At 40.8% G+C, this 246,804-nt stretch overlaps 6 protein-coding genes, 2 long non-coding RNA genes and 1 pseudogene across 14 annotated transcripts; 5 read left to right on the forward strand and 4 right to left on the reverse strand.

Moving 5' to 3' along the window:
* Positions 1–3,017: 3,017 nt before the first annotated feature.
* On the reverse strand, positions 3,018–102,312 carry dst (dystonin). Of its 3 annotated transcripts, XM_068723921.1 has the most exons (103): positions 102,129–102,312; positions 101,758–101,789; positions 100,307–100,495; positions 96,085–96,298; positions 82,826–82,887; positions 79,976–80,065; positions 77,884–77,982; positions 76,657–76,734; positions 75,392–75,484; positions 69,205–69,371; positions 68,924–69,036; positions 68,636–68,742; positions 68,424–68,543; positions 67,961–68,056; positions 67,723–67,850; positions 66,174–66,267; positions 65,912–66,066; positions 65,351–65,819; positions 65,121–65,249; positions 64,938–65,015; positions 64,660–64,821; positions 64,325–64,429; positions 64,071–64,166; positions 63,860–63,985; positions 63,604–63,756; positions 63,353–63,507; positions 63,108–63,234; positions 62,774–62,957; positions 61,947–62,104; positions 61,498–61,676; positions 61,241–61,379; positions 60,965–61,158; positions 60,698–60,860; positions 60,530–60,613; positions 60,266–60,373; positions 60,073–60,171; positions 53,631–53,777; positions 52,008–52,096; positions 51,811–51,919; positions 47,098–51,213; positions 46,849–46,995; positions 46,529–46,744; positions 46,294–46,437; positions 45,970–46,206; positions 44,793–44,945; positions 44,457–44,690; positions 44,001–44,285; positions 42,866–43,414; positions 42,502–42,678; positions 41,376–41,499; positions 40,558–40,766; positions 40,093–40,410; positions 39,849–40,015; positions 39,554–39,710; positions 39,030–39,156; positions 38,803–38,853; positions 37,607–37,842; positions 37,321–37,450; positions 36,750–36,949; positions 36,135–36,633; positions 34,456–35,924; positions 27,984–28,145; positions 27,604–27,774; positions 27,174–27,340; positions 26,304–26,463; positions 25,745–26,071; positions 25,507–25,591; positions 24,980–25,221; positions 24,642–24,848; positions 24,387–24,506; positions 24,151–24,258; positions 23,842–24,060; positions 23,557–23,760; positions 22,751–22,982; positions 22,045–22,271; positions 21,833–21,955; positions 21,621–21,722; positions 20,841–20,942; positions 20,340–20,513; positions 20,001–20,156; positions 19,583–19,780; positions 18,860–18,988; positions 18,174–18,344; positions 16,867–17,022; positions 16,261–16,467; positions 15,950–16,069; positions 15,143–15,312; positions 14,871–15,030; positions 14,177–14,371; positions 13,967–14,095; positions 13,466–13,609; positions 13,085–13,273; positions 12,847–12,976; positions 12,491–12,654; positions 12,225–12,387; positions 11,987–12,141; positions 11,820–11,894; positions 11,605–11,622; positions 9,066–9,183; positions 6,156–6,346; positions 5,813–5,923; positions 5,060–5,186; positions 3,018–4,069 (listed from the first exon to the last, which is right to left on the reverse strand). In XM_068723921.1, the coding sequence occupies exons 1-103, from the start codon at positions 102,310–102,312 to the stop codon at positions 3,813–3,815; spliced, it is 21,984 nt and encodes a 7,327-aa protein (XP_068580022.1). In that variant the 3' UTR covers positions 3,018–3,812. The 3 variants fall into 3 exon arrangements, with proteins under 3 accessions (XP_068580022.1, XP_068580005.1, XP_068580014.1); XM_068723904.1 differs by lacking the exons at positions 77,884–77,982; positions 96,085–96,298; positions 100,307–100,495; positions 101,758–101,789; positions 102,129–102,312 and adding an exon at positions 94,612–94,792; XM_068723913.1 differs by lacking the exons at positions 79,976–80,065; positions 82,826–82,887; positions 96,085–96,298; ... (1 more) ...; positions 101,758–101,789; positions 102,129–102,312 and adding exons at positions 8,410–8,523; positions 10,662–10,778 and having other exon boundaries at positions 77,884–77,936.
* Positions 102,313–104,001: 1,689 nt separating this feature from the next.
* Positions 104,002–111,323, forward strand: znf451 (zinc finger protein 451). Of its 3 annotated transcripts, none has more exons than XM_068723934.1 (13): positions 104,002–104,090; positions 105,195–105,255; positions 105,556–105,639; positions 105,727–105,840; positions 107,158–107,269; positions 107,548–107,698; positions 108,254–108,380; positions 108,527–108,686; positions 108,778–108,925; positions 109,063–110,543; positions 110,635–110,706; positions 110,855–110,920; positions 111,171–111,323. In XM_068723934.1, exons 2-13 carry the CDS (start codon positions 105,199–105,201, stop codon positions 111,209–111,211), a joined length of 2,613 nt encoding a protein of 870 aa, XP_068580035.1. In that variant the 5' UTR covers positions 104,002–104,090; positions 105,195–105,198; the 3' UTR covers positions 111,212–111,323. The 3 variants fall into 3 exon arrangements, with proteins under 3 accessions (XP_068580035.1, XP_068580052.1, XP_068580043.1); XM_068723951.1 differs by having other exon boundaries at positions 104,068–104,086; XM_068723942.1 differs by lacking the exon at positions 104,002–104,090 and adding an exon at positions 104,121–104,726.
* A 2,517-nt stretch (positions 111,324–113,840) lies between these two features.
* LOC137877739 (uncharacterized) lies at positions 113,841–116,674 on the forward strand. The gene is made up of 3 exons (XR_011103568.1): positions 113,841–113,990; positions 115,732–115,882; positions 116,599–116,674. It is a non-coding gene; the product is annotated as an uncharacterized lncRNA (long non-coding RNA).
* A 127-nt stretch (positions 116,675–116,801) lies between these two features.
* On the forward strand, positions 116,802–129,920 carry LOC137877772 (uncharacterized). 2 transcript variants are annotated; one of them, XR_011103573.1, is made up of 6 exons: positions 116,802–116,884; positions 125,684–125,964; positions 126,139–126,197; positions 126,292–126,573; positions 126,682–126,828; positions 128,876–129,920. It is a non-coding gene; the product is annotated as an uncharacterized lncRNA (long non-coding RNA). The 2 variants fall into 2 exon arrangements; XR_011103572.1 differs by lacking the exon at positions 128,876–129,920 and having other exon boundaries at positions 126,682–128,172.
* An 8,654-nt stretch (positions 129,921–138,574) lies between these two features.
* Positions 138,575–141,284, forward strand: bag2 (BCL2 associated athanogene 2). Its single transcript, XM_068723962.1, has 3 exons — positions 138,575–138,857; positions 139,175–139,284; positions 140,114–141,284. Exons 1-3 carry the CDS (start codon positions 138,736–138,738, stop codon positions 140,506–140,508), a joined length of 627 nt encoding a protein of 208 aa, XP_068580063.1. The 5' UTR covers positions 138,575–138,735; the 3' UTR covers positions 140,509–141,284.
* A 141-nt stretch (positions 141,285–141,425) lies between these two features.
* rab23 (RAB23, member RAS oncogene family) lies at positions 141,426–147,318 on the reverse strand. 2 transcript variants are annotated; one of them, XM_068723976.1, is made up of 7 exons: positions 146,967–147,318; positions 144,579–144,770; positions 144,408–144,493; positions 144,113–144,269; positions 143,947–144,029; positions 143,762–143,854; positions 141,426–143,661 (listed from the first exon to the last, which is right to left on the reverse strand). In XM_068723976.1, exons 2-7 carry the CDS (start codon positions 144,731–144,733, stop codon positions 143,528–143,530), a joined length of 708 nt encoding a protein of 235 aa, XP_068580077.1. In that variant the 5' UTR covers positions 144,734–144,770; positions 146,967–147,318; the 3' UTR covers positions 141,426–143,527. The 2 variants fall into 2 exon arrangements, with proteins under 2 accessions (XP_068580077.1, XP_068580085.1); XM_068723984.1 differs by having other exon boundaries at positions 144,579–144,810.
* A 907-nt stretch (positions 147,319–148,225) lies between these two features.
* On the forward strand, positions 148,226–168,202 carry prim2 (DNA primase subunit 2). The gene is made up of 14 exons (XM_068717819.1): positions 148,226–148,297; positions 148,954–149,103; positions 149,231–149,343; positions 150,228–150,322; positions 150,413–150,533; positions 151,190–151,285; positions 152,047–152,184; positions 154,812–154,879; positions 157,731–157,803; positions 158,027–158,212; positions 164,430–164,556; positions 164,807–164,889; positions 166,042–166,110; positions 167,463–168,202. The coding sequence occupies exons 2-14, from the start codon at positions 148,959–148,961 to the stop codon at positions 167,688–167,690; spliced, it is 1,542 nt and encodes a 513-aa protein (XP_068573920.1). The 5' UTR covers positions 148,226–148,297; positions 148,954–148,958; the 3' UTR covers positions 167,691–168,202.
* Positions 168,203–181,855: 13,653 nt separating this feature from the next.
* LOC137878383 (mitochondrial ubiquitin ligase activator of nfkb 1-A pseudogene) lies at positions 181,856–185,470 on the reverse strand (annotated as a pseudogene).
* Positions 182,632–242,569, reverse strand: khdrbs2 (KH domain containing, RNA binding, signal transduction associated 2). Its single transcript, XM_068717831.1, is given in 16 exon segments — positions 182,632–182,832; positions 184,699–184,782; positions 185,444–185,501; positions 186,359–186,389; positions 186,392–186,471; positions 187,996–188,013; positions 188,015–188,048; positions 190,603–190,686; positions 192,213–192,271; positions 193,052–193,134; positions 201,935–202,118; positions 204,087–204,214; positions 211,423–211,569; positions 217,160–217,276; positions 232,144–232,271; positions 242,422–242,569. Coding segments are annotated over 14 exon segments (1,212 nt in total). The 5' UTR covers positions 242,513–242,569; the 3' UTR covers positions 182,632–182,832; positions 184,699–184,782; positions 185,444–185,473.
* Positions 242,570–246,804: the final 4,235 nt, after the last annotated feature.

Below are 246,804 nucleotides of genomic sequence, written 5' to 3' on the forward strand. Positions count from 1 at the left end.
AATAATTAAGAAAATGTTTAAGAGAAATATTTCAATACTCACATATTCCTGAAAAGTAAAGTCCCAGGGTTCCTGCAGGCGGGTCTTTCCCAGTTCCTGGTGTGAGGATATATCCCACTCTAAAGTGCCATCCCCGGCCCAGTGTTTGAGCTGAACAGGAAGACCATTCAAACTACAAGCTCTGGGTCTCAGACGAGCCTGACTCCTGAGCTCCACTCCACCTTTGGTCCCCAGGGGATCTGTCGATTCTCATAGGCCAGTTACACCTACAGTCACTAATAGTCCAGTAAACGGAGTCATCACATTTAGGAAATGTAGGTGAACATATCAGGGCCTTTATGTTGCTATTGAAAGGAGAAAAATAACGCCAATGTTTAAGAGTAAGCCTATGCTTCAGCAAAGTTGTGTACAATGCAGCTCTCAAAAAACATAACTGTGCAGAGCTTCTGTACGTGTCTTTACACATCCACTGGTACAGTTAGAGAAAAATAGACTTTTGTTGGGACTGTTGTAGAAACTTCAATAATTGCTTTAAAAAACAGTCACACATTTAGTGTATCTTCATTCAAGACAGTGTTTTACCATTCACAGAGTCTCCATGAGAGAAAGATGTAGTATGTCACAGCTAAACACAAGATGCTCTGCAAACATTCCACCCAGAGTAGGCCACATCTTCAATCTAAACCTCCACACTGCAGCTAACAACCAGACTATGAGAAGATTGTAGAAAACTAAGGAATAACAGAGATGTACAGCTTCCAGTGTCAGAAATTAACGAGGCAAAGGCCCCAAGAATCCTCAGAATGCCCCAAAAGATTTGATTGAGGAGCAAAATTGCATTATATACATTATATTCGTTCATTCCTGCTCAGCAACTTTTATATCCCATGAAATACTTCCTTCCTTTTTCTTTAAAAAAATGGTACTATTAACCAATGGCTTAAATTATGGATTATTCTTTATCACATCATAGACACATGGATATTAGAAATACTTTTTTGCTTTTAAATGTTCTTAACTGTTCTTTTTTTGGAACATGTGCTTGATTTTACCATGTACATAAAAGTATAAATACTCAAAATACTCTTTAATTGTGCTATAGGTTATATTCTGTGCATTTGGTGCCATTTGAGTCCCCACTACATAATACGGTATATTTTGTGTAAAGATGGGTCTTTTAATTCTTTCTAAAAGCTTGTTTTACATTGTTAAACCCCCTTTACCATAGAACATAATGATATGTATGCAGGATCATACAATCAAAAATAAGTATTCCAATTTTAGCATAAGTAGGCTAAACTGCCAATTAAATAGTAATCAACAAGAAGTATCACTCTTTAATTAACCTTTTTTCCAATGTTTAAGAACGCTTGAATGATGTCGTAAACCATAACATGTTACGCTTATTCATAGTGCAAACCAATTCTTTTTGGTGATTTTGAAAATAATGTTAATAAATGTACAAAAAATATTCCTCTGTAGTCACTAAGTGCTTGTTTTTCATCTCATGAGTAGTAATGGCTAACTTTAGCATAACATGTCTGTTGGAGGAAATTTAAGTCTAATTATCTTTCTCCTATTTGACATCGAAGATATGGTCTACACACGAGGCCCTATCACATGTGGGTTGACTGGTTGAACTTCCTTTGACACTTAGGGAAGGCAGGTGATCGCATGATCAGGGAATTAACATGCCATGGGGGAAATGTAAGTTTAGCTTCTGTCCTAGAGCTAAACTACAACCATGGTTTCCTCTGTCGCAAAAAGTGACCTTAGTGTGAGAACAGAGTGCCCAAGATACCATGCACTTCTCTTTCCTGTATTGATGTAAAGCCTGTTTGTTATCTCATGTGAAAGGAGCCTGTTATGGGCTGTCTTATGACTTGTGTGTACGTATGTTTACAACTATATAACCCAGTGGCTTGAAGTTGAAACTCTGAGCAGTCTTGACACATTACCTTGTATGTGTACAACCCTGTCTCCTTCTTGCAAGAATAAATGTCCTGTGATTATTACTTTTACATCGGCTTCGAGTGAATTTCTCTAACAATGTCCCCCCTGTTACCGTCACACAGACACACAGTAACAGGGTAGACGGTAAGTGTTGGACTAGTGTTTCCAGCATGTGTTGGTATTCATCATTAATTGATTAGGAATGTATTTGTTATATACTTTTACAATATTTGTTAAAAATGGCATGCTTGTATTTGCTAGGAAATGGCACCTCTGTCTGGTGCAGAAAAGCAGCAGCGGCACGTTGGGATGCAGACATTGAAAGAAAGCAGCAATACCTCAAAAAAGAGAACGATAGGTGGAGAAAGGACAGAGTAAAAGGAAGAAAAAAATAAAGTGTCAGACCTCAGTGAAAGAGAAAAGAGAGCACAGAGAAAGAAATGCAAGAAAGAAAGAAAAAGCTTCGGAAGTGTGCCAGAGCCAGGACTGCTCTTCCTCTAGAGCCAGGCAATGTCCCACTACTAGGGCCTCAGGGTTAGAAGAGAGTTGATGGTTAGGTGTGTGAATGTGTTTGTCAGTCCATGTATTACTCATGTTGTTGAGACATGAATCTGTTGATACAGCCACATTGCGGGGACTCGCCTTCCTTTTAGGATGAATACTTGGTTTAAGGTTAGGTTTAAAGAAAGACAGTCTACATCCTGAGTGTTCAGCTCCCTTCGGGTCAGTTAGTGGATAAATGAGCTCACTAGCTGACTCCGACACATTTACTGATATATATATATGTGTATATATATATATATATATATATATTTATATATATATATATATATGTATATATGTACATGTATATTCATACTCATACAAGTATAGATATATAGATTAGTTTCCAAATATAAACAAGGATATTAGACATAAAAAAACACGTCATATTAAAAAACAATAGTATTGCCCTCATGGGAATAATGACATGCCTTTGCTATTATTATCCCCCAACCAACAGACTACCACTAGCATGGCTAATAAAATGAGCTAAAACTGTCAAAGCAGAGACGATTCTGTGGTCCACATTAGCCTCTGGTGGCTTTCTGCAAGCAGGTTTATTACAAAGTAATGTTACAGTGACAATTTCAGCTCTACCGAAATTAACCCTACATTGACATGGATGCACAAGAGAATGTCTGCATGGAGTGTCACCCTTTCAAGCACACACTGCTATGAAGTGATCAAATGAAACAGGGACTGCAGCTGACAACAAACAAACAGGACTTAAAAGCTTTATGATTACGGTGTTTCTGCTACTTGCCTTAAATAGTATTTTTCAAAGGTTTCTGCAGTGCTTACTGGGGTTTATTGTAGTATATTGCATTGCCCTTTAAATGCATGTTGGCAGTATATCATATCACTTAAATAGATAATTGCAGTGCCTCAAATGGTACCATAATGCACCATCTACTCCAAACATCAGCAAACATAAATCACAGTACATTCAGTAACTCTCCCGCGTGTTGCCCTTCATTAGTGTTTTTAGAAATGTTAGCTAACCGTACAACATTCCCAGGTTTTCTAGTGTTCGTCAAACCTCTACAGGTTTTGCATCAATAAAATAAAATACAATAAAAACAATTTGAAATATTTCACAAAAAATAAAATACATTAAAAACAAATACACAAGGCCATTAACATTTCATTCTCACATAATATTAAACCATATTGCCTCTCAACAGAATATTTTACATCTTCGCAATGATTTAAATAACACTCAACACATTTGCAGTCTTTTAAGTTAGATGTCGCCAGTGTCCGTTACGTGTTTAGGGTGCAACTACTCCTGGGTTGTTTGTTTTCAAGGCCACTGACTATCGCTTGGATGCCTTGGCCAGTTTGCTTGTGGGAGTGGCTCTTCTCTGAGGAGTGGGGATCTTGGAGGGTTTTCCTCCATGTTGACGGGACGCAGAACGCGCCGTCGCTCGGGTTGAGTCTCCGACTGTTTCAGAAACGTCTGAGCACACAGACTGGATGTCTGAGATGTCAAAGTCAGAGGCGTCACTTCCTCTGCGACTGCTCCCTCTGCTTCCTGCTTTACTTCCAGGTCGGCTCGAATTTTTTCTTGGCTCTAGAAAGATAAAAAGACAATAATTAACAAACCACTAAGAATGAGCCTGATCAATAGAGGTATCAGTGTTTTGCCACTGGCAGTTTGGCAGCAAATTGTTACATCCAAACAAATATTGACAATTACATATCGATTAGCATCTTTTATTATCAATAAATACTCAATTTCTTGTGGCTGCTTTTTACATTACATTACATTTTATCCAAAGCGACTTACAATTCAGTATCTATCTACACACCGTAGACGCAGCTACTCACGCAGCAATTTTGGGGTTAAGTGTCTTGCTCAAGGACACATGAGACTAGCAGAGCAGGAGCTGGGGATCGAACAGCCAACCCTCTAATTGAAAGGCGGCCCTGCTCTCCACTTAGCCACGGTCACCCCTTTTAATTTCAGTTTAGTTTAGTTTGTTTTAGGTTTGCCAACAAGCTACTAAAAGATCAATACTAGCTGTCAGAGGCTAATGTGTTGCCTTCTAGGTAAAGTAAGACATTCATTTGCAGCCACTATCATGACATGTGTAGCCTTTTAAATGGTAAATGGACTTGCTCTTGTATTGTGCCTTTCTAGTCCTACGACCACTCAAATCCCTTGTACACTACATGTCATTCACCTATTCATACACTGATGGCAGGGCATACCATGCAAGGTGCCACCTGCCCATCAGACTAACTAACATTCACATTCAACATTCATGGGGTTAAGTGTCTTGCCCATGGACACATCGACATTGGATTGGAGAAGCTGGGAATCGAACCTCTAGGTGACATCTCAGATGCTTCACCGATCATTTTCTATAAACTAGAAATCCCTCCTTAGACCCCTGAAAAGGTTATTGCAACCTCAACATGTTTCATCTAAACACAAAACAGTGTTTCCATTACCTTAATTTTATACATGGTGAAAGAGCTAAGAGTCTGCTCCAACAGAGAAAAATAAACTTTCTTCAAAATGTAATGAAAAGAGTCACTAAAGTTGCTCTCTACTCACCACCTATCATCTGTGTCCGAGCTTTCAGTACAGCAGCGCTGATCAAGGTTCCCTCCTCACCAGACTGAAATCCTTTGCCTGACAAGTACCCAGGAAGACGTAATTTGCTGCCTTGAACTGGAGTATTCTGCAAAAAACAGAACATGAATTACTTTGATTTGTAATCAATGGAAGTAAACTGCACAGTATAATGACAGTGTTTGAGAAAACAGTCCTTATTAAAGTGCATAAATAGTTGTACCAGAAAGTAAGTTGTTGAGTTAGTTTTGAATTTGATAAAAAAAATCCTTTCAAAAACCTTATTTTTGCAACAAAGTAAGAATTTCAGTTAGCAGTTAGTATTTTAATTAAAGTTTAAACCTGTAGTTAGAAAGTCGTTACACAATCACACATGCATAAATTACATATAAAGGTGTTCATATTATAGTGGAAATAAAATGAGACAGACATTTTTGTCAAGCAAGAAGGAAAGATTCAGTCCATTAGTAATCAAAGGAGTTAGAGTTTATAGACCCAACTGAAGTCTCTAACACATTTTGTTTTTCCACTGCAGAATAAAATGGAAATCAGCGAAATCAGAAATATATACCTCAAACAAATACACCTTTTACAAACTAGGCACTCTATCTAGCCTTACTGGTGATACATGTATTTTGTCTCTGTTTTGATGGTTGTGCAGCAGATTTCAGTTGGGTCATAAACCTGAAGTGGCCCACATCATGTGGTGTAAATGACTATACTATATGACTATACCTCTGAGGATGAACCTTGGCTCCCAAAGGAGTCTGATGATTTAAGAGGAGTGGAGGGTTTGCTGTTTGTAAGCCAGGGCTTATCATAATTGCGGGTTATGTGTTGGGGAGTCTGGGAAACAATGGCAAATCAAAAAACACAGATATGGATTCACAAATCAAAAACTACCAGAAAGACTAGATGGAAGAAACACAAAGAATGAACAAGAACGTGATCAAAACATGTGAATATAAATGATATATGGCATATATAAATAAGAGGAAAAGCATGACGGGGAGTGATCAATCAACAGTGTGACAGACGACGAGGTAACTGGCTCTCACAGCAGAGCAGAGCCTCTTACCTTGGGTGTACTGGTCACTGCTGGGTTCGATGGGACCGCACAGCTCTGACTGGAGGTGGATCTGTTGGGAGAAGCTCCTCTGGATGACGGCCGAGATCTTCGTCCTCTGTAACGGAAGCTCGCCATCACCTGAGTGGTTCCTTCCGGGAGGATGAACTTCTCTCGCAACTCCATGTTGGTCCTGCCTTTAGCTAAGAAATGACACTCAAGATGAGACATATTAAATAAATACAACTGGGATTACTTTTATTAGTAATTTTGTGTTGATGATGATGTGAGTTAACAATTTATTTTCCACTTTAAGTCCCTAATTTCCCATGAATACATATGTGGTTTGGTATCAATTATAGGTAAAATAGAAATTTCCTTTAAAGAACTGCTCCAATTACACCTGGGCAAATATTAACTGATTATTTATTTATTATCATATTTCATATTTTTTTGTTTTGTATCGTATGCTTGGCTATGGAGAAATTATTTTTTTTTTTTAATTTTGGCAACTAGCTACACTAGGAATTAATAATAATTAATTGGACATTTACAAATTGAACACTAGCTGTGTTTGAAATCACATACTAACCTACTATTCATACTAAGTATGACGTAAAATGAAGTGTAGTGTGTTCCAACTGCATAGTGTGTGGATTTTGTGTACACAAGAAATACCGGATGTATACAACATTTGCAAGATTTCTGAGTAAGCAACGTGAGCTTACTGGATGTACTTAACTGCCCAAAAATACTCTTCAGACTGTCCAAATGCAGACTGTGAGGCAGACGGTTTAAGTAATTAACTCTTGGATGAAATAATTACAGTTAAGGAACACTAAGGAAAACATTTCTATTTCACCGTAGTAAACGTAATAATTCCAATTGTGTCCCAGTTTTGTTGAAACGGTCTACAATGTACTGTAGAAAACATATTTAACACTAAAATATAAACATTTTTAAATTTGCCTTAAAATAATACTGGAAACTATTAAATAGAGTAATGTTGATTTACACTGTAAAACCCTGTAAGGTTGTGATCAATACAGTCATGTGATGCAGAGAAGAAGTATTGCTTGAGTTTATTTCTGTGTGAACAGTCTGCTGGTAATGCCATACGGAATCGTTATTTCAGTAGGCAGTATGCAGTATAAATACCGAGTATGTAGTGTGCAGTACCTAAGTATGCAATTTCCAACAGCTGTTTTCTTTTAGCACCACATTAATTATTATTTAGTTATTTCCAGGCAACTTCTAAAAAAAACTTATTGGGAAATTATTAGGGAAATAAATAAGATAAAGTGTTACCATAATGTGTTTTTAAATAAATCTGAATATGTCAAGTGAATACAAATAAAAGATTAAAATACTGAATAAACAATGAAAACACAAGACTCATGCTGTGTCACATCTCATCCATACTGCTGCAACAGTAGAGGAATAAACTTTGTTTCTCAACCAGCAATACTTTTTTGTTTGCTTGGACTGCGAAACAAATGGTGAACAGACTCAAACAAAACAAAGTGAGCCCAAACACTCCCACACCCAAATGGCCCAAATGAAGAGAATTACAAAACCAAGAATACATAATCTACACAAAGTGAAATGAAACAGACCTCGCACCAGATGTGTCAAAAAACCCAACTGGCTTACATGCAGATTTAATCATTAAGACACACTGTCAAGCAAAGTAAACAGTGCTATAAATACTGTTTCAGTTTGTTGTGAGTGTGTGTGTGTGAGTGTGTGTGTGTGTGCGTGTGTGTGTGTGTGTGTGTGTGTGTGTGTGTGTGTGTGTGTGTGTGTGTGTGTGTGTGTGTGTGTGTGTGTGTAGGTGTGTGTGTGTGTGTGTGTTATATAGAGACAACTTTATAATTTTCCCCAATGACGACGTTAGTTCAGTTTTATATTTACAGGTGATATATTCAGCAAAGCATCTCCAGAACCTCTCATTAGGTTTTGTTTGTTTGATTGTCAAGCAAACCTGAAAACTGCAAAAGAAGCTCGGCTGAGGACCGTTGCATGCTGAGAGATACAAAAAAGGCTCATTTGGCCCATCACGTCCCAAAATATTGCCTTAGAGAAAGTGACATCGGATGATGTGACTCACACAAAACAACTGCATGCATGAAAACCAGCCGGAGCTGAATGACAGTTGATTGTGAGTGAAGCCGGTGCATGAGGATGCCATTCACGATGAGCGCTCACACACAGCTATGGTACACCAACACAAGCAGCACACACTCGGATGTGCAGACACACATACCACAGGTGGGTTCATGGAGCAAGGTGAGATAGTTTGAGATTTGCCAACCTATAGGAGACTGAGTAATTGAAGAGTTTGATTCCGAGCGCAACATTTTGCTTCCGTGGTGATGAACTAGAAGAAATGATATAACGTTCAGCAGGAGGAAGGTTTGGCAGGAAATACAGAAATTGATCATTAATACAGAAGACAGCAGAAACAAGCAGAGTACAGAGAGCGTTTTCAACAGACGTTAACACAGAGAGGATTGTCTCATACAGGTCTACATATGTAGGCGGGGATCAGTAATTGTATCTTGACTTTGCTAAAAATAATAATAACTGATTTAAAATCAGTTCACTTTAATAGTAATTAGACATTACCATTCACCAAACATTGTGGCTGTAATGGTTCAGAGACAATATTTTAAATCTGTATCAGTTAACTATCCTTACAGCAGCAATATACATGTTTTTTGTAAATAAAAAAGTCAGACAGTCATAATCAGATTGATGGAGACCCAGAAATGTTCCCCTTCCTAATGAGATTTTTAAAAATGCATTAATGACCCAAACTGTAATGTTCTAGTTATTCTACACAACTGGACATGTGCACTTTTCAGTATTTCCTCTACTAGTCCTGCATTATGACTTGTTGTGGTGAACTGTTGATCTCACCTCTACATGGGTCGTTCTTCACCAGGAACTCATCCAGAGCCATCCAGCCTCCTCCAACCCGCACCATCACAGTACTGCGTAAAATTCGTACTAAGCGAAGCTGCTGAGAGTCTCCAAACTACAGCGGGGGGGGGGGGGAGGAAAACAGAGAGGGGATGTGTGAAATCCTTTGTATGACCTTTGTATGAACACTCACTGCAGGCGGAAAGCTGTGCAACACTGGAAACCAGACTGGTTTGGAGAATCACATTTATTCCAATCATTTTTGGACTTAAATCAAAATTGTCCATGCAAAAATGTTGTCCACTTCAGCTCTGATTTCCTTTTAATGTTGCACAGATTCACACAAGCAGGATTACGACACACAAATAAAAATATACATATTCAGTTTCATTCTCAAAGACGCAAATTACACAAAGGTCAATCCAACTGGTTTTCTTCTAGTATGGTGTGCTGGTGGTTGTATGATTAGAATGTATTGTTAGTAAATTTCTATACGAGTCCATTCATTCTAAATGAGTTCATGCTACGTTTTATTTTGTCACACCTAACATTTACTCATACGTACAGTCATATGACTCATTTATCGTTGAGACTAAACTATGAATCTGACTTCAACATTTTAGACAATTGGCTGATATTTCACTGTCACATAATTTAATCATTGTTACTCTGAAACAGGAGAATCAGCCCTAGAACTACAGTATCAGTCAGGCTCTACATTTATATCTGTTACAGTTTACAGCAAACTGAACGTGAAGTCCTGTATGCTGCACAGTATTTACAGCAGTTACAAACACTTTATAGCTTTAAAAACGTAATGATATAGCAGTGGACCTTTTTTAAGTTTGAATAATTTCAGCTAATGTGTGGTTTATGGTTGTAATGTCTGACTTTATTCCGACAGCATCTGGCTTCAGTTTGCTTCCACCACTGCAGGTTGAGCCTGTGAAAAAAGCATTAGCTGAAGGCACATTATTTTACCACCAGAAGGCACTAGAGTATAATAATTTGCCTTCATCATACCAACCACACATACCAAACATAAGAACAATAAGCATGTTATGGATGTGAATGGTTCAAGGTTTATGAGGTGATGGACAGAAGTCAGCCAGTTGGATATGACCATGAGGATTAGCACAAAGACATAATTCACACAAGACATTCACAGCCGCATGCTTTCTGTCAAAAAAAAACAATTCCACATCATGAATCAAGCGGACAAACAGCAATCTCCTGCAATCCAGCACTTTGTTGCACTGTCTACGACAACGACTCAAATGCTCAGGATGCATTGACACTGATGCAGATCCAATGCAGCTAGCTCCAATGACACACCGAGAACAACATGAGGGATGGTTCAAATCATTCCCGTCTAATTCACCACAGTGTGACACGCAGACATGAGCAAACAATGATGAGCCTCCGCTAAGTGCCTATTATCTTATGATGTCTCTTCAACTGGTTCAAAAAAATATTGTATGATTATTATAATGATTTAATGCCACTGGTGATTTAAGTGATCAAATACATTAAATGTGATGATGATCTGGAGGAAAAAGAGGCACAAGAAACATCTTAAGAATAACCATTTACCAGAATACAGCTTTCCAAAACGGCAACGTGTAGGTGGGGGGTAAGATTTAGATTTTCCCTGATTGCTATTGTCTCATCGCCGATTAAGGAGTCATGTAAGCAGTGAACCAGACCAAACTGTCGAAAGAATTATTTCAATTCATTGTTGTGTGACACATCAAAACAAACTAGTTCATACAACACTAATGCCCCCTCTTACTAACACCTCCCATTATTAATCTTAATCCAAACAAGCTACAGGAAGCATGTGGCATTTGAACACATATCAGAAATGGATTTTAAACTGCAACATGCAATTTGTCGAGACATGTTAACTCATTAGGTCAAAAGACAAGTAAATTATTCATTAAAATCATCAAGGTTGCCCAACTATGAAAGTAAATCAATATAAAACAGTGTCAGTAACACAAAAGAATGTCAGCCAATGTTGAGATAAATCATTCCCATGAAAAGCCAGAGGCAAGCACACAGAAAGCATTATTTTTCACACTGCCCAGCAGATGAATTTATGCCCATGGACTAATAAAAATGATGGGCTGAAATGTTTTTGGCTTGTAATATTGCATTTTCTGAAACTCAAAAGCAGATATATAAATATATACTAGACTATGTTTCACCTGGACTGTCTTATTTTATAACAAAACAAAAATATCAGAATAATCTAAATACATAAATTACATAAAACTTAAGCACATTTAATTCTTCTTTCATGACTGACGTTAAACATTTTATATTAGACTGAAAACACATCTTAGGCCAGAGTTCCTTATGGATTAAATCTGACGGCCATAGATCTTTATTTCTACTTCTGAGTTTCAGTCTGTAAACATCAGCCAGGAATCTAAGCAGAGAGTGTTAATTGAAAGGCAAACATGATAAATGAAAAAGGCTTGATAAGGCACAGAAGAGAGGGGTAAAAACAGAAGAGGCCTTTCATATGTACCTGGTTTCCAAGGTAGAACTGGTGATGTGAGGAACAATAAAAATATGGAAAGGTTAGATTTTTTACCATATATTGGCTTTTATTGACACTTTTTCCAGCACTTACCTTTCCGTAATATTGAGCTGATAGTATTTAAAACATTTCACAATCATGGCATGGCTTGTATTTGTTGAAACAATTGCTCTTCATAAAATGTATGATTAAAGTCTGCTTACCCGGTATTTGTTGGCACCAATTTGCTCCACTTGGAATCGTTTTGTACATTTGCATTTTGCCACTTGTCTTGTAACCTACAAACAAAGAAGATTTTATTGAAACACAATTCCCTAAATGTGTCTCTAGATTTAAATTTAGAAATTCTGGGCATGAGCGTTCGTATCACCTCATCTTCAATTTTGTCAGCATCTGTTAGCGGTTTGTAAGCATCCTTGTTGGGATGGAGCGCTGCCACAAACTCATAGTAGTCAATGTAGCCGTCACCGTCTCTGTCAAATATGTCTGCCACAGCGCTCATCTCCAGACGACTGGTGGGGAATTCTATTGAAGAGCCATTGAAGTGGTACAAAATGAGCATTTTGCTGGCTGTGCCACATGCTGTTTGTATGTTGAACGACACTTACTGGAGGAGAGGATGCCCTCTATGAACTCCTGCCGGGTCACCTTGCCATCTTGATCTTTGTCAATGCGGCGGAAAAAGTCCATGACACGAGACTTTTTGTGGTTCATCCAGCGCATGTAGCGCTTCCGCCACACATCAAAGTCAAAGTTGGCAAATTCCTTCAACTGCACAGAAACAGAGAGGGTTTTATGAGCACAGATTTGCAGAAAAAAAGAGCTTGTAGTCATACTAAGAGTAGGTGTGTGTAAAACCTGAGTGCTTGATTACCTCCTCGAGTCTGTCCAAGGCATCATTGAGTTTCCTCCGTCTGTCCAAAGCCAGCAGCCACACGTGCTGCCATTTAGTGACTAGCAGGTTAACCCGCGGGTTCTTGGTTTCAATGGGAGGTTGTGTTGCTGACGCATACATTGTTTGTGTGGGAGAACGTTTTCCTGCAGGTGAAAGACAAAAACCTTCATAGTGAATGTACTCTCAGTGTGTAAGCAGGAGGAATAGATTAGCAATGACATCATTCCAGGTGCTAAAATGAACAAAATGAGGATGTCGCGTCACCCTGCAGTGACTAAACACTGGGCCAGATGGCGCAGGTCACGCTCTGTGAGGGGTATTAATGGGATACATACTTCCAGTTCTTCCTTTGTCGAGCACAGGGATGTGAGACTGGATTGGGGGTTCCACAGCAGCCTTCCTTTTGTGTGTCTTGGTGATTTTGTCAACATCTGGTTGCTTCCTGGTCATTTCCTCCATGAATGCCTGCAAGGAAAAGCAACAATATGCTTCCAGTATGGTTCAAGTACACTTACAGCCAACTTCTGTAAAAATAAATAAATCAAATCAAATAATTTAAATAATTGTTTTTACCTGGTGTTCTGCTATGAGGCCTTTGACCTCTTCGAGCTCCTGCGGCAGCTGCTCCTTGTCCTTATCGTTGAGGTTGGTCTCAGCCCACTGCAGCCAGGTCAGCAGATTCTCCAGCAGGTCCTGAGTGGCTAACAGCTCAGTGAGGGCTGTGGCCAGTCGCTGCTGGTGCTGTCTGGCCCAAGCCTGCACCTGTAACAGTAACATTACACACATTACTCATACTAAATAGAGACTGAGTTATTGCTTTTGTGTGATGAGGCACACACATGCCACCAAAAAATTTGAATTTAGGGATTTGTGCTAAAAAGCTCATCCAAATTGTGTAATTGTGCCCTGTCATACCTATAGGTACGAAAGGCATGTATGCAGCCGTGAACTGACCTCTTCAAGCCGGGCTTTAATGATGGTGTTCCAGTGTTTGATGGTTGTGATAGAGTCTGGATGGCAGATGACCAGAATAGCCTCCCCCATACTGGTTGCTTTATTTAGAGCCGCTCGCTTTTCCTCCAGTTTCTTCATGAACTCCTTCAAAATAGCAAATGGGAACAAGATTAGATTTTCAACTGGATTTTCTTCAGCAAAAACTCACAAGCAACAAAACGTTGCTTGTGAGTTGTTGCTTTTTAATTTGGAGTAAGGCAGAGCTATTTCAGCAAGATAGAATCATAGCTGAGAAAATATCTGCAAAAAATATGCAACTGGAATGAAAGATGACGTGACATCTCCTTGCAGACATGCTAATAACTGTTAACTCAAGTAAAAGACAAAAAAAATGCCAGCATGTTACATTTCATTATTTAAACAGTCAAAACTGTCTAAATGTAAAATATATACTTAAAATTTAACTTAAGATAAAACATTATAAATATATGCAATGCTTGCCTTGTGTTGTTCGATAAGCGTCTGCAGAGCCTCCTCATCGTCAGGCAGGCTGCCATGGAAACGCAGACTCTGCTCTGCCTCAGCCAGCCACTCCAGCAGGATGTGAACCGTGGAGTGAAACTCCTCAGCCTGCAGCCAGAGGAAACAGATCAGTCAGGCTCCCAGAGTCAGTTTACCTTCTATCTGACGACTGTAAGGTCTTCACAGTACCTGACAGAGGGCCTGCTCCAGCCGTGCCTGTTTGGACACCGAGAGGTTACACACCGTCTCCCAGCGAGTGCTCAGCTCCTGCATCTGGGCTTTGACCCACGACGAGTCATCGTGACTGCTCTCGATCAGCTCCTTGGCTGAGCGTTTGAGGGCCTGAACGCTTACTGTCCTCTTTCCCAACTCCTTCTGGAAAACCTGCAGCAACACAAACAACGTACTCACCAGTTTAAGATTTGTGTAACAGCATATTTATGCTATTTATAATTTCAATGAAAAAATACTGAGGGAAATTGTACTTGTAGATTAGAACATTAGACTTCAACAGAGTCACAACGGTTGGTGCACCAAAAACAGAATAACTTCTGTTGGTGATGTAGTGCAGTTATATTTACTAATAACACTGTGAATGACCAAACATAATATCAGTTTTCCAGATATCTTTGCTGGACAGTAAACTTCAGAACAGGGACTCTCAATGGAAAAGTACCACAATGCTAGCCCTTTCTGTTGCTTGAATTTATAGCCCAACCCTCATGTGGTTTAAGAGTCCTTTGTTACTATTGTGATGAGCAACAATCAGTGATGAAAAGAAAAGGGTGGTGTTAATACAGCAGTGAAACTTGCAGATCTGCTAGTGTCCACTAGCAGATCAACAAAGCTTTGTGTCATGCTGTAATGTGGTCGGGTTTCCTACCTTGTGGTTGTCTATCAGGTTGAGAACCAGGTCTATGTCTCCGTGTACGGGCTGGTCCTCAGCCAGCTGAGGTTCCACTCTGTACAGCCAGTCAATGAGAGCCTGGAGAGCGTCTGTAAACTGGCCGGAGAACAACAGCGCCTCCTCAAGCTTGTTTTGTCTGCAGGAGAACACAAATCATTAACAGTGAATGGAGAATCTCACCGCATACAGTGTGATTAGTAGTTGACGGGGTACAATACACTGACAAACATGCAAAGATGTATCCTTACCTTTCAACTGATTTGCCACAAACAGTGTCCCATTTGTCCCTCAGTTCACTCAGCATGTCGTCCAGCTTCTGGTTATCATCCCGAAGGGAGGTCTTGTCTTTCAGGGCCCGTCCTGTTCGAGTGGTGGTGTCGTACACTGAGTGTTTGCTGCCCACAGCTTTTTGGAACTCCTGTGTATGAGAAACACCGTCATCAAAAAGCTCCAACCTCCACACAATAAAGAAGTTACGCTTCATTAAGATAATGAACGAACACACAATAGTCACGTTTAGTAGATTGTTTTAAGTCTGTATCTTTAGACGCACAGGGTTACAGTTCTCAGATTTTCTTCCTGCTACTGTTGGCATGTCAGATAGTATCTTAATCTGTGTGTGTGTGTGTGTGTGTGTGTGTGTGTGTTTTGTGATTAAGAAGAAGACCGTTTTCTCTGAGGGAACAAAAAAGGGGGTCAAATCTCAAGAGCCACTGCTCCACAGAGATTAAAAGTATCCAAACACAGTGGCTCCTAATACATTTGGTCTATCCAGGGATTATGATAGGATTAGCACAGTATCCGCACATAACGCTGCAGAAACACTGGGTAGTCTGTAACGCAAGCAAATGCACGACTAATGTATTCTGTTGATGTTGTAATTCCCATCAATAACTTTTGCTGTTGGATTCGTCTGCTTCCAACACTCATACATCACTCACTGAACATGTGTCTCAATATTCTGACTTGTTTCTGCTAAATGAATGAAACACTGCTCCCAGAGGTCCCTGGTTATTTTAACTATCATTCTGTGTGATATGACGATGCTCAGTCACCTTGTGCTGCGCCAGCTGCGTCTTGATTTTGTCTGGATCGTTGGCAATTTCCACTTCTGAGTCCAGAGTCTTCTCAGACTCGTCCAACCACTCCATCAGTTTATTCCAAGTTTCATGGAACTAACGAAGGATAAAGAAACAAACAAAGCATTTAAAAAAGAAAAAAATTGATTTCACTATATTTAATGTGAAGTCCTGTTAAATGTTCAGATGATTTGTTTTTCAGGCCCAAGGAACAGAATAGGGCCCATACTAATGAAATTGCTTTCCAATGATAAAGTCCTCACAGCAGTGAAACAAAGCCTTCAAACCTGTTTGGCCCTCTTCCTGGCGTCATCCAGCAAACGACCTCGCTCAACAGACCGCTGCACCAGCTTCTCCCAGCGGCCTTGCACGCTGAGCAGCAGGTTCTTGATCAGGACCACATCCTGTTTCTGGCTGAAGTACTTCAAATGTGTTCCTGTCTTGTCCAGTTCAATGATGTGTTCCCTGTGGGAGTTCACCTCTGTCACAAACATCTGTACAGTGCAGAGAGGAGAGATGTTTTGGGTCAGGTGTTATGACATCAAAAGGGAGTACAGTACAATTGACAGCAGAGGTAATGTAATTCATGTGACTGATGTGCTTAATGAGCTTCGTTCTGAATGACCAAACGTGGAGTCATTAAGTCAATGTTGGCTGGATTTCAAAGCTGAATAATGAATTAGTACACATAAACTGCTATTTTGTGTATGACACTGGGATAATTTATAATTTTTCACTGGCTGAAAAAATTAAATATCACAGCAGATGGATTAAAGCATGTAGCTGCGTCAAAACACTTCTACTTAGCAACAACAGTAACAGCAATCAACATAAAAAAAGTTTTGTCATTATTCACTGAGGCTGCGTCACCCTCCTCTCCAAACAAACATTACCTTATGCTCATCAATCTGAAACATGATGGTGTCCAGTATGAGGGAGGCTGGGGAGACCATGTTCAGCGTCTGCTCCGCTTGAGTCAGCCAGTTGATGAAGTCCTGCAGAGAGTTGTGGAAATCCGTGGCCAGTGTCAACGCTTCTTCCAGTTTCACCTGTAGACACAACACATCATCAGGCTCCATGCATAGAGATGGAAATAATCCTGTGGTCTTTTGTCTCTAAACAGAGCTCCATTATAACGTGTATCCTCCTGCTGCAAACAAACGGTTCGGTTGCCACAACACTAGATGAAGAGGACGGGGAAAACAATTACATTTCACATTTATATCGAACATGTCCTCTACTTAAAGAGAGGAAGTTAACATCTCTAGAGAGGCTGATGGTGGAGCAGAAAGGGAATGATGAGCTTTTAATTGAATGAGAGAAACATCCACAGTGACTCGATCGCTGGAAAACAACAACTGGCACAGACTCATCACATGGCTGTAAATGCTGTGTTAATGATGTTAAAAACCTGATGAGAGTCATAGGTAATAATGTGTTTCTCTCATACTGTGGGTCATGTTGAGTCTTGCTAAATATGGAATTCAAATTCAATAGACAATACTTAATCTATTATTTGATTATACTATTCTCTGCTTGAAAAATGTGTTCGGCCCACTAGAGAAGAGAAGTGTCACATTTGCTGAAGAGAGTTTGGCCAGCAGCTGCAAGATTTACCCGACTTTGAATTCCTGGGAACGGGACCAAAGTAAATAGGAAACAAAGGCAAAATGTTTCAGCAAACTCTCAAGCAGGCAGAGTGAAGAGATCCATATCTGGCGTGAGACTGGTAATGGGAGTGGAGATTTATCTTTTTCTGTCATGTTAAATTATGTTTATTTATTACAATACAAAAGTGAGAACATTTTGTCGCAAAGGAATAACACATAAATAAGATGTCAAAAAGAGCAACATAGTGACTGATGAGTTTTTATCTTGGCTGAAATGTTAGCTTAGCTCTATTATTTATCTTATACACTTGTCAAGTGTTCACTGTGGCAACATATGAGACAAGAACACAGTTGTTCTCCAGTAAGTCGCCTGCTGTGATCTACAGTGTAACCACATCCTGTGTGTCCCTGCCAACACGCCATCCTTACACCATTCATTACCGGTACCGGGATTAGAGGCTTAGAAATACAGAGTCATGGCTCAAGTGTATGTCAGCGATCGCTACTTGGCACCTAAAGCTGATGTTGTGAGTCAGTGAGCTCAGAGCAGCGTAGCTCAACTGTCCCAACCACAACTCTTTACTCCATACCTTTCTCTCAGCGGCCTTCCCCTGCACAGCTTCCCACTTGTCCTTCAGGTTGGCGAGGTCCTGCTCCGTGTTGCTGTCTGGACCCTCAGGTGTTATGGCGAGCAGCTGGTGACCCTTGTTCATCAGCTCCTGATACAGCTCCTCCTTCACCTCGAAGGCAGAACACAACTCCTGCAAGACAACGAGAGCCATGAGGGCATGCTTTCGTCAAACACACTGAAGTACCGCTCTGCATTTGTTTTGGAAAGCAATGTGAACGTCTGCAGTGTCTGAAGTATATGTGATGAATCTGTCAGTGCACTTTATTTTTTAGGTTAGTCCAAATCTAGTCCAAAAATGGTGAAAGAATAAGACTCTCAGAGGCTTGTTCCCACCAGCAAACCCCTTTGTTTTTAGCTCCATAAAATGTCACTACTGATGCTTCATCAGGGAGAGATTGTTGTGAAAGTGATCCTCCATTAAAGAAAAGGAAAACAAAGAAGGGACTCATTCCTAAATTCATTATAGTCAGACATGGCTGAATCAATTTGACACACTTTTTGTAATCTTCTGTATGGGAGATGCAAGTGGTGTATTTTGCAATGTCATTTAATTTTCACACTTCAGATAAAACACAGAAAAGACATCGTCGTCTCATTTACAAGCCTGCCATCTGTATGCGGCCTTTCATATTGTTAAACACATACCAGATGGGCGTTAAGCTGCTCCCGGGCCGTGTCTGGTAAGCCTCCCACAGCCTTTGATGCCAACAGCTGACGTTCTGTGTCTTTCAGCCATTGCTGCATATCTTCTATCTCACCATGGAAACCTTGGGCCTACAACACAATACAACCTGAGTCAGGACAAAAGGTGTCACACACATTCATTGTTAGCAGCCTATGGCTCAGAGAGGAGGATGCCTGAGTTATTAATTCCTTGGATTCATTCGGCTACCAAAAAGTGGCTATTCAGCAGTATAAATTAATAAGCCTGAAATGTAATGAAATGAAGCCTTTGATAAAAAATTTGAAAATGTCGCTTTTATTTAAAATTAACTGTGAAGTTAACTGTTGTAAGTTAACAAAATAAACCTTCTTTGATTGGATTTTTTGGCACTTTTTTCTGATAAATACTCCTGTCTACCAAAGCCCTCTCAACCTGGGACAGATTATGTGTTCTTGACAATTATTTTTAAACATTTCTTGCACAAAAATCTAAATCCAGGACATATTTCTGTTTCTCATATCCCCGCTCATATCAAAGCACCCTGCTAAAGGTCAAAGTTATAAATAGAAAGGAAAAGAGGAGAGGGGGGCAGAAAAAAGAATCCCTCCTCCAAAAAGGAATTATGACTGACGTAACTTACTTGCTCCCCTGGGAGAAAAGAATCAATCACAAATGAATAAACACAAACAACGATCGTTTCATACCTGAAGCAGAGCGCTCTGTAGTTGTTGCTTCCTCTGTCCCGACTTCTCCAGGATGGCTGTCCACCGCTGGTTCAGGTTCTCCAGTTTGATCTGCAGACCAGAAGCTTCCTCTCCAGCACTGGACTCCACCAGATCATTCCCGGCCTTATTGACGGTCTCGACTGTTGCCTTGTGAGCCAACACATCATTCTGGAGAACCTGTAGAGATAAAGCAGCCATGAATAGGGAGATGTTGGGTGGATGGATTTGAAGCACGACAGACAAAACTCAAACTGCGTGGGTAAAAGCTAATTTTGGGGCAGCATGATAAATCTACAGCTTCCTTTCTTTTCTAAAGCTAATCCCATGGTCATACAACAGCATCTTTGACTTATTAAATGTGTGCGTTGAGAAAAAACAAAATAACTTGTTGTCGTACATGATGCTTGGCGAGCTCTATCTCGACAGCTTTGGGGTCTCCTCCCGCCTTCCTCTGGTCATTGAGCAGCTCCTCTGTGTGGCTCATCCAGGCCAGCAGCTCGTCCAGTGCGTGCTGGAACTGGCCCAGTGCCAGAAGGCCTCCCTCCAGTTTGTGCTAGATTAATGACAGATTAAACCATTAGATATTGCAGCGCGTGAAAGCATGTGACATGCATACAATAAAAGATATTCCATTGGTGAGTCTGTTTTATTGTCCATTGAGAGTTATTACACACTGTATTTAAACAGCATATTGCCACATTGAACAGTGTAAATGATGCTGTTTTCCCTCTCTGACCTGTCGGCTGATGATCTTCTCATCCAGATTCTCCCAGAGCATCTTGAGCTCAGACATTGGCTCCTGGATGGCGCAGCGATCGGCCTCCTCCGTCACCTTCTTCAGCAGGAGGCCTGCCTGGTGGTTCAGCCGCTCCATCTCGATCTGCAGCTGGTACGCCTCTCCTTTGAACTCCTGAAACACACGGCGCATAAAGTGGTACAACCCATTCAGTCAACAGAATTACAAAGCTATGAGGACAATACACTTGACCGTCCTGGCTGTGTCTTTTCAGGACAAGATTTGTCTTATTGTACATCAAAGACAGTGTGACCACTTTATGAAGCTATTTTTTCCAGAGCCTTTGTACCAACTGAGGCACTGAACATAAACACAGCTGTTGTATGACAGACCCTCTGTAACAGGGAATACTGCAGTAAAGAAGAAGGACATTGATAAGACACAGTGAAGTATAAGAATACCACTGCTGTTACATATTTAAACACAAATACAAGACTGTACCTTGAGTTCTGAGATCTGCTGCTTGACAGTTTCCAGGTCTGTGCCTACAGGTGACATTGAATCCAGTTTGCTCTCAAGAATATCCACCCAGTCAAACATACCCTGCGTACAAGGTGGGAAACCATTGTTACTGGGAGAAAACAAAGCTTAGAGCACAGGGAGTCACTTTTCTAGTGTCATGTTATACATTAAATCTTACAGTGGGTCTGTAGTCAATCTATATGATTGACAAATTAGGTAAACACACACAATAACATTCAAAAACAAGCCCTGAACCTAAATACTATCATGTTAAAAGGAGTATAATTATTTTAAGTATGTCCAAATTAAAGCAGCTATGAAGAGGATTCGTCCTTTCCCACCATGAAAAGATCTTAGATGAACTTTATTCACACAAGTCAAACTTTGAGCCAAACATAGTAAAGCACTGGGGTTGGTGTTTATTGTTTCAAAATTAATAGGTCTCTCATAAAATGTTGTATCACTTAAATCCAGTGCAATAAAAAAGCACAGCAGTCTGTGGTTTCTCTAAAAACTGTCTGGCTCCCTGTGTGTGTTTAACTTTCAAATGCATGTATGTATATGTCTCCATGGAAAATTATATTCTATAATTAGTCATACAATGAAGGCAAATAACAGTAATGAAAAGGTCTGTATGAGTAACATTGGGATTTAGAGTAAATTTGGGATGCCTGAAAATCTTACGGTGTCACACTTCATTCATTCAGAGGATTATTTTAGATTATTCTCTTCAAATACATGAAGCAGTGATCAAAGTACCTGCAGGCCATCCTGAAACTTCACAGCAGCCTGCATGGCTTCTTCCAGCCTCTCTACTCTTTCCTTCCAAGCCTTATTGAGATTTTCCCACGCTGAGTTCACCTGGAAAAATTACACAAGTAAGTCACCACAAGCCATATGCAGGCAAAGAAAACAGCACGGACACAGCAAGTGAAAACGCAAAAAGTACATCTTTGAATGTTATCTGTTACCTCGTCAAGACTTTTCTTTATGACGGGCTTATCAGGTTCCCCGCAGGCCGCCATAAGCTCTGCACCCTGGTTTTGGACCACATCAAGCTCTTCCTGCAGCCCATCAATCTCCTCCTTAAATCCCTGTAGAAACAAAAAGCAGTTGTTAAAACAAAGAAGCGCTCCAACACTATAATTACCTGTTGGTTGATTCAGTAATTTCCTTGACCTACCTCGACAAACTCCTGCTGCTGTTTGACGACTGACGGATCGACTCCGGGCTCCTCCAGCTCTCTCAGCAGGTCCTGGCTGTCTTTGATGGTGACGATGAGAGCGCAGTGGTCGCACCAGAACTTGTCTGCCATGTCCATCACATCCAGCAGCTTCGCCTCCCGCTCCTCCATTAAGGCCTGGATGTCGTTCCAGAGGAACACCATCAGGTCCAGTTTGTCTTGTACAACTTGTGGGAGGAAAAAAAGAATATACAATAAACAAACTAAAAACCTAAATGTGGAATACAAACAGAAGACCACAAAAATCAGCATGTATTCCTCAGCAGGAGAACACACCTCACACATTTACAGGTTTAATGAGAAACTGTTTTGTTTCTGTCTCTTGCTTTGATTTTCACTTGTACCTAAAACAAAATAATGGCATCCTATTAAAGCCACACCTGAAGGAGAGCTTTCGCAGTCCAGTGAACCAAATTGTCTGAACTCAAAATTCAAATAAAAATCTAAAGACAAGGATGTTATTGTTGTGATAGGGAGAGAATTAAAAGTTTGGACAGTGATTGTTTCAGTATGCCGTTTAATATGCTATTTGTCTTATTGGCTCTTATTAATCATGCCAAAGCCCTTTTAAGGTATAACCCTTCTGACTGGATTTAATTAAATAACACAATTAAGGGAATGAAACAACTAAGATGATATGATATACCTTTGGCAGATATGTCCTTGTCTGCTCCTTCAGATCGTGCGATCATCTCCTCGCCTCGCTGCCTCAGTGTATCATAAGAGGGCTGCAGCTTCTCCAAATCCACAGAGACGGCTTTATTTTCAGTAATCTGCTCCCTGATCTTATCCACCTCCACTGAGATGGACGGAGGCTGCCGCAGGCGTTCAGCGATCCGTTCCAGGGATTCCAGCATCGGGTCAATTTTATCATGGAACTGGTGGAGAATAAGGAGAGGAAACACCTCAGTTTATAAATATACTTCATAATGTAATATGGGCTGCTGGAAAAATGTTTGGCTCTCCTGTTACAGAAATACACTGTATTCATAACATGAAACAATCCTGTAAAACTTATCAGGGAAACTTCTGAAATGTGTGACGTGTGGAGTGTTGGATTGACAAAACAAGCAAACAAACAAAGACTTGGAAAAAATGTCACTGTTTTCTGACATTTCATAGAATAAACAATTAATTGATAAATCAAAAAAATATTAGTAATGAATGAATGAGATTATTAAAAAACAAAAAATTATAATTTGTTGTAGCCCTTTTACAAAATGACCATGAATCACACATTTTGATATGGTAAAACATGGTCATCATTTGTATCATCATTATTTTTAAATACAAACAATTATACGCACAAAACACTATGCTCCAAAAATATAGAAGAGCTATAAGAGATGCAGGATCGGTGAGCATTTTGAAACAGCAGCTTAAAACCTATTCATTCTATTCATACTGTATATAAATATGTACACAAACATCCACATAGAAACTGCTCCTCACCTGAGTGGATTTGGAGATGGAATCATCCAGAGTAGCAGCTCTCTGCTTGACATCAGCCTTGAGTTTGGTGTAAAGTTGGTCCGTAGCTGTGTACTTCTCTCTGATGGGCACTCCCTCCACTGGGCTGAGTTCAAGTAGCTGAGGCCCCGTCTTGTTCATTTTGTCAATGTGGGGCTTGTGCTCTGCAATCAGCTCTCGCATTTGCTGGAAAGGACATCACTTTTACTAACCTTATCATTGCTTATATAAAAGTGTTGTGCTGAACATCTTCTGTCGGCTTCTTACCCTGAGTTCCTCTTGCTGCTGCCTGAGTGTTTCGTACTCGATGGAGGGTGGCGGCAGCCGGCTGAAGGCGCTCAAGGTTTCCTGAAGCCACGGCCACATCTCCTCATAGGTCTCCCAGAACTGACTGGCCATAGACTGGGCTCGCTCCAGCTGCAGACAGCGCTCCGAGTTCAGCTGACTGACCATGCCGTACTTCTCCAAGAGAGTCTGGGTCCTGGCCTGATTGAAAACCAACAAGACCCTTTAATGTCTTTGCATATTCTTAATGAATAATTCCCCATTTCAAAATAGGAAATAAATTGTTTTTACCTTCAAGATTTCTTTCTCGTCTGGGTTTTTGCTGTTCATAATGGCCTTTCCTGTTTTCACAATATCATCCACAGCATCTTTGTGCCTCATGATGTCCATGGAGAAGACCTAGAAAACCGGTAGAGTGAGTTTGGCTGGATGTTACGAAACAAAAAGCTCTGTTTACTGTACTTAGTTTAAATAGAGGCCTGTGTCTATCTGCACACACACAGAAACACACAGTTTAATAAGCTAACCTTCTGTGCTTGGAGCTGGGCTGTGGTTTGGTCCTGCCCCAGCCTGATCTCACCCATCGACAACAACTTCTTCTCAGCTTCAGTCAGCCAGGAGAGTTCAGTGTCTGCAGCCTGCTCAAACTAGAAACAAACAAAAATAATTTTCCATTGTGGAAAACGTTTCAACTCTTAATTAAAAATGGATATTATAGTAAAAGAGGAACAATTGAAGGAAGAAAAATGAGAAAAAGCTGTTCATCGGTGTCTCTGGATTACCTGCTGTGACTTCAGTATGTCAGCGTTGATCTGTTCGACCTGCTGGGTGACGGTGTCGCACACGGCTCTGTATCGCTCATTATCCTCAGTCACTAGCTTGTCCAGGCTCTCACGAGTGTGCCAGGGGATCAGATCCAGGAGAGAGCTGCTCAACTCATTCAGCTTGTCCATCACAGGTTTTTGGTCTTTGCTCTCCTTCAACAAGGCCTGAACAAGATTACATGAAACAAATAAAACACCAACTTTAGCATAATTACTGAGATCTATTTTGTAAACAGATATTTCATGCTAAAGATTACATTTGGTATTTATTTATTTATTGAACCTGAAACTCTTACCTTCTGCCTACTTTGTGCACATATGAGCTGCTCGCCTGCTGGCTCCTGATCAGCAAAAGCACTGACCTCAGCCTCTACTTTTTCGAGCCAGGAGCTCAGGTCCTCATGGGTATGCTGCAACTTAGTAGAGAGACCCAAAACCCGCTCCAATGTCTTCAAAACGCTGTCACTTGTAGAGTTGATCTCAGCGTACTTTGTTTTAATTCCGTCCAGTTTGCCTTGGATAGCAATCACCTCATCACCTATAAATAAAGATTAAATCGTTATTTATTCATTCCAGGAGTTTTGTACTTCTGCTTTAGTATAGGGAGGTACATTATGCTGTTAGCTTACAGAGTCATGGAAGCAGCATCTGCACAAACTCTGTCTCAGATGTGAGATTTTTTGTTTAGAAAAAGATTTTGTTAACTGTTGAACTGCTCCCTAAATAATGCAAGAAGCCTTATGATGTGTATTACAGAGACGGAACTGTTTGCTGACATTCAACATTATCAACTGTGATAGACAAGTCATAAAGTCAGACATGCCTGTAGTTTGCTTCAGAAGCTCCATCCCATTAGATATGGCTTGATCCACATTCTTCTTCCTCAACACAATATCACTTTGTAGTGCCTAAAAGGAAAACACAACCTTAAAGTCACTGAGAGTGAAAAAAAATCTTCCACTGTAAAAAAGGCACAACGCACAATCAGTCAAGTCAAGTGGAACATGATTGATGCAACTTAAATGAAAGGACAACATCATGGCCTGAGGAGGAGTGTATACCCATTGTTCTGCCAGCTGCTTTTCAAGAACATCTATTTTGTAGTCCTCCACGGACACTTGGCTCAGCCTCGAGTGTGCCTCGTTGAGCCAGTTCATGAGGGCCACTTCGTCCTCTCCAAACACCTGGGCGTTTGCGAGAGCCTGCTGCAGCATCTCTGCTTTCCTCCTGCATCGCTCCTGGAGCTCTATGTAACTGGCCTGGATGGAGTCCAGTTTGGACTGAACAGACTCCTTTTCGTCCACTGAGCTCACATTCTTGAGCATCTGACCCAGACTGACGGCCTGTAACAGGTCTTTACTGTGATTCATAATCTCCTCCTCTAACGCCTGACCACAGGGGATGGGAAACAAACCAAGGAAATGTAACACAAACAGAAAACACACACATAAAACAAAAATATGAAACTGAAATTGAATGAAAAACGAAATGGGAAATAATGAAAAGCACAAACTTAAAGTGACGAGCAAAATGAATGAAACTGAATTCAGCTGGACAAAACTGATTGGGTCATAAAACCATCCAAAACATATGGTAATGATGTAAAAAGATGGATATTACCTTATGCTGAGAAATCTGATCGTCCAGCTTAGACGTCTCAGTGCCGATGGGTTCGGAGTGGGCTAGGTGTTTCTCTGTAGCGGCGAGCCACTCGCTCAGGGGCTCTAGCGTCTCATGGAACTGCTGAGTGACCACTAAGATGATCTCTAGTTGCTTGTGCCTGACACATTCATGCAGAAAGTAACAGCAGTGGATTAGGAGCAAAGCACAGTTATGGACAGAGTGACAGGCCAGTTCATTTCAAGTTTACTTGTATTATTGGGGAATGTTGAATATACCATCTCTATATGAATTAATCTTCAGTTGGACAAAAGTGTAAGTGAATTTGGGAGTTTTTCATTCATAACAAGTTTTAAATATTCCCTGATTGAATAAAATTACCTAATTTGCAAACGTTTCATTACCAACACTTAAAGAATAGTTTATTTGCTTTCTTGTCAAGAGAAGACGATATTACTCTTACATCTGTACAGTGCACAGAGCCGGTTAGCTTAGCTTAGCACAAAGACTGGAAACAGAGAGGAACTGTCCAAAGGTAACAAAGTGCCAGGCTAGCTGTTTCCCCCTGTTTCCAAGCTTTGTGCTAAATTAGGCTAACCTGGCTAGCTTCATATTTACAGTACAAACATTAGAGTGATATCGTCTCACCTAATTCTTGGCAAGAAAGTGAATAAGTGCATTTCCTAAAATGTGTAACTATTCCTTTAAGCTCCAGTAGGAGGAAAGTAGAGGTGAATTGAGGAGTTTGACATATTTTATAAGTAACCCTTTAAATCTTAAGAGGTTTTTTATTAGCAACATTTGATTCTGAATCACACAAAGCCATTGCATTTAGAAGGACGTTTAATATTACAGGTGTCTTATACAGACCTGTTTTCAGCTTTCTTGAGCAGAGTGTCCCACCTCTGCCCCAGGCATTCAATCTCTTTTGCAACCTTCTCTTTATCCACAGACTCTGCTAGTTCTGCCACCCTCTCTCCCTCTTTTTTTATCAGCTCCACTGTTGGCTTTCTGTCATCCAGCAGTCTCTGTAAGAGCTGTCAAGGCAAACAAAGGAGGAGAGTTATTGTGAGCCTCTGACCGTGAGCTTTGCTTGATGGTGAAAAACAGTAAATCTAACAGGCACAAATTAGGTGTTCATTAAACAAAAAGCTTTGTGTGCCACACTTGTATTCAACAATGAATGTCAATTAAATAAGACGAAGCACAAAGTCATGATGTTGTGTGGATTTCTAGTGTTTAAGTGGAAAGATTGAAATAGACTTGTTAGTGTGTGTTTGTGTGTTTGACACCGACTTACTTTCTGTTCTTGTATCTGTGCCTTGACAACTTTAAATTCTGCAGATGGAGGTTTTTGATTGGCCACAAGCTCCTCTGTGTCCGTCAACCAGCTGAGCAGTGACTCCAGAGCATCCTGGAACCTCCCACAATGCAACAGGGCTTCATGCAGCTGGGCTGAACGCTCAGCAATCTGCAGACCACATGGTAAATGTAGATATAGTCACCTTTTAAAGTAAACTTTAAACTGCGCCCAGTAACTCATCAAAGGATAAAGCAATAACAAATAGTATGACCAGATGACTCATTACACTGACAACATATCTTTGTAATTTCAATTATAATGGCCACTATTCAAAAGCAAAGATCAACCAGTTAGACCGGTAGTATAAAACAAACAACCTTCTTATTGAGGGTATTCCACTTTGTGTTGACTTCCTCCAGGTCATCCTCAAGCTTCTTGGTGCTGGTGCCTTTGGCAGCGTTTTGGATCAGGCTCTGGCCGAGGGAGCTGATGTCTTGAAGCCGCGTCTGCAAAGGATCAATGTCCTCTTTCTGAAAAGCCTAGAGACAAATCAGAATAAATATTTTTTTAAATGCTGAAATTACAATGTCATCAGTCTTTTTTGGAGGATAATGAAATCGACTGAATTACTGTTCCGGTGTGAAGACCAGAGATTTCATGACGTATTGTTGCTGAGCTTTACAAAAATCCGTTCTCTGTCAAAAACGTGACAACAAAAATATATTTAATTGGATGATTTAGATTTAGATTTAATGAAAAAAAAAAAAGAATGCCAGGAAGTTATCCCGAATCCTGAGACATGATTGCTAAGACATCACCTCTGGTCTGGCGTTAAAAATCGAGCTGGTATAAACAACTCCCTAACCAGTGAGCAGCTTCTAGAAAAGCAGAGTTAACAACACAGCTGTGCACAATCACATAGACAGACTTCAAGGTTGAGCTAGTGAGCAAAACCTACTTATCAGATAAAAGAAAAAACTCATCTAGAGAGGCGTATGATCTAGTGAAACGTGCTGTACCCGCTAATGAACAAAACTAGCAAATGAAGAAGGGGGGGGGGGGGGTTTGGGCACCTGTGGGGAGTAATAACCCATAGGGTTCATTTCAGGACATGCAGCGATGGCATTCAGTAAGGCCTCTATCTCCTGCTCTCCTGCGTGCTGGAACGTCTCTAAACTTTTAGGCAGACAGGCCTCCACTGACTGCAGAAACTCCTCCAGCTCCTCCATGTTGTACTTGGACGCTCCTTGTTGCACAGTACATGATTCTGTTTGCTGGCGGCTCTCTATGGGTAGAGTTACAGAGTTTCCGTATGTCTCAGGCTGTGTCACCACCACACTGACCAACTCACAGTCCTCCTGAGATGACACATCCTCCAACAGCTCAGCGGTGGACAGCTCATCATAGTCTGTTAATGTCCTGGAACGCCAACCAGAGCTGTCGTTTAGAGCCCTGGAGGCTGACCCTGAGGATAACCTCCCTGTGGAGTATTTGCATTCCCCATTGCTGAGGGAATCCTTTTCATGTAGATCCACCACACCAGATTCTGTTTGTCGCAGCCCCTGGACCAAGCTGCTGCTGTGGTAAAGAGACCGATTGTCCCTCGCAGGTGAGAAAGGGAACTCCTCCTGCCCTGAGCTGAGCGACCGCCCAGTTCTCAAGTCCCCGGACATATGCATGGCCTCTGAGGACGAGAGGCTCCTTGTACCGGGGCCTCCTCTTTTGTGGGATCTATGTGCATGGCGCTCCCTCTCCACAGTAGGGCTGTACAGACCCGAGTCCTCTTCAGATGTCAATGAGCTGGTCATACTCTGTCCTCTCTTGCCATTGATCAACCCCGGCCTCTCAACACTCCCGGAGCACAAGGTCCCACTGCGGCTTGCATACTCGCCCAAATTAGTTGGGGCAAAAGTACGCCATGAACGTCGATGATGTGGATGATCCTTCTTCTCTCCTCCCTGGAGACGCGACTTAGGCAGCACTGTATCAGTCACCCTGCTTATGTGCCCATTGAGCCTATGTCCATCAAAGACACCACGTTCGTCCAGCATGGCAGGTTTGCGGGTTCGGAGCTCAAATGAACTGGAAGCAGAGAGAGCTCCATTTCCACACAGGTTGCTGAGGTCTAATGTGCGGTGAGTGTAAGGTAGGGTGCCTGTGAAGTGCCGGGAAGAAAGGCTGCCTTTAGAGCCCGAGTCTATCTGCTCGTTGAGCCGGACGGTGTCATAAATGGACCTCTGGGGCACATAGCAGTCATCAATGTTCAGGTCCTCCTCCTCCCCCTTCCCCACACAGGAAGGGTTTTGTCTGAGGCAATCTGGTCTGCTCAGCGGTTTGCCCATGCTAAAACAATTGTTACGACTCACTACAAGGAAAAGATTAAGGATGTAGTGAAATCCTTTGAGGTATATGTTGCTTTAGTGCACAAAGAGTAATTTAAAAAGGAGCACAATGTGACCAATTTACACGAGAAATAACTGTGTGCAAAATCATTTTTTCTCCTTTTTAAATGAGAAGTTATGAAATAAATACTAAATGTTTCCACTTGTTTTTAAAAATAAAATATACAATTGCTCATGGAGATTTTCTTTTAAAAATTATGAACACAATTATGTTGATCTAGGTCTTTAAAAAATAAAAGGCTTTAGAAATACAAAAATGTCAAACAATATCAAATCCTAAATCCTAAACAAATGCTCGGACTATATAGCAGCGTCATAATCCGTATTAGGAATGAAAATCCAGTCTTTCAATACAGTCACCTATCCAAGGAATAGTCCACTAGGCTCTTCTCCCGGCATTGACTAAACTTAATCACTATTCCTCTGGTCCAAAGTGCTTCTTTTTCCCTGACATCCTTGCAGCATCCATGCGAGCTTAAGGAAATTCTTCAGTGCAAAGTGAAAATATCCACAGGCAAGGTTCTACCAAAAACTGTTGGCAGTTCTGAGGAGAGCTGGTACTCCTGGATAAACAAAAAAGCCTGCCCTTTCTCTCTCATCGCTCCCTCGCAATGACAGACACCCTCCTGGCAGAGCATTTCATGCCCCGCCCCCGCTCATTATTCAGACAACATCTGCCACAACTCCATTTGTGCAGAGAGCCGCTCCGGCACATGTTGATTGGTGGACACATGACCCTTTTTTTTCCTCCTTTCTAATTCCCCCTTATGTCAGCATGGCCCATATGACTTCACTTCTAAGCCATCTTCTGCATCCTGACACAATCAGTCACTTTTCTTTTTTTTCATTCAGTGACTGAGGGAATGGGGAGGGGAAGCGATACGCACCAGCTTTTCAACTTCACACAAAAAAAACCTAGACCAGCAGGCAGCAGCAGCTCCCACTCTGATGACATCACACTATGCTGAAATAGATACACGTTTTTCCTTTTTTCTCCCTCTTTGCCCTCCGTTTTCTTCTTGTGGACGGTTGCTGTGGACCCTGCAGATATTCTTAATTACTGTGGAATGCTGAGGGAGGCACAGGTCCCAGGTAATTTAACACCGACGGGTCTGCCAAGTGCATGAAGGCGCTTTTTATGTTCAGTGACCAGGGTAGGAGAAGAAAGTAGAATAGGGGAGATAATGAAGGGAATTTATTTTTGTTTCCTGGATTGTCTACACCACAGTAGCTCGGTCAGAAGCTGAACAATCCCAACTTCTTTGTCCAGATCTGCACGCATGGGAGGAGATGGAAAGAGGACGCTAGCAGAGATAATAAAAGCAGTTAAGATCTGTTGGGATTTTTAAAAAGGATGTTCAGCCACTGAATCCTGCATACTTTTTAAAATATTAAGGCTTTTGAATGTATGAATATAAATTACATTTTTACAAATTATTATTTTCCTGGCTGCTGCAGGTCCCTTTATCCCCACTGTCCCATATATCTTCTTTACAGAAAGTATAGAATACTGCATTTCATTCAAGCACTGCACACAACAGCACAACAGCCACACTTTAGTTACACAGGGGGAGAAACGTGATATCTATGTGGAAGATACTGTGCTGTTCTTTATTTGTATTGAGCTGTAATCAAATGAAAAAAAACTTGGTGGAGAGCTTCCTGGATTATCAACTGACTAGTTTGCATGAATGTTTAAATACAATGATGTTCATAATGATTAAATTGGGTGATTGTTTTAGCAATCAGTTAACTGTTTGATCCAAAAAGTGACAGAAAATAATGAAGACTGTCAAGTTGACAAAACTTGTTGCTGTGCAAAATATTTTTATTAATAAATGATCATAGAAGTATTTTCTGACGATAAACTGGATAACACGAGTTAAGATAATTCAGTTGTTATCCAGCAAACCAAGCAGGCTGACTCTGCTGCATTTACTGTAAAAGAGGAAGAGTCAACTTACCAACTGAGGAAGCAAAGACCTTAAACAATATGCAACAGCTAATTAATGGGTTTTCATGTCATTGTCACAACTGTGTTGTGGGAGAATTGTCTTCAAACTCGTCTCCTGGCCTTTAGTGTTCGGTTTAGGACTGTTTTAACATTTAAGATGAAGGTCTGCATTGGAACCAAAGACTAGAAACCTTAGATGAATAGAAAATGCAACATATTCACCTTACAGCTGAACAATGTGTACTCTACCTGTAGAGCAACTGTCCCACAGAAGTTTCATATTTCACTTTAAGAGGAGTTTATCATTGCTATGGCAGTGAGTCAGCGACATTACGTGCTCACAATGACACTTTAACTTCAATGAAGAGGGTTAGCTACAGTATGATTCAGATGGTCGAAACTCCATCCCAAATTTGTAAGAGACACTGATGTAATGTCTGAACAGGGGGAAAAAGACACCCACACCAACCCCCAGCGGTGTTGAATCACTACAGCTGCCCTTTAACGTACACATAAAGATATAGATACACCAGGACTCCCTCAGCTGAGCTCTTGTACATCTCATGTGAAAAACAAGAGCAAACATATGAAGTCAGGCATGTCTCTTTCAAAACTTGACCTAAAATGGTAACAGCGCATGAAAGAGGCAAATCCAAGCGCTGTCTTTCTCTGTTTATTTCTCTCTCTCAACAGCTGCCAAAAAAACCCACTTACCTACAGAAACAAGAGCCTGATCCACTGAACATAAAACAGAATATGACACAATCATCTAATGTTTTCATGCTGCAACTAAATAAAGAAAGAGCTCAAGTTCTGATATTGCTTCTGGCAGTTCTCCTCCTGATGCTAAGCACTGGTACAAATGAGTACAAAGGGGGTTTTCCACCAGCAGCTGAGGCTGTATATGCCCTCTCAACCCAGACTGATGACAGGACAAAGAGGGGGTAAAAACATGCACCATGACAACACTGCTCAGCAACAATTTGAATCAATCACTTCTTTAATAGTTTCCCTGTGAGGCCTTTAAACCAAACTCCACACAACAAACTGACAACACCCCCCCCACACACACACACACCCCCCCCCACAACCCTCCCTACCACCACCACCCGAGTGATATTTTAATCCATGTGTCTCAACTGGAGGTTTGGATGCTGCATTCCTGCGTGAGTGTAGCACCCCCGTAATTACAAAAAAAAAAAATCCCTTGACCTATATCTTAGGACAGATCTGTGTCATTTGCCTACACTCGGCTGCTTACATTGTTTTATTGTAATACTATCTAATGCTATAAATGAAGAAGTGTTTCATAATGTCACCTCTAAATATAGGTTAATCCTCTTTTAGAAAACTCCACAGGAATTTAAAGGCTTTTAAAATATTTTACATCTGTCTGTAAATCTTGCTAATGGCTATCCCTAGTTGTATCCCTCACTGAAACCAACAAAGACTTCCACGATTTAATAGACAATATGGAGTTATAGGGATTGAAAACAGACCATTAAGACATCTAGGAATATAGGCATGTATGTTTTTAGTATGGCAGATGTGATTACCTATATTAAATTGAAAAAAAAATGTGTCCAAACATCCATAATACAATACAAAAGGGAATAATCTCTAGCATTTGGGATTATAATGTTCATTAGCATTTGGGCTTTCAACCCGCTATGAAATCTACTACTGGTGTGTGTCATCATATTACTACAAGCCTTGAAAGACACTCAGCCAAGCAGAAAATATTATACAGGGTTTAGGACATTTTAATGGTAACCATCACTATTTGTGATGGTAACCATCACTATTTTGTAATTTGTGTCTATGTCAAGATGGTCAAATAAACACCAGACTACTCTAAGCTTAGAGCCTGAGATAATGTCAGGCAGTGAAGATGCAAACATAAAAGAACAACATTGTCAATGTTAAGAGATCAGGATGCAGGCCCAGCTTCATTACTGGGACCAGTGAATCAAGTGACGCCCTGCTGGCGACCACCTGGCTGCCACGGTCCAGCCCTCCTGCACCATCATTGCATATGGGCCACAGCTCTTTTGCTAACACCAGATGCCCTTAATGAACCAGCATTCCCCAGAGGATTGTATGTAGCAAGTGCTCAGTGAAGAGCCTGCTGGTAATCTGCCCTAGTGCAAGGTTTTTTTGGATAGACAGCATCTAAAATATTAAAATTTGAATGTGAAACTCAGGAGAGAATACAGCATTTAGCCAAGATTAATTCATAGTAACTACCTCTTTGAATAGAGCAAAGAGGATATTTGTTACATTGGTCACAATCTCTCTTATTTAAAAAAAGAAATAAAAAGTATGCATGTTGCATATTACTATTAAATTTATGCAAAAGAAAAAAGAAAAAAACAAGAGTAACTGCTGCTCTGATTTCACATACTATATATTCCATCATCCAACTCAATCACTTATAAACCAACTCTGTTTTGCCAAAATAGCAAAATAAATGTTTAATTGGAGATAGCATACCTTAAAGGCCTCCAGCTGTTGGTTGATGCCGTCTGTCTCCATGCCAACTGCCTCCTGCGCTGCCTCCTTGCCCACAGCACTGCAAAGTTTATCTTCCGCTTGGTGGAGTTTACCATACAACTCCTCCAGTTTGGTGAGGGTGCTCTGCACCTGCACCTCTCTGCCTTTAGCCCTGTCCAACAGTTTACCGGACTGCTTACTCAGAGTGTCCAGATCTCTCTTGAGGCCTAACAGGTCAGGTGAGGTTTCAGTCTCCAGCATCTTCTTACAGCTGTCACCGGCATTGGCCGTGTTGGCCATCACTTCTTGCAGCTTCGCCACAAAGCTCTGGATGCCGTCCTGCTGTTCCTTAAGAGTGGCCAAGTCGAGATCCACAGGAGCCATGCCGTCCAGTTCGTCATCCAGGTCTGTGAAACGGGTGAACATCTCACGGATTTGGTTTTGGAACTGCCCAATACCCTGCAGTTTACCCTCCAAGACTTGGCACGTCTCCTCTAGTTTCTTGTTAAGGGTGCTGTAGTCTTTTTCCATGCCATCAGCCTGCAGTAAGAGGTCCGTCACTCCATCAGCATCTGGGACTTCAACCACAAGGTCCTTGGCCAAGGTCTTCAGGTGTTCCACTTGGTTCTGCACTCCTTCTAAACTCTTCTGTTGGGCTTTCATGTTGGTCAGGTTCTTGTTGCTGTGTGCCTGCACTCCCTGTGACTCATATGTATCCACCTGCTTCTTAGCCCCCTCAAGCTGACCCTTCGCCTCTTTGTAGGCATCATTAAATTCTTTAACTGTGTGTGAGATTTTTTCCAGGGACTCCCTTTTGCTCTGCAGACCTTCCACTACATTGTCCACTCTTTTGCCAATGCTAGCCTTCTCCTCTTTGATAGCATCGGTGTCTGCGTTGGCTACCTCAAGAAGGCTATCTGCAGCTGCGTTGAGCTGTTCCGCCATCCCTCTGTGCTTGTCAACATCCTTCTGGAGAGCTTTGACTTGAGAAATTGAGCTCTCCACAGCGACCGGATCAACAGTGAGTTTGACTCGGCCCTCGCTAGCTTCAATTTCTTGAATCCAGGAGTTGAGCTTCTCTGCATGCTCTTGATACTTCAGAGATTTCTGTAGAGCAGTCTGGAGTTTGTCAGCTTGTTCCACAGAGCTCTTCTTCACCTCCTCCCAGTTGGACGAGAGTGTCGTAAGCTGCCCTTGTAGTGCCAACTTTTCCGCACCTTCAGTGTTCTGCAGAAGCATCTCCCCTTCCCCAGTGATTGTGTTATAAGCTTCCTTGTGCTCACTGAGAGCCTTCTGGACTTTACTGTGCTCCTCCAGAGTTTGTTGCAGGATGTCCACTTTGGCAGAGATGGGCTGGGGCTTAGACTGGTCCTGGAGCTTCTCACCCAGCCATGACTGGAAATCTTTGGAGGTCTGATGGAACTGCTGAGAGCTGGCAAAGGTTGAGTTGAGATGCTCGATCCGTTTTGCTACAACAGAAAAATGGGGCAATTAGTGAGTTAAATGCAGCAACACCTCTTGTGCAAAAAGTGGAAACAAAAGGTTGTTGGGACTATTGGAAAGTTGGGAAGTTGCTGTCATAGAACAATTATATCTTACTGTGACTCAACACAAATAGAATGCTTCTTTCTTTCCCAACATTACAACACTACATCATTAGGGTAAGTTAGAAGGCCAACCTGCTTTCTCCTCCAGTTGTTTGAAAGGCTTGCTGACACTGTCCAGCTGCCTGGCCAAGTCTGCTTTGAGATAATCCTCAGTCACTATCGCGGTGAGCTCTGCGTTGATGGCCTCAGCCTCCTTCAGCTTCTTCCTCTCCTCTCTCAGCTGTGCCGAGATGTTATGGACATCCTCCAACTGCTTCTTCACGGCTTCGGGCTGGGTGCTGTGTCCCTGATGGTTGGTGAGTTGATTCTCCAGCTGAGTGGCAGTCTGACCGACACTCCTCAGTAACTCCTGAAACTGCCCCGTCTTCACCACGGCCTGGTCAATAAGGCTGTCTCGCTGGTCCAGCTGTCCTGTGAGGCCTTGCCACTTCTGGGTGACGGCAGTGAGCTGCTCCCTCACCAGCTTCCCACTGGAGGGGTCCTGGTTGCCTGAGGAGCTCAGGATGGCAGAGGCAGCTTCCTCAAGCTGCTCATATTGTGGTTTGCGGCTCTTAAATTCGTTCTGGAGGATCTGGAGGGACAAAATCAGTCAAGAGGAGCATTCCTTCAGAAAATTACACGACATTCTGGTTCTTAGGAGATGCACAAGCCTCAATTTTTTTTCCAAACAGCATGCACCATGCCTACCTGAACTTGTTGTTTCTGCATCTTAAGCATGTTCAGGTCTATCGAGAGGGGTCCGAGGACACTCATCATCAGCTCTTTCTCTGAAAGCCACTGAACAAGCTGCAGCTCAGTTGTTTGGAAGATGTCCAGGTTCTTGTTGGACTGCTCAAGGTGCTGCTTCCTGTCCTCTACAGAGCCGCTGATATCTGCCCAAGCAGCGTCTGAGCAGGAGGGCAGAACAATCACACCAGTCTGCATTAGTCAGCATAACAGCACCTTTCTATCCACTGTCCTACTGTTCTCCTAGCAAAACCTCCCATTGTGCAGGACTTGGCACTGCGAATGTGTTAATTTAACTGGTGTGGCAGAGAGCAGGTAATGAGACACATTCTGTATGCATGTAATAGAAAGAAGACTAGATGACCAATAGTAATGGTCTAACTTCTCATATTTGTCATTTTGTAGCAACCTTTACTCTGTGAACATTGCAGTAATGAGATACATATTTTGTCAGCGGGATTTAATATACCTCTGACAGTTTCAGTGACATAAATTACCCAGGACCATCAGGAGACAACACCTTGCTGCATACCTATTTCTGCCAGCATCTGCTTCCATTTTGCAGCCTCGGGGGAGTTCGGATGAGTCCTAATCAACTTGAGGAGCGTCTCTCTGAGCTTCTGGAGCTTCTCCTGCTTTTGCTTCATGTCATCTTCAAATGCCTGAGAGAATTTAAACAAATTATAATCGCTGAATCTTGTGATTCAACTCGAGTGTCATATGCCTATCTTATTCACAGCAGATCAAAGTTAGTGAAGACTGCGTGTATAATTCACATAATTATTCAGGCCATTTACTGAACAACCAGATTTCTGTACCTTCTGCTGTTCAAGCTGTGTTTTCACTGAATCTTTCTCTGTGGCTGTGTTGTTCCAGGATGCTGCAGTCTTTTTCATGTCCCTCAGCCATGTCAACATGTTGTCCGTCTCCTTTTGGGCCTCTTTCACCTCCTGCACTGAACTACTCAACTCTGCTGCTCGACCTTTCAGCGTCTCCCCGAGGCTCGCGTATCCCTCGTTGACGAATGACATGTTCTGCTGAATTACCATCAGCTCTGAGGACAGCAAAAATAATTCTATTCAATTTTCCTTACCGAGGGTCAACATGTCATCATGAGGTTATGATAACAGTGAGGAACTGTTAATATAGTGGCCTCATGGTGTAGTAGGTTCAGAATATGTGGAAAGTAACAACCAATGCCAAGTATTTGTGCAAATCATCGGCTCTTATCAAAGTAAATGATGACTTAGATAAAAGTGGGCCTCAAGATCACTCATATGAACTGATGTGTTCATACGTGGCACAAACGAGTGATTTAAGAGAGTACGAGTCGTTCAGTTATTCTGACTGTCTCCTCAGGGATAAAACTATCTCTGCAATGACATGCTGTTGACAGCTGCAGTAATATTTTCTTTTTACTGTTGTATGATATTTTTGTGATTGAAACTTGGACTCTTATATTGCTATTTGGGGGAGTTGAACATGCCAATGATCAAATCTTGGGAACATGCATCTTCTCATGAACAGGTGGGATTCACCAAGTTTTTACAAGCGGTACTGTGAATTTGACTTGGAACAAGTCTCATGAAAAGAAAAGTATGAGAGCTATAGATAGGAATAAAAAAATCTTCTTGCATTAAATGAAAATATTTCTGATCTAATCTCATGAAATGTCCTCCCTGTTTGTGTGAATGGATGTTTGAGCCTTTAAATGTTGATTAATTTAAGAAAAAGCTTGATGGAAAGTGATGAAATTATTAACTCCCTATGGAGTTTGGCTGAGACTTAACTGCTCTATTGGGCCATTAAAAAAGTAAAAAAGCAATAAACTCTCTCTTTATTCCTGTAACTTTATTACTCATAATCTGAACATACTGTTACAGTAATCTTTGTTTCGCATAGAGCCACCACAGCCAGAGCAGTGTTTTGAAAAAAAAAAAATAGCCATAATCCCTACACATGACACCACAAACAATATATTTACACAGCAGCATCCACAAACACACTTGATTACCTTTATTTGTTAGGTAGGAATGGCTCGCTGGACCACCACCATTAGTAAGAGCTGATGCAAAAGACATAAGACAAAGCTTGAGTAAAGGACAGGCAGACTGTCTCGAACATCTTTCCACGGTCTCCAATGGTTAGTGAGCACACAGTACTCAGAAGTGCACCCAAACACCATGCTTCCCATTCCACTGAATGATTCAAACATTTGAGGTTAAGTGTGCCGATATTTACCTGACTTATTAGCGGTCTTTGTCTTGGCGGGGGATGTGAGGAATGTCATGAGGCTGTATAGCGCTGATCCTTTACTGTTCAGGTCTTGGACAGCAGGGTCTTTGAAGGTCCACTCATCTAGTAATCCCTGATTAATCAGACAGATAAATGGTATATACTGTAGGAGCATGGCATTTATTTCTGAAAAGAGAAACGTCTGAGGTTTTATTTTTATTTTTTGCTTTCCAGGATCTACTTCAGGGATCCTGTGAAGCAAATAGTCGTTCTGCTGGACAATATAATGTTTCACTCTCAGATCTGTCCTGTGTAAACACATACCATCCATCCGTCATTGGTTGGCAGAGAAAGCAGGTTGGAATGGTGGGGAGTTTAGGGAGGATATGACCATAACCTATTAAAACACACTTACATCTATCTATTGCAAAACACACAGACTCCTCTGGATGTAAAGTGTAACATCAACGGCTTCTGTTCCAACACTTAAAGTGCAGTTAGACAAACTTTTTATTTATCTCATGACTCACAGTGACTATCTGCAGGTCCTTCTCCAGACTTTTCACACTGCTGCTCGGTTGAACCGCAGGTACTTTCTCATTGGTCTGCTCCAGCCACTTGGTGAGAGCGCTAGCTGCAGATCTGAAGTCTCCTAGCTGGTCCTGACAGGATGATACCTCCTCTTCCCTGTAGTAGACAAGAATCAGTCATATCATGCATCCATCTGTACATTATACAACCATTACTGTAAAGGAAAAGGATGTTATATTAGTTAAACGTGGAAATACAGGAACCTTATGTTTCCCTCCCATTGACCCAGCTTACTTTTCGTTGACGGTGTCTTTGAAGGTGCTGAAAATATTTGAGAGATTGTCCATCTTGCTCTGGATCTGGGCTTTGTTTCCATCTGGGCTTATTTCAGACAGCTCTTTGGACAGAGTCTGCAGCTTCTCCAAATCACTGGCATGTTCAGCCATCTCAGCTTTAGTGTTCTGCAGAGAAATTATATGTAACATTTTTTACTTCAAGACACCACCATGGATGTAAACATAGTCAGCGGTAGAGTTACCTGCATCAGCTGAGACAGTTCATTGAAAGTTTTCACCGGCCCGTCTGTCTCATGTAGATCTTGTGAACGCTTCACAACAAACTGCTGAACTTTATCTGTAACCTTCTCAAACTGTTCCACCTTTTCCTTCAGCTGCTCCAGCTGGGACACTTTTTGCTTATGCTTGTTGCAGGAATCAGAGAAGCGCTGGGAGAGAGCATCCATCTTAGTCTGCAGAAGGGCAGCAGCAGAAGGATCTGCTGTCTCCACAAACTTCTTCACTTTGGCTTTCATGGCTGAGATGCTGCTCTGGCGACTTGCTATGTCCTGCTCTAATGCCTTAAGAAAATACAGGATGGAAAACAGGTTAAATGGCTAAGTAAAGTGAATATGGAGCTAGAAAAAGACACAAATCAGCCACAGACAGTATCAAATAATAGACACAGTATCTGGTTATTGGACTGATAAAATGAGAATAGTACATACTGCTTCTTTGCTGAGGATATCTCCAATGGATGCAGAGTCCAGGGGGATTTGTCCTTTCTCTTTCACACTGGCCTCCACTCCCTCCATCCATCCCATCATCTCATCCAAACCATCCTGGACACTCATGGAGCGAGTCAGGGTGATCTGCAGTTTCTCATTCCGATCACTAACAGACTTGGACAGGTTGTCGTAGCGCTCAACTATGTCATCTATAGCGAAGGTAAACACACCAGGTTATGTTTAAAACGGAACATTTTCTCATTGTTTGGGGCACACTGTGAGATGAACATTTCAAACCAAAGCTGTAACTTATTTGACATTCATGAGTGTCTTAAGGGTAAAAGTTTTGCAAAGGATTACATTCACTAAGATTTTGGTAGAGTAAAAGCATTTTTACGTGTAAGCCAAGAAACTAATGACTGGAGAGAAGGAATACAAATGAGACACTCCAAAAGTTATATGTCACTCTGATACCTTGTGTAAATTTGTGAAAAAGGATGGTGGACACTTTGAGGTATGATGACATTGTTGCCAACTGACAATGAACAGTCTGCTTGCTTAACAACCAGCCTACAAGTTGCAAGTTGCAAGGCTCACATTTTGCAGGGCAATGAGATTGATAAACTTTAAGCTGTATTTTGAAATACTTTATTTTGAAAAACTTTCCCAAGCATTTCAGAGATATTTCCATTTCTGGCATCTTTCAATTTGCCTATTTTAAGGCCGAAATTATCTTAGTGTCAATGACGACACATAAAATCATTAAAATTCTCTATAGGTGGTGCAAAATCTGATCCCTACTTTGATTTGTCCCTCACCTACTGTCTCCTGGATGTCGTCTGAGTTGCTCAGCAGGTCTCCTTCAGATGTTATCAAAGACTCAGCTGCTTTGCGTAGTGTGTCAATAGCAGTCTGATGACCTGTCATCTGACCTTGTAGGGACTGTGGATCAATAGGAAAAAGAGAAATTAAACAGTATCCACATATATAAATTACCTTTGTCTACTTTTAAACTGTACTGTACAGATTATGCATTTCACTTGTGTGGTAGATTGAAGTGCTAATGTGCAACAATGTCTGGATAATATCTACGGTAAATAGGAAATATATAGTGATTCCACAGATATGTTTAGATGTACCTGTCTGCCTCAACTCCTAGACTTACAGAAAGGCTTCAGAGTATTTGCAGTGATTTGTAACCAAAGCCAGAAGGACAGCGTTTCTCAGTTGGCCCACAGGCGCCTCTTATCTTGGCATATCTCTGCTGTAAGTCACTACCTCCCTACAGAGAAATGTTCAAGCTAACTGCTGCCAAAGCTTTGACACAAAGACAGCATCGTTTCTTATACTCCTGTAGGCTTCACATAACCAGAGTTAAACTATTCACATGTGGGTTTGAATTTGAACACAGAGCTAAAAATAACTGTGTTGTACTTAAGTCAGTGGAAACACTGTATATGGTAAGGTAGGTCTATTGTGCCATGACCTTATAACCCAGTCAATGCTCCCAAGTTCTGCATGTGTTCCTTCTTAATAAAGCTGCTCTTTATTTCTTTACTTAGAATACTCATAACCTAACATCCATTAAAGTTCGCATCACATTGATGAATGTTAGTGATGAAACCGCTGCAATGCAATTTCCCCTGGGCTAAATAAAGTTGTATATTATCTGATCTAATCTTAAAGATATCTGTCTCAGGCAAGGACAACTCAAACACCAGACTTTTTGAACTTTAACTGTAAAGATCCAATTATCATCAAAATGTGATGCATCACATATGGGAAGAAAGATCATACAGGCTTTTTTCATATGACTCCTGTGTTGGCCTGAAGAACTAGAGAGGCCTCACAGAAATATGAAGAAAATGTACATCCAGATAAAGAAGACCACAATCTGAGAAACGTCTGAGCACTCGATATTCTAAGCACTACATTTCTTCTTGCCTTGGTCTCCTCCAGCTGCTTCTGTAGTGTTTGTGGGTCAGCTGCTATGGCCTCGGATTGCTGCTTCCTCGCCTCCTCCTCTGAGCTGTTGAGCCACTTCAATAGACCAGCGCTCGAGTCGTCATATTTTTTGTATTTGTCAACCACATCTTTGAGGTTGTTGCCAAGCTGATTGCACTGAAACAAAGGAAAATAAATGACACTCTATGTGTGATAATATATTCAGATTCTGACACTGAACATTCTCACAGTGCTCACAGAAGACAGTGTGACATATTAGTTTGAATGAAGACAAATGCTTCCACCCAGTGGTAAGAAAAAATCATTGCAACCTCTCCAGATCCATGTGATGCCGACTAAATACCTGTGAATGTAGAGTTTTGTATCTGCTGGCTGCTGAATCCAACTTGTCCTTGACAGCAGAGCAGGTTCCTGAAGTATCAACATCCAGCAGAGCGTTCTTAGCCGCAGAGTCAGCCAATCCACAGGCGTTAGCCACATCCAGCACTTTCTGTCCTGACATGGTGATGAAGCGAAGGTCCCCTTTGTGGGAAATCACATCTTCTGAGAAGCTTCTCTGTCGCTGGAGTTTATCACTGAGGATATTGAGGGAGCTTGCAGCAGCGTCCAGCTGCTCTATCTCTCCCTCCGCCTGGTCTAACCAGCCAACAAACTCCTCACAGTCACCCTGGAACTTCTTCAGCTCCTCCTGGACACACTGCACCTGCTTCATCTGCTGTTCAGCCTGCGTCAGGGAGGCCTCGTAGCGTCCCTTCAGCTCCTGGATGTTCTTCTGCAGTTTCTCCTTCTCCTCCGGAGACAGCACATTTGCCTGCTTGTCGAGCAGAGCCTGAGCTGACTGGGTGGCCATGATCAGATCCTGCTGCTGGGACAGAATCTCCTGATGACGGGCCTGTGGGAACGATGAAGACTTGAGGATGCAGAACCAATACATATAACTGTGATTATTGTCTTTTTGTATACATTTGTTAAACATATCATTTTATAATTTATACTATTTTCTTTTTCATTTTGTCTTCACTGTATTTAAAGGCTGGTCTACAGTATCAACTTATCCTGTTTCTTTAATCTCAAATTTTGAGTCTGCTAAATACTATTAAACTCGATTGTTAAATGTTTAAGCTGTATCTACATTTCACAATGTAATCCATCTCTTTATCCTCATCTTTTCCAATGCCAAGTCATATTTTAATTACAACTTTTTTTCTAAAAATCAAGATGAAGTTAACACTTTATTTGTCTAATTAACTAACATTTTGCAGCTTTTATAGTTGTTGGCATTTACTGTTTAACAGATCTAGAAATTGATATACAACATTTTTATTTCATTGTTAGTTTCTGCATTTCTTTGCTACTTGTGTCTTTTACGTTTAGATTTACTCATGATGATCTGCCTTAAGTAATACCAAAAAAACTCCCAGATGAAAGTATGAACTGCTGAGTAACAATTGTCCATTTTTGCAACAATCCAACTATACCTTGACCCTGTCATACTGCTTATCGAGCTGCAGGGAGGCGTCGTTCTTCCCGCTGGTCTCGCAGCCAAAATCATTTTCAGTGGCCTGTAAAGCGTTTCCATTGGCATCGTCATCCGCTCCTATCAGTCCCGTGGATGAGGTTTCTTCTGGCAGGTTTCCATTCTCTTTACTTATATGGTCAGTTTGATCCAGATTTCTCTCGTTTTCATTCCCTATGTTGGATATCCAGTCCAGGAGACCTTCGATTTTGTTCTTACTTTCTTCAAGCCGCTCAACAGCTGCAGCCTGAAAAGACAGATGGATTACAGAACATACTGAAAAGAGAAAAATCAATATAAAACGTTGACATTAAGTTTAGCAATATGATAATAACACTGAAATAATAATCTAAAATATGATGCATTACATAATTTGTACAGACAACACAAACTGTATGGAGGTAATCTGAACTCCGACCTTTTCGCTCTCCTGTTTGATGGCGGTGGTAACAACCTTCTCCAAGTCCTTCCTGGACTCCTCGGCCCGCTGGTTGATGAGTTTGGCTTTGCTTTTCGCCTCCTCCAACTTGCTCTCAATGATGGCAATTTGATCGGGCATCAGCTTGTTCCGGTTTTCCTCCAGAAACTTTTTAGTACTTGTGATGACGTCATTCAAGGCACCGGCATTTGTCAACACGTCTTTTTGCAGAGCCTTGATATCAGGAAGAGGAAAAATAAAGTACCCGAATGAAACTGATGAAAACTTGGGCGCATACTGTGCTACTTAAAAAGCAAAAGAAAATGTATTTCAAACCTGGTGCTCCTGCTGGTACTGCTGCAGGTCTGTGACACAGTCAGCATTTCCAGCCTGCTGCTGATGACCCATCAGTTGGTTTTCTGTCAGGGTGAGATTATCACACACTTCCTCCAACTTCTCTGTAAACTCCTTGTGTTTCTCCAACAAAGACTGTCAAACAAGAATGAAAAAACGCCAGGTAAATGTCACAAAAGGCTGTGATTAAACACATTCACATCCACACTCAATAAAACATTCCCATGAAACAAACCCCAGAAATCTTACAACAGAGTTCAGGGTTATTTCTTTGGTCTGAATCAATATTTGGGGGAAAAAAACATCAAAACAAGGGAAGAGAAACGATTCAAGCACTTAGAGGTAACATGCAAAACACTTTCTTTCATCATAACAGTGTATAAATCTAGTATGCTGTAAACATGCTATTTCGCCATTCGCCACTTTGGTCTTGAGATAGTAATAAGCACATTATGTCCTGTGTGTTATTGGGTTTGTTGTGGGTGAGCGTGTTCCAACAGAGAAGGTGCATTTTGTCCACTGTTAATTGTTCACTGGTGTCTTGGAGGCCTGTAGGATATAACCAGCACAAAGAGTTAGTCTGCAGGAGCGATCAAGCACGTGAGCATGCAAAGTTGTTATTTTTCCTAAACATTTAAGGCATTCACAGTTGAACCTCCCTGGAAGACATTTATTTTTGAAACACATTGAAATATGGTGAAAACTATAAACGCTGGGATACTGTTGATTACTCATTACTTTGAAAAAGTCTAACTATCAATCTAAATCCACAAAAATCCACATTGAAGTTCAATATTTGTACAAATTAATTTTTAGAGCTGATAAATCATTTTTGTTTTGATGTCTGACCCAGATGTGAAAATGCCTCGTCTTAAATTATTTAATCATAATCAATATTTAATATTTGTGTTGTTAGCTCTAACAAGTCTATATGCACTGCATGTGTTCATATAATGTGTTTAAGATGATCTACTTTTTATTGTTATCCACAAATGATACTTCCAATGCTTAAATCTGACCAGTAACATGGCTTACACAGCCCACTCTACATGCACTATAAGCATTCATTATTAACTTTAATTTTCATTCAGCAAACCAAACATGTATATATAGTTGTTTTTGTAAGGAGACATATGTTCTTGTATTTCCACAGGCAGACCTTCTCCTGGATCTCCCTCTCCCTGGTGTCCAGTAGGACATCCAAGGCGCTCCTTTGGGTGACAAGCCTCTCTGTCTGGTCCCTGAACGCTCGCTGAGTTGTGCTGAGGAACTTGAGGAGGTAGCTGCTCTGAGCTGGAGTCAGAAACTGAGCGTGCTCAGAAATAAAGCACTGGATATCAAATGTGACATCCTCTAACTTGAGCCTGGCTTCTTTTAGCAGACTGCTCTCTGAGTCCTGGAGGAAAAGACAGAAATGTGCAGAGTAAGTTTCTGTAACTACTGTAGATATTGGATGTTTAAAATTAGATTAATTTAAAGATACCCTGTTCTGCTGAATCAAATGTTTCAGTGTGTCCACATCACATGGTTTTAAATCCACGTCACACATTCCTGAGTTGTTCTGGATGAGACCCGCTAGTTCATCAAGTTCACTAAGATGTTTCTGGTACGTTGATTCCAAATGCATCTAAAAAAATTTTTTTTTTAAATCACATTTAAAGAAGTCAATAACTGATGAAACTATTACATCACTTTAATTACTTGCAATGAGCACTGACCTTTCCAGTTTCCACTGCTTGAATTAGGAAGTGACTCCTTTCTGCACACATTTGGGAAACTGCAGTAAAATTTTGCTCTAAATCCAGATATGTCGAGGACAAATCTTGGTGGATCTGTATGGGAATGTCCTCATCAGCAGAATTTAAGAGCTGTTGGGCTTTCTCCATATCTGATGTCAAAACACCAGCCAGTCGAGAAAGTTGGGACTCCAGAGACTGGATAATAAAAGCACAGTTGGTCAGGAACTAATGCATACAAGTACATACGTAAGAGAAAAGTTGAGAACATATAATATTGATTGATATTGTTCATGTCTAACCTGAAAATCCTGTTTTTGAATCTGCAGTTCTTCCATGTTGTTGCCAATGGGTGCCTGGATTAAAAGGTCTTTTCTGACATCTTCTAAAACATCAGCGTGATCCTGCAGTCTCCCAACACACTCCAAAAAATCCTGGATGGAGAACAACTGAGGAGAGAGAAAACAAAAAAACAAAACAATTGCAGATGTTACTTGTATCAAAAACTAAGGGAGGGGGTTGCCTTAATGCTGAAACAACATGACACGTACCTTATTTTTGACCTCCTCAACTTTGCAGGAATCTGAGCTGCCAGACGACTGAGGAGACAGTGGGTGACTGTCTGCAGCAGAGCGACAGTGACCCGAGTCATCTTCTGCTGACTCCTCATCTTCTCCCTCTGAGCTCTCCTCCTTGATGCTCTCCAGTGTGTGCCACCGCTCCTCCTGAGAGTCTCCCCCCAGAGAGTCTCCCCTCAGAGAGTCTCCCCCCAGCGCACTGTTTAGAGTGTCCATCACCTCCTGAAGCATTGAAAGGTCTTGGCTTGAGGAAACAGTCTTAAGAACCTGCAGCAGTTGCAGCTGGATGTTTGGAGCTTCGGACTGCTCTGTCTTTTCACAGACTTTCTCTTCCTCCACTATCAATTCTGAGTTTCCTATGTCTTTGTTGTTTGAACTAAGGGTGTCTTGCTTTAACACATCCATGAGAAGGTCTGGGTGACTGCTCTCTATAAGTCCATGAGGTGTGTCTTTCTCCTGGAAGCCACATTTGTCTAAAGTTTGTGGAGGGTTCTGAAACACTTTGATAGAGCTTTCAGTGTCCCAGGTTTGTGCCTTATGCAAATCACTGACATCAGTCCCCTTTGTAATCCCTTCCCCCTTGTCATCTACATGTGTCCTTACAGCATTAGAAAACACTGATGCGGAAGCATCAGACGCGCCGCAGCTGTCTGACAGGAAATCAGTATCTACCTGGAGATGCTCAGAAGCACACACAGGTAATCGTTTTTCCTCTTGTAGAATATCAGATCCGAAACCTAATCCCAAAATAGTTTCAGACTGTCCTGAGTTACTGTCTGACCCAGAAACATTTTCACCAATATTGTCTTTATCTCTTGCCTTCTGTGTATATCTTGACGCGGATATCTGCTCTGTGACAGTGGTGACTGTGAAGATGTCCTCATATTGCCTCTCTGGGGAAAGACCGTCTGTGCTTAACTCAACATCCTCTGCAGCACTGTGCTGTGAATCTTTACCAGCTAACGCTGTTTCAAGAGAAACTCTGCTGGGAGTTTGACTGTGGTGCTCTAAATCTTCAACACTGAAACACTTAAGATTAATAGCATTTGTTGCAGTGACTTCATCGGAAACAACGGGTGACTGTGGAGATCTCTCACCAACAAGCATACTCTGACCATTATGAGAGCAGCTGGGCTCGGTTCCAACACTAAACTCACTTTCTGAATGAAGTGCTGCTTGCTGAGGTAATGTGATTCTGTTGCCATCGTCTGTAATGTTGTTATCATAGTTACCGTTTCCGTCTGAGATGACTGCACTTTCGACCAAGTCTCTGGGTGATAAGTAATCTACACTCGGAGTTGGCTCGCCGTCCAAAGGTGACTGACGTGTGTCATTCTCTGTTCTGCATTCCTCAGATGACACATGTGATGAAGAAATGTCTAAGTCACTCTCACTAACGGTCTGATTTCCCACTTGGCCAATGAAAAAATCGTTATCAATAGGTGAGCTGTCAGATTTGAAGGGATTAATAGGAGTGGAATATTGAGTCTGGCTTTCTGGATCAGTGCTAGATGGACGTGACTGTGTAGTTGGAGCAACGCTTTCTATTACAACATCCATATCGGTCAGCTGACTATTGATTACAACCTGTGAGTCACTGTCTTCAGCTAGTAAAGGAGATTTGTCAACGAGATGAAGAGACTCTGCAGTAAACTGACTCCATGAGGAGGGTGAGCTCATCCGAGACTCATAATCGCTAACTGAGGGAGGGGAATGATGGAGATAATTACTCATCTCTCCTACATTTCCTGTTGTCTTACAATCTACCTCTGCCTCTCCATTCTCTCCCTCTTCATTATTAGCTTCCTCATTAGTCAGATCAAGGACCATAACAGCAACCTTTCTCTCCGTCTGCATGTTTTCAGCCTCATTATTATTATTAATTAAACGTAGATTGTGATCATCAGAGATAGAGTGAGTGACGTTTTCTTCTGGGTAACTGCTGGCTTCAGGGTCTAAGTCAACACGGTCATCTTTTCCTGATCCAGACTGCAATGACTCACTGATACTAATGGTGCAACCAGACCTCAAAAGGCTTTGCTGCTCTATTACACTAAGAGAAATATTTGAGGATATGGATGTATCGGACACTGACACTGTGTCCTCCTCATCTCCTACATCACTTTGTTTTTCATGTGACTGCAGGTCGAGCAGTTTCATCACTGTCGTCTCGTTAACTAGTCCCTGACTGAGAGCTGCCTCCAGGTCATAACCCCTCCCACAGGTGACATCGAAAATGTCCCGTTCCCCCATTTGTGCTTTCAGCAGATGAATAGTATAGTCTTGCTCATTTTGGTCCTCCAACACGCCCTCACGGCGCAAAATCTCATCTTGAGTAATATCTATACCTTCTGATTCACTACAAAGTGACTCAGTGTTGTGTTGTGGAAGCGTTTGACGGCAGATTTCTACTGAACACTCTGAGTCAAACATCCTCGACGGAGATCCAACATTTGTTCTGTTCAGAGAGCATAAAGTTTGACTAAACATTTGACATAAGCCTTCACTATCAGCACCTTCACAATCAATTTGGAAACTATTTCGACAACCTCTCTCTGCAAAATCTTCTGTCTCTGTCCAGTTTCTGTTGCTGTGAAACATGGTTTCCTCCACTACACCATGCTCCGTGGTATCCATTCCAAGGCCATCATCGAAAGATTCCTGTTTTAGAGCCTCGTCATTTGCATTTGTTTTTTCATCAAAGCTAATTCTTCCATTGACCGAGGAAAGAAAATGATGCTGATCAAATGTGTGTTGCTTGTATTTCATCAACTCCTCTGTCTCCTCATTTATGTGCAGCGGCATCTCTAAATCTACCCGCTCTGAAAGCTCTCCAACATTTAAAGTCAGAGAAGTCACATTTTTCTCAGTGTTTTCAGAAAACACTGTATCTTCAAGAAAAATTTTAATCATTTTACTCAGCTGTCTGTCGAGTATTAGGACCCTCTGTCTTGACTCTGGATCTATGTAACTGTTCAACATTAGGTAGGAGATGAATAGCTGAGTCGCCTCTGCATGAGTGGGGATGTTATCGACTTCTAAGCAATCTGCAGCATGATGGCATCCATCAACTGTGAGTTTTTTGTACATAAGCCAAGATGAAAACTTGTCGTTAAGGTGATCAACCTCAGGAAACACATCAGGAATTTCTACAGATTTCAAAATCTCTGCTGTGTAAGTGTCAATCAAACCATTCTGAATGGCGCAGTTGATGTCTACCACCTCTGAGTTTTCTGGAATGTAAAAAGCTGCTATCTTTTCCCGATTACTAAACACTGTGCTGGTAAACTCATCGCTGGTGATCTGTTGGTCATACTGGAATGAGGTGGACACAGTTTGGATTTCCCCACAATGAGGCAACACGAGTCCCATAAACTGCTGCTGATTTTCAAGCACAATAAGTGTGCTGTTAGAGCGCATCAAATCACACTGAACGGCTGCATCCACCTTTAGCCTTTCACAATTACTCATAACTTCCTCTGTCATGGTCTCCTGGTCACTTGAACCTTCAGAAAAAGACCTCAAGGTGTTAATACTCCTCCCTGATGTCAGTGATTTATTTCTGCTGAGGCACTTTAATATCAGTCTATTAACCTCCTGCACTGGCTCTAAGAGTGACACATCTTCAGCACTGCTGGGATTAATCTTATCCTGACTGCTCTTTTGCCTCTGAAGGATCTCTACGTAGACAGAAGCAGATATTACACCGCACTGAAAAGCACTCTCCAGGGTCAGTGTGTCCCCCGTGTAGCACACCTTCAATCCATCAGGGACTTCTTTGACCTCTATCATCTTGATGATCGGGTCTTCACACGTGGCCCCTTCCCTAGCTGCTGCTATGTCAGAGAGCGACACAGAAGAGACATGTGTGCACTTGGTTGCTTCGTTCGGCTTTGGCAAGTGGTCCAGCATAGATTTGTAAAGGAGATCTTCTTTGAAAGCATCTTCCCGGTCTAGACAGACATGCGGCTCCGACTGAAAGAGGTTGGAGGTCACAGGTTGGGCGCCTGGGAGAGCGACCCCAATTATCTGATCAATCAGGCCACTCATGGGTCCGGTTCCAGGCCCCGCTCCAATGGATTTTAAATCCTAAAGAAAATGACAATTTCACAAATTACAGAACTGCTTTCAGCAACAAAAGCTGTATTATCTATTGTGTCAAATTTGCAATTAAATCATTCAAAAGCAAGACAAAATGTATACTCACCAGACAAATATGGGCATGTTAAAAGATCATGTGCACAAGGGCAAGACTGCATCAGGGTTGCAACAGGAGAGCGACGGATAATACATTTAAAGCTATCATGCATCTGGGAATGCAGTATCCAGCATCTTGCAAAAACAGGGTAGTTAATCACATCGCATACTGTAGGTAAAGGGTTATGTGTCATATCTGTTATCCTGTTGAAGTCAAGCACATTAATATGATGAAATTTAGGACCAAAGCCAGGCGCAGCTAAGCATGTTTACAGCATACTCCAATTTTCTGGGAATCAATTGTATAAATCTTGATTCTATCCCCAATGTACGAGAATAAAAAGAGAGATACAAAAAGACAACTGCTCACACTGTACTAAGGAGAAGAGGAGAAACGTTAGTCATGCAGCTGAACATCAGGTGGCGCTGCTTTCTAACACACTATAAGACACAAATGCAAAGAATAGAAGAAACAGCCATGTGTCCAACCTCTTCTGTAGAGGTTGTCTGATCTGAACAATGTTGGGAGAGTTCACTGTAGGCCTGATTGAGCGCCTTCAGCTGCTCCTGGGCCTTTCCTCTTTCCTCCTCAGTCATTCTGTAAGACAAAACACGAAGAATGATGCTGACAGACTTGAAACAGTTGATTAAGTATTGTGCATATCGGTCACAGTAGCTAAACGTACTTGTCACTGTGTTTGTTCAGCATCATTTGTGTGGCTCTCAGTGCTTCTGCGATTTGTTCCTTCTTAGTGACCATTTCCTCAACTGACACCTAGAACATCAAACAGGGCCGTATTAACACTTTATATGCAGTTGATACAACAACTCTTCTTTACTTTTATAGGACTACTCTCTGAATAGTTATCATACAATATTGTATTCCAGAATATCACTTTAGTAAACAGGGACACGAAACTCACAAATACTCACACACTAGAATTGTTTCAAAGGATTTTTTTTACATTTTTAAATAGAATTATTCATACAATATATATATATATATATATATTTATTTATAAAGAAAACTGCGAACTCCAGTGACTTTGTGATATTTTTGTATTGGCTTGTACTGTGCATGATTTTTTCTCTTCCTTCCATGGAGGGACAGAATATTCAAAACACATTCAGAGAGATGGTTTCATAATTAAAAGTAAAAACAAAAAATAAGGAAGTCCAAAGCTGTCATTATTAATATTTAATTGTTGGAATTGGAATTTTATATATATTTTTTGGATGTATAATGTAAAAGAAAATGTAAATAATATTTTTTTCATTAAACAAACCTTACGAAAATATTTTTATGTGTACTAAAAAAATACATTTATAAACTTATTAATAATAAGAATCAAACATTACATTTTTCTTACTTCATTTTACCCTAATTGTGGTTGCAATGTTTACAACAAAAATAAAATGACGTGCGTGTCCAGTGCACATTGTTCAGGTGATGGCACCATTGATTAAATAGATATTGGAATGGACAGAGTGAACAATCTGGAATAGCTGGCTGTTTGGTGTGCTTTAAAACTGCTTAATTAAACTTTAATTACTGATCTGAACTGGCCACAGAGATGCAAAAAAACTTCTAGCAACGAGTCAACTCTCGTTACTATAGTACTTTATAGTTATCATAGTACATGAGTAGTGATAGTCTAAACTCCTTTGTATGTATCTGTCTATTGTCCTTTCTATTCCATTACATTGATGAGAATGAGTTCTGACAAACCATCAAAGAAAACCTTCAGGATCATGAAACTGCTTCTAAGCACCATTTTATCACAGTTACAATGCCATGGTGATAAATTTAAATTATCACTTGAATAATGTCAGCTTTGGACTGTAAGCAATGTATAATGCATGTTTCATTGGACACACTGGGACAAAAATCTGAAATGTATTTCAATAACCTGTTGGGCTGATTTCATTTATTGGTCACTGAGGTTCTTCTGAAATGTGAGTGATTGTGCAACTTTTTGTGTTATGGAATCAGTTGGGGGCGATTGAAATAATCAAATATATCATGAAATCCATAATATCAATCATTCTTTTCTGTACAAGAGATATGACAAAGTAATTACACCCACTACCTATAGTGTAAAATATATGGATTACATGATTCAGAAATTAAACAGTGTGTTTTTATTAGAAATCATACACTGTGACAGCAAAAAGGCTGCAATATCATTTTGATTAGAAAAATACTCTTTGCCGTTAAACCAAAGCTTTCTCTCACGTACAACACATATGTGGCAGCATGTTAAAACAGGACACACCAGAAAACACCAAAAACAGTACACATAATTTACCTGGGGCTTATTAGAAGCATCTGTGTTGGCATTGCTATCTTTCAGAGCATTACCATCATTGCTTGGCGTCTGCTTCACATTGGACATCCAGTGCAATAGCTTGCTAACTTTATCACCGTGCTCTCTCTTCTCCTCATCAACAGATCTCTACAATTAAAACAGATGGGTTTTTGACAAGATTGTTAACTTTGTTACAAAGACACAAACAAAAAACACTTGAGTGGGGAATCATTGGAGTGGGGAATCATCGGGGTAATCAGACTAAAACAAAAGCTGAAGAACCATTGTTAGTTGTAAAGTGTGTGTAAAAAAAAAATAGGCATCCAGTCAAGGAAACTTCCCAGCCAAACACAAAACCAAAGAACATACTATAGGTTTTGCTTTTATGCTATGGTCAAGCATATATTTACAAATGTTTATTACTTATATGCCCAAACATAATGAAATGTTGATTTGGGCCCAAAACCATGAACTTTCGTAGCCTCCAGTAACCTTAACCCCGTGTGGCAGTCGTACACGCTTCTTTCAAGTGCCTCCCTGAACGTGATTCTTCTCTTGGTCTTTGGACAGGTGAGGCTTTTGGTGTGAAACTTCTCATCTTTGAGAGCAGCGGCAGTAACTTTGTCAACAAGGCCACTCTGAATGACTTCCTCGAGGGAGACTCTGTCATGAGTGTCAGGGTTTATCAATCCTCCAGTAAGGAGCTGGAATTCAATACAGCGAAAACCGGCATCCTTGGGGAGGAGATTTTCCTGAACAGCCTGAGAGATGGACAAAGTCTTTGAAGTCTTGGGGTGAACAACGCCATTAAATACCTGCTCAAACTGTTGGAGCTGCTGATTCAATGCCTCATCTAAAAGACCGGTTTTGAGAGCCTCCGAGAGAGTAACTTTCTGCCCTGAAGAGGGGTCACAAATACCTCCAGTGCAGGCCTGGGCTTCCAACAGCCTTAAAGCAGTGGCTCTATCAGTAAAGCCCTGTTGAAAACCCTGAAGAACTGACAGCCTCCTCCTCCGATTGACGTCCCAGAGACCAGCGATGGGGCTGTGAGAATCTTCCACAACCACCATTCTTGAAAATATGATGTCCGCAATCTCATAGACGCTAAGAACACCACCGCGATAGCTTTCAAGCTCGGATTTTTCAAGAAACCTCTGACTCAGAGCGGACTCTAGACAAAGTTGTCGGCCACTTTTGACATCAGTAACGATGTGAAGTTGGCTTCCACTGGCGTCAGCTACGGACTTTTCCTGCCATTCACTTTCCTGCTGTGACAGAAACAGATACATGCTCTTGTCAATGTGTCTCCCCTTGAATGCTTCATACGCTGACATTTGAATGCCACAGCTGCTGCTGACAACAGACACTCTGTGAGAACTCGTGGGAGAGGTGTTTGTTAGATGTTTCTCACCAAATGGGAAGAGAAACACACCACCATCAATGTCATAAAGGCATGTCTTCAGTATTTCAGAGTAGTATGCTTTCTGTCCAGTGTCAGGGTTGTGGAAACCTTTAGGGTTACTGATTGGATCATACAGACTCTGTAGAGTCTCCTTGTTCAAAAGACCCTGATCAACAGCAATGCTAGTCGGCACCCTGACACCAATCTCTGGGTTGATCAGTCCTCCAGTGGCCACCTGGACCTCAAGGATCTTCTTGCCTTTGTATCTATCGAGAATCCTTTTCTCCATCGCCTGAAACACAGAGAGCTTTTTGCCAGCATGGATGTAGCCGCTAACAGCTTTCTGAGCATCTATCAGTTTATCTTTTAGGCCTGTCTCAATGATACCTCTCTCCAGAGCCTCAACCACTGAGTGTGTTTGCCCTGTAATCAGATCAGTTAGGCTTCCTGTTGCAGCCTGCGCCTCCAGGAACTCAAGAGCATACGTCTTTGCTAAGAAGCCCTTCTCAGCAGCTTCTAGGAAGGATATCTTTTTCTTACTTGACTCAACATAAACTCCAGCAATAGTAGTTGGTTTTCCGGCAAACTGAGTAAGAGATGCTTGCACGTCTTCCGTTGTGACGAGACTTATCTCAAACTTACGCACAACCTCCTCATCCAAGAACTTAAACTTGATTAAGTTTTGAATACTTGTGCTGCCTTTGAGTTCTGGGAGCTTTTGGGAGGTTGAATAAATCCCACTCAGTTTCCCCTCGCTGTCGGATGTGTTTTCACATGTTTCTTTGATCTGATACGTTCTTGTCTTTGTGATGCTCTGTGTTTCATTTGGCCGTTGGTGTGTTAGTCCACACAGAGCCATGTATCCATGTGTTGTCACAGTCATGGACTCATCAGGTTTGATTTGGCTCTTTTGCGCGTCTTTTTGAAGGAGAGTCAGACTTTGACCAGTAGAGCTATTCAAAGTTTTCTTTGATAGTGAATCCTGAAGGCTTTGGCTGTGAGTGACCTCCATTTTATCTTGTTTGACTTGTTTCAGTCCTTCATGGATATTTTCTTTCTCCATTGTTGCCATCTGTAGATGTGACATTGAAAGAACTTTTAAGTTACAGAGGACTAGAGTTCAGTTACAGATAACTACAATCGCTAAATGGATATTGTGATGAATAGTAAAAACAAATGTAAAATTGTATTAAATTTAAATATACTGTGTTTCTAATAAATATAATAGTGTGATGCAGTAATGCTGAACTAACTTCATCCATACCTCTGAGGAAACTTTCATCTTGAGAATCTCGTCCTCCAGGTTGTATTTTGCACTTTCATAGGAGGGCACCATCTTCTGCCTCACTGTATGTTCCGTCTTCAACGAAGCAGCCTCGTTTTCTTTCATGTAGTGATGGCTCGTTTCAATGACTTCCTGTTTTTCAGTCTTCATCCGGACCCCGAGCGTCATAAGCTTTTCCTGAAGACTTCTCACTTCTTTTACGTACGACTCTATTTGTTCCCGAAGAGATCTGGCTTCATTCTCCTTCAGTTTCAGTTTCCACTCGCTATCTGCCAACTTAGCTGTATCATTTGACTGCTCATTGCCAAGGCTTTGTAAAACGCTTACTTTTGAGTGGAGTATAAGTCTGTCTTTCTCATGTTGGGCAATTTGTGATTTTGCCTTTAAGAGGTCGTGTTCGAGCTTCGTATTTACTTGCTGCAGTTTGTCCATTTTGGTCTGCAGTTGCAGCTGTTGGTCAGATTGTTGCTTTGTTTCCACAGTGGTTTGATGCACTGTTTTTATATTTTTCACGTCTTGTTTGAAACACTTGTTTAGCATCTCTGCTAATTCTGCACTATGTGACTGCTGTTGTGACATCCCACTTCCACTTGAGATTTCAGATTGAAGTAAAATGAGCTTTTTCTCTACTTCAGTCTGCACTAGCAACAGCTGCCTCTCATAGCCCTCTTTCTGGAGTTCTAGTTTACTCTTCAACTCTTCCAGCATTTTCTTGCACTTTTCAAGTTGTTCTTCCATCTGCTGGGACCTCAGGTGAAGGACAGAGTTTTCCTTTTGCTTTTGCTCAGCTTCTTTTTGGGTGCTATGCAGATTTTCTTTCAGCCTTCTGACTTCAGATCCCAATGAGTTGCTTTTCTCAAACGCCTCAGCTTTCTCCCTCTTAAGGATTGTATTTTCATGTTGCAGATTTGATCGGGATTTGTCAGAACTCGACATTGATTCTTTCATTGTTACTTTATTTTTCTGAAGCTCAGTCTCCATCTGCAATAATTTAGATTCTTTCACTTTTCTTTCTCTGGTCTCTTTCAACAATTCATCTTTAGTTCTTTGTAGGGAAGAGCTGAGCTCTGAGATTTTAACATTCAAGTTCTCTAGGTTCCTGTCTGCTGCTCTCTTGTCGTTCTGAAGAACATACATCTCCTGCTTTAGGTTTCCTGTAATTTTCTCTGAGCTGCTTGTTAACCCTTTAATGCTGTGCTTATGTTTGAAGAGTTCGTCTTCTAATGCCTGGACTTTATTGACATATTTTTGACTCTCAGCAGATTCTTTTTGCAGTTCTGCATTTCTTTTATTTAGCATCATGTTCAAATCATTAATTTCAGCATTTTGCATGTGGATCTTTTGGTTTGCAGAATTGTTATCAGCAAACACTGCCGTCAGCTCTGATTTCAGAGTTGCTATTTCTTTCTCATAATTGGCAATTTTTGAATTAAGTGTGTTGATTTTCTGCTGCAGTTCAGTCATTTTCCTCACCTCCTCACTGTAATCCTGCAGTTTAATTTGAAGCTCATGGGATGTCTGAGATTTCTTATTTAGTTCCTCCTCAATAATTCTAACTTGTGATTTGGTTCCCTCCGCCTGAGACTTGAAGATTTTAATTTGCTGATCCTTGCTGTCAATTTCCATTGTTACCTGATCAAGTTTAGCTCTTACGTTCTTCAGATTATTTTCCATTTCCAAATTAAACTGTTTTAGTTCATCTACCCTTTTTTGCAATTGAGAAGCAACTAATTCACTTTTTTGAAGTTCGGCTTCAACGTTTTTGCATTTGATCTGCGACCCCTGCTCGGTTCTCTTCATTAAGTTGTTTTCTTCCTTGGCTGTTTGAAGCTGCTGTTTCCAGCTCTCCATCTCACTCTTCAACGACTTGATCTTTTGTTCATAAAAAGATCTTTCATTTTCCAGCGACTCTGTTTGGATCTGAAGACCTCTAATATCACTGTCAGATGAGACATTTATCCTTGTCAACTCATTGCATTTAAACTTGAGCTGATCTAGTACTGCCTGCTTGGAAGATAACTCTTCTTCTAAATTGTTAATCTTGAGAATATTGTCCTGCTCCATGGAGCTTTTCTTATGCAGTTCACCTTGTGTGATCTTCAACTGCTCTTTGAGGCCTTCGACTTCAGTGCTTTGGAAAAAAGTGTTTTGTTCCAATGAGGACTTGGCTCTTTGAAGAGATCTGATTTCCTCCTGAAGTTCGTTGATGGATTTCTTCATGTTCCGTGCTTCCTGTTGGAGATCCTCTGATTTCTGTGTCATGTTGATCCTTTCAGTTTCCATGTCCATCTGAAGTTTCTTTAGTCTGTTATTGCTATCATCCAACAGCTTTTTATAACTTTGGGCTTTGTCCTCAGCCATTTCTGCTCTTTTCTGGATCAGGACGAGTTCCTCTGCTTTCTGCTGCAGGACATCCATCATCATGCTGTTATTTTCTCTGACTGCAGATGACTCAGGCTCACTGACGGCCCTCGACTGGCTGTCAGATGACAAAGGTAGCTGAGGCACATCATTTTCTTTAGCCTGGACTTGACTTTGCACCTGTTCATAAGTAACTTCCTCTACGTTTATTTTTCTCTGAAGTTTGGGGCTCTGTTTCTTAAGATCTTGGCCATCACTAGTTTTCTTTAAGAGGTCTTCTAGTTTCTTCTGAGTCAAAGACCACCTGTCCTCTGACTGCTCAATCAGCTGTTTTGTGTGACTTAATTCCTGCTCACTGGCAGCTTTGTCTTTTACTGCTATTTCTAGCTTCGTGCAATACTGATTAACGTCATGCTCCAGCTGGGATTTCTGAAAGATTAGATCATCAATTGTCTTCTGTTGAGTCTCTACTTCTGCTTCCAACTTGTCCAGCTGTGCTTGTCTTTCAACCAGCAAAGCCTCCTGTTCCTGGACCCGTTGCTTAAGTTGACTATTCTCTACTTCCCCTGCAGCTTTTTGGAGCTCCACGCTCTCTGTCCTTTTTGTTTTCTCTGCTCTCTCAAAAGCCTTTCTGCTCTATAATGCAAAAAAATAAGTCATCCACTGTTTCACGTTTAATTAGAAATTGCAGAATAAATTGCATGAATATTTTACTTCTTACCAGAGCGCTGCAGCCATGTAAAACAAGCTCTCCAGGAATTTGCAATTTAAAGACTGCGGGACTTTTTAGTTAGCCAGAAACATTTTGGAGGGTTAAAAGCCCAATCCAACAACAAGATGTTAGATTTATTCAAGTATATTTTGACAGCATGTGTCACTGCTTTTATCACTGTACCTTTGATAGAACTAATACTTACAAAATACTATACAAACTCCTGGAGAGGCTCTATTTTCCGACAGAAAGGCCATGTGAGAAAAGACTTTCCGTCAAAGAATAAAAAAGCTCTCTCCTCCCCGCAAGTAAGCGTCACCAGCAATGAGAAGTTACTGTACATGCAGACACGCACCGCATTCGCACATTTCCTTTGCATCTTTTGCACCTTGAAGCAAATGTCTACACCCGTGATGAGCTGGCCATGTATGATAATAGAAACAATTCACGGAGGAAACAGAGTTTGTTACATTATTGTATGATTCACTACTTCTTAGTGAGGCAGTGAAATATGTTGATGCAAAATAGAAGACCTGAGAATCATGCAAAGATAAGAAGGCAAAGCTAAACAGGCATTGTAGGTTGAAGCATCCACTCAGCCCCAAAAGTCTAAAATATCCTGCAGAAGCTACTGTAGATGTAGAAAGGAAAAAGGGAAGTATTGAGAATATGGATCTATTACCTCTTCGTCTTCGGTTCTCTTCAGTGTCTCACTGGCAAACTTCACATACTGTGTCATGAGAGTCACAAGAGCAGTGTAGCGGGTTCGGAGATCCATAAACTGTGCGACATTAAGAGAAACATGCATGTCATTGACATGTACTCTACATAAAGCACATGTTTTCTGTCCTACCAAAGTTAAATCATAGGTTTACCTCCTGCTGAATGGCATCAGAAGAGCTCTGCATCCTCCGTTTCTTGAGAGGGGATTTGTGCTGGGAGTCGACCATCGCTCTGAAGGTCATCAGCTGAAGTTCATAATCCTAAAAAGAGAATCATGTGTAAGATAACAAAGTTGTTTCTTTCTCAACTACAGCAATTTTCACCTTAGATCCAACAAAGCTGGAATGGGAATGCCACTAACTGCTAATCTCGTATATCAGAGAAACCATGAGAACATTTAAGATAAATAAGTTTACCTTAATTGCAGATGAGTACTGCTCCGAGTACTTCTGACACTCTTCAATTGTGTTCTGCTTTTGTTCAATTTCAGCAACAAGGACCTGAAAACACAGACATGTTAAATACATGTATCTGTGTATTTAAATGTCTTCATTTTATTGTGAAGAAGTTAACTCTTGTCGTACCTTCTGTTTGTTTAACAGCTCAGCCAGTGCCTTGCTGTCCTCAGGTTTGTTTTCTTGGGCCTTTACCTGTGCTGCTTCCATTTCTCTAACCCATTCATCAAGACTACTGTAGGATTCTCTGTAGTGTTTCAGAGATTTGCTGATGCCATCCAGGTCCCGAAGCCTGAAATTGAATGGTTAACGTCAATGTGCAATACTTAAGGCTCATAACACTTGCACACAAATGTCATATATTATCTCTTATAGTGCAGTTAAATCCTCACTAACCTGCTATCAATCTGGGAGTGAATGTTCTGCCATCTCTCGCTCAGCTGATCAGCTTTCTCCTTGTGCCAGTCCAGGTCAAAGTCACGCTCGTTATGTGCCTTAAACATGCGGTCGCTGATGACCCGTGCTCTCTGCAGCTCATCCTCCATGTCATGGAACACCTCCTGCTTCTCGTCAATCTCTGTCCGCCATTGCTTTGATCAGAAGGAAAAATAGTTACTCAAAATGAACTACAAAATGCTGCCAATGATGGTGAAATGTAACACAGTGTATTACCTTAAGTGTTGAAATGACTGTCTCAATGGATTTGACTTCAGAGTTCATAGCGTCTTCCTCATAGAGTTTGGATTCGTAGGCCTTAACTAGCGCTTCTGCACTCTGGCTGTGCCTCACCACTAAGCTCACCGTTTTCAGTCTGCAACACAAAAGGGAACAGATCTTCAATTCAGGTACTTTTATTGCAAATACCAATGTAGTCAAAAATATTTAAATGCAGCCATGATTACGTCGACACAATGAAGGGAGTGTCTTACTTGTCCATATAAATGGAAGACATGGAGTACACTTGGCTCATGCTCTGAATGAGGACGGTGAGTTCAGAGGAAAGTGTTGGCACAGAAGGAGAACCTGCAGCCTGTCGGAGGAACAGCTCACACTTCTCCTTCATAACGTCAAGGTCCTCCTTCAGTTTTTTCAGCTCCGCTGTCTTCCTCTGCAGAGTGGCACGTAGGAAATCAGAATGAAAATAACAACACCAGTAAAAAAAGAAAGAAACGCAAAGAGGAGGGGGGCCATAATAATGTTGGTACGATGTTATGGACATTACAAGCTGACCATGGAAGGTATGATTAATGAAATGTTAATTAAGTAAATTACAATGCAACTCTTTGATAAGGGAATTAATTCAACAACAAAAAATTAAAAATTCAACACAGATAAGTTTTTGATTATGTGAAATGATTATTGCTACGAGGACATATACCTCATGTTCTGTGATGCGCTGCAGACTCTGCTCCAGGTCGTCTCTCTCCAGCGGTGTGCGAAGTTGCCTGATCAGGTGTTCTTCATGGGCCTCCAGATGCATTCGGAAGTTGCGTATTTCAGAGATGTAATGATTGTTTACAGACTCCTCGTGTTCCTCTGTATACCAGAAAAATATAATGAGTACAAATAATCACACAAGAGCATAAATATACGTTTGATTTTTAAACTGTGACAGAAAATGTCAATTGTCAAAATGTCAAATGTCAAAAAAAAGCCAATGAAAACATTTACTTCAATTTGAAAATCACAACTATTTTATAGTGGGAATGTTAAACCTTCATGTCTCACACACATTAACTGATAGCACTCAAAAGCACCTCTAGGTGGCGTCATTATCACAGCACAAGGCTGAGTAAAACCTGTGCAATGCAGCTAAATCAATGACACTTTGTGCAAGTCATACACAAAATTAGAAAAAAATGTTATAAGATGAGAACTTCTTCCATAAAAGGGGATGGGGCATATATGTAATTGTCTTTGTATACATGTATATTTGTCTCCTATGCAAAATACATAACATAAGTATTCTGTATTTAAATAACATAACTGCGCATTAACAACATCCCAGTGTTTGCTTTTCATTCACAGCTAAGCCAACAATCTTTTTAAAAACTTTTCTTGATTCAGTAAAAAACAACATAATTAAAGAAGGCATCAACTTAAAGCTTAAAGGCTTAAAGAACCATGGGTTTCCCTCGCGTGTTTAGTTCAATCTACACCAGCAACTCCTTGTTGGGAGGGACAAAAGGGGAATCTGAGCCTTGCCTCTTTCTGCAGATCTGAGTAATTCCTGGTAGTACTCTTTGCAGGCCGCAACGTCTCTCTCTAGCTGGGCACAGTCGGCCACTGTGAATACTTCGGACTCCTCGCTGTCTTCCAGAAACTCCTCAAAGTGGGACTGCAGGTTGCTCAAGACCTGCTGATGCTCACCTTGTAACATGGTCTTTATCTGAAGAGAAATATAAGTGGGAATAAGACAAACATGCGCTTTTCATTTTTCCTAGAATGAGTCTGATTATCATAAATGATCATCTGCTAGTGTTAAAAAAGTGGGATGGATAAGAGTCTAAAAAAGGAAAACATCATAATTCAAACATACTGAGGCCACATTCCAGTTGCGGATGGCTCGTATGTCAGACATCAGATAATGCCAAGACACCACGCTCTTCATGTTGATGTGGGAGTGGTGCCAGAGTGCCAGGACATTCTGGTATAACTGTTCAGTTCTGCAGGAAAAAAGCAAGAGGCAGAAATAATGTATCCCACCAGAGTCAAGTCACCAGAGCTTTATAATAAAAATGAAGTACAGGACACAAAATGAAGCCTGGCAGCGTAGCGTCTCACCTTGTTGCCATGTCAACAGCCTCTTTGTTGGGTGGAGGCACAGTGAAACACACAGAGGGCACCATGGCCTCATTGCCTGCTGGGTTGATGACCTTCCACTTGGCCCGGTGAGAGTTACTGGCCAGTACGCACTCATCCTCTTTGTAAATGGTAATCTGAAAGAGTTGTGGTGAAGCATAGATTTACTATAAATCCGGGAAAAGAACTGAGATGAATTATGGGGTAATTTGACGAAGGAAAGCTCTGTATACCTCTATCTGACGATAATCACAGATGGCTTTGACAGGGATGGAGGATCTCACGGGGCTTTCAGGGTTCCTGGGCCTGAGCTGCACAATATTCTTGGCCCTGCCCACTAACCCAGCCACAGTGCTGCGGTACTGAAGCAGCTGCTCTTTCTCATCCTAGGGACACACCATACCACAAAAAAGGTTGTTTATTGTATTTTTGATTTACAACTAACTCAACACAAACACAAACACTTCACATCTCTTTCTATCAGTTTACCATGGACTCCTGAATGAGATCGTCCAGTCTGTGTAGGCTGCTTGATCGATCACAGCTGTATTTTCTTTGAATGGAATCTTGCAGGCTCTTAAGGTAATCCATGGACTCTTTGGCATCCCTGAAAAACTGCAAGGGGGAAAAGAGCGAGAAATTAGATGTGACAAACCAATGCAGTTTGCATAAACTGACTTCAAAACAGGCAGCAACTCACCTCAAAATAAACAGCATTCTCTTTGAGATGCTGTTCTACGCATGAGCAGAGCTGTAAAATCCAGCTCCACTGCGTCTGCATGGCAGCCCTGTACGCCTGGAGGAGAAACACATGATATCCAGGTATAATAGCTGGGAAATTACAAGATTTAAAGACTTAAAAATCTTTTAATCATGGTGGGAGCAGTATACAGGGTGGAGTCTACTGTCATACTGCCCGCAGAGCTGAGTACACAGAAAAACAACAGGGCTTACTTCAATAGTGAGCCTGGCTGGGTGGTTCTTGAGCATTAGGCGCTCTGCCTTGTCCTGCACAGACTTGATCACTCCCTCCTTTTCGTCCAGCTCCCTCATCAGATCCTGTATGAAGACATTAAGATGAGTATCTCCTGCATCCAGCAGTGGCAAAGATCCAGTCACTTCATCCTCTCACACAATCCCATATCCTGTCTCATATTAAATGGATGCAGCTGTAACGTAGCCAAACCTATACACCCAAAAGAACTGCCTGAACAAGCCCTTGTTATTCTGTCAGCACAGATTGGGTTACAGTTAACTAAAAAGTCTGCTTAAACAACACAAAAACATACAGCATGGTAGTCTCTTTTCTTGGAGATGTTGCCGTTGCGATCACTCCAGTCAAAGGCAACTTCCTCCTCCTCCTTCTCATTCAGCCAGATGAGCTCCTGAGTTGCATGTGACACAAAGTCATGCAGGCTTTCCAGGTGGCTCTGTCGCTCTCTTGAACAGCTCTGAAAGGAGCAGACATTCATTGAGTCAGGCTACAATAAGCGGTACATCAAAAGTTATAGCATTTATTGCTCCACACATTTGTTAATTTGGCTGTTGAGCTCAACAGATCACTTACCAACAGTCTTTCATACTGCCTTTCTAGTTTGTTCAGTTGGTCTGAATAAGTTATTTTCATGGGGATGGTCATCTGAATCTGAGAAAAGAAAAGTATGTTGTATTTCCTCCGCAGTAACATTATAGGTAGGAGTATTGATTGTTACACTACGATAACAAATAAGACAAACTACAAAACACTTACCTCGCTCAGTTTGGCATCTTTAAGGCTCATTTGAAATTCTTCAATGGCTCTATGTACACTTTTGTGGTTATCTAAATGCATTTCCACGCTTGGCAAATCAGATCCCCACTCTGAACGATCCAGTTGCAACTTTAATACAGAAACAAAAAATAAAATATTCAGTTTCTTATTTTAAGTGCGTACAATTAAAGCTACAGTACATTATATACACACTGATAGCGACAACTCACCTGCATCTCTTCCACCCAGCTCAGAAGGTCCTGAATAAATTTCATGTTGACCTCCTCTTCTGTCATGTTGGGGTCTGCCAGTGAGGATTTCAGTAAGGGCTTGCGGATCTGCATGCTTTTCAGATGCCACAGGCTGCCTGGGTCCATGCCGCCACCACTCCCCATGTAGCTCTGGACTGAAGCAGGCTGCAGACCGGGGGTCAAGGCCGGGGTAAAGGACGGGGTCAGGCACGGTGTAAGGCTAGAGGTGAATGTGGACCCAGGGGTACCTAACCCCCCTGGGGTGAGTGCAGGAGTCAGGGCTGGTGTCAGGCTTGCGTTGATGTTCTGAGAGAAGCCAGAGTTCAGGCTTTGTGTGATGCCTGAGATCATCATTTTGGTTTGTTCTGTCGTCAGGGTGCGACCTTTGCTGTACACAGAAGAACACTCTGCTCTCAGGGCTAGAAGTTCATCCCGAAGTTTAGACACCCTGTATTCAAAAAGGAACAACAATATGAGATGTCTTAACGTATGAGGAAATAAATACACCGTGTTATTTTTGCAAGAGGATACACTTTGTACCTTTGGACAAGTTGATCTGCAAAGGGGAATTTCCCATCCAGAAGAATTTGGATGTCCACCACTTGTTGTCTGAGGATATTCTCACACTCCAAAAGGTAGCCAGCAATCTCAGCTTCATTCAGGAACTGAATACCAGACTCGAGACGTTTTGCATCCTTAGCAGAGGAAAAAAAGAGATTCAAAACACAAGACAAACAATGCGCACACAGTGTTATTTTATCACAACTTACATTGAGTCAAACAGAGATTAAACTAAACTTACAGACTGCAGGGCAGCTCTTGCAAATGCCAGCTTGTCCTCGCCATTGACACAGTCCCGCTGGACCCTGTTGGCAATCTGCTGCAACATCTCAAGCCTACAAAAACAAAAAGATTAAATTATGAGTTTACAGTTATTATCATTTTAATAAAAAAAAAAATCTTTACAATGCACACTGTAACCTCACCTGGATCCATAGGCAATGCTGTTATTGAGAAAGACTGAGCTGTTCATTTGTAAAGGTTCGGTGAGGAAGGGGTCATTAGAGCTGTAACTGTTGAAGCTACTGTTGCTCAAAGATGAGATCCCACTCAAATAAGCCATCTTACTTTACGTGGTAAACCACTGCTGCTACTCCCAGCCACTCAAACAGTCACTGTGACATTTTCTCATCCTAATCATCCCTCTTCAAGGATCCCAGCCTCGGCCTAGCCTTGACAGCTTGACTGTGAGCATTCGTGGACCTAACTGATGGAGCGGCTTTCAACCTGCTCATATTTATAGTGCCACAGCCAGGTGCAGAGCGTGTAAAGTGACTCCCACCCTGAAATAATGTGCAGCCCTCAGGAGATTAGAAATAGCAGGTTGAGACAGTGTGCCTTTATACAAACTGAGAGTCCGTGAAGCACTGCCAAACTGTGGTTATTGCTGTTTTTGACAGTTTTCACCACACCCAACATTAATGCTGTGAATATGTTGTGTTTATAGACCATGAAGGGAGGAATGGAGACGTAAACTTGGCTAAACTATTGTCAACGGAGTCTTTGGACTTGGCATCGAGTTTCCATAGAAATGAGATCAACGCTGCAAACAAACATTGATGGAAACCAGATAGAGCTCAAAAACATAACTGAGCTTGCTATAAGAAAGCAGACACTCTTTGTGATCATAGTATTAGCAAATTTCTGGCAATTTAAAGTAACTAGATACTCGGTCATGATTATGTTCCTGGACCAAAAGCACCTATTTTTTTTCACTATCGTATTTCACAGGAGTCATTTGTTTACTGCCTACTTTGCGTATCACTCGATCATTTGAGCAGAACAAAACACAAGCTTATCTATCATGTGCAAACTTGGCTGCAGTAAATCTGATCAAGAAATATTGCGGGCAACAGCTCATAAATATCTTGATAGAAATCATATGGAAGTGTGCAAAGGTTCTGTGAGGGGATTTGTATTTTAATAAGGACGATCAATCTTTGACATAAACACTGACCCTCAGCGCAGCAGAGACATTAGTGGGCTTGCAATATGATGCTGCGGCACTCTGCCTCTACCAACCCCAGATAATGTTATGCTGACCCATGTAGCTTATTTGTCCTTTATCTAAATGCTTTTCACTTAGAAAATGACCACAACATCTCTTGCTTTACATTTTTGTATGTTGCCTCAAACAGTCACACATCTTCTCTTTTCCAAACACCAGCTACGTGTCTCTGTGTGTTAGATAAATAGGGATTTTTGGCTGACAAGTAAAGATTAGACCTTTAAATCACATTATGTTGATCCAGGACACACAAAGTATTAATACGCCCAGTCCCTCCGCATACCTTTCCACCTCAGGCCTCAGGCTCTTCTCTCTTTCCAGCATGGCAACAATTAATTTACCCCATTCCTTCTCCACATCGTTAGGGTGATGACCCTGGGGTAACTGAATACGTCCAAACTCGATCCACATCTGTCAGGTATGCCACAAACACAGGCTTGTTACCTCTACGGTGCATAACACTACAGGCGCTGCAATACGTTATCAAAAACAACATGCTCTTCTATTTAGAATTTGTTTACCTCAAGCATTTTATAAAGATTGCTGATTTTTGTCTTCTCGTTCTCTTTCAGCGGGATTTCATGTTCTTTAAACTGGAGATACTGTGTATAAAGTGCCTGTAAAAGAAAGCAGAGATTACAGTAAACATGTTTATACATTTGTACTATAAAGCATCAGAACGGATATTATCCGAGAGATAGATTTTACCGTACTCTCCCCCTTGTCTTTAAAACAACTGCATTAAAGTTATTTTACTGTTAGAAGCTATCGACGTCTTGCAGCAAATGGGTGCTGCTGCTCTCTCATATCCATCAATATCTCTTTTAAGTCTCAGTTACAGCAGATAGACGCTACATGTGGGTTATTTGAGGCAGACGATTATCCTTCACCTTACCAACACCATATGCAGATTTTAAGCACTCTGTAAAATGAGACAGCAAAAGCTCAACTTATTAAGCTAATACTGATGCAGATCTTCAATACCTTGAGTTCCACAGGGTTGTTGGGGAATGATCTATCTGACATTATGGCCACATTGTGTCTGATCCACTGGCTGAGGTATTTGATCATGTTTTGGTACTCCACCCATTTGATATCAACATCCTGTTCAGAGAAAAAGGATCATCAGCGATGAAGCACTTTACATTCACTCAGATCGGGGTGAAGTCACTGGTGGACCGATGCCATCAACTTACATTAGGACTGATTCCATCAACACCATCAGGTACTTTGGGGAAAGCATCGTACAGTGTTGAGACGTATGTGATGACAGACTTTTCATCGGGTGACTGAACGTCTACGTCTGATGAAGGAAGTAAAAAACAAAAAGGTCACAAATTCAACACATGACAGTGAGTTCAGAGGAATTATCCCTCAGGCCAAAATCCAAACTTCGCTCCCCATGATTGATAGCACAAAATTGTTAAAATGTTTCAGAGTGTTTTGTGGGTTCAACCAAACATGACAGTGTGTATGGATCTCACCCTCGGGGTCCAGCAGTCTGGCCACCCCCAGCTGCTCAGCTACACAAAACGCATTCTCTAAATTTGATCGGTTGGCCTGTGTCGAAACACGGCTCATGTCAACCAGGTCTGGCCTGAAATAGAGTAAAATAGAGACCAGTGAGGCGAGAAAAGCAAGGCATACCAACTAAAAGAGAGAAGACAGAAGAAGTGGACAGAAGACCACTAAACCAACTATATGCATTATATAGCTTTGATGTTCTGCAAAAAAAAAAACTGAAATTCCTTCAGTGTTACAGTACCTGTATTTATGAATGATGGCGTTAAAGAGCCTTCCATCCCTCCAGGAGGTTGTGAAGTTGTCACAACGTACGCCTACGTAGCCGTCCGTTATCTGCCTGGACCAGAACAGTAGCCTCTCCTTGGCTGTCATGTCCTGGGACTCCCCTGTCACATGGATCTCTGAGATCTGTCAAGATGTGCAGACGTTAAATGTGCGGTCTTGATGCAGAGACACAGAAAATGTAACCCACAGACCTTTGAGATTAAGACTTCACCATTACTGAGCATTAACAAACACCTTGAAATATACTGCAATCAAAGGTGACAACAACACAAGCTACAGCCTAAAAAAGACTACAGCATTAAATCAACACCTTCATGTCACAACAAAAGACTGAATATTTCAAGCTTCACAAAGAAAAAAAAAAGAAAAATTAAAATCATTAGACAAAAAGATCTATTCCATATTTGACTAAAGTGTGAATTAAGTGTTAATGCGGTAATAGTTTCCTTTTCTGGTTCATTAACAATTCTTTTCACACCTTAAAAAAATGGGAAATGTGAGACAGAGTTGTGTAATAAATTGCCCAATAGTTTTACAACGTGTTATACTGAAGATTACGATGACCTCAAACAGTGCCACCTCAGAGGTTCCACAGTGTTGTTGACACCCTGGTTTGTAGCACATTTACATCAGAACATCAGAAGAGTTTCTATCTGTTGATAGTAATGTTGATTCATGTCTTTGTAGATGTTGTTTTCCTGTAACACCCAACCCAAACAACCAAAATTGTGAAAACACCAGAAATACCGTAGTTCAGTTTGCAATGGAGCGCACATGGTTTGATCCAAAACCAAGAAGCAGAATAACAAAGAGCATTAAACAAAATACACTTCAATCAATCAATCAATCAATCAATCAATCAATCAATCATCCCAAAAGGGGGGGTCTGCAGCCAGGTGACATCAGTCATAAAAACCACAGTGAAAGAGAGAGATAGTAACAACACACTACAGCTTGGACAAGACGATCTGAGACAAATAGCATCATCCTGAAGAACAGAATCCCCCACAGACCAGCCTGAGACATTTCTATAGTCCAGTTAAAACAAGGTATGACAGGAGTTTAACAGGCCTCCGAAACAAAGGTTGATTTACTCATTTTAGTCTGTCCAGCTGGAACCTAAAGCAACGACTGTGGCAGTAACTCAAACTTCCTAAGTATAAATATCAATTTTACTGACTAGTCTCTTTCTACTGGGCAGGCTGAGGTTTCCAGACCACACTGTGATGCAAAAGAATAAAACAGATTCAATATGACTGGATCACACCCATCATTCATTTTTTTCTGAGACAATACAGACGCTGCTGTGCTTTCTTTCTTAAAAACAAAATTAACATTTTAGTCAGAACCCAATTTGCTGTCAATAACTGTCCAAAGGCATTTGTAATGATCTACCAGGGTAATTTCAGAGCACTGTAACACAGTTGATGTTGAAGGAGGGAGAGACTCCCTACAACCATAATGTCCTTGTGCCATTCATACAAACTCTGGCTGCCATTAGTGTACAAAATATAAAGAGAGGACAAACATCAACAGTGAGGGGTTGGAGGATTGCCACACATTAGAATAAATATAATTTAATGTCACACAATTCAGCCTCCTAATGAACACCATGAATCACTATAATATACCAACTGTTCTAGTGATATCACTAATTAAGATAATTAATACGATAAGACATAATATGTGTTCCAAATGTACTCAACAAAACCAAAATCTTACCAAAATACTAAAAACCTAAACAGGATAACAGCCGATCATCACTCCAGAAGTGAATCTAAGTCTAAAATCTATATTTATTTCCCAGACGCTGTATAACACCTGCATCTATGAGCTTTGACAAAAAATTCTGTGTCAACGTACTGTTCCTGTCTACATACAGAGAGCAGCATAAACATTTGAGCACAGGTTTCAGGTAATTATGCACAATTATGCAGCTGGCACAAAGCACCTGGTGTAAAATACATTCTACAACGTATGATTTGTGTCACAGAATAACTGACAGGAAGAGACCACAGCGATGACATAATGCTCTAAAAACAATTGACCATGCGGATGATTACATACAATGATGTAATGATGAAACTAGTTTAGAAGTTTAGAAGTGTTCAATTTGAGCATATATTCTCACTGTAGAGCATAACTTCAATGATTTAAACACCAGCCATTCAATGTTCACGTTACATTTGACCCCAATCAGCCCCTTACTAATCCATCATAAATAACACCAATAATGGCCATAAATAACACATTCTAAGTTACCTCGTGTTGGGTGGAAATACATTTGGCAGGAGCTGGAAGATGTTCTATGTAACCAGAGCAGCTGTAGGCCCTCCGTCTCCTCCTCCTGTGTGCTTGAGAGCCCCATATAATCTTGGCAAACATTTCCTCACTCCCTGGTCTGTCATTGCCCCTCAGAGTCCGCAGCATGTGCTCCACTGCTCCAAAGCTAACAGCCCTCCTTAACTGTCGCTGCAGCAGCTTCTTCACAAGCAGACCATCCTTAGCTGAAGCGCCTCTGGAAGTTGTATTAATACAGCGAAGCTTTCCTCCTACAGTGGACCTGATCCTGCTGTCTTCTGTCTGCTCTGTGGAGAACCTGCCCAACCTGTGAGCTAACCTCTTGCTTGATTGATTACAGGGATCTCGGATTAAAACCGGTACCTCGCCAACGTAGATGCCTGTGCTGAGGCTGTCCTGCCTGGATATATGTTTCTTCACCTCTGGTTTACCCAGCTCTGCCTGGGACTCCTCTGCATTCCCATCTGGGCCCCCTTGAGGCTCTGCACTGCTGCAGATGGAATCGGTTGCAATAGCTTCACTTCCAGGACTCCTGAGGGATCCATCAGCAGGCTGAAAGGCTTCTGATTTCCTCTTCTTTCTCTGAAAATAGCGTCGCCCTTTAAGCTCTTTAGATTCAAGGCTCAGTGGAGCTTTCTTAGGGTCAACATAGTATTCCTCTTTAGGGCCTCGAACACAGCCACAGATGTTTCCCATAGCTGACAGTCATACAGTCTCTCACCCATCGGCTGTGCTGAACTCCCAACAGTGAGCTTGTTTTCAGGCAAAGTATCCGGTGAGCTCCACTTGATCTGAAGAGCCACTATCCCATTTACAGAAAGTCATTTTCACGCTGTGCGACTAGCACACAATAAACAGTGACAGACAAGTCGGCAGCCAGACATAAAGCTCACTCCACTCGAGCGGAGTTGACTTTTTCCTTTCGTTGACTCACAGCTGAGAACTGGTCAGCCTCTCTCTCTCTCTCTCTCTCTCTCACTCACTGCATTGCCCTCTTGCTTGCGTGCTCTCTCTTGAGTCTCTCCTCTGACACTGGAATCCTTTTTGACCTTTGAAACATTTCTCTGGCTTTGCTAATCCAGCACAAACACCATAAATGCACACACACACACACACACACACACACAGACACAGCCCATGTGCTTATATTTCTCAGCTGTGCAAGAGTGGAAAAGACTTGTGGACAGACCTGTTTTGTGCCGGCTAGTCTGCTTAGTCTACACAGTAAATATGTGCACGTCACAGCTGCCGCTTCTGTTTCCTAATATTTGTGCCTGTAATGAGGGGGTGGAGGGAGGACAAGGTTTAAACTGCAAGTGGATGCCAGCTGATGGCCATCTATTATGCTGTGAGAAATTTTGGCTCAGCAAGTTTGGCTGCGTGAACCAGACAGTCCCAGCCGGTGAGAAAGGCTTTGAAAAACAGAACGGCGTAGGTCAACGAGAGCAACAGAAGCAGAGGCAAATCCGAGCTGGACAGCAAAGTGCTTTCACTTTGTCTATTAATCAAGCTACGTACAATGGAGGAGCCAGAGGTGGGGCTTAAGTCCAACAGTTTAAACAAACACTATTATCTGAACAGATCACCACCACTGCAGTTCACAAGGGCTCTGACCAGGAAGTGATTCACCACATAAAAAACCATTACAACAACATAACAGCCTGACAACGCGGGGCACAAGTCCACTGGGGAGGATTCTATCAATACTTTTAAAACATGACAAAAAGATAATTAAGTACTGTGTACAAAGGTAAATATAATGGCACCACACGGCTCAACTAAAAATAACACTGTGCCACTGTCAGCTTACAGCATTTGAACGGCAACGAAGTTTCCCTGAAGGTCAAAGTCACCTGACAGCCGGCACAGTTCAAACTACAGAGTACTGATTACTCACACGGCTACTTCTTGACAAACAGTTAAATACTGCTAGTACTGCAGAATTCCTTTCAGTAAAATACATTATTTATGCCATTCTATATGATTTATATAGTTACTTGGTACAGTGTTTTTTGACAGTGAATGAATGAAATAATTGAATCATGACTCTGCGTTTGTGTAAAGAGCAACAGACATCACACAGACAGTGACAATCAATCAAGTGTCAATCAGGGCAAAATAAACAAAGAAGACCAACAGGCAAAGAAATGCCAGACAGCATTGCAATGTCATTGTGTTGCACTGTCACCGGCTGTATACTAAAATAAACATCACACTCAACACCATGTTCCAGGTGAAAATACAGCAGATTGTGAAGAACAGCGGCAGCGTTGTGTGATGAAATCAACTTCTTATCTGTACAGACATGATCACACAAAGGATAGAGTCTGAAACACCAAAACAAAACTTCAACAGCGAAACAGTGAACCAACTATGAGATAGAGAATTGAGCTCAAACATTACCGTACAGTTCTGTGTAAGTTAATATAAAAAAATAATAATAAAAATAACCTGCAGCAATAAGAAAAGCCCATGAAGTATGCCTACAAATCATATCACTATGATATAGTAAAAAAAAAAGTTCATGCATGTCAATCTGCTGTCAGCTGTGCTTATATAATAAAGTCCAAGATCTCAACTTTTCTCCGGCGCTGCAATCGTTCTAAATCAAGAAGAAACAGGCCCACTGCTGCTCAAGGGCTTGCGTGAGACAAACAGCAGCAGGTGTTGGCAGCTTCACCGACGCTACCTGTCAGCGAGTCCAGGCAAAACTTCTATTAACCGCTTTATCCCCCATAATTTCATTGAGGCCGTCAGTCAGACAGATGAATTCTTGTTCTAATCGAATGTGCTAACTCAGTACCATCTCAATTAAAGTGTGAAAGACTATTGCAATGTTCCTGTCCCTTACCAACCACTGAGTCATGTGGCGTGTGGTGCCAAAGATAATAATAATCCAATGCAGCAGCCATAGAGAAGGGAGGATGGGAAGAGTGAGAAGTAGGTAAAGAATGAAGTTTCTGCATGCTATTGGATTTTTGACAGACACTTTGATGGACACCTGGATACTTCTGGTATGCGCTAGAACATGTCCCACAGACCAAAATCATCATCATCACCACCACACACACACACACACACACACACACACACACACACACACACACACACACACACTAACCCCCTCCAGCAATAAAATTAAAAATATTCCCGAAGACACAGTTTTTGAGAACATTCAGGGAGAATTAACCCAGACAGAAATTTGAAAACCATCACAACTCTCCAAACTGCAACGCTTGTTTGGAAATACAATACTCTATTATTGCATAGAGTAAAATACTTTGCACTGACAAAAGAAAGCAACTTTCAAGCCATTGCTGTCTGCATTTAAACACAGACTCATTAGCGCAAGAGCATTTTCTGTGTCTCAATACATCCTGTGGATAACAAAACATTATTGTATTCGCTACCAGGAGCTACATGATGTTAACTTGTCATGTTACAACTCAAGCTGAATCAAACATGAAAGTAAGCCTGGTAAACACTAACATCATATATCATTACTATCATCTTCAATAAGTAAGACTGCAATTACAACATTCAGCATGATATATGCTGCACAGTTTGACACCTTGTGGTCAAAAGAAGAAACATACACATTTGTAAGTGTGTGTGTGTGTGTGTGTGTGTGGGTGTGTCCTCTGCATTCAAATATGAAGATCAACATCAAGTAAGATGTAAAGATACACACAAGGATAAAATTAACAGCCCTTAAAAGTGTGAACTCATTACTTACATATAATACAATCAAATGAAAAAACAGTATCTAGGTAATAAATAATGTTAATTTCTTGGCTATTAAAATCATAAGAATTACCAAACCATGACATGACAACGCTGACCTGAAAGTGCAGAATTATGGTCCAGATCAATCCCAGGGTCAGTTTTGGGTTGCCGTCTGTGATGTCATCATTCCTGATATTTACAAGTTTGACCTGATGACAGGAAACACATGATTAGAATATTTACAATACCTCTAAATTCTGAAATCCTGCTTTAACTTCATAAATTATGGCATTCACCTTTACATGGATTAGTGCATTAAACAAGTACTAAATATTAGTAACTGTGTTTTGTCTATTTTGACTCATATCCCTGTCATTTAACAAGCACCACAAGGGGGCACAATAGTCATTATAATATGTCAGGGAGCTGCTACCTTGTAATCATGTGGGTCTGAGATGACAGACGAAACGAATGCTTGCTATTAATTAAATGCTATAAAGCAGCTAGGGCTGTTTTATCGTCCACATATCAGAGGGAAAAATTCACAAACAATAGAATGTGAATCATACAGCAGAGTCCAAACACATCCTTGTTTTAACGGAGCAGTTAATCTATTCCTCTAAAACCAGTCTGATCATCTGTTACAACTGCAATCAATAAGCTGCAGGGAGAGATTTGAGGAAGTTTAAATAGATCATTTTCAGTTTAAATACTTCAGATGATGCATGGGAGTATCTGGTATGTACTGCAGCTAAAACAATAGATCAACTCATTTGTGACCATCTATGATTCCTTTGTCTCAAGCCTTACGTCACATCTGGCTTTGGCTCAGCAAGGCTGTGTTCTTCATCACATCCTGAGTGGTGGGGGGAGGGGAGGGCAATCAAAGCTCTCTGAAACCCCACCGATGGGATTTGTAGTCAGCCCTCCTTTAAATGCTGCCATTACTATTTGTGTGAGGTGAATTGTAATTATCATCAAGAGAGATGGTAAATGCCACGAGTCCAATAGTGTGTGATGTTGGAGAATAGGCAGTGTCTAGGCAATCACCACTGAATGGGGCTGTCCCACACTATGTGGCACTGCGTGTCTGAGCCAAGATATTCAGAAAAAGTGTGCCATTTGCATTCCCACTTCAATTACTCATGTGCCTTTGCTTGCATTTGTCAACCTTAGTGGTTAAAAAGAGAACAAGTGCTATCCAGCTGTAATATTTAATTTAATTCGCTTCCTGCATTAAAATTCCTAAATAATTGTGCGGATTTTCAGTTTTAGATTATAAATTCATTGCTATTACATCTGTATCTTAAGGTTTAAAGGTTTATTTATGACAATGTGTGACAGTACAAGAGTTTCAGAATGTGCTTGGATCGAGCCATACCTGCCGCCTCTTTAAATAATCCAGTGCTATTTGTACATTCTGGAGTCTGTGGAAGCGCATCCTTCCTCTCTCCCGAGGCTGTGGACATAAAGAGGGAAGAGCGGCCATGTATGCTAATCACATTTTTCTCAATATCAGAGGACACATTTAAAAAAATTATTAGTAGCATGGTGGACACAGGACATGCATCCAGGTTCTTACCCGCTATTCTGGTGAGATAAAGACTTCAAAGAACACACAAGAAAAACTCTCAACAAAAGTAGCCATTTCTCAAAAATCTGTGCATATACAGAACATTTTCCACCGTTTGCATCTCTAGAAATTTGCCCTTAACATGTAATAACAAACCAAGTAACAGGTAAAGGGTATTCGCTGTGCTGTAGACACCAAATATAAAACTTTAAAATGATGGCAGAATGATTCCTCGTTCGAGAAATTATCCAATCTCTTGTGGCAAATGCACGCGGACAGTCAGGGGCCACAGCATGAGGTAATGAAATGGAAAATGCATTGTAGCCAGGATGCAACAGCAGCAAAAGATGTGTGCTGCATTCAGCCGTATTTGTAAGTTGATAAAAGCTGGGAAGAATCCTGCTCATCTCAATAGCAAAGCAACAGTAATCCATCTCCTAGAGCTTCCATTCAATGGCTCTCACACACTTATGAGGAGCTCTTGAGGCTTCAAAATGCTTAAAAGCATACTCGAAAGCGGCAGATGAAAAATGTCCTGATGCTCACGAAGGTTCGGAGCGCTTTGATTGCATGGCTCATAGATGGGCAAAGCTGGTGAGATGGATATAAAGACCCAAGCTTTATTGGCAATTTACTTTCAATATATTGCATCTTTTTAATGCCTTTGCAAGGCCAAATGTATTGTTGATGCATGTTCAAAAAGACATTTGAGCATGAAGATGCATGGGTCTTTAAATCATGTGCACAATTTTCTCTGCATCCTCAGTATCATCTGGTAGGATTCTTACATTGTTTTCTGATCAAAAGAAGCGGCATTATGAAACAATTTTGCATAGAAATCACATATTTAGCTAAATTGGGAAAAGAGAAATACTACTCTATAAGCATATAGAAGAACTACAATATTTGCTAAAGTCATAAGTCTACAAAAAGACAAATCATATGGTGGGATCGTTTCTACCCTCCTGTTAACGGATCACGGCACAACTCTGAATTAGTTTGTTAAAAGAGGGTGGAGGGGCAAGCCACACGTACCCCCTGATCATCATCCACCGTGTCTCCATGCTGCTCAACTGCACATGCTTCTGTCCCACTCACCAACCGCAATGTCTTCAGAAAATCACGCTCCCTTGGCTTATCACCGAAAAGGCAACACATGGAGAAGAAAGGAAGACATGGACACACACGGCGGCCAAATCAAAAGGAAGTTAGACAATGGACAGAAACCAATCAAAGAGTGGACAACAGAGGAGGAGGAACGAAGAAGGGAAACAGGATGTAAACGGAAAATAGATAGCTTGTAGAGGATGAAAGTTAGTCACACTGGAGGAGGAGTAACTGCTGGGGCTCCTTGCACAGGAATACATGCAGTTTAAATACAGAAAGGGACAACACAACATGATAACATTATGGAGCTCAGGACTGCACAAAGACTGTATTAACATACATAAAGCTGGATAACGTACAGCACCTACGTGGCTACACCAGAGTGCTACAGCGACTCTGTACAGCTATGTGCTCTCTGTATGTGAGGGATTAAATGCATAAACATACTGAACTAGACAGAATTTAAGACCTTATGATTTCTCATGAAAAAAAAAAATTCTATAACAAGGCCACAAATCAAAGACAGCTCCCTATTTTTGGTTAAATAATTTAGATTTAAACCTTTACCTACAATACTCTGAAAGGTGTTGGTTTCTAACAGCAACTGAAAATAATTCCAGTAGCTTCTAGTTCATTTCCTAGTTATTCCAAGTTTTGACAGTGATCACTCCAGCTGTGTTTAACAGCACAGTTCCCTGCACGCATGTAATATTACTTCATCACAACGCAATTTATAGAAGCAATGTTACATATTCATGTTGGCTAACTGTCAGGTGCAGTAATGTTTGTCCTCTTAGTGTTACTATTTGCAAACGGCATTCTCAATAAGAAGTGACACACATTTTATACACAGAATTGCAGCAATGTCTGTCTCCAAGTTCATGACACATTTTGAATAAGTGCTCATGTAATTGTGGTATTTAAACACATTTCTCAAATGGAAAACAAAAGCACAGGAAGGTCTGAAGGAATTTGATTAATCTTTCTCGTACAAACTGATATACTGGTGCTGTTTCTACATACATATTGTATCAATGTAGTCTGTATGGGATTTGACATGCTAGCAGTTTATGATACTTAATCTAATATGGATGACAGGTAACTATTAAGGGCTGTGCTCTTGGATTTTACTACCACTTTTGATGTAATTGTCCGTAGTATTCATATTGTCAAGCTTAAATTGTATGGTTAGCTCTTTCTTGGGGAATGGGGGTCCAAATGGAGAATAAAGAATAAAGGTAGCCTTTGGCAGTTAGTGCATTAAAAAGGCTTGTTAGCTTTGTTAATGACTGATTATCGGCTGTCAAGAACTCGCCAGAAATCCCAGTGGGCTAAAGAAAGATAGTTTTCCTTCCTAGATGCTTTTCCTTGCTTACATTTTGTTGATTGAGAGACAACAACCTTTTTGGCTAATCACCATTTTTAATATCCCACTGAAGTTAGTTGCTACTTGAGCAACATACTGAGTGGCACAAAGCGCCCCATTCCTGATAAAAAAAAAAAAAGTAAAGTAAAGCGAGGCATACTGTACCGCTCTTTTACTAACATCTAGTAGCACAACACAACGAATCACAAACACATCAGTCTTTTTTCATAGATATCCCAGAAGGGATATGGAAAAATAAATAAATAACTTGCATACAAGTCCCCCAAAAATGCGACTTCATTGAGTGGGTTTTGGTGGATGAGTCAAAGCAGATCTGATTACAGACCATCAAATCCCAAGAATCCCTCCTGCCATCAGTTATATAAGTGAGAAGGACACAGGGGAAGGACATCAGTCATGCAAAGGTATGATGAGTAGCTCTACAGGAAGAGGAATAAATGTATCCCTTTCCTTACTGGTGGTATCTAATGATAATCGTAAAGATGTGTGATTTCATAAGACTGATATAATAGGATCATATCATGTACATGTCCACATGTACCAAAACATCAACCGTAACTTTGTTTTGAGCTATTTTTCTCTTTAAGAAACACTGACCACGAACATTAAAACAACAGAAAAACATTAACTCACCAATGTGTCTCCAGACAAAACCTCCAGCAGTGAGATCAGGTTATGTCCATCTCGTAGGTCTTCATACAGGTCATTTATATGCTTTCGTACCTAAGGACATGAGGGAGAAAAACGTGAGCAAGTATTGTTAAAAACAAAACTGTTCATTGATGACTGTTCATTATAACAAATAGCTGTACCGTTACTATACATGGAGTCAAAATTGGTGCTCAAATCTCTGAGTTGTTTGCAGTTATTGAACCAAAATGATCTCAATTACTAAAGAAGAGCTCTTTGAGGATTACACCATGCATGTCTCTAAAATCCGTACACCTGGTGTAACTATAACTCTGCCTTTGATGTTTCCTTCTTATGCAACTCAATTAACTTGGTTTTCAGTTTCAGTTTAAACCCAGGTTTAGAAAAATCTGTGATTTACAACAAACTTGAATTCATTTTATTCCCTCAACTTTCCCTCAAAACTGAAACGAATGTAGCATAAAACACACAGGATGTCATTGTGATACCTTATCTGAAAACTTAAGGGAGCCACTTAACAACACCGGGCCAAGGCTTTCTCTTTCCAGCAGGCCCATCTCTCCTTCCTGTCCTAAATACCACGCCTCTGAAATCACCCTGCTGCCCGCTGACCTGCTTTCACACAGGGCTTTCAGCACTGTAATCCCAGATAGCAGCCACAGCTGTGGAGCCAAAATAGACTTGCACCCTTATGTTATTGGGTCAACAGCGCAGATCCCCCAACTATTACTCAGCACCTATATGATTTCTCACTGATCAAACAGACTTTACAATAAGAGGTCTGAAATCTGACTGTCAGACATGAAATAAAATGCAAATATTAAAATTAAACCAACCAACTCAAGTTCAACGGTTAAAACAACTACATTACAGAACGTATTGTTTTTATGCACTTGTTTCTGATTCTCTCTGCACCGTCATTGCGTGTGTTATGCTGTACTATCGACATAAAATACAATTTCATTCTTTCTTTTGACTGTGACAAAGTTTACATAATGCGTCTCTCATGAAACAGTGTGAGCTGTAGCAGGTATTTTCTTAAGGCGGAACTGGAGCCAGCAGCTTCTTGGGGCCTCATGCACCCTTCTAATGATTTTCATATTGGAAATGATAAATGTATTCCTGTTTGAAAACATCACACACCAATGATCATAAAACCAGTCAGCAGCACTGATCCACAGGAAGCCCCATCCTCATCATGGTAGGACTGACCCTTAAAGTGACCCCTCAGGACAGGTTTATGGCCCTCATCATACTTTACAGATGATGATCAAAGAACACAAAGATCCCCTTAGGAGCAAAACAATGAATACAACTTGGGTTGTGGGAAAACGAGTGGCCCACCATGTCATGTAATACTAGTCTGTTAACACACTCTGGCGCTTCATTCCTGATGAAAAAAAGAGTGTAGCAGCCGTACAGCTATGTTAGTAGCAATGTTACCAGTTAAAAGTTTCGTTTAAACCTGCTAATGCTGACGTTTATCAGGTGTAATGTTCACCATGTTTACCATCTTATTTTATTTCCACTAAACCCAAAGTGCATCTAAGGCTGATGGGAAGTTCATTAGTTTTGCAGGTATTTGGTCATTAACCAAAGTTTTGGACAAATTGAAATGTTGACGGGATGATAGTGGTAGATGAAAAATCAGAGGATCACCAAAGTTATTACAAGTCATCCTGAGGGGGACAGAAATGTGCCAATCCAATCAATTCAAGTGTCACTAAAAACCACAACTATCAATCTCATAATGATCATCCAAGTCTGTAGGATTCAGCATCTGGGAACCATAAATGTCTATATGAATTGTGTAGGCAATCCATCAAGCTGATGTTGAGATATTTCACTGGATAAGTGAACACTCCTGCTGTGCATCTGGAGGTATTGCCAGAGTCAGCGGCTAGTTGATAAACACTACTATCCCTACACACACACAGCAAGCGTGGAAAATCAGCCTGCATTGAAGCGAACATACAAGTCTTGCTGTTCTGATTTTGCAAGAATGGACTTTCTCAAAACTCTCCTTGCTTTTGGAAATGCAACTTCTGTCATTGGTTTTGTTGCTCATTTGGTTAACTGATTTTATTTATTTTTTGAGAATTACTAGGACTTAAAATGTTTCTATTAGTTTGGCAATATTTGTCACTGGTCATTTTTATCTGTAAAGACACTGGCTGCTTGAAACATATCCAATAAACAGGACTCATGGCATCAACTAATGCATCATATCAGTACCAAAGCAAATTAATGAATGAATTTGCCTTAATTTATATGTCACATTACTACATGTTTATGTTGAACATAACAGTAATGAGTGTGATTTTTAGTGATTAATGCACCACTGATGTATGAATCCTATAAAGTATAACATTATGCATTACTTACAGGTAGTGATTCATTTTTACAAAGGCAGATTAGATGAGATTTGCCAGTGCTTGTCTGTCTGCTAAAGTGTTTCATTAAATTCCACACACACATAAAGCACCACAGTAAGCAATTCAGATTCCTGCCAATAAAAGAAAACCTGTTGCTGCAGCAGATCAACAGCACATGTCATGCTAAGTGACTTTCAGCCAGCTTTAATAATATCTGTGGAGGAATGTCAACATGTTGGGACCTAACGTGGAGAGTGGTAATTGTTTTCACTGCCAATACTTCTCTAATGGACTGTTTATGTTAGAAGAAAATGGGTTGCTGATTCTTGGAATTTTAACTAGTATTTAGGTTTCATCTCTGTTTTAGTGAATATAGTTTCCATGAGACACAGATGAATGACATCGGTTTTTCCATGCAGATAATCTCAATTTGACATGGTAACACATTAGTTCTTACCTTCACCAGATGCTGGTTTATCCATTTTGTAAATGTCTTCTTCTGCACTCTGTCTCTTTCATCTGAGGAGGAGAGAAAAAAGAAAACAATTTAAATCTCCACATTTAAGTTTTAAAGCATTGCACAGATCATGTTTGGAGCTTTATATGTTGCTTCCTGCTGCACAGAGTCAATGTGAAATGTTATTTTTGGATTCATAGTTTCAATGAAAGTGCTGTAGAAAAGAGAGGACATATGAAGACCACAAGACCCAGTGGCTTAAAAGAAGGATGTCATTTCCCAGAGGCTGAAATTACATCACTCTCTCCTGCACGCTCTTGACCACGTAATGTTTTTTTTGTTTCCCAAAACCATAGCAACCAGACTTCCTGCAGCCAGTGACATATGTGAAACTAAATGGATGCATTAACAGGGAAAAGGAAAATGATTATGAAAATGTTCTCAAAATCAGTACCGTTCTAGTTTATTATAATAGAAATTATAATGAAGAAAAACTACACCTGTGTTATTGTGTTACATTATGAAGAACTTGTATGTTTGGTTGCTGTATTCTTCAATAAGATTGGCTTCTATCCAGAGCAGAGCAGAGCAGGATTCAGTCCAGTCACCACAGTTGTGACTCATTGTATTGCTTCCACGTCGCCCAGTCTGCCTGACACAACTCCTCTAAATCGTCCTCAGCGAACACCGAAATACTCACATGTTCAATCAATAACATTAACAATGATCTGCTGGCTCACATTTACTCTACTAATGACAACATTGACCACATGACTAAAAACACAGACAACCTCTGCCCCTTAATAATCCTCAGTGATTGAAAGAAGTTTTACTCAAGGATATCTTACCTACTACTGAAATGAGCAAGCTTAGACATGACTAACATTTCAAGGAAATGGCAAGAAGAAGCAGTAAGATAAATACTGACCCATGCAGCACATTAGAGTTACCAGGTGAGCTCTATGCTCCCTCTCAGCCTTAAGCAGGTACTTCATCTTCTGCACTAGTTCCTGAGGGCTGTCGAGAGGATCGCGGTTCAGGTAGACGGATGCCATGAGGACAAGCGAGTGAGGAAGCAGAAGCAGTCTCCTGCTTCTTGCCTGCCTGCCTACCAGCCTCTAGGGCAGCCGAGCTCCCTTTCTCATCAAGCATCCAGAACGAGTCCCGTCAGGTTTTCCATGGCTACTCACTATTTTGAGTTTCTACGCAGTTTAGTGTTTATCTAGCAGCGGTACTTAAAACCACAGGGGGGGAAAATCAGTGCTTCTTAAAAAAAAAGAAGACGAAAAGTTCCTTGTTAACATGTCTGTGGATGGTTCCAACAGCAAGTTTATTCAAGCTGCAATTTAAAAGCAACGTACCATCATTTCTGATGACAGCATGCATCACTTGATTTATGCAAACACCTTTAATAGCGTGAGCAATACGTCATGGACCTTAATTATTGAGAGTGCAACAGTTTTCAGATAATCATCTCTCTATTGTGCAGCTGCTAAGACTCACCACAATGTTTACTTGAAAAATAAATAGGACGAGAGATCTTATCGTTAATCAAACCGTTTTTCAGCTCAGAGATTTTAGCGTAATTTTGTATTTGTCTTCTGATTATACTGAGCAACCAGTTACATAAAGCAGCTATAGAAAATTAAAAGTTTTCTTGTCTTAAGATGTGAGACTTTAGTGAAGCAAAAATCAATGTAAAGATATAACAAACATAATGTAGGCTTTTGTATCATCCTGAAAAGCCCCTGACTGTACTCTCTGCAGATTCCTACATTTAGTTCATCTAAAAATAGTGCATGTGTAAAAGCTGGAGAGAATTGAAAGTGGGTTGGTGTGACAATCATTTTGCATGATGGTCTACAAATTTAGATCAAGGCCTGACATGAAGGGAAACATGAGTTAAGGGATGCAACACATCACAGCAGAGCCTGACAAAAACACTTGAGTCCAAAGAAATAAGGAAAGTAGTCCGACAGTGCTGCTGATGTGTCTGTCGCTGTGACTCCACAGCTGAATCACAGACGGATAAAGCAGCGCTGCCTGCAATAGGCCACTAATTTGGTTTGTAATGCACCTAAGCTCTCTGCTGCATAATATATAAACCTCTCCAGAGAAACTCATCAATATAGATTGGCTGAACATTCCAGGAAACTCTCCGGCTCAAAGCAGCAGACGGGAGCTGAAAGAGTTCATCATCAACCAGCTATCAGGCACGGTCAGCAAGAGGCTACCGTACGTCACATATTGCACATATTACAGAAAACACTTAATAGACTCTGAACTACGGAGCACGTTTGAATATGCTATGAGATCAATTATTTCTGTAGCTGTGCTTTCCAAAAAATGAGGGTGTGTTTTTATAGTATGGTGCCCTCTTGAGGTTGTTATGAGAATAAAAAGTGAGCATGGAGTATTATCAGTCCAAAACACATAAGACTGTAAAACAATAGTCATGCATTATTTGATCATAACATAAAAGCAGTTAAAAGCAGTATAGAGATCAGATACCAGACAGTCAACAAACCAGCTCTGTCTTTGTAAGAATAACAACGTGATCATACACTCCTGATAGTGCGCATCTTTATCAGCTATTAAATTATGTGATTATAATACTTTACCTATTTCACACATATTTGATTTTCTTAGCCATGTTAAACGGCTACAGTATGATACCACGGCTAATCATCCTGACATGATATTTATTACTGATTAGCTGCATCCGCCTCCTGTCTCATTAATGACTGTTGTTGGTTTCACATGCCTAATAGAAAGCATTTCTCACACAGCCACTCCAAAAGGATCCAGTTTCAGCAGAGAGCCAAAACAACATCCCTGGGAAAGTTATTCTGGCAGTTAACTGCAAGTTTAACACAAAACACATACCTGTTACCTCAAATCAAATATGGGCAGAATAAAAAAATCGGCCATTATTATTACTTAACAAGCAAGTGTGGAATTTGATGTCTAGTTTAAATTATTTCATATTTGAGTGCAGAAGTTCTTTATGCAGCATTAAAGCTACTTTTACTCTGAACTTTTTACTCAGAGCACTTCATGATATCACTTTAAGTATTTAGGAATAGCACACAGATTGTCTTATGGTGTTTTCATATTCTCACTTTAAATTCTGATTAATGTCCATGAGAGGTTTGGGAACAGTTTAGAAATGTTTTAACCAACAGCTTTTGATCTCTGACTTTAATGGGTTGATGTTTGAAGGATCACGAGAGCCTGACTAACCACTTCTCTCTCATATTACATCTGAACTTCTTGACATTTAAAAACCTGGGGCTAGTCATCAAAGCCTCCTTATGATGTGAAAATGTACACCATGATAGGAAGTTAAACCGGTATTAATAAAGCAGCAATTATTATTGACTAAACTGTCTTCTGTAATTATTTGCAGCTTGTATGAGCACACTCAATGAACAATGACAGCAAATGCCACTGAAAATCGTGACACACAGTGGCCAGTTTTGTATCAAATCAAACGTTTTGTGTACCCTGTGTACAGTCTGAACCCAGTGCTAAGAGTCCACCACAGCATTCAAATGGAGAGCATAGAACTCCTGAGACACCTATTTGTAGACCGAAGCAAAGCACATGTGCATGTCTATAAATAAATACAACCCTAAACCATGCTGCGCCTGCAACTGCAGGCCACATATATTCGGTGCCACTTTCCTTCAGTTCCTTACGTACTACAAATACATGACTGAGAAAGTAAATGCTAGTGGTAGAGTTGCATTTTGTAGTAGAGGGTTGACGTCTGTTTCCGAGTCTTATTTTTTGGTTGGTGAATGTAATTTTTCCCCCCCAAAAGGAATGGTTATTAGATGTTAGAATAAGTTTGGCCAGTATTGGTTTCATATACTTAAGATTTAAGACATGACACTGGTTGTGCGTTTGCATGAATGGTTAGTTAGCAAACTGCTTGCAACAACACACAACCAGATTTTTGGAAATGCATCAAGCAGCAGAACAGTCTACAGCACTTCACACGTTCATTACTAAATTTTCTCAAGCTTCTTTGAACAAGAGAATGAATAAATTGTTGTTTTCCTGAGAATGCCTGGCACAGGGGGTCAGTAACACCCTTTGGCATGTTGTTACGTCAGGATGCCTAAAATATCCTCACATTCTGAGCAGAGTAGAGTCAAAAAGTCCTCGCAATCAAAATTCAGCCTGTGTAATCCTCTTGACCTCGTATGGGAGGGAAATCCAAACAGACATAAAGACTAAACTGAAAAGCCCTCGACCTTCCAGTCTATGACAAGGACTCGCTAAACATTCTTGCTAAACAGCTTTCATTTCACATCTCTTGTGTCACAACCAGTTCAGCAAAGGCATGTGTGCCTTTGCTTTGTTTCGAGTACAAGGCCGTCCGTTGCATAGCAGTGCCGGAGATATTGAAATACATGTCCGCATCGCTGTGTAATTGATGCAAGTCAGCACAATATCACTTTGATATGAATTGCACACAGTGACAAAACATGAATAATTGAAACCAAACAAGTTTCCTGCACCTAATGTCCTAATGTCTGATCCGGCATTATAAAAGGCAAAATGAAAATGTTTGCAGCACCCCAAAGGGTACTCAAAGGGTAACGCTTCATCATGATGAACAGCATACAAAGCACATTGTTCAATCTTCCAGTACTTGTGAAAAAGCTCAAATAAAAAAAAAATGGGTCTAGATCTATGTTCTGATGTGTCACATGCCCTTTTCATTCAGAACACAAATTACATTTTTGTAAAAAGACTAAATTCTACAACCATGCTAGCATCTCTGTGAGGCTAAGTGCTAACATCAGCATGTTAACATGCTAACAGTGACAATGTTGTTAGGTGTGAAAATGCCATTAGCAGCAACCTAAAATGTTGTTACTAAACCGTTCATCCTTGTTAGATCACACATTAGGGGTTTGTAACGCACAGATGCTCACTGAAATGACGACTCGGCTCAATATGGCTACCTTCTTCCTCTTCTATTGCTTTTTAAAAGGCACGTTATGAACTTGGCATCCGGTTAGGTGGTAAACAAAAACTACAAGTGTGACCGAAAGGTAAAGGGGGGAGATACTTGTAGGTGCATTTTTGACATTCTTTGTAAGTGAGAAAACTACAGTCAGTCTTCTCAGAAGGGCAGGGCAGCATCTGAAATATGTGACTGGAACAGGACTTAAGACAAAGCAAAGAAGAAACCAAGATAAAGTCTACAATATCTGTGCAAAGATTATAATTATCCAGGGCATTACATTGAATATGTACAGTATCAATCAAGAGGTGTCTTCATAATCAATGATGCTACTGGCATCTGTAAGATTAAGTTTCAGGTTGCATGTAAATACCAATTTTTCTCCACTTGCGAAGTTGAAGTTTTGTATCAGCCTTGATGAAAAGCAAATGGAGGATGAAGGTGAAGCTGGCAAAGTGCCCTCGGGCATGAGCTATCACTATAGAAGGGCACTCAACGTCAAGGAGAGGAAAGAGGAAGCATTAATGACAGCTAATGGGACACACACTCACACACACACACACACACACACACACACTACTCAATACAAGCCTGCATATGTGCAACAGCTGCAACTGCCACACATGAGTGAGTATTTATGCATGTGAGTAAATCTTCTTTTCCTCCCCAGACTCTCCACACTCCTCAAGATTTAAAGGTAATCTTGTGCTGCATGACAAAATACAAAAAATACAAAATCACAAATTCTCACTTTAAATATAACAAAATATTTAAAGTAAAGGTTAATGAAATGTCCAATAGCATCCTTTATCTACCCTTTTAATCATGTTTAATTATTTTGGATTAGTTCCAGCATAGAAATAGAATAAGAGTAGATTTTCCCATTCACATCACAGTGGCAGGATGGTCAGGTCGGCGGCCATTTCTATGTGTACCATTGTTATTGCAAAAAACTGTATACATTTTAGCGGGCTGACTTTCGTATAAACCGACTTGTGAGAAGTGTCGGACTCACTGAGGTAAGGTTTTGCAGTAACGACCAAACGGGTTGAATGGTAGAGTTAATCATGGAGAGACGTCTTCCGCTGCCTTGCTACTAGAGAGGAATGAAGGATTGCTGGATTTCTCTCAAAATTAGTGAGTGCGACAGACTTAACAGCCCCACTGACGTGTGACACCATAAACAACTAACAACAATCTGCATTCTCTTTTGAACTAGTCAAATGACCACAGCAAACAGTTAACTGTCATTCTCTAACATATGCATAGCAACTACTAAGACCGACTACTTTGAGAATTCATATTTATCAAACAAAGCTGTTCTTGACCAGCCCAGTTAAGAAAATCAAAGTGGTTTGAGCCAAGAACAAATTGTAGTGTTTCAATAAGGTGCCACCTGCCAGAGCCGCTTCAGTGCTCCTCGACAAAGATTCTACAGCTCTCTGGAACTTCACTGATGTGTTCAACAGTCTGTCTGACACATATTCCCTCAGTTGGTGTTCTGATGATATTGGTGCAGAGCGCTGTCCAACACGGCGGTCCAAAATCTACAATAGGTGTTTAACAGGGTGTAGATTCAGTGATGATGAAGGCCATAGAATATAATCAACATCGTTTTCATACTCAAACCATTCAGGGACTCCTCCTGCCCTGTATGGAAGCATTTACATTCGTAATGTTCCTCCTCTCATTTATCTTACTGTATCTTCACACGACACGCTCTCTGATCTCTCTTATAACAACTAATATCAGACAAGTCATGAGACTTCTAAAATGGTGAGCTTTAGGGTCAACACAAAAAACAAATGGAGCTACTCATTTCCTGGCCACCTATGAAACAGCGGATAAATGTGTTTCCTTCTGCTAGTATGGGACCGCTTCCCAGCATCTGCAGCATTCGGGAGAGAAGGGTGGTGCTGCTGGAGTGAGAGAGCATGAGTCACGGGTGGGACAGATGATCTCATGCAAGAGGAGCTGAGCGAGGCTGTGGAATGAGGTTCAGCTCATGCGGGTCTTCCCATCACCATGACAGCATGTAAATACAACATTTACAAATACAGCAGTGACACACAGTCAGACACTCAGACACAGATATCGTTGCAACTGCATTAAAGTTATATTTCATATAACAACACGTGAACAATATTAATAAAATGTATTCCAGACAGACAGTACGTGTATATCTCTAAATTATAAATGTAAGACTAATATATGAATAAAGACTAAATCAAACACAAAAGACCGATGGAGCAGCAAAAAGCTTTCTGAGAGCTCTGCTGGTGTAGATTACACTGCCCATTTTAGATGAAGCTTATTGATTAGATCAATGAAGGGCTTGGCCACGAGAACAATGTTGTGTTTTTAGCATAAGTACATGCAGTATATTGTGTATATTCTGTAGAAGGCTTTAATTTTTTAACATTTAGTTTACCCCATAAGACCTTGTCAAACTGATGGACCATAACAGCAAAACAAGCAGATACTACATGTCAGACATAAACTGACATATTTACCTGAGAAAACATCTACTCTGGGTGAAACTTGTAAAATGAAACCACTGCTAGATGTTCTTGTGAAATTACGCAGCATCAAGTTGAGCTGGAGTTGGACACTCATCCAAAAATGTAATGCACTTAGTCATTAGCACTTAGCACTTAGGATTGTGGATGTGTTAGCTGTGAAATGACCCGTGATAATTAGATAATAGGGTTAGGGTTATCTGTTCACATTTTTGATCAACCAGATCTAGTGTGTGTCATCTTAACTAAGTTATTTCCAAAATGTCCAGCTATCAAATACATAAAATGCCAATCTAAATCTATTTTTTCTGATAATCTCCTAGGAGAAACAATAAATAAATTGCCACTCTAAATAAGAATTTCTTTCATTACAGTGGAAGATATTTGGTCGGCACTGGCAGTCATTTCCTGTAATTTTAGTACTTGTAATGTCATTGTCTTCTTTCTGTTGGCCATGATTAACCGATCTAAAAAAAACAAGTTCAATTAAACCTATGAAGCGTATTCCTATTGTTTGTGAACAATATAAGTTAGTGGATTAGTGCTCCGTTTTTGGAGGCCAACTGTGCATGCACAATATTCAATACAAACTGTTAATTGTGGGCTGAGTTAGGTGGGTAGAGACCCCTTTCAAGTCTCCTTGACGCTCAATGAAAAGCCAAGAAAAAGGAGCGTCACTACCATCAACTTGACACATGAACAAGTCTCTGGAACTTAGATGCTGCTCTCCTAAAAACAAAGTGTCTTTTGTACAAGAGCAGACAGTCTCCACAGAGGCAGCATGCTGTGTGTGTGTGTGTGTGTGTGTGTGTGTGTGTGTGTGTGTGTGTGTGTGTGTGTGTGTGTGTGTGTGTGTGTGTGTGTGTGTGTGTGGGCCACTAGTCCATTTGAATGTGATGAGTGGGCTGTCGACATAGAGCAGAGGGGCTGGGCTGGGCACAGCCCAGGAGGATGGACAAAGGCAGTGACTGTGCAAAAAACACAATGCTCTCTCACTCGCCGCTGGGTTTGATAATGCAAGATAATACAAGTGTAAACCGGTGGATTTTCAGAACCATACGTTTCCTCAATGTATCTCCAGAAATCCTTCTTGTTAAGAGAGATTAAGACATAATGCCAGCCGCTATGATTCACTGTCGGACCACACCCTCATATATAACACACAGCTAACAGAGCTGTCATGTAACACGTCTTCTCCTTTAAGACACTAAATCAGTCAATTAGTTGTTTATGTCTATGAGTCAGTTCACATTCACAGAAAGATTAAACTTATGCTTTAACATATCACACTCAGGAAATACACTTTATGCATATTTTAATGTCACTGTTACTGAGCAGAAACTGACTAGTGATTACTATTCCTTGGCTATAATATATTTCCACTGATTTAGCTTGAGCTAGTACCCTATTCAATAATTTTGTTTACATTTTGTATTTGACAATGATTGAGTTTTTAAAAAAATGTGTGCGTGACCACAGAAAAGCAGGTGAAAAATCCTGGAAAATAACTGTTTGAATTAAATGTATCTGGGTATTATCTGCATGTCTGTCAGGGCTCTCAATGAGCAAAACGTGTTCATCTGGGTTCAAATAAACTGATGAAATAATTTACGCCATATGGCATCTTAAAAACAAAATGAACTGCAAGAAGAGCTGACTGAACCAAATGTCTAATTCATGAAATCGTTCCTGATGTCAGAGGATGATCAACTGTTGGGAAACTCTCCAGCCTCTTCATGTTGACGGCCTGCCGAGCCTGCTCTGCAGGAATAGTGTGATCCTACACAGCCACTGCCCAGTGCCATAAACTGTTGTATGTGTCTAAGAAAGCGTGTATTTAACTCATTCCTCAAGTTTACAGTCTTTTGTAAAGGCTGCATTGAATTTCAGCCTGACCCACAGCAAATCCTCTGTTTAGTGTACTATTAACTCTAATACCTAATTAGTGTGGCTTTCTTTCTTACGGCCACAGCAATAAGAACTATATGCATGATCCTAGTCAACGGTGATTGTTGTGCTTAGTCACCAAAATTGCTAATCTTGTTCTGAACTCAGAACACAACGTAACACACCGCATGGCGCTCACTGACTACAATAAAGCCTATACATAATTTTCCTCCAGTTATCATCTTTACTCTGAAACTGACAGCTGACGGTCACTTCTCACAGAGGCATTTGATGACCCTGGAATTAAAGCAGACAACAAGTGACGAGCACCCGCATAAAGACCAACTCAACAGCACAGATAATAACAAGAAGTTAAAATACATTTAGATCTGGATTTGGTGAGACAAAGACCATTTTGTTTCCTACTTAATAGCTTCATAGCCACTGGCTGTTTGCTGGTTTGTTTGGTTGTGTTTGTTGGTTACGGTTTATCAAAATTGTTGATGAAAATGTCTCCCTGTTTTTCTCCATGCATCACATGGACAGAGGCTCAGGGCTCTTTGTATTTCCATCAGCTGAAAATAAAACTAAAGTCACAATAATAACAGGGATTTTTCCAGCATTTAGCCAGCGCCCTATGGAAAAATATCTCAATAAATACAATTCTAAGCCATTTTCATGACTGGGAAGACAAATTTACACTGAGATCTAGATTGTTTTAAGAAAGTAGAAGGTTATCTGATACATTTATCAGCCTTATCCTCTAGTTATAAACTAAAATACACTTATCTCAATGGTATTGTTTGCAATAACTTCTACAAACTAAGATATAAGTTTCCTCTCACGTTATTTTTGTCAATCTTACCTCATTCTCAGACACAAGCGGCCCACAACTTTGCAATTAAATTATTAATTGGTAATCCTCTGTCCTTAACTGATCTCTAGTAAATAAATGTTGATATCTTCTTTCTGCTTCAACTGTTAACGATTGAATGTTTTTCTCTGCCAGCGAGAGTCTGATGTAAACAAAGCTGATGGAAACAGGGTTGTAGATGAGTTACAAGAGGTAATAATTAGCCCACCAGCTGATCTCAAGTTTCTATGAGGATTCCTCAAAAGTCACACGTTTATGTGTAGAATACTATTGAAAAGAAGAACAAAAACGACACCAAGTTTAGTCAGTCTGACAAAATGAATTAATTGAGACTACAAACACAAATCATAGCATTTTTGTGTGGCTGCAACGCTTCCATAAACTTCAAAATGTGTTGGTCAAATTATGGAGAAAATAACAAAAATGCCTTACCATTCTTTGCAAAGTTCATTGTTCATGCAACAACTGGCATGGAGTCGAATATTGCCCAAAAAATCAACATATAGCATGTAAAAAGTAATCGCAGATAGCAGTTGGTGATAGAAGCTCACTGTGTGTCACAGCTCCTCTGCCTGAAGACAACAGCTACAGATTCCTAATGATGCTACATCATATGATCCCATTAGAGTCCAGTCAGGGCCTTTAAGCCTTACACCACAGCTGACTGGCCCCGCTGGCTACAATACTCAACAGCTGAGAGAAGAACACACTCATGGCAAGCATGCAGTACAAGAGCGCACACAGTGTATGCTATTTGTCCTTTTTGCTTTGGGTTCTTTTGTGGAGAGAAAACACAAAAGTTAAAACCGCTGCTGTCAGTTTGAATTTGGCTCCACCGGCTCTCCTCAGGCCTGGCCTCAGAGCGCATGTACGAGTCTGTCAGCGAGCTCTGGCTGTCAAAGAGACACTGAATTAAATAGACCTCTTCTGTGTGATAGATGTGGTCTAGTTAATGAGCTTCATAGACCCAAAAGGAGCAGCTACATGAAGTGACATGAGCTACTTCTATGAGCTAACGCCTCACACTGCTATGTCATTGTCCTGTCTGCCTTGAGACACCATATAGGTCAGCTGAGCAATATTCAGTCAGTAATATTCGCCCCAAAAATACAAAGATCTTTCATTTACATTGTGAAAGTTTGCTTTACTCAAACACAAAGTCTGTTTTGACTTTTCAATTTGACAATAAGAGATGCAGACACTGTAATCATCTGGCTTGTCAGACATACTTCAAGACCTACATTTCTACAGCTAAACAAGACAAATAATCCTCTAATCTAATATTCAACTGAGATCATTAACACTTCATGATGAAGCCTTGGTCTCGGCTACTGAAATGCAGTCTAATTGTGATGTCATGCAGGAAATATTCCCACTTTTCCACTGCAGGGATAACGACACTAAGAGCAGCCAGTCACCAGAGAGCGAGGGGGCAGGCTGACATGTATTGAACTGTCAAGCAGCAATCAGGCAATTTCTTCAAGATCCCAAATGCTAAACAACATCCAATCAGCATTGGTCCTACCTTTGTATTTTTCCAAGACATCCTCGTACGCTTGGAGGTATTCCTGTTCGTCCGAGAGACCATAAGACTGCGGTGCGTACTGAGCCATAACCCGGGCTGCACAAACTGGACATTCACCAGCGGCGGACAGGGACACAGCGTGTGTGTGTGTGTGTGTGTGTGTGTGTGTGTGTGTGTATGTGTGTATATGTATGTGTGTGTGTGTGTGTGTGTGTGTGTGTGTGTGTGTGTGTGTGTGTGTGTGTGTGTGTTTGTGTGCATGTGGATGTGCTGAGGACTCAAGAGTGATCGGCGCTGTTGTTGCACTGAAGGAAACGCCCTACATCCCTCCCTTGTCTGCGCTCTGGCCAATAGGCGACACTTCCTCTCTGGTGTTCACTGGACTGATAGGAAGGACTGCCGGACGCGCTGCGCTGCAAAAAGTGTCTGTCATAAAAACGTCCATTGAGCCAAATCTGAAGTCTTAAATGTAATTATAAAAAATACATTGAATACATCTTATTTTATTAACATATGAGTCTAAATATCCAGTCTAGTCAAATATGTAGGAATTCGCAGCAGTGGGTAAAATAAAATGTCAAAACCAGACTGAATTCATTTTTAATTTTTTACAGTGTAAACGCTTTTCCTTGTCAGACGTTTCTGTACCGGCTCGTAACATGGACCACGGTCTTTTTCATTGTTGTCCTCCTGTCAAAGACTTCAGACACTGAAACTTTGGCGGATTTACAAGACTGTCTTTGCTTACAATAGCCCATCAGCTGTCACCAATGTCACTCACAGATTCCCCATAAGGTGCCCAACTTCACCAACAAAAGTCCCCATCGAGATCTGATATATACCTGACAGGGATTTTACAACGTAAAATAGAGTCAAAGTATCATTATAAAATAATTAAATGCAATACAACTTCAACTTCAAGCACGTTATCATGTGTGAAACAAACAAGACTACATGATAGAGGGATTGATTTTCTTTTTATGCCCCAACCTGACTTATATTATTTTGTCATAATATTGCACTGTGTTTTACTGTTACGCACCAAATCGCCTAGCCACATTTCTTGTGTAACGTACTTGGCAATAAACCGTTTCTGATTCTGATTATCAACTCCTGTTGGAATAATTCCTACATCTATGAAATTACACAAAATGGGTCTTTAAGCAACTGGTTCGGTGGAAATCAAAGACTTTTTTTTTTTACATTGCACCACATATCCTAAACCTTTACGATTTGCCTAATGTTAAAGCCTCATGTCCAGGATATGAGCAGACCAAAATATCGCCATGTGGGCTTCCACAGATCCAGACAATAATTATGACCCTAAATAAAACTGGGGCTAGGCTACACCAGCAGATAGAACAAGCTCATGCAGCCCCCGTGTGCTCCGTAAATTGCAGCATATTCGCTCGTTGTTTTTCTCGTGACAGTATAAGAATCTGATAACCGGGAAACAGGGAGACGGCCGCTCACCTGCGATCCTGAGCACGGCTCTCTCCGCCGGGTCCAGCACGGATCCACCCTGGATCTTTCTCTTGGACCGCTCATGCCTCGGCAGGTTCCAGGGTAAAGTGTCCCCGGGTGCAGGTGATGCCGACCCAGATTTCACACTGTAATCATCCTCGTCTGAGAAATCCGCCGAGGAAGACATGGAGCAGTGCAGGGAAGGGTTCCCCGAACTGGAGCTCTGTGAGACAAAAGAAGACGGGGATAAGGAAAAAAAGGAACAATGCTTGACTTGATTTCACACAAACACACACACGCGCGCGCGCGCAGCCAAAATGAACGAGAAATAAAACGCCACAAGTCCTATTTATTTCTCACCATCGCGGGTCAAAGTGCGTATTATGAGCATAGGTGTGAAGACGCCACCAGCTCGCAATGATCCATGTAAGATTGAGCCAAATAAAAGGCAACGTCAAATCAATAGTATCTGGCTCCCCCGCCAGGTCAACAATAAGACTTACCACTGTATACATGGAGAGCTGTCAGCTGGGAGGAAAAAAATAACAATCCTATTTGCTCGTTATTAGCTCCCACCCTTTAGTCACACATTGTGTGCGTCAATTACTGAAAGAGGTGTGCCACGCCCTTTGTGGGATGCTCCGGCCACGAGATCGTCCCTTATCTACGCATTAAGGATGTGAGGTGATGTCAGATCTCCAGAGGGCTGAACGGATGGTACGCTGTGTGCTGTCGAGGCTGAGCTGGACCGTGATGGGAGAGCAGACTGCATGTGTCTCCGCGTCATACTCGGTAGCCAACAACAGTACAGCTCCAACAGCGACGGGGGCGTTAGAGCGCCATCCCTGCACCTTGCAGGGTGGCTACGAATACAGCAAAATCGGGGGTAATAAGGGGACAAGGGATACCACAGTTTCTCATGGCAACAGATGCACATGCGATCCACAAAGAGGAGACTGCTTGGATACTATTGCATAATTGCCTACGCTGTAGATGGGGTGTTAACCACAGAGGGTGAGATGAAAGCCTTCACATATGTTGAGCTAATTATCTGAGAGGATGGAGAGGACCATGGGAGCACAAAAAAGGATTGAATTTAACTGGGTTTAACTGTAAACCCTTTAAAGCAATATCTAATTAAAAAAACCTTTATACCATTAAATGTATCCTTGTAGGGATTTTCTATGGTGTCTATTTTGAATCTTTGCAGACTCTTAATTCTAACTAGAACCACACAGCTCTAGAAAATTATGAATGAATGGCTTTCTGTTGCAACGTCCTGCTGCACCCAGACACACCTGAGATTGAGCAACAGAACAAATGCAGGTAAACACAACCTAATAGTGAAGGAGAGAGGTGGGGTGCAGAATACCTGTTCCATGACACTTCATTTGCTTAATGATAACACAGTATTTAAAAGGGAAATGCAACGCAACACAGACTCTTATGATCCTGAAGAGTTCGGGACTAATTTGCAAACATGAAGGAATGAGTCTGCAGAAAAGAGTGTCTTCTTGATGTTATTAATAGGTCAACTTGGAGTTAGCATTTGAAATGTGGAGGATAAACTTGAAAGCTTCTGCCAGCATTTCTACAGAGGTACAGACAATCATTTCTATTTTTAAACTGTATAGTGAGAATCTGTTCTCGCTGCTGGATGGGAGCTGATAAAAGCAACACACTGTTAATATTAGCAGCTTTTTCATCATAGCATCACTTTTCACCAGGATAAAAGGCAGCTTAGTGTTGCAAAATTGATCAGCTTTCTGCTCATACATAATTCCTAGCACTAAAAGGAAAAAAACTACATGGTTGAAGGAAAATAAATTCTGGCTATCATTAAATAATCATTACTTGGGCTGCTATAGGAATACGTGTACATTATCCAGAGTCAGTTGTTCCCCTCTTTCATATAAGGAGGAAACTGTAAGAACAGGGTTAAGAACAGTTGAAGTACTAGAGGCCCTCCCTCCCATCACTCCATTCAAGGCATATCTTCTCCATTATTCTTTAACACCTAATATTCTTTGTTCAGGGGCTGTTACTGTTAAAAAAAAGAAAGAACATGTCACTGTCACCTATTTGACTATTTTTGTCATTATCATTTGAAAATACAATGGCTGCAGAGTATTGATCTGTGAAAAATAATGTCTTGATCAAACCCTAACATAATGCTTTAAATTGCATATATGCTAAATAAGCAGTCCTTATTCAATAAATCTCACAATAAAATTAAGAGATGCATTTATGCACACTCTGTTCTAGTGGTGTACATGAAATAAAAACTGCAGCCGAGTGACTTGCTGTGAATACAATATGTGAAGAAGTCAGTACAGTTCCTTTACACTGGCCAAAAAGATCATCAGTTAAAAACAGAAAATATGGTTTCAATCATTCTGGATTATTCATGTTGCACAGTTTAGTGAAGGCTACACATGCTAATATATCATGAATGATTCATGGTGGGTTGATCTAAGCTGCACTAGTTCATAAACGACTATCACATATTAAAGTCAGCTCACTTACAGAACATATTTGAGCTCTCGGGATTCCAAAAGTCTTGAAATTGCTATTCTTGCTGTGGTTAAAGTATTATGTGAATCTCCTCCTTTTGAAATTTTTGGAATAACAATATTATTGTTTATCTTTTGCTGTCTGCCAGCACAAGTGTTTCACCTGAACAACAAATGTGTCAATACAATTGTATATATTACATGGATTTTGTTTACCCATGGCAACAAACTACTTGGTGTAGAGGCATCAGAAGCTAATGTAAAATGATATAACTCTGATCAAGCTGATATGTATGTTTTTGAACCTGATATCTACAGAATTGCAACACAACTAATGGAAGCAGAGTGTTGCAACAGCCTCACACAGATCAATAAGTTCCTCTGAACACAGTCAGTTCCAACATCATCATGTCAAGTTGTGCTAAGTTGAATACAGCAGTAACAGCCCTATGCAGTAGGGCTAAAGATTGTGGAGGATATCTAATATTCTGGACACGATGAATGACATTCGAAAACAATGTGGGATCAGGATTCTCTTCTCTGGAACAAGAAGAAGATATTGTCAGAATAGAGCAACAATGCATAGAGAAGGGCTTAACAAATGTAGCTCTGCCTTATGTTCCCTTAAGTAACCATTTCCATCAGAGGCCTTGTGTTTCTACAGCTCTCTCTTCCTGTAGTCGTACGTTCCCTTCCAGGAAGACATGGATCAATATGTGGGTCAGATGTTATACTGTCTCACTCCTCACCTTACTTTACCTTATCTGAAACTGGTAAAAAAAAAAAAGTACTGACGGAGGATGAGCAGACTTTTGTTTGGAAGCAGTGCTGCTAATTCACATGGTAACATAAAGACCCACATATTATGTTCCCATACAAACATAGTCAATCATTAACAGACCTGAATGGGTCAGGGAGGACATGTACCAGCATGCTATCTAAAATGATTACAAACTAGTGTAAAACATATTATTGGATTGTATTATCATTTCAAATTCAAAATCCGTCTGATATGTTTGTGTACTCCCTGGGGACTAATGATCTTTAAATAAGTTAAATGCGCTGATTTGTTAATGTAAGTTAATTATCACATCTTTACCGCAATACTGCAACCCATTTAGAAATTGCATGCTAATGTAAAAACACTCGAGCATGGTGAATATAGAACTTCATATTAGCCAAATTCATGGTTTAAGTTGTTGACTGAATAATACTTATTTAACACAAAACTTGTATTTGGCTTCTTTTTAAATATATATTATTAAAAGCAAAATTAGATTACCTATTGGAGAGATGTTCAATTGTTCATACTAAGTTATGGAATATAATCTGCCTTTAAAGGTCTCTTGAAATTACTTTGAGATCCACATTTACCTTTTTGTTAAACCTGTGGTTTATACGGTAAGAGCTTGACTATGATTAAAACTAAAAATGATTTCTCGATCCATATTTTTCATCTTATGATCAATAACTTAACAATGCACACAGGGATACAAGGTAACAACACAACAACAACAAAAGTAATCATTTCATTGGACCTATAAATGAGCATCCTTCAAGAGCAGGGTTTACTCCCTGTAGACAAACACTTGCCCTGTGTCCTTGAGCAAGCTGCTGAATCATTACCAGGTTCAAAGGCACACTGGTGTCCCTGTGGAGTGGAGCAAGCACAACATAATATCAGTATTAATCATGGCTGCACTAAGGGAGGTACCTACAGGTTTGCGTGTGGGGGTGACTTGTACAGACTGGTAAAATTCTGGCAGGACTCTCTTCTTCACTTTGCGTTTTCTTAGAGTCGATGATGAATCCGGTTCGCTTTCAGGAATCTCGACCAGATTGGGCTTTTCTTCTGTCACTCGAGCGTGTATGCTCCTTCTTGCATGACGTGGACTGTGCCTGAAGCCCTGGGAAACATGAGCAAATGTCAAGCTGGCAACAGATTATACTTTCAGCCGACAAATTAAAAGCTCTCATAATAACAATAATAATAATAATTGTGATTCTATTTAGGTTTCTTAAGCTATGGAGGCACTGTTGTGGTATATCGCCTAGATTTCTGAGCCAGAAGTGTTTGAGAAAGATTAAGCAACGCCTATCACCACAGGAGCAGGAAAAGCAAACTATTCAATATAACAGTTTGATGTTTTGATCTACCGTTTGCTTCACATGACCCTTAGTTTTTCTTTAAAAGATGTGTATTGTTTGACTTAATATTTTTGAAGGTAACAATCAGGGAGACAGTTTTTCAACATTGAGGCTCAGCAACTGCCCTACCGTTGTGCCCTTGAACATGATACTGAATCCCTACAGTACTGAGCCAGCAGGGATTCAGTGTCCTGTGGTTCAATAACATAACCTGCAAAGGAAGGAAAGCTTTAGAAGCTTTTGCTTTTGGAACTTCAAAACCACAGAGAATCACGAAAGGTTTGCTTTTAGGCATCACATGTAATCAACAGCAATACAACATTATGGCACTTAATAAATAAAGGGGTTTGACAAAAGTGTATTGAGCTGTACCGTAACTACTTTTCACCAGTCCCTTTTTTTCATTTCAGTTTGAATTACAGTGAAATTATTTCCATAAGTCATGCCAGGAAGATCAATTACTGAACCACAGGAATTATGTCTACTAAGACTGCTTTTGCCATAGTATATAACAGTTTTAATTCGAAGATGGCAATTTGTTAGTGTATAAACTGTTTAATGTATTTTCATAGGTGTTATATTTTTGTGGTTTTATTTTGAAAGCAAAGTGCGTAAAACGGAAACGGCTGAAGCTCTGCTGACGCATTTGGGCATAAAGCTGATACATGTATCACAAACATTGTGTTTCTCTCGGCTCATTTACATCTCAGTTTAAGCATATTCGTTTCTAAGAATTCACTGTACGGAGTCTCAACTCTCCTGAAAGAATGAAACCGCAAAATCACCAACATTATTTATTGATAACACATGCGCATTGCGCACATCATGGTCCTTAAAATAGTCATGCAGTTCTGTGAAAGTGCAAAGAAACGGGCTTTTGGGTGAAGCATTTATAATGTTATTCTTGTGTAGCTCATAAAGCAGATGCTACATAGGGCTTCCACACATTTAACTCCTGACGTCTCCTTGCTGTTGACTATGACAGAGGGCTCAAACCCATAATTAAAAAAGTTCATCCTACCTCTGATCGAAAATGATGTGTTCGGAGGCCCACTAAAAGAGAGATAACATATATTAGAACGAGATATGGAGCTAACATTTACCATAAAGTAGCCTATGACATGTAAAATATCAACTATAGACATTTATCTTATTACCAATAATTCCAGATATTTTAGGCTAGGCTACAAACTAATCCACAACACTCTGTCTTCATACTTATTAACACATATTTGAGTGTGTGTTTGTTTTCTCCTACAGCCCATACCGCAGACATGTTACATGTAGACTTTGCTGCTTGCTAGAATAGATAAAACAGACAGTGAGCACATCCAGAACACGTAAGAGATGAGTTATCCGGATGAGGAGATGCGGCTGGCCTGCGCTACTCACCGCGGCTCCTGGTGCGTCCGGAGAGCACTGATTTTATTGGATGTTTTCCATTACGAAGCCTGCGATGCCAGCAGCAAAAAAACAAAATTGTTGCTATAGTCCCGAGCAAGAGCAGCAACAACAGCAGCACACATTGAATACTGTACGGCCTCAACAGCACTAAAAACGCCGCAGCAATCATCATGAGTCGAGATGTAGGACAGATCCCGCAGAGTCAGACAGCTGGTTCCTCTCCTGCCGATAATATGTCGCTGGAAGCTCAAGATGAGAATAAAGACACTGAGTGACACGCGTGAAGCATCGCACAGCAAATCGCGTGAAGCGTTCAGGTTCAAAGTGGTCAGCCCGGACTATTGATATCATTATTGTGAGGTACTACAGTGCATGACTCAGCAGAGACGCAAGTTTTATTTATTTATTTATAACAGGGGCAGGGAGAGTCAGCAGATTCAGCTGAGCATCGCAGTAATCTGCTGCAGAGTCGGCTGCCCTAAAGGATAGTGCTATCATATTAATAACAATAATATTAGGACTATTACACACCCGTGTGTGTCTGTGAAGCTCAATCGACTATGTGAGACAGATAATAGGGAACACGTTTAGCTTTTCTTTTTTACCCTACCTACAATGTCACTTTATTATTGGTGACATAACATTAACGTCTGTCTGAAATGTTAATTTAAGTATATTTTGCCGTGTAGACTTAGTGAAATGTACCCTGTTGCACTGACAGGCACTGCAACGAGGCAGTTGCTATTAACAGACACTTTCAGGATTAGGGAGAAAAATAGGAACCAACTCTAATCATAATCCAACATTGGTTATGTCATTTTTTGGATGGACTGATATCATTTAGAGCGTATTTCCTTCAGTCAGATAAAAGACTCTTTCAAACAAAGTACATGGGGAGAAAAACAAGTTTTATTTGCAATTTTAAAAGAGCTATTCTGTACCTAAACCAAAAAATCCAAGTCAATGACATGATAGTAGTATATGTCACAAAATATGCATACTGCTTGCATTTGTCCATATATGCAATAAACCAATATACCACTGCATATGTAAATATATATTTTACATGATGAAAACATATATACAATTATAATATACAGCATATGTAACATATACATAATCTGAATGTTTGTATATGGTTATTCTTTTACACTATATGTTGACTAATGTAGCATTATTAATTATTAATGTATGTCATTCCCATAATAAAGAATTGCATACAAGCAGTAATCACATATGAATGATTCTGTATGTCAGCATATGTACTTAATAGATATGTGGTATATATTATTTATGTATGACAGCATAGAGCATATGTTCAGTTTGTGTCATGTATGTTAATATATATATATATATATATATATATATATATATATATATATATATATATATATATATATATATACATATATATATATATATTATTAACACACAGTATGCCAGTTCAATTAATTACCATGTGTGGTAAATCAACCAATTAATGTGTTATTTTTTGCAACAAATGTGCAAATGTATCGTGCATGTCTTCTGAGATGTAAGGTATCTTTACAACATAAACGTTATGTCCACATAACCACAATGTATGTATGTATAAACATTATAAAAAACATTCATGCACGTAATCATTACACCAGCATAGAAGTTACAGTTACTGTAATAATAACCTGGGTACAGTCATAACGTCATTCTGAACTCAAATATTAATACAGTCGCAACAGCTACACAGTTCGCCCCGGACTAGTTAAGAACAGACGGGCGGAGTTTGCTCTCGCATTTGTTCCGTAGTAACAACCAGCAATCCCCGTCCGTACGGCACACTCCGCGTAGAAAAGGAGCGCTTCAGTAACACGTGACGTTTCAGACCAGACTAGTTGGTTACGTTGAATTGATTTGGGATGTTGTAGCTAGCTACCAGTCTGTCAACTGAGGAGACAAAAGAATAAGCAGTAGGTAATGTCATGCTCAGCTTCATTCATTTGTTCAGTTCAACCATGTGATTAAAGTGTGTTTAACTTTGCTTTGCATTAGTTAAGCGTGGTTAACATGTTGCAACCACCAACGTCAGAGAGCTAACGTTAGCTCACTGAGAGCCTGGACGCTTGGCAACGTTTTGGATTATCGTCAAAAGAAAGCAACCATTTCAAGATGTCGCTGCTAATAAATTTGCTGAACAGAAGATGGTTGGTGATTAAAATAAACACATCAGAAGACAGGTGAACTACACAGCGACCGGTTGGGATACTTCACATGGTTGTTTAGTGTGTGTACAGTTGTAGAACCTTGATTTACGTCGATGGAGCGCATTGGAATCTCCACTGTGGCGCCTAATTTCTTCCTCGCTCGGCAGTTGGAGTGCTGTTTAGCAGCTCGCGGCTCAGTGCTGCCAGGGCTTTTGGTGGCCGTGAGCGGTATTGTAGCAACACTGATTTTTTGTTTTGTTTTTAGTGCATAGGCCGCTGAAGTTGAGCTTCCACCCATCAGTGGGCAGCACTAAAGAGAAGCACTCTCTGGTGGGCAACAGAGGAAGAAGTTACGCCCCATGTTAGATTTGACGTTTAATCAAGCACTGTCCTGCATTACGCCGGAGTAAGTCACATGTTTGTTACTTTATGCAAGCCTCACATCGACGCGTAGTCTCCTGAACGGTTGCTGTGTATTATATCTGCCATCTGGTGTAGTTTACAACATTTTAATATTCGATGTTTGAGCAATCAATAATAGCAACGTCTGCCGGATATGAGTACTGTACTCGGGTAACGTTAGTCAGCTGATCCGGTGATGCAAATGTCATGTAACTATTACTGTAACTAAACGCATTTTCGTTTTGTTGTTTATATCTAATTAAATCCTACTGGTAACAAGTGTATTAAAAAAGACGGTTATGGAATTATGTCCTAACTTTGACTGATCTCAGCAGCTTGCAGTTGTATGTGTGCATTACTGACACTTGCTTTGGTTTACTAGTAACTAATACACATCCCTCCTCTATACAGTCAAAGGGATCAAAGTTAGGGCTGCAGCTTCAAAAGTCACACTTGTTCTTTATTTCCTCAGATAAATGTCTTCTCCAGCTCAAGCAGATGACGATGAGGTGGAAGAAGTGGAGTTTGTGTCAGTAAGTCACGCGTACACGTTATCTATTAAACAAATCGATAGGTTCAAAGGATGAGATGACGGTTGCATTTGTTTACTTTCTGTCTTTTGACATTGAGGCGACTAATTGTGCAATAACCTCTTGATCTAGCCTGATAATCAGACTGCCATTTTACTTAATTTGTATATCATATTTTATTCGCTGAACAGTATAAGCTGCTGCTCCATGTATTGTATGACTACAATTATTGTAGACGTTTTTGAATCTTCTAAATGTAGGTGTGTTTTATAACACTAACATGGTGTCTTGTACTGGTTTCAGGAGGGCCCTGTCAGACCAGTACTAGAATGCATTGATCTGCTGAGTGATAATGAGGATGAGGGATGTTCCTCTGTGGCAGGCACGGTAAGTGGCTGAATGGAGCACCTTTTTACTACATAGTGTCTGTCTAGAGTTTTCTGAAGTTGCTCTGCCTTTTTTATTCTTCTGTAGATTGAAGATAAAATCACCCGCCATAAAGCGCGCGTTACATCTACACTGGACAGGCTAGCACACCAGGTGGCCTTAGAGAAAAAGGAAAGATCAGATAAATGTAGAGCGTTCAAGGTAAGTGTGCTTCAGTATAATGTGCTGTCATTTGTTGCTTGCTAGACTATAATTAAGCTGTTACATTTATGGAGGTCTGTCAAGCTTTGTTTATACTCGCGCTTGTAGCCATAGCTCGAGCTCCGAGTATGTACCGATGCGTTCTGTGACCTGCATTATTCTCCGAAACGCCAGAGGGCATACAAAGAAGATGTACTGTGAAGAGACAAAGAGTGTAACTTATATAAATACCCATAGACTGTAGGGCCCAATCCCAATCTCCACACTCAGACTTTGAGGCACGCTCCCGTAAAATCCTTGAGGGTTTGAGGCTCTCTCGCAGATACATTGAGCCCTTCATGAACCCTTTCCGTAAGTCAGCATTTGATGCAGACTTTGCATAAGGGAATTACCCACAAATCATTGAAATATGACGTTAAACACGGGTTTACCAGTGGAAGCATGGAGGTGTCAAAAAAGGTAAACAAAGAGGACAGCGCGTGTGTTCAGCCTATCATATTAAATTTATACAAAACCAATACAAATTAAAGATGGAACAAAAAAACCCACATGAATTTAGAGGATATTTATTTATTTATTCATCAAATATTTAATTTTGTCATTGAAGCTGTTTTGATAAAAACGAGTAACTAGATTATGTGAAATTACCTCTCATCTTGTGAGGAAAGAGCCCGGAAGACGTTCAAATCAGTGAGTACAAAGTATAAAATAAATACTCACAATTGTACATCATATTTTCTGACGTTGTCATGGTCACGTGACATGTTGCAGCAAAGTGCTGTCCCATTCGTATTTACACCATTTCAAGCCCTCGCAGTCTCTCACACTCGACCATTTACCGGGTGACGTCAGTAAGTCCCTGAGGGTTCAGAGTTTAAGGCCTGAGGGGGACGTTGGGATTGGACCACTGTTGTCTTCATCTTACATTTATTAAAAGCAAAATTACTTGAGCTTGTCACAAGGGCACTTAAAAAAAAAACACAATCTTCAGTGCTAGCAAAACCTCATTAACAACTATATGATGGGATAAAATGCTCAGTAGACATTTTTTCTGTTGTGTTGGTTTACTGTATGGGGGAAATTAGGTAAGTTGTTGTAGTAGCAGCAACAGTGCCTCCCTGTGGACAGAATGCATAGAAAGCAAATAACAGTGTATGTACTCCATACAACATCATACTGTATGTGACTTAGAGAGATAACATTAAACAGTGTATGTAGGTTACTACTGACATCTGTCTATCTGTACTTTAAAGCCAGTGTATAAAAGATGCAGAATGTGTTCTGGTATCCTTCATCTCTTCTGTGTCTCTTTTTCAGGAGAAGCAAATCTTACAAAGAGCTCACGGACAGCAGGAGCTGGCCTTTAGTTCTCCAAATGGAATTAATCGAGAAGCAAAGCAATGTGTCGACATGTGGTTAAAGATGCCAGGTACATTTTTTTTAATCTGGATCAGAAAGCTGTTGGATCATCACTGACATTGTCACTTGTAAATCTGTCAGTGTTGGAGTTGATTTAAGTCATGTACTGTTGGATTTTTCTACCAGTGTGCTATGTTGTGCTGCTGCAATGATCCACTTTCTTCACAGGGATGAATGAAATGTAATCTCGTTTTAAGAGATTTAGCCATGCCAATGACTGATTACCCCTTTTACAGTGATACTAGATGTTGTCTTAACTTTTCATACTGTGTCTTTGCGTTTATTTAGGTCTTAAACCTGGAGTGATCAATTCTGGCTTTGGAAGAAGAAACAGACCTACTCCTTTACCCGGCAACAGTTCAACTAGACACACTTGTCCAGTGATCAACTGTGGTCGGGTTTTTGACAATGCGCCCCTCCTTGAAGGCCACTTAAAAAGGTAATCCATTTCAGTGTGAGTGTAATACCTTTTGAATAGTGCTTGAAGAGGAAAAAACTTCAGAATTTCTACAGTGAATAAAAGATATTGGGTTTGGGGATCCACCCCCATAGAAAGTTGAAAGTTTTAGACTTAAAACTTGCATCATTTTGGACCATCATTCATTGTTATATAGTCCCAAAAAGCTTAAAAACTTGCTTGAGTTAAATAATAATTTTATTATTTTCACATATCACAGCCTTTTTCTGAACATTTAAATCTTCTGGAAATGTTTTCCCTATAAAATCCTATTATGTAAATTAAAAGAGCAGACTCTTGTGTCAATCTTTAAATTTGTTCACAAATTTAAAAAAAAACTTGCACCAAACATAAGATTGAAGCCGATATGGAGAGGGCAGAGAAGAGTACCTGTAGCTTGTGAGAAGAAACGGTCACGGTACATCAAAGCGTAAGATGTAGAAGTACCAGTACTATGGCCCACTTCGAGCACTGCTTTTCAACCAATTCCCAGAGTACAAATACGGCACTTTTTGCAATAAAATATCTTGTGTGTAGGTTTGATCACTCCCCCTGTGACCCAACCATCAATCTTAAAGGATGTCCATCAGAGCTCTTTGCCTGTGTCGCCTGTGGTGAACATTTTCAGACTGAAGAAGAATGGAGGAAACATCTCGAGTCTCAGGTTTATGCACTTTTCTGACTGTGCTATGAAAAGCTCCTGCTCTTTGAATTATGAATTGATTAGTGTTTGAAACGCGTATTAACAGCTGTTGATCTACAGTAGCTTCTTCATTATTTTGACACAAAAAAACATGTTTTGATCAACAGGTGTCCTCATCTGCTGCTGATGGTCACAGCATCACACAGACGTATCAGTGGATCGTGTGTTTCGCCTGTCCTGCCTGCTACTTCCTCTTCAACCTGCGAGATGAGTGTCTTCAGCACATGTCAGCCAAAAACCACTTCACAGAGTCACTCGCCATGAATGGTAAGGTTTATTGAACGTTTTTAATTTCTATACGTCGAGGTATTATAGGAGCAAGATCACGTGTACCTTTTACTTTCTCCCCTTGCTAAAGAAACCAGAGGAAGACCACTGCCAGTTCCTGTCTCACAATATGTCAAGAATCGTCTCATCATTTTGTGCAAGAATGTAACATTCAACGTCCGATGCTCCTTATGTCACAAAGTGCTGATCTCACATCAGGCAGCTCAAGCCCACTTTAAGTAAGTTTAATTGTGATTTATTCAGTGCATGTGTATGTATTAATATCTTCTGATATTACATGTTGTATAGTGGACACTGATTTTGTTCAGATGTTTTTTGCGGAACTGATTTTTCCTTTCCTTTTTTCTTTTTTTAGTGTGCACTGCAGACAGGGCTGCGCGGTGGCCAAGGCTGATAAAACAGTAGTGCAGGTGATGAAACAGCTCGCAGTGCGCGGCCAGTGCTCCCTCTGCTGTAAAATGTTCCACAGCCAAGCTGAAATCGAGAGGCACAAAGAATCGACCCAGCATGACGTGGAGCTCAACCAAACGATGGAGAGAGCCCTCATTCAGCACTGCAGGTTCAGTGAAATTCACCACACCCAGAGGTCTCGAGAGGCACGGAGGAAAAGACCGCCCACCGGTTTTGAAACAACTTTTCAAAAACAAAACAAGGAGAGTGATTGTGAAGAATTTTCAGCCAAACGGAAGAGACCGAGTGTGAACGGCAGCGCCAGCAGGAACTCGGTAACGGCATGGTTCTGCGAGTGTGGTATACGGTTCTCAGAGGAGGCCACAGCCACACAGCATCTCTTGGCCGTGAACCAAATTTTCCATCAGTGCGGCGTGTGCGGCAAACACATGGGAGAGTCCTCGATCACCCGCCTGCACATGAGTCGCTTTCACGGGGGAGCTCACCTCTCCAACTTCCTCTTCTACTGCCGCAAGTGCAAAGTGGAGATGCCTCGGTACGAAGACATCCTGTCGCACGTGACGGAAGCCCACAGCGGACACACCTACCTCACCGAAAGGGAAGTGCCCGAGGAGCTTGCCGCAGTGGACACCAAGGCCGATGCCAAGCCTTCCACCAGCAGAGGAGTCGGCCCACATTCGTTCTCCAAGTCCGCGGTCCGACAGAGCACCACAGAGACGTCTTTGAAAGCAGAGGAGACGTGGATGTGCAGGATGTGCGAGGACACCTTTGACTCGGAAGGGGCCGTCCGCAAACACTGCCGTGACGTGAGCAGCCACAGCTTTCAGAGATTCATCTGTGGACACTGCCCCCAGAAGTTCTTTAAGGAGTCCACTGTACGCAGACACTGCACGAATGAGCACGGCGGGCAGATACAGAGCTCCCACTTCTGCGGCCTCTGCGACAGCATGCTGTTTGAATCCGAGGGCGAGTTTTTGCAGCACTACAAGAGTCTTCACAGTAAAGACTACTACTGCATGGACGACGTCGAGGTCGTTCAGCCGGCTGTTGCCGAAAGCACCAGTCGGCTCACATGCCCGTGCATGGGCTCAGGAAAGAGGAAAGGGGAAATGAAAGCTACGTACACGCAATGCATGAGGGATCTGTCCGCGGAAGGTAAATGTCAATATGTGTGCGCTCATTGTGGCGCGTCTGCGCCATCCTTTGCACAGATGAAGACTCACGTCTACACGAAGCACGCAGCCTTGAACCTGGACAAGACCTTTGACGTAGAATGCAAGGCTTGCCGGGAGAGTTTCGCGGGCGTACCGAGTTTCCATACACACTATCACTCCCGACACTGTACACTGGAGCCTTGCACGAGCTCCAGGACCTGCAGTGTGAAAGCAGAACTCAATGCTGTGGAGATCTCAACAGACACCAACGGTAAATTAATTACTTTTTCTTTTTTTCTTTTTTACATTTATATCTATGTTTGCAAGCAGCATTTAATCCGGTTTTCATATTGTCCTTTCAGAGATGGAAGATGAAACATTGGCAAAGTTTTTTAACATGGATCAGACCAACAAAGAGGGTGAAGCATGTGAAAGTAAGCAATAAACAATACATAACCACTGTGTCACTCATGCCACTTACACAAATAGAGAGCAAGCAAATGCACAGTTTAGCTTTCTTTTACATATATACAACGTCACGGTACAATATATCAGCTGCTCATTTATTATGATCTACTTCAGATGAATCGGATGTCGAGATGAACCATGAACCATCTCGGAGTGCAGAAGAAGAAAGAGAGTCAGCAGGTATGTGTTTACTGTCTGTGGCTGAGCAGGTAATGTTCAAGCTGTATTTAATACTGTTAACTCACTGCAGCTTCAGGTTACGACTGTGTACCGACAGTCATTTCACAGTAATTACATTTCACTGCAGAGAACTTAGTTGGATAAACACTCCTTGTATGTTGGCCTTAGTGGTTGGCAGTTTTCATACTTTGCAGTGTTTTATTTGGACGTACTGTAACTTGGATCCTTATATTCTGCTTCTCTTTTACAGAGTTGGAAGAAGCTCTGAAAAGAAGTCTTCTGGAGTTTTGAGGACATGATATGATATGATATGATATGATTTCTTTTGTTTGTTTGTCAGACTGAGCTGTTTTGAACCAGGTATTTGTGTTCAAAATATGTTAAATAAATAGTTGCCATATTACTTTTTTGTGTTTTTAATTATTTGTAAATGAATCAATATGATGACATGATAAATAACCAATGCTGGGCATTCCCATCCCAGGGAACCATCCAGTTTAATACTAGAAGGTTGGTCTGTGGATTTACGTCCTCTGTTGTGTAGACTCAACACTTTGGTGTGTCGACACACGTGCTATAGATCAGGGGTTCTTATCCTTTTTCACCTCGGGGCCCAACTTTTCAAGTACAAAGTGGCCCAGGGCCCATTCAAATATTAACACTGTATTGGTTTAGCTAATTGATCTTATTCTTGGTTTGATTTGTATTCAATAACAAAATCAAATTCACTTACAGTTTAACAAGCAAAAACCATGTCAAATAAATGACATGATGCAATGTGATCATCACATTTATTTATCATGTGTATGTAAACCTGCATACAAATACAACAAGACGCCCAACAGGCTAACAATTCATGGAACAAATCAAGTTATACAAGAACATATTTAAAGGCTCAAGTCAGGCTTATTAACATAAAAATAACTAATAATTAGGTTTTACTACAGAAAAAAAGGATGGACTCTCAAAAAAACTGAGAAAAATTTGATAAATATGTGGTAATAAAATACATTAAAAATAAGTTCTCTGTAAATAGAATTGAAATAAAGTGCAAATGAAAATATAGCCTTATAATATGCGAATTATATGCTTCAGCAGTCTTCATTTTGGCATAGCAGAACCAGAAGTTGTTCTTCATATCTGTGACAAATGAACAATAACAACAGTCACAACAGTTCACACACTGGGCTCTCGACTCCGCCTCGTTACTTCTGTTCACAAAGCCGTACTTAATGAAGTCAGGATTGTAAATTTAGACTTTTCGGGGGGTTTGGCACCACTTTTGTCTTCATTTTTTTGTTTTAAATTAGTGCTGGGCAACGATTAACATTTTAATCGCGATTAATCGCATGATTTTCTGCGATTAAACGCATTGTTATGCGCAATGTTCAATAATGAATTCAAAAGTAGTGTATTGTGCACTTTTATTTTAAAAGTACTGCTATATGAACAAAAGTGCAATAACATTTGGTTTGCAAACACTTTAAACAAATCAGGTTATTTTTAACAGCAGTATTCCTTTACACAGTAGCAGTTAAAATATACTTAAAATGATTCTGATCATAGATATTCAGCCGGTGTTCACAACTTTATTTTCATGTGTGTAATAGATGCAATTTGAAATATACACCTTGAAAACTGCAAACCTATCTGTCATGTTTTTTTTGTTTGTTAAATTCTCAGTAGGATAACTAAATTATATGCTTATTATACATATTCCAAACAAAACAACTTTAAAAAATGAATCATTTATTTTTTTGGTCAGACACATATGCAACGCTGAGTACCTTGTACTATGTGTGGTATTTGTTATAAATGTACGTTGGTACATAGAGGGTGATAAGAAGTTGTACCTGGAGGGACTTAGGACCCAGGGGAATGTAGGTGAACCATGGAACGTGGAGGGAGTCTGTACCGGGGCAGTAACGTGCATGTGAAGTTATGCTAATAAAGAGTTAAGAGCAGTTTGTTCTCACGTGCTTATTTGTTTATTTAAAAGCACGACAATATGTATTTTGATATTGTCACGTTTGATCCTGTAACGAGACGTGTCACCCGGGGGGCGGCGGAAGGAAGAGACGCCACACAAACACACACAAACAGCTGTTCACCGCTCGCTGCCCGGTTCTTGTATTAAAAATGTCCCCTTAATAATGATAAAAAAAACCTGCGTTAATGCGCGATAAAATAATTGTCGGCGTTACTTAGTTAATGCGATAATAACACGTTAACTTGCCCAGCACTATTTTAAATACTTCTCCATAGCTTTCGCTACAGGCTAGCGGCTAGCTGAGTGTCTTCTTCTGCTTATTGGAGCTTGATAAACAACTGACTGACGCATTAACGCCACCAAGTGGTGGGAAGCTATATTGTAACTGAGCGTCTCATGGATAACAGTAATATATCTGGTGTCTTCAATTGATAACCGAAAAATACGTGATATTGTGGTAAATCTTCTAGTTGATTATATTAGTAGAATTGTGTTTGGAGTCTGTAAAAATGGCTTACATGATAGTGTTGCCCAGACTTTTTTTGAATCTGGTATATAACATGCTCTGGATAAATGCATTTTTTTCGACGGTACATGTTACTCGTCTGAGCCCTCAAACCCCCGAATTCGGGGCGTCGTGCAGAATAAGGTTTTAATAGGCTACCTGTTGGGATGTACTGGTTGATATTATTATGCATACACTGTAAAAAAGCCAACTAGCAATCGTTGATCTCATACATGTTTTCAAATTAACCTGACTCAGAAACAAAGTTTTGTCATATTCAACTAACAAAAACGTGCCTGGTCAGTAAACTCCTCTCTATCGTTGCCCTAATAAGTAATTTCAAAACGGGTTAACAAGCATTTCTGAGTGGGGCCTTATTTTTCTTGATGAAAACCACGTAACGACCGTTGCGCATGCGTGTTGCTGTCATGTACAGGGTATTAACGCGTCTGAGTCGGGGCTGAAAGCGATGCGGAGCGTGGTGGTCGGACATCTTGTGAACAGAAAGTCTAACTGCGTGGGACCGAAGTTGGACATTATCGAACTATTTGTTGACCTGAAGTTTCCCAAGTTAGGTAAGTGTGTTTTTTTACTAGACAACCAATGTTATCAGTAATGTGCACTGACCTATTTCAAACTACAGATTAATTCAATGAGTTCAACTAACTAGCTACCACATGTAACGTCAGTTAGTTACGTTATTAACTGTGTAGAATGCTGCGTCAGCCCCGCTTAACTGGTATAACAGTGATGTTTACGGCTACATGCTGCATTTACTGCTTCGGCAATGCGCCAGCGCTATAGTGGACACTTGAATTGTATTTGTTTAACAAAAAACAGTCTTTCCCAGTGCTGTGGAATCCTGTTTACCCGACTAAACACGGTCAAATATGGCGGTTACGTTCACGTACAAGCCAGTTATAACATTTTACACAGACATCCTCTTTACGGCGGTAATATATGTAACGTTATGTATGTTTTGTGTATAACATGGGGACATGAGATGGGTAATATCATTCATTTTGAGTGGAGGTAACGTTAGTAACATGTTGAATCAACGTCTGTTCAAAGGAGGGTTGTGACTGATGGCGCGTGTGAACTGGTAAAGCTTTGTTGATTCTCGCGCTTGCCGCCGTAGCTCGAGCCTCCGCAGATCGCGTGTGAGCTTCGAGCAAGAACGGAGGCGTTCATACTGTATGTAGCGGTGTTCTGTCGGTGTTGTTCAATATTAAGCCGCAAATGAGCTGCAGGCACAGTGACTTAATTTCCTTACGCGAATGACAGGAGATCGTTTAGTTCTTTTCCGTTTGTCTTTATTTTGCGTAGCAAAGCTTTAACTAAATATACAAACAATATTCTCTGTCACACGGTAGAAAAACTATGTGCTCCCATGCCTAATGCAGCTCTTCGTTTGCACCTGCTGCCGCCATGACGTCATTAAAACACTACACAAGGGAGCGTCAATTGTTAACATAAATGTCTTTCAATATATTTTACATGTCTTAGTTCCTACACAATGAGCATAATTCAGAAATTAAATGATAAATATTCCCAAAATTCCAATTAAATAATATATACACCTGTGGCTCTTACACTGTATGTGCTGTGCGTTATTCTCTGAAACACCAGAGTACTTACAAATATAACTAACTGTGAGGAATCAAAAAGACAATGAGTGTAGCTCATAGATACGCCCATAGACTGTAGGTGTAACCGGGGCAAAAATCATAAACCAACCTCTACTATAGAGGATGAATTGTAATTATCTGTAATCTCATATCTCTTATTCATGGACTATATTACCTTTTGTACAAGCTCTGAAAACATACACGTTAAGAAACACAGGTTTAATATCCTAAACAATTTGATTTGGCTGTCAAAATATATACTCAAATTAAGATTTCCAAAGCATCTATAAAGGAATTGCCTTTCTTTTTATAATCCCCAAACATGTAAATAGAACAACTTGTGGCAGGTTTTCTCTATCAACACAATGTTCTTACCTTTTTTTTGTGCCTCTTAAAATGATTTTGATATGATATAAAATGTCATTGAACTGTTAGGTGTGTTTGTTTTGTGTTCATTAAGACAATTATAAATCACTGTCACTCAATACTGCAGTGCCATCCTTTCTAGCAGGCATATGTTTTACTGTTAAGTTTTCAGTTGGCTATTTTGCATGTCCTCTTCCCCCTGCATGACAGATTCAACCTGGCTATTATCTATTCAGTCACATGGATGGGGTAGTTATGGCTTCAGTGTGACAAATATGCAAAAAAATAAGAAACCAGGAAGGTGGCAAATACTTTTTCACAGCACTGTAATGAAGAAGAAAAAGAAGAACATCACATTGATCCGGCACAAGATGGAGTTGACCTTTTCCCTTCGACGGAGAGAGGTAGTAGAGGGGCAGCCTATGGTATCAGAAGTCCAGGAGAGGTGGCCTGCACTTTTTTCCATTGAGGAGGTAAGGCTGTCCTCATGTATTGTCTTATAATGCTTATTGTGGTGTGTGGAGTAATTATACTACATTGACTCTAACTGAATAAATACAGGATCTGCTGTTGGTGGTGGACAGATATAGTGGCAAACTCTACTATACACTGTCCTATCACTCAACTACAGGCCCCTCCAACACACTTAAATTAACAATTTGTAAAACAAACTGCTGTCAAACTGAAAACAACGAATGTCATGGTCAAATTTGTATTGACTGGTCGATCCTTAAGACTCATGTTTACAAATGCCAATACATTGTGAAACTTTCTTGCTGGAACTAAATGATATATTTTTGCAAACAATTTTCTGTATGTAAATATATGCTAGTTCAGTGTAATAGACAGAAATGCAATGTAATGCTGTGGACAGGACAGCAGCAAAACTTATTTTAGACATCTAAAGAAGTCATTATTAGTGGTTATTAGTAGAATTGGGGGACTGTTGTGACTTTGGTTAATCCAAATAAACTATAAAGTCACAGTAAACTAACTGATCAAGGCAGTGGTAGGCCAGCAGCTCCTGTGTTCAGTGAGATATAAATTACTGTATTTGTCTAATAGCTTTGAGTAGAGCATTGATAAAGGTTTAATTTCCCCTACAGTAAGGTCTGTCTGACAGCAGGATAAAGAGCCAAAAATATTGTTAATATAGCGTACACTTAAACTGATTAACATTTTTTTTTAGGTGTCTAAAATACATTCACAGCAGTACTATGACTATGGAGAAGAACCGATGGACAAGCCGGTGTCCTTCGGCACGTTCCGCCGCTGCTCCTACCCCGTGAGGGACGAGGAGAGGCCGGCCACGGTGATGATGGAGCAGTGCGGCCGCTACGCCTCCTACCTCGGCATCCCCAGCCTGGAGAGGAGGATCTGCACGGTGGCCCCCACTGCTCTCATGGGCTGCTGCATCTCTGACCTCATCTCACGTACAATCGGCCGCGTCGCCGGTGGCATTCAGTTTGTTGGAGGTGAGTTTATGTTTCTGTGTTTGTGTTCCCTCCCCTAGTGGGTGATTCTCATCTGACTGCTGGTGTGCAGAGCCACGGCTCTGGTTGGAATTATGAGGCGATATGCAACAATTTACGAATTTGTGAGTACGAGATATAGTTCTTGGCCTCAATTCAAGTCAGTTAATTTCCCCTTTTTTGATAATTTGTGTGCAGGAGATAAGTGTACATGAAGAGAGCCAGCACAGTGCACCACACTGCTCTCTGTTACTGCAGTGATGTTACACGCTGTCAATACAAAATGACACATGGGAGATCCGCTTGTTACATTTTGTGCATGTTGTGAAGTGGAGCTTCTAATGAGGACCAAGACACGTCTGGTTTGAACGGACCATTTTACTGTCTGGAACTGCAGTGTTAGAAAAGTGAACATTCGACATGTGGCTTTCTACGTATAAATCATATCTAGGTTAGCGTCAAAAAGCACATATGCTACAAAACGGCTCTTCAAAGTAAAAGCACTTCCTGTTTTATGCTTTTCACACTATACAGCTTAATATTATATTATACAATCAAACAATTCACAACATTCTCCCGCCCGATGAACAGCTGTTCATTACTACTCAGCCCATTACTTTAACTTATCTCTAATGGATATATCAACTGAACAGGTCTCCTCAACAACTGCCTGTAGAGGTATGAACAGTACAGGAATGAATAAGTCCATCCCTCCCAGGGAACAGTTCTTTTATCCTGCCCATCTTCCAGTTCTGCCTGGGCGTGTTGTCCTCTCCAATCAGGATGACATCTCCTACCTTCAGCACAGTGGGTGTGGGTGTCTCACACTTGTGAGCTGATTTCAAGTCCATCAGGTAGTCCTTTTTCCAGCGGTTCCAAAAGCTGGTTAAGAGTCTCTGCCGGTACCTCCATCTCCGGCCCATGTCCTCTCGGCTCACGTTAGTTGCCTTAGACGGTGGCAGCATAGTCTTTGGCGGTAGAGAAGTTAGTCTTTTCCCAACCAAGAAATGAGAGGGTGTGAGTGGTTGTGGCTCTGATGCAACCTCATGTACATAGGAAAGCGGCCTGGAGTTCAACACAGCCTCTATCTCTGTGAGCATGGTTGTCAGCTCCTCAAAGTTCAGTGCGGCCTTCCCCCAACACCTTCAGTACATTTCCACAAATGGCTGTGTCTGTTGTGTGCTCCACTCCCCTTCCTGTCCACTTGTCTCTCAGGTCTGGTGAATTTGTCACCCATTTGCACAGGTTCATGCCGGCGTGAGAAAGAATCTCCTTTGTTAAGTAAGCAGAAGTGCTTCATCCACATCACATGAGCTGGAGATAAAATCATCTACTCTCTCAGTGCCTCCACTGCTTTAGGCTGTTCCGCTTCATACTGCTTAATATGTTTTCTTATTGTTGCAGCTAACAGGAACGGGCTGGGTGACACTCCAAAAACCACTCTACTCATTCTCATGATGCGCAGCTCATTTTTACAGTCTTTGGTTGGAGGTCCATGTAGCCACAGGAACCTCACAGCATCCTTGTCTCTTTCTGCTAGTTCTATCTGCAAGAAAGCCTTGGTGATGTCTGCCGTAAAGGCTATCTGGTGGAGTCTGAATTTGATCAGCACATCTAACAGATTTGGGTTCAGGTTGGGCCCAGCCAGTAAACAGTCATTAAGGGAGGGGCAACTCTCTTCGTGTGATGATGCATCAAATACAACCCTCAGTTTAGTTGTCACCTTATCTTCTCGAAGAAGAGCATGATGTGGCATGTAGTACTTCACAGCCTCAGTTTGCTCTGCCACTGAGGTGTGCTCTGGTACATCCTCGCAGATGCCTTGCTGCAGATAATCTTGTATGACATCATAGTACCTTGTGTACAGTGTTGCATCCATTTTCAGTCTCCTCTTGAGGCTTTCAAATCGGCTCCTTGCAACTCTGAAGTTGTTTGGGAGATCTGGTCTGTCAGGTCGCCACAGCAACTCAACTCTGTAGCGGCCATCCTTGTACTTTATAGTCTTCTCAAAGTTCTGAAGAGCTTCTGTTTCTTCTGGGCTCTGGGTTTTTTCATGAACGATGCCCAGTGACTCTACTTCCCAGAAAGCATGTAGTTGCTTGGCTATTTGAGTGTCCTCCTCTAGGCAGATGTGCATGCAAGTGGCATCGGTTACACTGGATGTGGTAACTGGACCCTGCAGAACCCATCCGAAGCTGCTTTCAACGGCTACTAGTGATTCTGTTATCCTCTGAACTTTGCCAGTCACTATTCGCCAGTAATAGTCTGCTCCTATTAACACTGACAGTTCTGGATCCTCAGTGCCCTCTGGTGGAAAATCAGCAAGTTGAAGACCTTTTCTCTTTAACTCCTCTTGGACAGGTTCGCTGGGGACCTTTATCACAGCCGTGTACACTTGAGGGGTTTCCACTGCTTCAATCTCAATTTTTTGCTGTGTATTCCACACGTTTTCCAGTGACACTCTCACGATGTTGCGACGTCCAGTGACAGGAGAAGTGGACCCAAAAGTGTGGATGTTCAGCGTCTCTTGTCTGACCACTGGCAGTTTTAGTGCTTTAACTACATCTTCGTGAATGAAGCTTTTCTGGCTACCTCCGTCTAACAGGCAGCGTACATTTTTCCTCCCCGCTGGGGCTTCTGCCCATGCCTTGGCTGTCTGGAGCAACACTGTGTTCTGAACGTCAGCTCTCGGTTTCACTGTGCTGGACACAGAAGATACCACAGCATCTGTACCACCGCTGTCAGCATCTGGCTTAGCTTCACTTTGATCACAAACTGACTGGTGATGTCTGCGATGGCACAAGGCACACGAAACACCCTTGACTCTGCAGAATTTTGCTATGTGTTTTGGACCAAGACACACGTAGCATCTTCCCAGTTTTCTCAGTTTCTCCTTGCGAGCAGCCACAGAACTGTCTGGACAGTGTTCGGGTTTATGGTTGACACCGTCACAATACACACAGGTCTGACAAACATTACTTGCTGTGTGCAAAGCTGTTGCTGAAGGCACGTTCCATCTTTTAGGTTTGTTTTCAGAAACGGGGTCTGGCTTACCAAACGATCTGTTATTTGGTGGAAAGTCTCTTTGTGTGTTACCTGGTCTAGTGAGATGAAGAGCTCTCTCTCTGCTTTGGACTTCATTTTGCAGGAACTGGACGAGCTCAAGCACTTTCCATTCGCCACTGGAGTCTGACTTGCGGGTGTAGTCTAGTGCAATATCTTCTGGTATGAGCTGTAGCAGTACTGGGCATAGCAGGCAGCCATATGTGTCGCTGTGAACCCCTAAGGATTCTAGACTTCGGATCTGTATTTCACATTCATCGTACAGGTGCCTGAGAGCTACAACATCTGATGATCTTTTCACAGGAGCCAAGTTTAGTAGTCTGGACATATGTGCACTTATTACAATGTCCTTCCTTCCAAAACGGCTCTGAGGCAGTTGTACTGCGGCATCATAATTATCATCTGTCACAGTTAGTCCTGCCACAGATCTTGCAGCCACTCCAGTCAGATAGGATCTCAGGTAAGTGAACTTTTCCCTTTTACACAGTGTGTCGTTGTCGTGGATAGCCGTTTCATATTGTGACCAGAATTCTTGCCACTGGCTTATTTCTCCGCTGTATTTTTCTATCACCAACTTAGGCAGTTTGACAGTCCGCTTATTTAGCGATCCGACTAAACTTGAATTTGCATCGCTCACCCGCACACTCACAGCTTCCTCTGCCCTCTGAATGGATCTTTTGGCGCGGGTTTTCAATGTGAGGATGCGGTCCTGGTATTCCTGAGCGGTTGCAATCTCTGACTCAAGCTCATCAGTCTCCGTTCCGTCTTCAATGCCTTTGTCTAAGTCAAATAAACGTTCTTCTTTTGTAGACAATATTGATAACATCTCACGGAGTCTCTCACAGTCTGGCACATCTTTGCTCACCTCTTCTTCAATGTGAGTTAACAGCTTCGTTGTCGAGGAGCGTATTGTTTTACGCTTCTTTTTCATCCGTTCAAATTGTGTGGCCATCTCTCCAGCTAGCGTTAGGGTTAGCCAGCGTTAGCTTCCAACTTCGTCGAAGTTTAAAACCAGATACACCCGAGGGTCCCCCATTTGGACGCAGAGTACATCAAAACTTAGAGAGTTTTGTGTTAAAAGTAACTGGCAGAGAACCCACGAAGAACGAATATAGTGATGTTATAGTTCTGCAGAAACCTCAGCGTCCTGGGAACAACATGAACTAGGTCACTTCTACATGAGACAAACACATCTCCCATCAGCCAAGCAAACAAATAACAAAATATCATAAATCATACTCGATATGACTGGGACAGACCGGAGAAAAAGGCTGCTACACTCCGTTAGCAACGTGCTACCTACGAACATGCAGCATGAAAAAGCACGAGCGCCTGACGGAGATTACGGACATAGTTTCCATTTCTCTCCCCGGTAAACCATCGCAGAGATATTCAGCTTCGAACACAAAAAGTCACACAGCTTTCATCGAATATTGTACTTACTTTTGGTCGAATCTCAGCGAAAAAATGGAATATCTCCGTACTTCCAACGCATGTTTGTCCAGCTGCTGGTGCTCCGTGTGAATCCGTTCGATTCGTGTCTCTCCGACACTCCTCGGATTCTTGGGAGGGTTGGAAGCTCAGCAAATCAGATTTCAGAGCTGGACCTTTTTGAGCTTTATTGGCTAATAGTGCTGTCAATCATCTAGCTTTCAATTCCAGGCAATTCTATTGGCTCCTACGGTTCGAAGGATGTCTCAATGGTGAAAATCGGAGAAGGGGGGGCTGAGATACAGCCCTGAACAGAGAGTCGAAGCAGGATTTGACCTTAAACTAAATAACTAAAAAGGGCATAGAAAGAGCTTAAAACACTCAAAAAAGGTCCAATCTTCGGTCTATTGATTCAATGAACATCATGAGTGATACATAGAAGTGATATAGAGTGTTTTTGAATTTAAAAAATACTTTTTTATTCAAATATTGGAGTATTTGATCAGTTTTCTAATTTGAAATGCTCTATATTTCATAAATGTTTCACTGTATCTATGTATAGCTGTGTATATAGAGCCTATATCAGTTGTTCTAAGAGCCCAGCATATTAAAAGTCTTGGATACCCATACTTTCCAAAAAACAATACCCTAAAAGTGCTGTTTTTCAAGATCGAGCTTTTGAGTTTTCCAAGTTCTGCTGTGTTCCATCCTTATCTTATGTGAACCAGTAACATGTATTCTGATAGTTCCATGATTTTTCTCATCTCAAAAATATATAAAAAAAGTTGTTTTTTTTTTTTTTTTTTTTTTTTTTATACAATTAATTAGGTATTTCTTATCTTTATTCGAGCTGAGGCCTGCAAATAGGCCTCGTTTTTAAAAGGTTAAAGTCTCACAGTCTTGACTTCCCAGGTTTCGGCACCAAAATGTTGTGAAGTGGAGCTTCTAATGAGGACCAAGACACGTCTGGTTTGAACGGACCATTTTACTGTCTGGAACTGCAGTGTTAGAAAAGTGAACATTCGACATGTGGCTTTCTACGTATAAATCATATCTAGGTTAGCATCAAAAAGCACATATGCTACAAAACGGCTCTTCAAAGTAAAAGCACTTCCTGTTTTATGCTTTTCACACTATACAGCTTAATATTATATTATACAATCAAACAATTCACAACAGTGCAACAAGCATCAGACTGCTGTAAGAGAACAGAACATCCTGTGTTCATGTGCACATCAAACATGTCGTTTTGATTAATTATGCTTTCATCCGCGCGTAACCATGGCTGGCTCCACATTTTTCTTTATAATAGCCTACAGGTAGATGTGTGGCTGCGATGAGCAACATGATTGAAGTGATCAATTCTCTGGGCAATATGGCCGACATCTTGACCATAAAACATCAACTGTCCAATAGTTTGCCCATCAACTTTGACTGTATTTGAGCACCAAGCATCAATGATGCAAACAGAGTCTCCCTGCATACAGAGTCCTGTGCTCCACCCGTCAAGTGCAGCTTGATCCACAATGGAACCAGGTCTTTGTGTGGCCACTTGTCTCTGGTTGATGAGTTAGCCTGAGTTTTCCTGCAGACTGGGCGGTGGAATAGCAGAGTTAGCTTAGCGTCTGTATTGGCTCTCCTCCCTCTCGACTCTACATTACATTACATTACAGTCATTGAGCAGACGCTTTTATCCAAAGCGACTTACAATAAGTGCATTCAACATTGGTAATCAAAAGAACTACTAGTCACCAGAAGTCATAAGTACATTTCCTTTTCCAAACAAGCATCTAAGAGCATGAAGCAGAGCATAACTCAGAGCCAAAGTACAGTGCAGAAACAAGAAAAACAGTTAGTGCTATAAGTAGTACGAATACAATAAGTGCAACAAGCTAGTATGAAAACAATAAGCGCTAAGTGGAAGGCTCAGGGTAGCACTTCCTGAAGAGGTGGGTTTTCAGCCTGCGCCGAAAGATGGGCAGCGACTCCGCTGTCCTGACGTCAGTGGGAAGTTCATTCCACCACTGTGGGGCCAGGACAGAAAACAGCCGTGACCGGGTCGATCGGCCGCCAGGACCTCTGAGCGACGGGGCGACCAATCGTCCCGAGGCAGCAGAGCGAAGTGGTCGGGCGGGGGTGTAAGGCTTGACCATGGCCTGGAGATAGGAAGGAGCTGTTCCTTTCACTGCCCTGTAGGCTAGCACCAGAGTCTTAAACTGGATGCGAGCTCTTACAGGTAGCCAGTGTAGAGAACGGAGAAAGGAAGTTGTGTGGGAGAACTTGGGGCGATTGAACACCAGGCGAGCTGCAGCTTTCTGGACAAGCTCCAGAGGTCTGATGGCCGACGCCGGGGCTCCGGCGAGTAGAGAGTTGCAGTAGTCCAGGCGGGAGATGACAAGAGCCTGGATGAGAACCTGCGCCGTCTCGTCAGTCAGGAAGGGACGAATCCTCCTGATGTTGTAGAGCAGGAATCTGCAGGAGCGTGTAACGGATGAAATGTTTGCCGAGAATGACAGTTGGTCATCCAGGGTCGCACCCAGGTTCCTCGCAGTCCGAGTTGGCGTCACCACGGTATCATCAATGGTGATGGACAGGTCCCGGTGCGGGCAACCCTTCCCCGGGAGGAACAGTAGCTCAGTTTTGTCTAGGTTGAGCTTGAGGTGGTGTGTCGTCATCCACTTCGAGATGTCAGCCAAACACGCAGCGATGCTCGTCTCCACTTGGGTGTCACCGGGGGGAAATGACAAGACCAGCTGGGTGTCATCGGCATAACAATGGTAGGAGAAGTCATGTGAGCGAATAACAGAACCCAGAGATGTTGTGTAGAGCGAGAAGAGAAGGGGGCCCAGGACTGACCCTTGCGGAACCCCCGTAGTTAGCATGCGTGGTTCCGACACGGCCCCCCTCCAGGTCACCTGGTAGGATCGACCCATCAGGTAGAATGCAAACAGGGAGAGTGCAGAGCCTGAGACGCCCATCCCCTCGAGGGATGAGAGGAGGATTTGATGGTTCACAGTGTCAAACGCCGCAGACAAGTCCAGGAGAATCAGGACAGAGGAGAGAGAGTTAGCTCTCGCGGCGTGAAGCGACTCTGTCACCGCAAGGAGGGCCGTCTCTGTCGAGTGACCCACTTTGAACCCGGACTGGTGGGGGTCCAAAAGGCTGTTTTGGTGGAGATAGGAAGACAGTTGGTTAAAGACAGCACGTTCAAGTGTTTTGGATAGAAAGGGTAGAAGAGAAACCGGTCTGAAGTTCTTGACATCAGAGGGGTCAAGTGATGGTTTCTTCAGAAGGGGGGTGACTCTGGCGGTCTTGAAGGCCGTGGGAAAGCATCCTGAAACAAGAGATGTGTTGATGAGGTGGGTGAGGAAAGGAAGGAGTTCAGTCGCAATAGACTGAAGAAGAGGGGAAGGGATCGGGTCAAGGGAGCACGTGGTGGGGCGGTTAGACGTAACAAGGTTGAGGACCTCGTTAGGGGAGAGAGGAGCCAGAAAGGGTAAGATGGGGCGTGGAGATGGGAGGGAGAGCTGTGGGGGCAGGATTGGACAGGGAGAGAGGGGCTGAGAGAAGGAGGATCTGATATTGTTTACCTTCTTGTCAAAGAAGTTGGCGAAATCATCAGGGAGAAGGGAGGAAGTAGGAGGAGGGGGTGGGGGTTGGAGGAGTGAAGTGAAAGTTTCAAGAGACTCTACTTTCAGTGGCAGCAGGTCTGGCTGGGTGGTCGGCCGTAAGCAGTTATCATTTCTACGTCTGCTAAGCCTAACCCCACAATTGTCATTAGTGCTCCATTAATAATGACAAAAATGTATCTCTGTGATTTAAGGGGGTGAAAGTAGTGAATGTGATGAGCCATGCTTGTCACAGTAAATGGACTGTACTTGTATAGCGCTTTTCTATTCCTTTCAACCACTTAACACTACATGTCATCATTCACCCATTCATACACTGATCAGGACTAACTAACATTCGCACACATTCACACACCGTAGGCACAGCTACTTTTGGGGTTAAGTGTTGACATGCGACTAGCGGAGCCGGGGATCGACCCTTCTCTCCACTGAGCCAGTCTCTACTGTCGCTCTCTATGGGGCCCACTTATAATAATGGTCCCACAGGTGCCCCAAGTTAGCCTGGACACAAAATGGTCAAAAGTGCGTTAACATGCTCCTGATGCACATGGCAGGGCGCCCCTGACTGCGATCCAGCTGCATCGCTGCAATAGTTACCACAATAGTTACCACAGCTGAATGAAAAACATCAGACCTGGAGAAAGAATAACTCTTCTTGCCTTTCTTCCTGCTCTTTTAGCGAGGCCACATGTAAGCATTAAAGCAGAGATGGTACAACGAGGAGGAAGTGAGTTCAGGGTGGTCTCGTGCATTTCATCTGGATGGAGACCTGACGCTGACATCGCCTCGGCTTTGAACGGCGACGAAGAGCTGCAGAGAGAGGACAACACAGACTCAGACATGCAGACGAGCTCGGTCGTCCTCCTGCAACAGTGTATGAGGGCCGTAATGTCACTCGTGTGTCCGACCGCCCCAGATTTACACACCAAGTGTCATCAGTCATAACACTGCCGTCTGTTTGTGAGTATGAGCAATGTTTCACCTTTTTAAAATAACTCTGCTGATGCTCATGAGGTAGACGTTACAGGAGAACAGAGATGTGCTTTATTATTCTGCGGATTTGTCTGGAGTTTATTTGGACGCAACGGAGTGGAAAGACGGTGACGAGTTCACAAAGGTGTATTTGACCTGCAGAGAGAAGCATCCAAGCCTGGAGGCACCAGAAAAAAGAACAATACACATTCTTGTGCACGGTACGTTATTTCTTTCTTTGCGATATTGCTCTCTGTTACTCACAAACTCACGCAGCTGCTCATCGCCTTCCTGTCCCCTTGTTGTCTTTTTCAGAAGTCCCTCTGATGAGTGTGTCTCTGGTGAGACGGCAGGACTCTCCTCCCTGGCTGGCAGTGAGTGACTGCAGAGGGGAGGGTGTCGGGGCTGACCTCTCCTGGGTCCTTCCCGAAACTGCAAAAGGCCAAACATCCCTGCACTCAGAGCATGAGGGCCGCATTAAAGCCAGGCTGACTTACCAGTTTCCTCTGGCCCTTCATGAGGGGCAGGACCTGACCTGTGTGTATCGTTTTGATCATGGAGCCACAGAGAAAAAGACCTTTCACGTCCCCAGATAGCGTGAGTTTAGAAACGATACTCTTACGAGCACCTGCATACTTCAGTTGCTCCAAAAGTAGTGATTCACACAAATGCATTCAGCTGACTGCTAAACTGACTTTTCTTCAGATATCTCCTCTGTGAGAGTCCTCTGCAAAGCCACTACGGCGGTGAAACCATCACTCACACACTGGCTCTCCAGGACAATCTTCTCAACCAGAGAGTGCTGCTCCGAGTCGAAGGCAGCGTGCCAGAGTACGACCTCATCTGTACAAGGTGATGTGTCCTCCTCTGTCTGCCAGCTGATGAGGATGCAGCTGTACTCACAGTGTACGGCACTAAATGAAATGTTCGCCCAATTTATAGGAGCTATTACACCCAGAGATAACAATTATCAGCCTGGAGATGTATCATCATGGACATCACCCAGCATAACTTTGACATTAAAGTATGAGTTTATAGAGATTCTATAATCCCATGAACTGTAATGTAGTTTTTTTTTGTTGTTTTTTTGGATCAACTCCACATATTCTGCTGCAAATACTCACTAGAAGACCAAATGTGTTTAAATCTGCAAACTAATGTGCAAAGAGGAAATTACTGAGCCTTTTAGCAAACAATTGAAACTTCATATTTTGGGTGCAATTTTGAACATTTCTGTCTAAAGTGTAGGAACAGATGAGGTGTAAACAGAGTAGGAAGTCAGAAACATGTGAGAGATGGACGAACACATCGTTGGTTCAAATCTTCAGACTGAGCTGTTTAAATTATGTACGTCTAACTTTAATACATTTTAAAAAGTCTGTTTTTTGCCAACAATAAACCAGTTTACTGAACATATTTTCTCCCTGAGGTTTCCTGCCCAAAGCAGCACAACCTCTAAACATTATGAAAGATGCAGCTTCCAGCCGCTTATTCCCTCTTTGAGAAAACTGCCTTTAAAAAGGAACAAAATGAATCCTGATTTCATGACAATAAATATTATTGCATATTTTTCGATGTTTAAGATTTTACAGCTGGAAACAAAAGTGTAAAATTAAGGTGTTTACATGTGAGACTAACCGTCTGCTTCATCAGGGTTCTCATGATTGGATATTGAGCCATTTTATTTTATCTACACTTTGTTTTTATATTTAAAAAAAAAAGAGAAACTAGACGAACAAGGAAGTGTTTCTCTGTCCCCGATGTCCCTCGTTTGTTGTCTCTCCTTGATCACCATCTTGAATCCCAGACGATGTTCCGCACGTTCTGGAACCTGCTCGTCTCTTCTGCTATTTTCAGGACACCCCTACAGCAAATGTGCAAATCAGTTATCCAGATATGTCCTATACATGCACCAAAGAAACCTGCCGTGCCTGTACTGAATCACTGTGACATATTTGACCCCTTCTTTAACACACGGTTGGCCTCTGCTAGAAAATCTGCCAGGTTGGTTCCCATGAGAGAGAGGCAGAACACGGCGATGTCCACAGAGCCGTCACCAAGCGGGACCTGCAGAGACGATGCCGTTTATATTTTCAAACAAATTTTAATTAAACTAAAAGTAGCGGCTCACCTGTACGTGAAATCAACACAGTGCCAATGCAGATCTTTTAGGTAATAGGAGCACAAGCAGTCAAAACTGTTGATCTTCTCCCAAACTGCTGACATTAACAAAGCCGTCTCCTCACAGCAGCCAAATGAAGCATCACTTCAACACCCACAGCGCAGCAGCATCGCCTGCATCACTCTTCAGCAGAGTAATGGAAGGTGTTCCCTGTGTACAGCAGATACATGATGTAGATAATGGGAGGTGTGGATCCCCAACAAGAAATGTGAAGGATATTAAATTCTTTTTACCGTTTTGGCGGTGTAGAGGGACAGCCTTGTTAATGTTTTGAGAAAAAGCTGAACTAAAGAGGCGTGTCTGTAACGATGCATTTTCTACATTGATTGTAATGTCTCACTGTTGTCTGCTCAGTCTCTCCGTGTCTTCTGGTTTGGATTTGATCATTTGGTTATCCGTTGTTTTCGCCCATTGATGTTGTTTTTAACTTAAGGGAGAAAAACATTTGGATATTATCTCATATTTAAGTACTGTGAACATCAACATTATTGTTTATCAATCCAATGAATACTTCTCCACACTACAATGTTTTTAAATTGATGAAATGTTTTAACCGGTTAATTACTCACCAAATTTGTTGTCTTTTTTCCTCTTTTTTTGTTGCAAGTGTCTCCTCATTAACCGTCTGATGCAAGTCTCCATTGTCTCGCTGCTCTCCTGTTGTCTCCGCTTGCTTTCGCTTCTTCTTCTTCTCCTTCTCCTTCTTCTCCTTGCCAGGTGATGGGACCACGTCTGCCTCACTGTCGCTGTCCTGCTGATGGTCGTCCTTCTTCCACTCTGGTACTGACCCGAGTGTCTGCAGGGTCCGCAGCTGGCTCTTCTTTACAACCAGCTTGGGCTGATCTGGGGATAAATTCAGATAATGTAATAAGTCACGCGTGCGTGTGCTTCTTTTTTTATTCAATTATTTATCTGTTTCTTAAAATCCAATTCAACATCAGCACGTTTCCCTGCTTGACTCTCTCCCAGAACAGGAAACATTAAAAACTAAAACAAAACGACCTACAGAGAACCAGCTGTTACATTTCCTGACTGTCATCTGTCCTTTTTAAAGGTTTCACCATCTTCACAACTGTGGTTCTTAGATCGAGCCGACATTCTCTGCTCTTATTCAGGATGTGTAGAGTTCAAAATGTAACGAGGCTATTTGTATCACTAATAATATTTATCATAAGCACTCTGAACCTGAATGACTACATGTTTATAAAGTCGTGTTTCACATTTATACTCTTTACTGTACTATATGCATTTTACTTAAACATGCTTAGATCTGTTACTGACAGGTTTGTTGACATGTTTACACATGCAGGGACTTCGTATTAGTAATTTAGTGCATAACGGTCATAATATATTGTGGTGACCGTGGCTAAGTGGAGAGCAGGGCTGCCTTTCAATCAGAGGGTTGGCGGTCCGATCCCCGACTCCGTCTCTACTAGTCTCATGTCAATGTGTCCTTGAGCAAGACACTTAGCTGCATCTACGGTGTGTAGATAGATACTAAATTGTAAGTCGCTTTGGATAAAAGTGTCTGCTAAATGTCCGTAATATAATATAGTGTATATACATATATAACGGCTGTTCCACAAACACATTGATGTTCTGCTTGTTTGTTTCATGTTGTGATAAACTCCTCTCCTCTCTTACTTGTGAGGGTTTTATTGTGAAAACAGATTCATGAAAAACATGCAGACCGTATAACATGTCCTGTGATGTGAAGGGATCATTTCTATTGTACTTATCGACGCCTTCATCTGTCACCTTCACCTTCAGTAAAATAAATATCTTTAAAAACACAAATGTATAGTTTCATTCTTTATAGAAAGGCTCAGTAGTTGCTTAAAAAAAGCTGGTGGATTTAGTTTTTATCAAACACACTTTATGTTTCATATTGATGAGTTTCATGCAGATCCAAACGTTAAAGTGCTTCAACATTATCTGACATCCTGTAGCTGCAGACTCGTACATGTAAACACAGGTGTCCTCAGTGTTAGCCAATTCATAAACAAACAAACAAAAACACACACAGAAATGATATGTATCCATGGAGATGGATTGTTTGGCTTCAAATGAAGAGACATTTCTTCACAGTCATCCAGCCACCAGAGAGCATTTAGCAGAAAGAAGTGAGCAGAAAGCATTTAACAGGATTGAACAGAGAGGATTAAACGGAGGATTTAACAGAGGATTGAAAAGAGAGGATTAAACGGCGGATTTAACAGGATTAAACGGAGGATTTAACGGAGGATTGAACAGAGAGGATTAAACGGCGGATTTAACAGAGGATTAAACGGAGGATTTAACAGAGGATTAAACGGAGGATTTAACAGAGGATTAAACGGAGGATTTAACAGAGAGGATTAAACGGAGGATTTAACAGAGGATTAAACGGAGGATTTAACAGAGGATTAAACGGAGGATTTAACAGAGGTTTGAACAGAGGATTTAACAGAGGATTGAACAGAGGATTTAACAGAGAGGATTAAACGGAGGATTTAACAGAGAGAACAGATTTAACTGTCTTTTTAAAGACACAACAACAGTCTTTTTAAAGACTGAAGATAAACCAACAGTCTTTTTAAAGACTCAGCTTCAAGATAAACCATCAGTCTTTTTAAAGACACGTCTGTTGGTGCAATTGATAAAGTCATGGATATCCGAAACAACGTCGAGCGCAGGGTCACTAGCAAGGACACCTGCATTCTGATACCGATTCCCACCGACGTTTCCTCACCACCGCAGGCCGCTAGACCTCTGAAGACTAACCGTCTTGAGATGGACCTCGGTAAAGCAAACAAGGAGATCCAGCGCCTAAAGCAGCAGATCGGAGACCTGGAAGCAGTTCACCAGAAGTCCGACTCTGCAAAGTGGGATTTCTGTCGACGTTTCCATGATGGTGTGCTTAAAGCTACCCGTCTACACCGGAGTCTCACGGTCGCTGACGGCAGGATCGTCACACTCAAGCGGCAGCTTAACGAGTCTGAAGATCAACTCGTCACTGTGCAAGACGACTTCGCTCAGAACCTTAAGGCCTGGAAGATGAACTATGACATCCAGAGCAATAAGGTCCTGGACCGAAGAGACAACACCTGGAGAGCCATCGTGACCGAGTTGGAATCGGCCAACCAAGAACTCACTGAAAAACTGAGCGCGGAGATGGCTAAGAGCCTCCTGTTGGCCGAGATACATCGGAGTCAGGAGGCTGACATCCAGGAGTTGACAGAGGTCAATAAGGACCTGCTAGACCTCTGTCAACCAGCAGAGGAGAAGAACAAGAACAATAAGAGATGGTTCTTCTCCAGAAGGTCGGGAAATCCAAGGAAAGTGGAGGAGGAGAAGGAAAAGAAGAAAGCTACAGGGTGCTTCAGCTTTCTGTCACGAAAAAGACGTGACAGAAATGTGGAATAGCAACACCTTCCTCTCCGCTTCACCTCTCCACCCCCACCTCCCCACCTCCCTACTCCATCTCCCCTACCTTCATCCAACCTCTGCTCCGTCTCTCCATTGCCGCCGCCGCCGCCGCTCCCGTCCACTCCGGGCTCGGAGCGACCGGCTGCCACCACCGCAGGACTGCCAGACACAAGCCAGAACATTGCCGCCGCCGCCGCCGTTGACTCCGGGCTCGGAGCAACCGGTCGTCGTCGCTGCAGGACTGCCAGCCGCAAGACAGCCGCCGCGGCCGCCGCCGTCGACTCCAGACTCGGAGCGACCGGCTGCCGCCGCCGTAGGACTGCCAGACACAAGCCAGACCATTGCCGCCACCGCCGCCGTCGACTCCGGGCTCGGAGCGACCGGCCGCCGTCGCCGCAGGAGTGCCAGCCGCAAGACAGCCTTCGCGGCCACCGCCGTCGACTCCGGGCTCGGAGCGACCGGCCGCCGCCGCCGAAGGACTGCCAGACACAAGCCAGATCATTGCCGCTACCGCCGCCGTCGACTCCGGGCTCGGAGCGACCGGCCGCCGTCGCCGCAGGACTGCCAGACACAAGCCAGACCATTGCCGCCACCGCCGCCGTCGACTCCGGGCTCGGAGCGACCGGCCGCCGTCGCCGCAGGACTGCCAGCCGAAAGACAGCCACCGCGGCCGCCACCGCCGTCGACTCCAGGCTCGGAGCGACCGGCTTCCGCCGCGGCAGGACTGCCAGACACAAGCCAGACCATTGCCGCCACCGCCGCCGTCGACTCCGGGCTCGGAGCGACCGGCCGCCGTCGCCGCAGGACTGCCAGCCGCAAGACAGCCTTCGCGGCCACCGCCGTCGACTCCGGGCTCGGAGCGACCGGCCGCCGCCGCCGAAGGACTGCCAGACACAAGCCAGATCATTGCCGCTACCGCCGCCGTCGACTCCGGGCTCGGAGCGACCGGCCGCCGTCGCCGCAGGACTGCCAGCCGAAAGACAGCCACCGCGGCCGCCACCGCCGTCGACTCCAGGCTCGGAGCGACCGGCTTCCGCCGCGGCAGGACTGCCAGACACAAGCCAGACCATTGCCGCCACCGCCGCCGTCGACTCCGGGCTCGGAGCGACCGGCCGCCGTCGCCGCAGGACTGCCAGCCGCAAGACAGCCTTCGCGGCCACCGCCGTCGACTCCGGGCTCGGAGCGACCGGCCGCCGCCGCCAAAGGACTGCCAGACACAAGCCAGGTCATTGCCGCTACCGCCGCCGTCGACTCCGGGCTCGGAGCGACCGGCCGCCGTCGCCGCAGGACTGCCAGCCGCAAGACAGCCTTCGCGGCCACCGCCGTCGACTCCGGGCTCGGAGCGACCGGCCGCCGCCGCCGAAGGACTACCAGACACAAGCCAGATCATTGCCGCTACCGCCGCCGTCGACTCCGGGCTCGGAGCGACCGGCCGCCGTCGCCGCAGGACTGCCAGCCGAAAGACAGCCACCGCGGCCGCCACCGCCGTCGACTCCAGGCTCGGAGCGACCGGCTTCCGCCGCGGCAGGACTGCCAGACACAAGCCAGACCATTGCCGCCACCGCCGCCGTCGACTCCGGGCTCGGAGCGACCGGCCGCCGTCGCCGCAGGACTGCCAGCCGCAAGACAGCCTTCGCGGCCACCGCCGTCGACTCCGGGCTCGGAGCGACCGGCCGCCGCCGCCAAAGGACTGCCAGACACAAGCCAGGTCATTGCCGCTACCGCCGCCGTCGACTCCGGGCTCGGAGCGACCGGCCGCCGTCGCCGCAGGACTGCTAGCCGCAAGACAGCCACCGCGGCCGCCGCTGCCGTCGACTCCAGGCTTGGAGCGACCGGCCGCGGCCGCCGTAGGACTGCCAGACACAAGCCAGACCATCGCCACCACCGCCGCCGCCGCTGTCCACTCCGGGCTCGGAGCGACCGGCCGCCGCAAGACACGTCTTTAACAGACAACAACAGTCTTTTTAAAGACTCAAGAGAGACATATTGGAGACAGATGGGCCATCGCCACCACTGCCAGACCATCGCCACCACCGCCGCCGCGGCCGCAGGACTGCCAGATGCAAGCCGTCCTTCTGAGCACCGTGTCCAGAGCCCTTCTGCCCTCCGGTGTCGATCCACGTGACATCACCAGCATCCTGTCCGGCGGACTGCCGAACCTGCTCCGGACACAGGTGCTCAGGCGGACCAGACTCGGACTTTCGGAGTTGGGGCTCCAGGGAACAGGATGCTGGCCCAGCGGCGGGAACTGGAGGTCGACACCGGAGGGCAGGCAGATCGACGGCGTGATGTCCCGTGGATCGACACCGGAGGGCAGGCAGATCGACGGCGTGATGTCCCGTGGATCGACACCGGAGGGCAGGCAGATCGACGGCGTGATGTCCCGTGAATCGACACCGGAGGGCAGAAGGGCTCCAGACACCGGTGCTCTGGCGGACTGCCAAACTTGCTCCGGACACAGGTGCTCAGGCGGACCAGACTCGGACTCTCGGAGTCGGGGCTCCGGGGAACAGGATGGGGAACAGGATGCTGGCCCAGTGGCGGGAAATGGAGGTCGCTGCCTGCCCTCCGGTGTCGATCCACGCGACACCACGCCGTCGAGCTGCAGCAACCTCCAGTTTCCGCCGCCGGGCCAGCATCCTGTTCCCCGGAGCCCCGACTCCGAGAGTCCGATCCGCCTGAGCACCTGTGTCGGGAGCAAGTTCAGCAGTCCGGCTGTCCTTCTGAGCACCTGTGTCCGAAGCCTTTCTGCCCTCCGGTGTCGATCCATGGGACAGATCGACGGTGTGATGTCCTGTGAATCGACACCGGAGGGAAGGCAGATCGACGGCGTGATGTCCCGTGAATCGACACCGGAGGGAAGGCAGATCGACGGCGTGATGTCCCGTGAATCGACACCGGAGGGAAGGCAGATCGACGGCGTGATGTCCCGTGAATCGACACCGGAGGGAAGGCAGATCGACGGCGTGATGTCCCGTGAATCGACACCGGAGGGAAGGCAGATCGACGGCGTGATGTCCCGTGAATCGACACCGGAGGGAAGGCAGATCGACGGCGTGATGTCCCGTGAATCGACACCGGAGGGAAGGCAGATCGACGGCGTGATGTCCCGTGAATCGACACCGGAGAGGAAGGCAGATCGACATATCTCTGACTCCGAGAGTCCGAGTCCGCTCCGCCTGAGCACCTGAGTCCTTTCAATCAACAAAATCAAATAAAAAATCTAATCAATGTTCTATGTTTCTAGCTCTCTAATTAATTATATATCGTATTAATACAATTGTATGACATGATGGTGACTATAAAGAAGAAGTACTGGAATCTGTTTAAGTTTAAGTGATTTTAACAAAACTGCAGCTAGAAGAATAAAATGATCAAAGTTTCATAAAAGAAGTTCCAAATGGTATTTGAGTTTAAAAACAAAGATATTATTCTACAGTAAAAACATGTGACCTTCATCACTGACGGGTTTATGGATATGTTTAATATTACCATTATTTACCGGTATTATAATTGAATTAACAGAGAGTTGTAAACTACTTAATGTTTTCTTTGTGATTGTGATTCACTGGTTCATGTGTTGAATACATAAAGCTGGACAGAATCTACCTATCGACACTTTTAAGATGCAAAGTGTCTCTGAATAACTGCAGGTAGTCGCTGATCATAGTACTAGTATCAATACTAGTACTATCAATACTCTTATTGGTTCTTTTTGAATATTTTGTAAAAAAAAAAAAGAAGATAATTAATTTAAAAAAGAATCAACATTGCTTTACTATTCATGTCAACAAATAGCGTTAAACAGCGACAGCAGAAATGTTTAAATAACTCACTATTGTTGACTCTACTGTCTCCATGGCAACAACAAATGTAACTCTGAGAACATTCCTACGGGGAGTATATTATTATTATTATTATTATTATATATTAAGATATATTTGGAGTTGAGAGCTACTATTATTGAACTATTAAACTATTTAAACTTAAGGTGTGTTGGGTGGAGTGGTAGTGGGACTAGCAGCTTCAAAATAACTTCTAACACTAACTTATAACAACACAGCTACTCCCCTTATTAATAACTATGTATGAAACAAATCAATATACACTGACAGACTTATTAGTTGTTCCCTAAATCCCTTAGACTCTACTGTTGAGAAGAGGTGCAGTCTTCAACAGTGAACTGTTCTATGAACAGCTCTATGACACTCGGTCACCCTCTACAAACACAGGAACACTCTGAAGCGCTGCTCTCTGGTTGTAATCGTCCGGCTTCTGTGAGATAAGGGAGTAACACAATGTAAACAAAAACTACTTTGATGTGTATCTCAAAGCCAAACATCACAGACTCTACAAAAAGTTCCCTAATCCTTAAAATCATTCTCAGCTAATCAATGGTCTAAGTGATTATTTTTCATTTTCAACTCTGTATGACATCACTAACTTTACCTGACGGCTGTTCCACAAACACATTGATGTTCTGCTTGTTTGTTTCATGTTGTGATAAACTCCTCTCCTCTCTTACTTGTGAGGGTTTTATTGTGAAAACAGATTCATGAAAAACATGTAGACCTCACATGTCCTGTGATGTGAAGGGATCACTCTTATTCTTCTTATCGACACCTTCATATGTCAGCTTCTAGTAAAATAAATATCTTTAAAAACACAAATGTATAGTTTCATTCTTTATAAAAAGGTTCAATAGTTGCTTAAAAAAAGCTGGTGGATTTAGTTTTTATCAAACACACTTTATGTTTCATATTGATGAGTTTCATGCAGATCCAAACGTTAAAGTGCTTCAACATTGTCTATGACATCCTGTAGCTGCCGACTCATACATGTAGCCACAGGTGTCCTCAATGTTAACCAATTCAAAAACAAACAAACCAAAACACCACATAAACAGCAACATCATTACACTACACAAATAACGGGAAAAAAGCTATCTAGGTGTGTCATAAATCTAAACTGTAGCCAGGAAGCCTCTGTCTCTCATACTGACTGATGGGCCAGTCAGTGAATATATATACTTATGCTGAGTATCATCTCCTGAGACACTAACTAGACAGCCTTCAGTCAGATGAGGTCCAACAATGTAGATTACAGTTGGAGGTTGCCGATGACAAGAGATAGCGCTGCTAAAATACTGATTTGAAAGCCCAGAAAACACTCCCACAGGTGAACTAAATGACTTTTTAAATCCCTGGATCGGCCTCTTCTCAGGCTTGTGTCTGTGTGCACAAACTGAGCTCGATTAACAGCTCTAGTGCGTCTGTTAAGGTATAGGACGAATTACACTTTGATCATTCTTATTAGTACCTGGAGGCACATTATTTTAAACTGTAGCTCTGCCCATTTTTAACCTGAGCAGAGGTCTAATCAGAACAACTGTGTGAAAAGCAAGATAACATAAAACACATGACATGACTTTAAAGGAATCAGTATTTATAAAATCGAATTACTTTGATATATCTACATATAATCTGCTCTTTTTTGGACAAAATGTGCCTGGTCGTTTCTGAGGGCACTTTCAGCATGTTATGAAAAGCTGGTAAAAAAACAAACAAAACAATTGTTAACGTTTGTCGACCTCTACTGGTGATTATTTCGAATTGCAGCAATTGCAATAAGGGTAAAATGTATTTTTGTCCCTATGGTCCCCTGTAATTTGAACTTTACCCAAAATGACGTCATCAAAGCCTTTACCTGGGAAGAAAGAAAACTGGATCACGCCACTACATACCCAGGCAAAGTTACCCAGATGGCAACGAGGCTCAACTTGTGACCTCAGTGCATCTCCAATTGCAGTCTCCGTTTTCAGTGCACACTTAAAAACCAGTGTATTGTATGCACCGTAGGGAGCAGGGCCAACCTCTGTGTGTAGAAGAGTTTGTGTTTCCTGAAGTGCAGCCATGTAATTCCTGATCTTTATGTGATGGGATATTAGACTATTCCAATAAAATGAATTGGAAACGGTGGAAGACATTTTAAGCTGCAACTGCAATTCTGTCAACAACTCTTTGGCTCTGTTAGTTTCCTCATGATCTACTCAAAATAATTAGACAGTGACCGACAGATTCCCTTTAAAGGGGATGCACACTACAGATTAGCATTCAGATGTAATTGGGATTTATATGTATATCAAATGCTTGTTTTGCCTCTTTCTTCACATCCTCTTCGTCACTATGTTGCATGATTTGTGATTCTTGCTAGTTTGAATCAGAAAATGAAGACTCCAATATACAATATACTAAGATATTATAAGATAGTGGCCCAGGATCTAAACAGTGAGTGTTTATGCACTTAATGGAACAAGTTCATTGTGAATCCTGGTTGTAGAATGAAGCAGCTACCATTCAGCTACAATTTCAGAGGCGGTTGCCCTTTAAAAAAACCCTTTAATTCTTATTTGGATGTAAAGACATTAAGCCTTAAACATGTATACACAACACATCGATGTGGGTTTATTCGTTTATTTAAAGTATACATAAAATACAATCTTTTATAATGTTCTAGTCATTGATGAAAATCAATATTGCAGAAATGCTTCATGAGTAGATCAATGTGCTGAGAATATTAAGATCCGCAACTAAATGTCATTTCAGGCACACACACACACACGCACGCACGCACACACACGCACGCACACACACGCACGCACACACACACACACACACACACACACACACACACACACACACACACACACACACACACACACAAGAGTATACTGCACAGCAGACTTCATCTGGTCATTACTATCAGTATATTAGTTGCCAGGTGCCTTTTCCCTGACATCTGTTTTTGTTATTGTATTAGCCAGCTGTGTTAAAAATTAACCAGTTAAAACAAAGTCCACCAAGATCCCTAAAATTCTAGTACACATCCGAAACTGTGACTGAAATTACTGCTTAATCCCAAATATTTATTTTAGGTCGCTTTTTCAGCGACCTGTAGGGGTCCTCGGACCTGAAGTTGGGAAACACTGTCCAGGGCTTCTCGAGAATCTTCTGTTAGGACAGCGTGAAGGAAGTTGCAGCCCATGTTAGGAAATGTTCCCCCTGGACCGCTACTGCAGTCAGCTGGACAGCGCGCAGTGTCGATCGCACACAAGGATTCCTCTCCGGGACGGATCATTATCATAATAATAAATCAAATCATTCACGATCATGGCTCAGGCTAAGATACAGGCGAAAATGAACGACGCTACGTGCAGCAAGTTCAGCAGGACGTTGTCCATGGCAGATCGCTCCGGACAACTCCTGGAAAGTTTGGATCAGCTGGAAATGAGGTACAGTTAAGTAACAGGCCGTACCATGTGCGTTAAACACCGCGCACGCGAGGGCTTGAGGCATTATTGTTAGTATGTTGTACATTTTATGATTAACGCAATACAGACATGCAATTTCAACCAGAGGAGAAATAAAGCGTACGCAGCAAATCGAGTCGGATTAACATGGTTTTGTGAAAATACAATTAAATGGGTGTAGTATAATTCTGCTAATTTATTACTGTGGATTGTCAATGTTTCTCAGATGCTCGTTCATTTCCCAGAGAGAGGGTTGTGGCTTTAGTGGTCACGCTTTGTAATCGCTCTGTGTCTGTCAGGGTGGAGGCTTTACGCGAAACAGCTTCGGCCATGGAGGTGGAGAGGGAGTTCATCCTGGAAATGATTCAGTCCCTACAGAACGGACAGGAACTGCGAAACATCAGTGCTGGTGAGACATCACTTCACTGTGACATCACTTCACTGTGTTTTTGACAGAGAAAAGAAACCATCACAGAGTCTGTTACACCTTTTTGATCGTTTGACTGTTTGTACTCAATAGTGGTTTTAATCCATTTTATTTGTTGCAGCTGCTCTGATTTCACTGTAACATTGTGATCCGATGAGGTTATGCTTTGTAGTTGGGTGGTGGTTCAAGAAACCTCAGGGGATTTCAGGAGGAAACATGATAGTTTTGTCACCACACCCAAGAGAAGAGAAAATCCAAGGTCATTAGTTTGTTTTCCTCCCATAAGTGATACATGGTATACACAAAGGGTAATTACATGCAAATGATCGTACAGTATTTCATCCTTTCCCATATTAAGTGTATCCATCTTACACCAATCCATTAGCCACCATGTATAGCAATACTTTACTGTACATAAAGGGTGTTGGGCATTACATGAACGCTGTGTAATCTCGTTCCTCTGCCAGAATTACCACCCTTTTAACTTTATTATTTTCACCTGCTGAACAAAAGAATAAATAATAAAATACTAAAGTCTTGGTTTGTCACCATAATATAATCTCACCTTTCTGACACAGTTTAAAAAAAAATAATTTCTTAACAGGCCCATCCTGTTGGATTACACTGCATCACATTTGAGCTAGACCCACCATGCATTAGTGTAATCACATTCCCCTGAGGTAGTGGGTTTACACTAATGCATGGTGGACGAGGAGAGGCAAGGGCAAGGATTCTAAACCAGAACGTAGATGCTCTGTTATTGTGTCCACCACTTTATAGCCAGTGTATTTTGTTTTGTATTTCTTTTAAGGGGAGCGAGAAGAGTTGACTTTAACAGCAAACCGTCTAATGGGCCGGACGCTGTGCGTGGAGATCTCCATCGGCACGATCAGAAACTCCCAGCAGGAGGAGGCGTTGCGCAAGGCCACATCTGTAATCGATGAGATAGTGAAGAAGTTGCTGGACGACATGGACGGCGGGCGGCAGCAGCTGCTGGCCGTGCACGCGGCCTGTGTGACCGAGGCCCCGCCCGTCCCCATCGACCAGAAGTTTCAGGCCATCGTGATCGGCTGTGCTCTGGAGGACCAGAAGAAGATCAAACGCAGGCTGGAGACTTTGCTGAGGAACGTTGACAATGCTAAGAAGAACATCATGATTATGGATCACCAAAAACTGGAGGACCCAAAAACCAATGGCTGTCAATAAGACTTGTCACCAAAACATAAAATGTGTCATAATGCCACTAACCTCAACAAGAACTGCCCTAATCATGTACTAACTTTCATAAGATTACATGTAGCAGCAAGACCAGTCCCTTTATTAAATGATGGTGAAATGATACTGAACCATAGGGCCAATCAACAGACACCATCATTCTCCATAACTTCTGGGCAGAATCAAGTTTTACCTTTAAATTACTTAACACTGACTCTACTTTAAATATATTGTTAAAGGTCTATAGCTAGTACACAATGTGTGTTCACATATGCACTGATGTAAGACAGAGAAGATTTGATGGGATGGTGCTCCATTGGAGGTGTGATCACAGTTTATTGTAAAATCCACTGCTTGAAAAACAATGAATTTAATGTTGAAGTATATATATATATATATATATATATATTTCTGTTTCATTGTCTCACCTTTTAAATCAGACACTTGGTAATGATTGTGGATGTGCACTGCATACACTACCTCTTTGTGTGAAGGCAACACTAATCACATTAATATGTGGATGTAGTTCCTGTTTGCACAAAGCAGTGTTTATGTCAGATTATGTGACAAAACATTGTTGATGAAGCAGATTACTCAGGTTGAGTCTATAGACTGAGCCCTGTTGGCATCACATATATCTATAAACAGAGATCATAACAATCATTTACTGTATGAAGTTGCAGGCAATAGTAACATAGTGCTGTGCCCCATGCTTGTCAGCTTTAAAGATCTTGGTAAATTTGACAATAAAGTATTAACTCAAGGTCTACTTACTAGCTTTTCTAAGAGCTTTCAACAACATCTATTGGCTCTTGGTAACTCTGAATGAATACAGCAAAGCATTTTTTTGGGGGTTAAAAGATTGTATTGGCAGAGGAATATAGTCATTTGAAATTACACACTGGATGCTCAAGAAAAAAAGTAAAGTTTTATTTATGTCAGATTACCATCAACTTTCCCCCCAAACATAACATCAGAAGCACATTTGTGTGGCACACTCAACGGAGTGATACCGGTTTTACTGTTAAAAACAAAAATCCAACAATGAGGGTTGTTTTTGTCAGTCTGAAAGGACCACATACGTTGGTTGGTCTATTTAAATGTGTGAAATTGATGAGTGAAAAAGTAGAGTAACAGTAAGACACAAAGATCATTACAACACCTGAGTGACAGCACATAAGTATGGTTAAGTCTTAAATTACGGTGCTTTAAGATTAGATGCCATCTTAATGATAAAGTGCGCAAAATCCATTCAGGCAAAAAGGCAAATTAAATGTTGCAAATCAAAGGAGCTTGGGAAATAATTATACGTATTTACAGATTTACTGTGCAGGCAATTCAGAAAACAAACAGCAAGAGTAGGGATTAAAAAGCTTACTGGTGGTCAGTGGGGGAAATGTAAACGAGAACAAGGCATTGAGGCGTAGCGACCAAACATTCACTGATGTGGAAAAAAAAAAAGGCGTGCATGCATTAGTTATGCCACAATGTTTCTTTTCTTCAACACAGCACTGTTTACAGACAACCACATGAAAAAGCTTGAAATGTGCAATCTTAGTACCAATGGTATAACTGGAACATATTTCAAGCACCTGTTGGGATTTTCACAATAAAGTTCATCTGAATCTGGGAGAAGTTTCTAACAAGAGATCGGAGATAAATTACAAAAAACGTGCATAAACATGTATCCCCAGATGTCCTACATATTGTAATTGCATGTAGAATACCTAGAATTGGAACTATTCAGAAGGAAACGTTGAGACTTTTCCATATCACCGCATCTGTCTTTGTGCTCAGTGAACTGGCGTCTCTACACATTTGTAAAAAGGCTTGATGCAGTATACTGTATTGAGCACTAAGCATTCGTCTGGGACATCTTTTAGAGTACTTTCATAAGTTTTCTTGCATATTCAGGCACACACAAGCTCAAGGCTCCACACCACAGGGACAGACACTGTGGATATGAATGATGTTTGCAAAATAGAAACTAATTAGATACTACAGAAGCCAAACTGAGACAAAAACAAAACCTTGCACAACGTTTAGTATGTTTAGTGTTTAGAATGTTAGAAATATAGTGAAAATCTTCATCCCAATACATAGATACTGAAACGTATTTACTCCAAGGATCACCAATGAGTTCCTCCAAGCTGTACCGGAGTTAAAGAAAAGCACCGTGAATATGTCAAAGGTAAACTGCAATCAAAAACGTAGTGCTATAACTGATGGTGACTTCAATTCACGTTTTACACCACAAAGCCCAAAGCTTTGTAAAAGTCTTGGAATTTGATTCATTTATTTGAGTGTAAGCAGACATATAGAGGACTACTTTGTGTCAATAATTATTGATATTTGGTTATACAGATAAAGCACAATTAATTTCATGTTACATCCACATCACTGCTGTGTTAATATTTAACTACAGCCCAGAAAGAAGGAATTTGGCACTATGTCAACATTTGAGTGGAAATATTCCTCGACACTGTTTCGATTCGTACAAAAATACTTCTGCACAGAGAATTAGCTCTGGATTCGATAGTGTTTTGTCCACAATAAACAGTATAGTTTGAACCACGTTATGCTGACGGAAAAAAAAATATGGTGCAAAATTAGCTGTGTATCTTCTACAATACGTGCAAACATATTGCACAGTTCAAATGTCAAACACAGGACTGTAAAAATCCTATAGAGGAGTTTCCAGAGTGTTACATATTCCAATGAGAGGATTGTATGTCATATCTAATACACACATGTACTGCAGCTGCAGCTGTTGCTGTTACTTAAGGCAACCACAGGGACGGGTTTTGTGCGCAGATCTTTAATGGAGATCCAAGGCTGAATCAAAGGAACGCTAACCATCAATGTGAGGAAACGACTCAGGACACAGATTAAACATCAGGTTATTAAAGTAGTAGAGAGGAGTGTTTCCCAGGCTGTTTGGGCTTTGGTCTCTAAATGTGGCTAGTCTTAGAAACAATGGCCAGTCACTAAAACTAAATGATTTATTCATCTACAGTAGGCTGCAGCTTCCAAAAGGATTTTTACTCTTCTTGGTCCTTTGTTTGTTGGGTCGCAAAGTGATGATTTCTCTGCCGTTGCTGGAGCTCTGGTTGCAAACATTACTACTTGTGGTATTAAAAACACCTTTGGGGGAAAACACAATTTATGAGTAACATCACTGTAGCGAAGTAATAAAACTTAAACTGTAACATTAAAAAAAATGATTTAGAGAAAGACTCCTCACCTATTTTATTGCTTGTTGTATGCAGCACCTCGGTCTCTTCTGCCGTTTGCTGTTTGAGTCGCTGGAGGTACTTCTCAGCTAAGTACTTAAAAACTACAAAAAGAGAGCAGAGATGCAATAGTAGTATTATTCAGAATGAGACTGTTTCACCTGCTTATTAGACTAGTTAACTCTCAGTGACCTACCCTCATTGACATTGAGGTCCTCTTTTACTGAAGCTCGATAAAATCTCAGCTTGAGCCTTTTAGCCAAAGCTTCGGCCTCCTCGCTGCAAGTAAAGACAATTCACAATCACAGTTATCACCATTTGTCCTGAAGTATGATTTTTGCATTAAAAAAGCGACTGCTTACTTTTTTATAACCGTCTCTTCCAGGAGGTCAATTTTGTTCTGCACTAGAACTGTGGGAATATCTCCGACCTCGGCCTCCACCTTCTCCCTCCAGCTGTCGATGGCCTGAAACGACTCCCTGTCCGTGGTAGAGAAGACTAGCACACACGCTTGGGCACCTGGAATGCAACAAGACAACACACCAACCGTTGGTGTATTTAAGCTTTTGATTCTTTCAGCTCAAAGACATGCCGTTAGCGGTGCTGTGCGTGTGCCGAGGCAGCAGTGTTGCATTTGTCACGGTGGTGGGGTCTTACCACGGTAGTAGGCCTTAGTGATAGCGTCAAACTCCTCCTGCCCGGCGGTGTCCCACAGCATTAGTCGGACCTCTTCGTCATTAACGCTAAAACAAAGAGCGGGCAGTGAGGGTGATGTACACTGTTGGCAATATTTGAAGGAGGAATGTAAACCTCCGAGAAGTTGCTTACATGATCTGCCTTTCCAGGAAGTCCACTCCAATGGTCTTTTTGTAGTCCTTCGTGAAGACGCCCTTGCAGTACCGTTGGATCATACTGGACTTGCCAACAGCCCCATTGCCGACCACGACCACCTTGATGGCCACTTCCATGTCCTCCTCCAACATGGTGGTGACGTCTGGCTGGTTTACTCACTTCCACTGCCTGGGTAGTTTCAGTGACGTGACACAAACACATAAACCAACTGAAAGTGTAAAATAAACCAAACATTAATGTATGACACATGTTTAGAAACTGTAAGTCCAACACATCCAGCAGGACAGTAACTTATGGTTTAACACACTCTGATCTGGTTTACATTTGAAGCCTTGTGTCAGTGACAGTAAGCAAATGTGCTTAACTTACAGTTTGAGTAGAATGGTTAGTTATGTAGTTGATTTTCTGAAACAGGGATGGTTAAGTTTGGTTTATAATCAGAAACGTCCTGCACTCTGTTTGTAAAAAAATACTTACTGAAAGGTTTTAATTTTCAATCAGACCCTATAATTATTAAAGGCAAAAAGAAACAAAAAACAAACAGAGTTCAGACACAGAAAACTCTCAAAGACGTGACTTTGGCCACAATGAATGTTGAGCTTGTATTCCAATGTGAGCTCTCTTTTCTCCATAAACTAACATGATTTCTACAAGTTATAAGAGAAACAGTTACAATCACACTACTTCCTTTCATCTAGATGCTTCAGCTTTAATTAGACACCAAACTGAACCAATTTAACAGCAAACTGATGAATCCATGGATGAGAAGCATAGAAATATTATGCTGTGACCATAAATCTGTTCCTATCCTCTAATGTGATTAATAATAATAATAAAGCATCCTAGCATTTTTGTTTCCACCTATAAGTTATTCAGATTAAATAAAGATGGTAAGTAATCAACTTTTATTAGGTCACATATTAGCAGACAAATCAGTCAGATCTGTCAAAAACATGAAACTTAAGCTATTTCTTGCCCAGTACAACCCAAAGAAGATACAGGTACATTACAAGTTAGTAAGTTACTGTCTATGTTTGAATGTTTTTCAATTATTATTTTTGTATACATATGTCAAACATTATGACAAAATCTCAAATAACCAGAGCTCAGCAATTGCTTCTTATGTTTGGTCAACAGTCAAAACTCCGAAAGCATAAACATCCTTTAAACTAACTGTTGTAAATGTGACTAGTTATGCATCTGCAGCGACTGTGCGATGTGTTTATCCTTCCATTAGCGCCGAGAGCAGCAGTCTCCACATAGCAACAGTTATGTGTGTGTGTGTGGAGCTGCTGAGTGCGATGCTAAACAGTATTGTGAGAAAGCTGTTCCCAGTGGATACTGGCAGCCTACTGTGTGACAGCCTGTCTGGATTTGAGTCACAATATGTATCGCAGTCAACCATATTATTCATCCACTATAATTGAGCTGTAAGACGCAGTAGTTGTTATAACATGTGGGCAAAGCACGGCTGAGAATAAACAGCCTGCTCTTCACAGAGGTTTGATGTCAATTTGTTAATGAGTGAGCAGCTACATGTTTACTTGGGGTTAGATGTCACCTGTGAATCTCTTAAATTGATCCGATATATGTTTAGTGAGGAATCAAGACCCGCTTCTTTTGAGGAAATTTGATTCTCAAGCCAAGACAACACAACCTGGAGAGTTCACCACTAGTCTCCTACACACAATAATTGACAATTATATCAAAAATATTACCATTACCATCAACTCCAGTATAATAAACATCAATCAGTCATTTAAACAAGTGGTTTTCCATACCTGCAAAGACAGCTATTCTATCTTTAGTGTGTGTCTTCTGGTTATCATATTCATCTACCTGAGACTATTACCCCTTTCATACTGCATGTCTTAAAGACATGACAGAGTATCTGAAATACACGTAGCATGGTAGCAGAGTATCCTATGCATTAGAATACACATATAAATGAACTCTGATAAGTATGTAGAAGGTAATACATCATCCCCTCTGGAACAGTGAGTCATCTTCACAGACTCACAGACACTAAACTCAGGCCTAAAGGCGGGGGTACCGTGAAAGCCATTATTCACAGCACAGAGAGAATGAAATTACTATAATGCCATTAAGATGTATTTACTCCTTTCTGTTGAGATCTACTATTGCTGCAGGTGGTATTTACAAAGTCTGTGAGGGGAGTTTAGTCTTTTGTCAACTTTTAATTTTGCTCCATTCGATCCATTGGTCGTGATATGACTTGTTGAATAGCTGACAGGAGAGTCTCCAGGTACCAAGCAGCTGCTCGTATTCCGTTACAGCCTTAAAGCTGACTGGAGGACAGCCTGTGGTGAGTAAGGATGTGAAGCACAGAGTAAGATCGCTTACCTTTAAAACCACTTCACAACTCATCCAGCCAACATCAGATGAGCTAACCAGACAGTTAACCCGCAATCACATATCTCCAGCCTTCCTCCGCTCTTCTCTGTGGTAGGCGCTACTGACTCCGGTGCTAAGGTTACCTAGCTTAGGTTAGCCACTAAAGGAGAAAAGAACCTTCTGCTATCTATCTTTTATCTATCTTATGACTACAGAGACGTACTGTTCAGGTGAAGTTTAATAAACCTCTACAACTAAATACAATCCGTGACATTTACGGGAAGACAACGCATTGCTATCTATCTATTCGCGAGCCTTCGTTCCAGCTAACTGCGTTGCGCATGAGAGTAGCTAACCAGGCTAGCTGGCTAATGTTTGTTGCTAAGCAGCAGTGTCAAGAGTTTCTTCTTCTACTACTTCTTGATGCTTTTTGGCGCGTGGCAAACAACGAAATATTGCATTACCGCCACCAACTGGTACGAAGTGTGATTACACCTCTAACACTGAAGATAAAAATTATAAATAGTATAAATACTGATGCATTAATGCATAACACATTGCATTTAGATGAAGCTAATGTAGTTTTAAGTAATTTATATACTGTTAAGTATCTAAATCAATCTCTTCATGTTTTTTAATTTAAAATCTTAATCTGAAATATTGATTTCTAATAAGTAGGCTATAGTGAAGCAGAAATTACAGTAATTCCCTCTGAAACGTATGAAGTAGTATAGCAATTGCAAGTATAGTATTAAGTATAAAAATGGAAATACTTAAGTGAAGTACATGTACTTGAGTAAACGTACTTAACGCTAGTTTCTGAATATGTGCTCGTTGCACACTCAACTGCAGAACAACCGGTATAATAGATTACAAAATTTCCATTAACTGTTATAATTGATTGTAGAGATCGTCTGGATAAATAAAGTCAGGGTACAAAACCTTCCAATTCAATGAAGTAATCTAATCTATATATAATCTATATGTGTGTTCTTGGTGCGTTTGTTATGTTGTACAAATGGCCCCGAAAATTCCTGTTACACCCAGGTTGAGTCGTAAAAAGAATGCAATGTACAAACTATGCTTTATTTCAAACATTTTGACTATACGGCTAGGTGAGGATGATAGAAAATTGTAAAGTTTGTTTCTTTTCTTGTCTTTTTATAGAAGTCCGCATTGACCGGGGCGAAATAGTAGGTCACGTGGTACAACTAAACGAGCGCACACACGTGACGACAGGTTCCTTTTCCTGTGTCGTCATCATTTACCCGCGTATGAACAGCCTACTTTGTTTGGCGGGATTGAGCAGAGAAGAAGAAGCAACCCTCGTCGTCTATTCGGTAATAATGACAATAAATCAGTTAAATGTTGTTCCAGTATGTGTTGTGTATCGTGTGATAAGTTACTGAGCTCGTGTTAGAAGTTTACCGTCTTCAACCCTTTTAACAAGGCAGTTTGCTGTATGTTAGCGTGCCGCAAAGACGTTGCTATTCTTTATTCTGTCGTAGCTTCAAAGTACTTTACCGAGTTTAGTGAAGGCAGTTTTCTACACAGGTTATTGCAGATAAAAGTTGAAGCTAGTTAAATTGTGTGTGGTGCCACTTCTGCACAGTTAGAATGGCACAACGTTAGTAACAGAGGTTAGGACGTCATTTATTTTGTTTTTGTAAATAGTATCCTTTGATTTGTCAAAACCAAATGGGGTCAATAGATTGCTAATTGTTGACAGGGGTACCTTATGTATCAAGTATCCAACATATCATTTTATTTATTCTCCAAACTGGCCTCCTGGTGAAGACAAGATAGCTGAAATAGTTCAAAACAGAAATATATATTATATTCATTTTCATGACCTTTTGTTGAAGCTCACACTGGTCTGTTCTGCTTGTGTGTTCCCAAAATAAAAAAAATTAAGTTACTGCAAATATGCCAGCATGTTGACTACTAGTGGCCAACTGTCTTTATTCAATACTCTCTTGTTTCCTCTCTCCATCAGGAACCATGCAGTTTGGTAGCAGAAAAAAGAAGTACATCACCAACTCTCAGGCGGAGCTCTACGGACATCCTCTGCAGTTCTATGGACAGCCACCTCTGGAAAACATCTGTCTCACTGAATTTGAGGCATTTGCTGTGGATCGACTGAAACGTAAGACCTGGGTCTCGTGCTTGTTTGATGATATTTTGAGCTGTTGGTATTTTCTGGAAATGCATTTTTTAAAGTGTTTAAAAAAAGGCCTGATATTTACAATGTGTCCTTTTTAATGCCACCGCAGTGTTGAAGACCATTGAGAATTTGGGCGTGAGCTGCGTGAAGCTGTCTGATCAGTACAAAAGTAAACTGGAATCTGTGTCTAAAACCCTGAACTTTCCTTACAGACCAGACGCTGTGAGTATGTTTACCTGTGCTACATTTACTACCTGTCATGAGTCCTAAAGCTTCTTCACAAAGAGATTTCTTCATGACAGTTTACCAAATCTTTACTGTCACAGAAAGCATGCAGGCAGGGCTCAAAGTTAGTACCAGCCAAGTGTGGCTGGTAAATTTGCTTCACTCACCAGCCAAAAAACCCCCAATGTTAATCTATTGAGTGGCTGCCAAAATTGAACATGCACTAACCATTTGGCAGATGATTAAAAAAAAGAAGTTAATTTTGAACCCTGCATGCAGGGTTTGGGAACATGTCATCATGCATCACTCTGCAATCATCCACCATATATGTGTATGTCGGCAGTTATTGCTGCACACTGTACTCCATTGTGTTGGTGGTCGCCTTAAACTGCAATCAGATGCCACTTTATTTGGGTACACTGAGCCAAAACCAATGCAGACTAATACAACTGATCTGTACACGGGCATGCAGTTCAATTATTTCAACCTTCTTGTTTACATCAGTGGGGGTAGGCTGAATAACAGAGACACCTGTCAGTAAAACACAATAAAGTTCAACAGCACCACAAACTGCAGCCTCCAAAATGAACATACAGTTGAATAGCTGGTTGTGTGGCTTTTTATTTTGCAAACTAAAAATTAATTACTATAGCCAAAGTCATCGTAGATGGAATACAGGTATTGTAAACACAACTGTAGTACAAAAAAAGTATGCAATACCTGTTATGTATACAGAGCCACAAAACTCCATTCAATAAATCTGTTATTTGGATTTTACCTCACAGCTAAGATTATACACAACACGACAAAAGTTATGAAGATGAAGTACCGGTAATGTGAATAATGAAAACAAATGAAAATATTCTGTACCTGCTTTCAAGAATGACAGAAAACCTCAGACTGGACCAAGTGAATATGAGAGAAGAAGAAAGGACCACATCTCCCACTTCATTCTCAGACTTGCCTACTGCCAAACGTAAGTTTATGTAGACTGTTTGTTGTCAAATCAAATGTAATTTAAAAAAAGTAATGCAACTCAACGTTTATGTCCAATTGAATTGTAAAGGGAGGATCTGAGACGGTGGTTTATACAACAGGAAGTGGATCTTTTCCGCTATCGCTTCAATGAACTGGAGGCGCCACAGAAGCTTGAATTTCTTCACAGAAATAATCTGCATTACAACACTGTGAGTATGTCTTCGTTTACATATTTCAACAGCCTATTTTCTAATTGAATGTACTTGAACTCAAAAGGTTCATTTTTGCTAAAAAAAAAAAAGTACAATATTACGGACTGATCTGAAAGCGTCTGTAAAATATGTATTTTATACAAACCTTCAAAATTAATAATAGAAACTAACCAAGAAAAGGAAAAGTAACATTTGTGTTGAATTGTATTTCCACTAGATGGAGCTGTTTGATCGATTTAACGAGACACATGAAAAGTTTCCTTGAATGGTGATTTAAAAGTTTAAATGTTGAAAGTTGAAATGTTTTGTGCTTTCAGAAGTGATAAATGTAATAATAAGTGTCTGTAGTTTATCTTTTACTTTTAAGTGAGTCTTTAGACCCAATTAAGGAAATAACTGGGGCAGATTTTCTAAAATAGAGATGCATATTTTAAGGGGGAAAATTAAAAACTCTTTAAAAAAAAAAATTTATTTTTGTATAATTCATCAACACATTATGTGTGAAGCAAGGAGGAAACCGACACATATATCTGATAAATGATGTTTTGCTTTCACGAGCCTCAGCCTTCACTGTATTAACACATTAACACGGACACAGCGGTGCCTCTGCAGCTCTTCACTGAAACTCATCTTCCTCATCAATAACTCTTCAGGTTAGTGTCGAGGAGAAGCAGACTCTGCGGGATAAACTTGTCAACTCCAGTTCCACCTTCAGTGGAACCACTGTGGAGGAGCAGGACTTCTACAAAGTGAGTCTCTCTCTCTCTCTCTCTCTCTCTCTCTCTCTCTCTCTCTCTCTCTCTCTCTCTCTCTCTCTCTCTCTCTCTCTCTCTCTCTCTCTCTCTCTCTCTCTCTCTCTCTCTCTCTCTCTCTCTCTCTCTCCAACAAAACCACTCAGAATTTTGATCTCTCCTGCCCACACAAAACACATTTCTATGTACAATGTTATTTTACAGTTCATGTTCCTTTACCTCTGGGGCCAATATTTTGTCAGATGGACACAGACCATCTCATGATATAAAGTAAAAGGACAAATATTGGTCCATGAGGAAGTTTGAATCAACTTGTTGGAGAATCGTGTTTTCCCAAATGTAGAATTTCCATTCTGCATTGGAGTATCTATTCTTACTTCTTAAGAAATATTTGGACATAATGTTGTTGAATCACTAAATGTCTTAAGTCTGTATGAATTAACATCCTGTCTGAAATAACTGGCTGAGATCACCTTTATATCATTTTACAGTTGAATGGATTTAAGTCTACAATTATCTATTCACAAAATGAAAGAAGGAGAGGTGAAAATATGATGGCCGTGACTTTGAATTTATATTTTAGTCTTATTTCTTAAGAGCATGTAAATCATCACACTCCCTTTATCTAACATCACTAGAATATAAATTACAAAGAGCTAAGGGTTGGCTTCAGCATCCTGACATTTACTACGCATTCAGAGTAGTAACATCTATATCTTTTAGAATGCATTCATTATTTTTTTTGTTTTATTTTAAAGGTCCCATTTCAAGATGCCCTGGATCTAGTGCGAACAAGGAAAGTGTACCTCAAAGCCGGCTACGTGTTCATCCCTCACCAGGACATTGTCACCATTGTTCTCAACGATTTCCGCACCCGGCTGTCTAAAGCGCTTGCAGTAAGTGTTTGAAGCTCTTCACTGTTTTAGAAAGAATTAATAATTAATACAGGAGAGAGAGAGAGAGAGAGAGAGAGAGAGAGAGAGAGAGAGAGAGAGAGAGAGAGAGAGAGAGAGAGAGAGAGAGAGAGAGAGAGAGAGAGAGAGAGACCACTTTATTAGAAATTGAGATGATGGGTACACATCAACAATTGTCAGGTATGCTGTGCAGTTTAAATGATGCTCAATTGGTACTAAGAGGCTCACAGTGTGCCAAGAAAATCTCCGCCTCACCATTACACCTCCTATCTTATATCTGAAGTTGGAACTGTGGTTGTTGCCTTCAGTGCCTTAAAGGGAAACTGGAGAAATACGAGGTTCAAATGGGGGGAATAAGTTTGCGCACATGTGACACGGGGGACAGCTAGTATGAAAAGTGCTCATTCTCCCTGCAGGCATGATGCTTTTTTTTAAAGGCTTTGGGGGTGGATGGATCTGTGAAGGCACAATACCAGCGTGTTTGTGCATTGAATGCCCTGAGGGACATGGAACATGGTGTTTGGAGGTCCAGAGGCGTTCTCTATGAAACATGTGAGGAGACAACCATCGTTACACCGTGGTGAGGTGTCCTGACTCGGGAACAGGCACAAGCATGCTCAACAAGCTAAAGGTTTATGAATAGACTTCTTCCATTAATGAGAAAGAAATCTACAATATATGCAACTCACAGACACAGAAGAAATTTTAAAAAAGTCAGCGTAAAGGCCAGCGAATCACTAATGTTCTGATTGGAACGTCGACCTTTCTAATATCAGATCGACATGAGGGATCAGTGTTTGCATAACGGCGGCCACCTTCTGCTGAAAATGGGCTCATAATTATTAGACCTGATCCCTCTGACGGGTCAAACCACTCCATTGCGTTTCGCTGCCCCTTTTTTATATTTCGAATCGCACGCCAACCCGCGAACCATTTCCTGAATCAGTCACTGGTACGGCCGGCTCGCGAGGCTTCGAACGTCACCACATACGTCATCAACACAAGCCTCGATACGCGCTTCACCAAAATCTTCCTGGATTACTCGACACAGGCTCCGAAGCCTCGACACGGAAGGACGCATCACTATGCATCGCATGCTAACACTGCTGCACTGGTCATGCATGTGTCACAGAAAAGATAATTCAATCCTGTTTCAACACATAAACATACAAACAGTCTTGACCCAGATACCAGAGGTTTGTTTGTTTATTCATGACTTGTACGTGCTCTCAAGTGGAAAACAATGTAGTGGGGACAATGTTTCTAGTGTACGTCATGCATCATCTTGTCAAAAGAGACGCCTTTCCAAAGCAGCGGTTTGAGTCGACCGTAGAGCCGGCAGTTCATTGCTTTGTTCTGAGAAAATGATTTGGCAGTTTGAACAAAGGAGCGTTTTTTTTTTTTTTTTGTTCGGTGGTTTGGTTTTGTTGTTCGGCCCTTTTTGTATTTAACTGTGTAGTCAGTTTCAATCAGTGTGTTGCCTCTGTTCATGACAAAGAGTGGGTTCTGTTTAGCCAGTGATCTAAAATGCTTAATGGAGCACTCATTTAAAAGTCACTACTTGAATGTGCTTGATTATTACAATTACAGTGATTTCTGAGAGTAGTTTTTATGTAGATTACTCATCTCAAAATGCATGCAGAGCATCTTGGGCACCAACACCTGACCTGCTGCTCTAATTTTTGTGCTTTTAACTTCACAGAAGCGGTAAACGGTTTATTGTGGGCGAGTTATGTGAAGAATCCTCTCAGGACTCCACTCTGAAAACTCCACTGGCTGTAGAACCCAGTCTGGAGTCCAAGTCCTGATTGGATACTAGATTGTGTGTCCTCGGTGTGGTATAGAAAGTCATTGCTGCTGCACTAATGTTTTCATCGTGGGCAACATGCACTTGATTTGCTTTAACACATGTCCTCCATCATGGGACAGACAGCAGGACCGCCTCCTCCAAATTACAATACGAAAAACAACTAAAAAGAGCAACTTGGACCAGTTCTGCCATTCTCCCATTTCCTGGTAATTATCCGGACCACTAACTGTTGGAATGGAATAATGCTCCAAAACAATTTTGCTTGTAACTGTGCCGTTGTGACTGTTTGTGTGTTACTATAATGGTTATTTACCCCCACCGGGGACGACGCCGGGACATCGCAGAGAATGTGTCATTAAAAAGGCATGAAATTGAAAGCTGCTTCTCCATATCACTCTTGTTATTGGTTGGCTGTTCATTTTAGCAGAAAACAACAGAAATACAGTGGATGTGAAACTTTGTTTGGTGTGTATATGTAAGGCAGTCGTTGAAATGATTTAGACTCTGGACTTGTGCTTGTTTGCTGATTGGACTCATGTTCATAAAGCAATTAAACAAAGTAAAGCTTTTTGTTTGGGAGGGATGAACATACAGTCACACTCTCAGCTGAAAGGTTCACATGGGGCCATTTAATAATGACTCTAAATGAACTTAAAAGAATTAATAAATTAAGTTGATGTATCCTTATTTACATTTTGTTCTGTGAAGTACTTAATCTTTGTTCTTACCCTGCAATGCTGGGCTGTCCTTTGAAAAGCACTCTTTACCATTACTCATGTGATGTCCATCTCATCTGCAGCTGACAGCCCGCTCGCTACCAGCAGTGCATTCTGATGAACGGCTCCAACCGCTCCTTAACCACCTCAGGTAAGCAGCAGCAGGATTAATAACTATGCTGCCACTTTACCAGGACTCCGTTTGGAATTTTTTTTTAGCAGGATTGATCTTTGGCACCAAAGAACGGCAGTGCGTGGCTGGTCTGAGTAAACCCAATCTGTCCTTGTAGTGAAGTCCAGATGTTGTGGGTATTTGTGTTGCCTGGCTACGTGTGCAGCATCATCTATTCCTGTTGTTACTGTAACTCTGTCTTGAAATACTTAGGACTAATACTTCTCATGCACTGTACTGTATCTCTGTATTGGTTGTTGTGTTGGGGCCATGATATGGATTAATTCATTTTATAATAGTTTTATGCAAAGGTGCCTTTTTAATGGTAAAAGTAATAGATTAAATGGAGCTCAGTATACACCCTGCATGAGCCAAATTCAATATTGTTTGGAAACCCGCTTAAAGTCGTGCTGTGAGGAAATGTGATCAGCATGTCAAGTGGACAAAGTGCAATTAGTTTTCTCCTGACAGGAATGGTGCAGTAAAAGCTGTTGCTTAGCTTGGTGTGTTAAAGGGCAATACAAGCCTCAGAAGCCTGTTGCGTCATTTAAGTACCTCACCAATACGGCATCTTCTTTTGTCAGTCCTCAGTTGCAATATTTAAAATTTTACTATCAACAAAAAAGCGACGAACCGCACTGTTATTTCAAGTGATCAGATGGGATCAGTGTGTCCACATGCCAACTAGGGCTGGGCGGTATGACCAAAAATGTATATCACGGTATTTTGTAAGATTATACCGGTTTCACGGTATTTTTTTTTTCGAGTTAATGCATTAACTAATTAACGCCAAAAATGATTATATCGAGCGTTTAATTATTAAGCACATTTTTAACACAAGAACCAGCAGCGAGCGGTGAACAGCTGTTTGTGTGTGTGTGTCTTCTGTCTCTTCCTGCTTCCTTCACCTACATTCCCCTAGGTCCTAAGACCCTCCAAGTATCACCCTCTATGTACCAACGTCCATTTATAACAAATACCACACATATTACACTCTACTCAGCATATGTGTCTAATCAAAATACCCCAAAAGGCAAAAAATAATAATTTAAATTATTTTTATAGAGTTTTTAAAGTGTTTTTGTTTGTAATATGTATAATAAGCATCATTTAGTTATCGCTACTGATAATTTAACAAGCATAAAAATATGATGTAGATAGGTTTACAGTTTTCAAGGTGTATATTTCAGATTGCATCTATTATATGAAAATAACTCGCGTGTTCTGCTGAGGTGACGTAAGTTGCTCGTGTTACCACCAGCGGCATCAACAGTGGCTCCAAACTCTCAAAACGTCGGATTTTTTAAAACCAAAACACTTCCAAACAGCAGACACAGCTCCTCTCTTGGGCACAGACTCTATTGGTGCATCTCCGGTCTGTCTTTGTTCCTCCTGCATCGCTCTTTTCTGTTCTTTAAGTAACGCGACGGAGCCTCTCCCAGCTGTTAGCAGACTGTTGTGCTAACGGCTAGCTACCGAGCTGTACCCAGCATGCTGTTCGGCGGTGAAATTTTATAAATGTCCAATTATTGTTGTTACAAATTGTTTATGTGTCACAAACTGTTGTGTGCCGTGGTGTTGCCCTGTTAAAGAGCGTTAGTTGTGGGTTATTAATTGTTGTGTTATAAAGTTATAACCATAACTTAGGGGTCCCTCTCACTACATAAGTAGCTCCAACCGTAGCACTCTTCGCGGCCAACAATATATTTTGCTTCCTGTTGAAGAGTGACAGCAGTTGTTTCGGCTATACCGGTATGACGGTGTATGAAAAATTCATATCATATGGGAAATTAAAACCAGTTTACCGCCCGGCCCTAATACCAACCTATACGTATGTGTTGGTGTGGTAACGACGTAGGCGTCAATAACTACGTAGCTACGCTGGTGATGTGGCTTTCCAACGCGGAGGCATTTGACTAGCAAATGATTATCAACTATTGAAATTGGTCCAGCATTGAGGCCGCAAAACGGCCTGCAATGTAATGGCGTCAATCTGTGTCCACTAAATGTGCTTACAGGCTCAGATTGGCAACATGGAAATGTCCCGACAGAGAAATAAAATGTTTTTCTTTACCTTGCGCTTCATCCGGTCTGGTTGTTATTATTGTATATTATATTGTGTTATTACTGTTAGTTGTTCTGCAATGATGGTGCACTGTTACCCGGAAGGATTACGTTGCAGGCCATTTTGTGGGTGCTGTCTGCAGCGTCCTTGCTCAATACTGGAGCGGTTTAAGAATTTTTGTCCCCACTAGACACAATAACGTGGGAAAATAGGCTCCAGGCTTAAAGACGCCGAAGTTACCATTCAGCAAAAGCACTCAAGTTTGCATTAAATAGTGTCTTAATATCAACAGTGTTAAGTTCAGCTTCAATGGCAAAGGAGAGCAGCTCAGAACACCGTTAGTGTTTATCTTACTTTAGATAAAAGTAAGAATATAAGGGTGGAAGGAGTGATGTCCGATGATGCCCGCTTGTTGATGGGGGATTAGTGGGCAAATTTTTCAGATTAGTGGGCAGGCCACTAATCTCTTTGGTAGGGGGAGCACAATGTAAAGTAAAGCACTGCCATGCAGAACTCTATGGGTTCCAAAGTCATCGATTTAAACATCTGATGGCGGCGCAACAGTTTTACATTTAGGTGAAAGGAGGTTACAGAGGATGTTTTATATTTACGTTTGAAAAATGATTGAATCTAGTCTTCAATGTCGGGTCTTATTTTGATTACATTGAGCGAACAAATGTAAAATCAGATTTCATGGCCCTGATTGCTTCTGAACTGTTATTTGTCACAGTCCTGATATTTTTTAACAATGCGTTCTTGTTTTAGTCATGCCTATGTGGGACAGGATTACAGCATCCAGAAGAATGTTGGGAAAATCTCCTTGGATCAAATTGATTCAGTAAGTGTCATTGACCGTCTACTCCTTAAATGTCAGGTTGAAGTTGCCATTTTTCCCAAGGAATGTGTGGTGTAAAAGTGTATAATGAGGTTTGTGTAGTTATTCTGGTGGCACAGAGCTAGGAATGAAAATAAAGTGTATTTAATGCCACTTTAGGGTAAAATAAAAGAATAGATATTCTCATGTACAGATGGATTACAGTAGTATTGTTGTCCATCTCCAGCTTTCGGGAAAGTCCTTCCCGCTCTGTATGAGGCAGCTCCACCAGTCCCTCCGAGAGAACCACCATCTCCGCCACGGCGGCCGCATGCAGTACGGCCTCTTCCTCAAAGGGATCGGCCTCTCCCTGGAGCAGGCGCTGCAGTTCTGGAGGTCAGAGTTCATACGAGGCAAAGTGGATGCGGACAAGGTAATGCTGACAACATCAATGCTACAGTATGTTTTAAGGTATTACTTTTGACTGCTGAACTTCCTGTTAAATGTTAAGTTTCTGCCATTAATTACAGAGACTGTGGCGGCCTGACAAAGTCTATTTTACCTCGCCATAGTTTCGTAATGAACCGAATATGATGTATTATGTGAATAGGAGACAAAAGTGACTAGATACTCCACCTGATGGAACAGTTCAGATAGAACAGATTGTTATAATGCTTTAAATATGAATCCATTTTTATTTAGATATTTCTGTTATATTTATTATTTGTATTTTAAACGAGCCTGGACTGCACCGACATTTATTAAACGGTTGTGAACCATGTTATCAAGCCATGCTGTCAAGAGAATAACTGTTATATAGATAATTAGGCTTGTATCATTTCACAGATATGACTTCACCGCGAACACTACGGACTATTAGAACATCTCTGTGTGCCTTGGCTGGCCTATCTAACTGAGATATGGAAGATTCAAACTTCACTGTGGTTTTTGAGTATTTTTTTGATATGCTCCATCCTCAGTGCAGCCAGTTCATTGTCGAGATATCATGCCTCTTACGAGACACAACAACATGAACTTTCAATTCCAGTGAGTGAACTTCATTCTGTGCCATGGTCTATAGTAGCAAAACAAAATACAATCCCCCAAAAATTATGAAGTTACAATTTGTTGATTTTAACTAGCAACTGTAACATTTTTTAAACCAATCTGCTAATTGAGAAAAGATCAATGAATTAAAATGAAAAATAATCCTTAGTTTCAGCAGTAAAACCATTCAGGATGTCTATTTAGCTAACGTACACATACGTCATGACAGCTATTAAGCTAGAGAGGCTGTAAAATGTGCCGTCATTCACCAACACTGCAGCTCCCTGTCTGTTTCTGTTGCACCTTCACACGGAGCGCTTTGTATCCAAATTAATGTTGGACGTTTCAACAGAGGTGTGGCTGGCTAACGTTAGCTAACTGCCGGTACAAAGGTCCAGATTTAGAGAGGCATAACTTTCTGTAATTTGGCTAATTAGCGCCACCTCCTGACAATAATAGAGAAAGCCTTACATTTGAAAAGTAAAAGCTTGTGTAAATATCGTCCATCTGACCTGCACTGATAAACACTGCTTAATCTCACACACTCACTCACTCACTCACACACTCGGTGTGTTGCATTTTTGGGTGCTCATCAAAAGATGCAGTATTAACAGGGTGCAAGGTGAGTGCCAAGAAATCATTTAGTTGTGAGTTAAAAAGGGACCCGGTGCAGTGATCTGGCTCGTGTGTGTGTGTCCGTGTCCGTCCGCCCCATGATCCCCGAGCCGTGTTGTCTTTTAGATAATTATTGGTAGTAGTAGTAGTAGATCACATGGCTGCCATGTCGCTCCGGGCGGTCTGCACTCTTTCCAGTCCGGCGACATGTGTTGCATCAGACAGACAGAGTGTTCGGACATATTGGTGGGAGATCTTGAGCCCCTGTTTACTGCTGGGGCCCCAGTGTCTGTTGTAATGAGAAGACGCATCAAATAGTTCTGACCAGACAAAGATACACAGAGAGTCCTTCATGTATTTAGCTGTTCGGAAATCAGATATGTTGTCTTTTTGTAAGGTTTTTCACATCTCTCAGCCAGTGCAAAAGAACAAGTTCGTAGAGAGGAGGAAAAATACACTAATATGCAATTGGTAAAAAGCAGTTTTCTATACAGAAATGTATCATAAGTACTGTGAGTGACGAAGAGGTTAAAGAATTCCCAAAATCCTCAGTGAACATGGTGTGAATAGAAACTCATTTTTAGAATGTATCTAACTGGAAAAACCTTCAAAAAGCAAAACATCAAAGTCAAGGAGTAAACAAGTGAACTGTATCAATAATATTTAACCTCAATACCTTCTGCCCAGGTTGTTCCAAACAAGTACGAAGCATTAAAACTGACAGGGACCCTGCCTCTAAAAATACACTTTCCTTGTATAATTGTAAAAATGAGTATCCTGCTGGTGTACCTATTAACTGCAATGACCACCTGTATTCAGGACTAGGGGAAATACTGTCAGGGAAACCGATACTGAGAACTAACAAGGTTGCATTACTAATGCGAGATGAAAAGTAGACAAAAATATCCCCAGTCATTTGTGGAGCTCTTTGAAAGGGTTTTGCACTGCAGCAGAACATGTTTGACATCAGGGCAGTTATTTTTGAGTTGTTTACTCTCTAAAGATTAAATTCAGAAAGAGGGTTTTGTGTGTTGCAGACATTTAGTCGAGCCATCTAAAGATTTCCCGTCACCCTTTTTGTGCGGCTTTGTTGCCGACGCTTGTTAAAATCCATTTCTAGACTAATAAGCAGAGTCTATCCATCCCGCCTTCTTTCTCTCCAGTCCTCCAATCTGCTGTTGGCCTCCAGTAAGAGCCTGGTGGCGGCTTCAGTACATGGAATTCACGCTGCGGCCCTCTTTTCGGTTCCCGTGTACGAGCTCCCAGAGAAAGCGCGATGGGCTGTGCAGCAACACCCAGCTCTTGTTCCACAGCAGAGCGGTGCTGACAGATCGCTGCTCTCACAATGATGTATGTGTTAAGTTCGGGGACTGCACTTTGTGGCATGCTGCACAAAAAGCCTGCTCATTAGTATGCGACAGGCACGGAGGAAAAAAGATGGGAGGCAGCGATGCCGAGAGAGAGGCCTGGAGGAAGAGAGCAGTGTAATATTAGACTGGGGGGGGGGGGGGATTGATGAAATCAACTTGATCCATCCATTTTTTTTTTTCACCACATGAAGTTAGCCTATTCATTTCGAGGAGTGTCTGTTTGAACCACATTTCAGCGGGTTGTATTGCCCTCAGGGTAGGACTGCTTGTTTTACAGATGTTAACTTCAGGTTAATTAATTTCCACTAACTGACACCATTTTTCTTGTTATAGCTTTGCTTTGCTCTGGGGTCCTTTTTCAACAATGGAAGATTTTTATTAGATGACACTTTATATTAACTGCTCTAAAGTTTGGATACAAATATACACCATGTTGTTTTTTTATGGAATTTTCAGTACATTTGAAAGTAGCCCCCAGCTGTATACAAAAATATCACTTTTCACTTCACTTTTGTTCTTGAAGGCAGACAAGAGAGGCAATGTTAACTAGATGTTGCCATAATTCTTTCATTAGGATTTAGGAATTCATTGGGATCTTTACTATTTCAGCAACTTGACATTCATGATCCCAATTAAGTAAACAGAATATCGACCAATACATCATCTTATCTAGTATAAATGATTGAAAATCTAAAGCCTGGGGACTTGGTTGAACTGCTCATGCTGAATATTGAAGTTGTACAATTGGTATTTGCTTTCACTGAGAAATGCACATTAATACCAGTTAGATAAATGGCTCCGATTAGCTGATCACAGATCTGTATCGCTGTTTATGTTGGCTGATTGGTAAGAGAAATACCAAAGATGTGTTTGAGATCATTTATAAATGCTGCATGATATAGTTTTGGCACTAGAAAGTACTCATGCGTTTGTTTTTCAACTGTAAAACATACGATCAGTACATGTCTTGGTAATAATGAATGCAAGTTTAACGTAGAACAGGTAGGCTAGAGGCGAGGCGACCCATCCGCCAGGACCTCCCCTCAACCTTTGTCCTGGCTCTCATTGGCTGTAGTTCCCCGACGTATCCAGATGTTTATTCTGTTAGATATCTGGAATACGTCTGAGAGGCAGCCGCGAGCCTCTTGGCTCACATTTTGAACATCTGAGGCTTTTGTCAGGAATCTCCAATAACAGTGAGTGAGGGTAAAATCAGAGATAAAGTCATGGAGTGTGAACTATGTCTGAACCGGAACAGTGTTCCAGTGAGCCAGCATGCACAGTACCAGGACACTAAACCTACAGCTGTCATTCATTTTATTATCTACACAACTTCTAAAACAAAAATTAATGGAACGTTTTTATTTTTATTTTTTGTAATGACGCTAAACTCTTTCAGTGGATGCTCAGCGCAACTTTTTAGTGTTTTAAGAACTGTGCAGTTGTAATTTGTCTCCGTTGCCTTTAGCTTAAAGATCTACCGGTGCCTTGTGTGTAAATGACTTTTTTTTTTTTATAAAGCCGTCCTTGTCTTTTTCCTGCAACATCAAACTTCTCAACTTGAGCACACTGGCGGTAGTTCATAGTCCCTCACCTTTTTATTGTTTTTAGGTTCCGAAAAAAGCCTGTAGTGCAGATTTAAAATGGGACTTATTTTAATGGTATTACATGTAAGAGGAATCTGAGCTGCAGGCACATCAGTCACTGTGGACTGACTGAGCCTAAGAAGCCATGCCAAGTTTATATATACACACACACACACACACACACACACACACACACACACACACACACACACACACACACGTACATAATCCCTTTGATTGTGTCCTATTTCTCTGTCTCCATCGCCTCAGGTTTTCTGTGAATGTGTCCTGGAGTGTGGGGGGATGTTACAGTGACGAAGCCCCCCATGAGCCAAGATGTGCACCAGAGGAGCGGTGGCTCTGCTCCTTTTTTTTTTTTAAATGCCGCTTTGTGCTTGTGTTCAGACTCTCTAACACAGCTGACCTCCAAACTGAGGGAATTCAGAAAAATCACAGTAGAGTCTATCCAGGATTATCTGAAGTGTGGGCTGAAGTGTAGGAACACGTGGGAATATTTTTAGAGGGGTTGCATTCAATGCGAGTAAAAAATAGGACAAGTTGTGAACAAGCTGCACCGTAGCACATCCGATTCTGACGGGAATCTGAAATGCTGATGTCTGAAATCGATTTTGGGTTGATCTCAGGATTTAAGAAAGAGTTTGTCGATAATCTGTTCTTGTGAAGTTGACTTTAATCTCCATTTGTAGCAAAAAAAAAAAGAAAGTCAGGCCACCTCAGTGAGAGTTTAGTATATCATTTCTTAGTATCTCTTCTTTTTAGACCACATAGGATCTTTTTATGTTCTAATTATTTCACATAACACATATTAAACACACTTTAGTGCCGGTGGAGTTCCAGGATCAGTTTTAATAGAGTAGGGGGGTCTTAAATCAGGAAACAGCCTCTTGAATCCTCCGACGCTTCACATAATTAATATTTGATTTATTGTACTTCAAGAGGACTTTATGGATCTGTGAATTGCCGCTGCGGCTTGTCACATTAGCAAGTTCAAGGGTTTTATTGCAACATTTATGTGTTATGATGGGATCAGTCCTGGTGATTGTGTTCTGCTACTGTCGCAGCACACTGTTTGTATTTTACTGTTTGATTTTTAGAGGCAGGGTCCCTGTAAATCACTTTTAATGGTTTCACATGAGCTCTGTACATATAGAAGAAGTTCACTGTGAAGAGTGTGTAGTGTGAGCCCCATTAAGAAGTATGAAGGGAGGTTTGATTGGAACAACTTGGACAGAAGACGGTGTGACGGTTTGCAGATGTTTGGCACTTTAAAGTTTATTAATACAGTTTACTCGTGTCCTCGACTTTAAGGTTTGCTTTTTGAGAGATCATATCACTTTTTTCCCAGCTATAAAATCAGTGACTCTCATAGTTTGACTGTAACCAAGTTAGTTGGCTCTCAACCAAAAGGTCAGGCCCCCTCCAATATGATGCTGAGGTGGGCAAGGAAACGACTAACTTCTGAAATGTGGAAAGGGGCCTCAGCTTTACACGGCTTTATTGTAACTCGTGACTGCGGCTGTCAAATAGATCTAGTGGAGGAAAATGTTCAACACTTTCCTCTGAGATGCAGAGTAGTTGTATAAGGTAGTTTTAAAATGAAGATTCTCTAAAAGAAATACCTCAAAAGTTGAGTCTGTGAACAATAAATACTGAAGTGCTACACAGTGAGGTGGTAGTAGTAGTAGTAGTAGATACCGCTACATTGTATTGGGAGGTCCTTTTCTATTTAAAACACACTCTTCATTTTGTATCAAAGTGCTCTGCAGGATAAGGGTCAAAAGCAATTAAAATGGAAAGAATATCCATAATTCAGCTATCTGGAGTGTGACGACACCTGTACAGCAGGTTCTCTCTAATCGCTCCATATTTCATTGAGGAAAACACTGCGTCAGAAGTGACATGATGTACGACGATGTCTCTTTTCACCCCAACCTTGTCCCTCTCACACCCTCATCCCCACTAATGCCTCTGCCTCCTGTCTCCTTTCCTCCCTCTCTCTTCCTCTCTGTAGTTTGACAAAGCATATGCCTACAGCGTGCGCCACATGTTTGGCAAAGAAGGCAAGCGAACAGACTACACCCCCTACAGTTGCATGAAGGTGATTTTATCAAACCCACCCAGCCAAGGCGACCATCACGGTGAGTTGATGACTGTTGGAAGAAGCCATTACCCACGTGATGAGCCACTCAGCTGCCATTGTCAGGCGTTTTAGTTCAAGTACTTTGCCTGGAAACTGACACAACTGATAGTGGAGATTGCATGTGAAGCTCTAAATGCTATTTTTTAATTTAAAGACTATTTCAGCATTCGTGAAACAAGTAATGTGCCATGTTAACTGTTAATCTATGTGTTCATTTATTTTAATTAATTTTCATTTTGTGTTTGTAGGCTGTCCTTTCCGTCACAGTGACCCAGAACTGCTGAAGCAGAAGCTTCAGGTCTACAAAGTGTCTCCCAGTGGGATCAGTCAGGTGGGTGCCGTCCTGTCTGGGGCGGGCCTCCAATGGCCCTCTAGCCACCACTATCTGCTTCTGAGGACAGTTCTCCCCTTATCTCAGATATGTTTATAAAAAAGGTTTATCCTAAAGCATTTATTAGTTTCTCGATGTATCTTCCCACAATAGTGGTTTATTTCTGAAAGAGTTGCAATGTGAGGATAGTCCAGAATGATCTAGTGTCTTGTGTATGTTCAGCATGCTGTTTCTCTAATCCCCTAAGAACCTTCCAGTCCAGAATAAAGCTCACAAATTGGAGGGGAAGTACTAAGTGTCTTCTTTTGCATTAGAGGAAAAATAACTCAAATCACAACACAGCTAGTGTTTGCCCTTTTTTAATATGAGTTTTTTGTGCGCTTTTTGCAAATGTTCCTGGTATTCCTGTAAACAAAATAATAAAAACTGCATCATTTGGCATAAACTAAGAGCTGCTCATCACTGATCTAAAACCAGCCCCGGTGATGAGCATGCTTGTAGCAGTATCCCGCTGCAGGCAGCCTTCAGGAATATAGGGAATAATGAAGGAGCCAAAAACAGGCAGATTCCACAGTCGCTCTCTCTCTCTTACTGAGTGCTGGAGACCTTTTGGATTGATATTTTAGCAGGTGAGTTACCCTGAATATGCCGTCGCCAACACTACAGTGCTTTTAGTGTCGTACAAGATTGTGAGAGGTCTTATGTGAAGCAGCCAAGGCCCGGGCTTCAAAATATCTGCTCACATCATCTCTTTTCAGCTTTGCAGAGCTTAAGAAAACCAGAAAGGAAAAAAAAAGATGTACGATAAGGTGTAATCGTTGCCAACGGTGATTCTACAAAGAGTTTTAATCAGTGCATGAATATTTAAAGTATCCCAAATAAGCCTGTGATCTGTTTTCATTGCGTTTGCAAAGATCTCTTGACGGATGTGCTCACTTCTGTCATGATTCATGAGTGATGTTTGCGTATGTGGTTGACCAAAAGCCAATTAAAACAATTTTGTATACACAGCTGCAACAACACAACATGTTGACGTTATCATGTGTAAATGTACTGTGTCAGTATTTAAGGTTTAACAGTTTGGAGAAGGAAAATAGTCCCCTATAAGCCAGTTTCTTCATTTCTTTCTAACTTCTACCTTTTTTGTCTCAGATCCTGGAGCTGGTTAAAGGGATGCACTTTCAGCTGGCGTGCCAGAAGTACTTTGAGCTGACACACAACGTAAGTGTAGATTTAATTAGAAGCCCGGTGTAACTGGGGCTACCTTTGTCAGAGACGGGGGTTTGGTCCTCAGGAGAGACCCAGAACTGTCATCCCCTCCATCATCAGCTGGCTGTCACAGCCACTTAATTTTTATAGGTTTATTATAGCGTTTAGATCTTTTTAGTCCCCCATGGACACTTGTTTAATTTAATCTGTTTTAGTTTGGCTGCTTGAGTCATCATCCCTTTCAGTCACACTCAAGGTCCTCGTCTTTAGAGAAACAGCGATTTGAAAAAGGAACCAAGGTCTGAAACTCAAAGCATATTTGCTTGTGACTTTAAATGCATAACGTTGAGCAGAGTTTGGCTCACAGTTTTCAGATGCTGGATCGTTTCATATAAATTCACATTCAAACGCACCCATTCACCTGGAACACCGTTGTGTAAACTACTGCGATTCTTCTGAAAAGTTTACGAAAACTACAAAGTGTCTAATGCACTATAATATATACTGTTTATATACTGTTTATACCTGTAGCTTAGCATTATGCACAGTGACACCCACAGGTCACCAAAGAATACAACATTCTTAAATCAAAGCATTAAACAAGTTGCTGTTTAGGGGAGGTGGATGAATTATTAGATATGTATTTATATATGTATGCTATTTTAAGTACACGTTTATGTATGTTGTGTATTATCTTTTTATGTAATGATCAACAACCCTTTAGGCCCAATGCAGATGCATTATAATATTTATCTAGGAAGTTGTAAAATCCCTACATAATTGCCCTTAAAACACATCACAACTATTTTTAGAAATTTGTTTTCTTCACTCTAATTGTTCAACAGGTAGAAACGGCAAAGTGAAATGTCTCCATACAGAACTTAATTTTACTGATTTAAGGATGCTGATGCCGTTTTGTACAAATCCATCATAGTCATTTTCAACATTTACTCATATTTAATGGTTTTGAAAACATCATTCACAATTAAACAATTGTTTAAAAAAAGGTGTAAAATGTTGCAGGAAGAGCATTTGAAAGAGCTTGAACTTGTTAATGGATTCATAGATTTGTACTCCTCATGAGTGATTTTGACATTTTATTTCCTGAAAGGGCATTTCATCTTTTCACTCCATTAGAACGCTAATTTGGCCATGAAAGCCTGCTGTCCTCATCATTGTTAATACATTGTTAATAAATTAGCAAACCATTCCACATCGTCCCCAATGAAGCAGATGTTACATGACCATCTCATAACAGATGACATAACATTGAATCAATCAATCAATACTCCACCAACCTGCCTCTTCTGTTCTCATTTCCTCTTGTCCTTCCTCTCCTGTGTTTCCTTTATTTCATTGAGCAGATTGAGGAAGCCAGTTTCTCGCTCAATCACCCCAACCAGTACTTTATAGAGAGTCAGAAAGCTTTGGGAGGAGGCAAGGACATAAAGCGAGAGACGGACACTCCTCATAAGTCGCAGGAAAATCCGGCCACCATAGGATCCAGTGCTACTCGAGAGTCGGCAGCAAACGCATCGCAGGGTTTGGCTGAGGTGACGGAGGACCTGGACTCCTACTTCCAAGATGCCTGATTTTCTTTTTGTGTGTTTTTATCTGTTTTTTTCCTATAAGGACTGGAGGTTAGGGGTGGTACATAATCTAACTTTAGCTCTACATGACATGTTAAGAATTCAAGTTGCATATCACTCATTGTCATTTCTCCATATTTTGTCTATTCTCAACGTAGCAGACTTTAAGTTGACCTCGACTGGACCTAATTCAAACTTCAACGTCAGACCAAAGCAGAGCTTTCTTCCTTCCATTTTTCCCGTTAAGTCGGTGACGCAGCGTCATTAATTTTTTCTGTTTAAGCACTGTTAAAAGTTATCTCTGTATTTCCTTCTTTTTCCCCACCCTGGTCTGAACTCAGATGGCTTCTATCCAGTCTCAGTGCACAGTGTTTTGGCAGGGATGTGGTTGTCGGGGGGTGATGACTAGAACATTACCCAGCTGTCTCAGAAACAATGTCATTGTATTTGCTGGCAGGAGGATGGATGAATTGTGGCAGGAGGATGGATGAAAATAAACTATTTCCACATTTTTATTATGCCGCCTCTTGGAATGTTGCCTCATAGTGCACAATGCAGTTTACTCAAAGCATACATGGTCCGCAGATATTTCCTCCTCCTCTCAAACTACCGTTTGCAATAATTTGGGAAAATGTTTGCGCCAGTGTGGCATCACAGGCTGCTCCTCTAGTCTTTGCTCTCTAGGAGGTATCCACTCTTACTATGTGTTATCTTTAGATCCAATTAGATGCACTGAACAGGCAGCCCTGAATTACATGAATACGAATGTATGAATGGAAACCTTTCTGTAATTTAATGGTTGTGAATTTTAAATCAAATTTTTATCTCCGTGAGGGTTCCAGATGTAAAAAAAAAAAGAAAGAAATCACAGCACTTGCACACATTTGTTCTGCAGGCTTTCCTGTTTGAAGACTTTGTGACACTCACCGTGGTTCATCACGCTTGTAACGTCGGCGCACTAAACACACGGCCTGCACCAGAGCTGCACATAGCTGGAATTAAATTAGGTCTTAAAATCCAGGCATGGAGCTTGACACAGACAGGATTTATCCACTATAATAAGGCAACTGGATAACAGTGCGCAGCCAGGCTGCTGTCAGCAAGACACCCTTGATGTTTAATATTTGGTTGTGCATGACTACGTTTGACAAAGCTGGGCGCTTTCTTAGATTGTGGGCAGGCAGTTGACTGGGACAGTGTTTATCTCCTCTGAATGGATTTACAATCATTAGTCATCAACTTGCTCACTCTCGTTGTGCGATTTGTTTTCTTCCAGGGCTCATTACATGGACGAGAGGTGTTCTGGGGGTGGTGCATTATCCGAAAGGGCAAGGAATTTAATCCAAGACACCAAGAGCGACATTTGTTCCATGAGCCTGATATGGAAGCTGACATACAGGGAGCATCTGTATGCAGAGGTGTGCCCTGTAGCTGGAGTGAAGCTTCGTGAATCCTGCAGAACATACCATGCTCAAATTCATTTGCATTACAACCATAGATGAGTAATATCAATTCAAATGTAAAACAAAGAAAGCAGAACTTCAGGTATAACATAGGAACGTAACAACAGGAAGTGTGAATTTGTGATGGCTCCGACCATCCTCACACACACACTGTTGGGATTCTACCTCTCTCGCTATGGAAGTCCACAGGTCACGCTCTCTACTGTACTTTTTGTCAACAGAGTCGTATCAAATAACCAGCTGGTTCCGATTTACAATCAAAAGTATTTAATAACTAACAGAAGCTGAACAATTACAAGCTGAAGTACACTATTAATAACAAAACAAACATACATTTCATGAAAGTGAGGCCCCGTCCGGGCCACGAGACATGTCTGCATCATGGTCAGGAGGAGGTCTGAGTCTAAGGCCTTGTCCGGGCCACGAGACAGATACGTATATCTGCATCATGGTCAGGAGAAGGTCTAACTCTCTCCTTCGATTTACAGTCCTTTTGTCCCCCCAAAGTTACATTCCTCAGCCTATCGATCAGCTCCACGATTGGCTGAAATCTGATAAGCTCCCCCTTGGATCCTGACCCATTGTCCTGGGCAGACACCTCTGTCAACTACCTTCTTCACACCTCACATTCCTCAAACCCCCCTCACAGACACTCAATATACATACAATTCCTCACACACACACACACACACACACACACACACACACACACACACACACACACACACACACGCAATGTCACAAACTTTGCTTAGACCAATAATGGCGCCCACTACAAACGGTAATTAAAGGGGTGGGGCTAAAGTGTTGGGAGGCGGGACAGCCCGTCACCAATGAAAAAGAAGTAACATTTCATGACATGACTTTGCACCACTACTGTATTTTTGACAGCACAGGCCTCAGGCCAATGCCTTCAGGATGAGTTCAGTACGATTCATCCTGAAGAAGGAGACACGGACTGTCTGCACCTGGAAGGTTGAGGTTAGGCTGTTGGATGCTGGAGGAAGGCAGACAATTACTCCTCCATGCAAATGACTACAGACAGCTGGAATCGACTCAAAAACTGTCCACACATTGGAGTAGCCATTAGAAACGTAGATATTCCCTTGAACACAACTTTTGATCAGAAAACAGCAAAGGTAAGACATAATTTCTGGTTATGGCTGTATACAAAGCTTCTAGACCACATAGTGTTTGTTCTGGAGTGTGTTGTGGAGACTTTGTTGCATGCTCATTTAACTAGCGTTAGTTGCTTGGTGTTTGAATTGTGTTTGTTTGCATCGCTCCTGTTTCAATGAGTAAACTATGGCTCTAATTGCTTGATTAGAAACCGTGTCAAATGAATGAGGATTCACTCTGACCGGTTTGTTTGGAAAGTGTCCTACATGTGGTTGTTTATTTTAAGCAGCAAGTTGAAGTACTTATTTAGCATGCAAGCACTTAGGTTAGCTAACATTAGCTCGCCAAATTATATTATTCCTTTGAGACCTAAGTCTCCACTCGGCCCTCTTAATTGCTGCAAACCCTTTCTGACTTCTGTTTCCTTCCTTAGGCAATGCTAATCTTTTGAATAAAATATTCAGGTCTCATTTTTTATTGTCGCATCCCACGGCACAGCATAAAAAAAGGCAGGTTTATGTTTGACATTCATCTACAAGGGCTTGAAGCCTGGAACCCAATATGGCTGCGGCCAACAGTAAACGTGCAGTTTGCCGTAAACTCTCTCTGTGCGTTTACACACCCTTGACCTGTGTGTCTACATTTCAACCTACAAGGGCGAAAACTGTGGCCGCCAAAGGGTGGGGATATATTTTTTGTGGAAGAAAGAGTGAGCTATAGAGCTGCCGGTCGCAGCTAAAAGGATCACCTGCTTTGTGAAGTGGAAATGCACCAAAACAAATCAAAAGTTGATTTGCCAGCATCTGCGTTTTTGCATCAGGGTAAAGCTAAAGGACTGATATTGTACTAACGTTAACGTTACAACAGCAGTGATGACTCCTGTGGATTGTTGAACTACAGTACGAGTTACCTCTGGACTAGATGGCGATGCATTGGTCACAGCAATCTCAGTGTCTCCCTCTCACTCGTGCACAGGTGTGAGAGTGTGGTTCAGTGTGACATATCTATGGTATGTTTGGATTGCATCCTCAAGTTTTCTTGTGCAGATATTGTGTGACCTCACCAAAATGTTCACACCAAAATTGCCACTGTATGCCAGTAGTATTGAACGCTCACCATTGACTCTATTGTACATTTCTATTCACAGCATGATGTTTCTGTTTGTCCTCTTCCTAATATAATTTCACCCAGGGGACCACGGTTTGATTTGTTGTTCAAAATGCCTCACCAGAAGCAGCTCTGGTTAATTTGGGGATTTGTGCGCATTTTGTTTTCTGCTTACGTTTAGGGATTAGATAACATCCCATAACGCACACTTGTACATCTCACCCCCCAGCTTTATACAAACGGGAGCAATTTATTTGATAAATGTCTCATTCCTCATTTCAGATCTCATAAGAGGTTGTGCAGTCATGATGGAGTATTAACTTTTCAGCGGGAGGAAGAGCAGATTATTTCGGGTCTTTAGTGGATTCTTGTCAAATTAGCTGCACTGCAGTCAAACTTTATCCTCACTGCAGCGGAGTCCCTGGCACAGGGACACATTTTCTTTTCAATGTGATAAAATTGTTGAGTAGATCTGCAGCACTGCCTGATGGAGGTTAAATTAGTAACAACATCTAGAAGTAACAACGGCTTGATGTTGTACTTGTTGCCTAGATTTTAAAGAAAAGCATATAATTGGTCTAAAGTCTCATCCCTCGAAACAAAAGCTTCCTGGTGTTTTGAGGAATAAGCGTAAAAGTGCAAACAACCAAAACACTGACCAACCTTTAAACAACTATCCAGAATGAAAATGTTAACTACACTTCCAAGATTCAAGTCATTTTGTTTTATCTAGGAGATGTGATTCACTGTCAGAAGCATGTGTATTTAAAGATAATGGCAAGGGGGTGACATTCAGCTCCTTTCTTCTCCAGATTCACACAAATGTCACCCATGAGTCCCATTGGGGTGCATTAAACACACAGTGCTTGGGTGTTTACTTTGCTGCCAAAGAAAGCAGGGCAGAAACTATTTACCGTGAAAAACAACAACAGCCTGGGGATTGTGTTTGGAATAGTTATGTGAAATTAACAATTTGGCTCTGTCTGATGCAATACATGACCAATCAGATAAGTCTTTTTCACTTTTACAATTTCAGTTTCCTGAGCATGAGTATGACTCGCTAGAAATTGTGATATTTGTAAACCAAATTGTCAAGGCACATTACTTTGCAAAGGTGGAGCTGAGAGTGGAATAACGATATTGTTGCAAGACTGATGATGGAGATATAGTTTCTCTTTATTTCTCTTTGTTTCCACGATTAAGAACCATGATTACCATTTGTATGTAATTTCCTCTTTATAATTACATTAAACCAAAGCAACATGATGGCATTTCATTTCGTCACGAACACCTGAAACCCATCACTTAAAAGCTTGTAGATGCATTAAAGTGAACACGGTGGTTGGTGCTGCACTTACTTTCTTTCATTAATTATCTGACTAATACACCATAATTGTCTTCTAAATGCATGGATTGTTGGTGCATTAAATTAACCAAATGAAACGTCTTGCAGTCATGCATTCACTTCACCTGCTTGTTCTTTGGCATCTTGACTGATGGCTGGATTTTATACCCAGCAAACACAGAAGGCAGAATTTCCTTCTATTTGACTTGCATGGTTTTGTGATGTGGAGGAAATACCAATACAAACAGAAGGTGAACATGCAAACTCTACATGTGGCTGGGAATTGATTTTTTGTTCTTGCTGTGAGGAGGCAACATTGATGCTGCTTATGGCCTGAAATATGAATTTAACAGTCATTACAAATAGGTGTTTTCATAGAAACTGTTTGAGCCTGTGTCCTTCCTAAAAGGGGTTTTATACTGTATGTGGAGGATGCACCTGTTGGCATCATTCCCTTGGTCTAAATCTGGAGATCCATGAGTGTCCATTACTGTCTCCTGATGACGTTCGGTATTGATTGTAACAGCAGATGGAAGCGTCGGTTGCACTCCCATCCGCGTTTTGTCTGATTCATGTGAAACCTGGCAGTTTTTATGAGTGTGATGTCGGTCTCTTCATGATGAAAGTAAACACTTTCCGTGTCCGACATTTATCACAAAGTCCTCTCTCCAAACACAAAGTTAGCCAGGAGATGTGACAACCCTGTTGGTTGTAAAAAAATGGAGGCGAACTTCCTGCAGCTGGATGTAACTCATCATTATTCTCCCGGACGTTGTCTCATTAACCTGACAGATGTGTGAGCCGCTGCTCATGTGATTAACTTTGCTCACAAACTGTATACTCTTTCTGAGCTTCACCTGCAGCCGGGCGGTTGCTCCGTGTTACACTCTGTGTTGGACAAAAACTGTGGAAGAGGAGAATTAGTTGCTAAAAACAACCCTGCTTTGCTTTTGGTAAACAGGTTTTAATCACTGCGTCGCAAACATGCAAGTTGTTTTTTTACCCTTCTTTACATTGTTGTGGATCAATCGGCTTAGTGAACGCTGACCATCTATTTGATCCCCTATAATTTGCCCGACTGAGAAGGAAGCTTATGTTTTCGTCTTACTCTCTGCAGTTATTTTTACCCTCAAGTTATTTTAGCTTTGATGACAGAATTTAATGAGCTCACACTGTTTTATATCCACATTTGATTTGAAAATGATATTACTGTAAACTGGTATTGTTTTAAGTGTGTGTGTGCGTGTGTGTGTGTGTGTGTGTGTGTGTGTGTGTGTGTGTGTGTGTGTGTGTGTGTGTGTGTGTGTGGGGCCTAGTTGGTTATCCCTGTTTGCAGTCTTTGTGCTAAATTAAGCTAACTGGCCACTGGCTGTAGTATGTGTGTGTATATATATATATATATATATATATATATATATATATATACTCATATATCACTGAGTAACAGACTAGAATTTGGATGCAACGTTGGCATTGAACGGCTGCTCTAAAAGAAAAAGTCTCCTCACTTCCTCTCACTAGCAGTTGAGTGGATTCAGTCACACATATTAAAAACAAATGTGCGTCAGACTGTGACACATCAAAGGGGAAGTGGAAAGCAAACCCCCTTGTTAATGGAGGGGATTGTGGAAGCAGGGACTGTGGGATGTTGGGGGGCATAATGGCCCTGACAATCAACCAGCCGACTGCCCGTCCTCTTTCCCTGCAGGGAGTGTCGGCGGAGACGGAGCGCTGGAGCTTGTTGATGCTTCATGAGTTGACACGGAGTTAGGGTCGGTGTCAGCTCTGTACAGACGGGGGATAAGGATTGGAAAGATGGGGGTGTTGAGGGAACCAGAGTTAAGAGAAATCCCCTGGATTTCCTCTCTGACGTTGATCGATTGATGAGCCGGAGCTCACAGCAGTCCACCAGATTGCCCCCTTGAGATTGATGGATATAAAAAGTTTTTTCCATCTTATTTTCAATGTTGACACCTTCCCTAAAGAGGTACATCTTGGTAAGTTCTAGATAAAAGGCTGTGACGGTGCATCGTGTTTCACACCATAAGATAAATAACATACCCGATACCTTCTTTTATTAGAGCTCATAAATTGCTATTACTAGAATCAGAGCGTGTAGCTGCTTCAATTTCATGTCGTGTCTGTAAACTGTTGTCAGCGATAACAAAGGAATGCAATGCTCCATCTTGTAGGCGTGATCACGAGATAGGCTGACAAAAAGAATATCGTAAAATTAAATGTCAATCTTTTGTTTAAAGGCATCGTTCCAAAGTTCTCTGCTTTTGTGCCTTTTAAAATCACTGGATTTATTGTGAGAACAAACCTTTCTTTGGGCTCTTCAAGTTGACACAAATTATTTTCTCCATTAAATCAGACCTGTCATGGAACATTTATTTAAAAAACAAAGAAAACAGGGAGCTCACCTCTCTCTCACAGCTGCATTGGTTAATCTCTTTCTTGTGGTTTGTAGCTTCAGCACCCTCAGGGAGCTGGCTTTTTCCACTACTGACATGCATTTTTCATCTTCACAGGGTCTCCAGCAGCACTCACTATAGAGAACTGCAGTTTCCCCAAGCCCCGTAATTGTCTGTAGTTTGATGTCTTAGCTGTGGAAGGCCGCATACGTGTGCACTTTTGAGCCAGGAACTTCAGAGCGAGCTGCAAAGAGACTTTCAGATTTACATCAGTGTGACCCCCACAGCATAATGTCAACACCTCACAGGGCTTAGAAGGTAGACACGCTGACTGATGACTCATTATTTCTTTGTAATTGTGTTTCATATAGGGTTGCCCTCGAGCGACACAAATCTATTTTGACCTCAGCCCTTATACGTATTTGAATGTTTGTACAAGCAACAAGAGAGCTGCAAAGGTGGCTTTTGAAAATAATAATCTAGTAATTACGTTCACATGAAAACATCTTTCCTTTTAAAGGTCTATTCATATTTTCTTCCCATTCACACAACACGTCAGAGTGGCTGTACGCCATTCTTGCATAGTTGCCTTTTATTCGATCCCGAAAATGATGCAGAATACTTTAGACAAAGCGCTAATACAATAATACAGCCCCACGGGTCGCCACACTGACAAGGTGAGGTCAATGTAAGCTCGTACTCAACTCCAACAGCAGCAACACCTCGAGCATTTTACCAAAGAAAATAAGATTGTCTGAACTGTGGCTGTTTATGATTCTATCAAAATGATGCTTACTTCTGATTATTTTTTAATACGGTTAAATATGCAATGCAAACCTGTGTCTAACCCACCACCACGTAACGCGCTGTTAAGAGGTCTTGGCCATTTCACATATTTCTGTGAGACCAGATTGAGCTAAAGCATTTTAGCCAGAAAACAAACACTTCCAAAGCTACCTAGCAAATGTTGCTTAAAAGTCCACACATTAGTCCACGCTTTGGCTTAGTGGTGGTGACGTGAAGTTATGTGACTGTAGTGTAGTTCGTTTATAGCCCAACATTAGCTTTTTGCCTCTGGCAATTGCATTCATGGTTAAAAAAAAAAATCATAAAAGTGGTGTTCATATGTGAATATTATATTGCTGAACCAAACGTGTTAAGTATCATCATCAAAGGAAAAGTCCCATTGGCTTTCTGTTGAGGGAACTTTCTGCAACACTCTATTTCTCCACTGGTTGTTACACATTCTTGACCAGTTACTGCTCTAATAAACCTATATGAATAAAGTATATGAATTAAGTAAATTGGCAATTTGGTGAGGTAACGGAAATCATATGGTCATATATGGGGGGGGGGGGGGGGGGGGGGATGAATGAATGGTTAAATGTGTACCAAGAGCAAATGCATAGGAAAACGTATAACTCAGATAAAATTAACCTAGTAAAAGAAAATATATTAAGTTTTGATTTATTTTGATTGGTGATGGAGAAAAAGCTATTTACTTTTTTTTAGCAATTGGTTGGAGGTTAAAGAAATATATAAAGCTTTGATTATTTTTCCACTATACGTTATTATTTTAAATATTTAACAACATCATTATTTATTGGCTTCATAGGTGAAAGCATCAGTTATGAATTATGTCTAAAGCAACGGATAGTTGCACCAACCTGCATGAGCAAGAAGTGAAGTGTAAAGTGCATGTTAGCTTCCTCCTGTCACTTGTACTCACACATTCAATGTGGCGGAGTTGACACATTAACTCTCTTTTGAAAACAGCCGAAGCAGTCGACGATTATGCGGCGTGCTGCATGCTGGGATATATTGTGTTAGAGTGCCCGTTAGTGGCTGACTGTCAGTCATTGTGAAGAACATTGAGTGTCCTTTGCAACGATGTGACAAGTCTTAAGTAGTTTCACTTGTTCTGCTGTAAAGAGCTCCCTATAGAAAGAGCAGCCTCTTGTCACATACTCTTCATTAACGTACCCAGGGACAAAAGGACTCAAACATGACCTTGGCTGACAATCGGCGGCTGAATCAATATCCCGCTGTTTTTCCGAGTGGGCCACACGGATCACCTTGCCCTCTGAGCAATAGCTGCCGTCTGTCTTTTTTGTCATCCAGATCGAAATTCAACAACTGTGTATCATTTCCTCGGCCATGAAAACAAATACAATCTAGGCAAAACAAAAAAGGCTTCATTGGGGACATCCGTGACTCTCAAATCTTGACAGCTACATCACAGTCTCGCCTGTCGGAGGCATTTATCCGACGGAGCATCTTGCGCTGTAACTCACGGGGGTACGTACAGCAGAAACAGAGGGAAAATACTCGCGGTGCCGACAATCTTAGATGTAGTTTTTAAGCTGATTGGATTCCACGGTTGGAAAAGCTCACCTGAAGTAATAACACACATTTGATTTACGTTGTTAAACAGTATGAAAGAAGATCAGTTGGTTGTACACTGAGGCTGGAACAAGCAGCAGTGAATGAAATTGAAAAAGCTTATAAAATGTGAGAGGATCCATGTAACAGTGAACAACTGCTGGGCGTTAAACTGGAGCTAATTTTCACTCTTGGCATGGTGCATAGTTGTGTTAATAAAGTATTGACAACTTAAAAACCATATGCAGATACAAATTAATTAATTACAGATGTCACATTCTTACCCATAAGTTTGCAGTTTTAGGACTTTTGTGTTCTATTGAGTCGTTTAGAAATAAATGAAACTTCTATCAACGTACCAATGATGTTGAAAACAAGTCCACTGCAGAACTGCCAAAATAAACTACTTCAAATAGACAAGTGGTAATGAGTCACACGCTGTTCAAATGAAGGCTTTTTGAGTACACTTGACTTAATATAAATAAGGAGTTTAATAGAGAGAATCATTTAAATTAATAACTGAATTTTGTATACTGAGAGGGATTTTGTTTGAATCTATTTCAGAGACATATTAGGGCACATACACAGACTATATATTGCAGTACATCACACTAACACCTAGTATTAACTACATGTCTGATCCTGTTTAGATTTAGTGGAAAATATGCATAAGCTATGGATGTCTGCCATCATTAGCAACGATACTGTTGCATACAAACACCTTATCCTGTTTACGTCTGTCTTTTGTCGTCTACAGGAGCTCAGTTGCCAAGAAAATATTATGTTTATTTATAAATAGCCATTTGTAATCTGAATATGGAGATGTATTTAGCAGCTTGTATATGCATTATGCATGGCAACACTCTCAATGGGAAGAGACTCAGACTCCACTCTTTGTTCGAAGACATTATTCAGAGAGAATTGGTTTACATTTCCTTTAGAGAGACTCATGCAAACTCGCACCTTGAGCCCAAATGGTTATGATAATGGCTGTCAATTTCACGGGGGAATATTGTACTTCTTGGGAAACATTTTCTTTTAAAATAGGTAATGTCATCTTGTTCCAAATGTTACAAGGAAAGCCTCGCTTCCTACAAAATGTTTGTCACAATGTTACGAACCAAAACAAATCTTGTGTGTCAAACCAGCTCTATTTTTGTGTGCTAGACATCATCAGTAGAAAACAATTATCACAGTTCACTCGCTGCTTAGTTTATCCACATGCACAAAGCAACAAAACATGTCAAAACTCATCTCCTCTCCAAAAATAGCTCTAATGAGCCGGAGGAGGCCGGCTTTCGTGCAAAAGATCAGATGGAGTGTAGTAATCTGTTGACGGTAGCATTCGACTTCTACAGAACTGCAGCTCGAGCTAAACGTCCTCACCTTCTTTCACCTGGGTCAGATCCCAGCCCGCTGTCGCAAGGGGAACAACATGAAAATCATCACAACACGTCAAGGACTCTGACTCTGCACACCGTTCGTTACAAGTGCTATGCTGGTGGAGAGGGCCCTTTTAGATTTGGGTGATTATAAACCCTCATTTTCTATTCTGGCTCATGGAGCAGCTGTCTAAACAGAGCTGAGTTTGCTCAGGTAGCTCATCCCTGGCTGGGGGGAAATGCTGTGTGTTAGAGTTATAGCCATGCACTGCTTTGCATGATTGAACATTTCCGGGGACTCGCCTATAGCTCCTGACCCACTTTGGTGTCTTTTGTGTTTCAAATATTTAGATCAAGTGATATTGAGGAAGATAAATGCCGTGCCGTCTGACAGGCTGTGTGGAGTGTATGCCATGGAGCGAATTCATTAAACAAATGCCAGAATCCGGGGTGGATGCTTTGATGAAATGAGTGTTCCCCTTTCCACCCAAAAAGATAAACAACGCATGATCTTCCGCATCAAATCTGACTCGTCAGAGATGTGCCTGGATTACGAGGCTATTGATTTATTGCTTTGCATGTCAAATGGGAACAAACGAGTTCAGAAAGGAGACATTCATGAACCTGTATTTGAACAGCAGTCGGCACCATCCGTTATGACTACCAGTCAGAAAGCATGCGAGCTGCGTCTGGCTGCTGAACTTTATTCCGGGTTGGGCTCATAAAGTAGCCGTGACAGTTGGCCAGAACGCCAGCAGTGGGCTCGACTTGCTTAATGACCTAACATGTTCTCGTTGGCAACACTAAGTGAACCATTTATTAGTGAGCTGGGAACAGACACGGGGTGCACTCAGAGTGGTAATGACAGCAGCCGCCAGATGACAACACGATTAAAAACAAGGTAGAGTGTTGTCGAGGTTTTCTTGTGGAGGATATTTCCAGTGTTAAGTGCTTTTACTTTAGGCCAGAACATCGGCCAACATACAAACTGTGGTTATGATAAAACCGAACAGAAGTGACTGTAAGCTAAAAAACACATTTCTAACATCTCTGCAAGGTGTAGATTTGAGTTGAAATGAAAGTTTGTGAACCTACAAATCTTTTTATATGTCAAAAAATGGAACACTTAGATTCTTAAGCACAAGTAAAAAATGTATTGTCCAGCAGGAATGCGACTCATTGTGGTCTTCATAACACGCAACAACCTGAAACACAAAAAATAAATGACAAACACACTGTTTACTGAAAGGCAAAAAAGAACAAAGAGAAAAATAAATCCAGATATTGATAGACATAGTTTGATATTTAGAGGAAATTACAATGAAGAAATATAAAAAAAATTTGTCGAGGATTAGATGAGAAGATTGATACCATATATGCTAAATATGAAGCTAGACTCAGGAGTTGGTTAACTTAGTTTAGCATAAAGACTGGACAGAGGCCGGCAGCTTAGTCAGTAATGTTATAATATTTTTGACTTTTCAATTCATATAATTTCATTTTGGTTTTGCTTGTTTACTTAGTTTCAGTTTCTCAGAAAAGTTTAGTTCTAGCATATTTAAATTTACAGTAGTGTTAGTTTGTTTTTGTTAAGGCCAGGTATAAAGTCTCAATTGTATGTTGCTACATACATTTATAAAACACAACTGTGAAGGAATGGCTATAATGTTTAAATCTTTTAATTTGGGAATCAACTTCAATACCACACTGAGAAGAAAGACTTGTTACCTGCAATTTCATCCGGACCTCATGTTAACTTTAGACCGGAGCTCAATAGCTTGGTTAAATGGCATTTGATCTACTACAATATTTAAATCATGTTCTTGTTCATCTCCTTGAATGCCAAGTCTGGTTCAATATCACATGAAAGTCATGCTGCCTCCATTTTTCGGTAGTGATATATTACAGCTCATAAACTAAAACTGCAGTGAATTTATATTAATTTTTTTATTTTATTTTCATTAGTTTTTTAACCAGGCAATATTGTTTCAGGTTAATTTTAGTCTTTCTTAAAGGATTATTTTTTATTTAGTTTCAGACAACATTTTTTACTTGCCTCGCAGTAGCTTCTTATTTAAAGGTCAGAGAGCGGTATCAATCTGCTCATCTAACTCTTATAGCAAGGAGGTTAATGAGTCAAAAATGTCAAACTGTTCATTTCAGTCTGTATAATAATCTGTGGAACTATTCAGCTGCCTTAATTGATTCTGAGGCTGTGTGACAAATGACAGTGTGTCCTTGGTGTGCAGTAGTTTGTATATGCAGCGAGCCTTTGAGCCCCTGACATTCTGGCTGGGTGTGCATCAAATGCAGTGCAGTAATTACCTCGGACCCATTGGCTGTCTCTTTATGAATCCCCAAGTTATAATCTGTCAACACGCGTCTGACATCCGGGGTGGCGGTCTGTATGTAGATACAGCTTTCAGCCAGAGACAATCAGCTTGTCCTTGTGAATGAGACGGGAGACGATGGACCTCCTCGCTCTCACCTCAACCTTTTCAAATGAGCTTTTATTGTCCTGTTAAGAACAAATAGATGCAATTATTTGCGGAAATAAGGTAAGAAGCATGAGAGTTAGGAGCCATCATTTATTTGTTCAGACGGCCGAGCCCAGCGTGTTGCATATCTGAGGATGTCTCTGTCTCTCTCTGTCTCTCTCTCTCTCTCTCTCTCTCTCTCTCTCTCTCTCTCTCTCTCTCTCTCTCTCTCTCTCTCTCCTGCTTTATTGAATTTGTTTCTAAAAGCCAAAATATTACACACTCTGCCTGTCTGTAGTGCATTAATAAACACTAAAACTCTGTATTTCTCATATACAATTACAGATAAAATACCTCCACTGAAACTCTGTCAGGAACAAAGTCTTTGCACATTATCCTTACAATTCACATTTTTTTATTCCATACAGTACGTCCTTAAAATAAGATCAATATTCTTTACAGGAATAAGAGTGACCTTTTTAAGGAAGCTCCACTGAGGTCATGTGATCACACAGGTAACTCATTGGTGTTCGTGGAAGAGCCTGGTAGCAGCTGTGGCAGCAGTACATATGTCCAACAGAATACAGTTACGTGGCTGACTCAGACAGATCATACAAGTATTCTCTATGTGTTCCTCTGCGCCATCTTGAAAGGCTTCAGGGCCCTTCACTGGAGCACGTACTCATGGGGCTTCAGTCAGTAGTCTCTCAAGTTCCATCCCGTTCCTCTCCCAGTGCACTCTTAGATGGTAGTAGTAGTGTGGGCCGACTCATGGGAGGACTGCTGCCCCTGCCAAAGCAGAGGCACAGGCCAGCAGCTTCCACCAAAGACCCACACTCTCTTGGTCTCCTAGCAGTGCGTCCGAGTCCATGATGCTCAAAAGTGCCGTGAGCCATTCGAATTATTAACTCAGCCACGCTGGTAAGTGTTGTGGCCGACATTTCTTCGGCCTCCAGTTGCCCTTTAAGCTTCTCCCCACCGAGGTATTGCCCTCTGATGTCACCCAAGCCCTAAGTAACCTGGTGGAACTCAATGTGAGTCCCCATGTGCAGTCCGGAGGCCTGCAGAGGGCACAGGACTCATTTGATCCCACGAACACAAAAGGTCACTGCACTCACTCTGTCAGTGTGTGTGTTCTCTCAACGTAAATTTCTGCAACACTCTGACAAATAATTTTTGGAAGTGACTTGTCAGAAGCTCACCTACTGGTTGCACAGCACCTTTGATGACAGCATACTGTAGACACGCTTCTGGAGTAACTTTTAAAGATGTCTTTGAGTTTTCCATCTATGGTGAAGCGTGGAGCATCATCAAGTTTGTCTAGTGTCGCCCGGGCTCTTCCTAGAGATCCTAGCGGGTGCCTGAGAGGGCGAGGCTGGCCCCAAGACACACTGCCTCCTGTGATCTTCACAGGAAGTCCATCCATCCCCTCTGTGAGTGTCCCGTCACTGCCGAGCTGTTGGAGAAAGGAAGTCTCTCAAGCTGCTCTCAAATGGAAATAATGGATTGAGGGGGGAATAGTGTTGTCTATGTCACATGATGTAGGTGCGTACTTGTGTGTGTGTGTGTGTGTGTGTGTGTGTGTGTGTGTGTGTGTGTTTATATATATATATATCATAGGCCTACTGTGCTTAAGGTCATAAATAAACAATTAACAACATTACTTTTAAACAAAATTGTAAGTATTACACGTCAAATTTGAGATGGGATGAGATGAACAACGGCTGTTATGTGTTGTTGTGATTTACATACTGATACATTGTACTGCTTCTATGACACTATTTTCTCCAAGTAGATGTTGTGTTTTAGTCCCGTCAGAGAGTGCATCAACAATCTAGGAGATTAGCTGAAAGAGCCCGTCTGGTCTGCCTGTGTCGGCCAGTCTCTATGGCCAGGCTGTGATCACTGAGTCTGTACATAATCAATGTCTTTTTCAGTTTTGGATCCCTCACGGCGGCCACATAGTTTGCCACTGCATATTGTCTGTTTAGAGCCAAATAGCATTGACATTTGTTTCGAGTTTTTGTGCTGTCGTTTGCTTTTTCTTAAAGGGACAGTGTGTAACTTTTAGTGGCATCTAGTGGGTTGTGGCCTATTTATAATCTACAAAACAAGATTAAAAAAGTAGTTTGATGCTGTGGTGTAAATCCAGTCTGACTGTTGCTCAGGACATGATGTTCACTGAGGAGGTCTTTACAGTCGGCTGTTTGCTGCAGAATAATGTTCCCAGGCCGCTGCTGACACACATGCCTCGGTAATTGTTTAGGTCAAATTTATTTCCATTTTTGTGATAATTGCTTTACTCCAGGTGTCAGGGAGATGTCCAATGCTCAGAACAAGGTTTAATCATTTTAAAATGACATAGTTGAATTACGACTGCTAAATTTCAACATTTCATTTAATATACAATCAGGACCTTGTGTGATTTGCAGAAAGTGCCATTTTTATCCCATTTTGCTCCCTTTTCTTCTCTATAATTGTAGTGTCTCCAAATGGACGACGCTCCTGATTGTCAGGTTGTCTGTGGTCTTGAGTGTTTTTTTTCAGACTTCTGTATCAAACCACTTTTCAATGGAGACCTTTTCGGATTGGATAAATCTGCCACATTCTCAAATATGTTGTTTGTATCCTGTACAGCCTGATTCGGGCCATCAGTGCTGTGGTGGTGTATAAGGTGGTAAGAAAATGGTCTAATTGAGATTGCTACTGTTTGTCCATCAATAAGGTTGTTTACTGGGTTCTGGTACATGAGGGTCTGTTACTGTCTTTCTAATGGAAAGTGTAATTTCACTATGATCAGATACGGTTGTTAGGGGGCTGACTGTGAATGCTCTCTACTAGGTCTACTAGGTCAGTAATGCTATAATCTACTGTGCTATTGCCAAGAAGAGAGCTGTGTGTAATGACCAAGGGAGTCCTCTCGAAGCCGGCCGCTAATGATGTACCGACCCAGTGTTCGACAAAGTTCTCCATGTGGGGATGTGAGGGAGGGCAGTGCTGATTTGGGCAGGTGTACGTTTGTCTCCCTGTGGGTTAATAGAATCTGGTTCTAGACCTATTAAGGTCCCTGCAGATAAGTACGCTTTCCTGGGCCTGGTAGTGATTGATCTCATCTTCTAGACTGGAGAAATTATTTTCATTATAATAATGGGATTTTGATGGGAGGTGAAATATGCTGTACACATGAATCTTTATCTGTAGCGACAACCTCTCTCCTTATTTTGAGCCAAATTAAAAAATGCTTTTTTTTTTTTTATTCTATTGAGTGTACACTGTTTCCCTTTTAAATAAGCATTCCTTCTGAATCCCTGCCCTGGATTACCTTTTTCTGATTGGTGGATGGGAACACAATCTCTCTGTAGACAAAGGGACAACCAGTGGAAATGTCTCCTCTACGCCAGGTCTTCTGCAAAAACAAACACATCTGCATCTCCTAACTCTTTTGTTAAGCATTGGGTCTTGCTTCAAAGGCCAAAAGCAGCGGATCTCAGGCCCGGACCTCAGGCCCTGGACATTCCAACATGGGGGGGGGGGTGTTAGGGTTTGTGTCTGCTGCTCTCCTCACTGACTGAGCGTAAAGTTACTGGGGTTGGGATGGACCCAAAATGTTGAAGTATTTATCTTTGTCAAACACTATTGTCAATGTTTTGCTTTAAAACATGCTTTATAAATTAACATGACTTGACTATAAGTTAGGTTTCTTACAACCTTTTGGCCAATATTACCCATACTTGGCACAACACCAGTTCAAATTAAAGACTCAATTGAGGTCAAGGAAATGGTATCTTCAATTGGATTAAACAATCCAACTTGAACCCAACCGTCAAAAGCATTGTTTTGAGGGCTAATGGCACCATTACCATTTGATACATCAAAAGATCCATGAGGTAAAGATTGTTTTTCACATTGCAGAACTATTTTTAGGTTCAACCCGTGCGAAACAGAAAAGATTCAGGCTACTTTCATTTCAAATACAAAGCAAATCAAATAAGCAGACAAAGATTAATTGCATGCATGTTATTCTAATAGAAACCAGTAACAGCTGATACACACAATCACCTCCTTACCTGTGAGTCATTTGTCTTCACCATCATGCTTCATGTTCCATCACCTTTCCTCTCATCTCTGTGTGCAACACATAAAAGTTTGATACAAACAGAATTTATCTTTATTTCTTGCACAGGAACAGATGCATAAGCATAAGTATTCACTAAATAGACTAATATGAATTCTATAACGAGTGCTGTGGCTGCATAAACAATGTAAGCAAATGTGATAAACTTGGCAAACCAACGAAAAACCAACAGCTGCCAGTTCTTTTTACTGCGCCCAAGGCTGCAGACTAATGGACAAGAATCACCATGGATGGATGTGTGGACTAATGGCAAAGAGATGTGAAAACAGCTGTAAAGTCTTTAAGCACCTTAGTCTCCATTCTTTGTGCAAAACAAGAAAATGTACAATGAGTAATGGCTCTTTTTTTGTTTATCCTTTTTGTAATCTGAATGTGAGAGTTTTATCAGTGGCATTCACTTCAAGAAAAGCACCAACATCCGTAGCAGGCTTTGGGATTTCGGCTCTTGGCTGGTGTCGAGCTGGCGGCAGTCTTGTTATGAAAATGGATCTGAGAGCGCTTCTGGCAAAGGCTGCATGAACATCACTGGCATACAAAGACTTTCCAGGAACACTGTTAACTTCAAACTCATAGGCGCAAATAAGCACAAGAGTTGGTTTTGAGGAAGGGCGGAGAATAGTTGAAAGGAGGAAAATTATATTTACAGCTATTCATTATTCAATTATTTGATCATCAGCATTTTTATTCTTGTCAGTTTCAACACAAATGGGGTTTTTTTGCATCTTTTTGCGTGAAGTCAAATCAGCAATTCTTCATGTAACCTCAACAACCAATCGTTTTTAGCTCAGGACCAAGGAATAATAATTTGTCGTTAGATACTTTATGGAGAACGGCTTGGAATACGTACCGAGCTACTCGCCTGACTGATGGCGTGTCTGATGGCTGAGTGCAATCTTCGGTCCTCTGGGAGCAGATTCCCGTTCCTTCTGCTCTGGAAAGAAGCAGTACAAGTAGTAAATGCTATTTTGCAGAAAGGCAAAGGCAGCATAATGTGAGTCGTGTTACAGTACTGCAGAGTTAGACTGTCTAGTAATTGTACAATACAACTTCACAACAGCAGCACTTCAGCACAGTATGATTTCAGCTTCACTGTGGAAAAAAAACTATATTAAACTCTATTATTTTGTTCCCAATGTTCAGGCAACTGGCACATCATCATACAATAACATTTGAAAAAGACTGTTGGATATAAATGGAAGCTGCTGTGCTTTTATCCCACTTTAAATGCCATATTGTTTTTATAAAGTTTTGATGAAAGTTCTTTCATTAATAATGCTATTATGATGACTTTAGTTTTGAAAGTTATGTTGCCTTGCAGTCATGACAGCTCATTAAGAGTGATGACAATGTGGTGGGTGTTTTGGTAAAAATCAACAAATTTGCTACATTACAGTAAAAAAAATAATAATTTGAGGAGAAATCATAGCATATTTGTACATGTAATAAATGGGAAGCCATGAGTTATTGCAACCTTACAAGAGAAGTGTGTCTTCTAACTCTTGAGCACCGATATAAACAGCTATTGGTGCTGTGTCTTGCTCTTCTGGCTCAGCTTTGTTCATAAATCTTGTTCTGCATTAACAGCACAAGTGTGCAATTAAGGTACCATGAATACATTTTCAAAAGGAATTGCACCTTTGAAAAAATGTCAGAAGAAGAGCATGAATAATGAATAGGCCAGCAGGTATCTGTCCATGGGGATTAAGTAAGGCTGCATTTGTGCAGCTATAAAACACATAAATAGGATTTATTGCAGAAACGGCAAAAAGAAAAATAAGTGGTGCGGATGAAATAAAAAGACAAACACGTGTTTGGGTATGAAATAATAGGTACAGTAAATATAATTTCTATTTAATAAATGAGTCCTACAGTTTTCTACATTATGTATGTATAATTAATCTACCCAGCCATATTGCATACACATACTTCTCCTCAAGCCAGCCTTGTGTAGTCACCACTCTGCTGTTCCACCAATCAGATGATTAATTACTTCTAATCACACTGCAGTTTTAGTACGATTTCATTTCCTTTATTCCTTTTGTTTCCATTATTTTAATTGCATATCTGTGCTTCATTGTGTTTTTAATGAGATGTCAGAGTTATAAAAGCTGCGTACTGTAGCACTTGTAGTTGATGTAAATGAGCTTTAATGGTGGGTTCATGAGAATGTGCAGCGAGGTGGAGATTGTGTTTCCTTTGAGAGTGCGCACATGGTGAGACACAAGGAAACAACACTCTTAATCATCAAACATAAATGGACAAGTTCAGTTGTAAAGTATGATTAAGTATTAACAAAAATTATTACTCATTAACGCTGGAAAATAAAATCTATCAAGGAGGCCTAATGAGCTAAACCTGCTGGTTTTCTGTGAGATATGTCTCATTTAAATGCTAAAAGTAAATGATCTCAACAAAAGTGACCACAACTACTGTCATTTACAACGTGACAATGGGATAACACTCCTGGTGAATATTTCCACTCACCTGTTACATTTGTCTCTGCTTTGACCAAATCACACACAAGTGTGTTTCTTTAACTATAGAGAAAAAAAAACAATGTGATAAGGAATATGTCACTACTATGTATCATCAACAATAAACAAGTACAGACTGACGGACTGCATGCAACGTAATATGCAATTTTTACAATACATAGCACAGAACAGTCATTGCATTCCATCACTGTGAAAAAAGTAAACCAATTCAAGGAGTTATAAATAACATTTTATAGAAGTTTTTAGCAAATTGCTGGAATTTATCTCTATCACTGAGGTGATGTTTAGTTTGCCGGACATTATTTTAGTGTCTTTTATTATTTCTTTTATCACAGTTTAGCTGAATTCCTTATGAACTATTTAGTTAGCGGTTTTATATTTGGGGTTAAAAAGGGCAGGTTTACTTTTTTTTAAGTGGAAGTTAGCATTTGCAGATTAAATTATTATTATTATTATTAGGGTTACCTTCTTAGTGTTTAGTCTTCCTTTCAGTCCCGTGATTTACACTCTTAATGAGAGCCAGGCTTCAGACGGACTAATCCCAAAACAGAATTCAAATCGCTATAATGGACTTGATGTTTAAAGTGCGGACAGTTACAGTGCATGTACAGCTTTTTCAGGTTGAATGACAGAAATGCAAAAAGTGGTTAGCAGAGACATCGATGAGTCGGAAAGATACTAGACACAGCACATTGAGTGCATTCTATCAGAGGATGAATACCAAGATCTACATCCTGTATGGCCCATTGTGCGCTTCACGAGCCAGCTTCAAACGCTGAGCGTATTGTTATAATGTAGGAGGACGTCTTACCTCTTTTAACTCCATATCATTCTCACAGTCAATCAGTGTCTGTTTAATGATGTAAAACGTCACAGAATGGATTAAGGAGAGAAATTTATTAGTTTCCAAATAAGAAGGTGATCAAAGAGTCAAGGACAATTGAGCAGGAATATAAATTATTGAACAAATTAGTCATTTGGGACAGGTTTGTGGGCTTTCTTTATGAAACGAGTTAGCTGTTACCTGAAAGCAGATGTTCATGTTAACAAACAATTTATAGCTCCATAGCCTCCTATTTAGAGAGTCTTACACACTGCGTTGAGGTTTATGTTATTTTTATTAAATGCTTTATGTACAAATACAGATTACACACAGGACAAAGCACGCATTAGAAATGACACACTGTACATTGCTGATTGCTTTCAAACCAAACAAAAGAATGTGTTTTGCACGATAACGATCTCACATCTCATTTCATTTAAAGTCACAGTATAACTTAGGCTAACTTTAGTCTGTGGTATCAACTCAGTTTTACCATGAAGTCATCAGAGGTTCATAAAGCATTCAGTTATGGGGAAACTTGAGGTTCGATTTAGATTTCTGAACATTAAACATTTTTATAAGAAATGTTCAGGTCATTTAGTCACTTTGCATTCATGTTTTCCTTTCTGGAAAAGGTTCGGTTTCTATCTGTTGTGTTCTGAGCAGTGTGTGGTTCTCATAATGATTTCTTTTGCAAATCCTGCAACAAATTAAAGCCACGGCTGGAATCAAACAGGAATAAAAGTGAAAACTTCTGCGAACCAACCACTGATCTGCAGATGCTTGAAAAGATAAATTAACCACAAAAATGTATTTTCACTAAGCCAAACAATGAATTAATTTGTGGTCTTGAAAAAGCCAGTCTGTATCTAAAAAGGTTATGTTTACACTGTCAGGTATTAGTCTGGACAAGATCCACTTAAACCAGACTGAGCCCACAGCCAGACCAATCCGTGAACTGTGGAGAAAGGTGGTGTAGGTTGAAAAAATCATTTAAAATCTGAAGTTACATTTGCTCTGCAGCTCTGGCTGGTTAAAGACTCATCCTGCCTGCCTGTTAAGCCATTTTGGGTGACCCACAATAAGCTGAGCTGGGTTTGTGCGCCGTTTTCTTTTAGGCTGCTAAATTAGGAAAAACTGTCAATATGTTTTGAAGAGGTTCTCCCTACTTTTTGCCCTTGCAGGGGTGCAATCAAGAGTATTTGTCGAACTGCAGGGGCAACTAAAATTTGAAAAATGTGAGTCTGACAACTTTGAGTTTGTGTTCTGTGTTGCAAAATTAGGACTCTAAAATCTCTAATCTGAGCATCTCCAGTGGCAAAAATATTGTTGAGCTATGGCCAATAAACCTTGATAATCACTGCATTAAAGGCAATGAAATTAAAGTAATTTGTCAACATCCGAGTCATAACTTGGAAAATCTGCAGTTTAATGTCAAAAAAATGAAAAAAAAACTACCGTCATTTTTTGGGATTGACAGAGGTGGAATGAAGGACATTTAAACAGCCAATTCTAAGAAAAATCTTCCTGTGAATGGATGAATATGGATGAATGTTTATTTTCATTTCCTTTCTAAATTTTAAATAAAGGACTTTATCCTCAATGAATAAATAATTGGTTAAATTTGTGGATTTATGGGGTTCATTTTTATTTCAATTTCTAAAGGAGACAAACAAAAAAAAGTAGATGTTACAACATTTTATGAGGAATTAGAAAATATATATAAAAGTTTAAAATTGGAGGTCACATATCTGGAGCACCTTCAGTATCTACCATAGGGATGTTTTCTGTAGCCCCCTCTTGTCAGCCGTAAAACTGGGGCTTTGAGGCTGGGACGGGTAGTCGCCCACTCCTCCTCTGCAAAGACAGTTAAACACACATTGTAGGAAGCTGCTGCATCCACCATGCTGCCACAAAGTCAAACTGTGAGCTGGGGTGTCGTATACTTTCCTCTCACATCCCATTTAACCAGAGACAAGAAAATTCAAGCGAGTAAATTCTATCCCAGGTACTTTAGAGGCTTCTCTCCACGGAAAATTAATTTCATAAGCACTTTGCCCTCTGTTGGACCAATACCGAGATCTGACTGTCAGCAGCACCTTCCTTGGAGCCAAATTACATAAACACGGCCACCTCTGCTGCATGGCACATTGCACTGCTTCCAAATAAGAAAGTGTTTATGGAGCAGAAAATCAAATCATTGCCCCCTTGGTTTTTGGTTTGGTCCGACCTCAACACCCTGGTGCACAATTCATTGTGCTGAAAATGAATGAGCCTGCAAACCCGCTGTGGCAACCGGCTTATCGTCGCTGTCATGTGACAACCTTGTAACTCCACTTTTGGTCTTTTTTTTTTACATTTTAGTTTAAATGGAAGCTTTTAGTTTTGATCAACCATTGAAGTACATTTACTTCACATTCTCTTTTGCTTTTCTGACAGCAGTGTTGTGTGCACAGCAGAGGTTACTAAGCCAACAGTAACAGCTTTTCTGGAGGAAGCCCATGAGGGCACATATCCAAAAGGCAAAACACTTTTTTTACAGTGGGCATCGGTTAGCCCCCTGAGCTTCCACTGGCACATTTACTGTTCGAGTCAAATGCAGCTTGTAGCCAGGAAGGTAGGAGGGCTGATGCATGCAGGAGCGGCCCCCTCGGTGACGATGGTTTGAAGTGGGCTGGAACCACAAGGCGTTTTCCTTTGTTTCTCTGCTTCACAACATCTTTTAAATATCAGCGCAGCAGCAGTCAGGATTGTGTGGCAGAGACTAGGTCTAAGGATGTTTCTTAAAAAGCCTGTTTTTAAAATCATACATTGTGTCCACAGATGTGACTAATTGCATTAAACAATAGAGTCAAATTACTGTTGCTTTTGTGAAATATTACCGGCTTAATGTCGGGTACAAGGGTAGCACTGGAAAACGTTTTAGCAGACTAGTTGTTATTGCACACTGAATGTGTTGCAGATATTACTTTAGTGACTATACTGATGCAAATAGATATTGTACAACCTAATGCTGGACTCTATCAGTCATGATCAAATAACCTACCAATTTATTATTTTTTCGATTATCTGACTAATTGTTTGGTCAGAAAATCATGAAAAATCACACTTCACAATCACAATTTACTAAAGCACACGGTGACAAATTGCTTGTTCGTCTGACCGACAGTCCAAACCCAAAGATGTTCAATTAACGATGATATAAAACGTATCTAACTAACTGTTTAAGCTCTAATTGTGTGATGATGACCGTTTTCCTTTTGCTACGTTAGAAGTAGAGAACGAGAAGGGACGACTCGTGAAAAAGAGTGTGACTCGTGTTTGGATCGATGTTCAACTCACAAAAACAAAGTTCTGCTTTGTACAAAATAAGCAGTACTTACCATAGTTGTTGTAGGATTCATCACTGGTTCCATGTCTATATTCATAATAATCTGAAATGCTGAACAGACAGAGTGGTAACATCAGTCAAAATTATTATTTTTTTAAATAAGGGAAGATGGTGAAATGTTTTGTTTAGGTAAATAGTATTTAAAGTATACATAAGGTTGGCATTATTCTATATTTTCCTTATCATCTACAAATACCATCTTTAAAAACAGGTCACACATCTGTATTTTTTTTAAATATATATAAGGCTGAGTTATTTCCTGAAACAGCTGGGTGTAAATCGTGCATTTGTTGGGGACTATTTTCCGCTGTGGATTAATACACATTTGGTGCTCCAGTGAGTATTTACATCAGCAGGACAGTGTAAGTGGGATTAACTACAGTGCTAATGTTGCTCACTGATGTGTTTTTAATAGTTTTTGGACGACAGTGGAGCTCTATGGCGCAGAGGACTAAGATATATCAAATTTTGGATGGACAGATGATAATTGTTAGTTGGAACAACTCATTGTTTTTGTCTCATTCTTTCTGAGTTGTTGACAATAAGAAACATAAATATCACCAGGCTTATCCTTTATCAAATTATAGATACAAGGTGCTAATTTATGGTTCAGATTGAATGTTCTGTGTAAACAAAGTAAGTCAAGTGGAGGTCTTAATGTCTTATTAATGAACATATGTCATGCTGAAACGTACAGCTGGTCACAGTGGACCTTTCACAGGCTGTATTGTAAGTAAACATAGACAGATGGTGATTGGAAAAAACGTGCTTTGTTGTTTATCCAGTGTGTGTGTGTGTGTGTGTGTGTGTGTGTGTGTGTGTAAACATCACCTCTTTGACTGATTGCTGTAGTTATCCTCATAGGCTTCGTAACTCTCGTCATCATATTCCCCACCATACCCATCATCGTAGCCCTGTGAGAAAACACGCAGTTAGCATTAAAGTCTCCTTATCTCTATCCAGTCTAACTGGTTAGAAGTGAATATCAAAACAATCAATACCTAGCTCCTCAGGCAAAGTCCATTACTTTGTGTCCATAATAAGAGAGGAAACGGGGGGAAAAAAAATCATGTCTAACAGAGAATATTGATTAAGGCTTGCAGGAGAGCATCTCTCACTAGTGGAGCCTAATGGACACCTTCTGAGTCTTAAACCGCAATATGGATCTCAACTGTTGATAAGTAGCTACTCGAGAAACAAACACAAAAAGCCAGCGAGTAACTGCAGTCGTGTTCAATAACAGTAAAAGTGGCAAAACAGCATGCAGCAAACAGGCAAAGACTTTCTGAATGTGTCTATAAATGCTTTGCAGAATGTCTCTCCTCCAACATTGCCTCCTCTTGGCATTGGTTACCACATCTGTGCAGCTGTGAAACTGGTAAAACATATACAGAGTATTACACTTGTTTGTATATCTCTAACAACGTGTTCTCTCCCAACACAGAAGAAAGATCCTCCGTTGTGTTCGATGGGGAAACTGAGACAGTATCAGTATTGCAAGCTAATGTAAGTAAGTAATGGCAATGAGCTCAACGTGTAGTTTTTTTTGTCTGCAGTGTAAATCCTATTGCAAATATCGGTGTTGAGCCTCAGACTGTTTTTTTCCGCCCCAGTAATCCGGTCAATGAGTGTTTACATCTACAGAGGACTCAACCAAGTTATGCAAGTAACCTGGTTTCGGACCAATTCAAGTAAACATTGATAATTGTGGCATGTAAACAACTCACTCCTTTCACTTTGGAGTTTTGCCAGCTGCATAAATGTTCACATAATCGATTCGGGATGAGCAGCTCTTTCCTATGTATTAGACGCTAAAGTTGCTGCTCCTTTTCATATTTATTTTTATAACTGGTGGACTTCATGGTATAAAAACCACTGGGGACTGGTTCGACATGTTCCTCTCACTTTACAAAATCCCATTTTGGTCCACGTCACTTTTACAGTTTCAGTTGATTTACTCCTAAAGTCTCTTTAAACAAGCTGATATCTTTTGACTGTCCTGCTGCCAAAACCCTGATCAGGTGAGGAGTTGATATGCTTTCAATTATGACTGTGCACTCACAGCAATTAAGTTTTATGAGCAGGAGCGAGTGCTTTTGGGTGTTAATGCCCTGGCTGGAGTTTTTTTTTAAACTACTAAAAGTTTGTTTATTTATAGTTCGTACACTTCTAAAAGTATTCTGGAATTGAACATAAATCAAAGATAAGGCACTAAAGGACACATGCCCCTTATACAGAAAGAGCATTATTCACCATAAACTATTCATCATCCGGACTCTACCAAGGAAACTAGACAGTTATTGGTCAGTGCAATAATAAAGCAGCAATTTACATTACATTACTAATTTATATCCAATTTTCATACAGCTACCAGCACAATAACCACTTTCATGCTAGATTTAGGTCAATAGATGTATATAAATGCAGGAAACAGCAAACACTTCTGAGTTCATTCGGTCCGCACCACTTCTTAAACCAAACCTACGCTCTTTAGTGGACTGATCTGTCTGAAAAAAGTACTCCTTATAATATTCCGATAAATAGTTTATTCATGACGGCAGGGATAATCAATCTCAGAGGACCAAAGGTGCTCGTAAACAGCTTAACTTGAATAACACCTTAACTGGAGCAAGGCCAAAGTGTAGCTATAGTCTGCTCTTGTAATTGTTGGATCTGGCTCATTGAGAGATATTTAGTGGAATTTGAAGTGCGTACGTTTCTTTTTCATCATGATCTAATCTCTTCTAATCCTTTCCAAGCTTGCTATTTAAATCAAGCTGCGCCGTGATGCATACAAGTGCTCACTTTCTTTTAGAGATCGAATACATTTTAAATCAGCAGAATGAAATTTGTTGAAACTGCAATGAAGTTGGATTATGCCAGCCGTGGTTTCAACAGCGTATTATTTCTGTCTGCCTGTAACAATGGAGTAATATCATTTTGCTGTTGATGTGGCTGCTTTTGGTAATGTTTGTAACATCAGAGCAGACACATCAGTGTGAAGGACACAAAGGAAATTACATTCAAGGCACTTGTACACACTCTCCTTCTCCTTTCGGGTAATGCTGAATCCAACAGCTCTGGTTGCTGTGTGGCTTTATTTGTACGAACATGAATTTGACTAAATTAAAGTTAGGGATTATGTCAGGGATTAAGTTGTTCAGGGGATCCAATACTTCTCATTTTCTTGCATGAGTCCTTCTCTACAAAGACAGAGTCAGAGAGAGACCTGCGTATCTCAGTAATTGACTGTTTTGTTAGCAATCCCATATGACAAATCGCTCCACACTGGACTGTAAATGTAAAGCGATCCGTGGATCCATTTCAGTCAAATGAATTCTAAAAATAAACCTTCAGTCATGGTAAAGAATTACAGGAATAAAAAGTAATATAAAACTTGAGTTTTTTTTATAGTATTTGTTATACCAATTACCTGTAATAATACACATGCTTCCTTTAGACATATAAGGAATGTCTTCTGGTGTTCTTAGTACATTAAATATGAAAAAAGTGACCTCCCGTCCTGTCACATGATCTGGCCAAAATCACAACATAGCTTCTTGCAAGCAAGTGGCCGTATACTGTAAAGAGGCGCTACGTGGTCCCGACTCATTCTGCCGACGCATGATGGATGTAGCGGTGTAGTAGAGGGGAAGAAACAATACAAATACAATACAAATAGTTTTGATGCAGTTTGTCTGCTGAGTTATCAATATGTGTAATATGTATGTATTACTATCCAGGAGGTATAGAGCAAGATGTATTTTCAACTCTATTTTTACATTTTCATAAAAAAAAAAAAAAAAAAGAAGTATTGCAATATGTTTCGTATCGCAACATATCGTGATATATTGTACGTATCGTATCATGATATATTGTACATATCGTATCGTGATATATTGTACGTATCGTATTGTGAGGTGCTTGCCAATACACAGCCCTAATAAATAGTGCGTGACCTTTGTAGCAGCTCTTTTGGTTTTGCATCTTTTTCTTGGTTCATTTTTGAAAATTATATTTCAAATAAACTATTATGCAAATGTGTATAAATGTGTGATGACAAATTAGAGTGGTGAAATTTGTGATGCCAACCGAGCTATCCCCATGACAACCAAACCAAAAATCTATCTGCTGAGGAAGACAATGCAATGGAAGTACATGCATGACTGGTTCTAGATGACAGGATTTATATGAACAAAACAATGTGTAAATACAAGCTGTGACTATTTGCTGTTTTATTTACGGGTTGAATTATCTAACAGGGACAGATAAGCAATGTCAGGAAGAAGCAAAGCAGTGCAACACATGTTCTGTATAATGAAACCTTAATTCAGCGTCAATTCAAAGAAAACACAACACAACGTTCATCACACTCTGATTTATCTCTCTGCTGACCTCAGTATGAGTTTGACCAACAACACAGACAACAAGGTGCTATGTGTAAATAGTCCGGCTACTAATTAATGAGGCTCAAGTCCTCAAGTTTGACTCTCATCTGTAAAAACAATTAACACCGGTCCTTTTTTAACAAGGCAGAGGAAATAAATCAAATGTTAACATAAGGGTGGAGAGTCCTCGCTCAGTGTAATTAGGACAGCGAGAACCTAAAGGCCCTTAGCACTGTGCTTCATTATCAATTGACAACCTGTATGTCCCCTGACAGTGACTGATCTTCTTAGGGAGCTGCCTGTGAATGCCTCGGCACACAGCAGAATGGGGAGGAAAATGAGATTTTCAGCCTTTTGTCTCAGTGAATAGATGCTGCTCTTCACTGCTTACCTGCAAATTCAATCAGCATGAGCCTTTTGTTGTCGGCTACATGCATATGAGTTTGCTTTTGAATGTATTTTCTCAACTCGTGTCATGTTTAAATTTGAGAAAAGGGCACAGTTAATAATTGAGATGGATCTTTATCTTTCAAGAATAGGGAATTAAACTATATATTATTTGTCATAGTGGTTCAACAGAGGCTCAAGAATAAAAATAAACAGACAAGTACTTCTCAGTCTTCAGATGTCAAATATTGTAGTTCTTGGTGGGCTTCAGTCCCTGATTGCCACTATTATGCATTCTACCGGAGTTTTTCTTCTATTAAATAATCGGGTGGAAGTGTGTGTCACACATCTATTTTAATAAACAGGAGAGTTCTGCATGGACAATTTCCATAATTAATCTAACAAATGTGAACTCAGCAGTGTATCTGAACCCATTGTTATAAAGCAATTACAGCAGATGTGCATAAAGGTGGCCTGAGCAACCGCTCTCATTCAAGATATATATACAGAAATCTCACGCATCTTTTATGTTCACAAAATAGATGATATGGGGAGAATTTTTCCCCCATTTCAAAAGGGTGTCCTTTTGCTTTTTCCACAGTAGATAGATTAGATTTTTTTTTTCTTCAAAGCCTCCCAAAGCTCTGTGTTTAATCACATTATGGCATTTCCCGCACTGCCTCGGTATGGTTGCAGGGCTCAGGTTTAAAAACCGAGCTATGCGTTTCAATTTTTACCAGCAATTTGTACAATTCATGGTGTTGCTGTCAGGGACAGAATCCTGCATCACTCTCCAGATTCCTCTCTTCTATCATCTGCTCCGACATTAAAAGATAAGATTTGATCCAGATGGGATTTGATCTTTAACGTTAAACTGAGGCCATGGTCCCAGTCTATACAAAATGCCATCAATCACATCTTTTAATCTCCCTCTGCTCTCCCTTTGCACTTTTCTCACAGAGGAACTTATACTGACTACAGTGAAATGTCTCACTGCACTCAATGCTCAGAAGGGACCAGTATGCACTCTGGGATGCTTTCACTTTCAGAAGAACAGTTGTACTGCTGTGATATAGAGTTTACATATAGTCTACAGAGCACCACATTGTTGGGTCTCTGTCTAAAATACGACCACACTTTAGGGGATTCTGGGCGAGGTGTGTTAGCTGCAGCTCTGGGGGAATGCACGCTTTGAACGGGCGCAGCCATTCTTGCGACTTGCCGATGCAGCTTATGCAAATTGATGTATTTGTGTAATCGATGACATCGATTATGTTGACGAATCGGCCCTGCCCTACTATGAAGCTCTATGGCACGGAGGAATAAGATAAATCAGGCTTTGGCTACACAGACGATACTTTTTAGTATTCATTTATTGTTTGTTTTGTTTTTTTCAATGGGATTTGTTGACAACAACAAAGGTAAAATACCTACAGCCTTATCCTTTATCATCTTTAATAAAAAAAAGTAGATCGCAGTCATTTTGCACTTTTTTCACAGTATTATGTCAAAACAACACTGAGGAGTGCAAATCTGTTTTTGCTTTTGGCAAGGCGGTTTTATATGGTTTCAGAAACTGTTCGACGAGTGAAGTATTGCAGCACTCTGTACACCTGAAAGGCAAAACCTAACTTGAGTCGTTGCAGAAACAAACTTCACTCCAGGGTGAACATAGTGCTGATGTAAAGGATGTAGCAAGGTGAGATTTGTGTGAGAAAGATAACACCAGATGTTCATGAATTAAAAAGCAACTACAATTACTGCCTCACTGTTGTGTTACTCCGCCAACCAGTCATATGTCATCGCTTCATTATTTTAACGTGTTTGACATTTGTGTGAAATTGTCACAATCTTGAGTTATGTGATTGTCAGGTCACAGTGACTTTTGACCACCAAATTCTGATTAGTTCATCTTTTAGTGCAAGTGGACGTAGTTACTCTGTTTTTGTGTGCATGCATGTAAATGTAGACGATGTATAGCTGGAAATATTCATTTACTTTTTCTGTAATTTCACTCGTAACTGTTATGTTCATTTCAGACTAAATGTCTTAATTAAAAGAGAAAACAGGTATTAAGAAAGGTAGTCTTTACCATGTGGTTAACCCTTATATATTATTATATACTATACTATTTATTTATTGAATGACCAGAAAACGTGCTATATTGTAATGTATATCGTTATCGAGATAGGAAAGACCTATATTGCCCAACCCTACTCCAGACGTTCCTGATCGTCATGTCGTGTTAACAACAACGGACCAGACGGGCGAACAGACAGACGGAAAGACGGAAAAAAGAATGCCTCTGGCCACGGCTGTCATGGAGGCATAAAAATGATACACGATAACTACCAGCTTCCTCATTCTTGCCATTTAAGTTTTTAAATCAATACCACCCTCGATTAGATATGATTATGGACATTCTCACAGTATCACTTTCATGAAACGGACTGACGGTTTGACAGAGTCCATCAATCAATGTTCTCTGGAGAAAGCTACAGGTACACGATACCTTTTTTTTTTTTTTTCCTACACACAAATACAGGATGTAGCATCATAGACACATCTATTGTACATTTCTTTCCCAAAGACAAATACAGGATGTCGCAACAAAGGGAAATCTATTGCTGCTGATGTATTATTGTGTTTCAGCAGATTGTACAGCATCTTGTAAGCTCAGTGATTGAAAAAGCAAACAAACCAGGACCTTTTGTATAAAGAGGTCGTGCTACATTCTGGAAACATTTTTGAAGAAAATTGTGTAATGTAGTAGAAAAAAAAAAAAAAAAGAAGCAAAGTGAGATATGAGGGAAGAAAATGTTCAGGACAAACTCATCTTTCCATAATCCCCTAGTCTCTGCGCTCCCACCCTTCTTTCCAACCTCCAATTACAAAGAGAAGAAATGCCTCGCTTTTTACTCCTCAGAAATATACAGGCTCTACATCAGAACTCAATTTGGTTTGGTAATGAGACTGCGCTTGTGCATTTCCCCATGCAGACAGCCCAATCTTCAATTGCCAGCACACATGGGGGCTTTGCTTAGCAGGAAGGCTCTGAGGAAATAGACTGGTAAAAGCGTTGCCTTTTTTCATTTGGATGAAACTTAGAGCTCACCGTGTGTAGTCTTTTCAAAATGACCTTGAGATATTCTCAAGATCTGAGGACAAGCATACTTTTAACTAGAGCCTTGAGTATTTCTTTGTGCGGATCCTAGCACTATTTCAAGTGATGTGGTCAAAGATTTCGTAGACCACTGGTCAAGGTAATCCCTACTCCTCCAAAAAGAATATTCTCTTTATTTGCATGTAAATGGTGCAGCTATTCACAATGCAGAGCTTCATGTGTCAGTCAAATTACTTTGTTTGTATGACACTCCACTTCAAGGAAACTTATAGTGATGTTGTAAAGCACATGTTTATGTTTATACTATATTTGTTTTTATATGTTTTAACCAACTATAAAACCACATTTACTTCTCTGCAGTTGCCACTTTGTAGGCAGCCGTTTTATTTCACCACAGAATGAACATCTACTAGCTGCAAGCAGGCACTGATTTAATAGCTCATTCCAGGCACTGACATCTGCTGCTGTTACATTTTCAATGCACAAGTGACCAAATTCACATCGCGCCAAAACATGTTTGCTTATCACTTGTCCTATACAGACGACTTTCTGACATCAGAGTGCCAATGCTTTCTGGCATTAACCCTTTTGTTCCAGACTGTCGGATCTTTCTTTTTTTTACTGGACGTTTTACCACATCAAGTAAGGTGAGATTTACATTAACTGCATTACATACATTGTGCTTGCCAGCATCAAACTAGATGAAATAAGCAATAGACATTGAAATCACCATATGCTCTGAAATATGCAATTAGTTTGGAAAATTAAGTTTGCAACGTTCCAGATGCACAGCAGTTAGAAATAGCAGCTATCAGAGCAAGTGACGGACAGATTTGTCACAGCAAATACAGCTGAAAGCTGATACATCTCATACATCTCATACATCTCATACATCTCAGCCCTCAATACAGTCGGACCTGAACTAAAATCTGTCTGTACAGTGAAACATGCTTCGCTTACAGCTTTTTGAAGACAGGGAAATCTAGCTGTCCCACAACAGATTGGGACTAAAGTTGCACAGGTGAAAAGAAAGTTCTTGAGACAAAACACTCCTCTTGAAAGGCAGCAAAGATACTTCAATGACTAAGAGAGTTAAATGAAAAACAGAATCAATGGATGATGCTGTGTGTGCATATTTTAAATCCTTGAAAGCCTGAGCTGACTTTAATTTTGAACAGAACTAGAAAAAGGTAAACCTAGTTCATTGCTATTCATTGTTTAGTGCACTATAAATCTGCACAGCAACATAAATCGGATGCCTTCGTTTTTGCCTGAGACATGAAGGGTTGCCATAAAAAGTATATCTTTTTTTAAAAGAGAAAGATAAAATGATCCCTACATGCAACTACATTAGACTCCATACTAACTTGCTAACAAAAGATGAAGATAACATATTCTTATCACCTTTTAGAGGTATGGGGTGTAGGATTTGGCGGCATAGCGCTGTGGTAGAGGTAGGGTTCATATTATATTCCATTTTTTGCTAATAGATCCCCCAAAATGCTACACTGGCCCTTTAAGTCAAGCAAGTTGATTTTAATATTATGCTAATATATCAAGGGTGGCTTGGATCCAAAATCATTATAAAAAAGTTTGGTATGCTTTTAAAATGAATTAAATGAAATATATATTGAATTAATTTCCTGCTTGCCCTAATTTTTCAAACACATGTCCCTGAATGCCCTACCTCTCCGTGTAAAGCAAAACTCCTCCAGATCACACGGAGGGGGATTAAACAAGTCTAATTTACACACAGTTCAAGTGAAATTATTATCAGCCATACTTTTCACTGTGTGCAAAGAGGATTGGACTCACATAGTCGTCGTATGATTCATGTGTGACGGCTAACAGTGGGGGCCTGTATCCTGCGCTCCCCGCTGCCCCCCTGGCCCTCGGGGCTTGCACCTCCCTCGTTGAAACAGCCGCAGGAAGTTTGCTGTGCGTCGCTGCCGCTGTCCCCCGAGGGGCGGCTGCACTCCTTCCTGTGCCTCTGTGGCCCCTGGTAAAGCAAACAAGCAGACAAACATGCCGTCAGTTCGCCTTACTAATCTCACTCCACACAACATTTCAAGCTGCAGTGATTTCAGAGGAAAAAAGTGGAGTGAAGACATTAAGAAATCTGTTAAATCCCTCTTATCGCTGCATATGTGCAGGCTGCCTCGGTCGCTGGTTGTCATACAGTGAAACACAAGATAAGCATAACCTCTGCTGGCACCGAGGTAGATCTTGTAATGATCAGAGGGCTCGAGAGTGTCACTTTGTGTCTTTGTCAGCTCTGCAAACATGCCTGTGGGACTGTGCGCTGCGTGGTTCTTTCAATAACACGACGGAGCAGTGCCTAGCATGTATTTGTCCAAAATCACACCTCTATCTGCCTGAAGCTGCAGAATACACTCAGGTTGTAGTAGAGAGACATTAAAGGCCGAAGGACACATGGGCAGGCTTGAGGAATTTAAGGTGGATTGTTTCTTTTATGGAGGTGTGACTGTCCAGTAGCAGAACCACATGAACACCACAGGGTTTGAAGAGTGGATTTAGCATCGCAAAGCCGTCTATTGTCTGCTAACTTAGCATTTTAACAGCAGCATGATGTAGGTGGGCTAGGATACCCTTTCTTCCTCTGGCACATCCTTCACTAGGTAGCAGCCTATTGTGATCCAAAAATACAGACACTCAAAGGGGAATTACTGGTGCATATTTTTCATGGAGATTTACAATAATCGCTTATCGTTGTGCCACAAGGAGAAAATCTAGGTAGAGAAGTGGTGGTGGTGACTTTAAATTGTTACTGCAGGATTTAGCTCATCCATATGTGCTGCCTGAATTAGGCCAGGCTGTCATGGTAAACTGTACCTGCATGGTTACTCCTGAGGGACCGCCACGTCTCAGGTAGATTACGGACAGTTTGCTCTAGAAACAAACTTAAAAGGAGACTGGATGAGGCCCGCGTTTCACACGAGCAGCTGCATGCATGGCTAAGCCAATCAACCGCTCTCTAACGCTACGTTTTTCTGTAGCTGGTCCTGCCTGCATCCTAAAATCCCCTCAAGCTACAGAACAGGACATGGAAATCAACTCATATTTGAGTTATGAAGAAGACATAACTGGGGGAAAATTAATTGAAAGCTATGAAAACTCCTCATGTTAACTACAACATGAGGAGGAAGAGAACGAATAACACATTTATATGAAATATTCAGATCTTTGCCAGGGAACCAATTAATCTGAAATTCACCATGAAGGTGGCTACATCCTTCTTTATTATTAAACCATGTATTTGTCATTCACAACACTGCACATAAAAATTTAGTTTAGAAAGTGTCATAGTGCCGTGAATAACAAATATGTGGGGTTGACTACTTTTGGATAGTTGCATAACTGATTTAAAGGAAGGAGGGGTTGTCTCTAAAAACATTTTGAAAAAAGCCTGCATATCAGTCTTCTGATGTTTGAGTTTGTCAACCAGTTAAAAAGAAATACAGGTTTTGAGTTAACATTTTTAGACTTTTGGATATAGTATTTTGCCAATATTATAATTTGATTCATGATTCATTCTGTGTTATCCGTTATGAGTTATATTTTTCCATAAGGATTCGACATGAGTACTGTGCCAAAATAAGAGTTTCTTGGTGGCACTTACAAAAACTGCCGTATGTACACAGATGTGATTCTTGTACTTCCAAAGAAAATTATTGTCAAGTCTGAAAAAATAGCCCTGATGATAAATACCCCTTTGAGTTGTCACCATTATGTGAACTGCTAGTACTGTAAACAAAACACAATATACTAATGATTAGTCTTACCCTTTAAGACGAGTGTTTCAGAAGTGTTTTGAGATGAAGACTGCCACATTTTCTCAGAAATCTTTCATATTAGTAGTAACCTTTAGAGATGTTGAACTTTAAGATGCCCTAATTATTGTGTTCACAAAATACTCTTTTCTTTGACACTGTATTTAGTGCTTTACCCCGTGGATGTTGCAGTTGCCGGTCGTACGCTCCTCCCCTGTGCGCTCCTTCCTCTGCCCGACTCGTCGGAGCCATTGAGCAGGGAGAGCTCTCTCAGTTGCTCCTGTCTGATCTCGTCATTGTAGTCCTGCGGGAAACAAAATACAGCAGGTCTCAAAAACAAGGACATTTGTCTTCCGACTGCAACAGATGCTCGCAACAGCAGCAAATGTCACGTAATCAAAATGATCTTGATGCTCACGGGAAACACATGGTGAGCGTTGAATACTCAATGAGGAATGTTTTCTTTTGGTTTATGTTTGGACACTTAATGCAGGAGAGTGATTAGTGAAAACAATACATATTCCATAAATAAAGATGTGGATTCATTGGTAGCGGTAAGTTTGTGTGATTTAAAAAAACATATTTTCTGTTAAGGGGTTGGCAGAACTAGTGTGAGTTTTTGACAAAATGCCTTCCGGATGACTGGAAGACAAAATCACCAACATAATCAGATTTCCACATAATTTCCCAAACCTGTATGTTGAGAAGAACGAGGACATGAAAGGGAAATCAAATTAAAAAAAACCTACTTGTCACTTTCAAGCAACAGAAAAATATAGTCGGCACACAGCCGCTAATTGACAGTTTCAACAACTTTGTGGGGAATATTGTTATCTTGTGATTCTGAACCCATTTTTCCTCAACCCGTTATCAAACATTACACGGCTCATTATGCAGCAGATAGGGGAGTGGACAAAGCAATATTCATTATCTTGTCATTGCTGACAGATAAACAAGCTTATTTCTCAGAAACACATAAGCAAAGCCCACACGATTTGATACCTCGGGCAAAATGTTTTTACTTTCTTTTTTTTATAATGACAACAAAGCGACGAAGGCAGCAACCAACCAACCGTCAGTGTTTGTGACTTTGTTGGGTCTTTCTGACTGTATGACTAGGTGTCAGGTACTGGAATGAGAGCAAGAAAGCCTAAAAACCGCTGTAGACATAGTCGGACCAACAGCGTAGGACCCAGTGTGCAAGAGTTTGTTTCCAGAAGTGTGAGACCGTTCAAGAGTTGAAAACAAATTCTCCTGGGCTACATGAATTTTTCCAACATGGAGTGAATGACATCTTTGTGAGAGCGTTAATCCGACCAGTAAATGAACGGCACATTATTTAATGAGGTATTATTCTGTGTAGAGTGTGTTGATAAGTGAAGGACAGACTGATACTGTGCAGCCTCTGTTCGAGGGAGATTACAGCTCACACATACACTATAATCTAGGCTTTCTGGTGAATTATGTCACCCTTTACTTTCTTTAACGCCTTCTATTCATGCTACTCTGTGTATTTCCATTATATATCTATAAGCCCACCTACACCACACAAAGTCACAAGGATATCACCGCAGAGTGTTTGCCCACTCGGTGATTTGCATGTTTGTCACTGAATGTAATCAGATCTTTAACAAAAGCCGATTATTAGAATTAAATTATTATGTACGACTGTGAACTTGCATATTCATACACCTTGCACATGTAATACTTCAGCATCATTGTCTCGCATGCCAGCTGTCCTTTTACAGTAATAGGATAGGTGCCATACAGGGACTATATGATGAACAGATTTTGACTCCCGCGTGTCACAGAAATAGAAGAAGAAAAAAATCCTCACGGCAGATTCCCAAAACACTTGACACACTGCACACATGTGCTTCTCTTGTTAATGAACTAATAGGGCCTAAAGCGTTCTGATGGTTTGAAGGAGACTGGCAGGGCTTTTAATTTTAAAGCTGGCAGCATATCCAAAGCACAACAAATCTGCCAGAGCTTGTAAAAGTTGACTGTTGACAGAGGCGTTAACATGAGTAGATAAACCCCATGCTGAGGCTTCTCGGGTCAGACTGTTTGCTCGCTGAGATTAACTCTGACCATGCATCACCTTGTACACACACAAGATGCCCTTCACGGAGCTAAACGTAGACTTTAAGGGGTCGGGACAGGAAGCCCGGCGATACCAATCCCTCTTGTGTGTGCGTCTACACCTGCTACACGTCTCTGTTGCTGGCTGTGTTGACTGATTTCCTTTTCTCGACTTTACATCTCATTGATACGCGTCTGTTGGCTGCAGGACCGTTCATGAAAGAACTGCTCCCATTGTCCCATTGGACATTTTTCTGACAAAAAATGTAAATGAATTCAACATTTTTGGATAATCAATCTCAGTGGAAGAGATGTTGATCTCCTCTGAGACCTTAAGGCATCTAGTGATGTGATTGTACTGAGTCAATACATACCTCCATGGAAATATGAAATGGATAAACAAACAAAGACATCAGATCAATCCCAGTTTTTGAATCAGCCTTGTGGCCTTTGTTTGATTACTAATATCAGAATCAAGGTTTATTGCCAAGTATGTTTGCACAAGGAATTGCGAGGAATGTGGCTTGGTGATTGGTGCATGACAATAAACACAGAGCAATAGCATAAGACGTAATTGAAAATAAAAATATGAAAATGTACACAGAATATGATAAACAAACAATATAAGAGTATGTTAAAAATAAGTATGTTATTATAGTGTCAAGTGTCTATTTCAAGTGAAGTGTTGGATGTGTAAATGTATGTAATTGTCTGAGGACAAAAGAGTCCGAGTCAGTGGGGGTCCCAGGCTTAGTTGATGAGCCCAACCAATATGGTTAACTCAAGTAAGCTACAAGGACTGTTTGATAATGAGATCACTATTGTCACATGTGAAGATGTCGGATGTATGTATGTCAGGAGATGCCTTGGTTTCTTTGGATGACAGAGCTGAGAATTCACTGGTGATATACAGCGTATTGATAAATTCAGATTTATGGCACCCTGCGATCTGAATGAACCAATTTCAATTTCCAACAGCGACCAAAATGTGTGTTGAAATGTATCTCGTGTTAGATCAGCTGACAAAGAAATCTCTCACAGTGTCGTGTCTGCATTGCTCGACTGGCAGAATTTATAAGTGTGTAATACATCATGTTCCCATTCACAGCCGGCACGCGGGTCAATTTACAGGGACACATGGTTTTACAAATATTCACTCATAATGCAGAAATGACAGCCTGGAACGATGAGTTTGCTGAAACTCCCCAAAAAGGATTTAATCTGTGTCAACTTCCAAATATACACAAATGGTTCAGACTAATATTGTTACAGGCCATGCTTTATTAAAGTAACAGCTATTTGCTATGGAGAGATATAGTGGAGTAATGTCTACCTGAGCATAAATAAAGACGCTGTCTTTCTCTCTCTGTGTTGTTATCCGAGCTTCTCTTTGCTTTGTTGACATAGCCGGGCCCGCCACACGTGTATGTTTGTGCATGTGAGCGTGCCCCACTGGTTAGCTCGTGGCTGCTGCTGTGCTCGGTTTTCATACGGCGGTTACAGTTGATAATGCCGTCTCGACCAACGCCGTCATCACGGAAACGTAGCACCCACCCTCCGGTTCCCCTCAGGTAAGCTCTGTCAGCATTTTTGCCATTATTTTGCGCCGTTAGCTGCAAGCTATGTTGAGAGACAATAGAATGCCTCGCAATCTCGCATCTTGCACCTTTTAAACGTAAAAGCAGTGGGGAAAGAGACTTTAAGAAAGACCAGTGCATGGCGGTCTGCAATAAGACAAAATGAGATCTTAGAGACAATGTTAATTCCTACAGTGCACAGCGCATGCTGTGTCTAAACACTAAAGAAGGTCTAGAAACCCTGCACAGTACATGCTGTCTTGCATAACAACCTACTGAACGATGTTCTCATTCTCCCAAAGCCCATCAGGCCAGTTGAACCAGAGGAGCAGAAGCAGCTGCAGCAGCTGTTTATCTGCATCTTGATATGATGTTTTTTAAGTTGTTTACTGCATGTACATACCCTTATCATTATGAGCCGCTCATTTCAGTTCCAAACAAATGAACTGGCTGATCTGGACTTGAATTCTGTATTTGGTGATCCCAGAAGTTTACATTTATGAATCTTCATTATTTGGCCCTTTGCTTGTGCATTTCACTTTATTTAGCTGCTTCGTGACCATCCGTGGTGACTGAATACAGAGAAGAATCAGAGCTACATTTGAGAATGCAGGAAAGCATAATTGAGCCATAGTGTGATACCACTACACCTGAGAACTGCATTTACCTATGTATAGTGCACGACCAGAACAAAATCTACAATCAATGCACAGTGAAAAATGTATTCTTACTCATGTCGAGCTCTATTAAAGTGAACTCAACACAAATTGCACCCTCATTCATTCCACAGTAAAATTGGCCCTGCATTGTTAAGAACACGGCACAGTCTGGATCTTTGCTGAAGAGAATAATGCAGAGGACTGTGCGTATGTGCCTGTCTCTGCAGAACCATCTTCAGAGTTGGTGCTCAGTCTCTTTCTTTGGGATCATATGGATCAAATGGATTACATTAAATTCAAACGCAAAACAGACAGCTTTAATAGCATGTATATTTAGCTTTTGTCTTGAAAACAAATTAGTACCACATATCTTGTTTGGCCCAAGATGAAGGCCACAAACTCATCCAGCTGAGAGCAGAAGCTTCGGTCCTTCTCCACCGCCTCTCACTCTCCTCCTGTAAATACTGTATTCCACTGATTAGGTTCCTGTTTGCATAACTGTGAGCTGACAGCACTGACAGCGTTTCTGCAGTCAGATTTTGCTTCACGGCAGATCTGAGGGCTCCCGCTCAGGTGAGCTTTCTCTCCTCAGTCGCATCAACAACAGTCAGGCAAACTGTACTTCTTGGCGGCCCGTGTGTTCAGTTTCTGCTCAGGACTAAATGAATAGCACGCTAATGATGCATGTGCTATTGTAATGTATTGTAACAGCTTGTTCATGTGATTGTTATTTTGAAATGATTGTGAATTATATCATAAAGTAAGAAAATGAATATAATTTTTTCCTGTTTTGTAGATATGAGCTCAGTGGAACGCAGGTTTTAGTTCAGACATATTTGTTTTCAGACATCATGGGGGTGGGGCCACATTCAAATTATTTTATTTTGGTAGAAGATGGAGCACATTTGAGATTTTGTTCAGAGATAGGTGAGAGGAGAGAATAGCAGAAATGAAGGGAAGCACCACAAATCACTCACCTCTGCTCACATCCTGTGGTGCAAACTTAGGTTTTCAGCTGCAACCAGCAGTGTAAGTCACTTAACTACACAAGTGGCATTGTGGGAGCTACACGTCCCTGTGATTGTGTCTGCTGCATCGCTTTGACCTGAGTTTGGTTTCTGAAGCATAATGTCACACCAGAAGGGGTAGATTGGCCTCTGGAGCAGTGCTAGTTTCCCTGATGGCCCGGCAGTGAAAAGCAGTAGTGTTGCACACCAGCTGGCTCAAATCAGGCATGTTTTTAGCGGGGTCATAAATTCAGTCCATCTTTCCTCATGGGCCGACTTGTGTTACATTCTACATTTCACATGCTTAGCTGGCAACACATTGATGTCAAATACATTAAAAAAAGTAGTCCACCAATTTAGAATGGCCATCCTCCAACATTGTGCAACCAGGCATAGACAAAACCGATTAAACGCATTTTTTTCCTCCTTGTCAGACCTGGTGCCTACATTAACCACAATGCAATACGACCACTGATAGTTCGATTGGAGATCTGGGAGTGTTATGCTTGTAGCGGCCTAATGCAGCCTCGAGCCTCAAGGGGAGATGAGCAGCTGGATATATGGTCTCGTAAGCTCACAGACTCCACACCTCCAGATCTGTTTCATTTTGAAACTTTTAGTCTTCGATCCCAACCAACCAACCAACCAACCAACCACATAAATGAAGTCTGATACATTGCCTCAAGTGATGTCACTTGAGGCAATGTATCAGACTTCACACAGTTTCCTCTGGGGCCACAAAAGGATTTACAACTTATTTATTTGATAAATTCAGTAGTACTCCCCCACACCAGTAAACAGTCTTTGATGTGTTAAATCTGTGGAGTTCCTCTTAAATTAATCAGATCAAATAAACAAATTTACATTATTTCTGCCTTTTGGAAATATAAGAATTACAAGTTGAATTAACAACAAGTTGGTAAATCCATGCTGATTATTTTCAACCAAACCAATCCCCAATAGCAATTTAGTTGAAATATCACTCTGACAACACAGTAACCATCTCCGTCCTACACAGTGAAGCAGTAAAAACAAGAAACAGCAGGACGCACTTGCCACTCTCCACCAGAGGCAGGAAACATCTGTCACTATGGATACTGACAGATGCCTGTTGTGCTGCATTATGTGCAGTTTATTTGCAAATCCATAAGATCCCTGAAGCAGCAAGCATGTGCTGTGAAATAGATGGTATGGTCTTTATTTTTTTATGTTTGTTATTGACATGTGGACATGGTACAAGCTGAATTTAGGGACAAAGGGACGTCAGGAACTTCACTTGATATTCTGGGGCTATGTTCATACTCACTGTGAAAAGACAATGAAAGGAAGCAACATGTAACTTCGATTTATGTTTTTTCCCCTCAATATTCATTAACATTAATAATAATAAAGCAGCATTGGAGGTTTTAATAGTGCATTCTCATCCAAAGTAATGATTTCAAGCCCTTTTGTCACTTTGTTAAATCTTTCTGTAGTCACCCTGCATAATTAGTTCTTCTGGCAGATTTTCACAAAAGAAACTGTTGTCTAGCCTTAATTGTCTGTGCTTATTGAATGCGTGAACCTATTAAAAAATAAATGTATTACAGCCAATTCTGTGTGTACACTAATTAAAAAGCGTTGCTGCACTCTTATTAGAATAATTTAGAATACGCAGTGCCCCATCTTTTCTCAGGTTACTACAATGACGCGAGAGTTGGTACTCTGCCACAATACTTTTATATTCTTGGAAAGACTGTATAGAAGTAAAGCATGCTTGTAAGAACATTGACTCTGTACAGGTAAAAGTATGAAATCCATAAAGTGGACTCATCCAGCACAATTCCTCTATTAGGCTTGTCACATTTGATTAATATTTACAGCTTGAACTCAACAAGAGTACACAACATGCACATTAATTATTGCCGTAGTTCTCCGGGCTATAAGTTGCTGGAGTCTTGCAAGTTTTTCCATACTGCACTTTAATTGCTGAATACATTATTTTTCATTTGTAAATGAGGGAATGCAGTGTTGGGTAGTGGTTGTAAAACAGATAACAACTTCACGCATATCTACCTCTTGTGTTAACAAACCCTGGATACTGTAAACTCTTTGTGTTCGTAAGCCTGGTGGGGAAGTATGCAATAATGACTGATGTTCGTGTAGCACACAGGAATGAAAATCAGGAGGAAGTATTACACTTACTGGAACTAGGAATTTTTTAATCTCCTCCAAGGCGTGACTCATGCGTGAATAGGCCTCTCCAGGTGGAGCAAAGACTTCAATTAAAACATGAAGATCATTACTCAGATGGGCATATTTGGCCTCGCCGCTTTTCCTTAATTCTTCTTCCTGTGGAAAACAGAGAGCAAGTGAAGGATTTTAACTGTTAAATAAAATACATGTTGTTTAATAACATTAGAATATTACAATCATGTTTGGATTAACATGTAGTAGCTTCACTGTTGAATAATGATGTGTCATCAATATTTATTTGGAAGTCAATTTTCTTTATATTGTACAATGCAGGTTGATGTGGAACGATTATGACCTGTTGATTTTATCTTCAGTCCATCTATATTATACAAAACGAATTATATAATGGATAAAACATACATTTGTCCTTTAATTACATTGACATTTAATGTTTGATTAATGACTGGACAGTTTGGACAATTTTTTGATGCAACTGATAATGCAAGTGTCTCTTTGTGATGATTATACTTGGGCACAACAGTGGGGTGAGCTAAATGCTTATGTCAGCATGCTAACATGCTCTCAATGATAATGCGAACATGCTGATGTTAAGCAGGTATAACGTTTACCATGTGTACTCTTTAGAGTGTGAACATGCTTACATTTGCTAATTAGATCTAAACACAAGTAGCTTTGCAGATGTTTGTAACCAAAGTACTAGACAAATTACAATTTTGAATTCAGAGGATCACTTATTTCAGTAGTTGTTTTCTCCCTCCAGGTAACAACGAATGTTTGCACAAAATTTTATGACAATCCATCGAACAGTTGTTTAGATATTTCAGTCTGGACCAGAATGGTGGACTGCCCGACAAACAGACGGACATTGCCACCCCCAGAGCCATGCTGCTGGCTCGGTTAAACATCAACATTTAGCCAAACAAAGTATTCCTGCTCAAAAATAATTTAGAAAATAAAGAGATGTTGCTATGTCACAAAAGTCCTTTCATCATAATCACCTCTTAAAAAGACAGGCCACGACCCACAGTAACATTTATGATTTAGTTTCAAGACAAGAGTAACTGGATTCATCACTGGGAAGACGCGCTTTTTCTCACTTGCTTACGGAATAACTTGACTTCTAGAGAATAATTACTGATCATCTGACAACTACAGGAAAATACTACAAGAATAACAGACTAGATAGTAGAGCTCGGTCATAGAGTCTGGCATCGGGATGCTGTTAGGTATTTTCTTTGCCTCGATAGAAATTGCATTTTGTGATTTGTTGTGATGACCGCTCTTGCAGACTCAACTTCAAAACAGCTCTGGGAAATGTTTAAATGGATTGACCTCTTGTGACTCAGACATTGGCATACAGTTCAAGTCATGATTTTGTGACCGCTTGTGACAAATGGATTTGAGGAAAAATCAAGGAGAAAAAATGACAGCAACAGTGCCCTTCAGAAGAGAAAACAAGGGACAAAAAAAAGATACTGATGCTGTATCAGAAATTGATATCACATACAGATTGAGGAGGGCTTCTGTCAGAGCCGGCCAGAGGCATAAGCGAACTCAGCGGCTGATTAGGGCGCCGTGGCAACCAAAGGCCTCCAAGAGCACCTGAAATATCCCACAAGAGAGCTTGACGCACAGCAGCCTCTGTATGGACCAGTCCAGAAAATATATGGGTGTGATGGCCCTCCTCATAGGCGCACATCATTTTAAAACAAGGCAATGATTATCTAGTCTCACAATCCAGGTATAGTTACAACTCTGGATTAATGCAAGATGGAAAGCAGTTGAAATGTTGATTAGCTAGGCATACTGCAGGGCGATATGGATGCATGCACAACTCTCAGTAAAAAAAATATCATTAAGTAGCTTATTGAGCCTAGCCGTAGCATAAATAGTATAATGTATAAAAGGAAATCTGGGGGAGCCGGTTTGAATGGACCTGATACAACTGATGAAATGGTATTATTTATGATTTACATGTTCTATGAGGAGGATCATCAGTGCGCACAAGCACAGACTGAGTTGATCCACATCAGGTGTGCCAGGCAGACAAACAAGGAGCCCTAGTGGACAGGTGAGGAATGACAACTCATGTTTGAGTGATCACAGACACACTCTGAGATCCTTCTGTCTATGTGGGAGAAAGAAGAGAAAGGAGAGGGAAACGATGCAGACGTCACCATGATGGAGACAAACAGCAGGTGCAGTTCCATTTCAGTTTCTACATTAATTGTTTAAGATTACTGTCTGAACATCCCAGGAACATCCAAATTGATAAAGTTGTTCGGCCATGTGTCCAGATTCACTTGATCTAATTATTACTAATTACAAAATTCCCCCAAAAAACCCCACAATATTCTAAAAACTGAGAATTAAAACATAGATAATTTCACGTTCAAGAACGTGATTCTGACTGGTTGAACTTCTTTCATGTTGCTGGATTAACGTTTTAGTGAAGCTCTTCAGTGTGTTCAGTTCAACCACAGTCTTATGAATCCTTACAGCAGAATGGATGGCAAGAAAAATTAGGAATCTCATTGCATTAGGAATGCAATGAGATGTTCAGTTTGGATAGGCAGCATCGAGTTAAAGCAAGTCTACATGAAGGCACTGAAGTAAAAAAAAATGTCAATCCAAGCTCCTAATGCAAACTGTTCCTAAGTCTGACAACAAGAAAAGCCTAATCACCTTTCAATCTAAACCCAGGCCCTGAGGGGTCCCTGCCTGGGGCTTCACACTGGCTTCAAAGTTCTGTAATATGGCTTGGAGCCAGTCCTATCTGTGTTTGTAAAGGAACCGATTAAATCGTCAAATCGATTCTACACTGAACACATAGTGTTGTGATGTCAGACCTGGAGTGGAGACATTTTTGTCTTTTTGTATTAGTTACAAATGCGGTTGCTACATACTTTATGAATTATGACAAACTGTTTCTTTGAACATGTTTTCAATAATCCTGCACTGCAACAATTGGGTGGTGAGTGCTTTGCTCAAGGACAGCATGATGATGGCTGTTAAGAGAAGCGAGAGTGCCACTCTCCCAGCCAATTGGGTTCAAGCTTTTGTCCTTGCTTCACAGTTCCCTACCCTCCAGGAAAAATCAGCTTTAATTAAAAATCATTCCTAAAATTTCAGCAGGCTTCACATTCACTGTCAGAGAGTCACTATGGATCAGATCAAAACGTGCACGCTGGCGGATGATTGTGTCTCTGAGTTCTTTCAATAGTCACTGAAATATTTGGGAGTTTTACAGCAGGAGCAGCACACACAGAGCTATACATCATTTACCATGACTGGAGTATGCCTGCTTTTAATCAATCAATATGAAATGCACTGATATGTGCATTATCGCACTGCTATAAGGACTTCAGGAACTCGGGGTAATAATATTCTTTCTAAACCTTGTAGGGTTTTGTTTCTAGAGTGAGAAAGGTGGAATGAGGACTCTCTGCTTTAACTTTGGCTAATATCCGTGCTCAAGGTGTTATAGAGACCATATGGTGTGATATGTGTAGGTGGGCTGCTGTAATGCAAAATTCCAAAACAGAGAAATTACCTCACGGCTCCACAAATGCACCCTACCGACCAACTGGATGAAATGGCAGAAATGCGTGCTCAGAACTTGAACTCGTAATGGGACTTTTGCTACGTTAGCACCACACTGCCTTGTGACCAGCGGCCTACAGTGGCAGACAGCCTTTCAGTCGTGACCTTTAGGTGTCCGTCTCATCACAGAGTCCTTCAGACTTGCCCAGACTGTACAAGTCAATCAATACGGCACACAGAAAACACTAAGCTGAATCAGATTGTAACGTAGCCGGCCTTTGGTAAAAAACAACTGTTACGGATTTATTATCTTCCTTTGTGTTGCACACAGCAACATGAATCTCCCTCAGACTGAATCTTCAAGGGAAACAAACAACACACCATGTTAGTATTTATTAAATAATACAAAGTCACAATGCATGCTGTACTGTACAGTGCAATATTACAACCTAATCACTGCATGCATGTAAAAAAAAACGTATTTTGCATACAGTTATAGCAGCTCTTTCTTTAATTTTACACACTGCAGACAAGTTGATGCAGCACATGAGTAAACTGAATGGATTTAGTGGCAGGAAGCCAAAGTTTTAAATGAGCTCTTGCCCCAGCCAAGGCACATTCTAAAATGTGACGGTAAAGGAATGTTTCACTGCCTTCATTCTTTGTCTGAGTACAGACCTTCAGCCTCACAATTAGGTCTGAATGGAAATTGACACAAAAATGTATTAACAGTAATTTCTAATTAATAAGCCATACAGTTGTTGAAGAATTTGGGGCTTTATTAAATTGTCATAGAAAAGCTTATTCATCCAGAATATTACAAAATTGCACTTTTTACAGGCACTACGATTGATTGCTAGGAAAGATATATAACTACATTATAAAGCAATTTCAGTAGAACAACTATTGTACTTTCTTACATCACCTTTTATATACTTTCTTACTGCACCTGCTATACACGTCCATGAAAACTGGGCTACTCCATCTGCTAAGGCAAATTGTGTGACACGATCAAAAATTCCACAATAACTACTGAATGGACCTCGTGGTGAAATTGTTTTTGTCATCTGCTGTTCCCAAGGTGAAGAATGAACTTTCCATCTCACTTATTCATTGATTAAAATGGTGTTTCTTACTTTTGATAACGTTATATAAGCTGGGAATAACTATATTGCACATTCAGCTCCACTTGTGTAGCTCCTACAGTTAATTACATAACAACTGGGCAAACTCCAGAGTAGCTACTAAAAGTGCACTGAGGTGAGATTGTTTTCTCACCTAAACTCCATTTAATATGTTCAAATGACCACTAGAACCACACTGATATGTCAATGTTGTGTTCACAACTCGTTTCAGCTGCCCTAAGGCGGCCAAAATATCAGTTATTGCAGGTTTAAACATATCAACAGCAAAATTAGCATTTGTTTGAAGTCTGGTTAACATACATTTAATTTTCTGTCTTTTTTAGCTCTATTTTTAGTCTCTAACAACTCCTAAAGGAGGAATCAGTCAAGTTGCTGCTAAACAATGAGCGAGGGGGGGAGCTGCAGATCCGGGTGTGAATTTCACAGGGGAACTCTTTCACGTTGTCATTTGATACATTTTTATTTTAAAAATATTGTTATAGCCGCTTTAAAGTAGTTGTTACAACTTTTGCATTATGTTACCCTCAACACTCTCTTGACTAGCTCCAGTTTCACCAAATAGGTGGTAACACTGCAAGTCTTTTGTCATGTCTGGATGTCTGAATCTGAGGCTACAGTAATAATAGAAATGTAACTCTATAGCAGCACACTGAGACCTGTTAAGAGCGTGAACATCAGACCCAGCAGACTGTCTGTGTACACGCTCGGATAAGTTTGGCTCCAGGGGACCACAAGTCAGCAGGATAAATGACTTTGGCAAAGAAATTCATTACTTTGCATTCATAATTGACTTTTACAGAATATGCTATTAAACAACGCACAGAAAAACATTACTGTTTTCTCCTACATATGTTTGTCAACTGAAAGCTATTAATTCTACTCAGGGTGTTATCTATCTCACTTACAACTCAGATGTTGTTGGTTAGAATATTCTTCTGCGCTTTGCTGGAATTTCAAGCACTTCTGAAAATATTTCCTTTTGATACATATCTTGGACCAGCCCAACAACTATATTTCAGCACAAATCAATATCTTACCTTGCCTTTATCCCTCATGGACCCTTTGCCGAGGATGGACATCTTTACTCCGGTCTCTTCTTGTAATCGTTTCATGGAATTTCCCCGTGGTCCCAGCAGCTTCCCGACAAAATTAAACTGTGACACAGGAGAAAAAAAGCAACCAGAATGCCTTATCAAAGTTTTTAACATTCGTAAGAAGAGGACAAAAAATGAAAAAGGTGACGTCTGTGAAGACAAATGTTTCTGATGACATTTTTGTTGGAAAACAGATATGTTGGATGATGTTGGCCGGGCTTTGTATGTAATATGTAGAAGGTCCAAGAATTTGCATGTCCGTAAATGTTACTAAGGTCTGACTTAAAGAACTGGCATCAGTCGATTCAGTCCTAATTTACTTAACTTTTTATTTCTAAATAATAATTCAGTGATCGAAAGTTACGAAATCTCAGAAACTCAGATAAGACTTCTACTTTTAGGTCTGACAGATGGTAAAAAAGTTGTTAGTATTAAAGTGGAAGCCTCCCCATAAACTTCAGATTTCCCAGTGGATTCCCTCAATATTAGACATCATATCTCTGGAACTCTATAGCTCGAACCAACAATGTGAAGGGAAATACAATTGACACCCTTGAGAAAGTTTAATTAAGTTAGATAACCAAGACTGTGAAATAGCGTCTGTGACTGTATACAAAAGTTCTTACCATTACCAATATATGGACTACTTTGTCTCCCTGTTGCATTTTATCCACATCTATAAATGAGTGTAATTTTTTTTTAAATTTATATTCTTTACTTGTGCGCATATATATATATATATATATATATATATATATATATATATATATATATATATATATATATATATATATATATATATATATATATATATATATATATAAAACAATTTTTGGATATATATCATGTCAAATGCATGTCTATATCCGTATACTTGTGTCAAAATGATTCCTGTCCAATGTTAAAGATGATTTGCTGTACATTGAAAAATCAAAATTTGATGACCAATAAAAAAGCTGTTTGCTGACCATTAGTCATCTATTATCAATGCAATCAGGTTCCATTCACCATTCATCATGTGATAAAAAGCTATAATGTAGCCTGTGATAAATCAATAGAAATGTAGCACATTAAAAGTGAATGGGACTCTCATCTGCGGTCCAGCTTTATGTATCCATTCATTTGCCTGAACTGTGCCCTCACTAGTCATGTTTCTTATTGCCGTTTAGGGTCATCCATGTCATACTGAGAAAAAAAGAAAAGGGAACATGGACTCAAACCAATAATGTTCCTGAGACTCTTCCAGAGGTCAGTGCTGAGATAAAGTCAGAAATAATGAGTTTCTTCCCAGTGGGAAATTAATACTATCCAGATGACAAACTATCAGATTCAAGCCTCGGGGCTCTGACTATCATTTCCCGCTCACTGTGCACCAGCTAGTGTTCACATTGAGAGAAGAAGCTCTGGGTTGTTGAAGGCACGACGCTGCTGAGATTAGTGGTGATTAATCCGAGAGGTGAAACCCACAACTGTAGTCAAATGGGTTGTTTCTGAAGAAAATATGAGCAGAAGCTCAATAAAAAAACAAGAGAAATGTTTACTACTTGTACTATCTCACACACTATTTTTTAAATTGTATTAAGTGGTTCGACCTTCAAATGTTTGCTGCTGGATGAGATGATAAGAGACCACCTCCAGAGCTGAACAGGTGGTCAGCCGCCCACCACAACACACTCTGGCCAACCCTAAAATGATATTAACCTTTTCACAAAGCAGCTTCTCCCACTGTGACTGAGCGGATAATAACTTCAGTGCCAGCTGTGTGGCTGCTGCAACTCAACTCCGACAACTGCACACTCAGCTTATTTCATGAACATCATTAACATCAGGAGTGAACGCTACATCTCAGGTTAGAGAGGCGCCAGGGGACGCAGAGATGAGACATCTTAAAAAAAAAAGAAGAAAAAAAGCATCCCTACTGCCCTTGCCTGTCCTCTGATCTGAATGATTAAGGCACCTTCGTGGATGCCTTTCTTCACAGGCGTTGCTTTGACAGGACTATCCTATAGCTGGCAGGGAGCTTGAGAGCAGATGGTCGTTGCGGCTAAGTTGAGATAGCGCTCGCTGGGCGGTAGAAGAAGAGTGGCCTGTTTTCATTAAGCTAATGAATGTCTGGAGCCACTCTGCTGCTCCATGGCGAGCAATTTGGGCTTTAGAAAAGGGGCACGGTTCGGTGTTAAATGAGGTTTGAAATGATGCAATGTGCTCCCTGCAGTCTCAACACTGATAACTATGCAGACGGAAGGGTGTTGTGAATACAACAATTACGCACAAAGAGATGTTGAACAAATAAAATGGGTGCACATATCTACTTATTTGTACTTCACAAAGTGTAATTTCTACAAGAAGGACAAATCTTTAATTTAAAGCTTTTGCGCAGGATAAATTTGAATATCTCTATATTCATTCTGAGTTGTTGTTTTTATAAAGTTCTGTGTTGCAAAGTCTACAAGGCTTAGAACAGGAGATGAAGATTGAGTCACGTCTCACTAAAGTGAATCTGCAAAAGTGCAGCTGAGCAGAGCACTTTTCCCAACATGATTTAAAAAAAATCTCCTCACAACTGAGGTCTTGAGAGCTCAACGCACTGCAGCTTAAGACACGTGCAATTAGACAACACACAAGCAAATTGAAAAAGAAATCCACCAAATATATACCGTATATGTGACATGATGAAACACAAAGCAAAGGCAGAAAACACAAAGGAAAAAAAATGCAAACTTCACAGAGAAAGGCCCCAGCCTGCCAGCAGGTTGAAACACAGAGCCTTTTTCCTGTGAAGCAACTAGTTATACAAGTACAATGCTAAATTGCTGGAGCAGTGCTGGCTCCAGCCATAAATGCATGACAGATTTTAAATTACGTTTTAGATATTTATTACTTAGATTGTTTGAGATATTTTTTCAGGAAGTAATTCTCCACTCTAGCTCATTATTCTGACCATTTTTTTGTTTATTTCACCCCACAAAGTTGTCTCTCAATTATACAACACAACACTGTCACTATCTTTTTCCTGCTCCAAGCAATCGGCCTTTAGAAATCCACTATCAGTCCACCTCTAATACGAATTCTCCTCCTATTTTCAGTTGGTTATGCTGGTGTGTGTGGTTTCATGAATGAGACCAGTTCAGTGATGACTTCTGCATTTTTATATTTAAAATTACAACAGGAAAATATGTTGGCACGAAAGCAAGAAGTCTGAGAATAAAGAAGAAAGGGTTATTTTATAGTTCATTGTGGTTCTCTGTATTCAGCAACTGGTGCTATCTGTGACTTTTTGAAACTGTTTTGCACCGGTAATGCACAACAACATCCCTGAGCATGAAGTTGTTAATATTAAAAAAGGCTTTAGTGAGTGAAGTCTGACCACATATGGCTTATCTTATCCATAATGTAAAACAATATAACCACTGCTGTCTATTAGATGATTTATTTATTTGATGAAAGAAACAGTGCTTCTGCTGCAGGCTGTAGCATTTTATCTTTATTTCATACCCCGTCACTACAATGCCCTACAAGACCCGAGATCTCTGTGAACACACAGTAACATCCCAGCTGGATATCGGAGCAGCACACAAGAATAGTTTTTTCCATTCACACATAATGGTACTTGTAAATATTTTATGCTCTCATGACCCTGATTCTATAATGCTGCTAAATTTCAAGTAATAAGTGAAAGCATAAAAGCAAAGGACTCACTCACATAAAAAAAAAATCAAAGCAAGTTCTGGATGATTTTAGGTACCAAACTAGTCCGTTTTCATGCTTTAGTATAAATTCAGTTCCATGGAAAGCCTGGAAGTATTGGAACTTCAACTTCAGCGCCTAAACTTTGTGAAGGGGCTGTAGCATTGCAGAACTAATAGCACAAAAACCTTTTTCGGCTTTTAAGTTGGAAAATGTGCACAGTGGCCGCCTTTTAATGCAGTTCACTGGGGCCAGGCAAGATTTGCAGATGTCCTGAGGCACTTACTGCCAGGTTAGCGAGCTATGCTATTGGGGAAGTCCAGGTCCTGTCTGATAGGAGGATTAAAGCCTCAGGTAGAGGTTTATGCTTTAATGACAGCTATGGATGACTGGGCTGTGAGTGTGTCAGAGGAGTATGTCCTATCAACTCCACAGACATTAAAGGAAGCAGATGGGAGGAGATTTACTGTTCACCTGGTTCAGTGTATCACATATATAAGGTATGACTTTGCTTTACAGCTGTTGTCTTAGTTGAGGGTGTTGTCTCTGGTCAAGACAATAATAAAACAACTTCAGCATTCTTAAATATTTACAATTGCAATGCATTTCACAGAGAGATGAGCGTAAATGCGTTTAAGAAAAATAATAATTACAGGTGCAAGCAGTGATGATCGGGCCCTCGGACATTTGCGCACGTCAGGGTACTGGGGGAATATCTGTGACCTGCGGACACCGCACCCGCAACGTTTTTTTCCTCCGTGGAGTGTGTGGCGCTTTATGTATTATATACTGCAAATATTCCACCACGTTCTGTATCTAATATGTGGTGCTAGTGAACACGCGAAAACATGCATTACGTTGCTCTATATGAAGTGTAGTCCACTTTATGTAAATGCTGTAAATCGGATGTCGTTTGTCACATAATGCTAGGTGGCGCTTTGACTATGAGTGAAAATAGGGGAATGACGTAAAATGGCCTCCATGCCACAGCTCCGCCATTCCATCAAACATAAAGCTTTTGATAACTTTTATTAACAAAGGTCTTTAGATTGTAAACACCAAATTTTAAGTTGATCTGATAAATTCCCTAGGAGTAAAATGGCAGACTTCCTGTTAGGTTTACCATGGTCCCAAGAGACTTTTTAAAAAGTTTAAATGTGATATATGTTCCTACAAAATCTCATACTGTTGTAGAATAACCGTACGAGACCTCATATAAACTGTTACTTGATCCCAGCTTGTAGAAACATGTTTGAAAGATAAACAGAAGAGTACACACAAACATCATTTCACCTGCAAAAGGTGTCAACCTGACTCGGTCAGGTAAAAGAGGGCATGACATAATAAGAGGATCAGATGTGCTTTGTATTGGTTCAGTCAACAAGATGTGATTGGTGAAATATGGTGTGAGGTTTGGGACTAGAGTATAAAAGTCATACTGTATGTAAGAACCTTGACTCTTTGGATTTGTTGTGAACTGTCCTTGTGTGCATAAGAATAAACGGTCTCCGCTGGTTGCTACTCCAACTACTACGTCTCTTCTGGTCATTTCCCAATGTGGGGCCAAATATGACCGTTTAGTCAGGAACGGGAAACAGGTCCGGTCATCCAATCACCATTTGAGCGAACTGGGCCTTTGTCCCTTGCTCAATCATCATCATGTTCATCATGTGAGCCAGTTGGAGACTTGCCATGACCCCCATCTGTTTGTCTACACTCCTCTGGCACTGCCTCCTCAGGATGGGTACAATGCAACATGCCAATAGAAAAGCTACAATTAAAACTATTAATGCAGTTATGCCTGTTTTTGCCAATGCGGTCCCCCATTTTCCCAAAATTGAGTCTAGCCAATCCCATGACCACCCCCCCGCCAGCATTCTCTTAAGCTGTCTCAATCCTCGAGTTTCAAACCAAAGGCCCAGTTTGCTCAAATGGTGATTGGACGACCGGACTTGTTTCCCTTGAAGAACTCAGATGACATGGAAGAAACAGGACTAAGAGGCATCTCAACAAAATTATGGGAGCCTGAACTGTATTCAAAGTACACAGGTCCAAAATCACCAATCTAGGTGAAACGTACCGCTGAGGCTGCTTTTTTAAAATATTTGTAGGGGGTGCAATCAATGCAATTTATAACTGCAAATCTTATTTTTGTCAACTATTACATATATGCAAAGTTCCATGGGTTTTTGAGCATCCCATGCCACTGAGAAATCTACTTACTCTTTCATGGCAAATGATGCATTGCCACGGCAACAGCATTCAATGAAAACTCACAATATTTAGGATGAAGCATCATCAATGTCTTAAGACTTCCTTGAGGTGGATTTGGTCAACTGGCAAGATGGAGTACATCAAAGTATAAAATATGTCATGCTTAAGAAATTTTGGGCAGATTGGACAATGTACCTTGGAGTTACAACAACTCCCTGTTTCATAACAAAAGGTGCGAAATGCACGCCATGCCACGTCAAGGTCCTTCCAATTAAACTCTTGATTTTGATCATTTTTCTTCATGAAGGTCTTAAGATCGTCCTGACCAAATTTGAAGTCTATTGCATAAATTCTGTAGGAGTTAAAGTGAAAATACAACGCCTGAAACTGATGATAGGCCCAATGGTTTTGAAGTTAGGTGTATTGATGTACAAAGCCACACACATTGTAAATGCATTGGTCTATATCTTCTAACAATAAGTTATCAATATGTTTTTGATAAAAAAAATTAAAATTTGTCCAATTGTGATCCACGACAAATGTTAGAGTAATTGGAGCTATTGTGTAGGAGTACTTTGCAAAAATGTGTTTCAAATTCAAAATGGTGGAAAATTAAAGTAGGCAGAGCTTTATGGTCTAAATTGGCTTTTTTTGTAGAGCAACATGTGTGTCGAATTTCAAGTCAATCGGACATAAGGGGTGAGGTGTGCGGCCTGTCAAACAGCAAGGCAGTGCTCGTGAGTTATTTTATAACTCACGACCCATAAAATATCAAATTTGAAAAGGGTGCAAAATTTGGTGAGTTTTTGAGCATGAAGCCCTCAAAAATGCAATTCCATGCAAAAAATAATAATAATTCTAGCAATTTCAGTAGGGCCTTTGAGACCTGACAGTTGGTCGGTGCTTGGGCCCTTATAATTGTGTGTTCATTTGCACAAGATCTCTTTCCCACCCAACAAACAGAAGCACAATGTTCTTATAAAATGTATGAATTCCCATATGTAAACCCTGAACTGTCTCCCAGATGGTCTACACACACAGAGACAGTGAACACAGCAAATATCGTGATCCTTGAATATTTTAACAGATGACAAACAACTTGAGCCAAGATCAATAAAGACGAGCAGCCAGCAACGCCAAAGTGATGCAATGCTACAAAAGGTGTTTAAGACCATGAAACTGTTCCAGACAAGCTGTGTTTTGCAGCAGCTACATAGCTTTACTGTTGGAGCAGAGAAAAAAAATCTTTTCTTGCGAGTGTTTAACCAGCTACGGCCTTTAAATGACTAACGACAAACACCAAGTCTTTTTCACATCTCTTCCACTTTTTCAATGGATGGAAAGGCAGAGCTGTTCAAACCCTGCTCAAAATGCAACAAAAGAGATGTATACAGTCAACACCTGTTACTGCATCTCAACTTCAATCTTTATTTTATAAAGTATGCATTACAGTTTACACTCATTTTCATGTTATACTGTCTGGCTGTTAATACACAGGACATTAATGTAATTTTCCGTTTTGCTCTAACAAGAAATGCTACCAGGCATATGTTGACAGACGTCAATCAAACAGCGAATTTGAAAAACTACTAACTCACATTTGGAAACTTAAGCACAATCAGTTGTTGTTTTGGCAAATTTGGGGCAGCATGTTTGTGTCCATCTTATGAATGTAAGTCTGATGCTGCATCTCCCTTTTGATTTGCTCTCCACCAACCCCTGTCAAAGATACCCGGCTCTTAGCTGCCTCACTATGTTCACCAGCTGAACTCTAACTTTGTCTGCTGTTGTGCTGATGAGAAGATGGGAGTGAACCAAAAATCTGTTGTGGGCCATAAAACCAAAACAATGAGCTGAGAGATGCTGAATTGCTCGTTAGAGCTGAAGGGAACTGCACAGTTGGGTGATAATTCTCTGTTAGTTTATCACTGCAACCTTTAACATTACATGTAGTCATTTGATCCATTGTTATTGATTAGAGCAGCTTTCAAAATATGTATTCCTTTATTTTTGTTTCCCCAAGTCTTCCTGTAGCTTTCTCACCAAGAGTTCAAATTTGCTCTAATTTTCTAGTTTTCTTTCTTTGGGGAAACTGCATTGTGAGACAATAGTGTCAATCAAAAGCACACTTAAAAAATCGAGTGAATCTGTCAAGCCTACGCCTATGATGCAAATTTTACTTAATGGCCAAACCATGGGATTACAACTTTTGGGTCCGTCAAATGATGGATGCAATTGGGCCCAAAAATACTTTTTTTTCCAGATATTGGAAAAGAGATGTCTGTAACTCAGCATTTTTTATATTTTAGGTCAATCAACTTCCCAGTAGGAACACTTGAATATCCCTAATTGAAGTCATGTCTTAAAAGTTGTAAACTGCACCAATACCCGATTCTAGTGGTGCCGTTCATGATGTGAATGGACCAGAGAACGAGCGGCTGGGAGGCGGGGTTTAGAGGAAACGCTAGTGCGCTTGCTCTATTGTCTCCATGAATGCGGTAGATTGCTGGAATATGTGTGTAATTTTATACTTGGAAGTCGGACTGTTTTTGCTTCATGCGCCACTGACTAACTTTCATACGAATGAACCGGCGCCGCCTCCTACGCTGTATCCAGTTCCCTTTATACATACATCCAATCTATGCTGCATGCTGACATTTAACTAGATATTGTCACATTTCCAGAATGAATGGATTATGTACTGAAAACCCTGCTAGTAATTAGTATTTGATAGAGCTGGGTCATTGTATCGTTGGGGCGATTTCTAACATGGGGAGGCATTTATCTTTATTATATCTCGTGAGCAGCATTGTGGCAGACAAAGTCATCACGCAAACACTGACTCAGTGGATTCCCAGAGTGGAATTGTGACGCTATGGTACAAGTGCCTCATTTTAATTCACACTCTGTACTCAGCTGTTATCTAAGGAAAACACCTTTCCACATGATAGGACTTTCTTTGGGACACTGACATCTCTCAGACAAATAAATGTAATTCCTCTTTCGGTAGAGCACAGCTGCTGCACTATTTAAAGGTCACAATAACACAAGACCGATAAGCCCAAAATTGGGGCATCCACAAGGACAATATACAATTGAATGTGTTGTAGGCCGTGTACTGTATGTACCTGCCAAATGGATAGTTAATGCACAGTATTACCCGGCAGAGGTAATATTTTAAAAACAATCAGCAGCATTATGTCCATTTTGTCTCTAACTAAATCAAAGTGATTTAAATTAAAAGGGCAGAAATCATTACACACTCTCATTAACACACACACACACACACACGCAGAGTAGTCCCAGCACTGGACTCAGACAAGCAGACAGTATCAGCCATTGAAAATCCATTTCATGCCCCAAGGTTATGAGATGCTAATCAAGCTGTCTCATTAAACAGCAGAGGATAAATTCTAGTTAAGCGATAATGAAAATGACTATGCAGCTTAATCATATTTTTGCTGAGTAAATAGTGATATCAGCGCACAATTTCGAGGCGTCCATAAGCGCGCTGAGTGTATAATTTGTTTACATGTCAAAACGGGACAAGTACAGATGTACCCCCTCTACTCCCGTTACCCAACATCACCTGTTTTCAAGGTTTCCTCCCTTTTTCAGAAGAGATTAAAGAAAGCGATGGGAAGGTCACTGGAGCAATGCGCCAAGGCCAACTTTCTTAATCTTGACAGGCTGTAAAAAGACAACAAACCTAATGTCGATTTTACAGAGAGCGGTGCACAAAACATACAAGTTGTCCCTTGTGAATGAAGCATGCTACCAGGGCCGGTCTGTAACAAGATGCATCATCCCTCCAGGTTTTATCCAGCTGCTGCAGCTTTACTAGGTCTGATATTTCATCTGGTTTTAGTATCTAATCAACCAAATTAAAACAACAAAACATACTGTAAAAACGCAGTACTAACCTAAACTCATTAAGATTTAATTAGAAACTGTGGTAAAACAATGGTTTTACTGGCAGGTTGGGTTAAGCATTAAGCCTATTTTGAGTAAAATGTTCCTTTGTCAGCTTTCCAGCAAATAGCTAACAATGAAAGTGAATTCATTATTCAGCGAGGAAGGGTAGTGTGACATGTGCAATATATTTACCGATGCATTGTAGTTGATTGGGGGGTGATTTTGAGAAAAGATAAATGAGGAAAATACAATATACCAATCATGATTTTACAGTTTTACTTTGAGTGAGAGCAAATTCTTTTAAAATGCTGTTATGGCATTGACACAATGGTTTTGTTTGGTGTTACTAAAATATAATTATATTTTGATACACTTTTTTTATGCAGTCTCTTTGTCTGACTCAACGCTTGACAAAGTTTCTTTGTTGCATTGTAACAAAATTGATTATCATTAACTTCTCAGCGCAACTGAGATATTTATGGGCCTGAGTCTGTTTGTTGATATCATCATCAATAAAATTTTACCGACTGCGTGGAACTACATAATATGACAGAATAGACAGATTGACTTGTCTTTACAGGAGAAGCACATTAACTAATAACTTTAACGAGACCTTACATTAGGTATGTCTGTAAGCCAGTGTACACAAAAATTATCCAATGAAATGCATCCGTAATTAATGTTATTAACAACACCTGTGCTTGTCCTGCTATGACATGTGTTCATTGAGAGGTCGGTGGACCATAAAGAGTGATTTCGTGAGTACTGGTTGTTTCCCTGTTAGACGACATTCATTTTCTATATGTCACTTTGTCAAATCTGAAACCATGCGGAAGAATTCTCCCAAGTAATAATTTAATTACTTTGCATTTAATTACGGTGCAGCAAGATGGCAGATGTAAGCATGAATGAGCACTGTTAGACTGCTGAAACGTGAAGAACAGATTTATGACATTTCATACTTTTCCACCAGTGACGGAAAGTAAGACCGGACATTATTGAAATTGCTGTGACGCAAAGTGAGGTTCCAATGTGAAGTAAAATAAAACTGATTAGTTTGTGACTCTCAGTAGGGTCTAATATTTTCAGAGTAAAAAATAAAATATTCTTTTTAATACGTTTCTCATATGCTATTTATCTCCGTTCTAGCCTGTTTTACATGTAGATGTGTAAAGAAAAGTGATAAGTATTCTGTGTTGTCTGATCTGTCATGCTGTTGTTAAACACCTTCTTGCATGTGTAATGAATATGTTAACATGCAATCTTACACAGTATTATCACAAATTCAGGATAAATATTTCCAGATATATCTGTTTCCGATTGTGTCAAGTATTGTCAAAAATGTGTTCTGAACATTGTAAGGTATTTGCTGTGTGCTCCATCCTTCTCATCTTTCTTTTTTCTCATCCTCTATCAAAGGGTTGCTTCATGTGGCTAATTATCATTAAGTGAAAGTGCAGTGTTACCAAGATGTTTAAGATAGTGGCACTGCAGTGTCTTGTGGGGTGCTGACTGTGCAATTAGGTCACAGAAGTTGTTGTTGGACAACTGCTCTGTCCCTCTGGACTGCACTGCTTACTTTTCACAGCCGGCACTACTATGTTCATTACACAGAACCGGGATATTGAGCCTGTGTATTTTGCCTGTTTATTGACCATTATTTTGGTGATTCTCAGATTTTTTGACTCCAAGCTACACTGTTTTTTATTAACCAGGAGCCGACGCAAACCAGTCGACAGAAATAATGCTGGCATTTTACTTTTCTAAAAAAATCCTGAATACGTTTATAAATATGTTTCATATCAGCCTTGTATCCCGCTTGCAAAAACGCACAACGCCACATGGTTAATGTTGGGAAACGATTGGTTACGCTTAGGCAACAATCTACTTGGTTATGGTTAGAAAGAAATCATGGTTTGTGTTCAAATAATAACTTAGCAACGTAATGTAACAACCTAACTAGAGTGAGTAAATAACAACCGCCCTTAGCGGACTTTCTTGAGCAATGTTACGTAACAAGCCTGAAGTCTACGTTTACATTTGGTTTCACACAAACGGCGTCCTCCTGGGTGAAAGTCCTGTGTTTGTTTGACCAACCAACCCACAGTTCCGCTACCTTAGAAGTCACTTCGCCTCGAGGGTGAGCATCGACAGCAAGATACATCATCATCTGTGCCAGTGGGGCTGTTGCAAAGCTCCGTGGATGAGTTTTTGAAAACTCTGACCTGCTGTCAACGACCAAGCTGCTGATCTACAAGACAGTTTTCTTGCCCACACTTTATAAGGTGCAGAGACTTGAACTACCTACGGTAGGTGTGTAAGTGTCCTGGAGTGTCACCACCAGAGATGCCTGTGATAAATCAGCTGGTATCAGCTGGAAGGAGAAGCACATGAGCATCAGTGTTCTTAAGGAGGCAAACATTGACAGCATCACCACCAGCATTAATTAAACACCAGATGAGATGGAACAGCCATGCAATATGAATGCCTGACACATGCCTCCTTAAACAGGTCCTCTACTCTGAACGAAAGGCTGGCCAACGAGCACCTTGAGGTCAGAAAAAGCATTCGAAGGACAACATCAGGATCAACCTCAAAAGATTCCACATAGAGCTCCACCTGGGAAGGCCTTGCTCAAAACAGAACAGCTTGGAGAAAAAGTTTGCATGACGGAGCCACGCTCCATGAATAACGATCTCCGACAGGCTGCCAAACAGTCAAGCAGCAGCAAAGAAAAGAGAGTGTGCCCATCAAAAAGGCTCTCCCACATTCCACTTTCAGCACATCAATGCCCATACTGCAACACAGTTTGTGTTTCCAGAATTGGCCTCTTCAGCAGTTTGAAGACCCACAATAAGGAGCGTCATACTCGACTTTGAGTGAGCGCCGTTGATGATGATGATGACTGCTTCACATCTGTCCTAACCCAAGTACTTTACAAACATTGCGAGAAGTCTTTGGAAGATTTTGGTCCCAGCTTTGAATACAGTATATGTGCTGTAAGTTCAGGAAAAATCAATGCTTGCAATTAGAAAATATTTTGGTTGAACGAAAAATGGTTGGAGGCAGAAAGACAAAGGCAGACAGATATCCCTGAGTCATTGTGACCGTTCTTTTCCCAAGAAACTGTCTCAATTGGCATTTCTTTATAGATTTGAAATCTATGTAATTGAGTGAGGAGTTCCTGAACACTGCTTAATTACTTTCTCAACAATGATCCTGAGGAGGAAACAGCAAATTGATTTCTATGGAGTGTCCTGAGGGGCTCACTGGGTTCAAGCACCCCGTCTGTGCTCCTGAGGCGCAGTTAAATGTTGCTCTGCCCTTCTGACATTCTCGTTTCTCTGGTCCTTCTTTAATAAGGCAGACAAATCAGCTACTTTTACAACATATGGCTGAAAATAAATAGCTGGGAGATCATGAATCAAGATGTTGGGGCAAGATATAACACACACAAAGGAACTTGACTTGAGAGTGTGCAGGACAAAGACTAAAAATAGAAACTGTCATTGTTTTGTTGAGGACCTCATCCTCAGAACTCCTTTACTGTGCAATCAAACCTGCAGCGACAACAAGAAGAAAAGTGACCAGAAGTGATTCATTTCAAACAAATGCTCGGAGACAAAAAAGTGTCAGAGAGTGTGGAAGCAGAGAGATGAGCAGCGGTCAACCATAAAAGTTTACGAATTTAGGAGAAGAGAGTTGATGATGATGATGATGATGATGATGATTGCAATATAGTTGCAAACTGACAGCACAGAACAGACCCTCCAGGTTTTATATGATGGGAGGCGCTGGCAAGGTCACACCAAAACCTCAGATTTAGTGGACTGAAGTTTTTTTTGGCGTACAGAAAATATGGCATAGATAGTGAAACATACACTGAGGGACACAATGTAACAACACAGGAGTGGCAGTTTTGTTTTATGGGACCTTAAAATTAATCATTTTTAACTACTCATGGATGCCAACTATCCTATATCATTATATAGCCTCATTTTCATTAGACCATGTAATGAAAAGCAGTTGCAGTGATCATCAGTTAACAATTCTGATAAATCATCATATATCTGAAAATGAATAATTTTCAGATAAGAATTCAAATGGTTTGAAATGATCAAAAATAAAAGTCAGTTTGCAACATTGTATAATGGCTGGATATATATATATATATATATATATATATATATATATATATATATATACATACATACTGCATTTAAAATATACAAATGATACAGTAAAGGATTGAAAAAAGTATTTACAGAAAAGAAAAGTACTCCCTAGTGATCTGTTTGTCTACACACAGTTATAAAACAAATGCAGTATATATACTTTACTAGCAGAGCGGGACAAAAATCAATATACTATATTGAAGTACGTTCTGTTACAAGCTGTGTTGCCACACGGATGCTAATATTCTTTGCTGCCGTTGCGTTGCCTGAATGTATGAATGCAAACTCAGCGGAGAAGGTTTCCTTGATTACAGTGGCAGTAAAGCCTTTTGGTTCTCCACATGCAGCGGCGTGTTGTCGCTAAGCGGCCTGATGGAGCAGCCTCATTAGGCTACATTTCAAACTTTGTCACTACTGACATTTCATAAGTCAGAAGAAAGCGTATCGTGTCACACGGTGATTTATGGTCAGTGTTTCTCACTGTACCATCGAGTGCTTTAGTGCACTGAAAACTTTTTTTTTTTGATGACTACATCAAAATATGCGACACTGTCTGGTGAGTTTCTATTAGCCTGTTTGAGGCTTAGGGGGATTTTCAGTGCCAAAAGCTTTTGTGGAAAGAGGTGAAGCAACAGTGCCAGACTATGCTGTCGATTGACAACTACAATTAATGATTAATTAATATAACACACACACACACACACACACACACACACACACACACACACACACACACACACACACACACACACACACACACACACACACACACGCGCACACACACACAAAAGTTCAGTGTTTTTCAAATTAAGCCCTTGCATCTTGCCTCACACTTTGACGGTTCTGGTCAGTTTCTTTCCACAGAAAATAAAGAATAGCACCCTAAATAGGTGCAGTGTGTTTTTTTGACCAAGATGTTGATGTTGTGTCTCTTACCTTTGGGTACTGTTGGATTGGAATGAGAACTCTTTCAGACAGCTTGATATTTTTATTGCTGATGATATCTAGGTATTTCTTTGTGTCACCATCTTTTCTCAATTCATCCCCTTCATTCTTTTCAATCTCTGCAGAAAAACAAAATGAAAAAAACAAACATATGATTAGTTTGTTATGTAACTGAAAGGGCATCGGTCAACATCAACTGCAGCATGACAAACAAAACAGGCTGGAGACAGTTTGGGAGACATATAACTATGCATTTCTATGAATATTTTGCTGATTATTTTTCTGTCTGTAAATATGCTCACATTGCAAACTCTAATGATATGAGATTACCCCGCCGACTCCTGATACGTCCTTTTATATCGGGCCCCGTAATCTCATTATCCAGTGATTCCCATAAAAAAATAACAACAGAGGCAAACAGTCACACTCGGCTAGGTGTGCCTCACTTCGCTATAAACTGAGCTCTTGAGGGATGTTAGCAGTCTCTGATCCCCACACAGCACGGGTCTTGCACAGATGGCGGATTAAACATTTTAAAAAATGTAATCGGTAAAAGTCAATTGGGGTGGTTAAGATTGGATCTGGGAACTCTCATATCAAGATAATATTTGCAAATCATTGGTCCCAATCAAACTGCGGTATTCCTTCTATTGATTTTCAAAATCTCGTGCAAATTGGCCCAATTGTGCTCTTGTGTGGGCCTAGCCTTAATGCATTAAGATGGGAAATGAGAGGTGAATATTAACCTACGATTCAGCTTTAACAGTGTTATTTCTTGATTCATTCAATTCGCAGCACTTGAGCTGAACCACTCGCAATACATTAAGTGCTCCAGAAATGATCTGTTGTCCACCACGCAGGAATCCTCCTCTGTCGCTAATTAATACCGGGTGGAGAATTATCAGGCTGCAACACACTGTTCTGGACAATAAAAGATGTTCCTGAACAAGAACGAGAACGAGTCACTGACCGCTCCTGAGCTGCTATATTGAAACTCAAGAGTTCATTTAGTCTGGAGCACTTCCCCCTTATCTGAGCTGTCAACAGCCAGTGGACAAAGCTTTGAGGTTTAAGACAGCCCTCCCCATTTGGACGTTTCATTACAGAGCAGAAGTTTAGACAAATAAATTGCTGAAGTCTTGTATCTGTGAACAATGTATTACATTTGAGTTAATGCATTTCTCTCTTTTTCTGTTCACACGGGAAGGTGGGTGTTAAAGGACAGAAATTCACTTTAAAAGTTGAAATCTACTTTAAAATCCATGTAACGCGTCTAGAATTTGACTAGTTATCAGTTTGTGTGGAAATTATATTGCCTTTGTGGGAAAAGTGTTCCCAGCGAAGGGTCCTTCTGAGGCTTTTCCTTGACATGACCTTCTGGACACCCATAACAGCAGCTTAATGATCCAGGCAGTTCCAACATCCCCCCCCCCCCCCCCCCCCCCCCCACAGTGGTTTCATTTTTACTCGATACATTAAGGTTTATTTGTTTGATTTTGCTATCGTCTGTGAAATAACCAAGACAAACTCCAGCAGCTTAAAACGCGATGGTTTCTTGCAGCGTGACACAATCGCTCTGATTGTGCCTGATTGTCCGAGGAAGATCATTTAAATTGGAACATGCTGTCTTCACTTTGTTGCAGTTTCTCTATGAGATGACAGAAACTAAAGCTACACAACTTCCTAAGACATAGAGTGAATCAAAAGGGGAGAGTGGAAATTAATGAATGTTTAAAAATGTTATCAAGTAGAAGTAATTGCCACATGGAAGAGCTTTAATTACTAACTAGTATTTACTGAGCTTTGTGCACTACTTTTCAGGCAAGCTTTCTGGAGCCGCTTAAATCAGACTCACAGGTAAACCCTACAACCTTTTATTCCCATCCATGCGGTGGATTCACATCTGCTTATGTCACAATACAGGTGTCCCAGGATAGCAGGAGCTTACAAAATGTGCTAAAAATAGCATTTATGTAGTCTTGCCTGAGGAGACAAATCAAACACAACCTGTGCGTAAACACATGTGTATCTTGAACTACCTCTGCTGTTTATACAGTAACCAGGGTCCTGTATGGTGACAATCTAAAACTACAGTATACATAAGGAGGAGAAGGTGTATTTAGCCATGCTAGTGTTAAGGCATTCATCAACATTCATGGTCCCCAGTGGATGAATTGTAATAACTTTGGCAATCTCCTGACCTTTCCTCTAGCGCCCTACTATGTTGGTTTGTGAGTAAATACCTGCAAAACTATTGACCTTCTTATTAACATCAGCTGTACTTTGTGTTTAGTGCTATAATAATAGCAAATAATGGTGGGCATGCTAGCACGATGACATTAGCGTTTAGCTGGAAGCATTGCTGTGTTTCAGTACAGCATCATAGAGTCACTACCGTGGCTGTAGACAAGACTGTCCACTCAGGAAGGACAAGGAAAAGCATGTTTTGTTCTTAAATTGCGAGGACTTGTTGCTTGTAATAGTTTTGGTGATTTGAGTACATCATCATGTGTGTTTGTTAGTCATGCCATCAAATAAAGCTCATTTTAACCGATTGTAGTACTCGTGGTAAAGTAGTTCCAGTTCTAGGTTTCATCAAGCATTGATATCCTCAGTGATTCGTTCTGGTCTTCAGCGTGTTGGAGAGAATTTGTTTTGGCCTGTTTCCATTGTGAAGTGTTTGACTTTCAGACGGGCTTAATGTTCACATCATTTGAATAAAGTAATGATGTTTTTCCAGCCCGTGAAGATGATTATACTCTGGAAGAGTGCATAATGGGAAACACCTTTATTTTGGTCTGCAGCCTGCCATTGAACTCAGAAGAAGACTGTGTGTGAGAAAATGAGAGACAGGCAAAAGGGAGCGAAAAAGAGGAAAATGAGTTTACAATATATACATCTGGGGAAACGTTCACACCAGTATCATCAGTGTCACATATAAGGCAGGGAGTGACGGAAGCCTAAAGATCAGAGGAGGGAGAATGCGCTTTGAAGGTCAGTGGTTTCATTCCTCACACAAGATGAAAAAAATCTCATTGGGTGAAGTGAATGAGTAAAACACTCTCAGTGACTATTCTGGTACTCTTGATCCCCTCTGTTGCGCTGCTCAAACTGCTTCAGCGGAGTTGCTCAGCGGCCAAGAATGAAGAAAAAAAACCCTGTGGTTTAACTGGGCAGCTACCAGATAAATGCAACTGTACGTGTTTTGCTGAAAAATAGAAAATGTGCTCAGTCAGCCTGCTACGGCTTAAGGTTAAATGCATCTGCGTTGGTCTGTGTGCAGCAACACAGAGCATCAGCACTGACTGTTGAACAGTTTGAAGTTCATTTATCCTGGACACCGTGAAAATGTTAATTTATGTACGCACAACTGTATTCAGAATTACAGTAAATTAGTCTATTAGAAATTTAGACGTCAGATTTTGTATATCATTTTTTTTTACTGTTAACAGAGCTCTTTGAAAAAATAGGCCCCTTCTTTCAGCAGCTATTGCTCTCAATAAACATTTAGATACTAAACAGGATGTTCTTGCTGAGCAAAAGAAAATACCACTGAGATTTGCTATGGATACACTTTTTGTGATGGACTGTGTTGCACTGAATTTTCCCAGACGAAAATTCACAAGAAGCTTTAATATAGTTTGCTAAAATATAACACATAAATGTCCTACAATGTTTGAGCCACTGCCAGCACACAATGCAGTTCAATAAAATCAGAAGACGGAGGAATGAGAGCTGCACCATTTGTTGGAGATAATATGTTTACTGCTCAGCTGTCTATCATCATATTGTAGCTTTATTGGATTTAGGTTGTTGTTTGCCATACAGTCAATGCTACTAAAGCATGCACTTTGTTTGTAAAATGTGTATGCTTTCTTTTCAGAGATGATGTTGGTGAGATCAAATTGTCTCTTTCACTTCTGAGGGTTGATGTTGTTTTCCGATGGGTCAACAGAAAAACGTGGATCCAGAGAAAAATCACACACTAGAATACAGTCGCACAGTGATTAAACAAGTCGCTATAATGAATCCAATCAAAATTAATTCTTCCAACATAGGTTAGATTAATCCCCACGTTGTTGCCCTGAAATGCCACAGAAAGATTTGATGAAGATGAACCTCATCACAGCCAACAGAGCACACTAAGGATGTTCCGATAGCTGACATTTACTCCATGTAGACAAATAATGCACACAGTAAGCATCATTTCCATTTTCACTCGGCTCACCTTTTATTTTGCAAAGCTGGCTGAAAGACTGGAAACCTTGAATAACCTGCAAACTGATGGAGGAGCTTTAAAGAAACACTGCAGATATTAAACAGCTAGAAAAACACATTTGAACTCCCCACTTCTATCTGATTTAGTTGCTGTGTGTTTATGTACATGGCTTGGTAAGTTACAGCTGAGCTCCACTTGTTTGTTTTTGGCTTTCAATAAAATGGACCCAGTTCATTACTGTACGTTTAGTGACTCACTATATTGTTGGTTTGTATTACAATACTCATCCAACATTGATTAACACAGTGCAACCAGTCTATAAAGACTTGAATAGTTTATATGCTTTATTGTACTGTAGGCGGTTCCACCAACTGCAATAAGAGGTCAAACACAGAGGCTTTGTTGAGTGCTGCCATTAGTCTCTAGACAGCTAAATTATTCACTGATTTCTTTTACCTACTGAATGGTATATCTATTATGACTCCACAATGCGAGCAAAAATGAAGCAATCTGATTAATCTCCAATACCTAATTGTTTGTTCACATCAAACACAGAAAGAGGTAGGTAATAAAGCTTGCTTAGCAGAGTGAACCTGGTGTGGAGAATGGACCAGATGTGCAATTAGCTTTGTCCTTTTCCACTTTGGACTCATGAATGTAACCGCATGGGGTTGGAAATGCGTGCCACTGTTTGGCCACATGCTGTTTATGTGTTTTTAACTGAGCTGCACTGAGGCAAATTGCATTCAGCCGTTGACACAGTGATAAAGTATTCAATATTTAATCTAATTAAAATACCATCTTCAAATTCTTTGCTGAATGTGCGATGGATGGTGAAGTGAAAAAGTAATAACAAGCAAATTATACACATTTTAATCGTGATGGCATTTCAATAGTCATCTATTTACAACCACTTACAAGTAATAATATGTTCATATAACATGTTTCTCTTTATTATGTACAATATGTGTATATCTTTTGTGTTTCTTTCAAATGTATACAATGCATTGTTGTTATTTTATATGTGTGACCTAAATATAATACAAACCTGTCATTTTATTTGTGTATGTTTGTCTGGACTTCTGGTCCACTTTTAAGCCTAAGGGCACGATACACCACAACTACTTCTACTTTCTGTTATTTGACAAACTGACTGATGTGTTCCTTCTACACATTATCTTACAGTTTAATTCATTTGGCAAGCAGGGGGAGGTATGGCTTTGATAATTAGGGAAATGGACACCAGGTAGGGACTGGATAAGAGGACAAAGGCAATATAATATAATATATTTTCAATCAAAAATATTCAGAAAGAAAGACAGCACGGAGCCTCACAAAGTATCTTGTTTTGTTTACTGGTTGCTGCATTCTCTTCAGTCCTATTGATGTTAGTTGCCAATTTTCCACAAAGATCCATGGATGAGATGTACCTGCAATTTTTCCTCTAGATTATCTGAAAAGTGTTTTGTATGTTATTGGATTTATTGTAGTTGTTTGATATGTAATGTAAGGTTTGTGTTCCCATATTTTTCATATAATAGCAACACATTATTTTCTTGCACAGTTGTAGATTGTATTTGTGCAAAATATGTACAGCCGATTTATTCTTTGATTGATTGATTGATTTGTTCCTTCATGATCAGTATGTGTCTCTTTTTTCAGTCCTAATTGTGTTTATCTGGCATCCTGCTCCCTGTAGCCCTTTATTTCCTTGTCTGATGGGACAATCTGTGTAAATGTAATTACTGGTATGTTGGACGAAACAGCACATTAGCCTCCATCAGCATAGTGGTTTAATGATTAGGGTACCACTCACTTCAAGTATATCATTTACAAGTGAATTGAAAGGTATTCATCAAACACATTCAAATGTAACCACAGTATCTGAAAAGACAGTAATTTACCTTCCTTCCTAAATACCACATGCCACTGTTTCACCTGCACTTTCCTTTGTTTTAGCTGGTTTTTACATTAAAAAAAATCCCACTTCTATTTCTTTATTTGACCTGTCCTGTTGTATGTGACCGTTCAAGAGGCACAGCAACATAATGTGATATCTTATAAATTGTCTGAGTGCTGCTGTTTTGGCTTGTCCTCTCATTTCAGTTGCTTGGAATGCTCACGACCTTGCAGTCTAATCTTATTCGACCTATACGCTCATTGTAAGTCACTCTTGATAAGACCGTCTGCTAAATGCTGAGAATGTGATGCAATGTATCACTTTCCTGAAATGTAATTTTTGTGTCCTTTTGATAGGTCATACCACATGGGTTGTTTTATCTGTCGCTATATGAGCTGGGTCACTGCTGGATACTGAGCAGGCCATAATGGATACACAGAGTATGTGAGCAACAATTGATAAATAAGAGCGGGGTAGATTAAATGCAATCCATTCTTAGAGGGAGAATGACGCTCTGTGGTGAAACATTGTCCAAATCAATCGTAAGAATGTAAGACGTTTTAATAGAAGTTATGCCTTCCTGACTAAGCATCAACGTGTTGAGGAAAGCCTCCTGTTATATGTATTTGAACATTGATTGTATGATGCACCGTGCAGAAAGCAGCAACTCTTAAAGCCTCATATACTAGTATAGAGTAAGATTCATACCTCCTTAACAGTCACTCATTGAAGCTTACCATCTCAATATCTAATTATCGCTCTTCATTATTGGCTGACTGAAACTAAGGCTAGAACAGTTGCAGTGCATTGCACTGGTTCATGCATTGTCTGATTACTTTTAATTAAAGTTAAAGGGTCATTGCCCAAACTGTGGTGTGAGCTTGTTTTCGATAGAGCCGTGACTGAGCATTTTCATCAGCCTTGAGTATGTGGCACATAATTTACATATACAATGTGTGCAAGCAGAAACTGACCTGTACAGTAATTACTGCCGTTTCCCCCCCTCTTTTTAAGAATATTACCTCTTGTGTATAAACATGAGAACCACAAGAAAGGCCAGCTCAGTACTCAAGGGAAAGGAGGAAATGAACATGATGAGTACAAACTCATGTGTTTGGTGAATTGAAGAGAGTTTTGAGCTCAGACAATGTCGGGTTTCAAGACAAAGGCAGTTCAAGCTCTAAATATTTATCGTAATGGACATTAAACTGGTAAAAGCATGAAGTTGCGCTTGTGAAAACACCGTTAACTTAACAAGTCTTGCTCCCTTTAGCCTCCTCCATATCTATACCCACAGTTAATTCATAGTAGCCTACATCCTTTGAATCTCATGCAGATTTGTTTGTATTATCACTGCACTTAGCAGCACATGTGAGGGCATTTAAGATATTACATACCCTGCCAAAATGTTTAGTGATAATGTAAACTAGTGATTGCAAAAGAAATGTTGAGAAATTTCCATTTTACCCTAAAATTGGAAACATAGCACACATCTGGTTATTTTTTCTCAACAAGCAATTATCTCACATCTGCTTCCATGTCTGCTTTTCTTTTCACCTTATTAGGAATCCAATTTGTTTCATTGCAGGGCTACATGGCATGTAGGAAAACCACTGGGATCCATTAAAGGCTTCTTTTTCTTGACTCTGTCTTCAACGCACTTTTAAAATAACTGCACTGTTATTTAGTCAAAGGTAAATTAACCTGCAACACATGAAGGAGTTGACTTTATTGACAATCTGAGCAATAATTAGGTTAATGCTACATTGAAATAAGCTGTCTTTGTGTCCAAAAAAGGAGCCATTTTTGGGAGAAAATGGGACGACTGGTTAACAGCTAATACAGTTTTATACATTTTGTATTCAAATAATCTTTTTTTTATATATAATTACTCCAACTATCAAAGGAAAAGAGAAGCTGTGAAGGAGAATGATCCCCACCCACCCCCTTGAAGAGCTTTGTCCCAAACAGCTTTAAATGTGCTCAAGGAAAGACAAATGATTTTTAGAGGCAACACCATTTAAACACATATTCACTTCTTGTATATGGAGCTGTTAATAACTGAGACCATGGTAATTCCATGCCATGCTGTTTATCGTCCATGATGTGAAAAATGCAGAATTTAATGCTTTGCTACTCACTGATAAAATAGCTGTGAATGTATAAATCCATAAACGGCAGTTTATCTTGCTGTCCACTGATATGTATGATTCTGCATTATCCACGAGCATAGACTGACAAAAATGATAACTGTGGGAAAGTGGTTGAAATCACAAACCGGGTATTTCACATGCTGCCCACAGATGATTATGTTGAACATTTCCTAGTTGACAATATGAGATGGTTTGAACTGACAGTTTATTATAACGATTGTCCACTATTGTGTGCGATGCACGCTGTTCTGTTTCACCTTGTTAACTGGATACATGCTTTTCTATTGCAATATATTGTTATCTATTGCAGTGTATTGTATTTTGTATACTGTATTGTGGAACACCTTGCTCATTATGGGGGAAATGCTCTGTTATTAATTCACAAATGAATGCTTTAACTGAATGAAATAAACATGAAAACATGCTAGTTGCTGTTCAATGTAGATATGATAAACAATTTTTTTTTAAATGTTTGTATCCTTGCTATGTGAGTCAGCCTCCTGTAAATTTGGCCAAGTGAACGGTGTGACGGATGATCCCATCTGCATCACAGTTAGCGACAAGAGCAGGACTGTCAGGTGTCTCATCAACACATTTCAACAGAGAAGCTAAAGGGGCAGAAAACACCCTGTCCAATCAGTGCATATTAAACTAACACACATTTTGACATAACCTCTTTTAATAAACATGTCAGAAACTGTCAGTATATATATATATATATATATATATATTAGATAGATTACAATAAATGGGTGTTTCACAACTGAGAATTTGTTGATGGTTTACAGCCAACATATGAAAGCATTCTATGGCAAATGTGATCATTTTATATCTATGTTTTCATACAAGCTACAGTACCAAGTGCTTTCCTGTGCGTTTTCTAGTGTCCTGTACACCCATGTGAGCGAGGCTTTGGATTTATGACACTAGAATAAAAAGTTTATCCACTCATCCATTCACCAAGAAGAGCACACCACTCAAACCTTCAGAGCAGACAGTCGGGATTTGCGCTGGAGAAATGCAAAAGTTACATGGACCGAATGAGCTGAGCTGAGTTCTTGCGTTTGCTTTTCGAAAGTGACACATTCTCAGCATGTGAATGACACCAAGGCTATACCTGATGTATGTAGAACTGGGCTACTTTATGCTGCAGGTTGAAGCTGATGTATACTGCCTTGGTAGATATACTGTCGCATTAAATCTAAAGACTGTAGAACATCAGTCTCAATGGCATTAAGTCCTCTCTGTGACCTTGATGACAGTTATCAGGTACTATAAGTAGGGATATAAAAGAGAATGTGAATGTCATACTAAACTGCATTCACCTAAATTGTGTATTAAAATTAGAGTTCTAAGAAATATGATATTTGGTCAGTGGGCTTAATTTTGAATTCAGAAAAGTCAAGGCGCATGTCAAGTTTGCTGAACACAAGTCCTTTCTGACAACTTGTTTCAGTCTGATAAAGATGTTACAATTCTGATCTTATAGGCCGAATAGACAAGACATGGAAATAATACACTGTCCATATCCATAGGTTAACAGCACAATTCAAATCCAGTAAATCGTACAGTTAAGGGCAATAGCCTTTTTATCCTGGAGAACTGCTCTGTGAACAGTTTAAGTTCATTTTCTGAATGTTGTGTGCCAGAGGTTGACCTTGGAGGGCAGTGAGGTGATGACGCTTTGACTTAACACACACTTTTCTTTCTGTGCTCACTGCATTTCTTCCCCTCGATGGTAGAAACCCTCAGAAAAGTTCTGCACTGGAGCCAAAGAGCAGCTGCCTCCATTAAACACACAGCACAGTGAATTCACTGCCATCAAGCAAGTATTAAGAGTCAAGGGCAATGTGTTGAAATAAGCTCACATTAGGTCACTGCACTTCCCTGAAATGCAATGCAATGGTGTTTTCAGCTGCAGGGAACAGGGTGAATGGCTTTGGTAAATAACTGTGCAAAGCTCAGAGTAGATCGGACTTGAAAAATACCTGACTTACCTTCTGCAAGTAGACGCACCGCATGCACAAAAGAGGGCTCCAAGCTGTTTTTCTCGGCCACCAGTTCAGGTAAGTACTTATCTGGATGCATTATTACCACCGCGGACCTCTTCACCGGCCGTGCAGGTAAGGCGACAGTGCTGAGCGTCGGAACGCAACTAGAAACCTTCCAGCTCCTGCTTTGTGGAAGCTTCAGTCTAGAAATCTATGAGCGCCACAAGCAAAACCCCTCAAAAAAAAAAGAAAAAAGAAAACTAGTCTTCCCGCGTCTCCGAGATGCTTGACTGGAGGTTGAGGTGTGATTCAGAGGTGTGAGCGTCTGGAGGTTGACTTGTGATTCAGAGGTGTGAGCCCATCTCCGCCGCCGCTGCCTGCTGCCTCTCCTCGGCACCCCGCCAGACTCTCAGACTCACTGGGTCTGCGGCTCGCGCTGCTCCCCGCCCCTCAGCATCATTATTGGCCATATTCCGGGACAGGCGCTGCTGGAAAACAAAGGCGATCCCCGCTGAGTGCATACCAATTGGGCGATGTGCTCAGAGGGAGTGGATACAAAAAAAATAAAGTTGAGATTGCACTTGGTTGGAGCTGGTCATTGGTCCATGCAAAAATCTCACTCCAAAATGTGAGATTCGATTGTTTTATTGAAAGTTGTATGCATGCTGTGTTGCAAATAATCCCTTCATGAAAAAGAAATAACAAATTCTATTATGCTACATTTGAGAATACTATACACCACTACAAATGGCTGCAAAAACAGAAAAACAAGTTAAAACAGAATAGGCTTATAGTTATTCTACACCATAATAGGTCACTGTAAACGTAGTAGTGCTAGTTTCATTGTCTGTAGGTCCCTATAAGAGCTATCAGTGGAGCTTGAATTATAGCTGATATGATAACTTTGATTATTGCTGAAGCAGTAATGCCATACTAGCAAGAAAAACATTTCTTATCCAATTAGTTTGATTCAGCCGAAGCTAAATGTACGGTGGCCTATGAGTTTCCAAAGGTCACTAGAATAGCTTGTACCAAAGAAAATATGTGTGCAGAGCAACCTGAGGGACTACAACACAGGCATAGTTTCTGTGTCGCTGTCCATGGTGCTAAACACTGCCGGAATGACTGAGATTACTCTGGATGGTTTTGCACATGCGGACAATTATCATTTCAAATGTTTTCATTACTGATACTCTAAATGAAAACTTACATGATAAGTTATTTATTTTTGTAGTTGTGCTCCTTAATAGTCTTGTGTTTTAGAGGCTTTTAGAGAAGAACATTCTGCACCCACACAGGTTAAAAGACCTGATCTTCTCCAACATGTCACAATCCAAAAAGAAATTTGCTCTGCAAAATCATGTCCAACTAGTTCGTCTTTGAATGGCGTCATGGGAAGAGAGCAACATCAATGCTCATTTCAAGCTTCCTTTTTGCTGTGTGGATTCACTTTGGTAAGTGTGTAACACGTTTGAGATTATCAATCCCCTGATTTTTTTACTTTGGTACTTGATGAATTTGTAATCCCATGCCAGTGTCATTTTGTTTGAATCTCAATAAAAGCATGGTCAAGTATTTCAAATGTTGCATATTTGCTTTATTTGTCCAGTAAAGCGTATACAGTGCAATGCCCATTGGTGTAATAAGATGCTCAGCAGTCTACTGTGTGTTAGCTGGGTTTCAATCCCAGTATAAGAGAATAATGTAAATGCAAACCTTGTGTCCTATTAGGACTCAAGGAGTCAGGAAGAACGTTTTCTGCTAGCAAAGTGAATTCTATGACACGAGGAGTTTCAATGTCAAGTGAATGCTTCATTAGGTCTTTATGAAGCAACGTCAGTGGTGTCAGCAGTGTAAGCATGCATCTAGTATGAACTAGTCTAAAACTAAAGTCGTCTTCAGCGCGGCACACAGGCTGCTTTACTTACTCACTATTCAATATGAGTGGAATAGGCTGGTGAATGACCAATTGTAGCGCCACTTGACCTTTTAGAGTTGACTGGCTGCACTGATCAGAATCATAAAGACTGTGGGGAGACTACAGACACTGGTGTGAGTCATTTTTTATGTTCTTGTCAATGTGCAATAATGAGACACTGCATTTGCCAGTAAAATCAAACAATGTTCTACCACATTGGTAGAGACTGAACATATTCATAAAAAGATATATCATTTCAAAGTTTGCGGTGGATGTGTACAGAACTTTGTTCTACATCTAGTTGTAGCTACAGTGGGTGCATGTTGTCATTAATCCTTACTTAAAGTTATTTGAACTATTTCTTTCATTTCACCAATATGGTGTCCTGGAACTAAACAAAGGGTATGAAGTTACTGTAGTTTGTTTGTTTGGGAGACTAATACAATGTTATATGTGGCTTTGGTTTTATTAACCAACTACCCCTTTTTTCTCTATACCTCTATATTTAGATATTCTATCATATTTGGTATTACAGCTCTTGCTAATTGCTTTTACTGCTCATTTCTGAAATGACAAGCAGGCATAGAAGGAGCCAATATCGATCATAACTTGCATGTCCTCATCATTTCTTTTTATGATTAACAATTAATGTCTCTCTGAAATAAGACACCGTTTTATTATTCTGTCTAATAGCCTTAAATAAGTGACTGGGCCCATGTCGGCCAGTACTGTCTGCACTTCATGCTTGCTGAACCTTAACTGATTTAATTTTATCAAATGAAACGACGAGGATGACAATCCTGCCACTGTTATTACTGGCTACGAAAAGCAATGATGACTGTGACTGTAAATGAGGTTTAATCTTGTAATCCTACGGTATGGTTGTGCATTTAGGCATTTAGATTAAGCAGGCAGACTGAAATAATATAAGAAAACAGACAAACACACTCAATGTGCTCCTTCACCACGACATTAAAGGAATGAGAAGAAGAAATATGGAGGGGGAAAATAGCTGGTACAGTGATATTTATCACTGCAGAGAGAAGAGGACTTTGATCAGACTCCCGGATGTCACTTTGGACAAAGAGGACTGTGACTTACACTCTTTTTAAATTTAGACTCTCTCTGTATCAATACTGAAATGATTTAGTATTTCAACTTGGATTTGATGTATTTTTACTGCACTCTAGTGGTCAAAGGGCAACATTGCATATTTCACTACTTCACATAATGCAGGCTTTTCAAGGGTTTACGTTGTTTTTTATTATTTAAATTAAAAAGTTGGTGTTGCAGGTTAAGTCATACTCTTTTCTCTAATTATCTGAAGATCTAAGGTGTACTTTAAGTCTGATCAAATTTAATAACATACTTACAACCCTGTTATTTTGCGCTGCCTTTGTTGTGTTTATCTCTTTTATTTTGTCTTTCGTTCAGTTTCTATATCAAGATTGCCTCTAAATTTGCCTCTTTCTTTTATTCAATATCTTAAAGTCTGTCTGTAATTCTCTTAAAGAGAAATGTCTTTAAAACCCTTTGACTTATGATTTGTGCTATGAAAATAAATTTCTCCAATGCACTTGACTTGCGTTATTCGGTGTGACGATGAAGAGACGCATAAGGAAGGGTGAGGAGTGTTTACTTGTTTATACAGTTCACCTCATTTTGTGTGTCCTAACATTAGTTAATATGTGTATCACTAAAGACAGAGGCTCTTGTTATGCTTGTGAATGGTGATGACTAAAGTTTGCTCTGTAAAACTTGTATTTCTTACTCAAGTCAGGTTTCCTGCCTGAAGCCACAGACACAGATGAGTCAGTTGTTTTAAGTCACAAATACCATCAACTCCCAGAATATATAATTTTACTGGTTTATTTCCATATACGTTGGTGATTATCTTTTTATAAGGTGCTGATAATTATGTAAGCAAAGAAGAAGACCCTTTCTCTATGTGCTTTGTTAGTGCTTGGCCAGCTGATGAACTCTGTCCTCTTTTTGTCCCCTTAGCCCCGCCTTCGTCAAGCCAAGCACAAAGGTTTAACATTTTCAAACTATATTTCCAAAATAAAACTCTATAAAAGACGACTGTATGACACACAAGTATTCATGTCACAGAACGGGCCTGTAAAATGGTGGCCGTGACAAAACATCTTGTCTGTTTTTTGCACTCAGTCGTTCACATCTGTTCTGTGGCTGCCACATGATTATCTATTTCAGTGATTCAAATTTTCACACATATTGCCTTAATGACTAACAAGGTATACAACATCAAACACCCTCCACATTTCTCCACAGTGAGCTGGGGCCTGAGAGACTAAGGAAGAGGACAGGAAGGTACAAATCAAAGTTTTTTTTTAATGTAATGTGATTGGCAAAGTAGTTGACAATGAAAAATACATTCTATTTTAGAGTCACATCCATTGTGTATCCCTACTTGAGGTGATATTTTTGTAAAGGTGAAATGAAGTAAAAAT

Source organism: Cebidichthys violaceus, unplaced genomic scaffold (assembly GCF_023349555.1).
Source record: "Cebidichthys violaceus isolate CVI_PGR_0920_01 unplaced genomic scaffold, fCebVio1.0.p SCAF_10, whole genome shotgun sequence".
Lineage (NCBI taxonomy): Eukaryota > Metazoa > Chordata > Actinopteri > Perciformes > Stichaeidae > Cebidichthys > Cebidichthys violaceus.

Coding starts and splice junctions, on each gene's coding strand:
- dst (XM_068723921.1), bottom strand. CDS start 102,312: ATGATGATTGCTGCGGCGTTTTTAGTGCTGTTGAGGCCGTACAGTATT. Junction 46,438..46,528: donor AAGCAGTGGAAACTGGAAAG/GTCAGTGCTCAT, acceptor AAATTTTTTTAG/ATGCATTTGGAATCAACGTA. Junction 44,691..44,792: donor AGTACCAGCAGGAGCACCAG/GTTTGAAATACA, acceptor CCTGATATCAAG/GCTCTGCAAAAAGACGTGTT.
- znf451 (XM_068723934.1), top strand. CDS start 105,199: ATGTCTTCTCCAGCTCAAGCAGATGACGATGAGGTGGAAGAAGTGGAG. Junction 105,841..107,157: donor ATAAATGTAGAGCGTTCAAG/GTAAGTGTGCTT, acceptor TCTCTTTTTCAG/GAGAAGCAAATCTTACAAAG. Junction 107,270..107,547: donor CATGTGGTTAAAGATGCCAG/GTACATTTTTTT, acceptor GCGTTTATTTAG/GTCTTAAACCTGGAGTGATC.
- bag2 (XM_068723962.1), top strand. CDS start 138,736: ATGGCTCAGGCTAAGATACAGGCGAAAATGAACGACGCTACGTGCAGC. Junction 138,858..139,174: donor TTGGATCAGCTGGAAATGAG/GTACAGTTAAGT, acceptor TGTGTCTGTCAG/GGTGGAGGCTTTACGCGAAA. Junction 139,285..140,113: donor ACTGCGAAACATCAGTGCTG/GTGAGACATCAC, acceptor ATTTCTTTTAAG/GGGAGCGAGAAGAGTTGACT.
- rab23 (XM_068723976.1), bottom strand. CDS start 144,733: ATGTTGGAGGAGGACATGGAAGTGGCCATCAAGGTGGTCGTGGTCGGC. Junction 144,494..144,578: donor TTCCTGGAAAGGCAGATCAT/GTAAGCAACTTC, acceptor TCTTTGTTTTAG/CGTTAATGACGAAGAGGTCC. Junction 143,662..143,761: donor TACAACAAGCAATAAAATAG/GTGAGGAGTCTT, acceptor TTTCCCCCAAAG/GTGTTTTTAATACCACAAGT.
- prim2 (XM_068717819.1), top strand. CDS start 148,959: ATGCAGTTTGGTAGCAGAAAAAAGAAGTACATCACCAACTCTCAGGCG. Junction 151,286..152,046: donor AGGAGCAGGACTTCTACAAA/GTGAGTCTCTCT, acceptor TTTATTTTAAAG/GTCCCATTTCAAGATGCCCT. Junction 164,557..164,806: donor CAGCCAAGGCGACCATCACG/GTGAGTTGATGA, acceptor TTGTGTTTGTAG/GCTGTCCTTTCCGTCACAGT.